The sequence below is a fragment of the Canis aureus genome, chromosome 15, assembly GCF_053574225.1.
Source record: "Canis aureus isolate CA01 chromosome 15, VMU_Caureus_v.1.0, whole genome shotgun sequence".
Lineage (NCBI taxonomy): Eukaryota > Metazoa > Chordata > Mammalia > Carnivora > Canidae > Canis > Canis aureus.
In genome coordinates this window covers 61,067,244-61,274,681 of record NC_135625.1, presented here as the reverse complement: position 1 = coordinate 61,274,681, position 207,438 = coordinate 61,067,244, and the positions used below count along the sequence as shown (strand labels likewise).

Below are 207,438 nucleotides of genomic sequence, written 5' to 3'. Positions count from 1 at the left end.
TAGCATTTTCTTAGATTATAAATGTAAAGAGCAGAGCACAGCAGTCTTAGCAGTACACAGGAGTCTTTCAAAAATAGAAGCACAGATATTTTCATATCACACTAGGAAACAGTAGTAGATATCTCAAAATATTGTCTATGTTGATCATCATGAGGAAATTAGGACATTATGAAGTCCACTGCTAGATCTTGTTATTTAAAGTGATCATTAAAAATGCCTTATGTGTTACTATATTAAATTTTTAAAATATTCATTTAATGTATTTTAATTTAACAGGATTTCTTTAAAATAGTATGCATTCTTGGTGTTTTAAAAAAAGAAAAAAGGGCAGCCCGGTGGCTCAGCGGTTTAGCGCTGCCTTCAGCCCGGGGTGTGATCCTGGAGACCTGGAATCAAGTCCCACGTCAGGCTCCCTGCGTGGAGCCTGCTTTTCCCTCTGCCTGTGTCTCTGCCTCTCTCTCTCTCTCTGTGCCTCTCATGAATAAATAAATAAAATATTTTTTTAAAAAAGGCTTAGGGAAGTATACATATTTATTTTCAACACACTCATTTTCAAGGAATATTTCAAGTAAATATTCCTGTTGAACACTAATATGTCATTTCTTTATCCCAAATTTTAACCATCTCAAATTTTAACTAATAATGTTGCAAATTCTGTTTTTATCAGTAGACATTTTACCAGATATAACAGTTGTTATAGTTGCTATGATGACTAAAACAACAACGACCACCTAAGTACATGCTTCTGCAAACATGAATCCTAAGAAAAACCCATCCGGTGGTGTGAGGGAAAGAGTGGATAATCATAAATCTGATCATTCTGTCAGTGGGTTAGACTGTAGGAACTCTGATGCCACAGAGAACAAGACCAACTTACAAGGGTTTGCTAAGCAAGAAGCCTTAACCCCAAAGGGTGGTTAACCAGGGTAAAAATACCACAAAATCCAAAATCTCTTGTAAATTAGCTTGTTTTATTTTTCTCTGGCATTTAAGTTGTACACATTTGTGTAAACGGTGGTTATATATGTTAGACACAGGGCAAAGAAATATGATTTACATATCTTGAAGCACACCACTGCAAAAATAAGTTACATTTTTTACATTCAAACTCCTTCCTTCAGTTTTGCCTGCTTAAATATCATCCTTACCCCTATTCCCATATGCTAAGCATTGCCCTACCCATCTTCTTGCTTCCATGTGAGTTGGCCCTTCTTGTCTCTTCCCCCTGAGTCTACTATTCTGAGACTTCTGTGGTTTCTTCTTATTGTGGTGATGGCTTCTTATCACCATCTTCTGTTTCCTCTCATCTTTCCTGCTAACTCTTCCTGTGTTTCCTTGCTTTCCCCTCATATCATGCTCTCAGCCTATTGCTCCCCTCGCCCTAGAACCAACTAGCAGATGTTCTTTCTGGATACTTTCTTGAGGCATTAGTCAACTCCAGGACCTGGACTGTTCTGGCAAGCTTTTACTTATGTATTCAGCAAGAGTGGAGCCCATTCAATGATTACACACACACACACAACTTCATCATGGACCCAGTTCATCTTCAGTAGATACTGTATGATGAGCCAGCAGTACCATGTTAATCACACAGAGACAGAAAAACAACCCATAGATTTCCCACACTTCCCTATGGCCTACACCACAGGGCCAAGACACAGACAAAAATATGTGACAAAATTAATAAAATACTTTACCCACACTGAGCATGAACCAATTAACTACTCAACAACTTTATAAGCATGAAGTAGAAGTAGTTCCAAAGCTATTCATAATTAAAATCTTGCTCTAAAAATTCACAGAGTGCTTCTCCACGTCAGTGAAATGAAATTATGGAGGCTGATATCTCTGCCGGTCACATCAATGCTTAACACCTGTTGGGAACCAAAGGAAAAGGAGTGGGCATCTGGCAATTGAAATTTCCTGCACTCAAATGAATCAGACACAATCCAATGGTTCACATGCACTCTGCTACTTTCACAAATCATTGCCTAGCTGTCAGGCAGCCCCCAAATTTTCAGGTGAAGAGGCTGTTTCTTGATTCCTTAGAGTACAAAATTTATTCAGTGATAGGGAAATGACAATGGGCCCTAAATAATGCAACTACCCTAAAACAACTGCACAGAAAATTGGAGATGTCTTCATTTCCATTCCTTGGAACCCTCCTTTCTTTTTCTCCTTTTCCTGTTCCCCCCATAGCGACTTGGTGTTTCCCCAGTGAAAGTCCAACAGTTCAGCTTTTTTCGAGGCAAATGGCTTCCATAAAGTGTCATTGCGAGTGCCGTCAGCAGCTAGTATGACAGTCCAGGAGTGGGTCAGCAACAAGATTGGGCAAAGTCCTTTATGAGCTCTTAGTAGAGTTGGGGAAGTTGGTTGAGAAGAAAGCCACAAGTATGAGGAAACAAGTAAAAAATACAAAACTGAAGGGAAAACTTTTGTTTCAGGCCTTGTAATCAGGAAGGATTATGAAAGAAAAAGTCCAGAAAAAAGCAAGAAGCAAGCACACACAGAAAGATCCATTTACCATGAGGACAAGTGTTGGAAACACCACACTGCATTGATGCTAAGGGGCAAATTTTCTACATATTTAACATTCATGAAATCAGAATGTGTCTTGCAGTCAACAGCTTTAGAATTACTGTGAGCTAAGTAGGATTCATGACAATTGTTACTGTCTGTACATGCATGAACTTCATTGCTATTGTTGGTATTATGAATGGATGGACTATGAACCACTTAAGGATTATTTTAGGAAAAAATAGGAAACCTGACTGGTAGTAAGATCAAGAAAGTGTGAGGATGAAAACTTGTATAATGCATTTGCTAGCTTTGGAAAAAATACCATAGAGATTGGTGGAAGAATTTTTTTGAAATGATATATCACCAATGCTTCTGATAGCACAGAGAAATACCTTAACCCATTCATGCCACATATTCTTCTTTTAAATAATAAGATGGTAATTTGCCATATTCACATACAAATTTTAATATTAAAAGAAAAATCTGTGATACAAATTGGCTAAGGCATTTCTTTTTCTTTTTTTTTTTAAGATTTTATTTATTTATTCATGAGACACACACAGAGAGACACAGAGAGAGAGGCAGAGACACAGGCAGAGAGAGAGGCAGGCTCTATGCAGGGACCCCAATGTGGGACTCAATCCCCAGGGGTCCAGAATCACTCCCTGGGCTGCAGGCAGACGCTCAACTGCCAAGCCACCCAGGCATCCCCATTTCTTTCTCTAAAAAAATAATTTATTTATTTATTTATTTATTTATTTATTTATTTATTTATTTGATAGAGAGAGAGATTACAAGCATGGGGAGAGGGAAGGGTGGAGGCAGAGGGAGAAGCCAACCCCCTGCTCAGTAGGGAGCCTAACAGGGGGCTCAATCCCAGAACCCTGGGATCATGACCTGAGCAGGTGCTTAACCCGCATAACTGACTGAGCCACCCAGGCGTAGCAAGGCATTTCTAATATTTCTTCACATTCAGAGTTTACCTTGTCTAAATTACTTTAATGCAAATTTATCAATGTCCATGTGTCCCTACCCAATATTTTCCTCTGTATTGTCACTAACATTAAAATGATAAAAAAAAATCTTTGTTTAGAGAAAATTTGCAAAGCTCTCTGTGTGTTTAGAGATTTTAAATGATACGAAAGCATTGTATCATACTTTTGTAATCCTTTTTTTTCCTTCTTCATGCCACATGAAATAATGGGACAACTCTAACTATGGTGTCATATTTGATGGAATAAGGTAGTTCGAGCTGTCTGGGAAGTAGAGCTCTAAGGCAAGGTGAAGGAGTAAAGACAGTTTTATATAAATTTGCAGGGAAGAAAACATATGTGGAAAGAAAGGATCAAGACCCACAATTCCCAACGATAATAAGTCAGAAATTTCCCCTTCATCTCCATGCTGTCCACTGCTGGTGCACTGAACACAGCTTCCCAAAGGACTCTGCAGGAAAGGCTGTCATTTGGAAAGGAAGTAGGCAGGGACTGCCCTAGGATTAGCCCAGGAAATACCACAGGGACTTTTCACTGGTCACAAACCTGTGTTGCAGGGTTGTAAGTGAAGGTGGGCGTTATCACCATGCCGCTCACAGAGATGCTGACACTGGAAATGGAAACACTGCCCACTCCCCAGATCTCAACGTAGCCCAGTTTCAAAGGGTTTGCATCGGTGATGTATTTGTTGAAAACTATATGACTCTGCATCATATTCTGTCCATTGGAGATAAAAGGAGACCAGAGGGGAAAACAACAACAACAACAACAAAATCCATTTAAATTTTTCCCAACCTTTTTTTAGGCACAAATATAGGTCATAAAGTTAAGACAATGTGAGAGTCCCCATCTTGTGCCCTTGGATAATGCAGAGTATGATTTCAGCCCTGTATCTCCCGCTTCCAGCTATCATCCAGCTTTGCATTGGCTAAGCACCTGCAGTGTCTCTAGACTCACCCGGAACTCTAGGGAGACAAAAAGTCTCAGCTATCAGGAACTGTATCCTCTACATGTAGAGGAGTCACAAAATGTGCAGACCATCCCAAGGCAACACGGGAGCAAGGGCCAGATAACATAGAAACAATCTGTCCGTCTGTGCCTTGGTGAACTGGAATAAGTTACTGATGAAATATGAATGGGTTTAATCACAGAGAACTTCCTGAGAGCATACTAAATGTCCATTTGAAGTCTAGAGGAAGGGAAAGATGCAAATTAAGAAGACAAGCAGGGAAGGGATTCTAGGCGGTACGTAATGCCCTATGATATCCAGCATTCAACTAAGCCAACAGAACTCTATTCTCTCTTCACAGTACCAGTTACACTCACCTGGCTGGCAGAAAAGTTGGCCAGGTAATAGAGTCCTTTTCCATAGGTGTCTGCAAATGAGCAACAAAGTAAGTGTGATCTGGAGCTGTGCTCTTGAATTCCAATTGCTTACTTGTTGAGAAAGTAGGGATGATTTTTGTTCCTCATTTTACTTTTCTTCTTTACAGAGTTCCATTTTGTGAGCTCAGATGTTCCCCCAAACTCCGCTTACACAGTGTTTGAAATGAGTGTGTATAGATGCACCTGGCTAATAGAATCCCTCATAGAATGCAGTTTCCTGACACCAGTCTTTAATCTGCTTCTCTTTCTCATGATCTACCATTCCCCACACCTTCCTTGTCACCTCAGAATTCCCAGATCCCTTGTGCTAGAGGCACACAGATGTGTGCACAGGTGCATGTACACACACATTGCAAACATCACTGGTATCTTGGTCAGCTTGAGAGGTATGAGGCAATTTTTTTAATGCAGTCTCCAGAGACCAAGAAAATACTTTTTTGAACTTTATCCTTCATGTATGCCACAGGTTCATGGAGAATATGAAGCTCAGCATTTCTAGCATAGGCATCCCCATCCTAGCTCCAACTTCTGGGGCTTGCTCACTCTTCCCCCATATTCTAGCTTCTTTCTAATTTGCTTACCACTCAATCAGAGGGCATTGGCTACACTCTAGAGCTATGCCACCCAAGATGGCAGCCACTAATAGTATATAGCTATTTAAATTAAGGTTAATTACAATTAAATAAATAAATTCAGTTCCTCTGATGCACTTGTAACATTTCAAATGTGCAATAGTCACCTATGCCAATGGCTACCATATTGGGCAACACAGATACAGTCTATTTCCATCATTGCACTAGACAGAAATGGCTTAGATAGAGCTAATGGAGCATAAGCCTCCTCCCAAGAGTTTGCCAGTTCCTGTAAACTCCTAATGGAAAATCCCCCCAAATAAATAGCATGGCGGCTAGAGGCATTGTCTTTCTTACTGGGACAGTAAACCATGTAATTAGGAAATGTGCCCTTGAATGTAAACCATATGGAAGTATATCTCACTTGACTACTAAGAAACTCCCTATGGCTTCCATACTGCTATCTCACACAGTGAATTAGGACAGTTGGGTAATGCTGAGAGATTCAGAGCTATACATGAGGCATACAGATCATATACAATAGCTACCATGCACTTAAAATGACAAATGGCTATGTTTAGGAATGCAGAATTGTTTTAACATGGACAGCAGGCCTGTCCCCTAGTCAATGGTATTCACACGAATCCCAGGCAATCCTACTCACCAATGCTTTGCCCATCATCCCAGAAGAGCCAGCCTTTAGCAGCCCCCTCATCATCCAAAGCAACCTTGAAGCCTATGAATTTCTGACGGCTGCAATGAGGTAGGAAAGAGCCATTAGCTAAAAACAAAACCACAGCCATAAACCAAGAGTTTTCATAGAGACATAATGGAAGTGCTTCATAGTATAAAGACTGGGTACTAGGATTCAAGAGACTTGTGATCTAGCTCTAGTTCTGTCTCCAGTGGCTATATGATTTCAGGTCAGGAGTGAATGAATGAATGAATGAATGAAGTAGGGGAATTTTCCTTTAAGGTTTTATAAGCCTACATGTGTTGTAAAAGTACTACAAGAAACTACAAGCAAATTCAGTGGTTCTGTAAGAAAAATCCTGATGTGATCTTTCTTTTTTCATGACCTAATTTCCTAAGGACGTGTACAGTGAGCTCTGTTTATAAATGTCCTAAGCTCTTTAGTTTTTAACTGAATTTTTTAATCAAATGAGTATGGCTCTAAGATTTTAGTTTGGCATCAGACATTCATGGATTTTAGTCTGTGCTCAACTACCTAAAAACTGTGTGACCACTTGAAGCCTCTCTTTGCTCATCTGTGAAATGGGGATAATAGCATTTATATCACAGAGTTTATTTTTTCCTTTTGTTAAGAAAAATAGATTTTCAAATAGAAAACTCCATATTAGTATTGTTCCAGGCACATAGCAAGCATTCACTTGATGTTAGCTATTATTAATTATTGTGTAGACTTAGGTCCAGAATTCCAAAATCCTGTATGTGAGGAATCTCAGCCTCAGCCATCAATTGCAATGTGGCTTACACAATTTTTTAGCAATAGTTTTCTTAGCAGAGTCCATTAAGACTCGGATGATAGTCTTCTAAAACTAGTATGAATTGGGTTGCTCCTTGTTTGACTTCCATTTCAAGTGTTATCAGTTAGACCTATTATCTCACCCACTGGAATCTAAAATAGTTGTTAATAATTGTTCAAAGAGTGCAGAGTCTAGGAAAAGTTAAATCACAAACAAGCCAACAACAAAAAAATCTTTAGTAAAATTCCTTTGGGGTCTGAGGGTGCTGCTTACAGATTGGCGGGCTTCCGCAGGATCTAAGCTAACTGGCAGGTAAAGGAGAAGCCTTGTCCCATCATTCACCTTAAGTGGGTGTTCTGCGCAGGCTCTTGCCAGGGCAGGATGTAGCCCCCACGGACATGAAGGTTAATGTGGTCAAGAGGGGCTGGCAAGGACTTCCACTCTGCCCTTGCTCCAATGTCCACACCCTGTGGGCCAGAAGAAGGTAAGACAGGATGAGGGTAAGAGAACACACCTCACTGAACAACGCATTTACCAGACAGCTTGTCTACTGTTCTGGACTTGCTGCCTGTCCATGACCTTCCAGCACACAGCTGGTATTACCCGTCTCCACTTTCACCCAGCTACTGGGTGGACTCTTACCCTGATGCTCCAACATCACGTCAGCACCCCTTGTCTTCTGGGGTTTCTACCGTACATACTACATGAGATCGTAGTGTGGATCTCAGCCTACCCTCATTCCACATCCTGTTTCTGTGTCAGAGAGCAGTGCTGGAGGAAGTTGAGGAATTCTTTTGCTTATTTCTTGTTGGCTTTTGATACATGCCCTGCAATGGCATTTCTAGGCCTTCTCTTTCACTTTGCCTCTGCTCCGGCTCCTTTTACTGCTCCCACTTCCCCACCCTGCCCAACTTTACTAAAGCTTTGATTCCTACTTGACAGAGAGAATTAAAATGAGAGACCCCAACACCAAGCGCTCCAGAGGCCTTGGGTTCCTCATGTACGCCACTGTGGAGGAGGTGGACGCAGCCATGAACGCTCGGCCACACACAAGGTGGACGGGAGAGTCGTGGAACCAAAGAGGGCTGTCTCCCGAGAAGATTCTCAAAGACCCGGTGCCCACTTAACTGTGAAAAAGATTTTTGTCGGTGGCATTAAAGAAGACACTGAAGAACATCATCTAAGAGATTATTTTGAACAGTATGGGAAAATTGAAGTGATTGAGATCATGACTGACCGAGGCAGTGGCAAAAAGGTTTTGCTTTTGTGACATTTGACGACCACGACTCTGTAGACAAGATTGTCATTCAAAAATACCATCCTGTGAATGGCCACAGCTGTGAAGTAAGGAAAGCCCTATCGAAGCAAGAGATGGCTAGTGCTTCGTCCACCCAAAGAGACTTAAGTGGTTCTGGAAACTTTGGTGGTGGTCGTGGAGGTGGTTTTGGTGGGAATGACAACTTTGATGGTGGTCGTAGAAGAAACTTCAGTGGTGGAGGTGGCTTCGGTGGCAGTCAAGGTGGTGGTGGATACAGTGGCAGTGGGGATGGCTATAACGGATTTGGTAATGACGGAAGCAACTTTGGAGGTGGCGGAAGCTATAACGATTTTGGCAATTACAATAATCCTCAAATTTTGGACCCATGAAAGGAGGAAATTTTGGAGGCAGAAGCTCTGGCCCCTATGGTGGTGGAGGCCAATACTTTGCCAAACCACGAAACCAAGGTGGCTATGGCGGTTCTAGCAGCAGCAGCAGCTATGGCAGTGGCAGAAGGTTTTAATTACTGCCAGGAAACAAAGCTTAGCAGGAGGGGAGAGCCAGAGAAGTGACAGGGAAGCCACAGGTTACAACAGATTTGTGAACTCAGCCAAGCACAGTGGTGGCAGGGCCTAGCTGCTACAAAGAAGGCATGTTTTAGACAATACTCATGTGTATGGGCAAAAAACTCGAGGACTGTATTTGTGACTAATTGTATAACAGGTTATTTTAGTTTCTGTTCTGTGGAAAGTGTAAAGCATTCCAACAAAGCGTTTTAATGTAGATTTTTTTTTTTTTGCACCCATGCTGTTGATTGCTAAATGTAATAGTCTGATCATGACGCTGAATAAATGTGTCTTTTTTAAAATGTGCTGTGTAAAGTTAGTCTACTCTCAAGCCATCTTGGTAAACTACCCCAACAGTGTGAAGTTAGAATTCCTTCAGGGTGATGCCAGGTTCCACTCGAAATTTATTTGCAACCTGCTTGGGCACAGAAGCCATTGTCTCCACAAACTTTGGTGTGGTTGAACTGACAGTTAATGTGTTGTGACCTGGAGTTCACCGTTAAAAGGGTCACCCAAGCAAAGTCCTGGAGTTTATTTGGTTATTATGATTGTTGGCACATCCTATGCAATATATCTAAATTGAATTATGGTATCAGATAAAATTATAGATGGGATTGAAGCTTGTGTATTGTCCATTATCATGTGTAATCAATAAACGATTTAATATTCTCTTGAAAAAAAGATGAACTTACTTTACAAATCCTTATCTTTAACTCACTAAATTTCCTTTATGTTTAACATCTTTATCTTGCCTCCCCTGTGACAGGAAGAAGTGCTCTCTCACCCAGAGCCATGAAGCTCAGTTTCTAAGAAATCAGCCTTCCATATTTCTTCAATCTAAGGCAGGGCTTTCCAGCTCCAGCACTGTAGACATCTGGGGCCAGATAATTCTTTGTCATGGGGGCTGTCCTGTAATTTTGGAATGCTTAACCCATGTCCATGCCCTAGATGCCAGTAGCACCTCCCCCACCCCACCTCAACCACAAATGACACCCAAAAGGTCTCCAGACATTGCCAAATGTCCCCTGGTAGGCAAAAAAATCCCCCCATTTGATAATTGCTACCTTAAAGGTAAGGAGGAAAGCTACCATAACACTCCTCCACTTTGGTCCCTTTTGTTCATTTTAGCCATATTCAGCCTGTGTGAACCATAGGGGTAAGTGGTCAGAAGGAAGCATGCTGACTGATGCCATTCTCCCTGAGGCCTGCCTCAGGACTCCAGAGTCTACAGGATTTAATAAAAATTTCAGTCCTACATCTCTGAGCTTCTTCAGTTTTCTCACTGATAACATGAGAAAATCCAATTATATGATCTCTAATGACATTTCACTCTGGTATCTTATGAACATTGGACATTTTCTCCATTGATTATCCTGCCTACTAGTGAAACTCAACACATATAAAACTGTCAAAGTTATCTCCCTACCAAATTCTTTATTTCTCTCAATAATATTTCTATTCTACTACACATTATGTAAATGTGATGTGAGTTTAATCTCATGATTTCATTTCTAATACTTGATTTATCAGAAGCTTATTGGCTTTCCATTATATAGTTTCTGACCAGAGTAGTCTAATAAATTCCTGTTTAAATATCCATTAAGATATGACTGTATGGTAAAAATCTAAAAGCACACTACTAAAATAAGAATAGACAACCCAAGTGCTTTTGTAGGGGGAATTTGCATCAACTGAACAGTTGATTAAGTATCTTTGCTTGGCACTCTTGTAAACACTCATTGGGATTGAGTGCTGATAAAACCTTTTCAGAAAGCAACCTGCCAATATCTGTCAAATTCTTAAATCCCAGAAATTCTACTGACAAAACTTATATGGAGATACACATACAATGGTGTTACCTGTAACCTTGTACCACTACTTATAAAAAGAAAGCAGGCAAACCTAAATCCAAAATGTCCATCCACAAAAGTGATTTGCTAAATGATTCCATACAATGGAATATAATATAGTTGCTAAAAAAAAATAGGGAAGAGCTTCAAATTCAAAGAGTTCAAGTTCAAAGTTCTTTAATAAATAAAAGCTTCAAGATATATTATTAAGTGAATTAATTAAGGAGCCTTTTAGTATGTACAGTAAGATACTATTTGTGTAAATAAAAAAGAATACACATATGCTAGTCTATGCACAAATTTTTATCAACAACAAAGATATGTAACTGTTAACAGGGATTAGCTCTAGAAGGGGGACCAGCAGTTGGGAGATACGGAACATGGTGAATTTTACTTTCCATTTTACCATGTTTGCCCTTCTCCAATGTTTGTATTTATACCAGGGGAGGTATCTCTACTCTTCTAAAGTATTTTTGGCACCCTATATTTCTTTTATGATACCCTTCCAATCTTATCTTCCCCCTGGTGACTTTTATCCTTTAACCAGTACATCTGCAGCTCTTCTTCCTCTAACTTTTGACACTATGTTTTAATATTCCACTGTATTCTTTATACTGAATAATGAATTTGTTCCTTTTCACATGATCAGATGGTGGACTAGGTCTCATACTCCATGTATATCTGCTAGAACTAGAATTGGTAAACTTTGTCTATAAAGGACCGAATACTAAGTATTTTAGGCTTTGCAGGTCAGACGACTTCTGGTGAAACTACTCTACTCTGCTGGTGTGAGTACAGATGTTGTTCACAATAAATAAACAAATGCTCATGCCTGTGTTCCAATAAAACATTATTTATAAAAACAGGTATGAATCAGATGTAGTTGTGGGTGGTAGTTTGCCAACCTCTGCTCTTGTACAAAATAGGTAGCCAACCATGTAGATTAATCAAGGAGACACTTCTTCATTAATTCCAACCACAGAATCTCCATTTTAATTTAACAGCAAAATTTAGTTTTTTTCTAAATGGTTTGCTCCATCAACTTGAGCCTTCCTAAGTGATTTTTTTTCCCCTTTCCTTCCTCAACCAAATCTCTTCTGTTTAAAAGCCATGTATAAAATCAACAATTTCCAGGATACTTTTCTTTCCTAGCCCTCACACTTCCCTTTCTTTCATGTAGTGCCTACGATTATGTACATAAGTATTAGTGTTGACCACATGCAAATATCAGCTCCGGGTTCCAGGGTGCACTTAATGGGAAGCTGTCACAGTATTCTAACACCTGAAACTCAAAAGGTGGCCTGCACCTGGGCCAGGCTGGGACTAGAGTGGAATTAAGTGAGATGCCTAGGGGGCCCAGTTTAAGGCAGTGCTCACTGTCAGGGTCATACAAACACTGGCTCAGCCCTAGGAAGGAGTACCTCTTTAAACTGCATGCCCAGGGGATCCCTGGGTGGCGCAGCGGTTTAGCGCCTGCCTTTGGCCCAGGGCGCGATCCTGGAGACCCGGGATCGAATCCCACATCGGGCTCCTGGTGCATGGAGCCTGCTTCTCCCTCTGCCTGTGTCTCTGCCTCTCTCTCTCTCTCTCTCTCTCTCTCTCTCTCACTGTGTGCCTATCATAAATTTAAAAAAAAATTAAACTGCATGCCCAGGCACCTCATGTATTCCACTGTTCCAGCGAACCTCAGGGTACTCAAAATCTCTGTGAGTGAATGGAGCAGTCAACATGCAAATTCAGGACCAAGGCTAGGTGACTTAAAATCAGTTGGCTGCTCCCCCACTGAAGGCCCTAGCTGGGGAAGCACACAGCAGAGTCCTAACGCAGGGCCATCTAGAGGACAGATCCAACCCACAAGGGAAAAAAAAAAAAAGATGGGATAGGTGTCCGGGAAGGACTCAGGGCTCCAGTGAGACAAAGAGGAGGAGGAACAAGACTTCCATTGTTCTTGTCCAGTTTTCACCTAATCACACTGCAAATGCATTGACCCAAAGGGCCAGAGTATGCTCTGCCTCTTGTCCTCCCGCTATTCTCCTTTTGCTGGATTTTGAGTCCTCTGCTTTGCTCTCCTCAGAAAAGTCAAAGTAGGCTTGGTTACAGGGAGAGGAATTACCTCCTTTGATTCTTCCTCAAGAATCAAAGTCCGACTTTTGTCCTTACAAGAGAATATGGCCTTGCGGTTGCTTTGAAAGGCCCTGTTTACTCAGCTGAGTCTCTGGAGCTCCCACTAGTGTAGAAATGTTCTAGAACAGAGAATGACATGTTCGTCTTCCATTTCTAAATGCACTTGTGTTGCTCTGGCACACAAGGGTTGGTTGCGTCTCATACCTCCATGTGCATTTTATATACTGCCTAAGACTGTGCTTACATCAGATTACATTTAACAACTCCTCCTGGAGCATCCATGCTATAGAAGGAGATATTTAATAACAAGAGAGGAGGGGCACCTTAGTGGCTTAGTGGTTGAGCGTCTGCCTTAGGCTCAGGTCATGACCTCGGGGTCCTAGGATTGAGTCCCACATCAGGTTCCCTGCATGGAGCCTGCTTCTCCCTCTGCCTATGTCTCTGTCTCTCTCTGTGTCTCTCATGAATAAATAAATAAAATCTTTAAAACTTAAAAAAAAAAACAAGAAAGGAAAGGCCTCAATACTTTTTGAGACTTACAGTCTTATAAGGGATGATATGAACAAAAACTACATTTGACAGCACAATTTCAAGTATTTACTAGTGTTGCCATTATACACCAGCATGAAAGATAAAAACTAACACATAAAGAACACTCACAAAATGTGTTATTTTTTAACAGTTCTGTGAGAAAAGTGCACTTATCCTACTTAGAGGTGAAAAAATTAAGGCTACGAGGTTAAAAGTGACTTGTCCAAGCTCACACACATCAGATGAGTTATGGAGCCAGAATCGGACAGATGATGTGTCAGATTCTGAAGCCTGTGTACACTACCATTTTCCCAAGTTGTATAAATCATCAGAAAAACTTACCGTGTAGTAATCATACCAGCGGGCTCTAGGGAAATATGCAGTGACATTTCTGGCATTCTAAAATTAAACACAAACAAGACTTTGATGGTGGGCTCTTCCATCCTGGACAATGTAACCAATTTGCATAGTAAAAGGGTCAAAACAATAGTGTTGGTCTTGGACCCAGAGGTTCATCTTTTAGAGACCAGCAATGCTGGGGAAGCCTTTCCTCCCATGCCTCCCCTCTTCCCAAGTGGGAGAGTTGCCTACCAGAAACTAATAGTTTCCCTAAAGCCCTTTGGGATCAGGACTTTTGGGGAAAAAAAATCATCATTTGCTTATAGACTTATCTCATACCCTCTCATTGGGACTAGAGTAGAAGAACATTTTGTAGATTTTATGGTGCCAGTACTTTAGGGATTATAATTAGTGCAGTAAGTTTTGGTGAGGATGGAATTAGCTGGTATTCTAATCAGAAGCCTATATATCAAGAGAAAAAAAAATGAAGAAATGGCTTTTGCTGCCTAAGAACATCTTATAGAAGGAAGAGAAGGGCTAGCCCACAAAAAGATTATGCAAATTGGTATAAACATCCTGCAAAATTGTTTTTAATGGTGATAAAGGACTGAAATGAATTTTTATAACATAGCCTGATATACCTGGTCCATTCGTCTTATTTTAGTTAATAAAGAAATGATTATATCTTCAAATGTATCATAAGGTTCTTTGTTCTTGATTATCCTAGGAATCAGAATCTGTTATGCTGGTTTTAAAGATTAGGGAGCAGAGGACAGAGCACCTAAGTAATGGAATTCAACTCAGAGGGAGACAGAGAGGGAGAGACAGAAGTAGAATAAGAGACCACATCTCAGGACTTCCAGCAGACCAGGCCTCTTCTGCTGCCTCTAGTCACTAGGCCTCAGAACTCTAATTCTCTATTCATCAGAGGCACCCATACTCACAGGCTCCAGGACAGGGCTGACTAGGAAGGCTGGGCCCAGCAGAAACTGACTGTCTACATTCCAGGTCACCCGGTCTGACACAAACCTGGAAAGAGAAACCAAGGTACTACAATTAAGACCCCAAAAGGCCTTAGGCCAAGACCCTGAAGAAACTCAAGTTCAGGGTGATGGGCACTAAGGAGGGCTTTGGTGGGATGAGCACTGAGTGTTATATATGTTGGCAAATTGAATTTAAATTAAAAAAAGAAAGAAAAAGAAAAGAAAGAAAAGAAAGAAAGAAAGAAAGAAAGAAAGAAAGAAAGAAAGAAAGAAAAGAAGAAGAAAAAGAAAGAAAGAAAGAAAGAAAGAAAGAAAGAAAGAAAGAAAGAAAGAAAGAAAGAAACTCAAAAAAAGAAAAAAAAAGAAAAGAAAAAAGAAACTCTTTAAGTTTAGACCCAGGTCAGAAATCCAGCTGCATTCTACAGCTTCCTTTACCATTTCCCTATGTCTCCTTTAATCAGATACATACTTGCTTTCTGTCACGTTCTTCAAACCCCATAAATGGTTGGATTTAGACATGTTCTCACCTATAAATATTTCCATGTTTCTTAACTATGGCAGGTTTTAAATCCAAGAATGGCTTTCAACCTTCAAATCTCCATCCCTCATATCTGGCCTTGTTTCTGTGACCTGAGCCGCTACAAAAGATAGGCAGCAGCTCTTCATATGCCCAATTTAGAAAGAAAGTATTCCATGTTGTATTATAATCACTTTGAATTTTTTTTCATTCAGTAACATTTTATCAAGGACCCTTGGGCATGACTGATGCTGTGCTAAAAGATGTTATAATGTATGATCTGTGCCCGGAAAGCTTATGGCACAGGGCAATCATGTCTTTAATTTAATTTGGAAGTACTTTCCCAGAAGCCATCACATAGAATGATATTATCCCTTAGTCATTGGGATCCCAGCTAGACACTCACTCATGGAGAAGAGGCCGCACGACAGTACTGCCCTCCGTGTGGGCCAGATGCATCAGGGTGTAGAGATATGGCAACAGGGTGTATCTGGTCTGCAGCACACTTCTGGAGATATCCTCAAAGGTTGCATTCCAGGACACAGGGTCTTGCCTCTAAAGGAGAAAAAAGAAATGTTCAGAGATTACCTTGGGACCTGGAAACTTAAGGATGTCACCGAATGCTTATTACAAATGAAGATCATATTTGATCAATTTGATTATAGATGAGCCTGATAAAATTCTTAGTATATTGAAAGAAGTCCCTCAAGCTTTCCAAAGACAGTTGATGAAATTTCTCCCTAAGACATTCTTTTTGGGATATATTTGGTAGAACACAGCCTAAACTAACAAAGGAATCTAAAAAGCCCTAAGGAATCTGGTTCACTGAAGCATGAGGACCTTTCCATGTACCTGTTAGCCATTTGTATGTCTTCCTGGACAAATGTCTATGTGGTTAGTCTCCCATTTTTAAATCAGATTGTTTATGTGTTTTTTTTTTTTTAATTTTTTTTAATTTTTATTTATTTATGATAGTCACAGAGAGAGAGAGAGGCAGAGACACAGGCAGAGGGAGAAGCAGGCTCCATGCACCGGGAGCCTGACGTGGGATTCGATCCCGGGTCTCCAGGATCGCGCCCTGGGCCAAAGGCAGGCGCTAAACCGCTGCGCCACCCAGGGATCCCTGTTTATGTGTTTTAAATCAGATTGTTTGTGCTCTTGATTTGAATGAGTGCCTTACATATTTTGGATATTAATTCCTTATCAGATATATAGTTTGCAAGTAATATCTTCCATTCCATATGTTGCCTTTTCATTTTGTTGTTTCTTTTGCTGTGCAGAAGCTTTTGAGTTTGATGTAGACTTATTTTTTTTTAAGATTTTATTTATTTATTCATGAGAGACACAAAGAGATAGAGGCAGAGACACAGGCAGAGGGAGAAGCAGGCTCCATGCAGGGAGCCCGACGTGGGACTTGATCTCGGGTCTCCAGGATCACGCCCAGGGCCGAAGGCAGGTGCTAAACCGCTGAGCCACCCAGGGATCCCTAGACTTATTGTTTTTACTTTTGTTGTTTATGCTTTTGGTGTCATATCCCAAAAAATCATTGCCAAGAACATCATCAAGGAGCTTTTCTCCTGCTTTCTTCCTGAACTTTCACAGTTTAAAGTCCCTATGTTTAAATTACTAATCATTTTGAGTTAATTTTTGTGAGTTATAAGATAGGACTCCAATTTAATTCTTTTGCATGTGATTTTCCAGTTTCCCAACAGCATTTTTTGAAGAGACTGTCTTCTCTCCATTGAATATTCTTGCAAAGGTTTACTTCTGTGCTTTTGATTCTGTTCCATTGATCTATTTTTAGGTCAATAACAAACTATTTTGATTACTATAACTTTATTTTTTTTTATTACTATAACTTTGTAATATAATTTGAAACCAGGAAGCATGATGCCTCCAGCTTTGTTCTTCTTTCTCAGGATTGCCTTACTTCTTTGGGGTGTTTTGTAGTTCCATATGAATGTTAGGATTGTTTTTTCTATTTCTGTGAAAAATGCTACTAGAATTTTGATAATGATTGCATTGAATCTATAAATGGTTTTGGGGTAGTATAGACATTGTAACAATATTAATTCTAATCCATGAACATAGAATATCTTTCCATTTGTTTGTGTATTCTTCAATTTCTTTCATATATGTCCAATGGTTTTCATTGTATAGGTCTTTCACCTCCTTGGTTAAATTCATTACTAAGTATTTTATTGATTTTTGATGCTATTGTGAGTGGCATTGCTTTATTTCTTTTTCAGATATTTTGCTGTCAGTGTATAGAAATGTAACTTATTTCCGTAGGTTGATTTTTGTATTCCACAACTTTACTGAACTGATTAATTCTAAAGGTTTTTTAAATGATAGCTTTAGGATTTTCTATTTAAAAGATCATATGAACTATAAACAGAGATAATTTTACTTCCTTTCTGATTTAAATGCCTTTCAGTTCTTTTTCTTGCCTGACTACTCTGGCTAGGACTTCCAGTACTATGTTAAATAAGAGTAGTGAAAATGGACACTTGTCTTATTTCTGATCTTAGAAAAAATGCTTTCAATCTTCCACTTTTGCATGATATTAGCTGTAGGCTTGTCTCATATGGCCTTTATAATGATGAGACACATTCCTTCTATGCCCAATTTGGTTAGAGTTTTCATCATGGAAGGATGCTATATTATGTCAATTTTTTTCTACATATATCGAGATGATCCAATGATCTTTATCTTTCATTTTATTAATGTACTGTATCACATTTATTTATTTGTGCATGTTGAATCATCCACACATACCAAGTTAAATCCCACTTGAGGGTGTCTGGATGGCTAAGTTGGTTAAGCGTCTGCCTTCAGCTCAAGTCATGATGCCATGGTCTTGGGATCGAGCCCTGCATCAGGCTCCTCTCTTAGCAGAGAGTCTGTTTCTCTCTCTCCCTCTGCCCTTCCCCTGGCTCCCGCTGTCTCTGTCTCTGTCTCTCTCTCCCTGATAAATAAATAAATAAATAAATAAATAAATAAATAAATAAATCTTTTTTAAAAAAATCCCTCTTGATCATGGTGTACGATTTTTCCAATGTGTTGAATTCAGTGTGCTAATATTTTGTTGCAAATTTTTGGATCTGTATTCCTGAGGGATACTGACCTCTAGTCTTCTAGTAGGGCCCTTATTTGGCTTTAATATCAGAGTAATGATGATCTTGTTTGGAAGTGCTCCCTCCTCTTAATTTTCTGAAGTGTTTAAGGAAGTCTTGGTGTTGATTCTTCTTTAAATTTTTGATGCACTTCATCAGGAAAAACATCTGGTTCTGGACTTTTCTTTGTTAGGGGATTTTTTATTACTAGTTCAATCTCCTTTTTCAGTATTTATCTGTTCGGCTCTTCTATTTCTTCATGATTCAGTCTTGGTAGACTGTATGTTCCTAGGAATTTATTCATTTCTTCTAGGTTGTCCAATTTGTTAGTATATAATTGCTGTCTCTTGTGATCCTTTGCATTTCTGTGGTATCAGTTCTAATGTCTCCTTTTTCATTATATTTTTTATTTATTTGAGTCTTCTCTCTTTTTTCCTTAACAAATCTAACTAAAGGTTTGTTAATTTAGTTTATCTGTTCAAAGAACCAGCTCTTAGTTTTGTTGATTTTTTCTATTGTTTTTCTGGGCTCCATGTCACTTATTTCGCCTCTGATCTTTATTATTTCTTTTCTTACCATGAGCTTACTTTGTTCTTCTTTTGCTAGTTCCTTGAGGTATAAAATTGGGTTGTTTATTTAAGATCTTTCTTTCTCTCTTTTCCTTAATGTAGGGGTTTATAGTGATAAACTTAGAAATGCTTTCACTGTAACCCATAAGTTTTGGTATATTGTGTTTCCATTTTTATCTGTTTCAAGATATTTTCTTTATTTTCCTTTTGATTTCATCTTTGACCCATTGGTTGTTTAATTTCCACATATTTGTGAGTTTTCCAGTTTTTCTCCTGTTATTGGTTCCCAGTTTCCAAAGAAGACATGCAAATGGCCAACAGCTACATGAAAAGATGCTCAATAATGCTCATCATCAGGGAAATACACATCAAAACCAAGTGAGATATCACCTCACATCTATCACATCTATTACCTCACATTCCTCTAGATAGCAGAATGGTGGATATCAGGGGCTGGGGGATAAGAGAAATGGGGAAGTATCAGTCAAAGGGTACAAACTTCCAGTTACATGATGAATTTGTTCTGGTAATCGAATGCACAATCGAATGGTGACTATAGTTTACAATACTCTAGTATATACTTGGAAGTTGCTAAAAGAATAAATACTGAATGTTCTCACCACAAAAAAAGAAACAGCAATTATGTGAGATGATGGAAGTGTTAACTAATCCTGCTATGGTAATCATTTCACAATACATAAGTGTATCAAATAAAAACAAAAAACAAAAAAACATAAGGGTTTGATGGTTTTGAGGATGTCACAGAGAATATTAATTAATTGTAGCTCAAATATGGAGGTTGTATTTCTAGTGACACAAGACTTTTGAGCTATAAGTTAACATCCTACCCTGGTCCCAATGGTGTTGTGGTTCCTCGAAAAGGGGTAAAAGGCTCCCAGCTGCATCCAGCGAACACACATCTCATATTCAGCATCTTGAAAGAACCCACAAATATCTGCTCCTGTCTGAAACAAGGTAGAATAAAACAAGCTTATTGGTGATTTCTGAAAGATGTGACTATCTTCTTGGGGATTAGAAGTGACCCAAAAGACACTTACATAAGATATACCGAAGAGGCTGAACTCCATCATGCCTGCAACATGAACACAGCTATGTGAGAGATGGGACTCATGATCTGTTACCTCCTCCCTCCTCAAGAATCCTTTATCAAGGAGGCCTAACCCCCTTCCCACCAGCAGAGGACCCTAAGGATAAGCCCACACACCAATGATAGACTTCTTCAGCTGGTCCCACGCGGCCGTGTTGTCACCCAGCCAGTGGCCTCCCCAGCGGCCAGAAGAGGGGAATGTGGAGCGGGTGATGACAATCCCTCTCTGTCCCGTCACCTCTTGCACAGCTCTAGTTGGAGGGGGAAAGGAGGTGATTGGGGAGCAGATTAGGAAAGGAAAGGCCACAGAGCTTCTCCATCCAGAGTTTCAGAGCCCAAGGCATAGCAACAAAATGTCTCCTGCATTGCTGGAGGAAATATGGAAATCTGAGCCATAAGGAAGTCCCCAGTGATTGACCCTGGATGATAGAAATGATGGTACCAATTGTGCTTTTAAATAGTGTTTTGCGACAAACTTTGTAATAAACTTACTGGATCACCTAAAAATAATGAGTAACCACAAAATCTTACCACTTATTTACTAAGTACTAAGTTTTTATATTTTTATATTTACGGAGGAAGAAAATAAATTCCTTTGTAAGGCTTTCCTTAGGATAATTCTTATTATTCATTGACTGAGCTCACAAAATGGGACAGCACTAATTCAGCAGAATTAAAACAAAAAAACCCAACAGAGATGAGTCACTTTCAAAATAAAATAAAAGGAGAGCTAGTCCTCCGTATTCCCTTCACCTCTTATATTTAATTATAGCATCAGCTGCACTGTGTGATCATTGCTTGTGTCTCCATGTGTGTCTCCTCTACAAGGACTATCGTCTCTCGCTGTTAGGACCATGTCTTACTTAAACCTGTCCTTCTAACCATGATCATGGAGCCTGGCTCCATGCTTGTGTTCCCTTAATATGTAAGAATTGTGTGGCTCAGGTCATGATCTCAGGGTCATGAGATCAAGCCCCTCATTGGACTCCACACTCAGCAGTCTGTTTGAGATTCTCCCCCTCTCCCTCCTCCTCTGCTCCTGCCCCTGCTCATGCTGTCTCTAAATAAGTAAATAAGTAAATAAAATCTTTAAAAAAAATAAGCATTGTGACACATTTGTAATTAATATGTTCTTAACCCTTGAGATGGGGCATGAAAGGAAATGCAGGGTAACCTCCTCAGTCATTGGCTGTCCCTGCAGGTCATGTGGACCAGAGAAGGGAGAGCGTGACTCACTCGTAGGTGGGTCTGGTCTGGGCCCATCCATACAGGCTGTGAACATCATAGTGCCGCACCCGTGAGCCATCTGGCAGGACCTGCTCGCTCTCCATGCACAGGGTCTTGCTGCTCAGGCCTTTATCCCTGGACTCCAAATCTGAGGAGAAAGATCTAGTGATATAAATGCCATGTCTGCTCCTGTTTACCCCTGACCCCTCTTTAAGGAATTGGACACTAGATCTTAAGACCCGTGCATGGGTCCCTCTTCTCCTCAGGGGCATGGGAACATGCTTGGCTTGGGGCTGCAATGGAACCCACAGGTGCTTTCAACATAAGGTCCCCTACAGGGTTCTCCAGGAGAAAGCAGGGGCAGGGGGAGGAAAACACAGGTGTCAAATGCCTAACTGCTTGAGACACCTGTGTGGCTCAGTGGTTGAGCATCTGCCTTTGGCTCAGGATGTGATTCCGGGGTCCTGAGATAGAGTTCCACATGGGGCTCCCCACAGGGAGCCTGCTTCTCCCTCTGCCTATGTCTCTGCCTCTCTCTCTCTGTATCTCATGAATAAATAAATAAAATCTTTAAAAAAAAAAAACTAATTACTTGACTGGATGCAGTCTAAGCATTTTTCTTGTAAGTCATTTCATGTAATTCCTATAACTCTATAAAAAAGCGCTATCTCCCTTCACAATTTTTTTTAAGATTTTATTTATTTATTCATGAGAGACACAGAGAGGCAGAGACACAGGCAGAGGGAGAACCAAGCTCCATGCAGAGAGCCCCATGTGGGACTTGATACCCAGGACCCCGGGATCATGCCCTGAGCCAAAGCAGATGCTCAACCACTGAGCCACCCAGGTGCCCCTCCCTTCACAACTTAAAACACAGATTTGGAAAAATCAAGTAACCTGTTAAAGGTCACACAATTCATAGTAAATATAATTTCTGGAACCAAGATATGAACACAAGTATAACACCAAAGTCCATCGACTTCATGATAAGGGGGAGCCACTACTTTCCACCCACTGGGGGCCTAACAAATTCCTGTGGAGGAATTCACAGAGGCCTGAAGAATTAAGAAACTTAGTTCTAGAATCCTTTGGAGACATAACTGATATTAAGTGGGTTGTTGTTGTTGTTTTTTTTTGAGATTTTATTTATTTGAGTAGAGAGAAAGCATGAGAGAGAGCACGAGTGAGGGGGGAGTGGCAGAGAGAGAGGGAGAAGCAGAGGGAGAAGCAGACTCACCACTGAGCAGGGAGCCCCATGCAGGGCTCGATCCCAAGATCCTGAGATCATGATCTGAGCTGAAAACAGATGCTTAACCAACTGAGCCCACCCGTTTGTTTTCTGAACAAATTTGAGAAACTCACTCAACAGGGCCAGTAACTTATACACACTCAACTGGATAAAGTACTTGACGCTTGTATGTCTTTGTTCCCCCTAAAAACCACAGTGCCAGTTAAGATATGCCCTGAACAGTCAGGATAAACCCTGGCTGCTGGGTTCTTGTTGAGGTCACTCCTCATAGCCATGGCTCTGCCAACAAAGGAGACCGAGGGCTCTTACGTGGCATATAGGGGGGGTGGTTCATAGTGGCATCCCTGCAGCCTGGGGGGACTGCTCCATTCACAAAACTTGCTGGCTCATTCATATCCTAGAAATGTCAAACACAGATATAGCTTACTTTTTCAAATCATTACATCCTGCCAACTCAGAGACAAGGAAGCAGTGAATAAATCATTCACCTTCCAGCAATCCCATAGATATCAGCCCAGGGAGACTCATCAGATCCAGCTGAGAACTGACTAGAAAGATCAATGAAGCCCTCAAGAATGATTGGCTAGAGGATTTAAAAAAAAAAATCTCCCTCAAGGTATGAGGCAAGGCTCAAGTCCAAGAAATTCCTAGTAATCACCTCGCATTTTACAGCAGGAACTTCGGGCAAGGTATATGATATGAGGAATATCAGAGATGTTCCACTTCTGATTGGAGGAACTGCAATTTGATGCGTCCAAAGTCTTTCTTGGATGATTATCATCCCTCTTGATTAAAGGTCATGATCCATAAGCTTAGCAACACAAAGATAGAAACATGCCCACCCACATGTGCACAGATGCAAACTCACACACTTACAATCCACATGCCGTCAAACTTCAAGCTCCTCTCTGGATTCTGGGGGTTGGTGTATAGTTCTTGCAGCTCCCTCTTCCACCATGTGGTAGTGGAGTTACGGAAAAAGTCAGGAAAGGCCACATAAGCTCGGTACAGCTGTAAAAATGACATATAGTTTATGCGTCCTCCCCCAAATTATATCATAATTCATGCACACACCTGTACTGCATGGTGATAGATAATCCAAACAGAGCCAAAATAACATTCGCGGCTTATGTGAAATATAACGAGTGCACAGAAGAGACATTAGCATGCATTAGACACCTGCTTAGCATCTGGAAGGTATCTGGGGACTGTCCTTTTTGTGTCAACATGAGTGGTAGCAACAAACACCCTGCACTCACTATCTCACTTGATGCTTAACTTTCAAGCTCTGGCTGACAATTTCTTAAGCTCGACTCAGAGTCAGAGTAGGAGCCAGGGAGGGACTGCAGCTTGAAAGACATCAGATGCACTGTCAGCAGGCTGGAAGGCAACAAGCAGGCTCTCTGGTCTCATTCCCCCTGGGGAAGGGAGGACAGGGGAGAGATGTCTAACCAGCACCCTTGTGTTTTCCATAGTTAAGGAAATCACTTGAAAACTGCATTTGTGTGTCAGGTCACTTGGGAGGAGCTAAAGAGGAAGTTTTAAACACTGCCCCCTTCTCTTTATCTCCTTCAAGTAATAAAGCTCTATCTGTATTTTAATCTGGAGAGTGGATCCAAAGATCCCACACTACAGACAGGGTGTGGAGACTTTGTTTAAAATATGGGCCACCCAAACCCATAGAGCAGTAATTTAAGCTCTCTGAATCCTGGTTATGCTGAGGATAATAATCCCTGCCTCCCAGTCCGGAGTAAAATGTTATATGTAAAGTGATGGCGCACAGATGAACACACAGGACACAAGCCCTCAGTGCATTCCTCACCAGGCCCACTCCCATGGCTGAGGGATGTCCACTGTCCCAAGTACAGTCACCCTCACTTCACCCGCATCCCCGAAGGTCCCTTTACCTCCACTTGACTATCCCAGTCTAGGGATGCGTTTATGACGACATCAGGGAAATCAGGCCACACCTGTGGAGAGAAAATTGTTCAAAAGCAATGCCCTAGATAATTCACTTTACAAACTTCCTAAGAAACTATAAACCATGATTGTGGGTGGTAATAGTTGATTTTGGTCTAGGGAAGTGGATCCCACAATGCACACACATCTACACATTCCCTAGACATTCCTTAAGCGTGTTGACAAATTTTGATGGACAGAACGAGAACTTCTGATCTCAGAACCCAAATGGAAAAGGTCCCAAAACAACATGCACACTAACCACACACACACCCCAGCCCCCAGGCTGGAGTTTAGTGGTTCACCGCTCACACCGTACCTTCCCCCAGACAATGCCTCCACCATTTGGAGCTTGGATGAAGACATCATCCTCCACACCCCGAGTGAATGCAGGATAGGGCTGCGTCTCATTACCAGAAATGGCTGGGTCCTGAAACCAAAGCACAGATCTGGGGAGAAGTCCAAAGCCAGAGAACAGCTCAGGACAGAAAAAAAAAAGAATTCCCAAAAAGAAGGCATCAGCTTTCGCGCAAACCACAGTGCTTGTGTGAATCCTGGGAAATACATCTTTCTTACTGAACCTCAACTTCTACACTCGTAACACAGAAGGAAATACAATAGAAAGCTTTCTATTTTTTTTTAATTTAAATTCAATTTGCCAGCATATAGCATAACACCCAGTGCTCATCCCATCAAGTGCCCTCCTCAGTGCCAGTCACCCAGCTAATCCATCCCCTCAACTCACCTCCCCTTCAACCCTTTGTTAGGAGTCTCTCATAGTTTGTCTCCCTCTCTAATTTTTCCCACTCAGTTCCCCTCCTTTCCCTTATAGTCCCTTTCACCATCTCCTATATATTGGCAAATTGAATTTAAATAAAATAATAATAATAAAACCTAAAAACCCATCATTCAGTTCTGGAAAAATGCTATTTAGTGATTTATTTGATGAATTTTTCCCCTCTATTTTCTCTCTTTGCTCATTCTAAAATTTCTATTATTTGGATATTGGGCCTCCTACTTTCGTTTCTTTCCAATTTTCTTTATCTTTTGCTTTACTTTTTGAGAGAATGCTTCTATTTTATCTTCTTTTCATTAAGTTTTCCATCTCTCCTGTTCTATTATTTTCTAATTCATGAAAGTAATACTTTATCTCTTTGAGGATACTCTAATAGTTTCTTGAAATGTTCTCCCTAAATAAATTCTACTTCCTCTAACCTGCTTTTTAAGTTTGTTGATGTTCCATAATTTATAATGTTTTGGTCCTCAAATGCCTTCACCATCTTCTCATAAGTATGAAAAAACAGGGGATCCCTGGGTGGCGCAGTGGTTTGGCGCCTGCCTTTGGCCCAGGGCATGATCCTGGAGACCCGGGATCGAATCCCACGTCGGGCTCCCGGTGCATGGAGCCTGCTTCTCCCTCTGCCTGTGTCTCTGCCTCTCTCTCTCTCTGTGACTATCATAAATAAATAAATAAATAAATAAATAAATAAATAAATAAATTTTTTAAAAAAGTATGAAAAAACACTATAAATTACTGAAATTTCAATATGTGTGTGAGGCTTGTCAAATGCGGTTTTTATTCTAGTGTGGATAGCTACACCATTTTCTTGGGAATCTTTGATGCTAATACCTTTAGGTCTTTTCTCTCACTGGTCTCATTCTTCAAAGATTACTTCCTATATCTTGCCTACTTCCAGTGTCTTCTGGGAGAAGTAAAAGGCAGAAGAGGAGTAACTGAAAGTTCTCAGTGATTTTCAGATCAGCATTGCCACACACAGCTGTGCTTAGGTGTTCCCCAGTCCAGAGATACTCTGATTCTTTGCAAGAATGAAACTTCAATCTTTTGGGAGGCAAGAAAGTATAACTGTCCTCTCTTTTCAGCCCCACCTCATCCTTCCTTTCACTTTTCATTAATATCCGAGCCTTAGAGGGGATGTGCAACATAAAGTGGGATGCTTTCCAGCCTTCCTCAGTGCTACTTTAGAATTGACCTTTCTCAGGTCTGTTAGTTAACTCATTCAACATTCATCAGACACTCAGCTTCTAAATTTGGTTGCCATTTTTGTCACTTCCATTTTTTTCCCCTTGTGGGTTAATGTCTTTAAATAAAGGTCCACTTACTGTTAAAAAAGAAAAAAAAAGAAGAAGAAAAAGAAAAAAAAAGGAAGAAAAAAGAAAAAAAAGAAAGCTTTCTCCACCAAAGCCCATTCAGTCTCCCCAACAACTGCCACCCATTCGCAGAGGGACTAACCAGAATGAGGATGACCCGCATTCCGTTGGCCTTCATGCGAGTAATCAGAGCTGGAAATCCTGCGAACTTGGGGCTGAGGGTGAAGTCCAGCTGCCGCTCCATGTAGTCGATGTCGGAGTACTGCACATCCTGGGGGAGCACACGGGGGCAGTGAGTGGCTCCTGCTTGTAAAAGGCCAGGTTCCAGGTGAGAACAAACCTCAACTAACCAACGGTGAATTTCAGATGGCTTCCTTTTGACTTTTTCTAATCCCAGGTATCAGGTATTAGATCCTGGGAAATTTTCAAATTTTCAAACATAAAATAGACCCAAAAAACCCTAAATTAGCAAAAATAGGATGATGCCTATGTGGCAAGGCTATTGCAAGGATAAATGAAGAGAGCAGATGAGAAAGTGCCTTGTGAGTGGCCAGTGTGAGTGATTGTGGTTACCTACCCCCCAAGAGGCTGCTCCTGGGATCAGTGGTTCACTTTCAGAGAAAAGAACATAATGTAAACTCCCCAGCACTGATACAATTAGATGGATAGTAAATCTACCTTTTTAAAAAAAGCCTCCTGTAGTTGCTTTAGAATATCCAATCCTGGGGGTTATCAGACACAGCTTTCTTACTAAAAATGAAATATGGCATGCTATGCTTACAATTGATAGCAATAATTGTAAGAAATAGAAAAATAAATAGAATAAAATTAAATATGTAAGAAGATTATGGGATCAGTTCTCTGATTCTTGGACCCCTCTAGCCCTCAAGTGAAGAACATAACTTGTTTCTGTATGCATTTTATCAGGAAATAGGTACCCCAAGATCCCTCTCTTCAACTTTAGCTCAAAGTCGAGGGAACACTGTCATATCAGCAAAGCATTGGAACTGAGGTTATATCTGCACCTACTGCGATCTGACTGAATTAGGGTCATTTTCTTTTTAATTTAAATTTTTAGTTTTAATTAAGCAAAACTACTGCCTGGGCAACCTTTTGTTCTTAAGATACCAAAGATGGTTTTGACCAAGTCTTTTAAAATTGTGTAGCTGTAGGAACACCCTCCTCCTCCCAAGTCAAGCTAATCCAGACACAGAAACCACTAGTGTTGGCCACGAGGTCCCAGAGCCAAACCACCACATACGGAAAACGTACATAAGGGATCTGGGCAGCCACCATCTCATCATACAGGCTGGCAATCTCAGAGTCGTTCTGGTAGCCATAGCGACACAGCTGAAACCCCAAGGACCAGTAAGGAACCATCACTGGCCGACCAATCATCTACAAAAATAGACAGAAAATTTAATTCTTAAAAAGGAGAATCTGGATTGAAATTGTCAACAAATTAAGAATATTTTTTACCGTGGCCCAAGTTAGATAATCAACAAATTCAAAAATGGAGAGAAACGGAGAGGATACAGAGCCCCTGGGATATCTTGGAGAAATCTTTCTGCTAGATCTGACCTTCTTCCCCAAGAATTTGGAAAATCTGATTTTATCCTGATTCTTAGAGGCAGTCTAGCTTACTGGTTCAGAACTCAGAATCTAGAGGCAAAAATGCCTGGTTTACTATCCAGGCTCCAATCCCTGCTGGCTAAGCGGCCCTGTGCAAAAGTTAAAAACCTCTTGTTCATCAGTTCCTTCACTTGTAAACTGGGGATAATAATAGTGTTTGCTTCATAGTGTTTTTGTGAGGACTGAATGAGTTAATATACATAAAATAATCAGTGACACACAGTAAATTGTATATGTGCTTGTTGCTGCTGCCAAAGTGACTGCCATGACCACTGTGACCACCATTACTAACAGTACCATCACCATTACCACATGACCACCACCTCCACCACCACTTCCATCACCACTATCACCTCCACCATTACTATAATCCCATCACCACTACCACCTCCACCGCCACCATTGCCACTGCCAACACCACCACCGGCACCACTACTGCTCTGCAATCTTTGAGAGGCTGCAAACTTAATGGTTATTGGGATATATATTTTGTTCATCATTTTATAGTCTATATTCCAAAAGTGTCAACAATTCCAGGTATCAACTGAGAGTTACACTAATAAATGTGGATTTGGAAACTCGGAATGCACTGGATGAATACTTGATAATCAGTTTAATTCCCTCCTACCTCAGTATACTGCTGAGTGACAAGCTCTGGAGTTGGCCCCAAGAACACATAAAAGTCCAGAATTCCTCCTATGGTGCGGTATGTCAAGGCAGGCAGGGGCTGGAATGTCACATCTGAAAATATAGGAAAATATCAATCAAGCTGGAAACATTCAAGGTGAGGAATAATCCCTGAAATTCTTCCCTTTGCCTTCTCCTTATGCCTCTGTATTATACAGTATTAAGAGAAAGAATTTTTACCATACCTACATAGAATTGAAGAAGTTGAGTGAAAGTCTACAGGGTGCTACCCCTGGATTTGTTTGCCATTGGGCTTATTATTATTTTATAATATGTTTTGTCATTCTGTTCTTTTAAAATTATTATAATTTTTATCTTAGAATACTTTAAGATTTATAAGAAGTTGCAAAAATAGTACTGGTGGTCCTCTGTATACTTCACTCAGCTTCCCTCAATGGCATCTTATATAACCATTGTACATTGTCAAAACCAGGAAACTGACATTCATATAAAACTATTAAGTCGGGAATATACCTGACTCTGATTTGACCAGTTTTTATGTGCATGCTTTCCCCTACACCTCCTGATTTTCCACCCTCTTTCCAATAAACCATATAAATTTTTTTCACACCCTCATACCCCCAGAGTGAGCACTCTTATCCATAGCTTCACCACTAACTCAAATTAAAAAGATGGCTCCTACCGGCTGACCTCCAGGATATTTCAGACTCACTTGGTCTTTCTATCCCTTCTTACATTTTTGCCAAATAAGAGTTAACTCTCATTACCACATGCTACTGAACTGAAATAAATAGAAAGTCTACCCAGAAAATAAAAAGTAAAAACAAAAACACTGTCCCCAAGATGATAATTTTGACTCCAGGGGGATGCAGGTTCAAACTCATTGTAACATTACTCACGAATGACTGGTTCACAAAAATAAGGGGAGATGTTGGCATCATCTTACCCATGGCATTGCTGTTGAGCAGTAACACCCCATGGGCACTACCATCCTCCTCCAGTGCCATGTAGTAAGGGTGGACACCATAGGAATTCTTCTTGTACTGGGAGAGTCATGGGGCAAAAGTGGTAAGAAGTTAAAAGACATTGTGACTGAGAAAAAAACTCCACAAAAAAATGACTGACAAGGTACATTTCGTCTTCTCTACAATGAACTTTAGGTATGTGAAAATCAAGGGAGTGTAAACACTGGCCCACTTGCCTAAGTGCCGAACATGCCCATCTAAGGTGAGTCTGGGAAGATGACGCATGAAGTATACACAGCATGTAGAGAGGGAGACACAGATCCCAGATGCTCTGCCCTTACCCCCGGAGGTTGGTCCCTGGAGAACATCCCCCATGTGTGCCAGTTCAAGTCTCTCCGAAAGGCTGTGTGCTCAGTTTCCCCAAAACCATAGAGGTACTGGGAGGGAAGGCGAGTGGAGATACGGATGAACATGTCATTGAAGGTAAAGCCAAGGAGCTGAGAGTCCCAACTGCAACACAAAAGAGAGTATTTGGAAAAGAAATGAGCTAACCTGTTGGCTTCAAGTACCTGACCTTTCAAGGACAACAGAACTCTCCATTCCCTCTTCCACCCAGAGCCTGTTAATCTTCCAAACAGACACAAAGTCTATTCAATTAAAATAATCTTAGATGCACCTGCTACCAGCCCAAGAGCCAGCCTTCATTCTCCTGTTTTCCTCTCTCACTGCCTTTCTTCAGTTTTCTCTTCAGGATGCCAAATCCAATCACTTTTCACCGTCTTGGGTGCTACCACCCTACACTAGCCTGGCAGTCCACTCTTGCTCTCTACAGTCCTTTTGCTACTTAACATCCAGAGCAATCCAACTACAATGTGCTCCAGCCATGGTGGATATTTCCCCCTTCAATATGGCAAGTGTGCTCCTGTTTCATGGCCTGTGCACTTTTTATTCCATCTGTCTGGAATGTTCTTCCCCTTCCTCCAGATCTCCACAGGGGTGGATCCTTCTCATCCAAGTCCTATTTCAAATGTCACCTTCTCTGAGACACCTACTCTGATCACAGTATCAAAAGCAGTAAACTCCCTATGACTCTGATTACCCTGTTCTTTTTCCTACATAGCAGTTGTCGCTACCTAAACTTTCTTATTTATATTTTAACTTGTCTTTGTTATCTAGCATTAATTTTTGTCATGAGAAGAGAGACTTATCTTCTAGAACCACCTAATATAGAGATAATATAGCCTAACCACCCCTGTAAACATTGGTTGAATGAATCCCTAGTACATGTAAATGCCTCAGTAATTATTGCCAGGGGGCTAAAGATTGAGAAATCTTTAGTCCAAAGGGAATAACATATTCATAAACCTGGAAATGGATAGTGTGATGCTTTGAGCCAGGATATCTCCAAGGACAATGGACTTGGCAGTGAATGTATAGGTAACTATCAATCTCAAGTCAGACCAGGAGCCACCTACATCACAGTGCCCGTACTCTTCCGGCGAATTTCGATTCCAAATGGATTCTTCTTAATGAGGACATCATAGAGTTGACTCTCAGAGGTGCTGGATGGAACCCTGGGTATGTTGAGAGGGACTGGGACTTCATACCGATTATTATTGGGGTCATAAATCTAGGGTGAGAGTGGAAAGAAAATTAGGAAAATATGGTACTCTAGAAACCTATATCCTTAGCAGAAACTTGGTATCTTTGACATGGAGTCTGAATTCTATTATTTCTCTCTTTTCATTAAACTCATGACACCAGGGATTTATTTACTATATCAAAGAACAATGTTAGAATTAACAATTTGATCTGAATCTGTCATATCTCATTTTTAAGGCCCCTATTACAGTAACACATTCCCTTCGACATTGGTGATATCTTGGAAAATCAGTCTAAAATCAGCTTGGTACATATATAGTATTTATTGCTTTGTGTGTGGATATATGTGATTATCTGAAAGCTTCTCTGAATTGAAAAAAAAAATCCATCAAAAAACATGAACTCTATTTTGATTAAAATTACCACAGATGTCCTTCCTAAAAATGGGATCTAAGTAGATTCACAAAATACGTACTCTACTATACTGTACTATACTGTACTACAGACACTAGACACACTAAACCAGACAAGACACAATTACTATTTTTAAGAAATTCACATGCTAACCGGATGTAAAAGAGGTATCCACAGCACCCGGGCTGATACGTGCTCCTGTAGAGCTACATTAAGTGTGTTGTGAGATTACAGAGAAGAAAATGCCCAACACAGTTTCTGGAAGACTGACATGATATCATGTGAAAATTACAGGCTGAGTGTTAAAGCCTTTGCAGCTGTTAACCAAGCACAGCAAGGAGATAAAGTCATTCCTGGTAGTGAAACAAAGGCAAAAGCCGGAAGTATTAAAGCTGGGTCAGAGAAAAAAATAAATAAATAAATAAATAAAATAAAGCTAGGTCAGAAAGAAACAAATGCTGGGGCGGGGAGAGCTACTGTGTGATCAGGAGGTAGGACAGGAAAGGGTTCAAGCAGGAAATGCAAGTAAATCCATTTGTTCAAAACTAGGTGCCTTCCACAGGCCAGTCCTAAGGTGAAGACAGAAATATCAAAGAGCATCTTCCCTGCGCTAGAAGATGTAAAAGGACTCCTAGTCCAGGTTGATAGCAGGTCGTTACGAAACTTTGGGCAGTGCTCGATGTCTTTCACTTACTCTCTCAGGAAACATCTGAGTGCTAACTATTTGCCAGGCTCTGTGTCAGATTTCAGAAACACAAAGATGAATGGACAAATACCGATCTTTGAGGAACTTACAAGTAGTAGAGAAATAGACCTAAGAACAGCCTGCCACTAATCCTTAGTTTAATTAAATCACAGGAAAAAAACCAAGATCACTACATTCTCATGGCTATTTCTCAAATATCCCAAACTCAGCCTCCCAAACTGAATTCGTCATCTTATTTTGCCCAAGCCCAAATCTTTCCAGTGTTCCCATTACAAGTAATGTCACCACCATCCATATATAGACATATGCCAGAAACATGGCAATCATTCTTGATCCCTCCCTCTCCTTCATTGCCTACTTGCAGTCATCACTGGATCCTGTGATCCAACAAGATGTCCACCATCGTTCTCCTTCCTTATCTTTGGTCTACACTTGGTCACTCACATGGACAACCTAACCAGTAGCCTCCTGGGTGGCCTCTCCTTTTTCACTCTTATCCTCCCAACCATTTTCCTCACAATAGACACAGTGATCTTTTCAAAATGCACATCAGAACAGGCAGCACTGGTCCATCAATGGTTTCTCAGTGTTCTCAGCATAATAATCTAGTATATTGCAGCACGGGGAGCTCAGAGAAGCACACTTATTTTAGGGTTCTGTGACCTCGACTAGCAAAAAGTAATGGAACTGCCAAGTGCCCAGTCGGTACTTGATACATATGTGTGCTGCAAACATATACCTTAAACTGTAGCATGTCATTCTTATGGTAGGTCACACGTAGGCGGAGAGAAGTCACGGGCACTGAGGGCAGAGCGGAGGCATAGACAGAAGATTTTAAGGAGATGGTAGCAGTGGCTCCATGTGAGTCATACTGAATATCGCTGACAGAGTACAGATCGTTGACAAAATAACAGAATGGGACTCCAGGAGAACTGGATGCCTGAAAAGGAAAGCAAAGGTTACCTCTACATGTGGTCCTAGAATTATCAAATATAAAGGGGCTAGAAAAGGCCACTTACAGGGAGTAAAGCCAGACCATCACTCACTTTCTTATATATTCTTTGATAGTGACATAAGTTTAAATTCCTGATCTCCTTACGAAATATTTGTAAAAAAAAAAAAAAAAAACCCTCCCACTCCTGTCCCTACCTATTCTTCATATCCAGATACAAACTCAGGTTCCTTTGGAAGTCCTTCCTTTCTATGGGTTTTTAAGTAGTGACACAGATACTGGTGCTATACTCATGAAACTGCAGCTTGAGTGTCAAGGATTTTTTTTTTAAGATTTTATTTCTTCATGAGAGACACAGAGCGAGAGAGAGAGAGAGAGAGAGAGAGAGAGAGGCAGACACAGGCAGAGGGAGAAGCAGGCTCCATGCAGGGAGCCGGACATGGGACTCGATCCCAGGTCTCTAGGATCAGGCCTTGGGCTGAAGGCGGCACTAAACCGCTGAGCCACCCGGGCTGCCCAAGGATTTCAATGCATTTTAGTGCAGTCAGCACGGTTACCTCCCAGGCACAGCCACGGGCAGTACAGTTTGCTGCAGAAGCACCGCTCTCATCAGGAAAACAGTCTATTTTCTCTTCATCCCTTATCTTCAGGTCCCACTCCACCGTGTATGCTTCTCCGAGGATAAGATCAATTTCTGTGATAAGAGCAACCTGTGTAGGATGGGCAAGTGACAAGGAAATTTATCCTGAGGACAAAGGCCTTGTAAGATCTGAAACGTCTTTTAGGAAAGAAAATAGAAACGAGACTAGGCTCTCAACAATCCAAATGACACCACACTGGAGCTTCTAAGAAGGGAGCCACATGGAGGGAGGGGGAAGAGTGCAAATGTCCCAACTATCAGAATCTTGTACACCACATTTGGAAGAGAATTAGGCCAAATAAAATCTTCCGTGATCACCCATTTTCTTTCCTTCCCTGATTCCCCTTCCTCTTCCTTATCTGGTCAGAAGGCCTTCTGTGTTTCCCCTTGTAGCATAACACACATGAGCTCACGGGGCCATCCAAAAATCGAGCTTATGTTCTTGCCCTCCATTTTTAACCCCGGGTGTCCTGCCTTGGTCTGGAATAGTGGCAAGAAAACAGGAGTAACAATTGTGTGGCTTGAGCTCTCATCTCCATCTGCTAGGAAAATTTAGTCAAACCATTTCAGATCTTTGGGTCTCAGTTTCATCAACTGCAAAAGTGGGGAGTTGGCAAAATCATTACATTTCCTTCCATTTCTAACTTCCCAACCTCTTTATTTCTCCATGACCAAAGCCTCAAAACCTGAAACCTTGCCTCTTTGAGTCCCACTAATCCAAATATTTAATATTTTCTGTGTATTTATATCTCTTCTTTAATTAGCAATTTCCCTAGCGAAGGTCCCCATTTGCCCAGAATTACAAAATCACACTCTAAGGATAATCACCCTTTTTCCAGGCTCTTCTCAGTCTAAATTCACAAATCCCACTCCCCAGAGCAATGCTTTGACAGTGAATGGCACAGCCTTGATTCAAGGATCTATAGGACACACTTTGAGAATCAGATCTTTCTCACCTTGGCAGCTAAGACCATCCAAAATCTGATGACAACTTATTTGGCCACACTGATCCCCGACCTCTTCTCGTTATATAATCCTTGCAGACTAATGTAAGGCTGATCTCAATCCTTCGATTGGCTTATTTTGAAAGAGACCAATGCTCTTTCTAGGAAAATGGTGCCCTTTCGCGGAATACACTGCTAGTTACCTGCCTTATATAAAAGTTCTTTTCTGACTCACTATTTCAGCTTAGAATATTAAAGTTCATGATTAAGAACTAAATTTTTAATCCACATAACATAGCTGTGGCCATAAATGGGCAAGTACAAGTCCACTAGGAGTTGCTGGCTCAGAGTCTCCTTCTTCATTTAAGGGCTTGCCCCTTCCCTGCACCTTTTCCTTCCTGACTCTTCTTTCATTTTGCAGTAATAGGGCCGCAACAGCTGGTACTAAGCAGTCACTTCCAACCAACCCTGACAACCTCGAGCGACTGAACCAAGACCAGCAACTCACCACTTTCTAAACTTGTTATTGCATGAAGAAGAGAATCCCAATTTGTTCAAAGTCCCATTTTGCTCAGTTTCCTATCACTTGTGGCTGAATGAATCTCTGTCTGATACACCCTCATTCAAAGTCCAGCTTAAACCCTGATTTTTCTAATGGCTTTGCTCAGCTACTCCATGAGGCTTTGAACATTAAATCTGGTATAACGTAAGTTAACGTTTCCTCTCTTGCTTTGGATTGCCTGTCCCCTTCCCAGTAGTGTCACATATATAAATTGTATCTCTCCACCACCCAAATTCAAGCACCGACAGTTACTTTGCTCTTACATTAATTAATTTACTTAGCAGGTATTTATTGAGCTTGTTTTGGTATGTGCACATTTCAAATGGCTCGCACTTTGCCATAACTAACCATATAGTGCAGTTGTCCTTTGAATAACCCAGGTTTGAACTGCGTGGGTCCACTTACATGCATCGTTCTTTTTTTTTTCAATAAATACACTACAGAACTGCAAATGTATTTTCTCTTCCTAATGATTCTCTTAATAACATTTTCTTTTCTCTCGCTGGCTTTACTGTAAGAATACAGTGTAGAATTCAGATGATGTACAAATTCAGATGATGTGTTAAGCGACAGTTTACCCATTAGGGTTTTTGATCAAAACAAGTTGTTAAGATTCGGAGTCAAAAGTTAGTTATGAATTTTTGATGGCATGGGGGGGTCAGTGTCCCCCATGGTGTTCAAAGGTCAACTGTATTATTTCTAACTTTATAATGCACGCATCCTCAACCTACACTGGAAGGCAAAATGGCCAATGTCATCAATACCTCATTATGGGAGAATGCCAGATTTACTTATTTTCTCCAAATGGGGAAGATCCCTCACAAACATGCTGACCCAGGAGCTCCCAGTCCCAGGTCATCTGGAGGGCCTGGAGTGAGGAGGACGGGGGAAAGGATATTTCATAACACTAAGATACCAAGTGAACAGATTACAACCTGCTCAGGAGCATCAAGTCTCATTACACCTGATGAAAAATTATTTTTTATCCTTATCTAACCAAATAAGTAGCCATTAGCTAAGCTGGTCAGATTCTTTGACTTGAAATATTTCTTTAAAATGCATATGTTGGAGAGAAATTCCATATCTGAGCACAGTAAAAAAAATGCACTTCAAAATTTTAATTAATGGGGATCTCACCTCCCACTTTGCCTTTCTAGCTTCAGCCAGCAGCTTTCAGACCCACTTTCCCTCTAATCCTGTCCCCCACACTCCTCACTCTACTCTTCTTCTGTCTCCATCAGAGAGAACAGAAGACTGATGGGCAAATAAAGGGAATATGGATGAAAAGACCATTTTATCTTATTCCAGTTTCTCAGCAGCTCCCTGCTCCCTTCTAGCTCTAGCTTACCCCTTGCTTTTTTTTCCCTCTCCTAACCCTCTGACTTCCCCACCCCAGACCTCAGAGTGTGTCCTGGTTCTTCAGGAACCCATGCAACTTTGGCAAGAAGGAACACCATAAGCTATGAATTCTTGATAAACTATCTCAACAAAATGAATTTTTACCTGTAGGTTAGAATCATAAGTGACATTAGGAGAAGTTTGACTTGGGATACCATTGTGTTTCACTATAACATTGGTAGGTTCCTGGGTCCCAAGAATTTTAATCTCTTTAAATACTAAATTATTGGGGTCTTTGTAAGTTGACTGCAAAATCTTCACATCCAAGCGGTTCTGCAAAACAAACACAAAGGTCTGCTGATTGGTGGCCAAGTCCCTCAAATGTTCTATCCTAGACCAGATACCCAAAACTTCTTTGAATGCCTCTTAACTGTCTCAAATAACATGTGCTCAAGGAGTACAAATTTATTTTAATACTGCCCTGAACAAAAAAGAGAGAAATACACACAGAGGAATTTTTAAACTGCATTTTAAAAGGCTGGCTACTTTGATTTATCCATATCATTGCCTCTTTTTACTAACATGGATGATTCAATTATTGAGAGTTAAGTCATAAATTGAAATGTGCCCATCTAAGCACCAGGTGATACATAGATATGCTGAATCACTATATTGTACACCTGAAACTAACATAATACTGAATGTTAACTAACTGGAATTAAAATAAAAGCAAATAATAATAAAAAATAAAGTTCTTTTACCTTCACAAAAAAGGAAATGGACTCATCTATAGTCATAAAGGCATGTGAAACTACACATATAATTACACATGTACACAAACACACATGAGCTGTCAGACAAAAGCCCACACCTAAGATTCATTAAAATGTGCTACTTACTTGGGTGACAGAAAACTCACATAAGAGATAAACTTGATTGGCCACAGTATCTGAAAGTGCAAGGAAGGTGAATCAACCTCTGACTTGCCCACCACAGAAGAACAGATGACCCCTCGGCTGTATCGAAAGCTACATCTTGAGAATGACAAGATTATAGACAGGTGTCCAAGGCCAGGCCACTTTTTTTTTCCTCTTCCTTCCCACCTTACCCTTGAAAAGATTCCCTTCCAAGAGCTTCCAAGGCAGATGCCTCAAGTGAATCTATCCCCTAAGCTTGAGCCACAAGAGTTGTTAATATATTGGAGCCAGAAAAATGTGTAAAGAAGCATGACCGGATACAGGCACATGAGAAGAATATACTCTCACTCTGCCTCACTGGCATGGGTATGTGTTTCTTATCATCAACATTTATGCAGAAGTATTTTAGGGGAAGAGATCTACAGTTAATGGCAGGAATAGTCTTGAAAACATCTCTTTCAGATGCCTGTTGACAATAAAATGAGAGCCTGTATATATTGCTTGTTTGATGAGAGCATTTTAAGAAGTAGAAACATGTTTTCCTTCTATCTGAGGTCCATCTACCACTAGCAGTGAACAGTGCAACCCAAACTAAAATTCTCCTCTGAGTGATTAGCGTTGCTGTGCCTGGTGAGATTTCTCCCCCGCTGAATGACCAGCGGGAAAAACTCACAGATGCAGGTTGCTGTAACAGTGCTCACCTTTAGTTTCCCCATCATCCCAGAAAAGTTCGCCTTTTGCTTCTTTGTTTTCATCCAGGGCAATGATAAGACCAAGGGGGTTCCGGCGACTGTGGGAAACAAGATTTAGAGACTTAAGACTCAAAGAACTTTGCCGAAAGAGCTGGGAATGTTGCCATCAGATTTCTTTCCTTTTCTTTTTTTTCTTTTATGCACCAACCGAAACCAGTTTAAGAGAAAGAGAGAAAACACACGTGCAGGAGTGGTAGAAGGAGTGAGAGAACACTGGCCTGACATGGGGCTATATCCCACAACCCTGAGATCACAACCTGAGCCTAAACCAAGAGTTGTATGCTTAACTGACTATACCACCCAGGGGCTCCCGCCATCAGATTTCAAATGTGAAAGGTTATAGCAAATGGCTCGCTTTTCTCCAGGCACAAAAGCAAAATCAGCAGGCGCATCTTTCTCTAGAATCAGTAACATCACAGGAGACAGAAGTACTGCGAACATTAGCAATAAACATCTATGTAGAAAGCAAGAATTTAAGTGCCAGCATCACTGTGATTGCTACTATAAAACTTGCTGATGCAACTATTATTTAGAATGCAGACTATTAGAAGAGAAAGAAATTCTAGACAATAATTGTCTCAGCCTAATTTTGGAGTTCATACAAGGGAAACATGAACTACGGTTGGGGGAATAAATTTTTGTTTTCCTGCCAAAGAACCATTTTGACTCAGAAGGCAATAAAATACAATAAAGTCCATCTATTTAAGGCAACTTTCCTAATTTTATTATTTATAATTAGTTCATTTGGAGAGGAAAATAAAACATTCGAGTTTTCTGCTTTATAATTTAAAATATGAAACACAAAACAGGACTTAAAAAGGCAATGAGGTAGATAGGCATTGAGAAAGAGGGAAAAAGAGCCATTTCATGTGGAAGCCCTCCTTGTGTCACCACTCCCTTGACTACTTCCCAGCTTCCTGCTCCCATTGGTCCCTCCCTGGCCTCACATTTTATATTCTTTCCCTGGTCAGCCCTCCAGTGTGCCCTATGAAGTCAGGTTCCATTATCAATCAAATCACCTGCTTTTTCTTAACACATATGTATTAAGTAGCTTTATTTGTCAGCAAGTCTAAGAGATATAAAGACAAATAGATCATAGCCCTGTTGATGGCCTTAAATATTGTAAGAAGGACTGAACATATTCACCACATAATCAAGACAGGAAGTAGAGGGACATACAAGTCAAAAGACTTATATGGGAGTCCAGAATGGCAGTTCCAGCAGTGTGGCTGACCAAATATTTTGGGGGATACCAGGCACCCTGAAAGATGCACCCAACACATGATCCTTAAAGGTTGCTTAAACTGCCTTCAAGATGATAGCAATCCTGACTTGCAACCAAGTAAAAAGGCAAGATCTCTCTGGAGTAATGAGACCCCACATTTGGACCCTTAAGATCACTACATTTGGGGGAAAAAAATGACTAAGCACACAAGGTAATAAGCCAGCATGAAAGAAAGTTTGCAAAAAACAATGAACAATAATTTGGATTCTCCAAAGGATTTTAGATAATAGAAATTTCAAATACAAGGCATAAAGTAACTATGTTTGAAATACTTAAAAATATTGAGAAGGAAAGAAAAAAATCCGCTAGGGAGCAAAAAATAATTTAACAGTATAGCAAAGAGAAAAAGTATTAAAAAAAGTTTGTAGTGGCAGCAGGCCCTCTGCTGGAAGAATTGAGGAAGATTTCTTGCAGATGAAATCTTAAATTTGGAGAATGTCTAAGAACACACCAGGCAAAGGATGCTGGAAAGGGTCATAAGTGCAGAAGCCCAAAAGCAGTCAAATAAATAGGTATGCCTGGGAATAGCAAGCTTTTGGGCATGGCTGGTCTACAGGTGTGTATTCAGATGTCTCAGGAGGCACAGTTAACTTGCAACTAGATTGTGATTGGCCTGGAATACCCTGCTAATGAAAGAATTTGGACTTCATGTAGGGAAGCAACAAGAAAAAAAAAATCTTCATTCTAGAAAGATAATTTTGGTATCAGTATGCAGAATAGCCTGAAGCTGAACAATAAGATAAAAAGAAACCATTTGGTATGAGATGTGAAAGTATTTGGCCTCATTATCATAACAAGTCTGCAGTTTAAAAAAAAAAAAAAAGTCTGCAGCTAGAAAAATTTAGGTGGTAAGGAAAGTTGAAAAGAAAAGAAAGATTTCTAACCTCCCAGTCTATTAAAGACAAATAATACTTTGAGACATATGTAAATGTGTACGTCATTAGTACAGATGGAATCTAGAATTTCAGAATCAATGAGTCATAAAGGAGAAATCAGTGAAGTGATATGAGATAGACTTGAAGTGAACAAGTAAATTTTGTACCCTGTTCTGCATCACAGGAAAAGAAGTGGTTCAGTGGGAAGAAAGGAATGGGAAATTGAAATTATAGAGGAATGGAAATGAGAAAGAATGGGTCAAGAGCATAGCATAATGGGTTACCAAGCAGGTAGAGTAATCAACAGACCCCATTTCCCTGGAACTGAAAGGTTTACCAAGACATGAAACTTTTGGTGCTAAATTTGAACCGGTCCTGGGGAAACCAGGAAGGATGACCACCCCAGCGGTCAGTGTGTTTTGAGGAGAAATGCAGGAGGTTTAAGGAAGGATAGGGATTAAGTTCTTTCAAAATCCATCTTGTAAATCCCAACTTCCTCCAAAGAGGCTGAGAGAAGGGACAGAGTATGATGGACACACACACACCCCAGTCCTCCCCTCCCCGCCCCCACATGCCACAGAAAGCTTCAGCATCTTCTACACCGGCAACAGATGGGAACAGAAATGACCAGCTTCGTCAGCAGCCTCCCCCTTAAAGGAAACTCCAACCATGCTCTACCTGGCCACCGTGGTGGTGGCTGGCTGTTGTGTGGGAAAGATGTGGCCTCCGCGAAGGTGAAGTCCAATTTTGTCTGCAGGAAGTCCCATCTCCACTCTTTGCTTCCTCCATCTTGCTCGGGCCCCCTGATGCAGGCACACATGTCAAGCACCTTGGCAGGATGGCACATTCGCACCCCCCTCTTACCCAGGTGCTGAGTTATCTACAGCTCTTTTTTTTCCACCTGGCTGACCTACTGTCTAGTCAGACAATCAAACGAGAGGAAGGAAACAAAATAAGAACAACAGGTTTTTCCATCACTTGGGCATTTGGGGGAGCATTTATGTCATGCTGAGGCTATCTGACATATATTAGATGAATGGGTAGTTTTAAACAAGTTAGCTGACACCTGACCACACTGAACCCTCCACTGAACTCTCCAATATTTGCTCTTATCTTACTGTTAAATAAAACATACAAAAGTGGGTTTTTTTTTTTCCAGATCTCTTCATGACTGACATTAAGTGATTTAGGCTCACTTTATCAACTGTGCTATGAAATTATAGAAAACAGTACAAAAACACTCCTTGGGGTACTGATAGATGTTCCTCTCTCCAGGGAGGCATCTTGTCTATGCAGCTGTGGTCTTGAGGAGTTTAAGAAAAGTCAAAGCTACTTACAGTCTCATAATCGTACCAGACGGCATCGGGTATATAAGCCATCACTTTCTCTGCACCCTGAAATTAAAACAAAACATCATTCCTTGTGGCACAGTCTCTGAAGGGAATAAAATGGATTTCTTAGCATTCCCAATGGAGCTTCTTAACCATATACTGAGAGAGCATAAACATCCTTTCTTTTCTCTGTAAAAAAATTGTGTCTTTCTTCCGATAGGAATAGTAGAAGCAATAACTTGGCAACCAAAAGAAAAATCCCAGGGGAACCACATTAGGAATAATAATATTTAAATATATGTTGTGGTAAAAATAAATAATGAAATAAAATAAATATATGCTGTGGTAAAAATTCAAGCTTTACATGAACTCATGTAATCCAACTGTCCCCAGTGGCAGGTACTCTCATGATCTCACCTTTCCAGCCAAGGAACTCGCCCCAGGGCACATGGTACTAAGTGAGGCAGAGGCAGCAATCACACCCTGATTCCACCCAACTTTACAGACAGTGCTGGACCCCTGCTCCATTCTGCCTCTACCTCAAGGAGCAAGTAGGATCTGCTATGAAAATCTGATGACAAATAGGACCATTTCTAGCCCCAGAGCCACCATTAGATGCTTCTCCAGTGACTGGGAACTTGATCGAGGAAAAAGACTCATATAGAAAAAAAGATATGTAAGGAACACATCTCCAACTTCACCAAACCTCAGCACACTGTCTTCAAGGCCGACTCAGCCATAGGGACTGCAATCAGACTTGGAATAAAGAGAAGATAAATGGTTCCAGGAAGAGAAAAGTTTGGAGGGTAGCAAGAACAGAAGCAGAGACCATCCGGGTGCCTCTGTGGGACACTTACCTCATCCAGAACTGGAGTGATGAGGAGGCCGGGTCCCCATAAAAACTGTTGGTGTACATCCCACGTACTGCTATCCCCATAGAACCTGGAGATCAAGAGACGTTCACTGAGATCTGGGCCAATGCTTCCTAATAACCCTCCCCACAACTGTCCAAAACATACAGGGTGCCTGCCTGCGGTAACCCCCCACATTATTCTGGGACACCCACTCAGCCCCTGCCTTGTGCTCTGGCAGACAGATTCACTTTTCCCAACCCATGCACTCTCCTTCTCTTCTCCCTGGTTAGACACAGGTGCCTATTACAGGACATATGCGAGGCAGGGTCCAGACTGTAAGTCTATTCACCACATCCCCCTTTCAATAAAATAAGTAAAATAAGCAATGCATCTTACAACTTCAGTTGACTATCAAGAAGGAACTGGGTACGATCACAATTAGCAGATAATTTAAAATTCTACCCTTTTAGGGTATCTGCCTTTTAACAGAAAATTCCAGGAGATGGTAAAAAGTGACTCAAAAATAATGAATGTGGGATCCCTGGGTGGCTCAGCGGTTTAGCGCCTGCCTCTGGCCCAGGGCGCGATCCTGGAGACCCGGGATCGAATCCCACGTCAGGCTCCCGGTGCATGGAGCCTGCTTCTCCCTCTGCCTATGTCTCTGCCTCTCTCTCTCTCTGTGTGACTATCATAAATAAATAATTTAAAAATTTTAATAATTAATGTGTAATAATAGTAATAATTAATAATAATAATAATAATAATAATAATAGCAGATATGTGCCTGAGAGCCTAGAATGTCAGATCTGTAAGAGAATTAACTGCATTTTGACAAGGAAAGTGTCTTTAGGGCCCTTTTTCAGAGTTAAGTTGGAGATGGCAGTAAAGGCTGGTAGTAAAGATTCTGGAACTCTAGAAATCCTCTGTAATATTCTTATTCATATATAAATGATAAGTTCATCCTAGAACCTAAACATAGTGTGTTACAGAAGACACCATTCTGTTCAAGCTATCAAATCCTTTAAACTAAGAATCAAGAAAAGAAGGATGAAAGAACTTAAATGATTTGTCTAAGTTAGTTGGTGGTAGAACAAAGACCTCAAAGTCCTGTGATTTTAGTCTACTTCTATCCATAATAGGGAGCAGGCTATTCCACTTAAATATACCTTAAATATACCTCTAGAACAGTATGGAGGCAGCAGTGGCCTTGCAAATGCCAACTGAATATTTCAGTTAAAATATACATATATAGATTGGGATGCCTGGGGGGCTCAGTGGTTGAGAATCTGCCTTTGGCTCAGGGCATGATTCCAGAGTCCCAGGATCGCGTCCCACATCAGGTTCCCCACAGGGAGCCTGCTTCTCCCTCTGCCTATGTCTCTGCCTCTCTCTGTCTCTCTCATGAATAAATAAAATCTTTTAATAGATATAGATATAGATAGATATAGATATAGATATAGATATAGATATAGATGTCTGAATAACCACTTGAAGTGTCTCAATGTCCACTCTGATATTTGGGTCACCAGTCACACTAACAAAACCCCTTTGGATGATGTGAACTTACTCATGCATAAGGGGCCTGGCCACTGTGTCCCCCCGGCTGTGGGCACGGTAGAAGAGGGTGTAGAGGTAGGGTAATAGAGTGTAACGGATGTTAAGGTAGTGCCTGGAGGAGTTCAACAGCAGAGAGTCAGCTCCAAAAGAGGCAGGATCCTGGGCCTGGGAGGAAGAAGAGGTTGCCATTGTGATCTGACTATGAATAACTGAAGCATCTGGAGAACTCCAGACCCCATTCATCAGAACCAAGAGTTCCCTTCCCCAAAGGCCTGGGGCCTAGGGTGTGAACTCAGCCTCTGAGCAGCACAGGTGGGTAGAGGGAGATCCCGTCACCAAGTAAGTACCATTCTTCAGCTGGCAGCTCATCCAGCCTCATTCACACTTAGGACTTGCTCTGTCAGGGGATTGTCATTTCAATCATTTAGAAATATTTCCTCATCTGATTCTCATTACAAAATGAGCAATGTAGATAGAATGCACAGACATCTGGTAAGAATCTTCACAGACCCGCCACCTCCTTGACTGTAGCACTACCAAGAGCAGAGTCTGTGACAGCAGAGGATTTTCATGGCGTGCCAGAGGCCCTGGTTAATTGCAAATTAGCCTAAGTGAAGCACCAGGTAGGAGGCTGGCTCAGCAGATGTCTTGGCGAGGATGCAGCCAGATCCAGCTCTAACATATGTCAAATTTATCTTAATCATGTCTCCTGGGAGACTTACCTTGTAGCCTTGGCCATTGTGATTCCTGGAAAATGGATAAAATGCTCCCAGCTGCATCCACCTCCTACAGAGCTCCTCAGAGGTGTCCAGTGCAAAGCCACATATGTCAGCACCCACCTGGAAGGACACACAGACAGGATATATACCTCATTTCCATCATCTCGCCCCCTTTGCTTGATATCAGGGACCTCCCAACTTCACTTTGCCAATTTTTACTGAGAAGGGTTATAGAGTGTGGTCAGAATTGGGTCACATCCCATGTTCACTCTTTTACGTATATTTTTTTTAGGTGGGGAGAGAGAGAGAGAGAATCTGAAGCAGGTTCCATACCCAGTGTGCAGCCCAACACAGGGCTCCAGTCAAAATCAAGAGTCACACACTTAACCAACTGAGCCACCCAGGCACTCCTCATGTCCACTCTCTTAGAAGACCATGACAAAGCTACTTCATTTTTCTTTGCCTCAGTTTACTCATTTCTTTAAAGTGGACATTAATTACCCACACAGGGTTTTAGTAAATGACATAATGGAAGTAAAACACTTGACATACAATAGGTCTTGTTTTTTAAGGATTTATTTATGAATTTGAGAGAGAGAGTGTGTGTGAGTGTGCAGGGGGGTCGGGGGGCGGGGGGCGGCAGTTTGGTAAGGGCAGAGGCAGAGGGCTAGAAAATCCCAAGCAGACTCCCCAGTGAGCATGGAGCCCAAGGCAGGGCTTAATCTCACAACCTCGAGACCATGACCTGAGCTGAACCAAGAGGTAGACCCCAACGCATATTGTATGCCCTGCCATACAATAAGAGCTTTTTGATGGGTAGAACTAGAATTACTGCTGGTATTATTATTTTGGCCACATCACTATCAGAATTAACTTTCCAAAGCCTAATCGGATTCTGTCACTCACTTATTCAAACATCTCCAGGTCTCCTCATAGCTTAGCTAGCACCTCCTCAAAACCTGGTTCCAACCCACCCTTCCAGTATCACTTTCTACGCCAGTCCTACAAACCAACCCTTATAGACACATAAATTCTCCCCCTTACTACTTTTCCTCATGTTTATTTCTCAATCTTAAAATGACCTCCCCAGTAATCTGATAAACCCACTTTTTAAAAAAGATTTTATTTATTTATTCATGAGACACACAGAGAGAGAGAGAGACAGAGACATAGGCAGAGGAAGAAGCAGGCTCTCAGCGGGGAGCCCAATGAGGGACTCAATCCTAGGACCCCAAGATCACTCCCTGAGCCAAAGGGAGACACTCAACCACTGAGCCACCCAGGCTTCCCAAGATAAACCCACTTTTTAAGGGTAAACTCAAGTGCAACCTGTTCCATGAAGTTTCTCCTGATTCTCTGTGTTCCTTGTAATCTTGTCAGAATTAAAAAGTATCTTGTGCATGATTTCCCTCAACATTTAATTTATATGTCCCTAGCTTGTCATAATTATTTGTTTATATATTTTATATATAAGGGAAAGAGAAGGTGTTTCTGTTACTATATTTATGCTTTTCTCTACCCTTACCATGCGTACCTAGCTTAGTACCTTGCACATAGTAGGAGTTCCATAGATACATATGTTGAATTTAACTAAAAGATGTCAAACCCCCCCCTCTAGGGACCTGGCAGCATTATGTTTTCTTATGTGGGTGCTGGATACACAGATGTGTCTAGCTTGCAAAATTCATCAACTACATGCTTAAGTATATGTATATGTTTTTGTGTGTGTGTTATACTTTAATAGAAAAAATGTTCCAATGATAGCACTTCAAGGGTGCACTGTCTTCTTCATAAGTCAGTGCAGGAAAGAATGTAGTAATATCAGAACTATAATGATATAGATGAAGCCATTGTTCTTAAGACATTAAACCCCAGGGCCAGGAAGGGTGGGAAAGATGAGCTCCATGCTTTCAGAATTTTCTGTAATGAGGCTTTCTGGGAATTAAGGTTGGGCTGAGGACTCACCATTGGGATACCAAAAAGGTTGAACTCGAGCATGCCAGGGATAGACCACCGAAGATCGTTCCAGGTGGCCGCATTGTCTCCTAACCAGTGGGCTGCAAACTTGCCAGATCCCGCAAAGGTAGAACGGGTTAAAATGAAGCTTCTCTTATTAGGGAACACGGTCTTGACAGCTCTAGAAAGGGAGAGAAACTTAGAATCAATGTGTGATCTCAGCATGACTTGGCCCCACAGATATAGCGACCATGCCGAAGATCATTCTCTTTTAGCTCTTTCTAATAGGGTTAGAGTTGCTACAGAAGCAGACTGCAGCATTAAGTATATTTACATTTTGTTTTGTTTTGTTTTAAGTATATCATTAAATCTTTAATTTCCAAGATTTTTAAAAGCAGCCTTGAAAAGGCTAGTATCCAATTTTTATGGAACAAAGGTGAATATTTTTTTATAAAGGTGAAATTTATCTTTACATAGATGTATAAACATTGATCTTGCACATTGTGCTATTTTAAGCATATGCAAAAAATGACCTTAGGAACAGCCTTTTGGAACTTACATTCTTTTTAAATAGAAACACTTTGGCCATAATTTTGTAATAAAAAAAAGACATTTTAAATTTATAGATGCTTGTGTGTACTTTTATAATTACTTATCATCTAATTTTTAAAATAAGAAGTCTACACATATATTTTAAAAATTTTGCTCTACAATTTTTAAAACAACTTTCAAGAAGGCTAAACATATACTATGACTTTGCTAATGAAGGAATGTGGTTTTGTTCTGACTTCCTGCTGACAAAGTTACAGTAAAATCTCAGTACATTTTCCTCACTGTAGAACTTGAGTCTATACACCAGGGTAGACAAAGCACAGTGGAAGTTGAGCCAGTATCTAAAGCCCTGAAGCTCATGTAGTCTATAAGTTACTTTACCCTCCATACTCCATCTATACAGTGTAACAGAGAGGAAAATACATGGGTTTTGGATTCATGCAAAAATGATTTAAATTTTGCTTTTACAACGTCTTAGCTGTTTGCCCTTGGTCAAGTTACTTCCCTTTATTTCTTCCAACCTTCCACTCATTCATATATTCATCCATTCTTTCTTTTTTTTTTTTTGACATTATCTGTCAGTTCAAAATTTATTTTCTCCTATAGCTTAATGGAAATAATTTTTTTAAATTCTATGCATTGTCTTTTTTAATTTAAGTTCAATTAGCCATCATACAGTACTTCATTAGTTTCAGATGTAGTTTTCAAATTTATCCATTCTTTCATTTTATACATTCCACAAATATTTATTGGATTCCTTCTTCCTTATGTGCCAGGTAGTTTATTCATTCATTCAGTAATAATAACCACATTCATTTTGCAGAGTTCTTAAAAATAACACCCTAGCACCTGGAATCTAACAAAGATCAATAATTTGATCATGTATTAAGTCCGGAGCAGCAGTGGCCTTACTCTGCCGTGGCGATCGCCATGGAGTAGCCATACAGATTGTGGACGTCGTACTGCTTGCCCCAATGCTGCACTGCATCCATGCAGAGACTCTTGGAGAACAGGTACCCATCCAGGATTCCTGGGGCAAAAGAGGGATAAGTCAGTGAGAGCCTCAGATGCACATTCCCTGCTCCTGGACTGTCATATGGCAGAAACTGGAATCGTGGCACTTTGTGTGGGGGTTTACTGTGGCCATCCTGCAAATGATCACACAGCGTCCTCACTATCAGAGGGTTATACATTTGGAGTAGTTTCTCTGATATATAAACTGTGCTGCCCCCTACACATTCTTCTACCCTGGGCACTCACGTTGACTCAAAGCAGGCCTTTGGAAGCCAGAGGATCCAGTTAGACTTGAAATTTAATCTGAATTCTTCTAACTGAGCCAAATCATGTGGTTTGAGAATAGAAATATTTGATGAAAGTGTAAATTAATTGTTCACTTCTTCTTTCCACTGACCGGATTGTATAAAGGCTACCTCCCCAATATCTCTCATACTTCTATTCTTTTCTGCTCCCATTGTACCATCCTGACTCTGATCCCAATTACCTTTGCATCTTAACTACTGCAGTAGTTTCTTAATGGCTTATTTACTTCTGATCTATTGATCTTCGAATTCATACTGTACTAACACCAGATTAATATATCCCAAACCATTCAACTATCCTATTTCCCTTATATGAAAACATAAATAGCTTCCATCGCCAAAAGAATGAAGTGTGAACTATTTAGCCTCCCACCCAAATCCCTGGCCCACCTGCCCCAATTTCCTATTTTCTCATTAGACTAAAAGTCTTCATAAGATGCCATAATGCTAGCACCACATTCTTTCCTTAATAAAGATAAAATATATCACTGATCCTCTAGCTTCCTTCAAACTACAATAAATGCCATGATTCCAGGGCCATACCCTGAGAGATGGTGTTGTTCAAAGTTCAATCGGAGCTCAATAGCATCATATTCACTGACTCTGACTTTGACCTTCAAAGCCTGGGTTCTGGCTTCTTTTCACCCTACAGTTCATGTCTGTTCTTCACATTCTTGGTATCACCAGACTTCACCCTCATCTGAAGACCAAGCCTGGTTATCTGGACTTTCTCTTGTAAGCCCTGACCTCTGGAGATACTCACTCGAGAGTAATAAAAACTAATCACTAGCCTCTGGCTTCTGTACTATATGTTCTTTGGACCTTCCCCTAGAAACAGCCCAGACTGTAGGTAAAAAGACTAGTGGCCTCCATTTAATTTATGCCTCATTTAGGAAAGCTTGGAGTGCTTTGATTTTCTTTCCTAATTTTTGGTATATATTACCCACATTTTCCTCTCCCTATGCACATACATGTACAAATTTCTTTTCTAGGTTGTTCATATCTATCCTTATGAATGTAAAATACCAAACATGCATTGCCAATTTAATCATACTACCACCAAGACTTACTGGGAACAAATGGGGGATAATTTAGATGGCTCGTGGAACACCCTGAAATGGAACCATCAACAAAGTTGGAGACTTCATTCATATCCTACAAGACAAAGAGTAAAACTACCATGACGGAAAAGTAACAAGCCCCCTTATGTTGTACTAATGTTTATCTCCATTTTTTTTTTTAAGGAATCAGAGAAATGATTCTAGATATTTCTTCTTTAAAGAGGTTCTTATGCACAAGACAGAAACAGATCTTCCTGTTTTCTCTACCCCCTGAAGGTTTCACAAAGAAGTCTTAAAATCCCTTCAAAATGCTATATGCTGGCTAATGGAATTTAAATTTTTAAAAATGCTTTATGTCTATAATTGTGGGAAATGAAACATTTTCAAAAATATTAGGTAAAAAAAGATCTCAGTTTATATGATTCCATATAAATGGAAATGAGCATTAAGGAGGGTACATGATGCAATGTGCACTGGGTGCCCGAATCAACTTATACATTCTCCATATTTCCAAATATAGCTATGAATGCACATGCATATCAATACATATATACAAATATATACATAGAGAGATGAAGGGGTAAGCCCCTGCCAATAGCTGAGCAGGTGAGGGGTCTGGTAAGATGCACAGCAAAATATTCGTGGTAGATGTTTGCAATTGATAACTTTTTAGAGGGGCTTTGCTTTCACCCTTTTAGCTCTCTGTATTGTCCTAATTTTCTACATTTCTCTTAAAGATAGAAAAAAGTTCAACTCTAGAGCCCCCTAAAATTTCCTGAATGTCTGCTGCTTTGCATTTGTTTTCATTTGATATTATAGGTGACATTTGTCCTTATCACCCCCACAACTTTGTCATTTATCACTGGGTACTTTGGTTCTGATCAATCTGTCCAACGTGTTCAAATGAAAGAGCTCTGAACTGGCAATTGAACAATCCATGTACTTTGCAACAACGTAAGGCATATGTGACCTATTTTTACTTCATCTTTTGTTTAAATTCAATTAGCCAACATATAGTAAACATTAGTTTCAATTATAGAGTTCAGTTATCCATCAGTTGCATATAACACCCAGTGCTCATCACATCACATACCCTCCTTAATGCCTATCATCTAGTTACACCATCAACCCATCCATTTTCAAAAGAAGAGCTGGATTCAGAAAAAAAACAAACTTCTGAGTTTACTTCCAGAACCAATCATCTGATTTAGATTCTAAGCTACATGTTTCAGTAAGATTAAATAGTAACATAGGGAATATTAGAATTACTGCTATATGTGCTTTCTTTTCATCTCCTTCCTGCCATGTTCCTTGACTCAGTGACATAGATACACAGTCTAAACATGAGTCACCGAAAATTCAGTAATAAGGACTCACAATCCAGATTCCATCAAATTCTATTTTGTTGTGGAAAAGCTCAAATTCCTTTGCCCACCAAACAGCACAGCTAGGGTTGGTATAATCAGGAAACACAGTTTTTCCAGGCCAGACCTACAGTAGAAAAAGAAAAACATTGACCAGAGTCAATTAAACGAATATAGGATAAAACAGAGTATTTTGCAAAGAGATTCCCAATATGGTCATGGCAATGGAGATATCTAGGCACAGGCTTTTTCCAGTTGGGAATGGGAAGCACCCCAAATACTCAATAATAATAAATGTCAGGTGGACTCAATTGGTCATATGAGGAAAAACTTATTTTAAAAAACCAATAAAGCCCCAAATAAATGAATCCACGGACACAGGCATCATCTACATTGTTCATCTTTGCCTCTGCTATACCTTCCCCCTCACTTTCTCTAGTTCCAGGCCCAAGAACAGCAAATTCAGGAAAGTCCTGTCCAAGTGTCCACTGAGCTGTCACAAGTTGTGGGTTCAGAGCATCATTTCCTCTTCTGTATTTCCTGCCACCCACGTCCTCTCAGACACTGCGTGTTTGGGACAGCAGAGATGTTAGAAGTGAACCAGGAGATCACACCCTCGTGAAAACATGGACAAACAAAAGTTTGATGAAGTAGTCAAATTGGTCAAGAATTACAAAGGAGAGGAATGAACCAGTTCCATTGGACCTGGTGCTTAGGAGGTATGTGGTGGCATCCGTCACGGCAGCACCAGTGCCATGAAGCCTACTGTCAGCTGGAGAGTGAAGGGGACACGAGGACATTCAGGGTGCAGGCTACTGTTCAAAGGGATTCAGCTGTGGGGGGCATGCATGAGCTAGAGGTGTCTAGGTGTCTAGGGATGAAGAGACAGGAACAAGTTTATCCCCAGCATATATAAGGCATTTGAAAGTGTCAAGGCAACTATACACACACACACACAAACACACACACACTCTGCCACAGTGGCCCCCCCAGAAGTCCCGAGGTCCCCCATTCAGTTACCTCTCCAATGAGCGGCGTCAACCCATCTGAAGCATTCACCCATATCTTTGCACCTGAACCTCTGTCATATGGGCCGTAAGGATTGCTGGGGGAAGAGTTGTTGGAGATGGCTGGATCCTAAGAAGAGGAAAGAAACAATGAAGGACTCAGCTTCAAGCTCGAGGCACAGAAAGGAGACTGGAAATTGAGGGTCAAAGGAGAAAGAGGTGGCTGCAAAGATAAGAAAGAGCAAGCCACTGATCTGGGGGAAAGAGAGGATGACACGTACCACAATGATGACCAATTTCTGACTGTTATTGTGTAACTCCTTAACAAACTCAGGGAAGCCTTTATAATTTACTGGATCATAAGTGAAGTCCTTCCTCTCATGCATATAATCAATATCAGCATGCTGCACGTCCTAAAAGTGTAGGCAAAGTCCACAATTTAGCACTCAGGAATTTCCCTGTTCAAATGATTCAGTCAAATGATCACTGTTAAGACCCCCATATACACTGACTCTGCGCTGGGCTAGAAACCAGGTTCTAGATCAGTCCCTGGCATCGAAGTGTTTCTTCTCCATTAGTAATTTCAAAAACAGACGATCCATTGTATCCCCTAAGGCCTGAACCCCACCCCTGGAATCAGGTTAACTGCATCACCAGGCCTTGTTGCACTCCAGCACTAAAAGACAATCTAACAAACCATAACAATTACAACAAATGGCTATCAAAATTATATGCATACCTAAATCCTACCCCATCCACAAGCTGAAAGGGAGAAAAGACAGTTTGTCCCATGTCTCTGTCATTTTACTGCCCCATGTTTTGTTTCGTTGCCTTTCTTCTAACTCAAATTTTCTTTGGCACTTATTTTTTTCCTAATTTTATCTGTATGATAATAGTGGTGCCCAGAATGAAATTGATTCTTACTCAAGATCTATGAGTCTGCCTTCAAGGGAAAGGGGTATGGGAGAGAAGGATTATTCCAGAGACTACTGGGCTTTCTCCTTTGCACCTCCTGAAAAGCCTTACTCTCCATGATAGAACAGATATGTTCAAGTTGAGCCATTCGAAATATAAAAATATTCTATTATTATGTTTATGTACTATGTGCTTTTGCTCACTTAAACTAGTAAAGAAATGCTTTGAGAACTAAAATTAAAAAATATAAATGTAGTCAATATGGTAAGTAAGCATACGAAAATGTTACTAATAAAATGTTATAAGAAAAACAGAGACAAACAGATTGCCTCCAAACCCCAAAATTGTGGTCTCTAAGTATTATTTCCTGTGAAAAAACAGGTTCCTTAGGGGAATGGCCGGCCCAGCAAAAAAGTCTAGCATTCTGAATATGTAAAATTCTTTTTATTATATATTAAAAAAAAAAAAAAACTCCAGGAGAGAAAGCATAAGCAGTTGTTCTTATTCCCCAAGGGAATTCCTTTATTTCTGGAGGATGTTTAAAGCCTGACTTACATAAGGGAGCCGAGCCACACGGTTTCTCTGCACGACTTCCCTCATGCTCTCTAGTGTTCCATAATCATAACGACTGAGATGAAATCCAAGGGCCCAGTATGAGGGAAGGGCTGGCCGTCCAATGAGCTGAAAGAAGTACGCGAAATAAAAGTTAGCAAATACTCTATCTTTAACAAAATTTTGTAAGCATTGGTTTGGGGGCACAAGACATACTCCAATTTCCAATACACCATTTCATTAATGTTGGAATGTTAGCCTAGTCTCCTAGCCCCTCTATAAATCACTGAGGGTAAGATAGATTTGTAGTAGCAGATTTATAATAGCTACTTCCAGCTGCAGATTTTTGTGCCTCACATCTGCATATTAAATTTACTTTTCTTTGTATGATTTAGGATTTATTTCCTCAGTCATCATCATGATATTGTAAGTTTACCTCTAGATACTCTTGAACAACTTGCTCTGGAGTGTTTCCCAAAAACACATAGAAGTCGAGAATGCCCCCGATGGTGCGGTAAGTGATGGCTGGGGTGGGCTGGAGGGCAACCTCTTGCAAGATTTAAAAGTGAAAAACATAAAAATTAGAATTTACTCTAGAGTAATAACTGCAAAGTTTTAGACCAAAAGATAGCCAATCATTTGAATATTAAGAAGGTGAATCTAATGCCTCAAATTTTGTATACAAAGGGACACATTCTGATGATCAAGTCCACCCTCGCAGCACAAGAGAGGCAAAGCCTTTGATCTGTGACAGGTTTTGATTAATCGGTGACTGGAGTGTCTTCACTACTGTATCAGGACTCAGGCTTTCATGAAAAAGCACTCAGTTTTGTGAAGGGGTCCAGAATAAGCCACTGTAGCACAGAAATTATTTTAAGCTGAAGACATTTGAGTTTCTGAAATCCGTAATCAGCCAAAAAGCAGAGCTTTCCAAATAAACTCAGTTGTCATAAATTCCTACCCCTGAAGCAACTCCATCTTCTCTGAGACAATATGTTGGCAGGACAGCCAAAGAGACATTATCATAAGAATATCCTATCCACCAGCAGTTCTCCTAAAGCCTCATTTATCTTTCCCAAAAGTCATTTGTTTTTCCATAAGTACCCTTTCTTCCCCCTCGTATTTACATATGAAGGTGGGATATAAGCCCCAAATTCTAACCACCCCTCTGAGAAGTTACTCTGGTGAGTGCTCTCCTGTGTACCTATGTGACACATGTAAATAAACTGTCTTTTCTCTTGCTAACCTATCTCTTGTCCCTTTGACTCACAGCCCCCAATACTGGGCTTGCGAGGGCAGAGGAAAAGTTTTTCCTTTTTTTTTTTTTTCATTCAGCTTTTATTTATTTATTTTTTATTTTTTATTGGGGTTCAATTTGCCAACATTTAGCATAACACCCAGTGCTCATCCCGCCAAGTGCCCCCCTCAAGTTTTTCTTCTCTGACATTCACAACGACAAAACCCGTTGCTCCTGCCCCATACCCCATCGCCATTGCAAGAACATAGCCCAATTAGACACACTGAGGTACTAGCCTCAGCGAATCTCACATCAGGCAAAAGCCAAGCTAAAAAAAGTCAGAGACAACATTACAAGTTCAAAATCTATCTAAGCCTCAATAACAATTCTCAGAGAAGTCTCCCCATAGCCTCGGTTTGCATTTAGGAAAAAAGGCTTCAAGATCTACTGAATGTAGTCTTCGATCATAAGAACAACTCACACAGAGTATCTAGGATCCTGAGAACTTGCTCTTTAAGCCTGTCTTAACTTGTTTTCTGGTTCCTTCCAACACCCTGAAACTGTACAATCCTTGTACTATCTCAGTCAATTCTTAGACTATTCTGTATTTTAGAAGCATTTTAGATCACCTAGAGTGAGTCTCAAACAATCTACAAATGAAGGATCAGAGATTTATGTTTTAAATTTCTAATTCTTTGCAATCTGATACTTTCCACAAAATAACATGAAAACAAATTACTAGAAAAGGGTTCGTGTACACACTTGGATGCTACAGCAATGTTTACTTTCCATTTCTATATTCATTTTACTGTACACCTGAAACAGTCTGTGAACCATCCACAGGCCATGCTTTGAGTAGCTCTGATCCAGTCCATTGATTCTCAGTTGAAAAGAGGTAGGGATCAATATCCTATCAACCCTGGGAGATTCTAATACATCTCCTCTACCCCTGTGGTGACTGATTCATTGCCACTGAGATCCATTGTTACTGGTGCAAGCAGAAAAAAAAACTGGAGCATCACTGATCCTGTCTAAACCTTCAAAGATGGGGAAGCTAGCTACTTTCTGGAATCCCTATAATGTTACATTGTTTGGTCTTAAACAAATTGGTCTTACTGTGTATGACCCTTGCGACTCCACTTTGCCTTGCTACCTGTGGATTATCTGAATGAAATATTCATTGCTCGGTTGTAGCTACCTAGTTAGGCCCATTAGGCCCAAGGCATTTGGCTGTTTACTTAGGAGCATCTCTATCAACCCCTCTACTGGATGAAAGTCTAAAGGACAAGAACAAATTAGTAGAAACTGCCTCTGAGTAAATTATAGGAAAGGCTTAGTTGTTTTTAACTCTGCAATAGAAAATATTCTAAAAGAGGCAACCAGAGTCAAGAAAATCATTAGCTAGGAGAAAAAGCCCTACTCATGGCCACCATATAACAAAAGGTAATGAACTACAGATGGGACAATCAGAGAACATGCAAGCCCCTGAGCTATGGCTTGGCCATTCCTAAAAGGCTCTATTCCTTTTATCACAGTGCTGAAAATTGTTCTTATGCATCTTTTCCATGAATATGCCTTTAGTATTTTACCCATGGCATTGCTGTTCATTAGAAACACTCCAAAGGACAATCCACTAGCATCTTCAAGACACAGGAAGAATGTCTGTGCACCATACAAGTTAGTTCCATCCTGCAGAAAGAAAATTAAAAATACAAATTTACCATCTAATAATCTAAACCCCAAACAGCTGGAAATGACTTAAGAAATCAGTGTTGGGACACCCTGGGTGGCTCAGTGGTTGAACGTCTGCCTTCAGCTCAGTATGTGATCCCGGGATCCGGGATCGAGTCCCACATGGAACTCTTTGCAGAAAGCCTGCTTCTCCCTCTGCCTATGTCTCTGCCTCTTTCTCTCCCTCTGTGTCTCTCATGAATAAATAAATAAAATCTTAAAAAAAAGAAATCAGTGTTAATCATAAGAATAATTGTCAGGGAACTCATGGTCAAAGAAGACACAAATAAATCTATAAAATATCAAGTCTATATTTGGTTGATGTCAACCAAGTGAATTAGTACCCTCTTTTTAAATTGAGCCAGTTATGACCATTTATCTCGTAGAAAGGTGAGCTTGTGATATATGTTAAAATGTGAGAGAACAAGAACTTTGAAACTGTGGTTCAAGAAAATCTATTCCCTCAAAAAGGCTTAACCTAACCCCATCTGCAAAAGCTCCGTCAAGCCTTAATATGAATCAGACATCTCTCTAAAGTGCAACTAGATGGAGCTCTACTCAAGATATCTGGTCTTCTAGTCTTTAAACTAGAAGACTTTAGAACTTGAGCTAATCTTCCAAGACTTTAGAAGAATAGGTCTCAACCTGGGGCTGCATCCCAGTCCAATTAAAACAGAATCCCTGGGGGTGTAAGCAGGCATTGATATTTTGTTAAATTTATCCAGGAGATTCTAATCAGTAGCCATGTTTGAAATCACTGCTCTGGAACAGCATTTCTCAAATTTTGGTGTGAATAGAAATTACATACGAATTTTAGTTAAATGCGGACTCTAATTCAGTAAATGGAAGGAAGAGCTTAGAGCCCACATTTCTCACCAGGTTATGTCCATTTGAGTAGCAAAGGTCCCAGACTCCTTATTAAATAATTCCCAGATGAGCTTTTCTGACTCAACACCTATTCTGTCTTTCTGGTAGGCGTATGATAGAGTAAGGAGCATGGGCTTAACATTACACAGAGTTAGATCCTATTTCTGCTACTTCAAACTTTTTAAAATATTAGGGTATTTCTGAGCCTGTTCCTTGCCTGTTAAATGGAGCAAATTATACTTATTTTTAAGGATTCTTTTGGTAAATTAGAGATCATATATTAAAATAATCGCTTAATAAATTATTCCAATTATCTTCTTTATCCAGAAGCTAATCTGCTTAATGAGGAAAGTTGCTGACCAAGATCTGTAGGTAATATTGCTGAGCCTAGACAGTAACTCTGATTTGGATTTTCACAGTCAAAGCAATATAAAAACTAAAACAAAAATGATACAATAGCAACAAAACTCTATTTATTTTATTATTTCGCAGCCCCAAACATTCTTCACACAGGAATGAGCAAGACAATATTTTAGTTAATATTTTATCCTATTTTGTTGTCAAGCCTGGTATAAGTTAGTGATTTATAAAGGTCAACCCAAAACATATGGACATAATAACCCACCTAGTGTGCAGAGTCAATATTAGTAATGTTTTCTCCACAACTAGTTAATTCCAAAGGAAAATAAAATAAAGAGTATTTGGCATTTATTGAGCACTTTTTATGTAGCAGACACGCTCTTCTAGAGACTATATGGATAAATTCCTTTAATTTCCATCACAGCCCTATGAGGAAAGTATATCACCCCTGTTTTATAGATGAGAAACTGGAAATGCATAGAGGTCACTCACCCAGAACCACTTAATTGGTGAGTGGCAGTATCATTCAAACCTACACAGCCTCAGCTTAGAATCTCACTCTTAACTATTATTCTGTACTGCCAGACGTGACCTTCAAGAATGAGGCTGACCTTCAGTGCAGAGGGGCTCATCCTTAAAGCTTACCCCATTGGGAGTTGTGTCCCGGGCAAATATAGGCCAGGTCTTCCAATTCATATCATGCCTGTACTGTTGGTGCACCTGTTCTCCCAGACCGTACACATTAGCACTGGGCAGTCGGGTGGAGAATTGCAGGAACTGATCAGCAAACAGGAGGGGTCCAATGCCTGAGTCCAGCCTAGATTCCAATGCAAAACACAGGGACAGGCAGGCAAGTAGAGTAGAGAGGACACAACCTTTCAGAAAAATGTCCTTTACATTTTAATGACTCATTATTCCCTGTTTAACTGGTCTCATTCACCCTCCTGTGATGTTCTCCCATTGACATCAAGAGATCAGGACTTCTTTTCCCCTTAGATATCCTACTACATGACCCAAATAGTCTTCTTACATGATAATAGATGTTCTGTAAATAGTTATTGGTAGATACATGGTTAGATGGATGGAGAAAAGGGAAAAATAAAGAGGAAAAAAAATGATCATGCAGTAATAAAAATGAGAAAAAAAAAAAGGACCCAGTCCAGTTCCTGGACTACAATAAATGCTTAATACCACCACCACAACATAAGAAAAAGTCAGAAGAGGAGAAGGCAAAAAAAGTATACATTTGGAGAGCCTGGTCAGCAACCATGGGCTGATGACCTTTGGGAGTCCTATTGTAATGCATACACCCTTCCTCAGGCTCACACACCTCCCTCCCCCATGTCCTTCCTACACTGATCCCCAGAGAGGTTCTCAAAACTTACAGAACACGATTATTGCTTGTTCTGATTACTTTGATGCTAAATGGCTGTTTGGAAACCTCAACTTCATAGGTCAAGGGTGAAGCAGCATCTCCTTTAAAGGGTTGCACATGTTCATGGGGCACTTCATACCTGTCTTTGCTCTGATCAGTTAACTGCTCGGGACATAAAGGAAAAGAAAGCCAAAATGAAAACTCAGTATTTCTAAAACAGAAACCTCCCTACCAACAGCAGTGCTTCCCAATGACTATGCTCATGGTACTGAATATGGATACTGAGCCAAATGGCATGATGTCAAAGTAGACATACCCATCATACTACCAAATGCAAATGTTTAATACTTGGGTAGAAATTAGCCTTTAGGTAGAAATATACATTGTAAGTCTACAAAACAGACTAGCTCTAGAATCATCACAGCTGTGATCATTCTTTTTATTTTCCCTCCTGACTACATTTCACATGATATCATGGACAACTAAATGAAAGCCAAACCTCACCATTTGACTCTATAAACTATGTTCAGGAAGTTATCCCATTGAAAGAAGGCCACAAACATCTTCAACACAGAGGTATGAAGTCTAATGCCGGTAGAGAAAAATGCCTCCGTCAGCAACACTGTCAATCTTGTTGCAACTGTAGCCATCAGGTAGAGAATGAGAACCTTTCAAAAAGATTTTTACAGAGGGGCACCTGGGTGGCTCAGTGGATAAGCATCTGCCTTTGGCTCAGGTCATAATCATGGGGTCCTGGGATTGAGTCTTGCATCAGGCTCGCCATGGGGAGCCTGCTTCTCCTTCTGCCTGTGTCTCGGCCTCTCTCTGTGTGTCTCTCATGAATAAATACGTAAAATCTTAAAAAAAAATTTTTTTTAAATAAATAAACCAGAACCTTAAAGTGGAAGCGATTGGACGTCTGATACTCTGCTGTGAGAAGGACATTGTTGACATCATTTCCAAATAGGGATGGAGAAGGCAACCTCTTCAACTGGGCTGTGAACCCTAGTATGTAGAGGGGAAAAGGTTGTGGAAACTCACAAGCAATAGTCATGTAAAAATTAAGCTGTATGTCAAAGGGGCTGTGAAAAGGCTTTATTTCTCAAAAGAAGGGAAGCTCCTGCCTCAGGAGCTGGCTTACCTGCATTCGTTTTTACAACATCACCCTCCCCTTGATAACCATGACTCCTAGAATAGTAGCACCAGGGTACATTTATGGTCCCCTGAGGTCTCCAGCAGCACCCACGCTGATCACATGTGGCCTGAAATAAGAGATGAGTCAAATCATTCCATTTCTTTGTGGAACATTATAATTTATAAGTGTAATTTGAGGTTACGGTATCATTAAGTTCATTTTACAATGATATTTAGAGAAATTGTGCTATATCCCAGTCAATGCACAGCTTGTACTCAAAACATATTTTTCTGGCCAATGTCCTACTCTGTTATTATTATTATATAATAACATAGGGAGCACAATGCAGTCCCATATCTGCCATCACAATAAAATTGGTAACTTTATTTAAATATCCTAAACTACAATATAACTATATCACTAGAAACTCAAAATCACAAATGAAGCTTCACTTACATTGTTTTTTAAGGACTTTGTTTTATTCATAAACTTTGAAATCAAATCAGTTTTGACTTTTAAATGTCTATTACGCGTGTATGTTACATATATGTGATAAATAGATACATACGTACATACATAGTCTCTCAACTTCCCCAAAAGCAGAAACTAATTGTTCCTTGAAACCTAAAGAGAATCTAATTTTTAGTTAAGAAACCTGTCTGCTTTATACCACAATTAATGGTAATTAATTAATTAATTCAAGTGGAGACTAAAATGAATGCAATCCCTTTCTCATGGCAACTCATTTATTTGGAAGGAGCACAAGGCTAACTACAAAAAAGTACAAAGAAATCTTTCTCATGAGTGTAGATTAGGCCTAATAATTTGTAACTAACAGAATAAAGAAAAAATAATAGGATGTTGCTTCTAAGATTTTAGATTACAGAAAGATGATGTCTCCTATCTGGCTTGCTCTTTCCTTTGTTCTTTCTACTGGAGCCCTCATTCTGGGGGAAATGAGATGTGCTGTGCATGGAACCACATGGTAGGTTACTAAGAGACGTCTCTGGCCAATGGCCTTCTAGTAACTGAGACTCCCATCCAACAATCCTGAAGGATCTCGATCCTGCCAACAATCACATAAGTAAGTCTGAAGAGGATCATGCATACTGACAGCAGATGCCTTGATGGCAGTCTTCTAAAATATTTTGAGCCAAAAGCATCCAGCTATCGTAAAGCCAGATTTGCGACCATAAAAAATGTGAGAAAATAATGTTTATTGTGTTAAGCCATTCAATTTTGGGATAATCTGTCACAAAGCAACAAGTTACTAATACATCTGCTACATATTTTGAGGTGTAGAACCTGAGACAGGCAGAAATTCACAGAGGTGAAGTGACCAGCCAAAGGTTACTCAGTCAGCTATTGAGAAGGCAATCACCAAAACTTGGTTCTCTTGCTATCCATTGCCTTTTTTCTATACTCTGGATTTAGGTTCTGTTAAGCATGTTTTCAGGAGGACATGGCCATGCTTCACAAATGATAAGACAAAAAAATTGCTTAGATATATGGACAACTGGATCTCATCACATGCTTATTTTTATGTGAATACCAATTTAAGGATGGGAAAACATCTGTGGACGACATGGATGTGGGATCGGGCTGAAGTCTATTTCAATCAGCAGATTGTTTTTTCCTTTTAAAATCCACTCAGATGAAACCTCAGTACATCAAACAAAGAGCAATGTGCTGTAAAGGGTGTTAAACAGAATGGTTTTTGCATGCTTTCCAGGGCTTACTAATTTCTTCATTGGACTGGAAAGGACAAAGATCAAAGAATAGCCAAAGGAGCCAGAAAAGTGCATCGTCTCTGTTGGCCAACTTGAAAAGACCAGTCCCTGCAGTAGTACTAAGGAGTCACGAGAAGTGGGAAGAGAAGTGTGGTGCACATAAACAGGAGAGTAAAAGGGATGTGAAACCTAGAAAAGCTGTCATAGAGAGAAGCTCTACAAAATGATGACATGGATAGGACTGAAGGCACACAAAGGGAAGAAATAGACCCAAGACACAAAGGTCCCTTTAAGTTCTTGTGAGAATTTAAATTTAAGAGGCATTGCTAAAATAATATAGCACGTGTAACTTCCAAGACAGTATTAAAAACTCAGAAGAAAAAAATCCTCAGTGCAAGAAAATAAGGAAAGAAAACACATTTGGGGACAGGGCAGGGGACAGGTCCCTACCTGTGGGAGCAACACATAACGAAACAGAACAAATGGAAAACACAAAATAAGACCTTAAGAAAAAAATTGTCAACTGAATGGGAAGTCACCAGAGAGGGAGAAAAACCATGAGAGACTCTTGACTCTAGGAAACAAACTGGGGTCGGTGGGGAGATGGGGTAACTGGGTGATGGGCATTAGGAGGTCACACGATTGTGATGAGCACTGGGGGTTCTACGCAACTGATAAATTTTGAACACTACACCTGAAACTAAGTATGTACTATATGGATGCTAACTGAATTTCAATTTTTTAAAAAAATTTGTCATGTCAATTATCACATGTTTTAAAAACTTAATTCAAAAGACAGAGATAGCTTATAACTACAATAATAAATTCAGCTATAATTGCTTAGAAATCAATTCAGCTAAAACGGCTCGCCTAAAATTTAAGCTCACAAAAGTGCATAAGAATAAAAGGGGAAGAAACAGGTATGTGAATAGGACCCTAATTAAAGGCTAGTGTTGCTATAGCAATATCTGACAAATAGGTCTTAAGTAAAAATGCACTATTAGGGAGATGGAGTCACTATAGGATGACAAAAGGTTCAACGCTCCAGGAAGATGTGACATAGCAAATTGATATTCACCTAAGAAATAAGACTCAAGTATTTACAGAAAATTTTTAAAGAATCACAGGGTAAAACTGAAGAAGATAGTATATGATGGCCTATTTTCAAGGAGCTGGCTCAATAATTGACAAAGTACATAACAAGGTAAAGATGTTGTACTTTATTTTTTACTTATTTTACATTTTACATGATGGATATATACAAGCTTTTTTACCAACACAAAGAGAGCTCAAGTGAACTCAGAGGTGGTGAGAAACCAGAGGCTGAAGACACTATGTAAGACCTAATCAGGTTCTGCTCTGCCCAAGCCCTCCCTGAGGTCTCCTCCAACCCTGATGCTTCCCCACAATTAAAAGAGAGAAAAAACAAAGAGGGAAGTAATTTATACCACAAGGAAACATGAAAGGGAAAAGAAAACTAGGGTTCAGCTTTATCTATGAACAGAAATGCAACAGTCTAAAAGAAAAAGGGCACACAGCTTTAATGGAACTCAGCAATATATTTGATAATAACGAGTGGCATTTCTTCTAGAAACACAAGGATCTTCTGATATCAGGAAATCCACTTTTGTAATTTACCACAATAATTTATCAAATTAAGTACACCTAAAAAAAAAAAAAGTACACCTGATGGTCATTTAAAAATCATCAGCTATTCACCATAAAATTCTTAGCAAACTGAAATAAAAGGAAATAAAAGTAACTTCCTTAGTTGGATAATGGTATCTACCAAAAGCTACAATAAGCATGTTACTAAATGGAGAAATGTCAGAAACATACCCTTTAAAATAAAAAGAATACTAGCTGACTCCTGTTCTGACTTCTTATAATTAAAAATATATTGGAGGTCTTAAAAAAAATATATTGGAGGCCTTAACAATACAATGGGCCAAGAAAAGAAAGATAATTTATGAGACTAAAAAAGAATAAAGCCAAATTATCATTATTTCCAGATATAATATTGTCCATGTAGAAATCCAAGATTTATAGAGATGAATTTAAAATCTCATTATTATTTTAGATGCTTTATTTTCTTCTGAAGGTTGTAACTTTTTCCAAATGCAAGGGGAAAAGGTCAGAATTGCCACAATGGAGTGAGGAGGCTAGAGGAAGAGCAGGTTTTAGCACATATGGGAGATCAAGAGTTCAATTTTGACATGTTTGTTTTGAAATACATTTTATTTTATTTTTTTAATTTTTTAATTTTTAAAATTTTTATTTATTTATTCATGAGAGATACAGAGAGAGAAGCAGAGACCCAGGCAGAGGGAGAAGCAGGCTCCATGCAGGGAGCCCGATGTGGGACTCGATCCCGGGACTCCAGGATCACACCTGGGGCGAAGGCAGGCGCTAAACCGCTGAGCCACCCAGGGATCCCCTGAAATACATTTTAGATACCCGAATGAGAAAGGTGAATTGGCAGTTGCATACATAAATGTGGAATTCAGGGAAGTGATTTAGGCCGAAGACATTAACTGTGATACATAAGTACAGAGGAGTTGCCATCTGTAGGCAGGACCCTGAATAAAATCATCATAGATTGAATACAGATAGAGAAGAAATTGTGCAATATTTGGAGGTCATATAGAAGAGGAAGCATGAGGAAAGGAGACTGAGAAAAGAAGTGGCTGTCAGGTTAGCCACAAAGCGTATGTGATGTCCTGTGAAGAGAGCTGTTCACCCAAAATTGGTCCTTGGATAAAATGGTGACATGAGCAGCAGCCACAATTGCCAAGACAATAGTGAGCTGAGAATTTCTGCTTCCGTCTGGGTTCAAGCTACCCACACTATAGCTCTTTTCGGATCATCCTTGTTGCCTCAAGGTATGGCGTTCACAGATTGTCAGCTTCCGTGGACAGGAGACTGACTATCTGAGCCAACTAAACAAGCAGTTAGTAACAGTTGGGGGATTGTTAGGTGAGGAGAAATTTGGGGGGGGGGGGGAGGAAAGAAAAACACATTCAGAGTAAAAGTTGAAGGCTAGAAGCCACACAAATTCATTATTAAAACCCATCTTATACCCTATGCTGATGGAAACTTATTTATTAGGACTAAAACTCTAAATTTCAATAAAATACGTGATATGAATGAATATTCCTTTAGAACCTTCAAAATGCCCTCACAGTGCCTTCTTATCTCCTGCTGATAGGCTTGTACAGATAAAACTGAAAAAGTTGTAACCTTATCAGAGTAGAAAATACTTGCGACATATATAATAAAGATATGAATTAGAATCCAAGGGTGTTTGGGTGGCTCAGTCGGTTAGGCATCTGTCTTCAGGCCATGATCCCAGGGTTGTGGGAGGGAGCCCCTAGTCTATCTCCCTGTTCAGTGGGGAGTCTGTTTCTCCCTCTGCCCATCTAGCTCCCTCTGCTCGTGCTCTTTTGCACGCACACTCTATCAAAAAAAGGAATTGGAATCCAGAATAACACAAATAAGAAACTTGTACAAATCAAATATTTTAACATAAAAGAGAAATTGTTGCCCTATACACTGAAGGATACATGTCTAAGAAGAAATCAGTTATTAATCAGAAACTTCCTCAGAAGTAATTCCACATGTCTTTCCACATGTGAGTTGAAAATAATCTCCTGATAAGATTATGCATACTTTGGAATTCGTGCATTATTAGGTCATCAGGAAGCAGCAGATCTAAGATAGAAAAAACAATCAAGACCTCAGCAACTGTAGCATTTCGAAAAAAAAAAAAGCAGGCAAAGTTGCAAGGGCAAATGCAAGCAGGTACCAAGGAAGGATCTCAGGTGTAGAGAAAGTCAGCAGCATTAGCCAGCTCCTGCCACTGGAGGAAATGGGCACGGGCTTCCTTCCGGCTGCACTGGGCTTTGCTCACCTGGCCCTGCCAACCCTAGTGCTGGCTCTGCTAACCCCATGAAGCCCCATCCTGCTCTGTTCTGTATTGTCCAGGGCATTCTGCAGCCTTTACAGTTACTGATGCCTACTCTGAGCAAAATAAGCATTTCTCTGCTGCTGTTTAAAATGGCTGCAAGTTCTCTGACATACTTCCCATCAGGAGGTGGGATCTTTGCTCTTTCCCTTGACTTGAGTCTGGCGGATGTGAGCAACAGATTGCAGCAAACGTGCTGCTGTGTGGGTTCTGGGCTTTGTCTTTAGAGGACCAGTAGCTTCATCTCTGTCACTCCCATGGAAGGAATCCATGGGCCCTGCTATGGAAGACCACTGAGACATCGAGAGAGATCCGGAGGCCATAGCACAGAAAAAGAGAGAGACCCAGGGGAGGTCAGTCCTCTTCACCATCTTCACCAAGGTGCTGAGCATGTCAATGAAGATATCTTGGATCCCCTGGACCAGATCAGCCACCAGCTATATAGCATCAAGTAATCCCCGTCAACACCATATGGAGCAGAACCATCCACACCAACCCTGCCCAAATCTCTGACCCATAAAATCATGAAATATAGTACAATGACTGTTGCTTTAAGCCACTAATTCTGGCTCACTTTGCAGTAGATAAATGGAGAGTCTGGGCTCTAAGAAAGAGGGGGACTTAGAACAATTTTAGCTAGGCTGGTGTTTAGTCCAATATAGAGAGAATCTAGGGTAGATAAGGAGGAGCTGGGCTCACAGTTTTCCAGCTCTTCCCACAAAAGCAGTATCACTGGCCTTCAGGAGATCCCCAAAGCATTGACTTGCACTCATTCAAATAAAATAGGTTCCATATCCAACTATAAATACATTTTTAAAATATCTAGCTTCCGTATTTTTTCTGCCTTCTGTTGTTATAGGTAACAAAGACTTTACTTTCTAAAAAGGCAGTGGATGGGATGCCTGGGTGTCTCAGTGATTGAGTATCTGCCTTTGGCTCAGGTCACGATCCCAGGATCCTGGGATCAAGTCCCACATCAGGCTTCTCGAAGGAAGCCTGCTTCTCCCTCTGCCTGTGTCTCTGCCTCTCCTTCTGTGTCTCTCATGAATAACTAAATAAAATCTTTTAAAAAAATAAAAAGCCAGTGGAACATGATGTTGTGAACAAAAAGAACCAGAGAGTCTCAGTACAAGGACAATGAGTAAAATAAGGAAAAGTATACCTTTTTCAAACAATGGCAGAAATTTTAGAAGTTAAAAAACACTTTATGATAAAGGAATTCCAAATCACCTTCTAGTCATCAAACTATTACCTATTTTTATAGCCAGTATCTTTGGTAAAACGAATGAATAAGTAAAATTAGCCTCAAATCAGTGAAATCCTGTAATTACAGACTATTGTATAATACACACATTTCGAGTCAGGTTTTACAAGTTACCTTGGGCACTTCCTTCCATCCCAAAGTGAGGTCTGGTGGCAAAGACTTTCAAAAACATGCCACTCTGTAATTCTGAAAATCCAGACTTTCTAGTCCCCCCAATAACACTAAAGTGAATGTTCAGAACATCTGCCAGTACTTTAGAGGTGAATATTCTAAAATCGTGGAAAGCACAGAGTTTAGTATAATTCCTGGCTCATGCTCAGCATGCATTTGTTTAATGGACAGATTTACCTGAGCACACTGCCTCATTTCACTGACAAAGATTTGACAGTCTGCAAGGAAACAAGTCTTAGTGATCAAGTCACAGAGTTCTTCAGGTGCAAAGCCAGGACTAGAACCAGGTACTGGTGCCCCCCTAACATGCTGCTGTCCAAGGGCTACACTATTATTAACTCAAGGATAAAGCATAAACTTGTCTGTATACAGGGTTTGACAGCCCACTGCTCTTCCTAGCACCAAATAATGGCTCTTAACTAATGTTGTGTAAACACAGAGTAATTTTGAAGGTGGAGACTCATAATGATCTTTGCAAAATGCAATTTGCTTGCTGATATTCATAAGACTTGATCCATTAAACACTTCTTGATTTAAAAAAATGGAATTTGCAAAAATATATCACAAGCCAACAAGTATATAATACATAGATAATTACCAAGTGTGTCTGCTATAAAATATGACAAAATTTCTGAATAAAAAACATGGTAACTTCTCAAATATCATCATAAAGATTATCACTAGTACTAGTGTTATCCATAGAAAGGACTTACTGTAAACAGTTCTCAGTTTATCCATTCTAAAAGTTAGTCAGGATATGCAGGTTTATTTTAAGCATGTAAACCTGCTCTCCCATGTTTATACAATATATTCTAATCCTGGCAACCAATGAGTTTTAAATTACTGTCTATGGGCTCTTTCCTGAGCTGAGTATCTGGAATTGTCTTTCTGCTCCCAGCCATCAATGGGATCTTTCAACTCTTGAATTGTGGGTAAAAGTTCTGAATTTAGCTAAAAGGCCTCATGATGAGGTAGAAAGTGATATGCTCTTTCGGAATGGATAGATTTCAGATAAGTATAGAGAGTTGTCTCTAAAATCTGCACAGGAGATGGCCTATATGCAGCTTTAGAGGCACAAAATTTAAATCCAGTCGAAGATGACAGATTGAGATATTTGAACTCGACCCAATCAATAAACAGTAATGAAGGCTATTAGTATTCAAGTTGAGTAGTAATTTGAGTTGAAATGAAAGTAGGATGTTCAAGAGGGTAATTTTAATCCCATGTGTAATGAAACAGACAGAGGAGAAAAAATTCAGAAGAGGCACTGGGGAGTCTATGGGAGTAATCATGAGGTGTAAAGGGCCAGCATGACCAAAGTGAGAAGGGAATAAAGTGCTTATTCTGGGAGATATTGTTAAGGAAAATGTTTAAAATATATAAAATATTGACCAAAGTGCTTGAAGGAACGAGCCAGGCAAGAGTTCTGCTGTCTCTGCCACCAAGACAAGAAGCATAACAGAGGTATGAACAGAATCTGATGGTTGAGGAGAGAAATAAGATTTGGTGAAGGGTGACGAGTTCAGGAGAGGTGATCAAGGGACACCCAAGTGAGATGCCCTGCAACCAGCTGCAAGCCCAGAACTAAACATCAGAGGCAGAGATTTTGATGACTGAGTCATCCTTTTTTTCCCCACCGAGACTCGTGGAAAGGACTCTTGGAGTTCTTTCTCTCCCAAAATATCTCCCAAGAGTATTCCATGGGGCTTGACAGATTCATAGGATTCCCTCCCATTATTGGGAGTGAGAAACAATGAGATCTACAACAAAGAATTACCTGAAGGGAAATTTATACTGTTAGTTCCTCATAAGTAACCCTGGAGGAGACAAAGAGATAGGATTGATAAAATGTCACAGCAATGGCCTCCACACTGGAACATTCCACTAGCCTCGTATCAATTTCATAATTTCTTTCCATTCCCCTACTCCACACAGCCATGTACTTCCCTTTAACATGTACATTATATAAATACATCATTATCCATAGACTCAGCCTCTCAACAACACTCTGGGGCAGCATATAGTACCCAGGATATTTAAAACATGCACCAAAATACATAAGATATATCTTCTATGAAGAAACAGGCCATTGAAAGTACTCCCAGAACATTTCTCTCTGGCTGAGCTAAAGAGGAGGCCAGTGAATGAATGTCAAGGTCACAGATTGATTGGTCAAAATATAGAAAATATAGAAAAAGGCAAAGTTCATTTATTAAACTATAATCTTGATACCAGAGAATTTATTTAAAGGGTTTAGGCTAAAACACCAAAGAAACGTTACTAAGGCAATAATGACATCTGAAGTTCAATAGTCAATATCAAGCTAGGATGCTTTAGGAGAGTGAATAGACTTAGGATGCATTAGAGTCTTCTAGCTGGCCTCCCGAGCAACAAGGTTCCCAGCACACTGTGAGAGGGGCAAGTGAATGGGTGTGGATCAACCTTCCGCAAACCAAGTGTGCCAAACATCCTGCTTAGATGTGGCATATCTAGACCACAACTTCCCTTTCCTATTGACAAACCAGTACATTAATGGTCCTCTCTCATCAAGCTCTAATTTACCTTACAGTCTCAGGCAATATCTTCTCTCTGGCACCCACTCTGTATCTTGGCCATATGGGACCATTTGATATGTCAGGTGTGTTCCCCACAATTTTCTCGTCCATCACTTTGTTTACATTCCTCTTCTATCTTGAATCCACTTTCCATTCCTCCTATTTGTGTCAAAATCCTCCTTATCTTTAACTCCACACTGTCATCTCAATAATATTCTCTTCTAATCTGTGATCCCCATCATATTTCTTTTATATCTTATGACTTTTGTTTCATATGCCAGTTATTTATTTACTTGGCTTATCTTCTCTACAAGAATCTATGAGAAGAAAAATATTTCATTTAATTGAGCCTATCATCCCAAATGCTGAACTTTGACATCTGGCCTCATACCAAAGCGCTCTGCTTTTTCATTCTTCCTGTTATTTTCTTTTTCCTTTATTCCTGTTTTGATGTTCTCTTTTCTTTGTTTCTAATTACATGATTCTATTCAGCCTTAAATGGCTGTCCCTAGCTGCTATGTATCACATCAAAAACTAGCCTCCTCTACCTGACTTCCAAGGTCTTCCAAAATTTAAATCCACCTTTCCTGTTCAGTTTTGTTTCTTCCTACTCCCAGAAGGCAACTCTCTTCACTATTCTAAGAGAAGGTCAAGTTCATTTCAGTCAGGCTAAGATGCCAGATAAAGGGAACTAAATACTATGATATTCTTGGTAAGTTAAGTTGGTCTAACTGGAAAAATTTTCTACTTACTGCCCAGGCTACTACCCTTTGGTGCCATAAACAGCTAGTCAGGGCACTGTGTCATCCTGTCTAGGAATTTCCTGATCCTTAACTATCGGTAAGATTGAGTCTCTCTCTTGCCTTCAACATAGTACCTGTACTTCCTGAATAGTTCTATCCCATCACTCTGCTCCAATCTTAGGCATCTTCTCTATACCAAGCCACTTATCTGGCTCTGATTCCCTTCTCTGCCTTAACTTCACACTTCCCCCAATCCTGGTCCATCACATCTTACGGCTGATCTCATCCGTTCTCTCTCGGCTGCAATGGTTCTCATTGACTCAGCATCTATGCCCAGTCAGTCAACACCAAAGTCTCAAACTGTAACAATTCCCACTTTCCACAGTTCCCCTCTCTATGACTTGGGCTGAATTATGTCCTCAGAAAAGCCATGTTGAAGTCCTAATCTTTACCCCTCAGATCATGGTCTTATTTGGGAGTAGGACTGCTGCAGATATAGTTAGTTAAAATGAGGTCATAGTGGAATAAGGTAAGCCCTTAATCCAATATGCCAAGTATTCTTATTCAAATGGGAAATTTGAACAGACACACACATAGGGGGAATCCATGTGAAGACAGAAATTGGAGTGATGCAGCTACAAGCCAAGGAATGCCAAGGATTGACTGTTACTACCAGAGGCTAGGAGAGAAGCATGAACAGCTTCTTCCTGAGAGCCTTCAAAAGGAATCAATACCCTGCCAACATCTTGATTTGGGACGTGTAGCCTCCAGAAATGTGAGAGAGGCAAAAAAAAAAAAAAAACAGAAAAGAAAAAAATGTCTTTTGGCGATAGGACCTTCAGAAAAACCAAAACAGCAACTCTCAAGACCATTACAGATTATTCCAGCCTACTAATAATATGATGGCTAGAGAGATCAATGTGAGCGTGCCATGTGCCCAGGTAACACATGCAGCCAGTGTCCTATCTGTGTCTGATACAAATCTGCCATTTCACATCAGTGGACTTCACTCAGAAGCCTGTATTTTGTTTTCATTCATTCTTAGTGTGAAAGGTGATTGATATTGTGTGTGTAATGAACTTTACAACCATAATAATCAGCTGGACTTCAGCTGATGATCAGGAAATACTGCCATAAAATAAAGACCAGATGACTGCACTATCTTTATTCTGGTATTTATTACTTTCTTCCTTCCAAAACATGTCTCCTAAAATTTAGTCCTTATTCTAAATATTTTTTGCTTGTATATGACTTTTCATTGTAGATCCTAGATAGACTTTGGGAATCATGAAAAGAGAGAGACAGAAAAGGCGAGAAACAGAGGCAGTAACAAAGTCAGAGAGAACTAGTAACTGAGTAGTGTTGCCAGATAAAAGACAAATCCATTTTTAGTAGAAGTTCCAAATCTTGCCTGGGACATTCATGCTAAAAACGTATTCATGATTTATCTGAAATTCATATATATATATATTTTTTTTTTATTTATGATAGTCACACAGAGAGAGAGAGAGAGAGGCAGAGACATAGGCAGAGGGAGAAGCAGGCTCCATGCACCGGGAGCCCGATGTGGGATTCGATCCCGGGTCTCCAGGATCGCGCCCTGGGCCAAAGGCAGGCACCAAAACGCTGCACCACCCAGGGATCCCCATATTTAATTTAATCTGGAGTTTTCTCACTCTTCTCCCAAAGCTGCACTGTTACTCAGGCGTGGATACAGGATTCATTTGCTTGAGCCACCAATAGTCGCAATGCAGTTTGCAACTCCCGAGAGTTACAAACAACAGGAATTAACAACAAAAACTATCCAATAGCATCAACTCTTAAATGAAAACAAGATCCAAAATTCAAACCTTTGTTGGTGGCTGGTCAGGAATGCAGTTGATCCGTTCTGCTTCATCTACCACCGGGCACACAGCAGAATTAGGGGTGGTACTTGCTGTCCCAGGATCTGGGGTAACTACTGTCCCAGGATCTGGGGTAATCCCAAAAACAAACATAAAATGACCATCAGACAGATTTAACATTATAAGCATTTGATATGGAACACCTGGCTGGCTCAGTGGTTGAGCATCTGTCTTTGGCTCAGGGCATGATCCTGGAGTCCTGGGATTGAGTCCTGCATCAGGCTCCTTGCAGAGAGCCTTCTTCTCCCTCTGCCTATGTTTCTGCCTCTCTCTCTCTCTCTTTCTCTCTCTCTCTCTATGTCTCTCATGAATAAATAAATAATTAAAAAAAATAAGCATTTAATATGATTGTCACAGTTCTCAATACCTCCAAGTCTATGAAATATATGAACTCTACTACTCCAAGTATATGAATTCTACTGCTGATTGGGCTTCACCCTGACGTCCTTGAAATGCACACATTCACTTTAGAAAGCCTCATTTTGTTCATGCTAACTGTATTTACCTCTGTGTATATTGCATCCTCTTCTTCCACCACCAACACCCTTTTTGAGATGGTTCACATAAGAGCAAGGAGTTTGGCATTACCATTAGATCAAAAGTTCACCAAGGCAAGAACCAAATCTACTTTCTCTAGTCCAGGAGTCAGCAAACTATAGCTCATGGGCCAAATCAGGTCACAGCCTGACTTTTAAATAAAGTATTGCTGGAACATGGCTACACCCACTTTTTAATGTATTATCTATAGCTGCTTTTGTGCTACAATAGCAAAATTGATTAGTTATAAGAGACCATATGGCCTGCCAAATCTGAAGCATTAAGTACCTGGCCCTTCACAGAAAAGTTTGCAAACTTCTCTGGTCCTTTACTTATACCCCCAGCAGCTGGTTACAATATGTTTGCACATAAAACATGCCCAGTGTGTGCTGTCTTGAACGTTACCACCCTAATCAGAGTAACCTCAATTCTGGTTGCTCTGTCAACAGGCATTCCCTCAACAGGAACACTTCTGAGTGATATTCTTATGTAAACATAAAGTCTCATATCTCAAAAATGTAAAGGAAGGCCACCAATCTAAAAATTGGCAGTTAGGAACTGCCCAAGGGCCTTGATTCAGATGTTAAAATCAGTTAAATAAAAAGGACACATTTATTACATTCTAAAATAAGGAGGTGAGAGTTCTTTAAGTTACTCTGTGGTAAGTTAATAAGGACATTAAGATAGAACAATGAGGCTTTTAATTAGTTTTCTAATTTCTTTTCCAATTTAAAAGGGATGGATTAAGAGGACTTCAATTTTGTGCCACTTTCTGCATAAGGATTTTAGTTGCATCTTCAAGATCATGGAATTTTAAGAGTTAAACCATCTTTAAGATTATTTGATCTAACCCCTCACAAAAGTAGAAATTGTCAGGGCTGGGACAGAGGGAGTGGGAGCAGAGAAGTCTTCTTCTAGCCATAGACTGACCCTTCATCACTTGGTTCACAGAAGCTGTTCCTAGATGAACCTGATAAGAAATCAGGGATAACTGAGCACAATCCAGCCGCTGTTTCTGAATAAGACAATTCAATAATTGTCTAATTAAAGAAGTCTGGTAGTTGCTACTTTGTTAAAAACAGAACTTTCACCTAAAATACTTTGATTATATATTTATTCGATTGCCTTACATGTAAGAGATAATTACTTAATAAAGGTTAATAATGTTGTTAATGAAATGAAAGTTCATCAATGCAATTCAGCAAATTTATGTCAAGAGTCAGTTGTGGAATCCTGCAATGTGCTAACTGGGAAATAAAAGTATCAGCTTAGGCGTTCAGTGAATACCTAATGAGCTGCCACAAGCCACAGTTCCAGTCAGGGGCTCACCAACACACATATAACATCCCTCCCCCCCATAAACACACAGACGCATTCACACCAATGGACAGGAGACCATCACTTCCCTGCCATTATGAGGTTTCTACTCTGATAAGAGCAACACATAGAGGAGAACATCAGAGTTCCTTGTTACCTTTTGATTCCAAAGAATCTTGAGCTGAAAGCACAAACAGAGGAATAGTGATGATAAACACCATAAGCAGAAGAACACTGAGCATAAGCTCCAAAGTCGTGAAATCTTTCCACCTCCTTCTTGCCATCTGCAAAAAAAAAAAAAAGAAAAGAAAAGAAAAGAAAAGAAAAGAAAAGGCGGTGGGGGGAAACAATTTTAGATTTGAGTTTCATTTAATTTATCTAGTAATTTTGTAATGGACAAGCTCAAATGTCACTTAAGTAAAATGAATAACTAGCAAACACTCAGGTACACATCCATCATCTAGATTAAAAAATTATCAATTCATGACAATCTTGTTTTGTCTTTATTCCTACTTACTTCTCTCCCTAACCTTAGATTATTTTAAAGCAAATCTTAGATATTTTTGAATCTGAAAGTATCTAAGTATTGGGGCATCTCACTGGCTTAGTTATAGAACATGTGACTATTGATCTCAGAGTTGTGAGTCTGAGCACCATGATGGGTATAGAAATTACTTAAAAATTTATTTTCAATATTTAAGTATTAAAATATAAACTTCATGCAACCCAATCAAGATATTGTTAGAACACCAAAGGTATTTTTAAGATAATTTTTAATCATCAAATATCTAGTCAATGTTGAAATTTCTCTCATTGTCTAATATTTTATAATTTGTTCTACTTTCATCAGGATGCAAGCGAGATTTATATATTGTAATTGGTTTGTGTCTGTTAAGTGTTTTGTTGTTGTTTAGAGAGAGAGCGCATATGCACTTGCATGAGCCTGGGGTAGAAAGAAGGGCCGAGAAAGAGAATCTTAAGCAGGTTCTGTGCCCAGCATGGAGCCCAACGGGGGCTCAATCTCATGACCCTGAGATTGTGACCTGAGCCACAATCAAGAGCATGACACTTAACCAACTGAGCCACCCAGGGTCCCTCTGTTAATCTTCATTCAATCAGTAGGTTTGTTCTGTAGATTTCCCCATAGTCTGGATTTTGTCAATTGCATCTGTGGATATACTAATATGTTTTTCTACCCTTATGTTTCCTGCAAATTTAATTACCAGATCTAGAGTTTTGGCAGATATAGGTCTTTTAGCAAGAATGGTGCATAGCTCATATACAGTCTTCTGGCAAGAGACACATAAAATCTAGCAGATTCTCCCTTTTTCATATTAATAGCCATTGGTGAGTATATTTCTTAGATCCATTATTTCACTAGTTGTGACAGTGATACTGTAATTATACCATTCCTTATATACTTGATGAAATATTACTATAGAGAAAAACTTCCCCTCATCTGTTATTTGCACATAAAGATAAAATTCATATACGGAAGGTAGGATAAATGTTTGACCCTATTTTCTGGGTTTCAGAATAAGGAGTTGTTGCCCTAACACCCTTGAAAGAGGACCAGTGAGATTATTTGCCCAATATATTTGTGAAGTTATGGATTTAAACACATCTTATCTGTACTAATCCAATGATATTATTATTATCATTAATGCTCATTCCGTCTCACCTATACTTAGCGGGAGTCTCTTCAGATTGGTTCCTGGTAGTCTTTGATAGTTTCCTTATTCTCTGTTATAACATGAAGATCTAGGCTTATTTTGTACATCCCCTTCCCCCAGACTCAAATCAAACATCTCTAAGGAGGCTTTGTGTTTTTTTTTTGTTTTTTTGGTTTTTTTCAGTGGGAACAATACTCAGAAACCACAGTTTCAGTGAGAGTTGGTGAATTCTACAACTAAAGATACCTAAAGTATCATCCTGACCAACTGGCTACCTTTGGAGTCCCAGGAAGAATTGTCAATTAAAAAAAAAATACAGAAATAACACATTTATTACCTATGTTAGGGTCATTATAAATCCTAGCTGGGGATTAAAATATTTTGCCAAGAAGTTTAAATCAGATGTTCAGCACTTGCCTACTGTCTCAACCTCAGTGAATCTAAATCTCTGGGGTTAAGGCTTGGATATCTGATTTTTTTTTTTAACTCCACAGATAATTCCAATATGCAACTATGTTTCAGAAACAGTGACCCTATCATGGTCTTATAAATTGTAAAAATGCATTTTATCAGGTAAAAATATATTAAGAAATGGTATCTATAAAGTTAAAAAAAAAAAAAAAGAAATGGAACCAATAGTCAAGACCCTCCATTTTATGCATAAGTAAAGTAAGGCATGGTCAGTCAAGTGTCTTTTTCAGAGCCACCTAGTCAAAAACTAGAACCAAATTTCCCAAAAGGCTGAATGTAGTTCCCTTTGGTTACTGTATCTCTCCTGGCAACTTTTGGTGGGCCGCTCATGGACAGAATATGCTTGAGCCTACCACAACTTGGTCTTCAACAACTCATCTCAACCTATCTTATTCCTGACCCCTTCTTCCAATCAGCTCCTGATCTCCATCAGATTTGAGTCAAAGGGGGCACCTGGGTGGCTCAGTGGTTGAGCATCTGCCTTTGGCTCACATCATGATCCTAGGACCCTGGGATCAAGTCCCATATGAGGCTCCCCTACAGGGAGCCTGCTTCTCCCTCTGCCTTTGTCTCTGCCTCTCTTTCTCTCTATGTCTCTCATGAATAAATAAATAAAATATAAAAAAAAAAAAAGATTTGAGTCAAAGTATTGCATTCCAGTCTGTAAAGAACTTGATATGTACCAACCAACTACTACTATAAACTGCCTTGGAACTGAGTATTCTTCTCCTCAAAACATCTAACTTCCAGAACTTCTGACCACAGAACTTCCCACACAGAAGTTGGTGGCCTCCCCCTGTGGAGTCTGACACAGCAGCATGTGATCCCCTGCTCACTGCTTCCTGCCAAACACACCACACACTGGGATCAACAACGAAGCTGGTCTTTTGGGGGTGCTAAATGCAGACAGTATTTTAAGTCAAAATTTGTGTCTTAAAGACTCATAGAATTCAAACCCTAAAATCATTCTCCTTCATATTCAGAGGTCCAGGACAAAGAATGCCTTGAAATATCTTCTCACTGACAAGGAAGGATGATGGAAAGTCAACCTTCACTCATTGAACCTGCTAACACTAGGGGAGACCGTGCCCAGAGAGAAGCTGAACTGCTCCCAGGATGGATACTGATACCACAAGTCTAGGTATGGAGCACAGCAATATGGCAAATGTTTGAATAAAAATAAGATACCACCTTCCTAAGGGTGAATATGATGAACAAGACAGAAACAGGACCTGAAGGAGGAAAGGAAAAAACTCATAGCTGTTAAAGCCTGGACCACCGCAACTGGCAGTGTCACTGGGGCCTTTGAGCAGCTTCCCTTAGCCCTACCACAAATGCACAGACTACATTTAAGGTTTTCTTCCGATAAGGAGTTAGGCACTGTGTACCCATTCAGATGACGATTATGCCTCACAAACAGTCCTTTCTAGAAATCTGCCTCAGTGTCTGCATTGCAGGATTTTGTCCTTTGTTAGGGATAATTTTGATTCTGGCCTGAGCTGTGGCACTGTCCTCCAGCAGTAGCAAGGAACATGACTCCCCTATCACTCACTCCGTATCCTTCCCAGGGTTGTCCCAGATGCCACTGTATTTACCACCTCCTTCTTCTGACCCACTACTACCATTCTTTAGAAAGTGTGTCCTTTGCAAGTTAACATTCTGTATACTCTGTCAAACATTGAGTAAATCACATCTTTCAGTCACTTGTGCCAAATTCCAACAGCATTTTATTAGATAACATTTGCTGTCTTTGAAAAGGAAAGCTCGACATTTCATGCCATTAGCTGAGCTAAGTTTTGAGAATCACTGAAATATCCTGTTTACCTAAGATAGCAACATCCTATTCTGATTGCATTCTATATATGCAACAATACTGAGATACTAGAATGACCAGGCTAATTTTCCATTATACCGTGGATGATGAAAGGACTGAGGTGTTATGTGGTTTTAAAAAAAGATTTATTTATTCATTTTAGAGAGGGAGGAGGGGCAGAAAGAGAGGGAGCAAGAGAAAATCTCAAGCAGACTCCGCACTGAGTGTGGAGCCCAACATGGAGTTCAGTCTCACGACCCATGAGATCATGACCTGAGCCAAAATCAAGAGTCAGATGCTTAACTAACTGAGCTACACAGGCTCCCCTATGTGCTATGTGTTTTAATGACACTCTCCCAAGGTTTAGGACAAGTCTGTGGCACAATTAGGGATGCTGACTTCCGCCTTAGAGATTGTCTTTATGACCTCACTGCCTCTTAGGTAAAGGCAACACTCTTTCACATTTTGTGTGAGGATGTTCATCTATAGGAGCAGACACAGCACTTTTTCAAAAGCATGAGAAACTACATAGAGCCATATTGTAATGCAGAAATGTGTCATTCACCAGGAAGTGAAGCTGACAAGTCACAATCAATACATCAATCAGCATGGAGACAAAAACGTCTAAGATCTTCCATAGAAGAAGTAAACAAATCCATTGTCAAGTTGGATGGCGTGACGGAATGATTTCTAAAGTGAGTTTCGTTGATCTAACTAGCTCCTTGTATCCCCTTGAGCAATAGGAGACTGCACATCAGTAGAATCTGGAATCAGACATAGTGAGGAGTGTAAAGTCAAAGGGAAGAGGAGAGCAGAGCAGAACTGCCTCCACGAGTGGGGCCATTGGTTTTGGGGCCTCACAAGCTTGTAATGCCATCACTTTCAAGACTAAATGGTACCACTACAGTCTAATTCTTAGTAATAATTATAGCTAATGTTTTGAGGTTTTTCTATCCAGTATTTTCCAGACATTACTAGTTATCTTTATAATCCCCAAATGCAGGTATTATTCATCTCTATTTTATGAGTAAGGAAACAGAGGTCAGAAAGGTATAAAACTTATCAGCAATGATAAATATTGGAGCTGAAATTCACTCCCAGTCTATGCTCCAAAGGCATACTTCTCTTCAGAACTATAGCAAAGCCCACACCCTCTCCCAACCCCACCTTCTCTCCTTATCAGAATCCTGCTTCTTCAGTTCAAACAATACCTCCTCCAGGACTTAAAATTAACCCTCTCTCCCTCTCTTGCTCTCAAACTCTCTATATCTATATTCATAACTCTGAGGACAATCTGTCTTCCCCTCCTAAGTTTTAAGCTGCCAAAAGCCAGTATGTGAGAGTCTCTCACCCCTCCCTGAGTGACCCCTCTCAACCAGAGAGCCTGAGATACTGACTCCCTGGTTCTGTGGGCAACTGGGTGGGGCAAGGGCAGAGAGTCCAGGGCTGGGGTATGCTTCTGCTGAGAGTTGCCTCTTCTGGAAATCCAGATCCCTTTCAATTAGCCTAATGATGCCATTATCATTTTCTTTGTGCTCTATCATGGGGAAAATGTTGGGAAGAACTCTACAATGCTTCACTGGATGCCCCCTGGCAAGTGCTCTAAATGAGCATTTGCTGATTTGGAAGTAAGACTGAGTATAAATACCACCATGTTATGCTCTCTGCCACAGATGTACTTCAGAGAACCTGTTCCTCTTTCCTGAGGGATATGAGAGGGATTAAAAGCAGGAAACAGTATGCCTTCATCTTAACAATCTCGCCAGTAACCACAGGAGTCCAAGTGAAAAAAAGAAAAAGAAAAAAATCAGATATAAACAATTATAAAAAAAAGAATACAGTTATTTATTTTACGAAAGGATTCAAGTCAAGCTTTCTTTTAATCAACCATTTTTGAAGGATGGAGAGATAATCGATATCTCTAGGGAGTTGGGTTTTTTTTTTTTTTCAGAATATACAGCCACTTCCCTCTCTATATGACCTTTGTAACTGTAGCTTATATGAATTACAGCTTTCATATGAGCTGTAAACATAAAAAGTAATAGCTGGAAACCATCTTTTTTAAAAAAAATATTCATTCATGAGAGACAGAGAGAGGGAGAGGCGGAGACATAGATGGAGGGAGAAGCAAGCTCCCCACAAGGAGCCTGAGGGACTCGATCCCAGGACCCCAGGATCATGCCCTGAGCCGCAGGCAGATGCTCAACCGCTGAGCCACCCAGATGTCCCAACCACCTCTTTATAAAGAAAACATATATCAGTAAATCCACTTTCTGGAAAACAGTGCTCTTCACAACCCCTTTATTAAGCCCAACCATAGCTGAACACCAGTTCACACCCCTCTGCTGCTATACCCTCCCCTTGCTCATCAATGCTTAAAGCCCAGTGGTCTCTCTGTGCAAAACTGCCCCCAACTCCACAACAGATACCCGAGAGGTATTCTCTGCTCTGTTATACTCAGCACAATGTTCATGGCTGTTTTTCTTTTTCCATTTTGTTACAGACTCATTTCATTTAGTACATCTTTACAAGAATGCCAATGAAAGTTTGGAAAGGAAAACAGGTAAAGTCCTGTGACCAGTCTACCATCTTGAACCTTTCTGGGTAGGTTTTAAAAGTTCCCCAGATAACTTAAATACTCAGCTCCTTCTACTCCTCTTTGAAAATCACTTTGGAATTTTGAGTTTATCCACGGACTTAATAATATTGCAAGATACTATGCTATAGAGTGGGAGTACAGGTGTAAATTGAGGACAGTGAAAAATGGGACAAACATTAAGTAGGAGACAGTAACAACTAAACACCAAATAATATATTTGGAGGGAGTAGTAGGGGATGAGTAACCTCTTGTGAAATTATCAAGCCCATCAAAGCACCCTTTCCAGTTCCTCCAATATGTCAACACATCCTGTCTATCCTCAGCTCATTTGTGGTCAAGTAGATAAGTTTTTTCCTAAAGCTTTTTCCCAAAAGGTGCATCTACTTACATAGGTTTGCAACACCCCTTTTCTCTCTCAAATTGTGAGCTCCCAAGGTATAAAAATGATGGCTTGTCATACCTTTTTATTTCCTTCCTAAGTATCTACTAGTCGAATCTGCATAATCAATACCTATTGATTGATAATATTTTACTTCCTGGTCAATTACTGTGCTAAACATTTCATTAGTATTTTCCTGCTTTATCTTATCCTGAAACTCTCCTTCTCAAAACAGAGAGCTAGCTAAATAGGTCACAAAAAGACTTGCACTTGACTCCCTGCCCTACCATTTCTTGCTGCATTAGGCAAATGAATTTCCCTAATACTGGTGAGTCTTGGTTTTCTTATCTGCAAAAATGAAATTAACAGTACTTAGAGTATTACCTATCATCACCTTCTTTTGTGAAAATCAAATCAAACACTGTATTTTTTCAGATTTATTTACGAGAGAGAGAGAGAGAGAGAGAAAGTAGGGGAGGGGCAGAGGGAGAGGAAGAGGGAGAGAAGCAGCCTCCCCACTGAGCGAGGAGTCCAACACGGGCTCTGTCTCACGACCCCAAGATCATGACCTGAGCCAAAATCAAGTTGGGCACTCAACTGAGCCACCCAGGAGCCTCTCAAAAACACTTTAAATAACAAAGCATAACTTGCCATTACATTATCATTTGCCTTAGAGAAGACAATTCATGGGTGATGAGTAAGAAGCAACATGTCATTAAGAATTACATCCATTCTACTTTCAATGAGTGTGGCATCGCACCTCACTCGGGGTTTCATGAGGTGGGAGATGCATATTCCTGACTGCTGCCCTTATGAACCTTTTCTGATCCTCCCTCCAATCTGTAGAGTGCTTTACAGCCATATGTTGGGTGAGTCACTCATTACCTGAGACACATGTGCAGAAAGGTAGGAAGAAACAGTGGGAGCCAGGGCGGCAGCTTACCCATCCAAGACCCACTTTCTGCCCCAACAGCTACTGCTCCTCTCGCCGGCTGCCTTGTAAATCCCACTAACTTTACTCAAAAAACATATCCCTGCCCATCTTCCCTCAGTCCCTAGTATAAAGCTCCCAGCTTGAGAATCTTGAACTTACTGTTTGAGAACAACCTTGCAGTCTTGCTCTCCATCCCATCAATGTGTCTTCATGCAAACTCCATATTCTCCTCAATCCTTTGCCCAAGGATGAAATCACAAGGGGATTTGCTTCCCATACACTGATGAGAAATTGCTCTTTGTCAACATAATGCCCTCTTTTTTTTAAAGATTTCTTTATTGAGAGAGAGAGAGGAAGAGAGCACACGAGAGTGCAGAGGGAGAGAGAATCTCAGACTTCCATACCTAATAGAATGAAGTTAGCTAATGAGGTGAAGAGTGATCTCACGTTCACTGGCAAAGAAAGAAGTTATCAGAATGCCCTAAGTGGCCGTGTCTCCTCTTTGGTTGTTGCTGGTGGTTATGAGATAGGGGATTGTTTATTTTAAATCCCTCCAATGTTTATAAAACACATTGTGTGAAAGATGATGAAGTAAAAGGTACCCACAGTCAAATGTAAACAAAATATGCTTAATGAAGGTTTGGCAAAAACCATTAAAACTATGTACACTCTCAATCTGGAATTCCATTTATAGAGCTTTAGCCCACAAATACACCTGCACAAGTATGTATAGATAAAGGTTTTGCACTGTGGCATGACATGAAACATCCATAACAGCAAGAGATTGAAACTAGTGTAAACATCCATCGAGAGAGGACTGAGTAAAAAGTGCAATAAAATAAAATTCATTGATATTCAAAATTATGATATCGTGGTTAAAAAAAAAGAAGTCCACAAGTTGTTTGATACTCCTCCCTTCAGAGGTGGAGCCACGTACCCCATCCCTCACTCCTTGGTAGGCTGGACTCAGTGACTCATTTCTAACAAACAAAATATGGCAGAGGGCATGGTGCATACCTTCCAAAATAGGGTTATAAAAGGCAGTACAGCTTCTTCCTTCCTATTTCTGTTAGATCACTTCCTCACTCTTTTTCTTGGTTCATTTCTTGGAGAAGCCAGCTGCATGTCAGAGTGACACTCTAGCAGGTTGTTAGAAAGGTCCAACAACCCAAGAGAAACTGAAGCCTTTAGCCAACAGCCAGGTGAGGGCACCACCTCACAAGTGGGTCCTCCAGCACCAGTCAAGTCTGCACATGGCTACAGTCCCTGGCAACATCTTGGTTGCAAGGTCAAGAGAGACCTTGAAGCAGAACCACCTCACTGAGCTGCTCCTGCATTTCTAACGCATAAAAGCTATGAGGCAAAAAAACATTTATTGTTTCAAGCTGTGAAATTTGGGGCTAATTTGTTATGCAGCAAGAGATAATTAATACACATGGGTAAATAAGACTTCTAATAATGTATCATTTGCATTTAAAAAATCCTTTGTCTCTTATCAAAAGTCTTTTTATGTCATATATTCAAATACAGTTACCTGCTCCCTGGAACAATAATAATAATTTTCTAGCTATAAAAGAGAAACATTTCCTTAAACTTAAAGAAAAAAACAAACACTGTCATCAGCATCATCTGGCTAATGTTACTTTCTGAATCATAGGGATCCTAATGGTGAAACCTACAGTCTCATTTAGGAATACAACTTAAGAAAACAAAATCAAGACAGATGGCAAAAGGCAAATACAATAAGAAAACTATTTAAATTGCTTAATTGTTTTTTAAAAAAATAATTTAGGGGATCTCTGGGTGGCTCAGCAGTTTAGCGCCTGCCTTTGGCCCAGGGTGTGATCCTGGAGTCCCTCGATCGAGTCCCATGTCGGGCTCCCTGCATGAAGCCTGCTTCTCCCTCTGCCTGTGTCTTTGCCTCTCTCTCTCTCTCTCTCTCTCTCTCTCTGTGTCTCATTAATAAATAAATAAAATCTTTAAAAAAACATATTTTTAACAAACAGCTACTTGGAAGTCCATCATCAACTTTGAATATTCTATTTCATATTACAAAAATTGTGCAATTTGATAATAATGATAAAAATAACTAATGAAGAGTGAGTGAATGTACTAAGAAGTCACATAATTTGTTGCATACGATCCTTACAACAACCCCATGTTACTTACTCCTACAGGCCCACTTACTAATGGGGAAATTAAAATTTTAGCAAGGTCAAATAACTTGACTAGTGTCACACAGCTGATAAGAAGCATAGCCACAATTTCAACACCTGGCCTTTGCACTCGACAGCCAGAACTTTCAACCATTACTCTGTACTCTATGGTATAATGTCCCATATCGTACACACGCTTAGGCTTTTTTTTTTTTTTTTTTTTTAGGCTTTTTGTGAGATTGTGGTTTTATCGGATAGTATCTGGGTCGTTAACCAAGTACTCAGAATGTGCATGGTACATGGCTAAGCACTTAGATGCATTATTTCCATTAGTCCTCACAGCTACCTTATTAGGAGGGACTGTTATTATCCTCATTCTACAAATAGTTAACGGGGCCTGCTAGAAGCTGCAGTGCCCACGGTCCAGAACTCAGAGTCAAGCTTCCAACCAGGCAATATGACTCCAAAGCCAGCTTCCACAGTGTAATGTAAATATAGCAAACTTCTATATTTATAAATAATTAAGGCTGCTAAATTAAGATGAGGTAGGATGTATGGAAGATGGCTGTGTTTTTCCAGAAACAATCATGGGGTTGGAAGGCCTAGGGAAAGAAAAGGAAACAAATATGTGGCAACATTTCAGTCCCCATAGCACCTGGGAGATTCAAAGTGCTTTTGTAAGCATCCATAGAAGTCAATTCGCTTTTAGTTTATGGCCCACGGCAGTGTGTTAAATCCTCTGTGAGATGAAGGAGAATGAGCTGCTGATGCACACTTTCCATGTTTATTCATCATTGAGTTATCAATGCTGCGTCTTTGGGCAATTTATTTATTACTCATCAATTATGTATTAAGCTCCCAAAATGTGCCAAGCACTCTTCCAGGAGCTGGTTCTAAAACAAACAAAACAGATAAAAATCCTTGCTCTCATGAGATTTATGTTCTTATGGTTAGAAAAAAGACACAATAGACAAAATAAGTACATCTATGATGGGTTAGACTGTGGTAGGTACTGTGGAGAAAAAACGGTGGAGGCGGCAATGAGGAATGTGGTGTGCTTTCGCTTAGACTGGTCAAGGCAAAGCTCGCTTGGAAGGTTCAAATTATTACTGTACATAAACTGTGCTGACTGCAACAGTAATTTTCTCTTCTTGAATTAAAGTGGTTATATGAATAGTTGCCAAAGGTCATTTTCCTGGTATTGTTATAACTGTTTAAGCAAAGTAGATAGATTAATCAGGTAGGGGCCCAAAGTGTTGAAATAGCTATCTGAATTAATCTGGAAAAACTGGATAATCAATTGTCATATTTTCTAAATACGGTGTCTGTATTTGCATAGGATCATCTGATCAGTGTCTGACTTGCATATGATGATCTAAGTCTTTCTTCTAAAAACCCTTTGATAACACAAGGCAAGAGATCTAGTGGAAAAAGAGAGGGTTAGTTGTACAGACTAGGAATCACTTGCAAAAAGCAGTCTGGCAAGTCATGACTACTTCTCTAAAGTAGTCTAAATCCATGACTAAATCCTGGGCAAAACCCCCTGGGTTGGTTCATCATCTCCCAGCTACTATCTAACCACTCTGGGCCTCAGTTTCCTTCCCTGAACCACAAAGGGATCATCTCTATTAGACATGTATGGCCTACTATGACCCCAACATCAGGACATGCAAAGGTTTATCTTTCTCATCATCTTCTGCAGCTAACTCCCAAGCTAACTTCAAATGGAAATTTTCTTCTTCGGAGTCCCTCTACTCATGACTCTTCCATGCTTCTGGAGCAGTTTGTGAAGTAACTTTATTAGCTCATCAAAACTCACTTGTGAAGGAATGGTTGACAACGAGAAATCACTGACATCGTGTGCAAGTATGAGTGAAACAGTGATGAGCTATCTTAAAACTAGGGTACAGGACAGAGTGTTCTTCTACTTCATTTGCTCCCTGATATACTTTGGCTCAACCCAGCTCAACAGTCCAAGACCACTTCCCTCTCACTCCCTCCCTGCCCAGCACACGTGTACTCACTCTTCTACCACCTGACATCAGAGCGATAGCCAGTTGGGGAGCAGGAGGTCCCTTTAGCACATGGAAACCATCGTTCAGCCCCTGTATGAGGGACCATTGGTAAGCCTATTCTAGTGAGACCATGGCGTTGATCTTGGCCTCCTCCTCTTTCCCCAACAGAAACTCTTTCTTCCCACCTCAGTGCCAGGAAACACCCACTTGTATCTAGCTAGACTTTAGCAACTAGTAAGGACCAGACTTTCTTTAAGTTTTACCAGAGAGAGGCCAGCAACAAGCCACTACTTCCCCCCTTCCCCTGGGCACTTCCATTCTATTTCACACATGACCCCCCCATCCAGGACCTACACTTTCCCTCCACATCCTCCTCACAGACTTCCACCTAAAATCGCTCCCATGCCTCACAGTTCCCAGCACACCGACGCGTGCACACTTCTGAGACTATTCCCTAGAATAATTCTTGATTTGGTCACTAAGGCACCCAACTCATGGAGCTTCATAATAGTTTCTCAATTTCCTGACCACAATGGTTTCTCTAATGACCACCCCAAAATCACAGCCCCACATCCTCTCAGAAGGAACATCCCCACTGGTTCTATTTTAACTCTTCTGCCTCCCCTATCCCACCTTACCTCCTGAATCAGAAAGAATTGCTACTCTGAATATTTATTCTTTCACATTCGGCACCCCCCACCCATACACACCAACACACACACACACACACACACACACACAGAAGTTTAGGTACAGCAGGGTTTGCAGACCCAGCCTCAGTCTGGAGGCATGGGCACGTGTGCACACGCACACACAGGCACACACACCAAAAAAGAAAAGAGTTGAATCTTGTTTTATGTGTGTCTTTGTGTAATGCTGTATTCTGTTATTTAGTTTTGTATTTAACCAATTTCAAGGGTGCACTAACTCACGGAGATCAGTGGCAGTTCACACACACTTGCACACTAATATCTACATCCACAAATGAACACCCGAGTCACGGTTCACAAACATACCTCACCACCTCCTGCTGCTGTTCCTGCTGTCTCACTGAAGGATGGCCTAGGAATCAAAGCAAGGAGCACAGTCCACCAAGGGCAGCCACAGCCCTGGCAAGCTGTGAGTGTGTTACGGTTAATGGGTTTCAAATGCAAATGACTGCCCAGATTTCATTCTCCAGATCAGATCTGCTAGTTAATTAGTAATTGTAGTCTTCTTCTGAGAACATCCCTAAGAACCTGGAGGAAGAAGCAACCACCCTGCCCCCCTCTAACCCCTCCAGGAGCTGAATCCAGCACTGATCACTGAATCCAGCACTGATCACACTCGGGGGGCCTGGCAAAGAAACACAGACTGAGTCAATGGGTAGATGATAAAGAGCAACAAATAAACCATCCCAGGGTCCCAGTGACATTTACTAGCACAATCTGCTGATGTGTGTTTGAAGGAAATAACTTTGAAAATGTTTTCAGAGTAGTTTTCTTCTTTTCTTGTCTCTAGAAGAGCTGCCCTCAAGCATTTTCATGCAGTGGAGACCCTTTGGCAGGCTGGTGCCTCCAATGGACCTCTCTTAGAATTACATTCTTAAATGCATGAGACAAAATATGTTAAGAATTCAAAAGAAACCAATTCCATCGAATTAGTTACTAGAATTTCTTTTCAAATTTCAGTATAATAATGCATGTGTTTCTTTAATGATGTATTAGCTAACCTAGGAACAAGTCTAACAGCTACCACAATCTCAAAATAGTAATAAGTGTAAATAGTACCTAGACAGTATCTTTAAAATATGATAAAAAAAGTATCTGTAGCTTCTCCTGGAACCAAATCTTAGGTACTTCTAACAGTCTTGAGGTTTGTGACCTCACTTTATACTTAAAAGGCCAGATTTCAGTTGGATTTCAGCAAAGAAAAAATAAATATTGTTCCTTCCAAATTCACTTGCTTTCTGAATTATATGCATGAATCTCTGGTTAAGAATCCTGTTATATTTCCTGGCAGATCCCTCCCCTCAAAGTAGGGGGGTGTCCTCCCCTCTGTGCCTGTGTTCAAGTGTGATCCATAAATCTGTTTTTGCCAGTCTCCCAAGAAATAAGTACCAAAATTAGAAGTTTTGTTACAAATAGCATAATTTTGTCCTTTTACCCTCATGATTTAAAAAATGTAGTGGATATTTGTATATGCCTGGTTTTTCATTTAGTTTTCTTGTAATGTAATTGCACCTTAAATTTACAAGAATCTTGGTCTGTGACATGGTAGAAATTAAAGAAAAAAAAATCTAATTAGCACAGAGAGTTTTTAAAAACCCTGCCCCAGGTGTTATTCCCAGAAAATGAATTGCTTTTACAGACCAGTGAAAATTCAGGCATAATCTGGGTCATGGGACCTAAAGTCATAGACTGTGTACATTGCCTGAAAAAACTAAAGTCATGATTTCTTATCATCATTTTATCAGGGACACAGACTATTATAATGAAATCATCTTTTCTTTTTTAAAAAGTCCCCTTCCTTGTCCTCATTTCTCTCATCACCCATCACCAGTAAAATGTTGTCAGGAACCAACAAAGCCTACAGATCAGATTTTGGGCAGCACGGACCTACCATATTTCTTCAGCATCAGGAAGTCAAAGAATTTAGAGCTACAAGAGGAGGGAGAGGCAAAGGAAGGTACAGGGAAGCCTGCTGGGCACCGAGGCCATTTGCCTGCATTGTCTCACTGATAGACACCACAGGCCAACAGCAATGAGGACCTGAACTGCCTGCCAAATGCCTGTCTACCCAGAGTTACAGCCCAGATGGGTTGGAGCATTTGGTATGACCTCTAAGGACCACCAATGACAGCCCCCTCATTTTCCAGAGGAAGAAACCGGGACCCAAGAATTTTGAGGTGTACATGAGTGTAGTGACAAAAGGTCCAGATCTGAAGTTGGGCAGACCTGAATTAAAAGCCCAGGTCTGCTTACTGGCTTGGGATGCAGGACCACATAAGCCTCAATGTCCTTAACATAAATGAAGACAGGAGTGGTACCTATCCAATCAAATTATAAAGATATAAGGGTATTAAATAATACAAAACAGGTAAAAGACTTGGTGTTACCAAATAACTACTCAGTAAGAGTCAGTTACATTTGTTAAGATTATTATGCACCTACACAGTGATGACTAGAGCCCAGATCCTGGACTCACAACCCAAGGCACCTTCAACTACGTCAATATCTCCTTTGCCCCTCAATCGGTACTCCAACTGTAGTAGGTACTCATTAATGTTTAAAAAAGAAAACTTATCGAATACCTACTTTGCACAAGGCCCTGTACTACATAGAGACATCTATGTTGCTGTCTGAGTGTAACAGTTTAAAAGTTTAGCCCCTATATTAAAAAAAAAGAGAGGTGATTCAGGCCAGACCAAAGTACAAGTACCATGATACCTAGAGTACTTTGTTGCCTTAGTGACACGGCCTTACCTGGCCTGAGGATGTCAGGAAAACACGTGTACTTGGGAGCCATGGAAGCCGTGCTGATATAAGAACCAGTAACGTGGTGACACCTCCTCCTCCCCATTCCCTAGACACCACCCTTACTTAGACTTTCATGACCCCCAGTCTTTGCTTCTCACCTCTGAAAACACAACACTAACCACTTCGTAAACACAATTCAATTCAACATATAGGTACATGTGTATCTATAAGCAAGGTATTGTTGGAAGAGCAACAACAGCAACATTTATGACATGCTTCCAATGGCCTGTGCATTATGCTAAGTGACCACATGCATGATTTCACTTCCTCCTCGTCACTACACTGTGAGGTAGCAGCCGTCACCCCAGTCTCGCAGACTAGAAACCCTAGAGACAAAGAGCTACTTGCCCAGGGTTCTGTCACTAAGAAGAGTTGAAACCAGAATGCAAACCCAGGCAGTCTGGTCAAATCTGCACTCAAACAGGAACATGAGTGGTGCTTCCATAATGGCCAGGAAAAGATAGAAGTCAAGTGGCTACCAGACAAAAGACAAGACAGCACTGACTATGCTATTGGACAGAGAACACAATTGGGAGGGACAAGAAAGAAACCGAAGGCGTGGAAAGGTGGGAGTGGGCAGGGAAGAAGGAAAGACACTTTGAGCCAAGGGATCAGCATATGCAAGGCTCAGAGTAGAAAGAATGGGACCTGTTTTAGAAACGGCAGCAAAAAGGTAGAGACAAGGAAGACAGTTTTGGGAGAAAGTCAGGGACACTATTTACAAAGCACACTGGAGTCACATCGAGGAGACTCTAGCCTCTTAGCAACAGGGAACCATCAGAGATAAGAAACTGCCCAGAGCTGCCATAAGCATGAAATCAATTTCTGAGCCCTCTGCCCAGGACTCAAAATCCTAGCAAATCTGTCTCTTTAGTCTTTAGTCAGAATATTTAGTCTCCCACACCTCTACACAGAACAAGTGCCTATCAGTAAGGAATTCTGGAAGCTGTACCAGCTGCTTGTCCATGGAGTGACACAAAAGTGGGGAACTCCGCCACCCTGAGATCCCCACAGGTATCCCCTAAAGATCAAGAGAGCAGTGAATCACCTCACCAGTACTGATGCGAACATCTGTCTCTCCCCGTGTTGACCTTCCCTAAACAACACTTGATTCTGGCTTCTGTTCTAAACCAAAAAAAGAGTCAGTCTGTTCTTCAGGATAAATCCTCAAATTCTTCTTTCTCTTTAAGGCTTCTTTATTATTCTTGACTCTACCATTTCCACATTTTTTCAATATTTACCAAAAAGCTTGGCTCAGTGCTGTTTCTGCATATTTGGGGCAGCCTCCCCCTGAAATGTCTATATCCTCTATCTTCCTATATAAACTCTTATTGCAAAGTCAAGTTTAAACTCAAGTCATTTTGATGCTTCCCCTTTTCTGAACTACTAAAGTAGTACTATTTTCAAGAATACATGGTTCTACTTATAGATATGCATACCCCGAAGTGCTCAGAGGAGTGCTAGCCACTCATCAAGCCCCTGCTGGCTGAGTTCCCTCATCACATGAGAGATAGACCCAGGTGAGGAGCCCATTCTGACTGCTGAGCACTGGTGTGTGTCTCTTTCCTCCTGGCACTGAACACATTATTGGATTTTCCCTCCCTGGAACAAAATTCTATAGGAAACAAGGTATACACCTGCTTGTACCTTACCGACTAGGGGTGGATAAGATAACTCTGACAGTGTCCCTACAGCCTATTAACCTCAAACAGTTGAATACAAGATTGGAATCAAGATAAGTCACAGAAAGAGCATGGTGTTCAGAATCAAACTAGCCTGAGCTTGAATATCAGAGCCCCTACTTACTTGCTACAGACTTTGGGCAGTCATTTAAATTTTCTGAAGCTTAGCTTCCTTCTCTGTAACTTACAGATGACAATACACATGACATAATATTATTTTTTGAGCCTATGCTGAGATAGTAAGTACCTGACATCCAGGATCAGTTTTCCAGTCTCTCCCTAACTGGACTTTTCTGAAAATAAAGTCAGATAAAATCCAATGAGCAGGGGCATTGGCTTAAATCCTGTTTAGAACTTTTCCTCCAGTTCATCAACTGCTGGAGAGAGCCTCAGGAGAGGTTTGGGCTGGAGGCAGTGGGCTCTTCCCTCCATGGACCACTGACAGGCAGCAGAGAGCTGTCCACACCTGCCACATAGAACTGATTCCCCAGGCCAGCAGGGGAAATCCAGGCAGAACCCAGAACTTTGTTCAATAGGACTATCCCATCCCCTGTACACGTGCACATGCACACACACTAAGGCACTCACACTCACAGGCACATGCCATCTACACCCTTCCTGTCACCGGTCACCACTGCCCACAACCTTTAAGCTGTACCTCTTTCTTCTAACTGCAGCTGAGTTGGTTTTCCTTCTTTTGTTCCAAGTATAAGCTCTTCACATCAGAGGTTACCTGGAAATGGGAAACAGATGTCTGAGGTAGGAGCGATTTCTCTCTCTAGAAGTGTTCGGAGAAAAGGAGGGGGAGAGCAAGCGACCCGTACTGAGCATTACAGCATTTCCTTCCCTTGGGAAATATCTGTTATTCAGCAGTTTGACGCAGCCTTGCATCCCTTCCTACCTCTTACCCCCTCAGCAGGAACACGTGCACACTCAGGTGTGGGTCCAGGGAGCGAGTTCTTGGTGATAGTACGTTACCTTGTACTCATGTGTCGGTCATAAAACATCAGCTGTATCACACCTTGTAGCTCTCAGAGCACTTTAACCTGTATTATTTCTTTAATTGCATATGATAGGGCAGATGTTTTAATCCCCATATAAAAATGAGGAAACAGAAACTAAGAGAGATGATTTGCTAAAGGTCATTAGAATCATGGCAGAGTCGAGCTCGTAGTTATTTCAATAGAGTAGTCCAATGTTCAGAGTCTGAAGTTGGTAAATAATTCAGTAAATATAGACATTTCTTCTTCAGACTAAATATTTGTTCATTCATTTGGCCAATTCTGAGTTCATTCTCTACCACATCTCCCAAAGTGGAGACTCTCAGATCCCATCCATTATCAAACTTTGCCACTTTCACCTTAGAGTTGGCCATTTCTCTTTAAACCTGTATCTTGTACTAGAGATTCCCGTGGTCTCCACTGTGTCTCTCCTGCCCCACGCCTGGAGGACACCTGTCCACTCATGTAAGGGAGCCCAGCATGACCCTGACCCACTGGTCCCAGCTGACTGAACCAACACTGGACAGCAGACCAACCTGGTCTGGTTGGATTCTTTCTCCCAGAGTTTAGGATTAGAGACACAGAGTCTGAATCATAGTTCACTGGGCACTAAGTCTGTGAGGTCAAGTCATGTTATAGAGAGAAAGAAATTAAAGCTTTGCTGAACATATTTGTTTACTCAAAAGAGGATGGAAGAAAGCAGTGGAAATTAGTGGAAATAAAAGACCGCTCAAATCCAAAGGAGGAACAACACAGAGAGTATTTCTCCTATTTCTGTGAAGGCCAAGGTACAACTGAATTTCGTCTGACACTCCTGCATCTTCACCAAAAGCTATCCCTACTGTTACTACCACCATCTCTTCTACTACTAACCACCACCACTACCACCACCACATCATCATCATCATCATCATCCTTTCTTCCAGATAATTTCTGTGAGTTTCCATGGCTGGCAATCAATCAGTCTCTGCTAGCCCTGGTGCACAGGCTCTCGTTTTTCTCCCTTTGCCCAGTGTAAATATCTTCACCAAAAATCTCTAACCATTCCAGCTGAAAAATACCCTCCTGCTAGCCTTTATGACCACTTACAATAATCGTAGGACCTTCAAATCCCAACAAAGTCTCTCTGAATTGTTTGGCATCCCCATAGAATTGTATTTTTTTAGATCAGGAGACACGTAGCCTAGGGTTATGCAGTGACCTGCTGAGAGGTATACATAGTACATTTTCTTGGAAATTCCATTTTAGCCCAAGATCACTGGAGAAAAATAAGTAATTTAGATCAATATTTTGAATTATGAGAAATGCGACAGTATAAAGTAGTAGCATGCAAATCTATATGATGTTTCTCAACATGAAATACTAAATTTTACAGAAATTTACCCCTGTGATGAGATGCTAGTGAGTATGCTTCCCCACTTTGCCCCCATCCCAGGGGAAAACATGTGAACAGGATGGCACAGGAAACATCTTGCAGCCATGCATAGACTTTCTCTCTGTCACTGCTATTCTCCTTGGCTCAGCCTCTCTCCCTACTCCCATGCTTCCCTCTGTTCTGCTCTCTGGAAATCAGCATGTCCATACAATCTCCCTGTCTCTGCTGGACAGAGAACCTCTCAAGGTGTCAAGGCTGAACAGTGTTCTCCTACATTATTGCGTCACAGAGAAACAGAATGTCTTACAGTTCTATCCACTTTTATTGAAAACCTCCTCTTCCTTAATTCACTTTAGTGAACAAAATGAAGCTTAAGAAGGGGCTCAGGATTTAAGGATAAATCACCAGGATTTAAGGATAAATCATGTTAATACCTCCACCACGCTGGTACCAGATCCCATGACTAGACCAGGGATGCGCACCTAATCCAAAGACAGCAAATCCTTGTTTCAACCAGTCTCTTACAAAGATTTTCTGAGTGTGAGACACAGAGAGAACTTGCAGCAGGATCAATTAGTAGTAAGAGCAAAATGTAAAGAGAAAGAATCAGAAATAAGAGTGAGACAATCCTGAACCTCCTCTCCCCATACCAGTACCACTCTGCCCACATCCTTTTGACAACCATGAGTGGACAAAATAGGCTTTAAAATGCAGGAAGCAGAAACATCCTTCCTTTTGTTTCCTCTCTTGTGCTTCCTGATTCTTGCCTCTCTGTGACAAGCACACTTAGACAGACAGAGGCAAGGCTGTCTGTCCTTCCCTCCATACCATTTCCAGGCTTAGACAGACAGACAGATTCCCAGGGCCCTTCTTGCAGGCAAATTATCAGCTAGTAATGGCATTCACTTTTCAGTAATGGTGGCTCAAGCCTTATGACTTAAAACCATAAAGAGATTACCTTTCTCAGGGAAGAAGCCTGGAGCAGACTAGTTGCTGATGTGATTTCAAGTACTCAAAGAATTCAGAGAGAGGGCTTTGCAATTCTCTTGGCTTTTCCCTCACGGTCAGAGCCCCAACCATAACATTCAAGTGTTGGCACAGAAAGAAGAAAAGGCAACAAGGGTTTTCTAAAATATTCCACCCAATAACTACTTCTTGTGTCCCAAATGCTGTTCCTATATCTAAGAAAGATGGGAAATGCAGTTTATTTTTAGATGGGAATACTGACACAGCCAATAACACAGGGGTTCTGTTGGTAATGGAGAGTGTAGGCAATCAGCAAAACCCATCGTGAGCATGGTGGCAAGTTGGACGTGTGGACTCTGCCTAAGTCAACTGCATGCTCCATCCAATGTGCTCCATTCAACATACAGCTCTGCCTCGGGACTCTTCAGACACTGGTCTAGCTTTTAATAAAGTGATACACACCCTACATGTAATAAGAGTGACTGGCAGAGCTGGGTTTGGGAATTCCTGGAGTTTGGGAATTCTTGGCTCTGTGCTGTCTAAAAGCATTAACAACTGTCTTTAATTTCTAGCAACAGCCTGAATCTCACTATGGTGGATCAGCCAAGTGAATGGCAATTGACTCTTACTGCTAAAACACAGATTCTGAATAGATAGCCAGTGCCAGAGCCCTGTTCCAGACTCGGGTGGGGCTACTGCTGGGATCCTGGGAAGTCCCTTATGCCCTTTTACCCCAGGGGTTCTCAAATGTTAGTGAGCACTGGAACCACTTAAATGGCTTGTCAAAACAGATCACCAGGCTCCACCTTCAGAGATTTTGGCTCAATGGTTCTAAGTGAGCCCCAAGAGTTTGCATTTCCCACAAGTTCTCTGCTGATAATGATCTCCATGGTCTGGTGTAACTGATAGTAAATTTGCATTACTGGAGATGACCCAAATGAATCTTTACTCCTTGCAGCAAAAAGAAGCTGCTTAACATACCCTTTGGGTTCAGACAGAAGCCCATAAGGTCAGATAAAGGACAAGATCTAAGGACAAACACCACATCCCTTAGAATCCTGCCTATGAGCTGGTGGCTCCAGTTGTTTCTGGGCTAAATTTCACTGCCTAATTCTTTCTTCCCTTAGGATGAGTGCTTTCCTGAATGGCATAGGCTATGAGAGATTTTCAGCCTTTAATCTTCAGTGCAGAAAACACATTTGAATTCCAGGAGTGAATTCATCTACATTCAAGCAGGGCCCACATACTACATTCATCAGAAAGCACAATTGATCACATCACCGCCCTGAACTGAAAGCGAATGACCAAGTAAATGAACAAAAATCTAGCTGGATGTCATATATCATGAGGAGCAAAGAATGAATAATATGCAATCCCTACTTTTGAACAACTCAGTGTAATTGGGGTACACACTTCTAAACCAATGCCTATTTTGATCAATATAGTAAGCAATATAATAGCACTATGGACAAAGTGGTGGTATGGAAGCAAAGAAGATGTAGGAAGTCTATAGGAGGGCATCAAAAAAAGGCCTCAGCCCAGATCTCCTCAAAGACATTCTAAAGAATTTCATTTATACTTATATTTATACATTGCTAATAGCTATGTTAACCTCCTAGGTAGATAGACATTTTCTTTCAATGACCTTACCCGAGCCAACAGAGATTTCCCCCATACCTTTCCCTGTAAGAATAGTCATTCCCTGGGATATGAACCCACCAGACTCAACTTTTCTATCTTTCTTGAAAATAGAATGATTATTCATCTTTCCCTCAATCCCTGCCCCTACTTCTACTCTGAGGTAGTTCACAAGGGCTCAACTGCCACCCCCCAAAATAAACCCATTCAAATAAACTCAGGTTGGAAAGAATGTTACCAGACATTTTACTCAAATAAGGATACCCATTACACCCCACTCTACAGATTGGTAGCTAGACTTAGGAGAAAGAACATCAAACATAAAATCAAAATGTCTGGAATTAGAAACCCAGCTTCTCACTTAGTACTTTAGTTATCCTGGCAAAGATATTGAACTATTTAACCTTCCTGAAACTCTACTTTGTCAATAAAGTGGAAGTAGCATACGGTCTTCACAGGGTACCTGTGAGATTAAAGGATATTCATCCTACTATAGAGTAGTAAGTGGAGTTTACAATTTCAATTCTGTAAGATATGGGGCCACATTTTCTCAAGATCATGTAAATGGCTGGGCGTGTCCTGCACAGTAAGCATGCAGGAATTCCAGGCTACACAGTGGTCTGGTGCCCCCTGGTGGGAGCTGTTAGATAACGAGAGGCGGGTTCTGGGTCCCAAGCTGGTTTGAACTTCTGGGAAAATGGCAGTGATTATAAGATTTTTCCAGTTTATTGGGGCCCATTTCGTTGTCCAATTATCTGGGGACATTGGAGACATGGGGATGAGTCCCCAGCCTCCACACTTCCTGAAAGTAGGTTACCCCTTAACCAATATTTCCCCATCACCCCCAACCATGACCCTGAATAGCAACCATTCTACTCTCTGTTTCTATTAATTCAACTCTTTCTAGATTCCATATATAAGTGGTATCATGCAATATATTTCTTGCTGTGACTGGCTTCTTTCACTTAACATAATGTCCTCCAGGTTCAGCCATATTGTTGCAAATGGCAGGATCTCCTTTTTTGAGAATGAATGATACTCCGTTGTATGTATATGCCACAATTTCTTTTTTTTTTAATATTTTAGTTATTTATTCATGAGAGACACACACAGAGAGAGGCAGAGACATAAACATAAACAGAGAGAGAAGCAGGCTCCTTGTGAGGAGCCTGATGTGGGACTCAGTCCTTGGACCTGGATCATGCCAAAGGCAGACACTCAACCACTGAGCCACCCAGGCATCCCAATGCCACCATTTCTTCATCCATTCATCCACTGATAGACACGTAGGTTGTTTCCAAATCTCAGTTATTGGGAATAATGCTGCAATGAACATGGGAGCACAGATACCTCTTCAAGGTACCCACGTCATTCCCCTTGGCTATATATCCCAGAAGAATGATTGCTAGATGATGCAGTGGTCCTATAGTTAACATTTATTGATCCGATGTCATGTGGCAAGCACAATGCCAAGCTTGTAGTATGTGTCAATTCAGGTAATCCTTCCAGTTCTCTGAGCTGGATGTTATTCTGATCATCATCTCCATTTCATATGAGATAAATATAGAAAATTCAATCATTTGCCAAGGTCACACAGAGAGAAAGTAGCAGTCAGGCCTCAACCTTCAGGAGTCTGGTTCCAGAGGCTCTCTGGAACACAGAACACCCTTCCTCAAGATGCTTTACAGAACTACAAGCTCACTCACAGGAGCATACTTTCTAGAGCCAGACTGTGAAAAGTTAGCAAAAATGGCCAGTGAGGCAGGAAGCTGAGCAAGTAGAAGAGTAGAGGTAAAAAAAAAATTCCACCTCTTAGAGGAAATGTTACCATATGACAGATTGCAAACCAACCATTCAACTGCTCCTTTCCATTACTCCACAAAACAAGTGATAGACCAAATGAAGCAGGAAAGACAACAATAAAAGAACTGGAAAAGCTAAAGCATTTGTAAGAGTGAAAAAGAAGCACCAGGTGAGGCAGAAATGTTATGAAACAACATCTGGTCTCTAAATAATCAGCTCTCCAAATCTCCACTGAGTTAACTAGCCTGAATTTTTACAGAGCTTGCAGAAAGGACCAGAAAATCAGCTCATATTCCTTTAGAGATCAAGCAGAATTAAAGATGCCAGAAGGCCCAAATACCTCAAATATTTGGAAATATTTAAAAGGGGAGAGAGCTAGACTTCAGAAATTACAGCCAAGTACATTAGCATATGTTAATATAATGCCTTGGAATGTTAAAACTGTCCTAGATATAACCCACGGGGATGTTATAGACTAATAAACACTTCATTTGTGGGCATTTAATCCATTCAAAAAAATATTTCTTGGGTCCCTGCTATGTGTCTTCATGAAGCCTGTATTTTTAGTGAGGTGTAGGTTAGGCAATGAATAACTGCATGTGCAGGAATATACAAGAGGGTAACTATAATTACAAACATCCAAGATGTGGGTAAGAGATACCATCCACAGGATGATCAGGAAGGTCCCTCTGATACGGTGACCCTTGGGAAGAAATTGAAACACCTGTGTAGGTATGGGAAAAGCAATTTGGGCAATGGGAAGGGCAAGCACACCAGTCCTGAGGTGGCAGCATGTGTGGTGAGTTCACAGAACATGAAGGAGGCCCATATGGCTGGTGTGGAGGAAGGAGGAAGCAAGTATCATGGATGACATCTGAGAAGGGACAGAGGCCCTGATTAGGTAGGAAGGACTCATAGACCACTGTAAGGACTTGGCTTTTATGGTGAGGGAATTGAGAGGCCCCGAAAGGCTTGAACGGAGCAAGCCTTGACATGATCTTAGTTATATTTTAACAGGATTGCTATTATTGCTTTGTAGAAAATGGGATAAAGGAATGGGGGTAGAAAGCAGAGTGAAAAATTAAAAGGCTTCTGCAATAAGCCAGGCCAGACCACCCCCTGCCCTATCCCTTCATGGCAGGTGCTGGCCTTGTTCATAGCAATGCTCCTCTTGCCAGCACAGTGCTTGGCATAATGATGATGTTTGAATGAAATTTTAGCAACAGCAGTCATAACTCATGGCTAATCCCGGGCGAGGAACCATCTATTTGTCCCCATTAAAAACAAAGTCTATGAGAAGAGTCATGCCTCAGAGGTGATAGAAGAAGGCATGCAAATGGAAAGAGGCACCATTTCAAACCTTAGTTCATCAAGAAGATATGCTTTGCCTGCTGCCAGTTCCCTTCAAACTCATAAGCAAATCCCACTCCCCCCTCCTCCCGTGCAGGTCCAGATGGGCATGCAAAACCAGACTTGGGAAACTGAGACCCTGTCTCATTTGCATCCCTGATGCTGTGAGGGACACTGCATGGACACACCTGAGTTTATTAAAAGCTTCTGCATCACCCAAGAGAAAGAACCATCATTCTTCTACTCTTACAGTGAGCCCTTGTGTGTATCCAAGAGATATTCGATAGCAACAATATCCCTCTAAGTTTGCTTTCAGAAATTTTTATGCATTCACTCTGGAACAGATCAGGCAAGAGCCTGATGCCTTGTGAAGGAGAGTTCCTGGCTTATAATGCACACTGACCCTTCTTTGCTGGGTGGTATGTTGAGCCTTAGATAGCCAAGTAAGAAGAGACATCATGTTGGCTCTGACTCCTGTTATAACTGTGTCCTATGAAGTCAAGAGTGCATTTATGTTCCTTTCAGTACTGGAGCTCGCAGTGGGGATCCTGACCAATGCCTTCATTTTCTTGGTGAATTTTTGGGATGTGGTGAGGAGGCAGCCACTGAGCAACTGCGATCTTATCCTTCTGAGTCTCAGCCTCACTCGACTTTTCCTGCATGGGCTGCTGTTTCTGGATGCCATCCAGCTTACATACTTCCAGCGGATGAAAGACCCACTGAGCCTCAGCTACCAGACCATCATCATGCTCTGGATGATCACAAACCAAGCTGGGCTCTGGCTCACCACCTGTCTCAGTCTTTTCTACTGCTCCAAGATTGTCCGTTTCTCTCATACCCTCCTTCTCTGCTTGGCAAACTGGGTCTCCAGGAAGGCACCCCAGATGCTCCTGGGTGCCATGCTTTTCTCTTCTGCCTGCACTCTCCTCTGTTTGGGGGACTTTTTTAGTAGATCTGGCTTTGCATTCACAACTGTGCTACTCATGAATAATACAGAATTTAATTCACAAATTGTAAAACTCAATTTCTATTATTCCTCCATCTTCTGTACCCTGGGGTCAATCCCTCCTTTCATGTTTTTTCTGGTTTCTTCTGGGGTGCTGATTATCTCTCTGGGAAGGCACATGAGAACAATGAAGGCCAACACCAAAGACTCCGGTGACCCCAGCCTGGAGGCCCATATCAAAGCACTCATATCTCTCATCTCCTTTCTCTGCCTCTATGTGGTGTCATTCTGTGTTGCCCTTATCTCAGTGCCTTTAACCATGGTGTGGCACAACAAGATCGGGGTAATGATCTGTGTAGGGATCCTAGCAGCTTGTCCCTCTATACATGCAGCTATCCTGATCTCAGGCAATGCCAAGCTGAGGAGAGCTGTGGAGACCATTCTACTCTGGGTTCAGAGCAGCCTTAAGGTAAGGGCAGGCCACAGGGCAGATCTCAGGACTCCAGATCTATGTTGAGAGCAGACACAAAATGGGCTCTTCACGAATATGCCTCCAATTATTCATGAAGCCTTCAGAAACTTATTCCAATTTCTTCTGTGGACATAATTGAGAGTCTCTCTACTTATAGCAGAATAAAATAATTAAAGCTCTATCCATAGCCTAGGCAAGGATAACATGCATGGGTTCTCCAAGCTTTGAAAATGAATGAAATAGAGAGGTGAGATACTCAGTGTACATGCTTTGTATACTGTGGGTTTATTAGTGCTTGATATGAACCAAACCATGACCAATGACCTCTTATGAAATACTATCTAAACCCCAAGATAACATGGTTGGCTTTTCATATGACTGCTAAACCTATTTCTTAAAACAGGTGCTAGCTAAATATTTGAAAATATTCACTACTACAGCAATTACACAATCCTCTTCAAACTCCACAATTTTCATGGAAGTGCAAGATATGGAAAGACAGACTTGGAAGATCAAGTGTCATCACTTCAGCTTCAAGAGGTACTACACTAAAACTCCTACAGGAACCAGAGAATAGGGGTCATTTTGCCTGAAAATACACCAATTCAGAAATGTACATTCAACCTACTTTTATAGTAAGAAGAAAGAGAGGTAGATATCTGCTTGGTGGGTACCCAGGATACCAGCCCTAGAATGTGCCTTCTGACTCTGCTTTATTTGCCCTTGAATACAGTGCTTTGCCTGGTACCAAACATTGGAACCTGCCAAAATAGTCTTGCTGAGAGACACAGAGATTCAGCATTCTCTGTCTGCACAGGAGCATAGCCAGGAAGGCTCTCCTCAAATTGGATCCTACAAGACTCAGCAGAGAAAAAGATATATAAGACCTGTAAATCTTGATGGGCTTCAAAAGCATAGCAGGTCATCCACAGAGGCTCATAGCTCTGCCAGCTGTGGGAGATGCTGAGCAACTACTTCCTCTTCTCCAGCATCCAATTCCTCCTCTCAGTTATCCAAAACCTCCAAAACCAACTAACATTTTGTCACCTCCACAAGCTACACATTTTGTAACTGCATCTGGTTTCCTTTCCTTGGTGGACACCAAAGTTGTCCTAGATTTCCCTGCAAGACAGGGGTCCCCACTCTTGGCTGCACATTAAAATCGCCTGGGTAGCTTTTTAAAATCTCCGTGCCCAGGCCGCACATCAGGCCAATATCATCAGATCTCTAGAAGTAGAACCCATGAATCATTTAAAGCCCTCAGGTGATTCCAGGTTGTAGCCAATGTTGAGAACCACTGCTCTAGATGCCTTTTGTCTTAAGCTGAATGATGTCAGACCCTCCCGTGGAAGACTTGTTTTATGACCTTTTTATTTTTAAAGATTTTATCTATTTGTTTATTTGTTTGAGAGAGAGAGAGCAAGCAGGGGGAGTGGGAGAGAGGTAGAGGAGGAGGGAGAGGGACAAGTAGACTCCACGCTGAAGGAGGAGCCCAACGTGGGGCTCTATCTCATGACTCTGAGATCATGACCTGAGCTGAAACCAAGAGTCAGAAGCTTAACCAACTCAGCCACCCAGGTGCCCTGTCTTGTGCCCTTTTTAAAATTCCTTTTTCCCCTAGAGTACTTGGGAAAATGTGATCGTACAAGAAAATAGAGAACATTCCTTATTTTGCTTTTTTCTTTTTGTATAAATTCTCTCTGAACCAGTCTCCATTACCTCTGACTCCTCTCCATGGCTTCATTTTAACATTATATTTTGATACAATTTCAAATTTATAGAGAAGTTGCAAGAGTTCCCATATATCCTTTACCCACATTCACTCATTATTTATGTTTTACCCCACTTCTCTCTTCAGTCCCCCACACAGATACTTCCAGTTCTAATCCAATAATACATGACTCCCTTTACTTTTCCTTTTTACACACTTGTAACTCCCTTGTCTTACCATGAGAAATACATTCCATTTATGCTTAATGTATTTGCTCATTTGCTTATACCTAGATTATATAGTTTTGAAATTGTTATCCTATAGCACTGCAAAAGGCAAAATGGCTAACTAGAATTCAATATTTGTTTATAGTATTTTTTCATGTTTAGGTAGAATTTATGTACAGCAAAATGCACAGATGCTAAATGTACAACATTGTACTATGTGAAATAAACGTACACAGGCACCTAAGTGACACTCCAAATAAGATATACAGTATTTCATTAGCACAGACAGATCCAGTATTCCTCTTCTAGTCAATCCCCATCCACTTTGGGCAACCACTATACTCATTTCTTCCCATAGGTTAGTTTTGCCTGTTCTTATATAAATCCTATAGTAAATACTCCTTTGTTTCCTCTACTTTTGTTCAACATAATGTCTTTGATCCTTAATACTGCATGAGTCATAGCTTGTTTATTCACTTACTATTGATAAACATTTGTATTGGTCACAGTTTGGGGCTATTACAAACAAAGTATTTTTTTAAGATTTATTTATTTATTTTAGGGAGAAAAGAGGGCATGAGTGGGGGGATGGAGCAGAAGAAGACAGAGAGAGAGAATCTCCAGCAGATTCCTGGCCAAGTGTGGAGCCCATTGCAGGGCTCAATCCCATGACCCTGAGATCTTGACCCAAGCTGAAACTAAGAGTCAGATGCCTAACCAACTGAACCCCTCAGGTGCCCCATGAATAAAGTTTTTTTTTAATGTTCTTAAATCCATCTTTTCATTTCTCTTAGATAAATATTTAAGAGTAGAATTACTGGATTGTTGAATTGATGTACACTTAACTTCATAAGAAAACTGCAAAGGGGTTTTCCGAAGTTAGTCAAACATTTTATGCTCCTATCAATAATGTAACAGAGTCATTCCATATTCTTACCAGCATTTGGTATTACCAGTCTTTGGAAATTTTGGCCACTCTAGCAGGGTGAATGGTGTCTCATTGCGGTTTTAATTTGCATTTCCCTGATAACTAATGATATGGAGCAACTTTTCATGTGCTTTTTGACCATTTGTATATCTTGTATTATAAAGGGACTGATTTGTTTGATTTTTTTTTATTTGATCTTTTAAAAAATTTTATTATTTAAGTACAGCTGATGCCCTTTTTATATTGAATGGGTTTTTAAAATTAATTTGTGGGAGTTTGGTAGCATTGTGTGTGTGTATAAAATAACTTCCCTCTTCTATTTTGTTAACATAAGCATTTGCATTGAATAATTTTTAAATGTTAAATCAATCTTATATCCCTGGGACAAGCCCTCAATCAAAATGTATTATTATTTTATATGTTGCTCTATTTGACTTCCTAATATATTGTTAAAAATTTTTGTATCTATGTTCATGAGGAATACTTACCTCTATATTTTTAATACCATTCTCAGGTTTGGTATCAGAGTTATTCTGACATAACACAAGTTAGGAAATGTTTCATCCATCTTAATTTCATTTAAGATTTTGTATAAAATTGGTATTATCTTTCCCTTAATATTTGGTGGCATTAATCAGAAATTTTATGGACCTGAAATTTCCTGTTTAGGGAGGTTTTCTAAATTATTCAAATTACAATTTATTGAATAGGTATAGTACTATAAAGATTTTTAATTTCTTCTTGTGTCTCTTGGAAAGTTGCATTTTTCAAAGAATTTACCTATTATATCTAGGTTTTTTAATGTATTGCCATAAATTGGATCATAATATTCCTTTATTATCATTTTAATGTCTATAGCATTTGTTTTGCTATCCTCTCTCATTCCCAAGTTTGAGAACTTTTGTTCTCTTTTTAATTCATCACTCTAGTTAGAGATTTATCAATTTATTGATATTTCCAAGAAATAAACTTCTTGTTTCACTTGATTTTCTTTACTTTTAATTTTTCTACTCAGTACCATTATATTATTTATTATTTTCCTCTTTCTACTTTGTAGGTTTAATTTCTCTGCCTGTTTTAGCTTCTCAAGGCAGAGATTTAGATCATTGACTTTAATTTTTTTTTGTTCTAACATAAACATTTAAAGCTTTAACTTTCTGCTAAACATGCTATCTCACAAGGTTCAATATATTGTATTCCCTTGCAGCTTGCTTATGTAATTGACATACAACATTTGTAACATTAAGATGTACGTGTGATAACTTGGTATACATACAGTTTGCAAAATGTTTACCACAATAAAGTTTGTTAATACATCCTTTATCTTACATAATTTCCATTTTTCTGCTGTTCCTGGTTATGGTGAAAATATTTAATCTTTACTGTCATAGAAACTTCAAATATACAATACAGTATTGTCAGCTATAGTCATCATGTTGTACATTAGATCCCCAGAATTTATTTAACTAATAACTGAGAGTCTGTAGCCTTTGACCAACATTTTCCCCTTCCTTTCCCCCCAGCGCAGCCCCTGGCAACCACCATCTTTCTCTGTTTCTATGAGTGCAATGATTTTACATCTTAAAAACAAGTGAGATTATACAGTAGTTATCATTGTTGGACTTATTTTATTAGTAAATGCCCTCAAGATCCATCCATATTGTCACAGATTGCAAGGTTTCCATCTGAATAATACATATCACATTTTCTTTGTCCATTCATCCACTGATAGACACTTAGATCGTTTCCATGTCTTGGTTACTGTGAATAATACTACGATAAACATAGGAATGTAGATATCTCTTCAATGCCCTGTTTTCATTTTCTTTAGACATATACCCAGAAGTAAGATTACTAGATCATATGGTAGTTCTACTTATAACTTTTTGAGGATTCCCCCATACTGGTTCCCACAGTAACTGTATCAATTTACATTGCTACCAACAGGGCACAAATGTTCCACATCTTCACTAGTATTTGTTAGCTCTTGTCTTTTTGATAGTAGTTATTCTAACAGGTGTGAAATGGTATTTCACTGTGGTTTTGATTTGCATTTCCTGATGATGATGATGATGATGATGATGATTTTGATTTTGATATTGAGAAACTTTTCGTGTACTTGTTAGCTATTTGTATGTCTTCTTTGGAAAAATGTCTATTCAAGTCCTCTGCCCATTTTTAATCAGGTTATTTATTCTTTTGCTTTTGAATTGTATGAGTTCCTTTTTTATATTTTGGATATTGATTCCTTATCATATATGTAGTTTACAGATATCTTCTCCCAGACTCAAGAGTTGAGACTTGTTCACGTTAATGGTTATAAAAGAACTTTAAATAGGGAAGTGATATGATTACAGCAATAATTTTATAAAGATTTGTCTAATATTGGTTTGAAGAGGAGGAGGGAAAGAGTTTAAACCATTTGAACTTCAACTGCAGTTAAAGATTTGGACTAGAATGGGGCAGTAGAAATGGAGTAGATGGAATAAATATGAAAGAGCTTTCAAAAAACATCAACTAGCATCTTAAGACAAAAAAAGGAAGATTCAAGGAAGTTTCCAGTGTGTGTGTTGTAATATGATGTAATAACTAACAAAAATAAAGAAGTTGAGAAGAGAAGTGGGAATGAGTTTGAAGAAAGTGGTAAATGTGGTTTGGAACTTCCTGCAGATGGATTGATATCAGGTTATCTATTTGGAAAACAGCATAATTTTGGAAACAAAGAACTGAAATTCAGATTAGAAGATAGAACCAATAGACCTGTGGTCATCAAAAGAGAATCTATCTTGAAAAATGTAATGTAATGTAAATGTAAATCTTCAATTGGTCATAAAGTTAGAAGAAAATATATTGGCAAGGTTAGGCGGAGCAATTAGAGGTAGTGAGAATGGTTGCTCGGAATGGACTAGATTTTTGTTTATTGCCTTCCTAGTACCTTTTTTCCCCCTCCACCCAGAAATAATTGCTCTTCATGCTCCAACTAAGATATGTACCAGGATCTTGCCCTCTGACCATATTCGATGAATCCATTCTAAGCCTATCAAAATCTACCAAAACCTCTTTTCTAACTTGATCCAAGAAAAATTTGTAAGACATGAAATCCAGCAGCTTCTCATGGTTCATTTCCTGAGAAGGTATTATGCTTTTTAAAGGGGGTGAGGGGAAGAGGAGGTGATGGTATAGGAGACAATCCTAAACCCTCTTACAAAGTAGTCTCTAAATATGCACAACTACTTTTGTAAGTACTTGGTGGAAATGCTCCAAGTCTCCCTCACTCGAGATAATTTCTCCTCATCATCCAGCAAATTTTCTGTGTATAGCTGAGGGATATTCATGCTAAAAGTGGACATAGGGGAAATAAAAAAAAAGAGCTAGTGATAATAAAGTATGTGCTTCCCTATTTTGGTGAGAACCAGATCTGCCAAGTACAGACACAATTCAGGTCCTCTGGATCCTTTTAGTTTGACCAGAAAGGCCATTGAAATCTTCCTAAGTGAAAGCATGCATACATATGCAAATATCCCAGAGGAAGCATGATTGATGGGATGAGCACTAGGTGTTATACTATATGATGGCAAATTGAACTTAAATTTTAAAAATGTGAAAAAATAAAACAAAACAAAAACAAAAAACAAAGGAAGCATGAGAAAACTAACCACCCATCTATGAACTAAGAATTTCCAGCATTCATTCCAAACATTCCAACCTCACACTTATTGAAATGATTAGTAAGATTCCTGGGGGAGGTGATATTTGACTCTCTGAAGTTAGCCTAACACTCAATGGATCCGAGCAGTTGTTTATACAGAGTTTAGTTTTGTGTAAACCTGGATTTTTCTACTGCACTATTTTGTATGTTTCTTTTTCCATTTGGATCTTTGCACAATGACTTTGAATATCAGGTAGAGATGCTTTTTCTTGCCACTCGTTGCTTCTAGAATAGAAACTTTCAGAGAGACAATTTATAGTGTAGTCAGGGAATAATGTAGTCAGTGATTAATTAAGCATAGGGGTTCTAGAGTCCTAAAGCCTGATAGTTTCAAATCTCAGCTACAACACTGACTAAATTTGAAACACCAAAGTATTTACTGATAGATGAACAGATGAATAAATTGTGACATATGCATGAGATCGTATACAACACAGCAGTGAATTCACAAATTTACTGTCAAATGAGAAAAGCATGTTTTAGGACAATTCATGCAATCCCATCTATGTAGGCCTTAAATACCTAGAATATACCACAATATATTATACAGAGATAAGTAAGTGTGTAACAAAGTATGAAAAAATATGCAAGAATTATAAACATCAAATTCAGGAGAGTGGTTACTGGTGGTGGAAGAGAAGTGGAATGCTCTTGGTGAGTAGTACAAGATGAATTTTAATTATGTTTTGATGTTTCATTTCTGAGATTAAGAGATGGATGGGCACTTATTATATTATTCTTTATTCCTTTTTATACCTCTGAAATGTTACATGATACATTTTTTGAAAAATTGCATCAAAGACTCAGCCCTGTTTTTGTTAACATTACACACAATTTAAGCACTCTGGATACTTCTTTGTTAGGACATTTACACGTAGATACACAATTGTATAAATCGGATTCATTCTTTCTACTAAAAGTCTGATTTTGGAAAACTTATTTAACACTAAATAATCTAACCTATTTTCTATGCTAAAATTTTTCATAAGTGAAACAGATGACATTAAATAAATTTCTAAAGTTACAAAATAAAAGATTAATTTCCAACATATGTTTCTAATTTCAAAATTGTTCATCAAATATTCTATTCACATTTTTAAAAATCTATACTTGAAAACAACTATTTTCCATTATGAAGCAGAATGCAACTAAATGTTTCTAGTTAAAATCTCAGTGCACAATATTATATCTCAATGAACATTATTAATCTAAAATTGTAATCTGCAAAAGAAAAAGAATTAGGTTTCTAACTCCAAATCAAAAGCATTATAAAATTATTAAAATATAATCTAACAATTAAACATTTCTAATTTTCAATTGGTATTTTTTCAGTTGATTTAAAACATTGTCTCAGTATCATATATTTTGTGTTTTGTGTTCAGTTTATTTATTTATTTATTTTTATGTTCAGTTTAATACAACATTTTTTCTTGAATGAATCAGCTGCGATTATAAAATAGCACACACAAAGAACAAACTGAGGGTTGATGGAGGGAGGTGGGTGGGAAGATGGGCTAAGTGGGCGATGGGCATTAAGGAGGGTACTCATTGGGATGAGCACTGAGTGTTACACGTAAGTGATGAACCACTAAATTCTACTCCTGAAATCAATACTACACTATATATTAACTAACTTGAATTTAAATTTTAAATAAAGAAATCTAACACTCTAAATTCCATTTAGCCTTTTGAACATGTACAGTTAGAATGATGTTTGATAGGAGTTGAATGACTTCGGAAATAAAATAAATTGCTTGTAGCAGCTTAAAAAAACTAAAAAATAAAATATCATAGGTTCATTCTTCTCTAGCAAGTGCTCCACCATCTTCAATATTCAAAACACCACAGTATTTCTAGCTATGAGGTAGTCATATAATTTCTCCTTCACTCCACAGACAATCTTTCAGAGCATTGTAAAAGTTTTATGGCCACTTTTTTTTTTTTTACAAAAGCAAGACCTATTTTATTTTCATTCAGAAATTAATCCTATAGAAATTCTAATTCTTTCTTCCACTTAATTAAATTTTCATCAGATATCTTTTCTATATAGCAATTGTTCTTTATTTTGTAATGGTATCTTAAACTTTATTTTTTGGCAAAGACATATTTTGCACTTTCAATACATAAAGTATTATTTGCTTTTCACAAAGAAATGCATTGTCTCCCATTTTTCTAGCAGCATATGGCCTCATCCTGATTTCCCCCTTTCAGTAGAGGTCTGACTTTAAACTCTTGCTCTATTCTAAGAAAAAAAAACAGTTTTGCAAGCATGACAATAGCTACCAACTAAACTCCTTCCACTGAGGTAGCACTGGAAACAGACGTGGTGAGTCCAGATTCCTGCTCCAGCCTCCAGCCCACTGCTCCCTGTGGGAATGTGTTCTCAGCAGTATCAGAACTTCTAAATACTTGGCTATGTGTTGAAAGCTCCAAAATTTCAAAATGTTGACTCAATTTTTTTAAAACACTGAAGAGATCAAACAAAATACAGCTGCATGCTGAATGCAATCTGTGGGCTGCCAGCCCATGACCTCTGCTACCAATCTATGACCTCACTCTCGTGTGGTGTGAGGTGTTTTCCTGTTTGGGCACTTACTCACAAGAGATGAGGAACTAGAGAGGAAACCAAGAGAGAAACTCTTCAGAAGATACTATTTAAGTCAAATTACCCAGAATGTTATAATGGATTCTTCTAGTCTGATGTCATTTTCCTATTGATGGGCTCAGAGCAAGAATATTGCCCTGAGGAATTCTCCTGAAGGCTGCTGAGTTTAGGGACTAAAGAGAAGGGTAGAGTCTTGCCTCCCATCAGGCTTCCCATCAGTTAGTCCTGGATCGCAGTGACCACAGACAAGTACTAGGTGCTCACCATGTGGAAAGAGCAGGGGTTGGGCTCCAAATTCTGAGTTTTAGCAGCCACATCCCATGAGCAAGTTTAAGTTCAACTCTGTCATGTATTTCAGTTATTAGTTCCTGAGCATCTCCATCAAAACTCTAGACATTGACTTACCTTCTGGGACTTAGGATTTTTGAACAAAAATCTGAAACACACATAGTATTTTACTTCCTTCATAGGTTTTTCTACCTAGAGGCCTCTGGAATATATATTTTTTTCTTCTTTTTTAAACAAAGCCCCAGTTTATGTAGATTTGGATCCCTTTTCATTGATTTTGCCTAACTTTCAGCCTTTTTCACTTACACTTTCTCTCACAATTTCTTTGACCATTACAGCTCTTATAAATATCAGTTTCACGTTCTTCCCTGGCAAAGCACAGCACAACATACATAAAAGTTCTGCTGGATCCAGCATCACAGTCTCTTCCTCCTCCAATAACACTTCTTTCTTTTTTTTCTCTGTAAATTTTGAATTGACATCTTAGTGATATCTTCAAATATTCTCATTCTTTTTTTTTGCAGTATCTAATCTGCTGTTCAGAACCCTTCACTCCACAAACTGTCTCAAACATCAGCCACTACATCTCAAAGCATTTCTTTGTCCATTTCATGATATGAGGGCACATTCTTTTTATAAAATCAGTCAGTATTCTCTAAAATAGTGAAAATGTAAGAGATGTTTTCTAGCATTTCCTGTGTCTGATAATGACTTTGTGTCACCGACAGACATGGCAAGTCTTTCTTCACAGTGTTCACCCTATTTTGAGTGATTGCATTCTCACATATCCACTGATCTTTTTTTCCTCTGTGTTAAAACTGGAAGTGGGAGATTAGGGAGTCTCCCCTACACTCAAGGTGGAAATGAGACTGTTATGATATTAAAAGGGTCAAATCTTATAGGATTTGATAAAGGAACATGGGGGGAGTTTTTCCATCCTTTGGTTCTGTTTTGCCAAAGACACCCTGAGTAGGAAGTCTGACCACTGAGCATAGTGTTTCTTTGTCCTGATGCTGCAGTAGTTGGCTATGAATGCAGCAATGTCCTCATTATCCAAGTGGATGACTATCCCCTGCAGCATGACCTCTCATTTATTCAGTGAGCCACTGCACAAAGTGGAAGCCAACTTTCCATGCTGTTCCTGGTAGGCTCCAGAACCTGACACCCTTCCCATAAGCTCTAAACCTTCCCCTCTTTAGGCTCCACTGCCACCTCTCACTTCCAGTTCCTGACTCTTAATGTTAGAGCATACATAATACATACAGTTCTTTTTTTTTTTTTTTAAGATTTTACTTATTCATTTGAGAGAGAGAGAGAGAGAGAGAGGCGGGGAGGGAGAGCACAAAACAGGGGGAGAAGCAGAGGGAGAAGCAGTCTCCTCGCTGAGCAGGGAGCCTGATGCTGGCTTGATCCCAGGACCCTGGGATTATGGCCTGAGCTGAAGGCAGACACTTAACCAACTGAGCCACCCAGGTGCCCCACATAATACAGTTCTAATAGAGAGTTCTAGTTGCTCCCAAAGCAGGCTTATTCCACGCATCCTATGAATTCTGGGTTGTCACATTATCTGCAATGTGGCAATTTATTTTAAAATAACACAGTGTAGTATCATATATATGAACATAAATTATGAACATAAATTAACTCTATATAAACTAAGAGGTGATAGTTATCATTTGAAGTACTGTTGTCACAATCCTTACTTCAGGGTGGTTATTTAAGTAAGATATGAAACTTTCTAATCAGGAATCACCACCTTCAGAGATGGTCTAGCTCTTAAATTATCCTTATTAAAAACTACTTAACTCACACAAAGAATATTACACAAAATTTTAATTGATTAAATGTATTTTATAGGCCCTACCGCACTCTCATAAGTAAATGATAAAAATCCAACAAGCCTAGAAACCTAGTGCCATATTGCAGTGTTCCAAGCACCATGGATGTTCTGGGGTTATAGTGCTGATAAGAATAAGCTCACCCCTGCCTTCACAACTTCATAGAGTCTAGCAGAGGAAGCAAACAGCTGCATTATCATGCATTTCCCTTTGCCCTCAGGGAGAAAGTACATGATACCTTAAGTCCATAGATAAAGGGCACTGAAACCCAATTGGAGTAAGGAAGGAGAATCAGAAAAAATTTCCTGAATGAAGTCACCTTCAACCTGAGACTCAAAGAATGAGTGAAAAGTATCTAGTTAAAAAGAGTATATAGGGATATATATATATATATATATATATATATACACACACACACACACACACACACCTTGGAGAAAGGAGGTAGTTTGATTACCGCTTTGCACGTATTATGTGCTCAGTAAGGATATGTCAGGTGAATATACAAAAACCTTGATCTAAGAGAGTGTATAAAGAACTAGAAGTCTAATGTCACTAGCAGATAGTCCGTGGGTATATGTGGTGTCCAGAGATGTACAGAAAAACCAGAACGTATATCCCAAGTGCCTAGAAGAGTATCTGGTACATGGCAAGCACTCAGAAACATATGTGAAAAGAATGAACATATAAAGATTCACAGACCACATTGAGGAACCAAAACATTATTCTAACAGCAAAGGAAAGTTATTCAAATGTTTCATCAGGGAAATGATACAATCAAGTCTGTATTTTAGAAAGATCATTCTGATTGCAGAGTTAACAGTTGAAGCGAGATTATGGCAAGAGGTTTCTCTGGAAATTGTTGAGAGGATGGAGGATAGACCTGGTGAGAGAGCAGGAGCGAGCTGTGAGAAAGGAGAAAAGAACACAGGTTGACAGACTTGAGTCAGAGTCATCACGGCATAGAGTCTGAGTGGAAGAAAGGAGAAGAGAAAGGAAGGGAAGGGAAGGGAAGGGAAGGGAAGGGAGAGAAGAGAGAGAAGAGAAAAGAGAAGAGAAGAGAAAGAAGAGAAGAGAAGAGAAGAGAAGAGAAGAGAAGAGAAGAGAAGAGAAGAGAAAGAAGAGAAGAGAAGAGGAGAGGAGAGGAGAGGAGAGGAGAGGAGAGGAGAGGAGAGGAGAAGAAGAGAAGAGAAGAGAAGAGAAGAGAAGAGAAGAGGAGAGGAGAGGAGAGGAGAGGAGAGGAGAGGAGAGGAGAGGAGAGGAGAGGAGAGGAGAGGAGAGGAGAGGAGAGGAGAGGAGAAGAAGAGAAGAGAAGAGAAGAGAAGAGAAGAGAAGAGAAGAGAAGAGAAGAGAAGAGAAGAGAAGAGGAGAGGAGAGGAGAGGAGAGGAGAAGAAGAGAAGAGAAGAGAGGAGAGGAGAGGAGAGGAGAGGAGAGGAGAGGAGAGGAGAGGAGAGGAGAAGAAGAGAAGAGGAGAGGAGAGGAGAGGAGAGGAGAGGAGAGAAGAGAAGAGAAGAGAAGAGAAGAGAAGAGAAGAGAAGAGAAGAGAAGAGAAGAGAAGAGAAGAGAAGGGGAAGAGAAGAGGAGGGGAGGAGAGGAGAGAAGCCAAGGAGAAGACTCATATTTTATGATTTGGGCAGCTGAATAGATGATCTTCACATTCCAAGAGAGAATATAAGGGGAGGAATGTGCTTTAGTAGAGGGTAGTAATTAATAAATTTAGGGACATGTTGACTTCAGGTTGCCTATGGAGTATCTCAGTGAAAACTGAACCAGTCAGAAAATACACAGATCTGAAACTCAGAATAAAGATTTAAGAATCACTTTAGGAGTGACTGAAACTGTGAGACTCAGAAGAGAAGAGAGATAAGTATACAATTTAAGGAATACACGTAGGAGAAGAAAGTAAAAGGAGAGGCTAGAGAGAAAGATGGGAAACCAGGAGAATCATGGAGGCCAAAAAAAGGTATACAACATAAGATGATGTAGGCCCTTGTTCAAGATCAGGAAATATGAAGACCAAACTGTATGCATTTAACTAATGAGTAGGGGTCATTACTTTGTGATGTAGTCATGGTGGGATATGTATTGGAGTGACCTGAGGAGAAAGTGGGAGGTGAGGCAGTAAAAACTGACAATCCTTTCAAGAATTGTGACTGTGAAGCTAAGAAGAAACACGAGGTCTCCTTCAGTTTCCAAGTTTTCTCATTAAACTGCTTGAAAGAATTCCTGCAATATATAATGAAGGCAATATATACATTTAAATGTCCATGTGCCTAATAATAAAGCTCAAGAGACAGAATTTATCTTTCTCTGTGTGATGTATAAAATATAGTTATTTTGGTAAACAGTCATATTGATACCACTCTAAAACAGCAAGCAATGAATCATAGGAGCCCCTTCTTCTAGGTTTCCTTCCTAGATACCACCCCATGATATCTATGGTTGCTTATCAATCCAAAGTGGCCAGTCACAGTTCCTACTGTCACTGGTATTTTTGCTGCATTGTCACCACAGGGTGTAGATTTTGAAAACAGGTAGTCTATCTGTTTGGTGCCATACTTGCCAGCTTTAATAGTTGATCCTAGAAGCTGAGTGAAGGGAAACTCTATGACTCCTATTTTTGCTCTCCCTTGGAAGAGTTCTTAATAACTGTCCATTTCAATTCTCTTCTCTCTCTCTCTCTCTCTCTCACACACACACACACACGCACACACACATGCTGTTTTCCCTATAGCACACCCACAATATACCCAGAAGAGCCTTGTTTAGCTATATACTGTGTATCCTTTAAATTTTTTTCTAAGAACAGGTGTGGGCATGGTTTTCTATTGCCATGAACTCTGACAATTAGAGTTTACAGCAAATTCCATTGTCTTAGTAAGACAATTATTACATTGCAGAATATACGTGCTAAAGACTGCATTTTCATTTTAATATCATGTGAAGATTACCAAAGTCAGATCTTTTTTTTCTCTTTTTAAAAAATGTTTTATTGTGGGAAAATATACATAAAATTCTCCATCTTGACCATTTGTAAGTGCACTCACAATGCTGTGTAACCATCCCCACCATCCATCACCATAGCTCTTTTCATCTTGTAAAACTGAAACTCTATATCCATTAAACTCAATTTTCCTCCTTAAAAAAGACTTTCTCCTGTATTTTTATGGCTTAGTCTGGAGAAGAAATGTCCAATTTAACTCACTAAGCAGAGAGTCTTATTCCTCAGCCTATAACATCTAAATGAGGATTATAGTGATCTCATCTTTTTTCAAAGAACAATATATGGGTACATTCCTTATAACCATGCAGCTAGAAGGTCCTTCCTGATGTTTTTCCCAAAGCAATGGGCTGTGGACTCCAAATGCTGTTGACTTCTTCTTCGGTAACCTTTCAGTGGCACTTTTATTGGCCACTGCAGACTTCTGATTCTATAGCAATTTTTCTGATGTTGTCAAGTTTAAAGAAATCACTGGACTCCAAACGCCTTGAAAAAGAATTTGGATCTTTCTTTAGATTTCTTCACAAGAGACAGAACTGTCCCATGTTGTGTCAGTCAGAAGGCTTCCCCCAAATCCTCTGCAGACATTCCTTTGTATTATAACATTTTCTCCCCTTCTGGTGTTACTTGAAAGATTTTATGCTTTGCTGTAGTAGAAAATTCACCTGACACTAAAGTGTATTAATTTTATTGATAAAGTTCATCAGCAAGTCTCTTAAATAATCAGACAGCTCCTACGTAACAACAGTCAAGTCTCTGAAACCCACACTGCCTAGAATAGTGACATGGTGAGCATAACTGGGGTCCAATAAACATGTGGAGTCCTTCTGGATAGCTACCCAGGGTCTCCAAGTAATTACACTGTGACCAGAGAAAATCAGGTTTGATCAGATTAAAAACAACAGCAACAACAACAACAACAACAACAACAACAACAACACACACACACACACACACAGCTTAGAAGACTCTCTAAGTACATAAGAGGCAATTTTAATATTTCAAAACTCTCAAAATGTCCATGTCTTGTGATCCAGCACTTAAGCTGCAGAGAAGTTAGTCTAAGGAAATTATTTAGGCTGTGTATGGAGATGCTTGTACTTGAGTGTTCTCTGTACATTGAGCATGTGAGAAAATCACTAAAGTACTAAGAATTTATAACAAGGTGACAGGTATCATGCTGATAAAATTATAAGCATTATCTTGCTAATTCTCACAACAATCGTATGTAGCATTTACTACAATTACTCTATTATTAGATAAAGAAATGGAAGCTTAAAGAGATTAAGGAACTTAGTTAATGACATCCAGCTAGTGAATGGCAGAAGCAGTAACCAAACCCAGGACTAACTTAAAAATTTTGTTCTTATCCACTATACTTTTCCAGAAGAATCACAATTGTCAATTGTTTTGTTTTTCTTTTTCTCTTTTTCTCTTTTTCTTTTTCTTTTTTGAGAGAAAGAGGAAGCAGGCCCAGGGGTGGAGGAAAGAAGGAAAGGGAGAGAATCTTAAGGGCTCAGTCTCACAATCCTGAGATCATGACCTGAGCCAGAATCAAGAGTCAGATGCTTAACCAACTGAGCCACCCAGGAGCCCCTTAATTTTTCCAGAGACAGTTGTCAATTACTAAGTAAATTATATTATGTTTACACCCAAATACTATATGTATATTAAATAATACATTTCCAGGGAAGCTGGCTGGCTCAGTCAGTGGAGCATGGAACTCTTAATCTCAGGGGATCATGGTTCCAGCCTCATGTTGGGTGTAGAGATTACTTAAAAATAAAGAAAATAATACATACCCAATCTATATTTTAACACAGAAGTATATTTATATAGTACTAGTTTAATTTCTGGTGTATGGATTACAAAACAACATATGCAATATGATCTCATTTTTCATAAAGTATCTATCATCTATCTGTCTACTACCTACTCATTTAGAAAGAATATACACCCAGAGATGTTAACAGTGACTATAGCTAAACGTGTGAACTTATATGAACTTTTTCGTGTTTTCAATTTTCCCTGAAAATATTTTCTAGCCATTTTTTATACTGAGCACATGTAGCTTTTATATTAGGGAAATATAATAAAAGGAAAACTTCAAATTTAACATGCAGTAGAAATTCCTTGATAATAAGACTATTCACCCTCACTTCACTCCTGTATCTAGCAGAGTGTCATACTCAAGAAATACTGCATGGTCCCCATCTTCACATGGCACATAGTCTAGAAGGTGAGCTGGGGCTGGAGAGGAGAAGTCCATGACAGAGGGTACTGTGCAGAGCTGTATGACATGGAATAGAACAGATGGGGCATAGGAGGACCTGCTCTCTAACATTAGTAACTTCAGGTGGATTTCTTGTCTTAAAATTTTAATTTTGACATAATTTCAGAAATGCAGGAAGGTTGCAAGGAAAGTACAAATAATTTCCAGGTACCCTTCACCCAGATTCTCTATTTGTTAACATTTTACTACCTGTCCTTCCCACTGCATTTCTTTTGTTTTTATTTTTTCCTGTTAGAAATATTTATTGAGGACCTCCCATGTGCCAAGGAGTTTTCTAGGCACAAAGGGATACATTAGCAAACAAGAAGTCAAGATCTGGTCTTTCAGAGAGTCCCTATTCCAGAAGATACAATTCATTTATTTGATAGATATTCTGAGTATTTAAGTATGAGGACTTATATGGGGTATTGGGATACAGCAGTAAAAGATACCTCTTGCTTCAGTGAGCTAATCGAGATCAACAAGGAAGAAGAAATTAAATAACAAAAAGACAGCATAATTGAGATATACATGGGTACTGTAAGAGCATAGACATAAGGGACCAAACCCAGACCTAGATGAGGAGAGGTGTCAGAGAAAGCCGATGGTCAGCTTAAGGGCCCCAGCCTTACCTGTTCTTCAACTTCCACCATTCCTCCAAACCTTGTGCATTTTTTTTTATTTACTCTCTCTCTCAAATAAATAAATAAATAAATAAATAAATAAATAAATAAATCTTTTTAAAAAATGTTCCCCTGTATTAGAAACCCTCTGGTAGGAAGCTTCCTCTTGCAGAGGCTATAAACTCCCTTCCCCTCCTTGCGCCACCCACTCCCATTGCCAAGAACACTGAACAGGAAGAGGCCTTTACTCAGGGATGCTGCCAAGATAGAGACACTGTGTAAAGAAAGAAGGGCAGTGCTTGAACAGAAGACCATATTCTCTGAAGGTGCCTCTGCCCCCCACACCAAACATAAGGCCACCGAGAAGACCCTCACCTGAAAACTAGGCCAGCCTTCCCAAGAGAGAGCAGGTGAGTCTGTTTGTCTTCACTGTACAATTGTTGACAGATTTTCCAATGCCAAAAGACACCTGTCTTGTCTGTCAGAGTCCTGGCATAGTCTTTTGGAGACTGAGACTTCTGACAATTGAAGTCAGTATGGCCAATACCACAGAGAAGTTCCTAGAGAACAAGGTCATTTCAAAGCTAAGTGTTCTCAAAGTCCAGGAGAGGATTTACTCCATTAGACAGAGTTTAGGAGGCCATAGTTAGAGAGGGCTAAAATCTAGAGCTAAGATATGGGTGAAGGAGAGGTACCATGCCAAGTTCAAAGGCTCCCAATCAGTACAAGATCCTTTGTGTCTTCTAGGCATGGGTTGGATCTCATTCTTAAAGCTAGCTGTCAATGGCACACCTGCCTTCCAAGCCCTCCAGGGGTGCTCTGAGAAAGGCATGTGTCCTGCTGAAAGAAGCCTTTCTTTTCTCCCAGATCCTAAAAGTGGACTGTGCTCTAATCCCCACAGGTCTCCTCAGCTCCTCCATCATGAACTGGCACATGATCATCTCTGTACTTACCATAGTGGTGCTTAAAATTGTTGGGATGACCTTATTTCTGCTTTATTGTGAGTATTTGAGCAACCTCTTATCCCAACCACATTCTCTCTTATTCTTTGACTTTCCTCTCAGAATGCAAAGTTGACTATAAAGGCTACATGCTTAAGTCTTTCCACCTTAGGGCAACAACCCAGTGTAGGGGCAACTGACGATACTCTTCTCACTCCCCGATACACACCATGGGCCAGGTTCCTCGGTCTTCCTTGGAGATACAGAACTGGCCAGCATCTGATGGTTAGAACACCACACGAAGGTTTTGCCACTGCAGTGTTAGCTGGGCAATCTGAGGTGAAATACTCATCAGCTTGTTACTGTTCCTCAAACTTGAAAATCAGTGCCAGTTCAACCCAATGATAAGGCTGAAGAGCAGCATGATGAGGTAATGGGATTTTACTGGGAGAGAAATTTCCCTCTATGTCCACAGAAACTTTCATCCAGATGCTTAGAAGAGGCCTCATAGGAAAGGGTTTTTCCATAGCTGCAAGAATCTTTTCCAGCCCCAGGAACCAGTGGGGAACATAAATGAGGAAGGAAATGTGAGTAAAAGACAGCAGTTAGGTAAGAGGCATCTTCCCTTTGACCCAAACTGAAGACACAATGAGTGCCATATAAAAGAGCAGGAACGAAATATGAATATGAATATAAGTAAACACATTTGCAAAAAAATCCCATCTATGCATACTTTGGTGACCTGAGTCAGAGAGCTCCAGATCTCACAGCAAGAGTCATGGTGCCCCAGCAGCACCAGCGGGGCGGGGGGGAGGGGGAGGTAGTTTATTATATTCATCCTACCGCCACCTTTGGGGCTGAGCCAACAGTTGATTCTCTTTGTAGTCCCACAGATTTTTGGCGGAAGTGAAGACAGCCTCCTTCCCACTGAGATCTATGGAAGAGGTAATGTACATGATAATGATCTCCTCTGACCCTCTCAGTTCATGTGTGCAGACTTCTTACAGACCTTTCTCAAGGCTTCCTTTCTCAAGAAATTCATTTGCAGGGAGGGTCCATAAAGATATGCTATAAGAGGAATAAGTTCTGGGACCTGACGTACCGCATGGTGACTATAGTTAATACTCTATTATACACTACTTGAAAGATGCTAAGAGAGTAGATCTTAAATGTTCTCATTCCAAAAAAAAAAAAAAAAAAAAAGAGGTAATTATGTGAGGTGATGGAGATTAGAACTAACCTTACTGTGGTTAATAATTTTGCAACATATACATGAATCAAATCATCACCTCGTATGCCTGAAACTTACACAATGTTTTAAGCCAATTATATCTCAATAAAGTGGGAAAAATAAATGCAGTACACTCAGAGATTTAAAAAAAGAAAAAAGATCTTCTAATTAATTCCCTTGTTTTTATAGATAGGAAACCCAGACTAAGCTGATCAAAATTTTTGATCCTTGATTTTTCTTCTGGGTATGAGGATGATTGGTATATAATCACTGTAATGTCATAGGAAAGGACTTTATAAACTCTGACATGTTGTACATCTAAAGGAATTGTTATACAAGAAAAAAAATCCCCAAAACCAAACCAGAACAAAACAAAAAACCCCAACCTGTGTCCCACAGTAAAACTCAAAGATTGCATTCAGCACTTTTTTGTGTTCCAAGCGCTCTGCTGACCAACAATAGAAGAATAAGAACAGGAGCTATCCGTCAGCCATCTCCTATGAAGCACAAGGCCCCATGCCAGAAGTCAAGGGGCATAAAGTGATGATTGAGACGTGGCTCTCCTGATTAAACCTTCCTCCTCTTAAAGCTTATCCAAGGACCTCCCTCTCACTTCATCTTAAAACATTTATTGCTACATACATCTTGAAGAGAGAGATAATTTCTTGTTCAACTTTGTTATCAACTGAGGCTCCCAGTACAGTGAGCTATATGGAAGCAATTCATGAAATATTTATTTATGGAGTTCTGTTTAGTTATAATCCCCACATGGCTTCTCCTAAAAATCAGGTTATTTTATATTACAAAGAACCTTTGAACTGGGAACTGAAATAAAGAGTGAATACTAACTGGTATGTTTCATTCCTGTCATTGGAAGTAGCTGATGTGGTGTCTGGGTAAACTAAAGTGGTCTTCAGCCACACAGGACAAATAACTGGGCACCAAAGAAGGGGTTTCACTAGCTTCCAAAGCCACTGCAGGGTCCACTTGGCCAGACAGTGCTCCTAGGAAAAATGAGGCTTCTTAGAGGCCTATCAACTCCTTTATTTATATTTAAAGAAACAAATGGACTCTTCTCTGTCCATAGGAAATTTCTAGATGTTCACCTCCCTCTGTGTCTGCCAATATCCCAGGTCCTTTGCTTCTGTTTCAGTGTCACCGACTTTTGGGAGCAGTGATGTCAGTTCAGTTCCCACAGAGAGTTCTAGAACAGGTAAATTGCATGATCATACTCTCCTCTCCATCCCAGGTCTTTATGTGCTGAATTCTTAGGCACTTTACCCATTGCCTCCTTTCTCATGGAACTTTCTTGCCCAAAGGGGCCATAAAGACCTTCTAATTCATCCCCTTCACTCTGTCCACAGGAAAACTCAGACTAGACTGCACGGGATTTCTTTGGGATTAAAAATGATTTACATTGATATGACTGCTATAAAGAAACTCAAGCCTCACTATGGTTTGACTCAGTTCCACGGTTCACACTTCAAACTACTAATCCTATACTCTCTTCTCTTGGATTTATTTAGCTTGCTCCAGGACGTGGTATTTTCTTCAAAGAAGATGCTTTTGGTTGTCCCCTTTTGAACTGTCTTGGAACAAAAGCAGGGACTTTTGCAAAAGAGAAGCATCCACTTTGGCCATTGTCGACACACCAGAAAAACTGGTGAGAGCACTGGGATGATGCAGTAAAGCAGCCCACCCTACAGCAGGTGTAGATGGTGGGGCAACTTGATTAGTGGACAGGGGCAGGGTGGAGGTGAAGAATGGGGAGGTGGCTGGCTGAGAGTCCCAGCTCCTTGCTCTGAATCTGAAGGTGAGAGACTCTTAGTAGCAGTGGGGTATATTCCTCAGATCATCCTGAGTGAGGGAAATCCACACTTTTGGTGTCTCCCATGAGGCTTAGTGGTGCACTGGTATCCTGAGGATGGGCCAGGATATTTAAAGTGCAGGGAATAACCCCAAATGTGTTTAAGAGTTGCTTAAAACTTATAGAATACTTCATATACATGAGCTCTTAATGTATCATGCAAGTAAGCCTCATAAATAAGGAAGATGCAAATTAACAAAATTAGCCATATGAACACCAAAGAATCAGGTCATAGAATTGGGATTGCAGTGTATAATTATGATAATAAAGATGGTTAACACAATGCAAAATCCTTTATTTTACTATTTCTTTTTATCCTCCTAACGATTCTGAGGAGGTTTTATTATCCATATCTTATATATGAGGAAGCTAGGGCACAAAATAATAATTTGACCTTAGAAGGTCATATACCTTTTAAGTGACAGGGTGGAATTGAATTGAGATCTTACTAGCTCTAAAACCCACACTCTAATCAATTTTAGATCATAAGTTATTTAAGTTTATAGTTGCCTCTCCTTCAAATCCTAAGCATATGCTGAGTGCTAGGCATGTGGGAGATACTGTACGCCAGCTTCTCTGCCCTCCATCTTTCACTCCTACTCTATAAAGTCCTCCTGTGGTTGAGGAGAATTCATAAAAGGGCCCTTTCTGAATTTTGGTAACAGGTGTCCAACAAAGAGCAAGGGTCAGGATGCTACAGATCCTCTGAGGCTGAGTACACAGATGGAAAGGGGAAATGCCTTACAGTAGAAAGCCAGGAGTAAAATGGCAGGAGGGTTGGGATGGAGAAAAGAAGAGAGGAATAAGAGGTTTGAGAGAGGAAGTTTACAGCCTCTTCCTCTACTCAACCCTCAAGTTCTGGTGCATCTCAAGTGTCTTTGTTGGCATTCTCCATTAAAAGCTCATCACACCAATGGTTTGCTAGTGATCTCAAGTCGGTATCCCCAGTGAGTCTTCTCTGGACCAAACAGAATATCAAAATCTACTTTGATGTTTCAAAAGCACCAAAAATTCACCATGTTCAAAATTGAGCCAAATTATATTTGCCTCAACTGGTTTCTCCTTTTATATTCCAAGTATTGGTGAGCAGTCATTCCACCCAAGATTGAATGCGATGGTTTTCTGAGACTTTACCTCTTCTCTTCTCCCCTAAATTAGCTGCTAACCAAGTCTTTTCCTCTCTCCCCACAGCAAATTTTTCATATCTCACCTAGATTTCTTCCAAATTCTTCTAACTCATCTCTTTGCCCCTGATTTTGCCCCTTCTTACCTATCCTCCATAGAATCCACACAATAACATCTCTAAAACTCTAAACTGTCTGTGCCATTTTCCAAATTAAAGTGGGTTAAAGTCTGGTTTCTCCAGCATTATACAGTCTAGCATCCGCCTTCTTGCCAGTCTTATCTCTCCACTCACCTCCCTTCTACCTCTGCACAACCACATTAAGCAGCTTGCAGTCCCTCAAAATGCCCCAGACTGCTCAGCAAACTACCTGTGATCCAAATCTCTCCACTCCAGAAAGTCCAGTCCTGACCCATGCCGTCCCCTTGTGTTTTCCTGACAAACAGCTATCTCTCAGAGTCCATCTCCAGGATCACTTCATCTACAGTCTTTCTAGAAAAACCCCAAATCCATGTAGAATTGATCACTTCTTCCTTTCTGCCTATGCTCTATCTAGTACATATTCCCTAGCATTCCACCTGGGACACCTCGTTGCCATGCTGGTTAACTCCTCTATCTTCTCTTATTAGACTTGTGGATTTTCACCATGTTGGAATCACTGACATTTTAAAATGGTGATAAAATCTATAGAAATCTCCAGAAATCTATAGAATCCCAGAAACAACATATTGGCATGATAGTTTGAATAAATTTCCAACAGCCTCAGGGATCCCCTTGGTAATCATACATGACTTCGTGCAAGAGTTAAGGGTTAAGAACCTGTACTTTAAACCATGGGTCAGCAAATTTTTCTTAAATGGTCATATAGTATATGTTTTATGTATGTTGGGTCATAAGGTCTCTATCACAACCACTTAATGCTGCCCTTGTGGCTCAAAATTAGCCATAGATGACATGTAAAAATGGGCCTGCATGTGTTTCCTTAAAACCTTATTTACAAAAACAGGCTAAAGTCTGGATTTTGTCCACTGGCTATAGTTTGCCAACCCTTGTTTTAGATCATAATTTCTTTAAGGAGACACTAATTTGCTTTCATATCCCCTGCCTTGGACCACAGCTCACCAGACATTCAAGAAATCTTTGTTAAACGAGACAATAATTTTAAAGAATAATGAAATGAGGTATTTGGGGGAAGGAGAATATTGGAAAAGGAGGAATAAAGGCAACAACTCTGGGTATGGAGGGAATATCCAAGTGAATTTGGATACCTATTGATTATAGGAGGTATGTGAAAAGTACAGGGAAGAGCCCAAGGACTCCCAGACTTCTAGTTGGAATGATTTGTGATTCATGAGTTTAATAAAGAAACTATGATAACATGGATTTGTGTCAATTTAGCAAATACTCAAAAAACACTGATTATTTCTCAACACACTTTTAAAACTCCCTAACTGTATTCCCTTGCTAACTATTGAAGAAGTTCACTTGATCCAACCTCATTTGGAATGTAAAATTTCTGGCAATGAAATACTTCTATGCAGAGAGGCATTCCAAATAAAAAAAGAAGTATTTCAAATTGCCCTCTTTTAGATCATACAGTATCCTTCCTCTTCATTTTTCAAGTGTGATCCCTGAGAATTTGTTGGGAATGTAAACTCTTGGTCCCCTACACCCGACCTACTGAACCAGAAGCCCAGCAAGCAGTGTTTTAACAAGACCTCCAGGTGATCCTGGCGCTCCGTATCTACTGAAAACAACTCTAGGGGTTATGTGAGTGGCAGCTATAGCCAGATCCAGAGTCTCTTACCAGACTTTCTTGTTCCCAGAATCAGATATAATTAGGGCCTGTTGGCAAAGGGAGACTGCAGAAAAAAAAAAAAAAGAAAAAAAAAAACACCTTTTTTGTTGAACTGTTTATTTTTGGTTAACTTCTAGAAATTTCTCCAGGACAAAACTGGTGCTGAGAAGTATTTTATTGGCTTATACCAGCAAGAAAAGAACAGATGGCATTGGATAGACAACTCCGTGTTCAATGGCAAGTATGTGAATATCTCACATTTTTTCTGAGAATCTTAGTCGCCTAAAGAAACCTGACCTGAGATTCAGTGGGTTTGTCCTGGAATAACACAAAGGCTGAGACTTAGTTTTTTGTTTTATTCCTCTCCTTACTTCCACCCATCTATTTCGAGAGACACATTTTTTTGTAAACTTTTATAAAGAAAAATATCAAACATTTGTAAGTAGAAGGGTATTTATTCATACAATGAGTTATTTTGTTTAAATCAAAATCCAAACAAATCCATCTACATTCCATTTGTTTGATGTATCTCATAAGTCTCATTTAACCCACAGACCATACTTTATTACTAAGTTCTTATAAATTCCCCAGATGGGTCTTCTTTATATAAATAAAGGTTATTTTTTAAAGTTCTTATTAGCAAACGTCTGTGCCATAAAACTATGAGCTTTAACTCCCAAGAGATATCTTCTATGTGTCATTCCATGGACATGAGCATTGGTGGAGAACATGACATTCCTGGTGTATGTATCAAGATGTTGTCAGACAGAATGTAAGTCAGTTCCCCAATCTATAACTGGGGCTTCTCACAGAAAGAGGAAATTAAGATTCATTCAATGTCTACTAAATGCTAGTCACTTGCTACGCACTTACTCATGTCATTTCCTAAAGTATTCACAAAGAAGCTGTAGAAAATGCTTTTATTAATCTCCATTTAACAGTTGAATTGAGGATGAGAGGCTTAAAAATGTACTGATTATCACCAAGCTGGGAAATGGAAGAGCCACATTTTAATTCCACATGCACTCGACTACAAAAGTAATGATCTTTCCATGAAACCCGACTCTTTCCAGTCAGATTGAATGACAGAAAAAGAGGTAGAAAGTCAGTACACTTTCTTCTAAAGCCAGCTGGTTCCTCTTTCCTCCTCCTCCTGGCCCTCCTGCTGTGAATGTAGTGCATACAGTATTAAAACATTATTTCTAAAAAAAATAAATAAAATAAATAAATAAAAAAATAAAACATTATTTCTGAGAGCAAAAGACAGATGTGGTATTTCTAACCAAGTACAAGAGTGAGTTAGTCCAAGACTGTGAGTCCACAAACACTCACAGGAGAGCTCACAGGAAAGGGTGAGTGTGGAGCTGGATTTGGGGACGAGGATCAGTAAAAAGCAGGACTGAAATGATGGGCCTTCACCACACTTTCTCTCCCATTTAGCATTACCAATCAGCATCAGAACTTCAACTGTGTGACCATTGGCCTAACAAATACATATGATGCTGCACCTTGTGATGTCAACTTCCGCTGGATCTGTGAGAAGGAGGCCAAATGATTGCAGTTCTCTGTGGCCTCTGACAAGAACGACAAATACACTTATGGAGAAAGCAAAAGAATATAATTAGGATTGGTCCAGGACACACAGAGCATCAAATTAGTGTGTCAGTCTCCACAGGTCACTAACAGAGCTCCCTAACTCATCCTTGGGGCTAGTGCTCCAGCCCCTCCACAAATAGACTCACATACACACAATAGAGGCAAACTCCCCATTCTAGGCCAGCAAATCCCCTGAGACTCCACTTCCTGTGAGCGTCACACCTGTGACTTTTTTTAGATATGTACCAGGCATCTGTCAATGACTCCTTTCTCCATCTATCTACTAGGAGAGGTCCTTGCCCATGTAGGGAAATGATCTTCTGCTCTGGGGGATTAGGTGCTAGCTCAGGAGACAGGGTCATTTTATGGAGACAACTCAGTTAATACAATGGCAAGGTCTGTTTCCACAGAACTGAGTATTTCTGACTGATCAACAGGGTTTAGGCTGTTGCCAGGGTTCGTTTTATCCTCAGAACATATGCCTCTACTACTGGGGAGAAACTGCAGACTCAATAGGTGAAAACATTATTTAGAATAGCAGGGATAGAAGAGAGATAAACTCAGCTCCCTGACCTCATCTCTGTTCCTAAGAGATCCTTGTTCACATGCTCCCGACCTACACTCCAAGTGGGATAGCAGAGTCCTCCTCAGGCTGAATTGAGGCCAGCCCTGGAGCCAAGCTTAGAGCAGAGATAGCATTGTTCACAGGAATGGAGAGGGGTCCAGCCAGGACAGGAATCTTCCAGGAAATCCCTTTGAAAATAACCAGACAGGGAAGCCTGGGTTGCTCAGTGGCTGGGCGTCTGCCTTTGGCTCAGGGCATGATTCCAGGGTCCTGGGATCGAGTCCCACATCAGGCTCCCCACAGGGAACCTGCTTCTCCCTCTGCCTATGTCTCTGCCTCTCTCTGTGTGTGTCTCTCATGAATAAATAAAATCCTTAAGAAAAAGAAAGAAAGAAGAAAGAAAGAAAGAAAGAAAGAAAGAAAGAAAGAAAGAAAGAAACCAGACAGCCAAGATGACCAAGCAAATTGATCAATATTTTTCTTTTTTTTTTATCAATATTTTTCTACAAAGCCCTGAATTGACACTCAAGCTTAAACATTCCTGGTCTTGACCTGAATCTCCATTTTAGTAGGTTTTTATTACCTGACCATGCTTTTTTAAGCGTATTTTAAGAATTTATAGGAGTCTCCTGTCCCCCAGTGATCACAAGATACTCCTACCTGCAGTTTAGAGAGACCCTGCTACCAGGTATAGCCTCATGACCCAAAGATGTTATAGCCTTGTACTGATTGGCATCACACCAACCCAGAACTGGTCCAGTTGACCAAGGAGTAAAACAGAAGAGGACTGCTCAAGGAAACATAGGGTGTAGGCAAGAAGTAGACATACAGTAGCGAGAGTAGAGAGGGAACACCAAGGACAAGTGGCAATCATATGCAAGAGGAAGCAGAGTTCATTTGGCCATACTGGAAGAAAGGCAAGAAAAAAGCAAAAAAGTCTTGGGGGCATCCTGGCAATTCTCTGCACTTGCAACAAAACATCAACTTCATACTCTCTTCAGTAAATGGAAAGTAAAAGTGACATGCCTCTGTGTTTGGAGTAACAAGAATTAAACCATAAGAGAAGACTGTAGTAAAACTAATAGAAATTATAGTCACCTAAGTAAACTGTTCACCATTTGTGTCTAATGACAACATACCACAATGACTGTGTATATCATCAGATGTGTGTCAAAGAAAATTAATGTTTAATTTTTAGTTACAATACTAGGTTCTGTTTCTATATTCCTAGGTCTCATAATTTTTGTCCAATTGGCGTGGCTAATGAGGTAATATATTAAGTGTTAGAAGTTGTTTGAAGGAAGTTACCAGAAATAATTTGTTTGGGGTGGAGCAGATGTGGTGTTAGCAAAGAATAAATGCTGCAGTTGAGGAGTGGCGAGAGGCTGAGACTATGGTTGATAAAAAAATAAACAGAATTATACACCAAGTGTAAGCCCCAGAATCCAGACAACAGAAAGAAAACCCCAACTGTTCTATTTTGAGAAGGGAGAATTGTGGTTGCCATACTTCTTGTTTTGTGACAGAATAAATTTCAGACTTCCAAAGTCAGGAAATGTAGACATGTAGTAATTTCCCTAGTAGACAGCCCAAATTTTCCCCAAGATGAGGACATACTTCTATGAAAGTTCTAAAAGAGGCCCAGTGGGCTGAGGTGGGGGTAAGTAGCATATAGGGAATATGGACCCTTCGGTTTTAAATTCATTACTGGGGAGTACAGGTGTTGTTGGATCCTGAAGAGCATAGATAAATGTGACCTTATTGGGCAGCAGTGGTATTTTTTTTTTTTTAGTGCAATGGAAATTTAGTAAACCATGGATTAGAATGTTCGGCTTTGCTTCCAATATGTGATATAAATCTGTACAGATTTCTTACTCTTTCTGTTCCTTAATTTCATTACTTATAAAATGAGGCAGTAACCCCTCCTCACAAAATTCTTGTGTATATTAAGTAAAATTCCCACTATGTCCCTCAGTAGCCATGAACAATAGGGGAAGCACTTTGTGGAAGATTTGAAGTTGAGATCTTTATCCAAGAAGGAGCTCTTCAATAGCTAAAAGCTGAATGTAGGAAAGCCACTTAATTTCTCAGAATTTCTGTTTACTCATTTACAATATAGGAATAAAAATATGCCCAAGTCAGGAAAAGGTGCTTCAAAAACTCTGTGACTGTCAAAACCATACCTCCCATGGCTCTGGCTTACATTACCCATCTTGTCTGTGAGCTGTTGGGCCCATGACCAAAGTCATTAACCCCTGTCCACAGATGTTGACACACCAGTACTGATTCACAACTAAAAACATCAGGTAGAGGTAACCTTTGCCTATTTGCCCTCCTGTTGCCAATCCCCACCCTCAAAAGCCATATCCTCTGGTGACATTTGCATTCTGAATAGTCCTGCTTCACTTCCTGAGTCTCCCTTAGCAGGGGCTCAGTAATAATGCACTAAATGTCTGACCCTCCACTTTTACCATAGCCTCTCATAAAGACTATGACTCCGGCAGGGGGCACCCATGATTCCCTCAGGTATCTTTACTACTGGCCAGTGAGTCTGCAGTAGCAGAGGTATTTGAGTATCTCTCAAGCTATCATCTTGCTCAACTTTCAGGTACAAAGATTGAAATCAAAATCCTTCATAAGACCTTCCCATGATTGGCACATGCATGGTATTCTTTTGTGTATTTGTTTTGTTATAGTTGTACATGTCTGTGTGTGTATACATATATAGATACCCATATATAACTATATATAATACATATGTAATAACACTCATGAAACTACTGAACATGAAAACTAGAATCTTTTTCATTGAGAGAGAGGGAAAGCAGGCGAGTCGGGGGTGGGGGGAAGGACTGAGGGAGAGGGAGAGGGCGAGAATCTTAAGCAGGCTCCATACTCAGGGGTATCCCAATGCAGGGCTCAATCTCACAGCCCTGAGACCACAACCCTGAGATCAAAACTAAGAATCAAAACCTGAATCAAAACTAAGAATCAGACACTTAGCTGACTGAGACACCCAGGTATCTCTGAAAACTAGAATCTTTACAACAGCTTATATTTACTTCTGTGGTCTTCTCTGATTCCACCCTTCTATCTCTCCACAACATAGGCAACCACCATTACGATTCCTGTGTTCATCATTCAGTTTTTTAAAAAGTCATTTTCATCTCATTTTATGTATTCTTTCTGGCTTTATAAAAAGGCATTGTGATGTAAGTAATCATTTAGAGCTTGTTTTTTTAAAGATATTTTTCTATTTATTTATTTCAGAAAGAGAGAGGAAGCACATGAGTTGGGGATAGGCAGGGGTGGGGGCAGGAGGAGAGGGAGAGGGACAAGCAGACTCCTCACTGAGTGCAGAGCCTGAGTTGGGCTCATCTCATGACCTGAACCACCAAAATCAAGAGTCAGATGCTTAAACAACTGAGCTATCCAGGTGCTCCAAGAACTTGTTTTCTTTCTTTTTTTTTTCATTTAATGTTAAATGATTCATTCATATTGTTGAGTCATTAATCTTGACTACTATATAATATTCAATTGTGTGACTATAAAAACCATGACTGTTCTAGTTGGTGTGCAATCAGATTTCTGACAGGTTTTTGCAAATGTAAACCGTGCTACAATGAACATTCTTTTGGTGTTCATACACAAGAGTTTCTCTTGAGTTTATCCTGAAAAGAAAAATGTTGAGGTATAGGGTATATAAGTTTTGACTTTTTTTAGGTAATGCAGAATAGTTTCCAAAGAAATTACATCAATTTTCAGTCCCATCACAAATATATAATAGAAATATATGAGGTTGATATTTATTGACATATGGCCTTAATTTTTCCCCTAATTATTAATGTATTAATTAGAGTAGTGCTAGATGTTCTAGAAAACTACAAATTTTCAGTGGCTAATCAAAATAAAGTTTTATTTTTTATTAATGTACAGTCATGTATTATGCCTACTGGTGGTGCAGGCTCTGCTCCACAGGTTCATTTGGGGCCCTATGTTGACGGAATGTTTTATTCCTTCAACATATAGCCTCAAGGATGTAAATGAAAGAGAGAGAGGATTATGCATGAAGTCTTTGGGACTAGATGTGGAAGTTGTGTTCATCACTTTTACTGACATACCATTGACTAGAACTCGCTCACATGGCCACTCCTAGCTGCAGGAAAGAGTAGAAATTTTATTTTACCTACGTGTACAAAAAGAAAAGGAAATGTTTGGTGATTACCTAGCAGTCTCTATCCCAACTAATGTAGCTGAATATTTCTTTATAGGTTTATTGACTGTATATATTGGCTCTTCTATAAAATGTGCATTTGTAATATGTGCCTATTTTTTCTACTGACTTGTTGGTACTTTTAAAAGGATTTTTAGAAGTTCTTTATACTATACTTTGTTTGTTATGTTAATTGAAAATTTCTTCTCCCAGTTTGTAATTTGCCATTTTGCCACCTCTAAGACGTCTTTTAATTAATACAAGTTCCTAGTTTTAATAAAGTTAAGTGTATCTATATTTTCGTTTATATTAACTCTTTTTGTATAATGTTTAAAAGCCCTTTTTCTATGCCAAAACCTTAAAGATATTCACCAAAATTTTCTTCAAAAAGGTTTACAGTTTAAGTGTTGATATTTGAGTTTGATCCATCCTGAATTGATTTTAGTATATGATATGATATAGTTTCAATTTACTTTTTGCCATATGAATAACTTTTTTCCAGCTCCATGTATTGTTCTTCCTTTCCTCGTTTTTATCATACCAATGATCTATATTATGTGGGTCTATCTTGGGACACTATTTCATTCTGTTCATTAATTCATCTATTCTTTAGATTCATACTGTCTTAACTACTACAGCTTCAAAATAAACCTTGATATCTGGTAGGGTAAATTCCACTCTCTGCTTCTTCATTTTTATAAAATATTAAAAATTCCGAATATTCTTAGCCACTTACACTTCCCAATAATATTCAGAATCAGTTTACCAATTCCCATGAAAATCGTGTTGGAATCTTGATTTTTATAGTATTGAATGTATAGATAAATTTGGGGATAATTTACATGCTTATGATGTTGAATCTTTCCATCCTTGAACTTGACATATATTTTAATTTACTTAGGTCTTCTTTAATGTCTATTACAAAATTTAGTAGATATATATATATATATATGTATATGCTTTATACATATATACATATATATATATTTTCTTTCATATGCACAATGTTTAACTACTTATAATCAATGAAATCAATACTTCAGGATAATGTAACATGATTTATCTTATGATTTTCAGTAAACCAAGCCTGCCACCAGTTGCTTCTCCGAATATGTAAGTCACTTACTATAGGATAATTCACTCTGACCCTTACCCTTTTAGCTACCATCTTGCCTGGAGCTTTGCTTCTCTGTTCCAAAGCCCTGAAGGTAGAGACAGATGATGTTCAATATCCCTCTTCTTACTCTTGTATGTTGGTTTCTGATTAATACTGCATCATTTACCTACTAAACTAGTCTTGCATTACCATGATACCGCCAAAAGGATGTCGAGTGTACTAGTTAAAAACATACATTTTTATTTAGACACCTTTGGTAGAATCTTTGTTCTATTAATTTACTATTTGAGAAGCCTTGGAGAAGCTACCTAATCTCTCAAAAACTTAGTGCCAAGCACTATTTTTAGGTGCTGAAGATACAGGAGAATATAAAACAAAGTACCTACCCTCAAGAAACATACATTCTAGTGGGATGATGCCAACAATAAATAAGTTAATTAGTATATATATATATATATATATATATATATATATATATATATTAGATGGTAATAAATACTATTAAGAAAAATGAAGAATGGGAATCCCTGGGTGGCTCAGTGGTTTGGCGTCTGCCTTTGGCCCGTGGTCGAATCCTGGAGTCCCGGGATCGAGTTTCGCATCAGGCTCCTTGCATGGAGCCTGCTTCTCCCTCTGCCTATGTCTCTGCCTCTTTCTCTCTCTTTCTCTCTCTCTCTCTCTCTCTCTGTGTGTTCTTTCATGAATAAAAAAATAAAATCTTTGAAAAAAAGAAAAATGAAGAATGATAGGTGGACAGGACTCTCAGAGTGAAGGTGGAAGTTTGTTATTTTTCAGTTAGTGTTTAGAGGAAGCTTCCTTGAGGTGACTTCGAAGAAGTAATTTCTGGGAAGTGAGACACTGCTTCCTGAAAATAACTTGGGTAATTCCAACTGGTGGAAAGAGCATACAAGGTCCTGGAACAAAACTGTATTTAGTGTGTTTAAGAAATACCAAGAAGGTTAGTATATTTGTAACAGAATGAATGAGAAAGAGAGCTGTAGGTGATGGGAACCAGAATTAGCTAACAGTAGAAGTATAGAAGATGATGGTGATTTAGATATTAAAATCTCCAAAAATTTAGTTTAAATGGCAGTTTGCAGATAACTGCAACTAGCAGGAAAAAAAAGTGGCTGGTAGAGCAACAGCTTCAAACTTAAATAATACCTAAAGCAAGGAGTGGGGGGGAATGCATAATGGTTATGAGCAGATAATAACAAGCAAAAGGACACCTCGACCACATCCAGGCTCAGAGGAATGAAAAAAAGTCATGACATCAGAGGAGCCATGGGCGTCCTTAGGGGATGTATATTTCAAATAAAGCATGACGATCAGTAAAACACTCAGAAGTTAGGGGTATAAAAGACTTGGACTATGTTCCCTGAGTTCAAGAGTGCTAGAGAAAGTGTTTCATAAGAACTTCTCTTCTGAGGTCATCACAATGTCAATCAAAGTCATCAAATAACCTCCAAATAGCTAATCCCATGGTCAAATCTTAGGTGTCACCTTACTTAACATCTCAGGGCCCTGTGACATACTTTATCAACCCCTTAAAAAACATCATCCAATGGGCTTTCAAGATACCCTCTCCTGGTTTGCCTCTAGTCAAGTGGCCACTACTTCCTAGTCTCCTTTGCTGATTCCTATCTATTCACTGTCTCTAATCATGAAAACCCAGGGTTTAGTCATTTACATTATTTTTTTTCTTTTTATCTATATTCCTCCCTTGGTCACTCAACTATTCTCATAGACTTAAATACCACTTACACTCACTTGACTCACATTTCTATATGCAGCTTAAACTGCCCTGAACTCCAGGGCTTTAGATTTAACTGCTTCCTCAACATATTCTCTTAGATATTTAATAGTAGACATCGGGATCCCCAGGTGGTGCAGCGGTTTGGCGCCTGCCTTTGGCCCGGGGCGTGATCCTGGAGACCCTGGATCGAATCCCATGTCGGGCTCCCTGCATGGAGCCTGCTTCTCCCTCTGCCTGTGTCTCTGCCTCTCTCTCTCTCTGTGTGTGACTATCATAAATAAATAAATAAATAAAAATTATTAATAGTAGACATCTTAAACTCAGTTTGTTCATAGATGGGCTCCTGATATTCTCCCCAAACAGGATGATTCCATAGTGCTACTTAAGTTAACAGAATTTTATCCTTCCAGTTAACTATTTCCAAAAAATATATAATCATTAATCCATCCTTTTTTTCCATATCACATCCAAACAAATCCTACTGTCTCTAGATAGACATGGACTAAATAGATAGATGATAGGTAGAAAGGGAGAAAAAAATGTACAGTTGAGCAATTCGGGAGTTGGGCTACTGACCTCTAACATAGTCAAAAATCCACATATAACTTTGGACTCCCCCAAGACTTAACTACTAATAGCCAGTTATTGACCAGAAGCCTTACCAATAACATGAATAATTGATTAAGACATATTTTGTAAGTTATGTGTATTATATACTGTACTCTCACAATAAAGTACAGTAGAGAGAAGAAAATGTTTTTAAGGAAATCATAATTTACATTAAAATTAGGTAAAACAGAAAAAAATCATAAGGAAGAAAGAATACTTTTACAGTACTATATGTATATTTATTGAAAAAAATCCTTGTATAAGTGGACCCATGTAGTTCAAACCCATGTTGTTCAAGGGTCAACAAATAGACCACTGCACTCCTTCACTGCTATCATTTTGATTCAAGTGATGACCATCTCTAGACTACATTATTGTAGTGGTTTTTGTGGTAAATTAGACTATTCAAAATATTCACTCTTCACCTATCAAAGCAAAAGTTTCCCCAGACAAAGTTAAACAGGCAAGAGACTTTATTTGAGGTTATTGTAGTGGGTGGGTAGGGGTCAGAACACAGCCTGAACCCAACTCCACTGAAACAAAGAATGGGAGAGTTTCTTTTTTTTTTTTAATTTATTTATTTATGATAGTCACAGAGAGAGAGAGAGAGAGAGAGAGAGAGAGAGGCAGAGACATAGGCAGAGGGAGAACCATGCACCGGGAGCCCGACGTGGGATTCGATCCCGGGTCTCCAGGATCGCGCCCTGGGCCAAAGGCAGGCGCTAAACCGCTGCGCCACCCAGGGATCCCGAATGGGAGAGTTTTTAAGTGCTGAGATGAGCTATTAGAAAAATCACTGAAGTACCTTAGTGGGGAGATGCTGATCCACAGGGTGAGCACACTGCGCTGCTCCTGAGTCTGAAAAAGGTCCAGAAAAAGAATTTGCAATGATAAGTGTTCTAAAGTAAATCATCTAAGAAAAGGGAGGTCAAGGGTCTGGAGTCAGGAAGAAGCCTGCCTAAAGTTCAGACAGGAAAGAGAAACATTAAGGCTGTCTTGGTCAACACTTTCCTACCTCCATTTCCACAAGTGGCGTACTTCTCCACGCGCTGATTCTGGATTCTTCCACATAACTGACTTTGACCAACAGAATGAGAATGAACCTTCAGTGTGCTAGTTCTGTACCCAGGCTTTAGGAGGGCTTGGTGTTCCCATCTGTGTCTTCTTGTGTTCTGCCACTGTCATAGCAAGAAGGGCTCAGGTAAGTCAGCTCATGCCAGGAAGAAGGGGAGAGATGCCCTAATTGAGACATCAGTATGGCCCCAGCCCAGGTCAGCCGACTGCCTTCCAATCCTTGGGCTCATACATAAGCCCATCTGTGATTAACAGAGCTTCCATTGAGCCTAGCCTGGAGAAGCTGAGACCCTAATGCATAAAAATAAAAGTTGATTGTTGTTTGCTGCTGCAGTAACATGGCTCACTACTTCAGTCTCTCAAGCTTTCCCTGACAATCCTACTTAAAATTTCAGGACTCCCTCAACAGATGGTCCTATATGCTCATAGCTCACTTTTCTTCACAGAACTTTTTTCATCATCTAACATACTATTTTTAACAACTTTATTGAGACATAATTTGCATACCAAAAATTCACCCATTTAAGTCAGTGGTTTTTGGTATATTCACAGGTATCTGCAACCATAACCTCAAAAAGAAAGCCTGCACCCTTTAGCTATCCCCAACCTATCCCTGCATCCCTTACCCCAGCCCTAAGCAACCACTAGTCTATTGTCTGTCTCTATATATTTCCCTATTCTAGACTTTCATATGAATAGAATCATATAATATGTAACCTTTTGTCACTGGCTTCTTTCACTTAGCATAATGTTTGCAAGGTTCATCCCTGCAGTAGTACATATCACAATTCCTTAGTATGACTGAATAATGCTCCACTGTTTGTTTATTCATTCATTAGCTAATGGGCATGTAGGTTGTCACTATCTTTTGGCTTTTATGTTACTATAAACACTCATGAACAAGTTTTTTGTGTGGATGAATGTTTTTATTTCTCTTGGGTATAGACCTAGGAGTAAAGTTGTTGGATCATAAGATAACTCTGTTTAATTGTTTCAGGAACTGAAAGTTTTTCCAAAGTGGCCATACCATGACACCTTCCCACCGTTGGTTTATCTGGGATCCAACTAACACCGGTTATTTTCCAACCTTTTGATGCTAGCTATCCTACCGTGTGTGAAGTGTTATCTCAGGGTGGTACTAATTTATATTTCTCTGATCATTAATGATGTGAAACATCCTTTCGTGTGCTTATTCATCATTTGTATATCTTCCCTAGAGAAATATCTATTCATATTATTTACCCACTTTCAAATCGGGTTGCTTGTTTTTTGTTATTGAGTTATAAGTGTTCTTTATATATTCTGGATTCAAGTCCACTATCAGATAAATGATTTGCAAACATTTTCTCCCATTCTCTAGGTTGTCTTTTCAGTCTGCTGATAGTGTCCTTTGATGCACAAAAGATTTTAATTTGTATGAGGTCCAATTTCTCTAATTTTACTATGTTGCCTGTGCTTTTGGTATCATATACATTAAGTCAGTGCCAAATTCAATGTCAGGAAATTTTTTCCCATGTTTTCTTCTAAGAGTTTTATAATTTTAGCTCTTACATCTTTGATCTATTTTGAGTTAATTTTTTATATGTGGTGTGAGGTAAATGTTCAAATTCATTCTTTTGCATGTAGATATCCAGTTTCCCAAGGTGATGGGTTTTTAAGCACTTAGGATTGAAAACAATGTTCTGTGAGATTTTTTCCCATCTTTAAACTACTTACAAGTATGTATCTAGGTTATAGAAGAAACAGACTATAACAATCAAAGAAAACTGCAAATATAATGTTACCTTTTTTCAGATATATACAATTTTATAGTTCTGGATTGAAGTTAGGCATTCCTACTGACAGCAGGTTTGGCCTTTTTACTGAGTTAGGTGAATGAAATCTGGCCATGATTTACCATACTCTTCCCCACTATCTCAAGACCAGCCAAGTCCCAATTAGAGACTGCCCCATTTACCTAAACTGTAATAAAGGAGCAGAGGAGAAACTGACCCATAGTAGACAAATAATGAGAACAAAAACAAACTTTGTTGTTGTGGGATACAAGGATTTTGAAATTATATGTTACTATAACATAACCTAGACTATCCTGAATGACACAAGAACAAATAACAAGTAGTTCAGATAAAGATATACAATTAGCACTTCATGATTTAGCAATGTAGACTATCTAGCATAGTGGTTAAGAGAATAAACTGGAGCCAGACCACCTGTGTACTCAGGTGGATCCTGGACCTTTGCATATAAACAATGTGACCCTGGATGAGTCACTTACTGTCTCTGTGCCAGAGTTGCCTGGGTAATAATAGTAAATTGCTTGATCTTTAGAACTACTTACCTTAGAAGATATATAAACTGTGTTTCATGTCGCTCAGAGGGGAAAAGGAGAAAAATTATCTACTGGTTTCTACTTTCATTGATCAAATTACATCCAATTGGGAGTAACTCCCCAGAACCTCTGGGTTTTCCATGTACAGACTTGGATGCAAGTAGGTCCCACTTTAGCTAAATCAACAGGAAATCCCTAGGGCTAGATGTGAAAGGTGCTCTTGACATGCAGAATATGAAATATTGGTTGTTAATATTATTATTATTGTTTGCATTACACATATAAACCAAGGATTTCTTTTTTAAAAGAAGATTTTATTTATTTATTTGAGAGAGAGAGAGATAGCAAGAGAGAGTAAGAGTGGGGAGGAAAGGGAGAAGCAGGCTCTCTCACTGAGATGAAAGCAGATGCTTAACCAACTGAGCCACTCAAGAATCCCTAAACCAGGGATTTCTATAATTGATTTTGGGAAGTAGAGAGAAGCATCTAGCATAGGAAGAAGCTTTTGCTTGGAAAGTTAGGGATAAGGGAATTTAGGCACTGGGCCTCACCAGTGTTTATCCCCAGTGCTATACTGCTTTCGAGTATGGAGCCCTAGATGGATAGGTCTCTCTAACTCTTAGTACCTAGTACACAGGTAAGTAAGTATTGTGTGCCAGAGCAAGATTTTTTAGAATGAAACAGCCTCTCCTCTTTGCTGAGATGATATTTCTTCCCTATCAGACATACTAATCGAGGCCCTAAGTTCAAGAAAGTGTATAGTCACTTCTATACAGGTCTCCATCACCTGATATTTTCTTGCATTCATAGCTTCTATATAATGCTCCAGAAATATTTCCCAAAATATTTAAATTTAACAGAAGGCTCCACTTACCAAATGCCTTCCAATTAGAGAAAGGTATTCATATAAATAAGCAGGTATCTCTGAATAAGAGAAAAAATAAATGCATAAACAAATAAAAAGGTGAGAGGTTAAATTACTACATCCCTTAAAACAGATAAATGAAATGCAATTATTTTTATAGCCAATACCTATACATGGCTACAAAAATAATAAAGAGAATATTAAAAGGCAAAGGGTGAAAAATCTTGTTCTTTCTCCATTTTATCTGCTCATTCCCACCACCACAATCCCACCGGTAACCACCTCTTAATTTCTTACAATATTGTCCACAACCGAATATAAATATACACTATTTTACCCTCTTTTTTTATTGTCTCATTCCATTTGTGTTTTATTTTTTTTTATAAATTTATTTTTTATTGGTGTTCAATTTGCCAACATAGATGGGATGAGCACTGGGTGTTATTTTTACCCCTTTTTTACGCAAAACTAAATTCTAAGTTCAATGCGCTCTGCTTTTCTCACTTAACAACACAGCTTGGGGATCATTTCTGATCATTACAGAAAGGGCTTTTTTATTCTTTTTATAGCTGCTTATTATTTCATTGTATGAATGAAACAATTTATTTAATCAGTCACCAGTGATAGCCCATTTGGTCATCAGTATTTGATTATTGCAAAAATGCTAGTGGATAAAACTGTGCTTATAACATAGGAAATGGATTCACCGATTAGGACCAAAGTCAGGCTGACTAGGGGAAGAGTGAGAGAAGTTGGCAGTGCTGGGAAAGAGGCACAAGGGCTGCCTGGTGGGAAACTGGATGACAGAACAGTAAGCTTGGGTCTGTGGGGGGGGTATAGGAGGGGGAAAGGCAATGGGAACCCAGAAATGCGGGATTGAGCCACAGGAAGAGAGCTACAAAGAGGAATCAGGAAGGAAAGTGAGCAGGAGAGGATCAAGAACTAAAGGGGGCAGGAAGCAGGGGCCAGGTAACATGGATCTGAAAGGAGTGGAGAATGTGATAAGATGCTGCCTCTTCTTCTGCCCTCATTTCACTGCCCCTGCTCCCAGAGACCCAGCAGGGCCGGCCCTCCCTTGTCAGGTCAGTTCCATTGTCCCATGTCCTTTGTGGCAGCATGCACCATGATCTGGGTGCTGTCAGGTGAGACGATGCCACCTTACCTAGCTCTCCCTCCCACACGCTGAGGAAGTCCACCAATTAGAGATGTGTCTGTATTTAAAAACAACCACTCCTGGGAGGGTAAAGGTGTCCCTAATTGTGGAATGAGTTCATTTTCTAAATTCTGACAGCCAAGAAAATATGCTGATAAGTACTAAGGCAATAGAACTTTGGGACAGAAAACCAAGGGCAGAGGAAGTCCTTCTCCCACAATAGCATCAACATAAGCTGAAGCTGGTTGGAAATGTAGACTATCAAGACTTAGTTCACACAACTGAATTAGAATGTATGTTCCAAAAAAGACCACCAGTTGATTGAAATACACAGTAAAGTTTGAGAGGCACTACCTTAGGTCTGCATTTCTGTCATTGATATAGGAAATCTCATATTTATCAAATTGAAAGAATAAAGTCTCCTTGTCTTGGTAAAAGACGGAGAGAGAGAATATGTTTGATCCAGGGAAGAAACATGGAGCTTGCCCAGTCAGAGGACCTAAAGCACAGAACAATTTAGATGGGAAGAATGGGAAGACGATTCAGTGACCTAGAATCCAGTAGTCATCCCATTCTGCAGTTGGAGAATATTTTTCTTAGCCTTTCCTGTTCAGAGACTTAAATAGTACACAAATAATTTTACATTTAATTTTTAAAAGTTTTATTATGAAATGATCATAACTAGGAAACAGTATGTAGATCTGCATCTGTAAATATATATATATGAGATATATATATGAATATATAGAGAGAGAGAAAGAGAGAGAGAGAGAGATCTTAAAAATAAAGTGAATTTTTGGGTAACAAGAAACTATATTAAAAACCATGGCCATAACTTAAAAGGCATTTGTTGCACCCATATTACTAGATGATGATTGTGATGCAGCTCAAAGATGAGTAAGTACTTTCCAGAGTATCCTGAAATCCATAATAATTAAGAAAAAAGATTAGTTATTGAATAGTTGACAGCATCTTTTCATTCCATCCCATAGGGCTTCTATGACTTTGTCATTTCGAAGGGTGAAGATGAAAGGGTTGAGGAAAGGAGTAACCACTGAAACCATCAAGGAAACCACTCTATTGTAATCTGCCGCTTGTGTTTGCTTGGGTTTCACATAGAGGAACAAGCAACTGCCATAGCCGATCACAACACAAGTGAAGTGGGACGCACACGTAGAAAAGGCTTTCCTTCGCCCAGAGGCTGAGGGAATCTTGAGGATGGTGGAGATGATGTAGGTGTAGGAGATGATTGTAGGGATCAGAGAACCAAAAAGAACAAAGACAGCCATTAGGAATAGAATAAACTCTATGAAAAGAGTATTGTTGCAAGATAGTTTGAGCAATTGCCCTCGGTCACAGAAGAAATTGTTCACCACATTGGATTTGCAGAACGTAAGCTGAAATGTGGCATACACTGGCCAGATTTGAAATAGGAAACCAAACACCCATGACACAATGACCACCCAGATACAGGTGCGGCTGTTCATAATGATATTGTACCTCAAAGGGTTACAGACAGCCACGTAACGGTCCACAGCCATTGCTCCCAGTAATGCAAACTCGGTGGTCCCCAGAGAAAGGTACAGGAAGAGCTGGGTGACACATGCAGCCAAAGATATCATCTGCATCCCAGGGAGCAGCAACCCCCAAAGCATCACAGGCACAATAACAGATGTAACCAAGATCTCCAAGGCAGAGAGGTGACCAAGGAAGAAATACATGGGGGACTGCAGACGTTTATCAGCACACACAATCAAGATGATGACCATGTTTCCCATTAATGTCACTGAGTAGAAGAAGAAGAAGGTAGCAAAGAGAAGATGGTGTAGTTCCTTGGAGCCAGGGAAGCCAAGGAGATAAAATTCAGTGGCACTAGACTGATTCCCCAACATTTAGTTCTGAGCTCTTGTTCCGTGGGAAATCTAAAGAGCAAAGGAGAGAAAACAGGCTTCTGATCTCAAAAAGATTAAAGACATTTCCAATTTGAGAAAAATATCCTACTGCTAGAATCCACAACATAATGCTCCTATTATCGATACAAGATTGGTGTTAAATGTTTTATGAAGAACATGTATCATATATGAAGGTAAATGTAAATGCCCAAGAACATGAGCAATAGCCACCAATACCACACTCAGGGCATGAAAATCCACCCACCCCTGTCTCTACCCTTTTCTCTCAACTCACCGGCCATCCTCCCTCCAAATTTACTCTGACCTGCCACCTCGTCCTCTTTCCTGACCGCAGTGTGCTTGTTTATACCATTAACCCTGCCATCTCAAATGCCCTAAAGTGTCTTCTCTGCCTCTTATATTTGGTATGTGCTGCAAAATCCTGCTACATTTCAAGAGATATAAGCATAGCTAATACAAATCTTAGCCAATGACAGCCAGACATGATGACTTCTTTGTAACCTCTAAACATAGCCTTTATTTGCATTATATTCATGTTAAGTTCTGCCTCAATTATATTGTTGTTCTTGTTGTTAGCAAGTTGGACCTATCTAGGATATTGTCATAAGCTAAGAGTATTTTAAGACAAAACACTGAGTCTTTCCCTGACTCCTGGAGAGCTGGATCCCTGAAGGTGATTATCCACTACTTCCTCCTTATCCTCATGGTGAAAGCCATCCTATATTACTCATTTCTCCAAGCAGAAATATGTCTCTCCAAGCAGAAAGACCCTCTACAGCTCCCCATTAGTAACCTATAAATAAAAAATTTGATTCCTCTGGACAGTAATTGACAACATGGAGGGGGGGGGTACCAGAATAAATTCCTACCTGTCATACAGTTTCCAACCTGGATCAGAAGACAAGAAAACACCTGTGATAGAGAAGCAAAATCCTCCATAGCCCCTAGGTCTCATATCTCTGGTTCCAAAAGGGAGACAAGACCTCCAAACGGGCAGCCTATCTCCAACCAAACTGCCATGGGGTCAGTCCCATAGAGCATCTTCGAAAATTCAAAAGAGCACGTCTGCTTATCTATGACTCTCTTTTTTCTCCAGGGCCAAAGGGTAATGAAAAAGTTAGAATACACTCCTAGAGATCATGGTGAATTCCTCAGGGGGTCTGGAATCCCTCATTCACCACATCCAGTCTTTGCCCAAAGATGTCCATTCCACAGGCCCTTTTGGCTCACCCCTCCAAAAAGTACATGCACGATTTCACTCTCTAACCTCTTTAAGACATATTTTTTCTTTTTATTGGCTCTCATCAATAGCTCAAATCATATGCTATGTTTACTTGTTTCTTAATTTATCCCCAAAATCCCACATCACAATGAAGTACCTTGAAGCAAGTTGCTTATATTACTTATATTGCCACTTGTGACAAGAACAGAGTCAGACAAAGTGTGTATACTCTAGAGATATTTTTAAATGAATATATCAATTAATAGATCAAGGAAGAAATCAATGAAGAAACAAGGAGTTTCCAACTTGGATATGTATCCCTCCATTCACTCTCCTCCTAAGCACTGCCCACTCAGCCTGCAGTCTCACTTCCCGGAGATCCCTGACATGATGGCAAGCAGATATCAGGAAGACATGAAGACAGACGATAGAGCAGGGACTTAGGTGATGGCAGAGAGTGTACACATCACCAGCACTGGACCCCATCAACCTGCCTTTTGCTATGGAGGAAGCTCTGAGGGAGAGCCATGTACTCTGCAGCTCCCTTAATCCACTCTTCAAGCTCTAGGACTCTTGTTCTATAATGCAGCCAAGCCCCGCCCCTCCCATGATGATGCCCTTCTACTCTCTCCTTCACTGAATGGGATACCTGGCAGACACCCACCTCCAGAGAAGAGGATTGGACTGGAAAGGTCTATTGTTCTTCAGGTATCAACCCAGGCTACCCTTGGCTAGTAAAGAGACATGCTAGGGAGGCAGGGGCAGCTCCTGCTGTCTCCACTCATGGCAAAGACACCATCCACACACTGGAGCTTAGAAATAGTCCACAAGTATTGCTGAGAGGAATCTGCCTATCTCCCCCTCCTTCGTTCGCTCTGCCTCCTTCTTTCTCTACCTGACCTGTCTCCAAGGACAGTTATACACTGAGGAATAATTTGCACACTTTCAGAGACACACTAGGGATACACTTAAGGAAAAGCTGGAGAACCTTTTACTCTTCTCTCTTGAGGATAATCACATTTTAGATCCTGGAAAAGTTCTGTGTGTTGAGCAAACTTAAAAACTCCTAGTCAGGAATTTCTCAGAGTCCAGACTGCCTTCTTCTCAGCACAACCACCAAGCTGTGAACAGTCAGCCCCCTGATCTGCTCTGTGCTTTGCCCTGACTCCATGTAGCCCTACAGAGCCTAAGCTACCCCCAGGATGATGACTCCACTCATGGCTCCAAGACATACCTCAAAAGCCTAGAGCTCATTACATCTACTTCTTCATCTTCCCAAGGTTTCACGAAGCACGTTCTTCCCAGAGGATCTCTGCACAGTCTCCACCACATATCCTCTGTCCACAGTGCTGGGGGCCTGTTGAGAGGGAGAGACAAGACCTATCCCCTACTCCAAATTCACATCCCGCTATTGCCACAGCCCATACCAGGCCCTCCAACATGCATCTAATTGTGGCTGTTCAGCCATACATTTCTCTTCTAGACCTTCAAATGCTCTCAGCTCACCTCCCTGTGCCACTAAATTGAGGGGTGAAAGTGAAGAAACAAAATTCAGAAGCAACAACAAAATACTACGTGAAAGTAAGCACAGCTGAGCTACTGGGCAACACAGCAAAATCACTTTCAAAATGTTGACTCTTACAACTTGAGAACCAACCATCATTTTTCGTAAAATAATCAGATCACAATTTCAAAACACATGGAAGGATATAAGGTAAAGTGTAAATTTCTCTCTCCCCAGCTGTTTGATTTTCCTGATCCATCTGCTAGAGATAAATATTACTATAAGTTATTATTAGAGTTTTCTAGTGTATTCATACAGACATATTCTGTGTGTTTTTAAGAATATCCATATGTACGATTTTTAAGTAAATAATATTTTAGTAAATATATTATCCAGCTACCTTCTTCTGATATACATCTATGTGTGTGTGTTTATGCTTGTATGTGTATTAAACTTTCTATATTAACAATGATATGTGAATCACATTTTACATGATTGCTTAATATTCAATTATGAAATCACTAATTATTTTCTAATAAACATGCTGATAAATGTTCTCCAATTCTTCTATCTATAATTGCTGCTGCAATAAATATTCTCATGTCTGAAAAGTTATACAACTTTTTTTTTTAAGTTACATTTATTTATTTGAGAGAGAAAAAGAGAGCATGAGAGGGAGGGGCAAAGGGAGAGAGGATCTCAAGCCGACTCTACACTGAGAACAGAGCCAGACTTGGGGCTCAATCTCTAGACCAGGACATCATGACCTGAGCTGAAACCGAGAGTCGTTGCTGAACCAACTGTACCACTCAGGGGCCCCCATAACTTTTCAATTATATAACGTTTAGCGGATATCAAATCACTCTCAAAAAGTTGCATTAATTAAAAAAAAGTTGCATTAATTTATAATCTCTATGTAAAGTTTTTACGCGTAATTCCAGTTAGTTAACGTACAGTGTAGTATTAGTTTCAGGTATACAGTATAGTGACTCCACACTTCCAGACATCACTCATCACAAGGGTGCTCCTTAATCCCCATCACCTATTTCACCCATCTCCCTTCTGGTGACCATCAGTTTGTTTTCTATTGCTAAGAGCATGTTTCTTGGTTTGCCTCTCTCTCTCTCCTTTTTCCCCCTTTGCTCGTTTCTTTGGTTTCTTAAATGAGATTGCATTGAGCCTATGCCTAGAGCCTCTGGTCGCGGTATTTCTATTTTAGTGTTAACACTGTGCAGATCCTAGAATGACACTCACATAACAGGAGACACCTATACTGTGAAGTAGAGACCCATCCCTGAGGCCCATCCCCATGGAAAGTGTGCCAACAGCTGCCCATGACACCTCCATCCCAGCATGTGCCTGTCAGCCTCTGAGCAGCTGGGTGGGGTCAGTGATGACTGCTAGTCAAGAGAAGGAACATCACTGGCAAATGAGGATATCCGGGGAGGGTGGAGGGCACACTCTGTATCAGAGCATTCACTGCATAACCAATTTTCTTAATTCCAGGCATGGTTCCATTTCTTTACATATCTTTCCAGTATGATCAACTAGACACTGGAAGACTAGAAATGGAGAAGGAGGAAGGAACATAAAGTAATAACACTCCTTTGGGAAAAGTTTCATTTCTTATAAACTTAAGCATCTATCTCCCTATGATCCCGCAGTTCCACTTAGGTAGTTGCCTAAAATAAATCAAAACCTATGTCCTCACAAGTACTTCTGTTATAATGTTCATAGTGCCTCTGTTCATTACAACTAATCATGACAGAAAACAAATATTCATCACCAAGAGAATGATATAGTCATACGAGGAAATACTACTCAGCAACCAAAAGTAACAAAACTCTGACAGACACAAAATGGATGAATTCAAGTGTATTACAATGAATGAAAAGGTCAGACTCCTCATAAATGCATGTGGTACCATACACTCTAGAATAGATAAAAGTAATCTGTAGTTAAAGAAACCCCAACAGTCATTAAGAATCAGTAAAGCCAAGTGTAATGTGTTTGAAAAGAAAATGTGATTGACAAACCCCTAACAAGAATGAGCAAGCAATAAATAGAAATATTAATCACTAATGTCAGAAATTAAGCAAGGAATAGCACAATGGTGCAATAAAGTATAAACATATAAAAATGGATAGCATAAACAACTTTACGTTAATAAACTCGACAACTTAGATGAATTTAGCAATTCACCCCTAAAACACAAACAAGCAGAGGTTTTGAATAGTCCTATAGCTTAGCTACTAAACACATTTACCTATAAATAAATATTTCCTCACAAAATAATCTCCTGGCCTAGATGTCTTCACTTGTGGGTTTCTCCAAACAATTTAGGAGGAAATAATACAAACTTTTTTTCCCCATAAATTAGGGAAGGAGCACACTTTTTCCAACTCATTTTATGATAACCAAAATTACCTTCATACCAAAAATGATATGGATCTTACCTAAAAGAAAATTATAGGCCAATATCTCTCATTAACAGAGAGGCAAAATCCTGAATAAAATGCTAATGAACATAACCCAATAATTTAGAAAGGATACCCACATACCTCAGTTTTCACTCCTAATCTGTCTCGTCAGCGCTGAGGTGATTACTGTTGGGGTTTCTTTAACTACAGATAACTTTTATCTATTCTAGAGTGTATGGTACTATATCATACCATATGCATTTTTTGGTGTCTGACTTTTTCATTCACTGTAATGTATTTGAATTCTTTCATCTTGTGTTGTCAGAGTTTTGTTGCTTATTTACCACCTGCATATGTTTTTAGTGAGGTGTCTGTTCGGATCTTCTGCCCATTTTTTAAATAGAGTATTTGTTCTTATTGTTGAGTTTTAAGAGTTCCTTGCATGTTTTGGATACATGTCCAATATGTGTTTTGCCAAGTATTTTCTCCCAAACTGTGACTTGTCTTTTCATTCTCCTAACAGTCTTTCCCAGAGTAGAAGTGGGATTTTTCAATTTTTTCTTTCATAGATCATGCTTTTGGTGTTGTATATAAAAGGTATTCATCAAACCCAAGGTCATCTACATTTCTCCTCTGTTAGGTTCTGATGTTTATCGTATTTCATTTTACACTTAGGACTCTGATCCAATTCGAGGTTATTTTTGCGAAAGGTGTAAGATCTATGTCCAGGTATTTTTCATTTGAATATCCTATTGTTGCAGCACTTTTTGTTGAAAAGACTATCCTTTCTCCACTGACTTGCCTTTGTTCTTTGTTAGACATCAGTTGACAATATCTCTGTGGGTCTATTTCTGGGCTCTCTATTCTATTCTTCTAATATATTTTTTCTATTATTCCAACAATAAAACACTGTCTTGGTAACTATAGCTTTATAATAAGTTTTGAAGTTGAGTAGAGTCAGTGCGTTCAACTCTGTTCTTCCTCAGGATTGTGTTGGCAATTCTGGGCCTTTCACCTTTTCATATAAACACTGGTATCACTTTGTCATTATCTACAAAATAACTTACTGAAATTTTGGTTGAGATTGCATTGAATCTATAGATCGAGTTGGGAAGAATTGACATCTTAATGACACTGTTTTCCTGTGCATGAATATGAAGTTTTCTCCATTTATTTGGATTTTTTATTTCTTTCATCAGACTCAAAGTTTTTGTAGCTTTCCTCAGATAAAATGAGCACAAACTTTGTTAAGCTTACAACTAAATATTTTTTGGTGCTAATGTAGACGGTGTTGTGTTTTTAATTTAAAATCCAGGATTTCATTGCTAGTTGGAAAGCAACTATATAGTAAAGTGATCAGCTTTTCTATACTAACTTTATATCCTGTGACCTTCTATAACCACTTCTCAATAACATTATACCACATAGGGGTAGTGCAAGTATCTCACATACCTTAAACATTGCTGTCATACATTTCACTTATTCATGAGTTAGATCACCCACTTTGTTGCTGCTCTGTACTGACAAATTCTTATCTTTGAGATCAGGTAAGAATAAGAAAACTTGAATATTTTATTTTACTTTAATTTATTTCTACTCCATGATTCTTTGTTTTTACTGTAGATTCAATTTCTGAATCATATTATTTTCCTTGTCTTCAAACATCTTCTTTTAACATTTCTTACAAGGCTGATCTCCTGCTGACAAACTCCTTCAAATTTTGTTTGTTTGAGAAAGTATTTGTTCACCTGTGAGGATAATTTCCTGGGATAAAGAATTCCAGCCTGGTGGATTTCTTTCATCAGCACATTAAATATTTTACTCTGCTGTCCTTTTGGCTTGCACGTTTTCTGAGGAGGACTCTAATATAATTCTCACTGTTAGTCCTCTGTACATTAGGTGTTTTCTCCCCTTCTGGTTTCTTTCAACATTTTGTCTTTGCCTTTGATTTTCTGCAGTTTTAATAGGATATACCTACATGTGAATTGTTTGCTCTTTATCCTACTCCTAGTTTCTGAGCTTCCTGGATCTGTGGTTGGATGTCTTTTGTTAATTTTAGAAAGTTCTCAGTTATTATTACTTCTAACAATTTACTGCTAGTTCTCGTATCCCCAGGACACAGAAGATACAACTTTTGTAATGATGACAAATTCTTACTCTGTTTAATCTCTTTTTTTTTAATTTTTATTTATTTATGATAGTCTCACAGAGAGAGAGAGAGAGAGAGGCAGAGACACAGGCAGAGGGAGAAGCAGGCTCCATGCACCGGGAGCCCGATGTGGGATTCGATCCCGGGTCTCCAGGATCCCGCCCTGGGCCAAAGGCAGGTGCCAAACCGCTGCGCCACCCAGGGATCCCTGTTTAATCTCTTTTATTACTTTTTCACTTTGCATTTCTGATTTGAAGTTTCTAATGACATACCATTAAGCTCACTGATTCTTTCCTCAACTATGTGTACTCTTTTCCTGAGCTCATTAAAGACAGCTTTATTTTTGTTTAAATCGGTTTTCTTCTCTAACAATTCATTTTTATTCTTTCTTAGGGTTTCCACTGCTCTACTGCTGTCACTCATTGACTCTTGAATTTTGGCCACTCTTCTACTAGAGCCCTTAGCATGTTAATCATAGTTATTTTTATTTTGTTGTTGTTGTTGTTTTCTTTTTTTTTAATAATAAATTTATTTTTTATTGGTGTTCAATTTGCCAACATACAGAATAACACCCAGTGCTCATCCCGTCAAGTGCCCCCCTCAGTGCCCATCACCCATTCACCCCCACCCCCCACCCTCCTCCACTTCCACCACCCCTCGTTCATTTCCCAGAGTTAGAAGTCCTTATGCTCTGTCTCCCTTTCTGATATTTCCTACCCATTTCTTCTCCCTTCCCTTCTATCCCCTTTCACTATTATTTATATTCCCCAAATGAATGAGAACATATAATGTTTGTCCTCCGATTGACTCATTTCACTCAGCATAATGCCCTCCAGTTCCATCCACATTGAAGCAAATGGTGGGTATTTGTCATTTCTAATAGCTGAGTAATATTCCATTGTATACATAAACCACATCTTCTTTATCCATTCATAGTTATTTTTAAATCCCAGTCTGATTATTTCAACATTTCTGCCATATCTGAGTCTAGTTCTCATGTTTGTCCTGTCTCTTCATACTTTTTTTTTGGGGGGGGGGGGGTATTCTTTTGTTTGGTTTTGTTTTGTTTTAGTATTCCTTGTTATATTTCACTGGAAGCTGTACATTACAAAATGGGTGAAAAGACCTGAGGTAAACTGGTCTTCTATGTGAGGTCATATGTTTACCTGGCTAGGAGCTGGGCTGTGTTTACTGTTTAATGCAGCTGTAGGTGTGAGAGGCTAAAATAAATCTCTTGTTCTTATTGCTGTCTCATCTGTTGTCTTTGTGTTTCCCTAGAATCTCCTTCTTAAATAAGGTCCTAGACTCACAGCTATTTCTCTTAATCCCCTGTTATCATACATAAGCCCTACTGATGTGGTGGTAAGGAGTGGAGGGAGTGAAGCATTCCATAGTCCAATCATTAGGTCTCAGTCTTTCCCTGAGCCTGTGTCCCTGGGTCATGACTTTACCTTCCCTGTAACCTTGGTGAAACAGGAAGGACAGAGAGATCTGGAGCTGGCTATTTCCCTCTCCCCAGATTGGTTAGACTCTGGTGAAAATCAAACATATTTAGGCATTAACAAAATAGTTCCCACTGAAGGTAGGCGTCTAAGGAAGAGGATGCTCTTAGTGTATTTCACAACGGTTACTCTTCCCCTTCCCCTAATTTGATAGGACTCCTAGTTCTCTGATCTTCACCCTGAGATGCTGATAAGGGTCCTAGGGACACAATTCACAAATGTGTGGGGGCCCTCCTGAGACTGACACCCTCAAGGTTGTCCACACTGAGCCTCCAAAATTTGTCATGTACCTTTAAATTCTTCTAACTTTATACTGGCTCCAACAATGGGCTTCTGCTCCAGAGTATCTGCCCCAGTACCCTGTCATTCATCGTATTTGCCCATCTTTCCAATCTGGAGAGCAATGGTTTGCCCTGTGACCTGAATTCTCTGATGGATGTAAGAAACTATGATGCTTTTCAGTTTCTTTGTGTTTTACTCTTGTTGTGAGCAACAGTGACAACTTCCAAGATCCTTACATACTGAACTGGAAAACAAAAATCCCCCTAATCATTTGGTTTTAGTTTTTTAGCATCACATATTTATTGTTCTTGCAAATATTTTCTCAACATACTGATATATTTGTGTGTTAATAAAATTTAATAAAATCAAAACTTTGATTTAGTATAAATCAAAAAACAGAACTGTCAAAAAACAAAAAGAATATAAACTTCTGTTATAATATGTATTCCCTTTTCTTTTTTTGATTTGGTTTTGGATTTTATTTATTTATTAGAGAAAGAGAGAACGAGCAGGGGAAAGAGGAAGAAGTAGACTCCCGGCTGAGCAGGGAGCCCAATCTGGGGTTCAATCCCAGGGCCCTGGGACCATGACTTGAGCCAAAGGCAGACACTTAACCAAGTGAGCCACCCAGGCACCCCTAATTAGTTGATTTCAATATAAATTACAGATACAGAAACACTACACAAAGCAAATGTGTATCTAATTTATCATGAGGTAAGTACCTTTGTCACTACCACCCAGATCAAAGGGAAAGAAAGAACATTCATAGAAACCCCAGAACCTTCTGCATTACCCCATTATAATCACAATCCTCATTTCCCCACAAGTAACTATCTTTGCAGTCATCACTTTACTACCTTTCTTTCATCAACCAAATTTGAATCATTACGCACTCTATCTTAGTCTTGCCCATTTTCTAAAAATTTCATGTATTCTTTACTCCCTTTAATCTGTAAATCTTTTCACCATTCCTTTCTTTTCCTTATAATCCATTTGTTGCACTCACAAGGTGTTTTGACAGTAGTTTCCTGTAGTCTGGATTTTGGTGAGGTCACCCTTATGGTACACTAAAATATATCTTTCTGTTCTACACATATTTTCCATAGATTGGCAGCTGAATTCAGGGCACTGATAAGACTAAGCTCCACATGGAGACACATGGTATTCAAAATGGCACAAAGTAGGGTGCCTAAGGTGCTTCGTTGGTTAAGGATCTGACTTTAGCTGGGGTCATGATCTCAGGGTCATAGGACTGAGCCCCACAATGAACTCCATGCTCACCATGGAGTCAGCTTGAAGACAGTCTCTCTCCTTCTCCTCTGCTCCTCCCCCTGCTCTCTCTCTCTCTCTCTCTCTCTCTCAAATAAAAAAAAATAAGTTTATAAAATAAAAGGCTATAAGTAGTGATAAAAAGAGAATTTAAAAAGCACTAAGAGAAAAGAAAACAGTTACATATAAGGTAAGTCCCATAAGGCTATCTGCTGATTTTCAGCAGAAATTCTGCAGGCCAGAAGAGAGTGGCATGGTATGTTCAAAGTGCTGAGAGTAAATAACCTACAACCAAGAATACTGTTTCCATCAGGGCTTTGGTTCAGATAACAGAAGAAATAAAGTGTTTCTCATATTAAAAAAAAAAAAGTTAAAATAATTCATGACCACTAAATCAACCCCACAATAAGTGAAAAGGGGACTCTTTCAGTGGAAAGGAAAGACCATAAGCAGGAGTAAGAAAAGTAGGAAGCACAGAAGCAAAAAAAAGTTAAGTATATCTATAAAAACCAGTCAAGGGATTCACAATATAAAAGGATATAAACTATGATACCATATACCTAAATGTTAGTGGGTAGGAAGAGGAGTAAAGGATGGGTTCAAATTTAAGCAACCACAACTTACTAGAGACTGTTATGTGCTTAGATGTTATATATAAACCAAATAGTAACCACAAATCAAAAACCAGTAATAGATATGTAAGAAATAAAGAGAAAGAAATTCAATCATATCATTAAGAAAACCAGCAAGCCATGAGAGAAGACACAGAGAACTATAAAAATAACCATAAAACAAGTAACAAAATGGCAATAAGTACACCTGTAATAATTACTTTGAATGTAAATGGACTATAGGCTCCAATCAAAAGATAGAGTGTGACAGAATGAATATAAAAGCAAGAACCATCCATCTGCAGCCTACATGAGATTCATTTAAGGCCTAAGACACATGGAGATGGAAACTGAAGAGAAGGAAAAGCATTTCTCATGCAAAAGGGAGTGAAAAGAAAGCCACGGTAGTAATAATTATATCAAACAAGACAGACTTTAAAACAAAGATGTAACAAGAGACAAGGACATTACATTCCAACAAGAAGATGTAGCGATTATAAATATTTACGCATCCAACATAAAAGCATCCATATTCATAAAATAGTTCTTAGCAAACTTGCCCAACATAATCAGTAGTAATAATATGATAGTAGGAGATTTTAACTCCCCACTTACATCAAAGGATAAATCATCCAAATAGAAAGTCAGTAAGGAATCAGTGGCTTCGAATGACACATTGGACCAGGTAAATCTAACAAACATATTCAGAACACTGCAATTCAAAACAGAAAAATACATATTCTTATCAAGTGCCCATAGAACAGTCTCCAGAATAGATAAATGTATTATGTTGGGAAGGTAGTCTTTTGTGCACACTATTTTGACCCCTGCTTAGCCACATAAGAATGGAAAAATATTAGCAATGGTAGTGTCAGGAAAGGGAATGGGATGGGACAATATAGGAACTGAGATGTGGGTTCAGAAGCTCACTGTAGAGCTGGAAGATAACTTGGTAAACCTGCTCCTTGTGGGGGAGGGGAATAAAGACAGAAATGTAGCTGAGGAGAAGAGAGAACAAATGCCTTTGTCAGGTTGAACAATATAAAGAAAGTGGGAAGACGTGAACTGGGGCTGCCCATGTCCTGCCCTCCCTGCACTGCTGCCCCAGCCCAGGGACACAGCAAGGTCAATTCACTCTTGTCACATCAAGTCCCAGAACCCAACCCATTGACCTCCCAAATTTGGGGCTGGCATGAAAATGGGAGTCATGTCAGATATGAAAATGCCTCTTTCCATACACTCTCTCTTCACCCTGAGAAAGTTTACCAATTAAAGATGTGCCTGAATTAACGCACATCTGCCACTGAGGTTGAGAAGCAGGCAGGATTGTGGTGAGTTCACTGTCATAACAGCCAGTAGAGGGGAAGATCTACAAGGAAGGAGTGTCCCTGCTGGATCTGCGGAAGGAACCTCAAAAAAAGGTTGGGGCCTGAGGATGGACTTGTGGTCATTCTCATATGAAACATAGGGTGATTTAAGCAGTGAGAAAATCATTAAAGCATAGGACAATATATGGGAAGATGACCCAGGACCTAGAATCAAACATGGAGTCAGCTGCCATGAAATGAATTACTGTTTTTCTGACTCAAAGACCTGAGTGTTCTGGAAAAAAAAAAAAATCACACATACTGTGTACATTTGCACTTATCAAAATTGTATTGTGACATGTATTATAATTGCAGAAAAGTATATTATTGTACATATCTAGTCAAAAATAATAATGTGATATCCCATGTAAGAATCATCTGTTTATAAATGGGGAACTGTCTATGTCTAAAAATTCCCTTGAAGGATTTTGAAGAATTTCCCTATACATCACAAAATATGTAATGATTAAAATGACCAGTACATATTGAGTTACTCCTTTCAAATTAATCATATCCATGATGAAGAGGTCACAATCGTCCTTAGGACACAGCTAATCCCGGAGAAGTTGACAGCAGCGTTTCACAACATCTCGAAAGGCCTCCATGAATTTGTCATTCCGGAGGGTAAAGATAAGTGGATTCAGAAAAGGGGTCACCACTGAAACCAGCAGTGATGCTACTCTGTTGTAATCAGCTGCCTGGGTTTGCTTGGGTTTCACATAGAGGAACAAGCAGGTGCCATACCCAATCACGACAAAGGTGAAGTGAGACACACACGTAGAAAAGGCTTTCCTCCGCCCAGAGGCTGAGGGGATCTTGAGGATGGTGGAGATGATGTAGGTGTAGGAGATGATTGTAGGGATCAGAGAACCAAAAAGAACAAAGACAGCCATTAGGAATAGAATAAACTCTATGAAAAGAGTATTGTTGCAAGATAGTTTGAGCAATTGCCCTCGGTCACAGAAGAAATTGTTCACCACATTGGATTTGCAGAACGTAAGCTGAAATGTGGCATACACTGGCCAGATTTCAAAAAGGAACCCAAACACCCATGACACAATGACCACCCAGATACAGGTGCGGCTGTTCATAATGACATTATACCTCAAAGGGTTACAGACAGCCACATAACGGTCCACAGCCATTGCTCCCAGTAATGCAAACTCGGTGGTCCCCAGAGAAAGGTACAGGAAGAGCTGGGTGACACATGCAGCCAAAGATATCATCTGCATCCCAGGGAGCAGCAACCCCCAAAGCATCACAGGCACAATAACAGATGTAACCAAGATCTCCAAGGCAGAGAGGTGACCAAGGAAGAAATACATGGGGGACTGCAGACGTTTATCAGCACACACAATCAAGATGATGACCATGTTTCCCATTAATGTCACTGAGTAGAAGAAGAAGAAGGTAGCAAAGAGAAGATGGTGTAGTTCCTTGGAGCCAGGGAAGCCAAGGAGATAAAATTCAGTGGCACTAGACTGATTCCCCAACATTTAGTTCTGAGCTCTTGTTCCGTGGGAAATCTAAAGAGCAAAGGAGAGAAAACAGGCTTCTGATCTCAAAAAGATTAAAGACATTTCCAATTTGAGAAAAATATCCTACTGCTAGAATCCACAACATAATGCTCCTATTATCGATACAAGATTGGTGTTAAATGTTTTATGAAGAACATGTATCATATATGAAGGTAAATGTAAATGCCCAAGAACATGAGCAATAGCCACCAATACCACACTCAGGGCATGAAAATCCACCCACCCCTGTCTCTACCCTTTTCTCTCAACTCACCGGCCATCCTCCCTCCAAATTTACTCTGACCTGCCACCTCGTCCTCTTTCCTGACCGCAGTGTGCTTGTTTATACCATTAACCCTGCCATCTCAAATGCCCTAAAGTGTCTTCTCTGCCTCTTATATTTGGTATGTGCTGCAAAATCCTGCTACATTTCAAGAGATATAAGCATAGCTAATACAAATCTTAGCCAATGACAGCCAGACATGATGACTTCTTTGTAACCTCTAAACATAGCCTTTATTTGCATTATATTCATGTTAAGTTCTGCCTCAATTATATTGTTGTTCTTGTTGTTAGCAAGTTGGACCTATCTAGGATATTGTCATAAGCTAAGAGTATTTTAAGACAAAACACTGAGTCTTTCCCTGACTCCTGGAGAGCTGGATCCCTGAAGGTGATTATCCACTACTTCCTCCTTATCCTCATGGTGAAAGCCATCCTATATTACTCATTTCTCCAAGCAGAAATATGTCTCTCCAAGCAGAAAGACCCTCTACAGCTCCCCATTAGTAACCTATAAATAAAAAATTTGATTCCTCTGGACAGTAATTGACAACATGGAGGGGGGGGGGTACCAGAATAAATTCCTACCTGTCATACAGTTTCCAACCTGGATCAGAAGACAAGAAAACACCTGTGATAGAGAAGCAAAATCCTCCATAGCCCCTAGGTCTCAAATCTCTGGTTCCAAAAGGGAGACAAGACCTCCAAACGGGCAGCCTATCTCCAACCAAACTGCCATGGGGTCAGTCCCATAGAGCATCTTCGAAAATTCAAAAGAGCACGTCTGCTTATCTATGACTCTCTTTTTTCTCCAGGGCCAAAGGGTAATGAAAAAGTTAGAATACACTCCTAGAGATCATGGTGAATTCCTCAGGGGGTCTGGAATCCCTCATTCACCACATCCAGTCTTTGCCCAAAGATGTCCATTCCACAGGCCCTTTTGGCTCACCCCTCCAAAAAGTACATGCACGATTTCACTCTCTAACCTCTTTAAGACATATTTTTTCTTTTTATTGGCTCTCATCAATAGCTCAAATCATATGCTATGTTTACTTGTTTCTTAATTTATCCCCAAAATCCCACATCACAATGAAGTACCTTGAAGCAAGTTGCTTATATTACTTATATTGCCACTTGTGACAAGAACAGAGTCAGACAAAGTGTGTATACTCTAGAGATATTTTTAAATGAATATATCAATTAATAGATCAAGGAAGAAATCAATGAAGAAACAAGGAGTTTCCAACTTGGATATGTATCCCTCCATTCACTCTCCTCCTAAGCACTGCCCACTCAGCCTGCAGTCTCACTTCCCGGAGATCCCTGACATGATGGCAAGCAGATATCAGGAAGACATGAAGACAGACGATAGAGCAGGGACTTAGGTGATGGCAGAGAGTGTACACATCACCAGCACTGGACCCCATCAACCTGCCTTTTGCTATGGAGGAAGCTCTGAGGGAGAGCCATGTACTCTGCAGCTCCCTTAATCCACTCTTCAAGCTCTAGGACTCTTGTTCTATAATGCAGCCAAGCCCCGCCCCTCCCATGATGATGCCCTTCTACTCTCTCCTTCACTGAATGGGATACCTGGCAGACACCCACCTCCAGAGAAGAGGATTGGACTGGAAAGGTCTATTGTTCTTCAGGTATCAACCCAGGCTACCCTTGGCTAGTAAAGAGACATGCTAGGGAGGCAGGGGCAGCTCCTGCTGTCTCCACTCATGGCAAAGACACCATCCACACACTGGAGCTTAGAAATAGTCCACAAGTATTGCTGAGAGGAATCTGCCTATCTCCCCCTCCTTCGTTCGCTCTGCCTCCTTCTTTCTCTACCTGACCTGTCTCCAAGGACAGTTATACACTGAGGAATAATTTGCACACTTTCAGAGACACACTAGGGATACACTTAAGGAAAAGCTGGAGAACCTTTTACTCTTCTCTCTTGAGGATAATCACATTTTAGATCCTGGAAAAGTTCTGTGTGTTGAGCAAACTTAAAAACTCCTAGTCAGGAATTTCTCAGAGTCCAGACTGCCTTCTTCTCAGCACAACCACCAAGCTGTGAACAGTCAGCCCCCTGATCTGCTCTGTGCTTTGCCCTGACTCCATGTAGCCCTACAGAGCCTAAGCTACCCCCAGGATGATGACTCCACTCATGGCTCCAAGACATACCTCAAAAGCCTAGAGCTCATTACATCTACTTCTTCATCTTCCCAAGGTTTCACGAAGCACGTTCTTCCCAGAGGATCTCTGCACAGTCTCCACCACATATCCTCTGTCCACAGTGCTGGAGGCCTGTTGAGAGGGAGAGACAAGACCTATCCCCTACTCCAAATTCACATCCCGCTAATGCCACAGCCCATACCAGGCCCTCCAACATGCATCCAATTGTGGCTGTTCAGCCATATATTTCTCTTCTAGATCTTCAAATGCTCTCAGCTCACCTCCCTGTGCCACTAAATTGAGGGGTGAAAGTGAAGAAACAAAATTCAGAAGCAACAACAAAATACTACGTGAAAGTAAGCACAGCTGAGCTACTGGGCAACACAGCAAAATCACTTTTAAAATATTGACTCTTACAACTTGAGAACCAACCATCATTTTTCGTAAAATAATCAGATCACAATTTCAAAACACATGGAGGGATATAAGGTAAAGTGTAAATTTCCCTCTCCCCAGCTGTTTGATTTTCCTGATCCATCTGCTAGAGATAAATATTACTATAAGTTATTATTAGAGTTTTCTAGTGTATTCATACAGACATATTCTGTGTGTTTTTAAGAATATCCATATGTACGATTTTTAAGTAAATAATATTTTAGTAAATATATTATCCAGCTACCTTCTTCTGATATACATCTATGTGTGTGTATTTATGCTTGTATGTGTATTAAACTTTCTATATTAACAATGATATGTGAATCACATTTTACATGATTGCTTAATATTCAATTATGAAATCACTAATTATTTTCTAATAAACATGCTGATAAATGTTCTCCAATTCTTCATATCTATATTGCTGCTGCAATAAATATTCTCACATCTGAAAAGTTATACAACTTTTTTTTTAAGTTACATTTATTTATTTGAGAGAGAAAAAGAGAGCATGAGAGGAAGGGGCAAAGGGAGAGAGGATCTCAAGCCGACTCTACACTGAGAACAGAGCCAGACTTGGGGCTCAATCTCTAGACCAGGACATCATGACCTGAGCTGAAACCAAGAGTCATTGCTGAACCAACTGTACCATCCAGGGGCCTCCATAACTTTTCAATTGTATAACGTTTAGCGGATATCAAATCACTCTCAAAAAGTTGCATTAATTTATAATCTCTATGTAAAGTTTTTACGCGTAATTCCAGTTAGTTAACGTACAGTGTAGTATTAGTTTCAGGTATACAGTATAGTGACTCCACACTTCCAGACATCACTCAGTGCTCATCACAAGGGTGCTCCTTAATCCCCATCACCTATTTCACCCATCTCCCTTCTGGTGACCATCAGTTTGTTTTCTATTGCTAAGAGCATGTTTCTTGGTTTGCCTCTCTCTCTCTCTCCTTTTTCCCCCTTTGCTCGTTTCTTTGGTTTCTTAAATGAGATTGCATTGAGCCTATGCCTAGAGCCTCTGGTCACGGTATTTCTATTTTAGTGTTAACCCTGTGCAGATCCTAGAATGACACTCACATAACAGGAGTCACCTATACTGTGAAGTAGAGACCCATCCCTGAGGCCCATCCCCATGGAAAGTGTGCCAACAGCTGCCCATGACACCTCCATCCCAGCATGTGCCTGTCAGCCTCTGAGCAGCTGGGTGGGGTCAGTGATGACTGCTAGTCAAGAGAAGGAACATCACTGGCAAATGAGGATATCCGGGGAGGGTGGAGGGCACACTCTGTATCAGAGCATTCACTGCATAACCAATTTTCTTAATTCCAGGCATGGTTCCATTTCTTTACATATCTTTTCCAGTATGATCAACTAGACACTGGAAGACTAGAAATGGAGAAGGAGGAAGGAACATAAAGTAATAACACTCCTTTGGGAAAAGTTTCATTTCTTATAAACTTAAGCATCTATCTCCCTATGATCCCGCAGTTCCACTTAGGTAGTTACCTAAAATAAATCAAAACCTATGTCCTCACAAGTACTTCTGTTATAATGTTCATAGTGCCTCTGTTCATTACAACTAATCATGACAGAAAACAAATATTCATCACCAAGAGAATGATATAGTCATACGAGGAAATACTACTCAGCAACCAAAAGTAACAAAACTCTGACAGACACAAAAATGGATGAATTCAAGTGTATTACAATGAATGAAAAGGTCAGACCCCTCAAAAATGCATGTGGTACCATACACTCTAGAATAGATAAAAGTAATCTGTAAAGAAACCACGGCAGTGATTGCTTCGGTGCTGAAGAGAAAGATTAGGAGTCTGTTCTGAGGTATATGGGCTATCCTTTATAAATTATTAGATTATATTCATTAGCTTTTTATTCAGGATTTTAGCCTCTGTGTTAATGAGAGCTATTGGTCTATAATTTTCTTTTAGGTAAGATCTGTATCAGATTTTGGCATCAGGGTAATTTTGGTTATCATGGAATGAGTTGGAAAGTATGTCCTCCTTTCCTAATTTACAGGGAAAAATGTTTATATTATTTCCTCCTAAATTGTTTGCTAAATCCATCACCGAGGACATCTAGGCCAGGAGTTTGCTTTGTAATGAAGTATTTATTTACAGGTCAGATGTCTTTTTTAAAGATTTTATTTATTTATGACACACACATGCAGAGAGAGAGAGGCAGAGACACAGGCAGAGGGAGAAACAGGCTCCATGCAGGAGCCCGACGTGGGACTTGATCCCAGGTCTCCAGGATCACGCCCTGGGCTGAAGACAGCGCTAAACCGCTGAGCCACCCGGGCTGCCCTAGGTAAGATGTCTTTACTAGCTATAGGACTATTCAAAACCTCCCCTTCAGTTTGTGTTTTCCGGGTGAATTGCTTAGTTCATCTAAGTTGTCAAGTTTATTAACATAAAGTTGTTTATGCTATCCATTTTTATATGTTTATAGTTTATTGCACTAATGTGATATCCCTTGTTCTCATTTCTTACATTGGTGATTTGTATCTCTATTTTCTTCCTTGCTCATTTTAGCTAGGGATTTGTCAATCATATTCTTTTCCAAGACATACATTTGGCTTTATTGATTCTTCTCTATTGCTATCTGGTATATAGTTAATGTTCTCAAAGCATTCTCCCTATGTGTGTCTCTTCATATGGTGTTCTTTTATAAGGACACCAGTCAGTGGGATTATGGACCCACCCCACTCCAGAATGACCTCATCTTCAAGAATTATATCTGCAATGACTCGTTTCCAATCAAGTTCATATTCTGATGTACTGAGAGGTTAGAACTTAAACATACAAATTTTGATGGATATAATTCAATCTATACCAGATGTCTTTGATGCTTCCAATTTTTGGCAATTATGAATGCAGCTACAAAAAGCATTTGTGTGCAAGATTATGTGTGGACATAAGATTTCAACTCATTTGTGTATACACTAAGGAAGATAATTACTAGGTTCTATTGTAAGAATATATACTTAACTTGTAAGAAATTAACAAATTTCTTTCACGTGCTGGTACCATTTTGCATTCCCATCAGCAATGAATGAGAGTTCTTCTTGCTCCACATCCTCACCAATATTTGGTATTTAGATTTTAGCCTTTCTACTAGGTGTAGGACATTATTGCATTGTTGTGTTAATTTACCATTTCCTGATGACATACAATGTCCATCATCTTTTTTATATGCTTATTTATCACCTGCATAGGTTTTCCTGAGCCCTCAGTCCCTATCTTTTGCCCCCTTTTCAATTGAGTTATTTGCTCTTATTGTTGATTTTAAGGAGTTGTTTAGGATACATGTCGAATATTTCACATGTATTTTGCCAAGATTTCTGCCAAACTTTGGCTTGTCTTTTCATTCTCCTAACAGTCTTTCTCAAAGCAGAAGTGCAACTTTTCCATTGTTCCTTTCATAGACCATGTTTTTGGTATTGTATCTAAAAAGTATTCATCAAACCCAAGGTCATCTACATTTCTCCTCTGTTAAGTTCTGATGTTTTGTAGTATTGCATTTTACAATTATGTCTCTGATCCAATTTGAGGTTATTTATGGGAAAGGTTTAACATCTGTGTCCAGAATTTTTGCATGTGAATGTCCAATTGTTGCAGCATTTTTTGTTGAAAAGACTATCCTTTCTCCACTGAATTGCCTTTGTTCTTTGTTAGACATCAGTTGACAATATCTCTGTGGGTCTATTTCTGGACTTTCTATTCTATCTGCTAATATATTTTTCTATTATTCCAACAATAAAACACTGTCTTGGTAACTATAGCTTTATAATAAGTTTTGAAATTGAATAGAGTCAGTGCATTCAACTCTGTTCTTCCTCAGGATTGTGTTGGCAATTCTGGGCCTTTCGCCTTTCCATATAAACACTGGTATCACTTTATCATTACCTACAAAATAACTTACTGGAATTTTGGTTGAGATTGCATTGAATCTATAGATCAAGTTGGGAAGAATTGACATCTTAATGACACTGTTTTCCTGTGCATGAAAATAGGATTTTCTCCATTTATTTAGATCTTTTATTTCTTTCATCAGACTCTTGAAGTTTTTGTAGCTTTCCTCAGATAAAATATACATAAATTTTGTTAGATTTATACCTAAATATCTTTTGGTGCTAATGTAGACGGTGTTGTGTTTTTAATTTAAAATCCAATTTTCATTGCTGGCATATAGGAAAGCAACTATATAGTAAAGTGATAAACTTTTCTATACTAACTTTATATCCTGTGACCCTGCTATAATCAATTTTCAATAATATTATATCACCTGGGGTAGTGCAAGTATCATAACAAATGTCCCCAGCACCTCTCTCACATATCTTAAACATTGCTGTCATACATTTCACTTATTCATGAGTTAGATCACCCACTTTGTTGCTGCTCTGTACTGACAAATTCTTATCTTTGAGATCAGGTAAGAATAAGAAAACTTGAATATTTTATTTTACTTTAATTTATTTCTACTCCATGATTCTTTGTTTTTACTGTAGATTCAATTTCTGAATCATATTATTTTCCTTGTCTTCAAACATCTTCTTTTAACATTTCTTACAAGGCTGATCTCCTGCTGACAAACTCCTTCAAATTTTGTTTGTTTGAGAAAGTATTTGTTCACCTGTGAGGATAATTTCCTGGGATAAAGAATTCCAGCCTGGTGGATTTCTTTCATCAGCACATTAAATATTTTACTCTGCTGTCCTTTTGGCTTGCACGTTTTCTGAGGAGGACTCTAATATAATTCTCACTGTTAGTCCTCTGTACATTAGGTGTTTTCTCCCCTTCTGGTTTCTTTCAACATTTTGTCTTTGCCTTTGATTTTCTGCAGTTTTAATAGGATATACCTACATGTGAATTGTTTGCTCTTTATCCTACTCCTAGTTTCTGAGCTTCCTGGATCTGTGGTTGGATGTCTTTTGTTAATTTTAGAAAGTTCTCAGTTATTATTACTTCTAACAATTTACTGCTAGTTCTCGTATCCCCAGGACACAGAAGATACAACTTTTGTAATGATGACAAATTCTTACTCTGTTTAATCTCTTTTTTTTTAATTTTTATTTATTTATGATAGTCTCACAGAGAGAGAGAGAGAGAGAGGCAGAGACACAGGCAGAGGGAGAAGCAGGCTCCATGCACCGGGAGCCCGATGTGGGATTCGATCCCGGGTCTCCAGGATCCCGCCCTGGGCCAAAGGCAGGTGCCAAACCGCTGCGCCACCCAGGGATCCCTGTTTAATCTCTTTTATTACTTTTTCACTTTGCATTTCTGATTTGAAGTTTCTAATGACATACCATTAAGCTCACTGATTCTTTCCTCAACTATGTGTACTCTTTTCCTGAGCTCATTAAAGACAGCTTTATTTTTGTTTAAATCGGTTTTCTTCTCTAACAATTCATTTTTATTCTTTCTTAGGGTTTCCACTGCTCTACTGCTGTCACTCATTGACTCTTGCATTTTGGCCACTCTTCTACTAGAGCCCTTAGCATGTTAATCATAGTTATTTTTATTTTGTTGTTGTTGTTGTTTTCTTTTTTTTTAATAATAAATTTATTTTTTATTGGTGTTCAATTTGCCAACATACAGAATAACACCCAGTGCTCATCCCGTCAAGTGCCCCCCTCAGTGCCCATCACCCATTCACCCCCACCCCCCACCCTCCTCCACTTCCACCACCCCTCGTTCATTTCCCAGAGTTAGAAGTCCTTATGCTCTGTCTCCCTTTCTGATATTTCCTACCCATTTCTTCTCCCTTCCCTTCTATCCCCTTTCACTATTATTTATATTCCCCAAATGAATGAGAACATATAATGTTTGTCCTCCGATTGACTCATTTCACTCAGCATAATGCCCTCCAGTTCCATCCACATTGAAGCAAATGGTGGGTATTTGTCATTTCTAATAGCTGAGTAATATTCCATTGTATACATAAACCACATCTTCTTTATCCATTCATAGTTATTTTTAAATCCCAGTCTGATTATTTCAACATTTCTGCCATATCTGAGTCTAGTTCTCATGTTTGTCCTGTCTCTTCATACTTTTTTTTTGGGGGGGGGGGGGTATTCTTTTGTTTGGTTTTGTTTTGTTTTAGTATTCCTTGTTATATTTCACTGGAAGCTGTACATTACAAAATGGGTGAAAAGACCTGAGGTAAACTGGTCTTCTATGTGAGGTCATATGTTTACCTGGCTAGGAGCTGGGCTGTGTTTACTGTTTAATGCAGCTGTAGGTGTGAGAGGCTAAAATAAATCTCTTGTTCTTATTGCTGTCTCATCTGTTGTCTTTGTGTTTCCCTAGAATCTCCTTCTTAAATAAGGTCCTAGACTCACAGCTATTTCTCTTAATCCCCTGTTATCATACATAAGCCCTACTGATGTGGTGGTAAGGAGTGGAGGGAGTGAAGCATTCCATAGTCCAATCATTAGGTCTCAGTCTTTCCCTGAGCCTGTGTCCCTGGGTCATGACTTTACCTTCCCTGTAACCTTGGTGAAACAGGAAGGACAGAGAGATCTGGAGCTGGCTATTTCCCTCTCCCCAGATTGGTTAGACTCTGGTGAAAATCAAACATATTTAGGCATTAACAAAATAGTTCCCACTGAAGGTAGGCGTCTAAGGAAGAGGATGCTCTTAGTGTATTTCACAACGGTTACTCTTCCCCTTCCCCTAATTTGATAGGACTCCTAGTTCTCTGATCTTCACCCTGAGATGCTGATAAGGGTCCTAGGGACACAATTCACAAATGTGTGGGGGCCCTCCTGAGACTGACACCCTCAAGGTTGTCCACACTGAGCCTCCAAAATTTGTCATGTACCTTTAAATTCTTCTAACTTTATACTGGCTCCAACAATGGGCTTCTGCTCCAGAGTATCTGCCCCAGTACCCTGTCATTCATCGTATTTGCCCATCTTTCCAATCTGGAGAGCAATGGTTTGCCCTGTGACCTGAATTCTCTGATGGATGTAAGAAACTATGATGCTTTTCAGTTTCTTTGTGTTTTACTCTTGTTGTGAGCAACAGTGACAACTTCCAAGATCCTTACATACTGAACTGGAAAACAAAAATCCCCCTAATCATTTGGTTTTAGTTTTTTAGCATCACATATTTATTGTTCTTGCAAATATTTTCTCAACATACTGATATATTTGTGTGTTAATAAAATTTAATAAAATCAAAACTTTGATTTAGTATAAATCAAAAAACAGAACTGTCAAAAAACAAAAAGAATATAAACTTCTGTTATAATATGTATTCCCTTTTCTTTTTTTGATTTGGTTTTGGATTTTATTTATTTATTAGAGAAAGAGAGAACGAGCAGGGGAAAGAGGAAGAAGTAGACTCCCGGCTGAGCAGGGAGCCCAATCTGGGGTTCAATCCCAGGGCCCTGGGACCATGACTTGAGCCAAAGGCAGACACTTAACCAAGTGAGCCACCCAGGCACCCCTAATTAGTTGATTTCAATATAAATTACAGATACAGAAACACTACACAAAGCAAATGTGTATCTAATTTATCATGAGGTAAGTACCTTTGTCACTACCACCCAGATCAAAGGGAAAGAAAGAACATTCATAGAAACCCCAGAACCTTCTGCATTACCCCATTATAATCACAATCCTCATTTCCTCACAAGTAACTATCTTTGCAGTAATGACTTTACTACCTTTCTTTCATCAACCAAATTTGCATCACCACACACTATAGCTTAGTCTTGCCATTTTCTAAAAATTTCATGTATTCTTTACTCCCTTTAATCTGTAAATCTTTTCACCATTCCTTTCTTTTCCTTATAATCCATTTGTTGCACTCACAAGGTGTTTTGACAGTAGTTTCCTGTAGTCTGGATTTTGGTGATGTCACCCTTATGGTACACTAAAATATATCTTTCTGTTCTACACATATTTTCCATAGATTGGCAGCTGAATTCAGCACTGATAAGACTAAGCTCCACAGGGAGACACATGGTATTCAAAATGGCACAAAGTAGGGTGCCTAAGGTGCTCCGTTGGTTAAGGATCTGACTTTAGCTGGGGTCATGATCTCAGGGTCATGGGACTGAGCCCCACAATGAGCTCCATGCTCACCAGGGAGTCAGCTTGAAGACAGTCTCTCTCCTCCTCTGCTCCTCCCTCTCCTCTCTCTCTCTCTCTCTCTGTCTCTCTCAAATAAATAAATATATTAAATAAAATAAAATGGGAAAAGTAGTGATAAGGAGAAAATTCTAAAAGTACTAAGAGAAAAGAAAACCATTACTTATAAGGAAAGCCCTGTTAAGACTACCTGCTGATTTTTCAGCCGAAATTCTGCAGGCCAGATATGTTCAAAGTTGTTAAAGTAAAAAACCTACAACCAAGAATACTGTATCCAGCAGGGCTTTGGTACAGAATAACAGGAGCTGTAAAGAGTTTCTCAAATTAAAAAAAAATTTAAGACTTTATTTGTTCATGAGAGACACAGAGAGAGAGAGAGAGAGAGAGAGAGAGGCAGAGACAGAGGCAGAGGGAGAAGCAGACTCCATGTAGGGAGCCTGATGTGGGACTCGAACCTGGAACTCCAGGATCATGCCCTGGGCCGAAGGTGGTGCTAAACCCCTGGGCCACTGTCACTGCCCCCCCCCACAAAAACGTTAAAGGAATTCATGACCACTAAATCATTCACAATAAAGGAAAAGGGGACTCTTCGAGTAGAAAGGAAAGACCATAAACAGGAGTAAGAAATGTAAGAAGCACAAAGCAAAAAAAAAAAAAAAAAATTAAGTATATCTATAAAAATCAGTCAAGGGATTCACAAAATAAAAGGATGTAAAGTATGATATCATATACCTAAATGTTAGGGGGTGGGGAGAGGAGTAAAGTATGGGTTCAAATTTAAGCAACCACAACTTACTAGAGACTGTTATGTGCTTAGATGTTATATATAAACCAAATAGTAACCACAAATCAAAAAACAGTAATATGTAAGAAATAAAGAGAAAGAAATTCAATCATATTAAAGAGAGCCAGCAAGCCATGAGAGAAGAAAGACACAGAGAACTATAAAAATAACCATAAAACAAGTAACAAAATGACAATAAGTACACCTGTAAATAATTACCTTGAATGTAAATGATAACGTCTCCAAAAGACATATGTGATGGAATGAATATAAAAGCGAGACCCACCCATCTGCTGCCTACATGAGATTCATTTAAGGCCTAAGACACATGCGGATGGAAAAGCATTGCTCATGCAAAAGAAAAGAAAGCCAGGGTAGTGATAATTATATCAGACAAGATAGACTTTAAAACAAAGATGTAACAAGAGACAAGGACATTACATTCCAACAAGAAGATGTAGCAATTTTAAATATTTATGCATTAAACATAGGAGCATCCACATCATAAAACAGCTCTTAATAAACATGCAGGACATAATTAATAGTGACACAATAAGACTAGGTGACTTTAATACCCCACTTACATCAATGGATATATCATCAGAAAGTCAACAAGGAAATAGTGGCTTTGAATGACACATTGGACCAGGTAAATCTAACAGATATATTCAGAACACTCCATCTTAAAAGAGCAGAATACATATTCTTTTCAAGTGCCCATAGAACAGTCACCAGCATACATAGATATATTATCTTGGGAAAGTAGTCTCATGTGCATAGTCTTTTGACCCCTGCTTCGCCACATTAGAATGGCATAAATATTAAAATGGTGGTGTGTCAGGAAAGGGGCTGAGATGGGACAATATAGGAACTGAGATGTGGGTTAAGCTCACTGTAGAGCAGGACAGAAATATAGCTGAGGGAGAAGGGAGATAGAATGCCCTTTGTCAGGTTGAACAATGTAAAGAAAGCAGGGAGAAGGGATCCCTGGGTGGCGCAGCGGTTTGGCGCCTGCCTTTGGCCCAGGGCGCGATCCTGGAGACCCGGGATCGAATCCCACGTCGGGCTCCCGGCATGGAGCCTGCTTCTCCCTCTGCCTGTGTCTCTGCCTCTCTCTCTCTCTCTTTCTCTCTCTGTGTGACTATCATAAATAAATAAAAATTAAAAAAAAAAAAAAAAAAAGAAAGCAGGGAGAAGAAACCAGGGGCTTCCCCATTTGCCTTCCTTGCACTCCTGCCTCAGCCCAGGGACACAGCAAGTTCAGCTCCCTCTTGTCACTTCAGGTCCCAGAACTCAGCCCATTGATCTCACACATTTGGGACTGGCATGATAATATGAGTCATAGCAGAGAAGAAAATGCCTGTGTCCAAGACTTTCCCTCCTCACCCTGAAAAAGTCCACCAATTAGAGATGTGCCTGAATTAACACACATCTGGCCCTGAGGATGGGAAGGAGGCAGGATTGTGGAGTGAGTTCACTCTCACAACTGCCAGTCCTATCCCCAGGTTCCTGTTGGACCTGGGAGCAGGAACCTCAAGAAAAGGTTGAGGCCTAAGGCTGGACTTGGGGTCACTCAGAACAAATAGAGAAAATCGTGGAAACACAGGACAACATACGGAAAGGTGACCCAGCACCTAAAATCCAACATAGAGTCAGTTGCCACTGAATGAGTTATAGTCTTTCTTGTTTGCCCAAAGAGCTTAATGTACTAAAAAATATCACATACATTTTGTACATTTACATTGTAAGATGTATTATATTTACAGAAAAGTATATAAATGTATATATCCAGTTAAAATATACTAATGAGATCTCCCATGTAGGAACCATCTGATTATAAATTGGAACACCTTCAGTGTGTTAAAACGCCCTTGAAGCATTTTGTAGAGTTCCTCTGTGCATCACAAACCACTTGGTGTTGAAAATGATTATTTCAGATTGAATTAGTGCTTTCACATTACTCAGGTCCATGATGATGAGTCCATGACTGTCCATAGGACACAGCTAACCCTTGTGGAGATGATAGCAGCGTTTCATGACATCTCGAAAGGCCTCGATAAATTTGTCATTACGGAGAGTGAAGATAAATGGGTTCAGAAAAGGGGTCACCACTAAAACCATCAGTGATGCTACCCTATTATACTCTGCTGCCTGTGTTTGCTTGGGTTTCACATAGAGGAACAAGCAGGTGCCATACCCGATCACGACAAAGGTGAAGTGGGACGCACACGTAGAAAAGGCTTTCCTCCGCCCAGAGGCTGAGGGGATCTTGAGGATGGTGGAAATGATGTAGGTGTAGGAGATGATTGTAGGGATCAAAGAACCAACAATAATGAACACAGCCATTAAAAAAAGGATAAACTCTGTGAAAAGGCTGTCATCACAGGATAATTTGAGCAGTTGCCCTCGGTCACATAAAAAATGGTCTAATACATTTGATTTGCAGAAGGTAAGCTGAAATGTGGCATACACTGGCCAAATTTGAAATAGGAACCCAAACACCCATGACACAATGACCACCCAGATGCAGGTGTGGCTGTTCATAACGATGTTGTACCTCAAGGGGTTACAGACAGCCACGTAACGGTCCACAGCCATTGCTCCAATTAATACCAACTCCGATGTACCCAAAGAAAGGTACAAATATAATTGTGCACTGCAGGCTGGCAAAGATATTGCCTGCATCTCAGGAAGCAGCAGCCCCCAGAGCATCAAGGGGACGGCAACTGATGTAATCAGGATCTCTAGGACAGAGAGGTGGCCAAGGAAAAAATACATGGGGGACTGCAGACGTTTATCAACACAGACAATCACGATGATGAGCATATTTCCCATGACTGTCACTGAGTAGAGAAAGAAGAAAGTGGCAAAAAGAATATTGTGTTGTTCTTTGGAGCCATGGAAGCCAAGTAGATAAAATTCAACAGCACTAGAATAATTCTTCAACATTTAGTCCTGTGTCTTGTCTTTTATGAAATCTAAAAAACAAAGGGGAGTTCACATGCTTCTAAATTCAAAGGACTAAGTTTATTCTCAGGCAGAGGAAATATCATCTCTGCTCGTAGGCTCCACATCATGACAAGTGGATTCATCTTCTACTATTCTCTGTACAAGGTTGATGTTAAATGTCTTATGAAGAAAATACATATGAAAATACACACACACACATATATATATGAAGATGAGCAATAATTACCAATACCACATCCTAGGCAGGAAAACCTACCCACTCACCCCTGCATGCACCCTAATCTTTCTACTCACTGGCCCTTCTGCCTCCAACTCTGCTCTGACCTGCCACCCTGTCCACTTCCTGATCACAATGTGCTCGTTTATACCACCAACCTTTCCCTATTGAATGCCCTAAACTATCTTTTCTGCCTCTTACCTCCATACCCTACAAAATCCTGAGAATCCCACCCAGATATGGTTACTTCTTTCCTTCCTCTCCTCTGAATGTGGGCTCCATTTGCCTTAGTTCACTTGAAGTTCTCACTTCAGTTATCTTAATCATCATTTCAGCCTGTCGCTAGAGCCAGTTGGTAGGGAGGTGGGATCTACCTGAAAATTGTCATAAAATCAGATCTATATTGAGACAAAGTATTGAGTCTTTCCCTGTCTTCTGGGGAGTTGGCTCCCTGGAGTGGAGTATCCACTTTCTTCCTCCTTGTTCTCATCATGAAAGCCATCTCTGTGTCTCATTTCAGTGACTGTGACTCCTCCTGGCAGGAAGAATCTCATTAGTTTCCAGTTGCTAACTTCAGCTCTGAGATTATTCCTTTTGTCACCAGATGATAGCAGGAAGTAGGAGTCCAGAGGACTGAAGAGGAGGCTGGAACTTTCATCCCCAACTGACCTGTACAATTTCCATCCTGGCACCAAGAGACAAGAAAATAAGCAACATCCTCTGCCCTCCCTGTGTCTCAAATCTCTAGTTTCAGCAAAGAGATAAGACCGCCAAAAGGGCAGCCTGTCTCTATTTACAACCAGCCATGGTCTGCATCCCATGGAGTAGCTTGGAAAAGTCCCCAGAGACTATCTGCTGTTTATGTCCACCCATTTTCTCCAGAGTCGTACCAATAAGGAAAAGCATATCTGCTTAGTATATCTGGGTCCCTCCTCACCACATGCAGGTCATTGTTCAGATGTCTCCAACCAGGAGCCCTCTCTAGTCACGCTCTCTAAAACAGTATAAGCACATCTTCACATTCTATCCTCCTATTAGGCAGAACTTTCTTCTTATTGGTTCTCACCAATAGCTGAAATTGAAGTACCTTTGTCTTTCTTGTTTACTACCACATATCCAGTGCCAAGAACAGTGTCTGACACAGGTTATGTACTCTTTTCATATTTATTCAATAAATTTATCCAAACAAGTCAGTGAATGCATAAAGAGTATCCACCCTGACCTGTTTTTCCTCCTGTTACAAAATAAGACCCTCTCTTCACTCTTCACTAAAGCATTGTCTGGTCAATCTGTGCTCTCTCTCCCTGGAGATCCCCTACAAAATGGCAAGCTTACATGAACAAGAAATAAGGACAAATGAGAGAGCAGGGTCTTAGGTCATGACAGAGAGCTGTGTCTATCACCAGCACTGAGAAGAGCTGAATTGGGTCTCTGCTATGGAGGGAGGATTTTATTTGAGCTCCTCCATTACGCAGCTCCCCTAGCCCATGCTTCATGCTCTAGTGAAGGTGTCCTCATTTTAGACAGCAATGAACCCCAGAACTTCCCATGCTGATCCTCCCTTACTCTTTCCTTCACAGACGGGAGCCCAGGCAGACACTCACCTCCAGAGAAAGGGTCTGAACTGGAATGTTCTATGGCTCTCCAGGGATCAGCCTAGGCTACCTCCTTCCTGACTAGTACACAGCACGCTCTGTGGCCCAGAGCAAGCTGCCGCTGTCCTCACTCTCAACACAGGAGAAAATTGTCCCCATACGAGTACTTAGAAAAAAAGTCCAATAATAATAGTGCTCTGGAATCCCAATTGTCTCCTTCTGTCTCCCTCCCTCCTTCTTTCCTTCTCCTGTTATCCCCTCAGAGAGTTATTCACTGAGAAACTAAACTTGTCAAATTCAGAGAAGCTCAAGGGATGAAGTCAAGGAAAAGCCAGAGAATCTTTCACCTTTCCTCCCGAGACTAATCAGATTTAAAACATGGAGAAGTTTTGTGTCAAGGGCAAACTTGAAGTCTCCTAGTCAGGGGTTTCTCAATGCCCAGGCTGCCTTCTACCCAGTCCCCAAGTCCTGGTAATCACCAAATAGTCTGAGCTGTAAGCAGCCAGCCCCTACTCTCTTCTGTGCCTCTACATGTTGGACTCCCTGCTCAGCCAGGAGTCTGCTTCTTCCTCTCCCTTTGCACTCCCCACCCCTGTTGATGCTCCCCACACCATGGTGCTTCTTCCCCCTCCCACTGCTGGTGCTCCCCCCTCCATGATGCTTTCTCAGCAATCTTTCACTCTCTCAAATAAATCAATAAAATCTTTTTTTAAAAAAAGTAGCCAACAACTAGCCTCTGTCAAAGAGTTTTTCATCTGAAAGTTCTGAGAATCCTATATTACCCAACACAATTTCTGCACTCCCCCTCTACAAGACACTCTCTGACTATAGTTACCGAAACTCTGGTAAGAAAGAAATAGGATCTGCCCTGCAAACCAACTTCAGGATCTGCTAATGCCACAACCCGTTCCCATCTCTGCAACACACACACACAATTCCAACTGTGGCTCTTCAGCCACAGTTTCCTTTGTAGGTCTTCAAATGCTATCAGGGCACCTTCCTGAGCTACTTGAAGTGAGAGGTAAGGGCATAAGACCAACATAGAGAACTGACAAAAAAAATAGTACATAAAAGTAAGGATGGCTGGGGTACTGAATAAAATAGCAAAATCACAATTAAAATATTTATGTTTACCTCAATAAAACATTTTTCATTTATCATTAAGTTGGCACAACACATGGCAAAAAATAATAATTTTTTAAAGATTTTATTTATTTATTCATGAGAGACACAGAGAGAGAGAGAGGGGTAGAAAGACAGGCAGAGGGAGAAGCAAGCTCCCTGCAAGTAGTCCGATGTGGAACTCAATCCCAGATCCCAGGATTACGCCCTGAGCCGAAGGCAGACGTTCAACTGCTGAGCCACCCAGACGTCCCCAAAAATAAAATTTTATACGGGGATATAAGACAGATGCAAACGTCTTTCTCAGTAACGTGTGATTTTCCTGATTAACCTTCTAGAGCTGAACACTATTAGTTTTTGTTGTGTCCAAATTTTCTATGAATATATAAGTTTGTCTATATATGGTCTTTATTTGCTATTTTAGTAAGCCTATTGTCCTGCTTCTTTCTTTTTGTTATACCTATATGTGTGCATGCATTAAGACTTTGCATATTAGCAATAATGTACTTCTCCCATTTTAAGCAACTGCCTTTTCCAGTTCTTCACCAATAAAAAAAAACTGCTGCAATAAATATCTTCACATGTACAGCTGTAATCTCCTAAATTACTATATTAAATTTAATAGCTATTATTAAATCATCCTCCAAAAAAGTGTATCAGTTAAAGTCTCTTGAAATGAGGCCCAGGGGTGCCTGGGTGGCTAGTCTGTTGAGTGTCCAACTCTTTGTTTCAGCTCAGGTCATGCTCTCAGTGTCTTGAGATGGAGCTCCATGTAGGGATCTGTCCTTAGAGGGAGTCTGCTTGAGATTCTCTCCTTCTGCCCCTCCCCCTGCTCACCCTCTCTCTCTCTCTCTCTCTCTCTCTCAAATAAATAAATCTTTAATTAAAAAAAATAAGGCCCATTGAAATTTTCACTTCAGTGTTAACCCTGTGCAGATCCCAGAAATGACACTAACATATCAGGAGGAGTCAGTAATCACGGTGTGAAATAAGGACCCATTCCAGAGGCTGTCACCCCATGGGAAGTGTGCTAAGAGCTGCCCACGACACCTCTGTCTGAGCAGCCGTGTTGGGGTCATGTGCTGACTGTTGGGGAAACAGTGAAGGAAGGCTACTGGCAAATGAGGAAATCCAAGGAGGGCTGTCTCTTTTCCTCAAACCTCTTACAGCACAACCAGCTTCTCTAATTCGGCTACTCTATATATCTTCCCAGTGTTGTTGAAGACCCTTGGTAGCCTAGTAGACAGTTCAGGAGTAGGAACAAATGAAAACTAGTAAAACTCATTGGAAAAAAAAATGTTCCAGTTTTTAAACTTTTTTTATTTGATTATAGTTGACACACCATTAACTTCAGGTGCATAACAGTGATTCAACTTCTCTATATGTTATGCTGTGCTCACCACAAGTGTAGCTTCAAAGCTAAGTATACACTTCCCCTATGATGCAGCAAATGTACTGCCAGGTATGTGCCCAAGGAAAATGAAAACATGTCCTCACAAAGACTTCCATTAGAATGTGCACAGCAGTTTAGTTCATTATAGAAACTGATACAAAACAAATACTCATCAATAAGAGAATGATACAGATCCTTCTTGGTCTCCTTTTTTCATCTATAAAAGGAATAACTGGAAAAGAAGTAACATCTATACTTAGTGGAATGGTTGAGTAAATCATGTTACAACTACTTGATGAAATATTTAATCTGTAGTTTTCACACTAGTGCCTATCACATAGTAGGTATTTATTAAGAGTATCTTACTAAAATTAAGACTATGGAAAAACTTTTATGGTGTGTTGTGGTAAAGACAAAGTGAGAATTTGTGTATATGATTACAGTGATGAAAAGTAAGAATACATGGGTACCTGGACTCTAAATTAATTCAAAATTCAAAATGAAAATTTTTTTAAAAAAGAGAATGATAGTCCTTCCTCCTTATTCACAGATTCTGTACTTGTAAATTCATCTGCTCACTAAATTTTATTAGTAACTTCAAAATCAATATCTGTAGCGCTCGCAAGGTCATTTGTTTTAAGCTATAAATGTTACATCTGTAGTCCTAAAATCTAGAACTTTCCCAGTTTAATTCTTTTTAATGAGAATAAAGTCTTGTCTCTTCCAGCTGTTATGGTGGTTGGGTGGAATGTCAACAGAGTGAACAAGGGCTCTGGCTGGACAGTGGGCAGAGGGAGTTTCCAGGACGTGGGACTTTTGGTTTTAAAACTGGGACAGCTGGGCAGCCAGGGTGGCTCAGTGGTTTAGCGCCACCTTGGGCCCAGGGCAGGATCCTGGATTTCCTGGATCAAGTGCCGCATCAGACTCCTTGCGTGGAGCCTGCTTCTCCCTCTGCCTGTGTTTCTGCCTCTCTCTGTGTGTGTCTCTCATGAATAAATAAATAAAATCTTTTAAAAAAAACAACTGGAACAGTCCTTAACAACGTGAGATAAGCAGCACTCTACCTGTGAAACATGTATGTCTTCAGCTACTCAGAAAATTCAGGGGACTCTGGGTGCCTAACTGCTGTGTATGCCAACTTTTAACCAACACCCCTGTTTTAATCCCCAAGCCTCCTTCTCATCTTCCGTGATGAGTGGTGCCTCATGTGCTGAGTGCCTCCATGTGCTGAGGCTTTTACTAGTTCTGTTGAGTAAATGTAATTACTGGTTGTTGTTTTTTTAAATTTTTCCCTTTGCAGAACCTTCATTTGCATTGCATCATCTTACTATCTTGGAAACTCTGCTTTCTCATATCAAAAATAAATTGCAAAATATCATCTGTTGCATCATTTTCCCCATTCTCTTTGTTCTTGTTAGTTAACTCCATTTTTATTCTTAGAGTGCTTCTTAGTATGGTTGGGGGAACAAATGGAAATCAATGATCAGTTGATCATCAACAGAAAGTCAAGCTACTTATTTCTTCTTTTCCTTGGAACTTAACTGCAGCATCTTAGGGGAAGGGTCAGCTGTCCGCTTGTCAGGAATCTTGATCCTCCCTGATGCTTTATCCTCTATCTTCTGGCCCTGGACTTAGAGCACAAAAGGGTTACTAGGGAACTCATATAGAGTGAATGTGGTCCAATTTGGACCAGAAAGAGAGAATAAATTAAACCTGTGTTTTGGTGAGAAGGGAGGGGTAAGTATGAAGAAAGGGTGGATTTAAGAGAGTTGCCTTCTTTGGGGCACCCAGTGGCCCAGTCGCTTGAGCACCTGACTCTCTATTTCAGCTCAGGTAATGATTTAAGGGTCATGTCCTGCATTGGGCTTCACACTCAACAAGATGCTTGAGATTCTCTCTCCCTCTGTCCCTCCCCTTGATCTCTCTCTCATTCTCTCTCAAATAATTAATCTTTAAAGAGAGAGAGAGAGAGGCATGCCTTCTCTGAGCTCTCTCCTAGGTTTAGGGAATCATGGGGAGGATGCTTGTATGCACAGCTTGGATCACAGAGCCTTGAAAAATATCCTGTTTTCTTAGTCTAGACTGAGCATGGTAAAAGAGTCAGGATTAGAAAAATAGAAAAAGGAATAGTTATGAATAGGCCCTAAAGAGCACAAGGAAGCAAGCTAAGTCACTTTCAAGGCTAATGTCATTGACATTATAATTGGAGAAGAAGCATCCCTCATAATCTGTAACGCAGACCTCACAGTGCAGGACTACACTCTGATCAAGGCTGCTGGTGTTGTGCTGGAGGTGAAGAGATGGGTTACACTCAGGTGTGTTGAGTACTTGCATGCGTGCATACACATAAATATATCACAGAACCACAACTCATGGATATCAATGTTTGGTTAACATATCACTGTTTAATCCTGAATTAAGGGTCCTCTCCAAATGCCACAGGACAGTAGGTGGAGAATTCTCCATCTCTGAGCATCTGTGAGCATCAGAAGTCACTTCAAAACTAGGAAAAAATATTTTTCTCCACCTGAAAAGTTTATTAGCACTGACTCACAAGGGACTAATTATTTCCTCACTTGAAAACTTTGTAAAGAATGCAAGCAATTATCTCTTGCCTGGATGTCATTCACCTTCACTCAGCTCCTACTAATAGATTAGAGCACAAAATGACTCAGTTCTCTTCAGAGACTCTTTGCTGCAACTCTCCAGCCTCGTAATTGTGCCCCTCCTCCCATCACAAATCAAGCATAAAAACATCTTTTTTTTTTTTTTCTTATTCATCCATTATAAAGTGATGAAGTTGTTGACTTCTGGGTTCGGGGAACTTGGCTTACAGTAAAATAATTACTCCAACATTACCAGCATCACACAGGAGCAACACTGTCTCAAGTTTAGATTTAAAAATCAGATCATTTATAGAATAAAATTTTATCAGGGCATTATTCTCCAAACCTTAGAGCCTGAAGGACCCTACTAAAGGGTATTTAATGAAGTATTTGCGATGAATTTCTGAAGACCTTTTTCCTTGGTGACTCTTCTTCTCGATCCAACTTCTGGAGATGGAGTCTCAGAGTTAGAACCTCAAGAATCTTAAGTTATGTATTAACCTGTTAGATAAGCTATATCAAACCATTTAGCTTCCATAATCCCATTAGAATTAGGAGAAAGAGTATCTTGAAAATTGGGAGAATATCTTCAGTTCTCTTACATGTTCTCTTGATTTGTCAGGGGCCATGAGCATATGTAATGTAATGTGAGAAGCTCCAGGATGGGGTTTGCAATGAGGCATCTAGCAGATTGCTAGATGGAGTCCTTAGGTTAGTTTTATGGTGTCTTTTTTAAAATCCAAAGATCGGAGCTGATTTTTTATCTTATTTTTTAAGATTTTGTTTATTTATTCATGAAAGACATACAGGGAGAGGCACAGGCAGAGGGAGAAGCAGGCTCTCTGCTTCTGGGACCTCAGGATCATGACCTGAGCCAAAGGTAGATGCTCAACCACTGAGCCACCCAGGTGCCCCCAGAGTTTATTTTTTAATTCTTATCTGACTGATTGAGGGTGAGCATAGTGCAGAGACTACTTAAGGGATCTATTCACTACTTTTTTGCAAAAGTCACCTAAAATGGCTTTCAGGAGTTTTAGTCTTGTGGATCATTAGGCTTCCCAAATTCATTCAACTTCATCCTGATCAGTAAAGGCATCCACTATGTTCCTGGTACTAAGAAGACACTTTACGTTGAATAAGGACATTCTTCTACATAACAACATACCATTATCACACGTGACATAACTAACATTACTCCAGTAATATAAAATGTATAGTCCATATAAAAATTTTCCTAAAATTTTCCTGATTACATTTATAGCTTTAAAAAAAATCAAAATCTTTATCCTATCAAGATTCATGCATTGTCTTTGGTTCTTTTGTCTTTTAATTTGTTTTAACCGATCACATTTCCTCTGATCATTTCTAGCCTTTTATTTTAAGGTTTTTGGTTGTCTTCATTCCTCTTCTCAATGTCACTTATTATATTTTCACAAAATATAGTCCTCCTTAAGCACCCTGTAATTTAGTCTTCACTTGAGACTTGAGATGATTTTGACTGTTTTTTCAATTACTTGAACTTTACTTAGCATTTTTTTCACACCTGTTTTCTTATGAGCTTCTATTCTGGGTTGTTGTTGTTTTTTTTGTTTGTTTGTTTGTTTGTTTGTTTTTTTACGTTTTCTAATTTCCAGCATTGTTTCATATTTGTTAATGTGTCTTACTTATGGTTAATTCATGTGGAGATTCTTTTTACAGAAGCAACTTTGCCAATTAAAATACAGTGATTATATATGGTGCTTTTTGTCTTTAGCTTTACAATTTTAATCATAATACTATTTTCCAAAGTTGCACAGGACATGTTTAGAACCATGCTGATATCCAAAATTTCTTAGGTCCTTTTCCACCAACCTCTTCACTGAATCCGTATCATACATTCATAATATGGTAAATTCTTTTGTCTGTACCCTGTCTTGGGATTCCCCTCCCCCAAACCCCTGGTTGATTTTTTTTTTTTACAATTTGTATACATTAATTTTTTTTAATGCTGTAAAGTCCTATGAGTTTGACAAACGCATAATGTTTTCACAACTATAGTGGCAAACAGATTGTCTATTGCTCCAAAACACCTCATACTTCCCTAGTCAAACACTGTCCCCTTACTTATCCTAAAGGACTAGGTATCCACTTACCTCTTTTCCATCCCTATTAGATTTTCTTTCTGCAAAATATAATTAGAATTGAATCACACAATATGTAGCCTTTTGTTCTGGCTTCTTTCACTTGGCAAAATGCATTTGAGGGTTTTTTTTATATTATTATGTGAGTTTTTAGCTAATCTCTTTTTACTGCTGAACAGTATTCACATGGTAGGCATGGATCATAGTTTGTTCATTCACCTACTGAAAAACATTTTGGTTGTTTCCAATTATGAATAAAGTTTCTATAAACATTTGTGTGCAATTTTTATGTGGAAGTAGATTTTCCATTCATTTTGGAAGCACAGTTTCTGAGCTACATATTAAGTCTTTAACTTTATAAGAAATTGCTGGGACCCTGGGTGGCTCAGCAGTTGAGCATCTGCTTTTGGCTCAGGGCATGATCTCAGGATCTGGGATCGAGTCCCACATTGGGCTCCCTGCATGGAGCCTGCTTCTCCCTCTGCCTATGTCTCTGCTTCTCTCTCACTCTCTCTGTCTCTCATGAATAAATAAATAAAATCTTAAGAAATCGCCAAACTGCCTTCCAAAATGGTTGTAATATTCTGCATTCTGAGTAGCAATGAATGAACATTTCTGATAATCTATGACCTCTCCAGCATGTGGTTATGTTGTTTTTTAAAATTTTAGCCATTCTAGTGGTATATAGTGGTATCCCATTGTTGGGATATATAGTGGTATCCCACTGTTGTCTTAATTTGCATTGCTTAATAGCGAATGTTGTTGAGCATCTTTTCATATGCTAACCTGCCATCCTTATATCTTCTCTGAGATACATGTGTTCAGATTATTTCCCCATTGTTGTTTATTAATCTGTTTGTTTTCTTAGTGTTAAGTTTCAAGAATTTTATTTTATATATACGTATTCTGGATACACATCTCATTTATCATGTATGATTTTTATTATTTTTAATTTATTTTTTATTGGTGTTCAATTTACCAACATGCAGAATAACCCCCAGTGCCCGTCACCCATTCACTCCCACCCCCCGCCCTCCTCCCCTTCTACCACCCCTAGTTTGTTTCCCAGAGTTAGCAGTCTTTACGTTCTGTCTCCCTTTCTGATATTTCCCACACATTTCTTCTCCCGTCCCTTATATTCCCTTTCACTATTATTTATATTCCCCAAATGAATGAGAACATATAATGTTTGTCCTTCTCCGATTGACTTACTTCACTCAGCATAATACCCTCCAGTTCCATTCACATTGAAGCAAATGGTGGGTATTTGTCATTTCTAATAGCTGAGTAATATTCCATTGTATACATAAACCACAGCTTCTTTATCCATTCATCTTTCGATGGACACCGAGGCTCCTTCCACAGCTTGGCTATTGTGGCCATTGCTGCTATAAACATCGGGGTGCAGGTGTCCCTGCGTTTCATTGCATCTGTATCTTTGGGGTAAATCCCCAACAGTGCAATTGCTGGGTCATAGGGCAGGTCTATTTTTAACTCTTTGAGGAACCTCCACACAGTTTTCCAGAGTGGCTGCACCAGTTCACATTCCCACCAACAGTGTAAGAGAGTTCCCTTTTCTCCGCATCCTCTCCAACATTTGTTGTTTCCTGCCTTGTTAATTTTCCCCATTCTCACTGGTGTGAGGTGGTATCTCATTGTGGTTTTCATTTGTATTTCCCTGATGGCAAGTGATGCAGAGCATTTTCTCATGTGCATGTTGGCCATGTCTATGTCTTCCTCTGTGAGATTTCTCTACATGTCTTTTGCCCATTTCATGATTGGATTGTTTGTTTCTTTGGTGTTGAGTTTGATAAGTTCTTTATAGATCTTGGAAACTAGCCCTTTATCTGATATGTCATTTGCAAATATCTTCTCCCATTCTGTAGGTTGTCTTTGAGTTTTGTTGACTGTATCCTTTGCTGTGCAAAAGCTTCTTTACTTGATGAAGTCCCAATCGCTCATTTTTGCTTTTGTTTCTTTTGCCTTCGTGGATATATCTTGCAAGAAGTTACTGTGGCTGAGTTCAAAAAGGGTGTTGCCTGTATTCTTCTCTAGGATTTTGATGGAATCTTGTCTCACATTTAGATCTTTCATCCATTTTGAGTTTATCTTTGTGTATGGTGAAAGAGAGTGGTCTAGTTTCATTCTTCTGCATGTAGATGTCCAATTTTCCTAGCACCATTCATTGAAGACACTGTCTTTCTTCCAATGGATAGTCTTTCCTCCTTTATCGAATATTAGTTGACCTTAAAGTTGAGGGTCCACTTCTGGGTTCTCTATTCTGTTCCACTGATCTATGTGTCTGTTTCTGTGCCAGTACCACACTGTCTTGATGACCACAGCTTTGTAGTACAACCTGAAATCTGGCATTGTGATGCCCCCAGATATGGTTTTCTTTTTTAAAATTCCCCTGGCTATTCGGGGTCTTTTCTGATTCCACACAAATCTTAAAAAAATTTGTTCTAACACTCTGAAGAAAGTCCATGGTATTTTGATAGGGATTGCATTAAACGTGTATTTTGCCCTGGGTAACATTGACATTTTCACAATATTAATTCTGCCAATCCATGAGCATGGAATGTTTTTCCATCTCTTTGTGTCTTCCTCAATTTCTTTCAGAAGTGTTCTATAGTTTTTAGGGTATAGATCCTTTACATCTTTGGTTAGGTTTATTCCTAGGTATCTCATGCTTTTGGGTGCAATTGTAAATGGGATTGACTCCTTAATTTCTCTTTCTTCAGTCTCATTGTTAGTGTATAGAGAGGCCACTGACTCCTGGGCATTGATTTTGTATCCTGCCACGCTACCAAATTGTTGTATGAGTTCTAGCAATCTTGGGGTGGAGACTTTTGGGTTTTCTATGTAGAGTATCATGTCATCGGCGAAGAGGGAGAGTTTGACTTGTTCTTCGCCAATTTGAATGCCTTTAATGTCTTTTTGTTGTCTGATTGCTGAGGCTAGGACTTCCAGTACTATGCTGAATAGCAGTGGTGAGAGTGGACATCCCTGTCTTGTTCCTGATCTTAGGGGAAAGGCTCCCAGTGCTTCCCCATTGAGAATGATATTTGCTGTGGGCTTTTCATAGATGGCTTTTAAGATGTCGAGGAATGTTCCCTCTATCCCTACACTCTGAAGAGTTTTGATCAGAAATGGATGCTGTATTTTGTCAAATGCTTTCTCTGCATCCAATGAGAGGATCATATGGTTCTTGGTTTTTCTCTTGCTGATATGATGAATCACACTGATTGTTTTACGGGTGTTGAACCAGCTTTGTGTCCCAGGGATAAATCCTACTTGGTCATGGTGAATAATTTTCTTAATGTACTGTTGGATCCTATTGGCCAGTATCTTGTTGAGAATTTTTGCATCCATGTTCATCAGGGATATTGGTCTGTAATTCTCCTTTTTGGTGGGGTCTTTGTCTGGTTTTGGAATTAAGGTGATGCTGGCCTCATAGAACGAATTTGGAAGTACTCCATCTCTTTCTATCTTTCCAAACAGCTTTAGGAGAATAGGTATGGTTTCTTCTTTAAACGTTTGATAGAATTCCCCTGGGAAGCCATCTGGCCCTGAACTCTTGTGTCTTGGGAGGTTTTTGATGACTGCTTCAATTTCCTCCCTGGTTATTGGCCTGTTCAGGTTTTCTATTTCTTCCTGTTCCAGTTTGGGTAGTTTGTGGCTTTCCAGGAATGCGCCCATTTCTTCTAGATTGCCTAATTTATTGGCGTATAGCTGTTCATAATACGTTTTAAAATCGTTTGTATTTCCTTGGTGTTGGTAGTGATCTCTCCTTTCTCATTCATGATTTTATTAATTTGAGTCTTCTCTCTCTTCTTTTTAATAAGGCTGGCTAATGGTTTATCTATCTTATTAATTCTTTCAAAGAACCAACTCCTGGTTCTGTTGATCTGTTCCACAGTTTTTCTGGTCTCGATTTCCTTGAGTTCTGCTCGAATCTTTATTAACTCTTTTATTCTCCTGGGTGTAGGATCTATTTGCTGTTTTTTCTCTAGCTCCTTTATGTGTAAGGTTAGCTTTTGTATTTGAGTTCTTTCCAGTTTTTGAATGGATGCTTGTATTGCGATGTATTTCCCCCTTAGGACTGCTTTTGCTGCATCCCAAAGATTTTGAACGGTTGTATCTTCATTCTCATTAGTTTCCATGAATCTTTTTAATTCTTCCTTAATTTCCTGGTTGACCCTTTCATCTTTTAGCAGGATGGTCCTTAACCTCCACGTGTTTGAGGTCCTTCCAAACTTCTTGTTGTGATTTAGTTCTAATTTCAAGGCATTATGGTCTGAGAATATGCAGGGGACGATCCCAATCTTTTGGTATCGGTTCAGACCCGATTTGTGACCCAGTATGTGGTCTATTCTGGAGAAAGTCCCATGTGCACTTGAGAAGAGTGTGTATTCAGTTGAGTTTGGATGTAAAGTTCTGTAGATATCTGTGAAATCCATCTGGTCCAGTGTATCATTTAAAGCTCTCGTTTCTTTGGAAATGTTGTGCTTAGAAGACCTATCGAATATAGAAAGAGCTAGATTGAAGTCACCAAGTATAAGTGTATTATTATCTAAGTATTTCTTCACTTTGGTTATTAATTGATTTATATATTTGGCAGCTCCCACATTCAGGGCATATATATTGAGAATAGTTAAGTCCTCTTGTTGGATAGATCCTTTAAGTATGAGATAGTGTCCCTCTTCATCTCTCACTACAGTCTTCAGGGTAAATTTTAGTTTATCTGATATAAGGATGGCTACCCCTGCTTTCTTTTGAGGACCATTCGAATGGTAAATGGTTCTCCAACCTTTTATTTTCAGGCTGTAGGTGTCCTTCTGTCTAAAATAGATGGGTCCTGCTTTTTTATCCAGTCTGAAACCCTGCGCCTTTTGATGGGGTCATTAAGCCTGTTCATGTTCAGAGTTACTATTGAGAGATATGAGTTTAGTGTCATCATGATATCTATTCAGTCCTTGTTTTTGTGGATTGTTCCACTGAACTTCTTCTTAAAGGGGAATTTTAAGAGTCCCCCTTAAAATTTCTTGCAGAGCTGGTTTGGAGGTCACATATTCTTTCAATTCCTGCCAGTCTTGGAAGCTCTTTATCTCTCCTTCCATTTTGAATGAGAGCCTTTCTGGATAAAGGATTCTTGGTTGCATGTTCTTCTCATTTAGGACCCTGAATATATCCTGCCAGCCCTTTCTGGCCTGCCAGGTCTCTGTGGAGAGGTCTGCTGTTACCCTAATACTCCTCCCCATAAAAGTCAGGGATTTCTTGTCTCTTGCTGCTTTAAGGATCTTCTCCTTATCTTTGGAATTTGCAAGCTTCACTATTAAATGTCGAGGTGTTGAACGGTTTTTATTGATTTCAGGGGGGGATCTCTCTATTTCCTGGATCTGAATGCCTGTTTCCCTTCCCAGATTAGGAAAGTTTTCAGCTAGAATTTGTTCAAATACATATTCTGGCCCTCTGGCCCTTTCGGCGCCCTCGGGAACCCCAATTAAACATAGGTTTTTCTTCCTCAGGCTGTCGTTTATTTCCCTTAATCTATCTTCATGGTCTTTTAATTGTCTCTTTTTTCCTCGGTTTCCCTCTTTGCCATCAACTTGTCTTCTATGTCACTCACTCGTTCTTCCACCTCGCTAACCCTCGTCATTAGGACTTCTAGTCTGGATTGCATCTCATTCAATTGATTTTTAATTTCTGCCTGATTAGCTCTAAATTCTGCAGTCATGAAGTCTGAGTCCTTTATGCTTTTTTCTAGAGCCACCAGTAGCTGTATAATAGTGCTTCTGAATTGGCTTTCTGACCTTGAATTGTAATCCAGATTTTGTAACTCTGTGGGAGAGAGGGCTGTTTCTGATTCTTTCTTTTGAGGTGAGGTTTTCCTTCTAGTCATTTTGCTCAGTGCAGAGTGGCCAAAAAGCAAGTTGTATTGGGAAAAGGAGAAAAAGAGAGGAGAGAAAGAAGGAAAGAAAAGAGAAAGAGAAAAAAAGAAGAAAAAGAGAAAGAAAAAGAAAGGGAAAAAAAGGGTGGGGGAAGCAAACAAATCAAAAAGCAAAACAAAACAAAAAACAAAAAACAAAAAAAAAAACCAACCAAACAAACAAAAAACCCACCGGGGAGTATCTTCTGATTCTGTGTACTTTAAGTCCCGTGACTTCCCCTGGAACTTGTACGTCTCGCTGGTCTTCTGGGGGAGGGGCCTGTTGTGCTGATTTCCAGGTGTGAGCACTTGGGGGAGCTGCTCTGCCCCTGCCTGGTGCCGGGCTCAGTGGGGGTTGTTTACCCCGTGAGGCCCCGGAGAGACAACCGCAGTGGCGGGGCCAGCTCTGGAGCCCTGGATTCAGCCCCCGCAGTAGCTCCGGAGCTCTCCGTCTGCAGGGCCTGGAGGCCCCGGGCCGGGCCGCTGATCTGCTCAGCTGGGGCAGGAGCGTCCTCGCTGTCCTGGGCCCTCCCGGCCTCTGCCTGTCCCGGGGGAGGCCGGATCCTGGGCTGTGTCCCGGCGCCCTGGGCTCCCGGGTCTGCGCTGTTGGATTCGCGCTCCCGCCCCGCAGCCCCCTCCGCGGAGCCACCCCCGAGCCCCCCGAGCTGCCCCCGCCCCGCAGCCCCCTCCGCGGAGCCTCCCCCGAGCCCCCCGAGCTGCCCCCGCCCCGCAGCCCCCTCCGCGGAGCCGCCCCCGAGCCCCCCGAGCTGCCCCCGCCCCGCAGCCCCCTCCGCGGAGCCGCCCCCGAGCCCCCCGAGCTGCTCCGGGTCCCGCCGTGCGCGCTGCAGCCCTTAGGGAGCTCGGCGCACTCTCCTGGGGCGCAGGTGTCTGTTAGTGTCCCCGGGAGCCCCAGGGCATCCCCGCCCTCCTGGGTCCTGCTCCACCTCCCCGCGAGCCCCTTTCCGCCCGGGAAGGTCGGTGCAGCTCCTGCGTCTCCGGGACGGGGCTCTCCTGTCCTGGGGACACTCGCCCCGGCCTCAGCCCGGCTCCTCGCAGGGCCCCTCCCCCTTGGAGGCCTTTTGTGTCTTTATTTCTGTTTCCCCGTCTTCCTACCTTGGTAGAAGCGCGAACTCTTCTCACTGTAGCATTCCAGCTGGTCTCTCTTTAATTCTCAGGCCGAATTCATAGATTTTCAGGGTAATTTGAAGGTTTTCTAGGTAATTTGGTGGGGACAGGTGATTGGGGACCCTACTCTTCCGCCATCTTGCCCCTCCCCCCTATCATGTATGATTTTTAAATATTTTCACCACTCTATGCCTTATCTTTTATTCTATTCATAGCGACTTTAGCAGAGCAAAAAACATTTTCAATTTTGAATGTTCAATTTTTCAATTTCTTGTTTCATGGTTCTTTTGGTGTTGTATCTAAAAACAACAAACCCAAGATCATGCAGATTTTCTCCTAGAAGAGATTCAGGTAGATTCACATTTAGGTACTTTTAGTTCATTTTTATGTAAAGTGCAAGGTATATGTTGAGGCTCATTTTACTGCATGCAGATAGCCAATTGTTCTGGCACCATTTTTTGAAAAGTCTAATCCTTCTTTATTGAATTTCCTTTGCAACTTTGTCAAAAAATAAGTTGTCTGTATCTGTTTAGGTATATTTCTGGGTCCTCTATGATCTTCCATTGACCCATTTGTCTTAACACTTTTCCAATATACCGCACTATGTTGATCAGTGTAACTCCATGGAAACCTTGAAATCACATGAATGCTCTGAGGGTTTTTTTAGAATTGTTTTGGCTATTCTGTTACTTTTGCATTTCCTTATGAATTTTAGAATCATTTTGTCTACAATATCTACAAAAAAAGCTTGCTAAAATTTGTCTGGGACTGCATTGAATCTATTGAATGAAATTGTAAAGAATTAACAATATTGTCTTCCAATCCATAATCATAGTATACCTCTCCATTTATTTGGAGCTTCTCTGATTTCTTTCATTGGTTATTTGTAGTTTTCCACTACAGATTCTGAACATATTTTATTCAATTTATATCTAAGTACTTTACTTTTTTTGTGCTATCAAAAGTGGTATTATTTTTTACATTTCAATTATAATTGTTTGTTGTTAATATGCAGGAAAACAACTGACTTTCGCATAATGACATTGTATCCTGTGACTTGGCTAAAATTGCTTATTACTTCAAATACTTTTCTTGGTAGATACTTACGGGATTTCTACACAGACAATAACAATCGTCATCTGTGAATAAAGACAAGTTTTTCCTTTTTTTTTTTTTACATTCAATATGCCCTTTATTTTATTATCTTAACTCAATTGCACTAACTAGGATTTCCAGTACAATATTAAATAGGAGTAGTGAGAGAGGACATCCTTGCCTTGTTCCCAACCTCAGCAGGGGAAAAGCATTTGCTCTGTCACCACTGTATAAGACATTAGCTGTAGGGTTTTGTTTTAATACCCTATCTTGAAAGTTTTATAATGAATGGGTATTGAATTTGTCAAAAGCTCTTTCTATATTAATTAATATGATCAAAATTTTTTCTCATTTAATCTATTTAAATAATGGGTTATATTGACTAATTTTTTTTTTTTTTTAATGATAGTCACAGAGAGAGAGGGAAAGAGAGAGAGGGGCAGAGACACAGACAGAGGGAGAAGCAGGCTCCATGCACGGGGAGCCCGACGTGGGATTCGATCCCGGGACTCCAGGATCGCGCCCTGGGCCAAAGGCAGGCGCCAAACCGCTGCGCCACCCAGGGATCCCTTGACTAATTTTTGAATGCTGAAACAATCTTGCATTTTTGGGATGAAATCTATTTGTTTGTGATATATTATCCTTTTTATGTATTGCTAGACATGATTTGCTAATATGGTGCTGAGGTTTTGGTGCCTATGTTCATAAAGGGATAATGTTCTGAACTTTTGTTGTCTTTGTCTAGTTTTTATATTAGTGTAATGTTGGTCTCATAAAATAATTTGGGAAGTGTCAGTGAAATTTTAATTAAAGTCCTCAGAATATTTGTTCATAACACACACTAAAAGTTATTTTAAACTCATATGGAAGAGTTTGGATATAGGCAAAAATAGCCAAATTAGTTCTAATTTTAAAAAGGAAGTTGTACATGTCCTACTGATATTAAGATTTTTTATAAATCTGAATGGGAAGCCTAAGCCAATACATCATATAAATAGAATGGAGAGCTCAGAAATAGACCAATGAAATAAAAGCACTCTTTATATGATAGCAGGACATTTCAAATCAATGTGCAAAGGCCTGGTTGTTCAATAAACTGTACTGTAACAATTGGTTATCTATATAGGAAAAGCAAAGTAGGTTTCTACTGCTTTCTCATGTCTCTTCAGATTCTCTCAACCTCACTTGTTTTCTCAATCTGTTATTCAGCCTTAATTACCACCTTCTTAGGCAAACCAGCCCAGCTCCCAGAATTTCCTCCTTGGAAGAAACAAGCAAACAAATTCCCTATCCCTACCTCACTTCAAAGAAGTCTTCAGACACAATTTCTCCAGAAAGTCTGACCGTTATAAGAAGTCATGCACTGCCAGACTCATTATAATATAGTGGTCAGCATGGTATTTTACAACACTGTGTTGTTTACCATGCTTTCCTGTCTAATTTCTTTTACTTTTACTATACTAGGAACTATACTCTCTTAAATAAATCTTTAGCAGTTAATCCTTGTCTGAAGCTCATGTTTGTAGAGAACGCAAGTTTTCACCAACCTTTTGCCTGCCTCAAAATTAATAATCATTTGTTTAAAAAAATAAATATCTAAATCCAAAAATTAAAACTATTAGAAGTACATAAATATATAGAACGTTTTCAATTATTATTTCAAGTACAATTAACAAACAGTGCTACATTTTCAGGTGTACAGTATAATATACACCTGAATAAATTCCATATATTTCCCAGTGTTTATCGTAAGTGTACTCTTAATCCCCTTTATCTATTTCACCCATTCCCCACCTCCCTCTGGCAACCACCAGTTCATTCTCTGTATATAAGAGGTTGCTTTTTTGTTTCTCTGTTCATTTGTTTTGTTTCTTAAATCCCACATTATGAATGGTATCATATGGAATTTGTCTTTCTCTGACTTATTTCACTTATCATGATACCCTCTAGATCAATCCATGTTGTTATAAATAGCAAGATTTCATTCTTTTCATGGCTCAGTAATATTCTATGTTGGCATTTATATACCATATCCTCTTTACCCATTCATCTATTAATGGATACTTGGGTTGCTTCCATATCTTAGCTAATATAAATAATACTGCAATAAACATAAGGATACATGTATCTTTTCAAGTTAATGTTTTCATTTTCTTTGGGTAAATAGTAGTAAAATTATTGGATCAAATGATAATTCTATTTTTAATTTTTTTAGGAACTTCCATATTGTCTTCCATAGAAGCTACACCACAAAAGACTTTTTGATCATTTGATTTTAATATAAAACATGAATATAGAAAGACCAAACCAAACATATGTATAGCTTAAGAAATTATGAACTGAACACCCTTGTAAAACACCACCCAGATCAAGAAATAGAATAGTGATAGAAACCCTAGAATCCTGCCCATGTGTGCGTTCCAATTACAATCCTCATCCTCAAAAGCAACTGTAATCTAGACCTTGTAGTAATCACTTCTTTGCATTTCTTAAAGATTTTATGATGCTAGGCTCAGTTGCTACACATTATAGCATAGTATTCTATTTTTTTAAATTTTATTTTACTTTATTTAAATTCAGTTAATTAGCAAATAGTGTATTATAGAGATAGAGTTCAGTGATTTATCAGTTGCATATAACACCTAGTGCTCATTACATCAAGTGCCCTCCTTAATGCCCATCACTCAGTCATCCCGTCCCCCATCGACCTCCCCTTCAGCAACCCTCAGTTTCCTTTCTAGAGTTAAGAGTCTCTTACAGTTTGTCTCCTTCTCTAACTTCTTTTTTTTTTAAGATTTTATTTATTCATGAGAGACACACAGAAAGAGAGGCACAGAGACACAGGCAGAGGAAGAAGCAGGCTCCATGCAGGGAGCCTGATGTGGGACTCGATCCCGGGTCTCCAGGATCACGCCCTGGGCCAAAGGTGGCACTAAACCACTGAGCTGCCAGGGCTGCCCTCCTTCTCTAATTTCATCTTTATTTTCCTACATTGTCAGAGTCTACAGCTATTATAAGAGACTATTGTTAGGTCCTTTGAATGGGAAAAGACTTTCAAAGCAATGAACACAAATACAAATCACAGAAAAAAATTAAATTTGACAACAGCAAAATTAACACCTCTGCATGACAGAAGATTTCAATTAAAAAATGAAAAAATAAAAAAATAAAACCCAAACTGACAAAAGGTATGATAACAAAAGACTGATACCTACAATATTTAAATATGATCTCTACATCTCTACAAAATTAGCCAAAGACTCTAAATAAGAAAAATGTGAAGCTCTGTTACTGCATCCCAATTATTCTGCCACTTGCTCTAGTCAGTTCTACAGAGACCCATATAGTGTCCAGACCTACCAAGGGTTTTTCTACCAAAACATCTTCTCTGCTACATTTGCAGAAACAAACAACTAGAAGCTGGATAATTTATTTTTGACTCAGTAAGGCACAGTATGAAGTTGAATTCAAGAACTATAGAAAGACCCAGCCTCACCCCCAGCACTATTCCCCCCTCGCAGCCACCTCCCCAGCAACCAGCCTCCTAGGCTCCCTTCACAAACTTTTCTCCATGCAAATATAAATATATTTTTTTACTTTTTTCTTACCAAAAGGTAATAAACTAAACAAAATGTTCTGCTCTTTGCTTTTCTTACTCAACAGTATGTCTTCGATATTTTTCTCTTATGCACACAGAAAACTTTGTCATTGTTCTTACAGGTACATAATATCTGGCTCTATGGAAATTCCAAAAATTCTTTAAGTAATCACCTTTTGATAATACATTTGGATTGCTAATACCAAATTTGTGTGTTTACAAATAATGATACAGAAAAGTATCTGTAAACCAATGTCATATGATACTGGTTGATAATGGTATGGCAGGAAAGGAGCTGGAACTGGACAATACAGGAACTGAGATATGGATTAGGAAGCTCACTGTAGAGCTGAAAGACAGCTTGGTAAACCTGGTCCTTGTAAGGGGAGGGAAGGGAAGACAGAAATGTAGCTGAAAGAAGGGAGATAGAATGCCCTGTCAGGATTGAACAATGTGAGGAATGTGGGGAGAAGTGACCAGGAGCTGCCCCTGTTCTGCCCTCCCTGAACTCCTGCCTCAGCCCAGGGACACAGCAAGGTCAGCTCATGCTTGTCACTTCAGGTCCCAGAACGCAGCCCATTGACCTCCCATATTTGGGGCAGGCATGAAAATGGGAGTCACACCAGATAAGAAAATGCCTCTTTCCAAGACCCTCCCTCCTCACCCTGAGGAAGCCCACCAATTAGAGACGTGCCTGAATTAACATACATCTAGCCCTGAGGCTGGGAAGCAGGCAGGGTTGTAGAGTGAGTTCACTCTCACAACTGCCAACTGAGGAGAAGATCTACAGGAAGGAGTGTCCCCATTGGATCTGGAAGCAGGAACATCAAGAAAAGGTTGTGACCTGAGGTTGGACTTGTGATCACTCACAGAATACAGGATGCCTTAGGCAGTGAGAAAATCATGAAAGCACAGTATGGGAAGATGACCCAATACCCAGAATCACACACAGAAATTAACTGCCACAGAATGAACTATAATCTTCCTTACTTTTCCCATTTGAAGAGCAACTGTTCTACAGTTATGAAAGAAACTGAAGAGGAACAAAGAAATCAAAAAACATCCCATGCTCATGGATTAGAAGAACAAATATTGTTAAATAGTCTATACTACCTGAAGCAATCTACACATTTAATACAGTCCCTATCAAAATACCAACAGCATTTTTCACAGAACTAGAATAAATAATGCTGGAACCACAAAAAAAAAAAAATAGCCAAAGCAATCCTGAAAAAGAGCTGGTGGCATCACAACTTTGGACTTCAAGCTATATTACAAAGCTAAAGTCATCAAGTCATTATGGTACTGGCACAAAAACAGACACAAAGATTGATGGAATAGAATAGAAAACCCGGAAACGGACTCACATCTATATGCTCAACTAATCTTTGACAAAGCAGGAAAAAATATCCAATGTAAAAAAAAAAAGAGTCTCTTCAACAAATGGGTGTTGGGAAAACTGGACAGTAACATGTAGAAGAATGAACTGGGCCATTCTCCTACACCACCTACAAAAATAAATTCAAAATGGATGAAACACCTAAATGTGAGACAGGAAACCATCAAAATCCAAGAGGAGAACACAAGTAGCAACCTCTTTTTCCTCACTGCAGCAACTTCTTACTAAACACATCACCAGAGACAAGGAAAACAAAAGCAAGAATGAACTATTGGTACTTCATCAAGATTAAAAGCTTCTGCACAGCAAAGGAAACAGTCAACAAAACTAAAAGGCAGCCTATGGAATGGGAGAAGATATTCTCAAGTGACATATCAAATAAAGGGTTAGTATCCAAAAGCTATGAAGAACTTATCAAATTTAACACCCTAAAAATAAATAATCCAGTTAAAAAATGGGCAGAAGACATGAACAGATACTTTTCTAAAGAAGACATCCAGATGGCTAGCAGACACATGCAAAGATACTCAGCATCACTCATCAGCAGGGAAATACAAGTCAAAAACATGATGAGATACTATCTCACACCTAAATAGCTAAAATTCACAACACAAGAAACAACAGATGTTGGTGAAGATGTGGAGAAAAAAGGAAAACTTTCATACTGTTGGTGGGAATGCAAACTCATGTAGCCACTCTGGAAAACAGTGTGGAGTTTCCTCAAAAAGTTAAAACTAGAACTACCTCACAAACCAGCAATTGCAGTACTAGGTATTTACCAAAGAATACAAAAATACTGATTTGAAGAGGCACATGTACCCTGATATTTATAGCAACATTATCAACAATAGCCAAACTAAGGAAAGAGCCCAAATGTCTATCAATTGATGAGGGACAGAATTACCAGGGGAGCTCAATAGTTTCCCCCCATAATTTTTGTTTTTCCAGGACCAGATGCAAAGAATGGACACAGGAGGGTCCTGACAGGAGCAAGGGTCTGTGCCTATGTCCAGCATTGAGTCAGGGAAGAGTTGAATCTGCTCTCTGCTGTGCAGGGAGGATTCGAAGATAAGCCCATCTACTCTGCTGCCCATCTCACCACTCTTCAGGCTGTAGGTGTCCTTGTTCTAGACTAGAGAGCAGCCAGGCCCAGAACTTCCCATGATGATCCTTTCTTACTCTCTCCTTCACAGAGGAGAAGCCTGACAGATACCTCTAGAGAAAGAGACTAAACTGGAATATTCTATGGCTCTCCAAGGATCAGCCCAGCCTACTCCCTCCGGGACTAGTACGGAGCACACTCTGTGGCCCAGAGAAAGCTACTGCTGTCCTCACTCAGTGTAAGATAAAACTGTCTTCTTCAAGTACTTAAGAGAAAGTTCAATAATAATAGTGACATGGAAGCCCAATTATCTCTCTCTGAATTCCTCTCTAATTCTTTCCTTCTCTTCATTGTTCCCAAGGAGAGTTTTACACTGAGAAACCAAATGTGTCCAAGTTCAGAGAAACCCTAGGGATGCAGTCAAGGGGAAACCAGAAAAACTTTCAGCTCTTCTCCCCCAAGGCTAATCAAATTTTAGAACTCCTGAAAGTTTTTTTAATATCCAAACTGGAAATCTCCCATGTCAGGAGTTTCTCAGCCCCCAGGCTGCCTTCCCCCAAAGCCCCAAGTCCTGGTTACCAAAAAAACAGTTCAAACCATGTCTTGCTTTCTTCTGTGCAACTCCCTGATTATATTTGGCCCTACAGAACCCAGATACCCTCAAGTGGAAGGCATCATAAACAATTCCAAGATATACATCAAAAATCCACACACCAGAAATGAGTGATGATGTGAGCACAATGGTGAACAGGCAGCTCCAAGCTCATGTCCCTCCACAGAAACAACAGAAAACAAGCAGAAACTGTCAGAAATAACTATCAGAACTCTGGAAACACTCAAAGATTTATAGCAACCATGGAAACACCAATTCAAGCAAACAAACAATTTAAAAATGTGGGGAAAGCTTTGTGGTATTTTTACTTACCCTTGCCCACACTCTTCCTCACTTAGCAGAAGTCTTGAAAATGGTAATATGCATTCTCATTGTGGAACCTCAGTCTCTAAGGAAGCAGAGCAGATCTGGGGCAAAAGGTTATTGTTGAGACATAAAATAAACCATCGAGGTTGGGTAAGGTGTCTTTGGGAAATTAAGAAATTTAAAAGCATCTGCATATATTGGGGGATTTAGAAAACCACACACATGTACAGGGCAAGATGCATGCTCAGAAAAGACCTGAGAAGACCCTAATCTTTTATTATATGTAGGATAAACTCAGGGATATCTACACCAAGGCACATTATAATCAGTAAAAAGACCAAAAAGGGGGAGGGGGGACATCCTGAAAGCAGCAAGAGAGAAGCACCTTCTCACATACAGGAATCTTCAGAAGATTAACAGCCAATTTTTCATCAAAAATTATAATAGGCATTGGTATTACATATTTAAAGTGCTGAAAGAAAAAAAATGTCAACCCAAAATTCTGAATCTAGCAAAACTGTCCTTTAAAAATGAGGGAGAGGGGGGAGGGGCAAGATGGCGGAAGAGTAGGGTCCCCAAATCACCTGTCTCCACCAAATTACCTAGAAAACCTTCCAATCATCCTGAAAATCTATGAATTCGGCCTGAGAATTAAAGAGAGAACACCTGGAACGCTACAGTGAGAAGAGTTCGCGCATCTATCAAGGCAGGAAGACGGGGAAACAGAAATAAAGACACAAAAGGCCTCCAAGGGGGAGGGGCCCGCGAGGAGCCGGGCTGAGGCCGGGGCGAGTGTCCCCAGGACAGGAGAGCCCCGTCCCGGAGGAGCAGGAGCTGCACCGACCTTCCCGGGGGAAAGGGGCTCCAGGGAGGTGGAGCAGGACCCAGGAGGGCGGGGATGCCCTGGGGCTCCCGGGGACAGTAACAGACACCTGCGCCCCGGGAGAGTGCCCCGAGCTCCCTAAGGGCTGCAGCGCGCACGGGGGACCCGGAGCAGCTCGGGGGGCTCGGGGGCGGCTCCGCGGAGGAGGCTGCGGGGCGGGAGCAGCTCGGGGGGCTCGGGGGCGGCTCCGCGGAGGGGGCTGCGGGGCGGGAGCAGCTCGGAGGGGCTCGGGCAGAGGAAGAGGCTCCGTGCGGAGGGGGCTGTGCGGTTCCAGGAGCAGCTCGGAGGGGCTCGGGGGCGGCTCCGCGGAGGGGGTTGCGCGGCCCGGGAGCGCGAATCCAACAGCGCAGACTCCGGAGCACAGGGCGCCGGGACACAGTCCAGGATCCCGCCTCCCCCGGGACAGGCAGAGGCCGGGAGGGCCCAGGACAGCAAGGACACTCCTGCCCCAGCTGAGCAGAGCAGCGGCCCCGCCCCGGAGCCTCCAGGCCCTGCAGACGGAGTTCCTGCCTGAGCTGAATCCAGGTTTCCAGAGCTGCCCCGCCACTGGGGCTGATCCTCCTGCGGCCTCACGGGGTAAACACCCCCCACTGAGCCCTGCACCAGGCGGGGGCACAGCAGCTCCCCCAAGTGCTAACACCTGAAAATCAGCACAACAGGCCCCTCCCCCAGAAGACCAGCTAGACGGACAACTTCCAGGAGAAGCCAAGGGACTTTTAAGGAACAGAAGATACTCCCCGGTGGTTCCTTTTTTTGTTTGTTTGTTTTGTTTTGTTTTGTTTTGTTTTGCTTTTTGATTTGTTTCCTTCCCCCACCCCCTTTTTTTTCTCCTTTCTTTTTCTTTCTCTTTTTCTTCTTTTTTTTTCCGTTTTTTTTTCTTCCCCTTTTTTTCTCTTTCTCTATTCTTTCCTTCTTTCTCTCCTCTCTTTTTCTCTTTTTCCCAATACAACTTGCTTTTGGCCACTCTGCACTGAGCAAAATGACTAGAAGGAAAACCTCACCTCAAAAGAAAGAATCAGAAACAGTCCTCTCTCCCACACAGTTACAAAATCTGGATTACAATTCAATGTCAGAAAGCCAATTCAGAAGCACTATTATACAGCTACTGGTGGCTCTAGAAAAAAGTATAAAGGACTCAAGAGACTTCATGACTGCAGAATTTAGAGCTAATCAGGCAGAAATTAAAAATCAATTGAATGAGATGCAATCCAGACTAGAAGTCCTAACGACGAGGGTTAACGAGGTGGAAGAACGGGTGAGTGACATAGAAGACAACTTGATAGCAAAGACGGAAACTGAGGAAAAAAGAGACAAACAATTAAAAGACCATGAGGATAGATTAAGGGAAATAAACGACAGCCTGAGGAAGAAAAACCTACGTTTAATTGGGGTTCCCGAGGGCGCCGAAAGGGCCAGAGGGCCAGAATATGTATTTGAACAAATTCTAGCTGAAAACTTTCCTAATCTGCGAAGGGAAACAGGCATTCAGATCCAGGAAATAGAGAGATCCCCCCCTGAAATCAATAAAAACCGTTCAACACCTCGACATTTAATAGTGAAGCTTGCAAATTCCAAAGATAAGGAGAAGATCCTTAAAGCAGCAAGAGACAAGAAATCCCTGACTTTTATGGGGAGGAGTATTAGGGTAACAGCAGACCTCTCCACAGAGACCTGGCAGGCCAGAAAGGGCTGGCAGGATATATTCAGGGTCCTAAATGAGAAGAACATGCAACCAAGAATCCTTTATCCAGCAAGGCTCTCATTCAAATGGAAGGAGAGATAAAGAGCTTCCAAGACAGGCAGCAACTAAAAGAATATGTGACCTCCAAACCAGCTCTGCAAGAAATTTTAAGGGGGACTCTTAAAATTCCCCTTTAAGAAGAAGTTCAGTGAACAGTCCACAAAAACAAGGACTGAATAGATATCATGATGACACTAAACTCATATCTCTCAATAGTAACTCTGAATGTGAACGGGCTTAATGACCCCATCAAAAGGCGCAGGGTTTCAGACTGGATAAAAAAGCAGGACCCATCTATTTGCTGTCTACAAGAGACTCATTTTAGACAGAAGGACACCTACAGCCTGAAAATAAAAGGTTGGAGAACCATTTACCATTCTAATGGTCCTCAAAAGAAAGCAGGGGTAGCCATCCTTATATCAGATAAACTAAAATTTACCCCAAAGACTGTAGTGAGAGATGAAGAGGGACACTATATCATACTTAAAGGATCTATTCAACAAGAGGACTTAACAATCCTCAATATATATGCCCCGAATGTGGGAGCTGCCAAATATATCAATCAATTATTAACCAAAGTGAAGAAATACTTAGATAATAATACACTTATACTTGGTGACTTCAATCTAGCTCTTTCTATACTCGATAGGTCTTCTAAGCACAACATTTCCAAAGAAACGAGAGCTTTAAATGATACACTGGACCAGATGGATTTCACAGATATCTACAGAACTCTACATCCAAACTCAACTGAATACACATTCTTCTCAAGCGCACATGGAACTTTCTCCAGAATAGACCACATACTGGGTCACAAATCGGGTCTGAACCGATACCAAAAGATTGGGATTGTCCCCTGCATATTCTCAGACCATAATGCCTTGAAATTAGAACTAAATCACAACAAGAAGTTTGGAAGGACCTCAAACACGTGGAGGTTAAGGACCATCCTGCTAAAAGATAAAAGGGTCAACCAGGAAATTAAGGAAGAATTAAAAAGATTCATGGAAACTAATGAGAATGAAGATACAACCGTTCAAAATCTTTGGGATGCAGCAAAAGCAGTCCTAAGGGGGAAACACATCGCAATACAAGCATCCATTCAAAAACTGGAAAGAACTCAAATACAAAATCTAACCTTACACATAAAGGAGCTAGAGAAAAAACAGCAAATAGATCCTACACCCAAGAGAAGAAGGGAGTTAATAAAGATTCGAGCAGAACTCAAGGAAATCGAGACCAGAAGAACTGTGGAACAGATCAACAGAACCAGGAGTTGGTTCTTTGAAAGAATTAATAAGATAGATAAACCATTAGCCAGCCTTATTAAAAAGAAGAGAGAGAAGACTCAAATTAATAAAATCATGAATGAGAAAGGAGAGATCACTACCAACACCAAGGAAATACAAACGATTTTAAAAACATATTATGAACAGCTATACGCCAATAAATTAGGCAATCTAGAAGAAATGGACGCATTCCTGGAAAGCCACAAACTACCAAAACTGGAACAGGAAGAAATAGAAAACCTGAACAGGCCAATAACCAGGGAGGAAATTGAAGCAGTCATCAAAAACCTCCCAAGACACAAGAGTCCAGGGCCAGATGGCTTCCCAGGGGAATTTTATCAAACGTTTAAAGAAGAAATCATACCTATTCTCCTAAAGCTGTTTGGAAAGATAGAAAGAGATGGAGTACTTCCAAATTCGTTCTATGAAGCCAGCATCACCTTAATTCCAAAGCCAGACAAAGACCCCGCCAAAAAGGAGAATTACAGACCAATATCCCTGATGAACATGGATGCAAAAATTCTCAACAAGATACTGGCCAATAGGATCCAACAGTACATTATTTATTTATTTATGTATTTATTTTTATTGGAGTTCAATTTGCCAACATATAGCATAACACCCAGTGCTCGTCCCATCAAGTGCCCCCCTCAGTGCTTATCACCCAGTCACCCCAACCCCCCGCCCACCTCCCCTTCCACCACCCCTTCCTTGTTCGTTTCCCAGAGTTAGGAGTCTCTCATGTTCTGTCTCTCTTTCTGATATTTTCACTCATTTTCTCTCCTTTCCTCTTTATTCCCTTTCACTAATTTTATATTCCCCAAATGAATGAGACCATATAATGTTTGTCCTTCTCCGATTGACTTATTTCACTCAACATAATACCCTCCAGGTCCATCCACGTCGAAGCAAGTGGTGGATATTTGTCATTTCTAATGGCTGAGGAATATTCCATTGTATACATAGACCACATCTTCTTTATCCATTCATGTTTCGATGGACACTGAGGCTCCTTCCACAGTTTGGCTATTGTGGACATTGCTGCTGTAAACATCGGGGTGCAGGTGTCCCGCCGTCTCACTGCATCTGTATCTTTGAGGTAAATCTCCAGCAGTGCAATTGCTGGGTCCTAGGGTAGTTCTATTTTTAACTCTTTGAGGAACTTCCACACAGTTTTCCAGAGTGGCTGTACCAGTTCATGTTCCCACTAACAGTGCAAGAGGGTTCCCCTTTCTACACATCCTCTCCAACGTTTGTTGTTTCCTCCCATGTTTATTTTCCTCATTCTCACTGGTGGGATCTCATTGTGGTTTCGATCTGTATTTCCCTGATGGCCAGTGATGCGGAGCATTTTCTCATGTGCATTTTGGCCATGTCTGTCTTCCTCTGTGAGATTTCTGTTCATGTCTTTTGCCCATTTCCAGATTGGATTGTTGGTTTCTTTGCTGTTGCGTTTAATAATTTCTTTATAGATCTTGGGTACTAGCCCTTTATCTGATAAGTCATTTGCACATATCTTCTCCCATTCTGTAGGTTGTCTTTTAGTTTTGTTGACTGTTTCTTTTGCTGTGCAAAAGCTTCTTATCTTGATGAAGTCCCAATAATTCATTTTTGCTTTTGTTTCTCTTGCCTTCATGGATGTATCTTGCAAGAAGTTTCTGTGGCCAAGTTCAAAAAGGGTGTTGCCTGTGTTCTCCTCTAGAATTTTGATGGAATCTTGTCTCACATTTAGATCTTTTATCCATTTTGAGTTTATCTTTGTGTCTGGTGTAAGAGAATGGTCTAGTTTCATTCTTCTGCACGTGGATGTCCAATTTTCCCAGCACCATTTATTGAAGAGACTGTCTTTTTTCCAGGGGACAGTCTTTCCTGCTTTGTCGAATATTAGTTGACCATAAAGTTGAGGGTCCACTTCTGGATTCTGTATTCTGTTCCATTGATCTGTGTGTCTGTTTTTGTGCCAGTGCCACACTGTCTTGATGACCACAGCTTTGTAGTACAACCTGAAATCTGGCATTGTGATGCCCCCAGTTCTGGTTTTCCTTTTCAATATTCCCCTGGCTATTCGGGGTCTTCTCTGATTCCACACAAATCTTAAGATGATTTGTTCCAACTCTCTGAAGAAAGTCCATGGTATTTTGATAGGGATTGCACTGAAGGTGTAAATTGCCCTAAGTAGCATTGACATTTTCACAATATTAATTCTTCCAATCCATGAGCATGGACCATTTTTCCATCTCTTTGTGTCTTCCTCAATTTCTTTCAGAAGTGTTCTGTAGGTTTTAGGGTATAGATCCTTTACCTCTTTGGTTAGGTTTATTCCTAGGTATCTTATGCTTTTGGGTGCAATTGTAAATGGGATTGACTCCTTAATTTCTCTTTCTTCAGTCTCATTGTTAGTGTATAGAAATGCCACTGATTTCTGGGCATTTATTTTGTATCCTGCCACACTGGTGAAGTGCTGTAGTTCTAGCAACCTTGGGGTTGAGTCTTTTGGGTTTTCTAGGTACAGTATCATGTCATCTGTGAAGAGGGAGAGTTTGACCACTTCTTTGCCAATTTGAATGCCTTTTATTTCTTTTTGCTGGCTGATTGCTGAGGCTAGGAGTTCTAGGACTATGTTGAATAGTAGTGGTGAGAGTGGACATCCCTGTCATGTTCCTGATCTTAGGGGAAAGGTTCCCAGTGTTTCCCCATTGACAATGATATTTGCTGTGGGCTTTTCATAGATGGCTTTTAAGATGCTGAGGAATGTTCCCTCTATCCCTATACTCTGAAGAGTTTTGATCAGAAATAGGTTCTGTATTTAGTCAAATGCTTTCTCTACATCTATTGAGAGGATCATATGGTTCTTGTTTTTTCTCTTGTTGATATGATCTATCACCTTGATTGCTTTATGAGTGTCAAACCAGCCTTGCATCCCGGGGATAAATCCCACTTAGTCATGGTGAATAATCTTCTTAATGTACTGTTGGATCCTACTGGCTAGTATCTTGTTGAGAATTTTTGCATCTGTGTTCATCAGGGAGGTTGGTCTATAATTCTTTTAGGTGGGGTCTTAGTCTGGTTTTGGAATTAAGGTGATGCTGCCTCATAGAATGAGTTTGGAAGTATTCCATCCCTTCTATCTTTCAGAACAGCTTTAGTAGAATAGGTAGTGTTTCTTTTGTAAATGTTTGATAGAATTCCCCTGGGAAGCCATCCTGCCCTGGACTTTTGTGTTTGGGGAGGTTTTTGATGACTGCTTCAATTTCCTCCCTGGTTATTGGCCTGTTCAGGTTTTCTATTTCTTCCCGTTCCATTTTTGCAACTTTGTGGTTTTCCAAAAATGCGCCCATTTCTTCTAGATTGCCTAATTTATTGGCATATAGCTGCTCATAATATGTTTTTAAAACCATTTGTATTTCCTTGGTATTGGTTGTGATCTCTCATTTAAATTCGTGATTTTATTAATTAGAATATTTTCTCTTTTGTTTTTAATAAGGTTGGCTAATGGTTTATCTATCTTATTAATTCTTTCAAAGAACCAACTCCTGGTTTTGTCGATCTGTTCTACAGTTCTTCTGATCTCTATTTCATTGAGTTCTGCTCGAATCTTTATTAACTCTCTTTTTCTCCTGGGTGTAGGTTTTATTTGCTGTTCTTTCTCCAGTTCCTTTAGGTGCTCCAGTTTCTTAGCTTGTGTATTTGAGTTTTTTCCAATTTTTTAAGGGATGCTTGTATTGCAATGTATTTCCCTCTCAGGACTGCTTTTGCTGTATCCCAAAGATTTTGAATGGTTATACCTTCATTCTCATTGAATGAATCTTTTTCATTCTTCTCTGATATCCTGGTTGACCCTTTCATCTTTTAGCATGATAGTCTTTAACCTCCATGTGTTTGAATATCTTCCAAATTTCTTCCTGTGATTGAGTTCTAGTTTCAAAGCATTATGGTCTGAAAATATGCAGGGGATGATCCCAATCTTTTGGTATTGATTAAGACCTGATTGGGAACCCAGTATGTGGTCTATTCTGGAGGAAGTTCCATGCGCACTTGAGAAGAATGTGTATTCAGTTGCGTTTGGATGTAAAGTTCTATAAATATCTGTGAAATCCATCTGGTCCAGTGTATCATTTAAAGCTCTTCTTTCTTTGGAGATGTTGTGCTTAGATCTGTCATTTGCAGAAAGTGCCGTGTTGAAGTCTCCTAGTATAAGTGCATTATTATCTAATTATGTCTTTACTTTGGTTATTAATTGATTGATATACTTGGCAGTTCCCACATTAGGGGCATATATATTCATGACTGTTAGGTCCTCTTGTTGGATAGACCCTTTAAGTATGATATAGTGTTCCTCTTCATCTCTTACTATACAGTCTTTGGGATAAACTTTATCTGATATAAGGATTGCTATCCCTACTTTCTTTTGAGGATCATTTGAATGGTAAATGGTTCTCCAACCTTTCATTTTCAGGCTGGAGGTGTTCTTAGGTCTAAAATGAGTCTCTTGTAGACAGCAAATAGATGGGTCTTGCTTTTTTATCCAGTCTGAAGCCCTGCGCCTTTTGATGGGGTCATTAAGCCCATTCGAGTTCAGAGTTACTATTGAAAGATATGAATTTAGTGTCATCATAATACCTATTCAGTCCCTGTTTTTGTGGCTTATTTCTTTGGGCTTCCTCTTTCTTTTACAGAGTGCCCCTTAATATTTCTTGCAGAGCTGGTTTGGTGGTCACATATTCTTTCAGTTTCTGTCTATCTTGGAAGCTCTTTATCTTACCCTCTATTCTGAATGAGAGCCTTGCTGGATGGAGTCTTCTTGGCTGCATGTTCTTTTCATAGGACCCTGAGTATATCCTTCTGGCCTGCCAGGTCTCTGTGGAGAGGCCTACTGCTAATCTAATATTTCTCCCTATATGAGTTAGGGATCTCTTGTCTCTTGCTGGTTTAAGCATTCTCTTTATCTTTGGAATTTGCAAGTTTCACTATTAAATGTCGAGGTATTGAATGGTTTTTATTGATTTTAGGTGTGATCTCTCTATCTCCTGGATCTGAATACCTGTTTCCCTCCCCAATTATGTAAGTTCTCAGCTATGATTTGTTCAAATATGCTTTCTGGTCCTCTGTCTCTTTCTGTGCCCTCTGGAACCCCAATTAAACATAGATTTTTTTGGGCGGCCCAGGTGGCTCAGTGATTTAGCACGGACTTCAGCCCAGGGCACAATCCTGGATACCCGGGATTGAGTCCCATGTCAGGCTCCCTACATGGAGCCTGTTTCTCCCTCTGCCTGTGTCTGCCCCTCTCTCTCCCTATGTTTCTCATGAGTAAATAAATAAAATATTTAATATATATATATATTTCCTTCTGAGGCTATCCTTTATTTCCCTTAACCTTTCCTCGTGGTCTTTTAATTATTTTTCTTTTTTCCTCAGCTTCCTTCCTTGCCATCAACTTGTCTTCTATGTCACTCACTCTTTCTTCTAACTCATTAACCCTCATCATTAGGACCTCCAGTTTGGATTGCAACTCATTTAATTGATTTTTAATTTAGGCCTGACTAGATCTAAATTCTGCAGTAATGAAGTCTCTTGAATCCTTTATGCTTCTTTCCAGAGCCACTGGTAGCTTTCTAATTGGTTTTCTGACATCGAATTGTAATCCAAATTCTGTAACTCTGTGGCAGAGAGTACTGTTTCTGATTCTTCCTTTTGTGGTGAGTTCTTCTTTCTAGTCATTTTGCTCAGTGCAGAGTGGCTAAAACCGAGTTGTACTGGAAAAAGGAACAAAAAAAAAGAAAAAAACAAAACAAAACAGAAAAAGACCAGGAGGGGTATCCTCTGATTCTGTATACTGTAAATCCCTCAACTTCCCCTAGAGCTTTCCAGCGCTGCTCTGTCCAGAACTGGCTCTTCCCCTGTCCTTCCAGCTGGTCTTCTGGGGGAGGGGCTGCTGTGCTGATTCTCAGGTGCACGGCTTAGTGGGAGCTGTTTACCCTGGGAGGCCCGTTCCCTGGCAGCCGCCCCCCCCCCCACCCCGGGCACCAGGATGAACAACCCACAACCCCACTGGCGGTGGCCAGCTCTCCAGCCCTGGAGTCAGCTCCCACAGTAACTACCACAGCTCCCAGTCCACAGGGGCCTGCATGCTCCAGGGGCGGGGGCACTTATCTGCACAGCTCGGGGTGCCCAGAGGCAGGAGCATCCTCCCTGTCCTGTGCCCTCCCAGCCTCTGCCTGTCCCAAGGGGAGCACCGGATCCTGGGCCGTGTCCCCCGGCGCCCTGGGCTTCAGGACCCGCGCCGCTGGGATCGCTCCGGGGCCGCACAACCCCTTCCCCACGCAGCCCCCTCTGCCCGAGCCACCGCCCAAGCTGCTCCCAGGGCCCCGCCGGGCGCCGCTGCATCCCTTTAGGGAGCTTGGCTGCGGGGGTGTGGCGCACTCTCCCCTGGGTGCACCTCCTCTGTTAGTGACCCCGGGAACCTAGGAGCTCCACTGCCCCTCCTGGGATCCTGCCCGAGCTCCCTGCTAAGCGCCTTTCTGTCTGGGGAGAATCTGGTACGGATTTTTAAAGTTGCTGCTTCTCCAGGGCTGCACTTTCCTGTCCTGGAGGCTCTTGCTGACCCCCTTAGCCCAGCTTCTCGAGGGGCTCCTCCCCCACTGGATTTTTTTTTCCTCTTCCTACTTTGTTAGAAGCCTGAACTCTTCTCTCTGTAGCATTCCAGCTGTTTCTCTCTTTAAATCAGGCCAAATTTGTAGGTTTTCAGGATGATTTGAAAGTTATCTAGGTAAGTTGGTGTGGACAGGTGACTTGGGGACCCTACTCCTCTGTCATCGAGCCCCGCCCACCTATTATATGAAATGTTAATAAAACTGAAGGCAGAACTTCAATATCCCATTTTCAATAAAACAACTAAACAGAAGACTAATAAGAAAATAAAGAACTTGAACAGGATAAACTCACTAGGCTTAAAAAAAAAAAGAGTTCACACCACCCAGTAAAAGCAGAATACACATTCTTCTCAAGTGCACATGGAACATTCTCCAAGACAGGTCATAGATTAGGCCAGAAGTCTCAACAGGGTTACAAAGATTGAAATCAAAGTATATTTTCTGACTATCTATAATGAATAAAACTAAAAATCAGTAACAGAAGGAAAATTGACAAATGATATTTGCTGTGGGCTTTTCGTAGATGGCTTTTAAGATGTTGAGGAATGTTCCCTCTATCCCTACACTCTGAAGAGTTTTGATCAGGAATGGATGCTGTATTTTGTCAAATGCTTTCTCTGCATCTAATGAGAGGATCATATGGTTCTTGGTTTTTCTCTTGCTGATATGATGAATCATGTTGATTGTTTTATGAGTGTTGAACCAGCCTTGTGTCATGGGCAAAAGACATGAACAGAAATCTCACAGAGGAAGACATAGACATGGCCAACAGGCACAATGAGAAAATGCTCTGCATCACTTGCCATCAGGGAAATACAAATCAAAACCACAATGAGATACCACCTCACACCAGTGAGAATGAGGAACATTAACAAGGCAGGAAACCACAAATGTTGGAGAGGATGCAGAGAAAAGGGAACCCTCTTACACTGTTAGTGGGAACATGAACTGGTACAGCCACTCTGGAAAACTGTGTGGAGGTTCCTCAAAGAGTTAAAAATAGACCTGCCCTACGATCCAGCAATTGCACTGTTGGGGATTTACCCCAAAGATACAGATGCAATGAAACACCGGGACACCTGCACCCCGATGTTTATAGCAGCAATGTCCACAGTGGCCAAACTGTGGA

General features: G+C 40.0%; 6 protein-coding genes across 10 annotated transcripts; 2 read left to right on the top strand and 4 right to left on the bottom strand.

Moving 5' to 3' along the window:
• Positions 1 to 952: 952 nt before the first annotated feature.
• Positions 953 to 92,823, bottom strand: MGAM (maltase-glucoamylase). Its single transcript, XM_077850194.1, has 48 exons — positions 92,670 to 92,823; positions 74,929 to 75,055; positions 72,864 to 72,985; positions 60,593 to 60,713; positions 60,347 to 60,456; positions 59,462 to 59,613; positions 58,722 to 58,893; positions 56,708 to 56,807; positions 54,318 to 54,430; positions 53,885 to 54,010; positions 52,696 to 52,827; positions 52,428 to 52,544; positions 51,421 to 51,534; positions 50,053 to 50,137; positions 48,576 to 48,693; positions 47,121 to 47,292; positions 45,159 to 45,275; positions 44,447 to 44,601; positions 42,883 to 42,967; positions 42,032 to 42,088; positions 41,373 to 41,497; positions 38,484 to 38,572; positions 37,765 to 37,814; positions 37,031 to 37,198; positions 33,939 to 34,091; positions 33,169 to 33,369; positions 31,183 to 31,337; positions 30,049 to 30,217; positions 29,689 to 29,785; positions 28,723 to 28,835; positions 27,735 to 27,860; positions 26,605 to 26,733; positions 24,673 to 24,783; positions 24,302 to 24,364; positions 23,271 to 23,405; positions 22,704 to 22,791; positions 21,155 to 21,293; positions 20,036 to 20,169; positions 19,869 to 19,903; positions 19,659 to 19,775; positions 15,532 to 15,680; positions 14,570 to 14,654; positions 13,629 to 13,685; positions 7,300 to 7,424; positions 6,135 to 6,223; positions 4,839 to 4,888; positions 4,059 to 4,229; positions 953 to 1,874 (listed from the first exon to the last, which is right to left on the bottom strand). Exons 2-48 carry the CDS (start codon positions 75,053 to 75,055, stop codon positions 1,797 to 1,799), a joined length of 5,496 nt encoding a protein of 1,831 aa, XP_077706320.1. The 5' UTR covers positions 92,670 to 92,823; the 3' UTR covers positions 953 to 1,796.
• A 7,779-nt stretch (positions 92,824 to 100,602) lies between these two features.
• Positions 100,603 to 101,607, top strand: TAS2R38 (taste 2 receptor member 38). Its single transcript, XM_077848432.1, has one exon. The coding sequence runs from the start codon at positions 100,603 to 100,605 to the stop codon at positions 101,605 to 101,607; it is 1,005 nt and encodes a 334-aa protein (XP_077704558.1).
• A 17,347-nt stretch (positions 101,608 to 118,954) lies between these two features.
• On the top strand, positions 118,955 to 145,682 carry CLEC5A (C-type lectin domain containing 5A). Of its 5 annotated transcripts, none has more exons than XM_077850198.1 (8): positions 118,956 to 119,175; positions 119,667 to 119,765; positions 120,592 to 120,651; positions 122,091 to 122,150; positions 122,464 to 122,600; positions 125,863 to 125,966; positions 133,177 to 133,212; positions 145,418 to 145,679. In XM_077850198.1, the coding sequence occupies exons 2-8, from the start codon at positions 119,687 to 119,689 to the stop codon at positions 145,662 to 145,664; spliced, it is 723 nt and encodes a 240-aa protein (XP_077706324.1). In that variant the 5' UTR covers positions 118,956 to 119,175; positions 119,667 to 119,686; the 3' UTR covers positions 145,665 to 145,679. The 5 variants fall into 5 exon arrangements, with proteins under 5 accessions (XP_077706325.1, XP_077706324.1, XP_077706328.1 ...); XM_077850202.1 differs by lacking the exon at positions 145,418 to 145,679 and adding an exon at positions 137,653 to 137,885 and having other exon boundaries at positions 118,958 to 119,175; XM_077850199.1 differs by lacking the exon at positions 122,091 to 122,150 and having other exon boundaries at positions 118,955 to 119,175; positions 145,418 to 145,682.
• LOC144284981 (olfactory receptor 9A4) lies at positions 141,836 to 143,120 on the bottom strand. Its single transcript, XM_077850197.1, has one exon. It carries the CDS (start codon positions 142,892 to 142,894, stop codon positions 141,950 to 141,952), a length of 945 nt encoding a protein of 314 aa, XP_077706323.1. The 5' UTR covers positions 142,895 to 143,120; the 3' UTR covers positions 141,836 to 141,949.
• Positions 145,683 to 155,792: 10,110 nt separating the features above from the next.
• On the bottom strand, positions 155,793 to 156,963 carry LOC144284060 (olfactory receptor 9A4-like). The gene has a single exon (XM_077848431.1). It carries the CDS (start codon positions 156,735 to 156,737, stop codon positions 155,793 to 155,795), a length of 945 nt encoding a protein of 314 aa, XP_077704557.1. The 5' UTR covers positions 156,738 to 156,963.
• Positions 156,964 to 169,783: 12,820 nt separating this feature from the next.
• LOC144284059 (olfactory receptor 9A1-like) lies at positions 169,784 to 171,632 on the bottom strand. The gene has a single exon (XM_077848430.1). The coding sequence runs from the start codon at positions 171,503 to 171,505 to the stop codon at positions 170,561 to 170,563; it is 945 nt and encodes a 314-aa protein (XP_077704556.1). The 5' UTR covers positions 171,506 to 171,632; the 3' UTR covers positions 169,784 to 170,560.
• Between the last annotated feature and the right edge of the window lie 35,806 nt (positions 171,633 to 207,438).

Coding starts and splice junctions, on each gene's coding strand:
- LOC144284060 (XM_077848431.1), bottom strand. CDS start 156,737: ATGTTGGGGAATCAGTCTAGTGCCACTGAATTTTATCTCCTTGGCTTC.
- LOC144284981 (XM_077850197.1), bottom strand. CDS start 142,894: ATGTTGGGGAATCAGTCTAGTGCCACTGAATTTTATCTCCTTGGCTTC.
- MGAM (XM_077850194.1), bottom strand. CDS start 75,055: ATGGCAAGAAGGAGGTGGAAAGATTTCACGACTTTGGAGCTTATGCTC. Junction 37,199..37,764: donor GTGAGTTTTCTGTCACCCAA/GTAAGTAGCACA, acceptor TTTGTTTTGCAG/AACCGCTTGGATGTGAAGAT. Junction 6,224..7,299: donor GCGCAGAACACCCACTTAAG/GTGAATGATGGG, acceptor ACCTCATTGCAG/CCGTCAGAAATTCATAGGCT.
- LOC144284059 (XM_077848430.1), bottom strand. CDS start 171,505: ATGTTGAAGAATTATTCTAGTGCTGTTGAATTTTATCTACTTGGCTTC.
- TAS2R38 (XM_077848432.1), top strand. CDS start 100,603: ATGTTGGCTCTGACTCCTGTTATAACTGTGTCCTATGAAGTCAAGAGT.
- CLEC5A (XM_077850198.1), top strand. CDS start 119,687: ATGAACTGGCACATGATCATCTCTGTACTTACCATAGTGGTGCTTAAA. Junction 122,151..122,463: donor CACAGAGAGTTCTAGAACAG/GTAAATTGCATG, acceptor GGATTTATTTAG/CTTGCTCCAGGACGTGGTAT. Junction 122,601..125,862: donor TCGACACACCAGAAAAACTG/GTGAGAGCACTG, acceptor GTTAACTTCTAG/AAATTTCTCCAGGACAAAAC.